A 288,358-nucleotide genomic window follows, 5' to 3' on the forward strand; every position below is an offset into this window, starting at 1 on the left:
TGCCATTTCCTTCTCTAGATAATTTTACAAATGAAGAAACTGAGGCAAACAGGTTTAAGTGACTTGCCCAGGGTCACACAGCTACTAAGTGTTTGAGGCTACATTTGAACTCAAGTGTTCTGACTTCAAGCCTAGTGATCTATCCACGGAGCCATCTCACCACCAATTCTGATTGGGGAATATGACAAATAGGAGGAGGAGAAGGCGGAGGAGGAAGAGGCAGTTAGGTAGTGTAGTAGATAGTGTTGGACTTAGGAGTCAGGACAGATCTGAGTTCAAATCTTGCCTAAGATACTTACTAGCTATGTAACCCTAGGCAGGTCCCTTAAAATCTGTCAGTCTCAGTTTTCTCATCTGTAAAATGAGGACTATAATAGTATTGTGTATTATGTGTGTGTGTGTGTGTGTGTGTGTATGTAAAACCCTGCAGGGTTATTGTGAGGATCAAATAAGATAATATATGTAAAGTGTTTTGTAAAACTTTAAATGCTGCATAAGGTTAACTGCTATCATTATTTTTATTGTATAAAGTAGTTTAAAAAAAAGATAGTTTGGAAGGAAGGGCACTAGTAAGTAGTTGAGGGGGGGGGGAATCAGGAAAGGGGGGTAAAGAGGATGGTGCCTGAGCTCCATTTTGAAAGAAGACAGAGTTGCTATGAGGCAGAGAGGTAAGGAGGGAGTGCTTTCAAGGCATCGGGAAGGTGAGGAACAAGCATTGCAAAGGAATGGAGATGAGAGGAAGAGAGGCTGAGAGACTGGGGCTGGCTATTCGCATCTGGGAGTTATTTGCATAGAGATGATACTTAAACCCATGGGAGCTAGTGCTGTTACTGAAAGAGAATATAGAGCAGCGGTTCTTAGGATTTTTGTGTCATGGCCCCTTTGGCAATCTGGTGAAGTCTATGGACCCCTTCTCTAAATAATGTTCTCTTTTGATTTTAAATTCATAATTGAAATAAATGATAAATTTCAGTTAGACATTAGTGAAAATAAAGATGTCATTTCTTTCTCATTCAAGTTTATAACCCCCTCTCCTCAAACTAGGGGTTCATGGACCCATGGTTAAGAACCTTTGCTATAGAGGGAGAAGAGAAGATCCAGGACAAAAACTTTGGGACCACATAAGCTAGGACATGTGTGATGCAACAAAGGAGACTGAGAAAAAGTAGTCAGACAGGTAAGAGGTGAACCAGGAGAGTTGCGTCTCAAAAAAAAAAACAAAAACCCAGAAAGGAAAGATTGTCCAGCAAAAGAGGATGGTCTGCAGTATCAAATGAAGCAGATAGGTTGAGAAGAATGTATACTGAGAAAAGACCATCAAATTTGCCAATTAAGGGTGTCAACCAGACCAAACTGGCCTCTAACCTGTGGATGGCTGGAGCCGAACAGAGCAGGATAGAGACAGAAGAGTCTGGAATCAAACAAAAGTTTAATATCAAAGTGAGCAAAACAGCTTTCAGGCAAAGAGACGAATTAGACACATGTTGGGCCCCTGTCCCTAGTCGGGGGACGTGAGGCAGTATGGGGAGATCTCAATACTTATACCAATGATTATGCAGTGAGCTGTAGCCATGACAATGAGGGATAGCAGCAACAATAAGACAAATTTGATTCATGGCAGGGCTTCATGACAAGAACATGGGTACTTGTCCAAGCTCAGAGAACACTTGGTGCTAGTCAGGCAATACAGTAATTATGTGATTTTTTCAGAGGATGAGAACATCCAGAGGGTGAGAGCAAAGGATTAGTGTTATGACAAGCTCAGGGCACAGCTTGCTTGCTGGGCCTTAGCTCTGGAAAACAGGATGCCTCCTAATATCTTAACATTTCCTCCTTTTGGCCAAAGGGAGGGGGTCTGAAAGAACCCCTACCCTGCTGGCCAATGAAGTAGAGGCAGGGATAAGCCAAGATGCTACAAAAGGCTAGTTGGACCAGGATGAGCATTTTTATCCCAGGAGGTCAGTTCCTTAAGGGGACCTATTGGGGAAGTGTGTCCCAGTTATCACTGCTAGTCATTATTTGCTTGCAAGCAGAAAAGGGGGGGGGGCAAGAACGTAGAGGAAGAAAATGCCAACACATGCTTAAATCACACCCTTGGTGGCTGGGCACATAACAAAAGGGAAGAGAACAGTATACTCAGCCCTTGTCCAGAATCTTGGGACATTTGTCTCATCTGGGTGTCAGCTGCTTCTGGGTCCATACTAGACAAACCTTGAGGTCCATGGAGGGTTTTGCTGTCCACTCAGAAATGGGCTTTCTTCAGATGATGCAAGAGTACATACCCACAAGTTTGACAGCTGTGGGAGCAGTCAGAAGGACCTGGTAGGGGCCCTTAGAAGACATAAGGATTGACAATTGTGAAGAAACTCCTTGGATCAATCTTTGGATCTGAGTTTCTGGTCAGCATAATATGGGTCCTTGGTTAAGGATCTCTAAACAGCACATAGAGATGGTCCAATTTCCCAGTCATGCAGGGCTAGGTTCAAACAATGCAATAAAGCTTTCTCATACTTCCCATAATTGCATAATTATATTAAGTCAGGTCACATCAATGTCACATTACAGATTAAACTATTTAAAAGGCTCACAATGGACTAGTTTTGAGAAAGATTTGAGAAGATTTACATGTCACCAAGGTAACCGAGAATACTTAAACATAAGCCATGCAAAGCAATACAATAATTATCACTAATGTTAACTAACATCAAGTCTCCTTATATCCTAGTAACCCATTCTTAATGTCTGTTTAATCAGCACATTTTGAGTCCCAGATGTCTCACGTAGTTATCTATTCCCTAGATATCTTTCTTGGACAACATACTTCTTCTCAGGACAGCTCTAAAAGGGGCTCTGCTTCTTTGGTCCAAATCTAGAGGTTCCTAGATAATTCTCCTACTAAAAAGACTTAATACAATTTAATAAATTCGGTTCTCCAATCTTAAAACTTCAGAGAATTTCAGTTTATATACCATTTGCTATTCTGTGTTTACCTAAATCTTGTACCTGATATAGGAATCTTTAAAAAATTTATGAGGGTCCAACTGCAAAATGAACTCTTCTGCCCTTTAAGATTATCAGACAGATGACTTAAAAAGGGGAAAATAATTTCACTTTCTTTACCATTATCAACACAATTTATGTGTAAAATCCTTAATCCAATTTTAAGAACTTAGTATTAAAACATATCCAAAGCTTGAATTTCCATGATAGATAAATTTGGAAACCAATCACATGTATCTGTATATAGTTCTTAGAGAAAACAGTCTAATCTTGTTGCTATCTCAAAATTTACTATCCCATTTATTTGGAAAATTTTTACATCTTTGTCTTATTTGTCTAATCATTTCCCCCTTAGGAGGATATCTCTATATTATAATTTGACCACAAATACAGGTTAAAATTATAAGATGTTCATACTTGCATCCTACTATAGTAACTCAGAGATGTTCCAATATTAATCTAATATTTAGGGGCAGCTAGGTGGCACAGTGGATAGAGCACCAGCCCTGAAGTCAGGAGGACCTGAGTTCTAATCCGGCCTTAGACCAAACATTTGACACTTACTAGCTGTGTGACCCTGGGTAAGTCACTTAACCCCAATTGCCTCATCAAAAAAAAAATCTAATATTTAATAGATTTGGTATTGTACTTACAAAACTTCTTGATTATAGACATTTCCGATAAAAGGAAAAAGGATGGATATGGTTATAACAAGTTATAACAATAACAAAACTATCATAATATGGGGAAAGACTCCCTTAGCTCTGTTTGATTCTAGGCATGAGTCATATCTGACAGACAATCATGTAGTCACCGTGTGTTAAAAGCAAGGCTCAGGATTAACCAGGTGGGGAAATTTTTTTTCAGAAAGGAAATAGCACAATGGGGGAATAGAGTCAGGAATATCCTACCTAAGCCATGCCAAGGTCATCCCCAAAACTTTTCCCAGGCACAGATATCCACCTTTAGCGTTCCCAGACTGAAGCACATACCATTTTCTACAATTGGTTTCATGACAATTCAGACAATTATCCCTTGTAAGCAAAACTCAAACAATAGTAAATTACAATCCAAAGATTTTTTTACCTTAAATAGCATAATTTCACTAACCACAATTTAAGGCTTGAATATTTTTCCTGATGTTTGCCTAACAGTTAACATTTCATTTATCCTTTACTTATAAATAAAAACTACCCATATTTTGGGGCTTCAGACATGCAGCAAATACCTGATAATTAATTCATCATTAATATGTTAAAGCTACATCCTTAAACCACCCTATACAATTTCATAATAGCCAAGAATTCCAAATGAAAATTTGCTATTATATATTATGTTTTATAATAAAATATACCTCATTAAATATTAAACAGTTTTCAAATATCTATTTTTATCACACCCTTTTAAAAACCCAATTCATGTGCAACAGCATCCAGATTAAAAAGTTGTTTTGTCCAACAGCATTTCTGTTACATTGATCTTTCAAATTTCACAATATAAGAGAATTTAGAAATACAGTAATAACACAAACATCATGTAAATAAAGCATGAAACTAAACTTCAGATGACATCAACTGCATTTCCAAATTATCACATATAAAAATCATTAATCTTATTACTTTTGGCATTTTAAAATCATATTAGAGTTATCAGGTGGGGAACAATTACATTCAATTAAAGAAATAATAATAATATAGTGCTCAGCATATATCAGTCACTGTGTTAAGCACTTTATAATCATTTTATCATTTTGATCTTCAACAACAGCCGTAGGAGGTGGGTACCGTTATTTTTGTTCTCTTTACAGAGCAGGAAACTAGAGCAAACAGAAATAAGATAATTTGCCTAAGATTACACAACAATAAATTTCTGCAACTGGAATATAATTCAAGTTTCCCTGTATTTTTCCAGCTTTTTTTTCAACACCTTTATTTGGGAACCTGATCTGAGATGATCATGGAAGGGTTAACAAGAGGTAGTTATAAGGTCCAAACCTTTTACCTATTTTTTTTTCTTTCTTCACTCTTTCCAAACTAGCTGCCTTCCTTCATTGCCCTAGAACACTGAAGCTGTCAATCTTCAAGGAAAAATGCCATCTACTTTTAACTTTTATAAAATTTAATCCTTAAAACAAATTCTACAGAGTGGTACCCCAAAACCTACTAAGATATGTCAGAAGGGAGTGAGTTCCTGGAATTACCCCAAAGTCTCAGGAGTTCTCTCCTGCAATTTGAAAATGATTAGTCTCCAAACTCCTTAATCTACCAAGTGTTTTTAGTAGTTCCATAAACTTTGATTATCTGACTTTATTTCTGTAATTCCAACATAGCCAAAACTGAAATGACAGGGAAAAAAGTGTCCTGCAAATTTTTTTTTCTTACAACCTAATCTCCCACAGAAAACTTAAAGTGGGAGTTAGTTCTGCTTACTAGCACAATTGCTTCAAGTATGAAAGTTCATTTATCTTTCCCATTTTCTAAACTCTTTGGTCACAGCCCTTAGAAGTTTTTCTGACTGGCTGCATTTTAAATCTTTCAAGCTAACAAAATCTACAAACATCACAAATATGACACAGACAGACATTTGACATTTTACAAAGACAGAAACACAGACAAGACAGATACAAACAGACACAAACAGTTTTTAACAAGGTACACAGTTACAATCCATACAGAGGCACACACAGTGAAGAGTGCAGTTTCAGAAACGACAGAGGCAAGCAGTTAAAATTTTACAGATGTATGTAGTTTAAAAACAGCAGAGGCATGCAGAGAAGCCAATTAACAGAGGTGTGCAGTTTAAGAAAGGACATCCTTATCAGAGTGATGCAAGATAACCCAGGTCACTGGAGGGGCCCTGAATATTTCCTCACAAAGAATGGTGAGCTTGAACAAAGTGGGAGCTTAGAGGATTGGAGCAGGGACAAGGGCAGAGGACTCACCAGATGAGGCAGAGTTGGACTCTGGAGAAATAAATTTCCAGTGGCGCTAGTCCATTTCCACTGGTACTAGAGAGTCTAATGGCCCTGTTTCATGTCCAATCCCACTTCTGATACCAATGTATGTCCACTGTACTGAACCAGCCTCTAACCTGTGGATGGCCAGAGCAGAACAGAGCAGGCTAGAGACAGGAGAGTCAAGAAACAAACAAAAGTTTAATTTCAGAGTGAGGGAAATGGCTTGCAAGCAAGGAGAATTAAATACATGGCAAAGCCCTGCCCCTAGTAGGGGGACCTGAGGCAGTGTGGGCAGATCTCAATACTTATACCAATGGCTGTGCAGTGAGCTGTAGCCGTGACAATGAGGGTAACAGCAACAATGAGACAAGTTTGATTCATAGCAGGGCTTCATGGTTAGAACATGGGTACTTGTCTGAGCATGTCCAGTGCTTGTCTGAGCTCAGAGAACACCTGGTACTGGTCAAAGCAATACAGTAATTATGTGATTTTGCCAGAGGGTGAGTGCAAAGGATTACTGCTATGACAAGCTGAGGGCACAGCTTGCTTGCTGGGCCTTAGCTCTGGAAAACAGGGTGTTTCCTAATGTTCTGACAAGGGATCATTGGTAACTTTAGAGAGAATAGTTTCAGTTGGGTAGTGAAGTAGAATGATAGATGGAAAAAGGTTGAAGAATAGATGAGAAGAGAGGAAATGGAGGCAGAGAATATAGACAACTTTTTAAAAGGAATTTTTCTGAGAAAGGAAGGACAGATATAGGATGATTGCTTGAGGAGGATGGTAGGGTCCAGTAAAAGTCTTTTTTTTTTCATTTATTTTTTATTCAGTCATTCATGTATTTATTTATTTATAGGGATACTTGAAGCAGTAGGAAAGAAACCAGTTGATAAAGAAAGCCTGAGGATTAGAGAGAAGAATGGGAATACTTGGGGATGCAATCTTCTAAAGAAGACAGGAGAGGATAGGATTAAACACATATGTAGAGGGGTTGGCATTGTTGAAGAGAAGAAGAGATGGGAGATCCAGAGAAAGGAAGAGACAGTGGAAGATGATGTCAGGGGTTCTGAGGTGGAGAATGAGAGAGGATGGGGCTCATGTCAAATAGTCTCAAATTTTTTCAGTAAAATAAAAAGCAAGGTTGTAGAAAGAGATTGGAGCAATCACTCCAATTCTTTCTCTGGATAAATTCAAAATGACCCCTTTTCCCCCAGGGCCAAATTTCCTAGACAAACATGATTCTTGTGCAACTACAGTTGCTAGTCTAAAGCCTATGATTGTGTACCTTATAGGTTACTTTAAGTGGGATGGTGTGAGTAAATCAATCAACCCTATCCTGACATTTATGCTAGCCAGCCTTCCTTCTCCTTAAGAATATGCCCATTGAAATGCCCAGCACCTTCTTCCTGTTTCTAGGTCGCTGTTACTGACGGAATCATAAGATTTAAAAATGAAAAGGGCCCTGGAAGTTTACAGTACAATTGCTCTCGAGCTGGGCAGGGTCTCAGAGGCCATCTAGCTGACCTTTTCATTTTATAGATGAGTAAACTGAGGCCCAAAGAGATAAAGTGATTTGCCCAAGATCACATAAATGCAAAGTAACAGAGCCAGGATTCAACCTAGGTCTTCTGACTCCGTGTTCTTAAAAAGAATTCTTTTTTTATTATGGACATGACAAACATCCACAAACATGAATGTTTTCATATGTGAAGAAGAACAGAAAAGATAATTGTTCATGAAAGTATAAATCCCTATTACATGTGATTGGTTCTTTTTAAAGTAGATATTAAATTTAACACAATAATAAAGTATATGCTTTACAAATAAAGTAAATTTCGCACAATAGCGCCAGTGCTGCCAATATTATTTCCATTTCACCATATTGATTTCTTTAGTCTGGGGCAGAGGTAAGCTAGTAACTGTTAGACACCTGACTGAAAAAAAAATGTCCACATTATACACTTTTATGTTTAATTGGCATTATTAACAATTTCTTCATCATTTTCTTAACTGCAGACAATCAACAAAACAATAAATTAAACCCTGGTTTGTAGCATTTGCCTATTTCTGAGGTATAAAAGCCCACACTGAAAATATAACAATTGGTTGAGACAACAAATCCCTGGCCCATGGGCTTTTCCTTTCAAGTAACATCACTTTCTCCAAATATTTCCCTTTCACCATCAAAACTTCCTTTGTCCAGTATCCCTGGAGAAACAAAAAATGCAGCAGATGGGCTGAGAAGAATGAGGACTGAAAAAACTATCAAATTTGCCAATGAAGAAATCGTTGGTAACTTTGGATAGAATGGTTTCAGTTGATTAATAAAGTTGAATGACAGATCCCAAAAAGATGAAATGGAGATGAGAAATGAGAGGAGAAGAAATAGAGGCAGAAAGTGTCAACAACCTTTTCAAGGAGTTTGCCTGAGAAAGGGCCTGTTATCTTCTAGGTAAGAAGAGCTGATCATATAAAGTAATGCATACTGATGGCATCCATCTGTTAGGATCGCCAGGTAAAATATTCCTATTGTAAGAGTGGCTCTTCATATATGATGCCTATTGTAGGTTCCCTGACTGTCCTTCCAGCCTTTTTCTCTCCTACCTCCAATCTGCTCTTCATAGGATCGTAGAATCCTAGCGTTAGAGCTGAAAATAAATGCTTGTTGAGTTGGAGGTGACCATAGAGGTCATCAAGATCAACCACCTCATTTTACAGTTGAGGAAACTGAGGCAAATAGAGGTTAAGTGACTTGCCCAGAGTCACAAAGCTAGTGTCTGAGGCAGGATTTGAACTTGGAGCTTTCTCAAGTCCTGCATGCTATCCACTATGCCTTGCTGCCTCTGACAGAATTATCTTTCTTATGCATAGATCTGGTCATATCACTCCATTGCTTAAAAGCCTTTGGTGGCTCCCTATTGCTTACTTACTAACACTAATGTTCAAGATCCTTGGGTTGACATTCAAGGTCCTCTACCATATAGGCCACCCTACCTTTGCAACCTTATCTCATATTCCTCTTTTCTCCTATTTTCCCCACCCCTTGGCCCCTACATACTCTATGGTCCCAGCAAATGGGACTACTCTGTTCCCCACCTGTGTGCCATGTTCTCTCACTTCTATTCCTTTGCTCAAACTGTTCCCATACAATGAATGTTGTAACTCCCACTCTTTACTTACTGAATTCCTACCCAACCTTTGAAGCTCAGTGCACCTCCTTCATAAAGTCTTTCTAATCTCCTAATCAGTAATGACTTTCCTTCTTGTCCTTTTGTTTCATAACTCCCTAATGCTTATTTTGTGCAATAGTATATGTTCCAGTTGCCTGTGTTTGTATCCTGTCCCTCCTATTATAAGTCCTAGAAGTTCCATGAAGGGCAGGGACCATGTCATCAAAACTTTACATCTCCTAGAGCTATCTCATATATATAGCAGGCACATCATGAATGTTTATTGAAAAACTGTCACAAAAAGCATGCATCTAATCTTGTGAATCTAAGGTCACCGCCTTTCAAATCAAGCTGAAACTGGGTACCCCAATGGGCACCATTACAGGGCTGGCCCTCCCCTACAGGTAAATTTAGGGGAAGATCAGGAAGTCCTGAGATGAATATGCGTTGTGGGAAGTAAATTGCTCTAGTCATGCACATACACACAACTTGCTTTTCAAGAAGGCTTTAAGCCTCAGAATAATTTATTGCCCTTTATCAATACCTTCCCCCCTTCCTTCTTTAATTAGAATAATTGTCTAGGTACTGGGAAACAAATAGCTGGTATTTTAAAAATAAAAGTTTCCAAAATCAGAGTTCATTATACCCTGAAGGGACCTTAGTGACCATCTTAACACAACATCCTCATTTAGATCCAGAGAAGGTAATAATTTACAAATTTGGAAAACTTCAGTGAGCACCTATTATGTGCATGGTAGCATGGTAGGCACTGGTAGAGATACAAATCTTAAATAAGAAAGTCCAATGGAGGTTCTGTTCTAGGAAAGGATATAAGAAACATGAATAATCTAGAACACAAAATGGCACAGAAGTTGATAAGTGAGGCGCAAACAACACATGATATAAAATCACTTGGAGGGAGAGGTCATTGTCAACTGATTGGGGGAGGGGAGAAAAGGATACATAGAAGTGGTGGGATCTGAGCTTAGCTAGTAAGATTTCATAGGTAGAAATAGATAGGGAAGTCATTCTAATTATAAGGTATAGCATGGTGGAGAATAGTATGAGTTAAGGCTAAAAAAAGTAGGGCAACTCTGATTGTAGAAGGATCTGGATATTAGGCTAAGGAGTTTAAACTTTAAGGCATCATTGAAGGCCTCTGAACAGAGGAGTGACATGATGGAATATGTGCATAAGGAAGATGACTTTATTTGGCAGTCTTCATAAGATCATAAATTGGGGTTCAAGTTCAGTTCAATTCAGTCTGGTGAATATTTGCTCAACACCAACTGTGCAAGGCACTGTCTCAATGGTTATATCAAATAGTAGGAATAAAATATCCCAACCCTCACTACACACACACAAAAAAACCAAACAAATCCCCAAACCTTTCAGGAATAAACATGGAGAAAACATTCTTCAGCAAAAAGTAGAACCAAATGAGTTAACATTTGCTTTACATGCAACTTTTTTAGAAACCTGGCAAAGCTCACCTCTACAGGCAGCCCTGCATCACTGGTGAACAGATGCCACTCGCTACTTTTCAGCTGACCTGGGAACAAGCACTCCAGACTAGAGAACCAGCAAACAAAATTTGTCTTCTTCCATAATAAAAGGCCTTTTCCAGTGACATCTTTGCAGACTGATGAAGGCTCTTAAAGTGACTTGTTTCCAGAAAAGATTGCAGAGTTGCTTCTGAGGTGCCATGCTAGAAGAAAGCCCTTCTGGCACTAGATGTGAATCACATGAGCATTCCTTCCATCCCAAGGCAAGTGTGGCCAGCCTTCCAGTGCTGCTGTATATCTTGTCATGGTGGGAGAAGCCCACCCTAATAAGCCTATCCCTGATGTCCACCCCCATCCCCTCCGAGCAAGAGAATAGATGTTCTTTCAAGACCATTTATTGGGCACTATTATTGCACCAAATTTGGTCGAAGTCAGTCAGTTACTTTGAATGACAGCCATACATAAGCCTTCTGAAATACAATGATTCTGCTGAAAGTGGCCTCATTTTGCTTGTCAGAGTTCTTATGAGTTCATTTCCACATCTAGTGAAGAAGAAAGAGAACTAGGTACCTTTGAACAAAATAGATTTGTGTTCTTGGGCAGTTGGTCTCAGGAAGGCACAAGTATTGAAATTATTATAGGAAAAAAAGTAGATGGTGAAGTGAAATCATACCTCCCCTCTTATGCTCTACAACTTTCTCCTAAATCCCTGATTCAGGAGCCCAAAGGGACAGAAAGAATACTAACATCAAAAAACTGGCTATTCTATTGTATCCATGTAACTTGAATGACGTTTAGAGATTGGATCTTGAGCATTGGCAGCCATCAATGAATAAACTTTTATTGAACCAATCAATGTATTAGTGGAGCTAGAAGATATGAATGGTGATGGGTGGGAGTGGTAAGGACTGGGTGAAGCCATTTTTTTTTCCCACCAATGCTAAGTATAACAAACACTTAACAAATTTAGATCTACAAAGAGTTCTTTGCCATTAGGTTATCTCTTCTCTCTTCCTTCTACGCTCTCTCCCTTATTCATTTCCACAACTTTAAATATTATCTCATCTCTAAGTGATTGACTTTCAAATTTCAAATTTATTTATTTATTTATTTTCTTCTAGGGGCTAGGTAATGGGGTTAAGTGACTTGCCCAAGGTCACACAGCTAGTAAGTGTTAAGTGCCTGAGGCCAGATTTGAACTCAGGTCCCCTTAATTCCAGGGCCGGTGCTCTATCCACTGTGCCACCTAGCTGACTCGACTCCCAAATTTCTATCTGTCAATTGGACATATCCAGTTGTCTTCCAAACATCTCTACCTGCCTTTCCTTTAGAGTTTTTCATTAAAAAATTAAATTTTTTTTGTCCTTTCCTTCTCATTAACACCATCATGACTTTATTGTAGGTCTGAACTGTTACAATAACCCCCAGTGGGTCTCCTTGCCTCTAGTTTTTCCTTTCTCAAAATTCAATATGCCTCAACCTAAACTTACTATCAGCCTCTTAGAATCTACTTCTTCCTCCTAACCTCCCTATTTCTATTGATGGTGACATCAACATTTTGACACCCAGGCTCAAAAACTTAAGAGTCACTCTTGACTTCTTTGTGGAGGCAGGTAGGTGGTACAATGAATAGCGCTCTGTGCCTGGAGTTAGGAAGACTTGAGTTCAAATCTTGCCCCCCAGACAAGTTACTTAACCTATGTTTGCCTCAGTTTCTTCAACTGCAAAATGGGATAACAGCACCTACCTCACAGGCTTGTTGTGAGGATCAAATAAGATAATATTTGTAAAGTGCCTTGCATATAATAGGTGCTATATAAATACTTATTCCTTTCCCCTTTATGCCCAGGGCCCAATCAGTTGTCAAATCCTGTTGAGTTTATCTTAAACATGTTATACCTTTCCCTTCCTTTCCATTCTCATCATTACTTTAGTGTGGGCCTGAACTATGACAATAACCCCCAATGGGTCTGCTTGCTTCTCTAGTTTCTCCACTCCCAATCTACCTTCCAAATTATTGAAAGATTAATCTTTCTAATCACATCTACCTATTGCTCAAAAACTATTCTGTGGCATCCTTTGCCTGTAGAATAAAGTCCTAACTCTTTTTCTGATGCTCATAGCCCTCTTCAGTAGGCTGGTATCATTCTACCTTTCCATTTCCATCACCCAATATTCCTTTTCACATCCTCTGCCCTAGAGGTCAAATTGGCTCCTCAGCATTGCTCAAACATGACTCATGCTGTCCTGCCTCTTATGCCTGGAATGACTTCTGCTCTCCACGTTGCAATCCCCCCATGCCCCCATCTCTCCTGGTTGGAATTATCTCTCCTTCTAAGTCCAGCACACATGCCACATCTACCATTTTGTTTTGGAATTTGGTTATATACATGTCTAGATTGGAAACTCGACTTGAGGGGCTAGTATTTTTTTTTGTTCCATCTATGGTTAGTGTAGTGCTTTAAACATAGCAGGCATTGAACTCTTGCTCAATTAAAGTTTCACAGAAAAAAATTGTGAGAAACAGTTAATAAGGATTCCTGCAAACCACATTGACTGCTAGATCTCTATTAACATACTTATAGCCAGACAGTAGAAAGAAAGCAATTATTCATGACTAGAATATGTAAAGACAAAAAAATTTTTTTTTACCTTGACTGCTTTTAGTCATGAGACTGTATTTCTTAAAGGGGGAATTTTTTTTACATTAGGGAATTTATAAGTCCCTTGGCCCTGAACTTTTTTTTTAAGTAAAAGATGTTATAGAAATATATTTTGCATGATTGCACATGTATAACCTATATCAAATTGCTTGCTGTCCCAGGAATGGTGGGGAGGAGAGAGGGAGAGAATTTGGGATTCAAAATTTAAAAAAAACTAATGTTAAAAATTATTTTTGCATGTAATTGGGGAAAAATATTACTCTGAAGTAAAGGGTATTGCGGTGATTGAATTCCTGGTAGGTGACACTGTTTACCCCACTATATTCAATGAAGTCGGTAGAAAGGGCATCATTTTAAAACATGAGGAAATCTTGAGAGCAGGATGGTCCTCATGACCTTAAGTATCTCTGCTATGTCTTTCTCCTTAGGGTGACTGTTTTGGGTGCTTCTTACTTGTGTCTCCTAATAGCTACAACAGACTGAAGTTGGAAGACAGCCTAAGTGCCTCAAAATGCTCTTAATTTACCCTGCCAGGCACTTAAATAATAGGTTAAAGAGCATACTTTGGTCTGAAGAGATTCTCTTTCCTTTGAAGAAATTTGACCAAAACAAACTGTTCTGCCTGAATTCACCATCAGATTTTTTTGGGGGGGGGGCAGGCGGTGAGTGACAACCAAAGATGAGGACCTTGGTCAGCAGATCTGTAAATAATCTGAAATCTACTGGAACAAGAGGACTGAAGAACATTTAAAAATTTTCCAAACATGTAAATAAACCAGCCAACCTCATGGCAAAAACTTCTGTCATGAAACCGAAAACACTTAACTCTGATACAATTTTGCCTTGTAGTTTAACCAAGTGGTTATATTTGTACTGGAATCAATACCATGAAAACCTTGATTAATCAGAGAGCCCTATTTTTGTTTCAATTTTTGTTGTTTAAAAATATATATTTCTGCAATATATTAGTCTGTTGGGGGTAAGCATGCTAACCACTACGTAATCTTCCACTGGGGATTATTCAGAAGAGATCCTAGGGCTCTGAACTTGAAGGGGTTCTTAGTGAGAATGTAGTTTATGTTTTGAAGAAGCTAAAACCAAGAGATGTGCCTGAGTTCACACAGGTGGAAAGCAACAGAGATGAGGTTTGAAGCCAGGCCCTCTGACCTCAGATCTGGGATCATGCTGTCTCCCTGTTGTTGTGCTCAGAGTTATTTTCAGAATGTTGGTAACTACATTATCCTATAATCATTGAACTAGAAGGGACCAAACCTTTCACTTTGTGAGCAGAAACTCAGACCTATAGAGGGTAAGTTTCACGGTGGATAAAGTAAATGCCCAAGGTCATAGTGAGTTAAGTATAAGAGCTGGTACCACAATCCAGATAGCTAGATGCTTGGTTCAGGACATTTTTCACTCTACACTCTGTCTCACATCCATTCTGTAGATACAGAAAATTCAGGAGATCTCACTAAATTTGTAGAGCCCAGGTACACCTGGAGCCCCGATGTCCAAATAAATTCCTATTTTCAGTTTCCTAATCATTTTTCTTTTTCTCGTGAAAGGGTGTAGTAGAAATCACAGCTATGGTGATTTCCCAATAAGAGCAGCTAGGTGGTGCAGTGGATAGAGTGCCTAAGCCTGGAGTCCAGAAGACCTGGGTTCAAATCTGGCCTCTTAGACATTTTTTAGCTGTGTGACCCTAGGCAAGTCACTCAACCCTGTTTGTCTCAGTTTCCTCAACTGTAAAATGAGCTGGAGAAGGAAATGACAAACCACTCCAGTGTCTTTGCCAAGAAAACCCCAAACGGGGTCATGAAGAGTTGGACATAACTGAACAACAATGAGGGCCCAGATGAATCAAGGTTTTACAGTATACACATTCTATGTTTCTCAGTTTTTCAGAACATCCAGACAATAATAGAACCTTCCCAAGCAAAAGCTCCCTTATATCATATCCTTTTAATCACTTGGAAATTACCTCATATAGTTAGCCAGTCCAAAAAGCAAAATACCAGTATTTTAACTGGTCTTTTTGCATGAGGCCTCTATTAAAACTTGACATGTGACAATACATCCCTTGCCAAGGGTGATGTGATGGTCTGAAATATGGCCAAAAGTCCAAAAGTGACATAGAAGGCTCCAGATGCTACCCTTTGGGCCAACCTGTGGGGCAGCTGGTGGTGCTTTTTCTTCAGCCTGGGCTTCTCTTCCTGGCCGTTCACCAGATCATCCCAACGCCATCTGGTACATGAAGTATCATAAAACCATGAGAATTCCCTCCATGATTTAAACAAATGAACAAAAATCCAAATGTAAAATGCTCTCTTTTTAATTACTAAATTAAGAAAGTTAAACAATTTAAAAATGTAAACTTGCAAAGAAATCATAACAAAAAAGTAATTAAGACTCCAAAATTTGCAACTCAGTATTAAAAACTCAATAGAAATAGGAAGTTTTTTTTTTGTCTGTTTTTGTGTTTTGTTTCTGGTTTTTTTTTTTTTTTCATTTGCTTGTTTTCATTTTTTGGTTAAACATAAGTAATTCAAGGCTGGTACAAATAGACAACGAGAGAACATAATACTTTGTTCTGTGCATCCCCATGAAACGTAAAGAAGTGCATAGTAATTCCACTGGAGAACTCTCAGACATAGAGAAAGGAATTTCATTAGCAGTACAGGACATTTAAAACATATATTTTACAATGGGAAATGGTGCACGAATCTCCCCCAGAAAATCCTATCTGCATGATAAACAGTTTAGCGGGTTGACATGACTAAAATGCTATGGGTTTTAGACCATTAAATGTGGTTACAATGTTTATTAAATTAAAAAAAGTTTTTGAATTATTTCAGTATACAGAGTTTTATACAAGGAGTACTGTAGCATCTATCTTCCAATTCGGCTGGTCATATGGTGTGTTTTCTTGCTTCAATAGGTTCACTCTTGTTTGAAGAACAAATCCTATAAAACATGGCTGTCAAACATTGGGAACATTACCATAAACCCAGCATGTGGGTCCTGAAAGGAAGAAAAGTTACAACCATCTACAGGTACAGTCAGAAACGAACAAACGAAAAAGTGCAATCCAATTAAAAAATATTCATGCTTGGCAAAAGCCAAAAATTAGACCACTGGTTTTCAGAATAACACCAGTGTTGTCTTTTTTTTTTTTTTTTCCTTTTTAAACGTTTGCAGTAAAATTACCACTCTCTGGGTACTGCAACCATGCGGCCCATTGTTTGGCAACAAGTTTTCTGCAGTAGTACCCACATACTATATGTACAGGTATGTATATATTATATATATATTTATATTTATAAAACAAAACAAAACAAAAAAACAAAAAACAAACACCTGTCCTGATTTTCTTTAGTTAAAACATGAAAAAAAAGTTTATTGTTTTAGACAAAGAGGCCACTTCTGGAAAATAATACTTTTCGTTTTTTTTGTTTTTGTTTTTTTTAGTTGAATCAGGTGAAGACAGTTAAAATCACATAAGATTTGCATTTAAAAAAGGAAAGCACTAGGGTCAGTTATTGGCACTGAGTAACTATTTACACTGAATAGAGGTTTTGCCGTTTACATAACATCGATACAATGCATTTTCAAAAGTCTTTTGAGAAGTGAACAAGTTTGTGTCTCTCATTCTTCACAGAGGACATTCAGATTTGGGGACAAGTGGTCATCGATGAGGGGTGTGGCTGTTCTTCAGACTCACATGCACTCTGGTCCTGGAAGATTCCCCACTGCTGCAAGAGCAGTGGGCTACTGGATTGGAAGCTAAGAGGGAGGGGAGTGGCCACCTGGAGGCCACTTTCTGCTGCCGGGCCATGGGACTTACAGGTTTTCACCAGGTTGGTATTGGGGTTCTGTTGCAGTAAAGTAGTCTTCCAGGAAACCCTGCAAATACTCAAATGTGGGGCGCTCCTCAGGGTCTTTTTTCCAGCAGTGAATCATAAGCTCATGCAAGGAGATGGGGCAGTCCTGAGGACACGGCATCCTGTACCCACGTTCCACCTGCTCCAAGACTTCACGGTTATTCATGCCTAAAAAAAAGAAGAGAGGTGAAGGCCCTTCTATCACAACAGCATTAAGATTAATCAACAGGGGAGGCACGCTCACTGTCATCTCATCTTTTGACTCAGAAATCATCTGCCTCTTTAATATACTTACCGTGTATTATTTTGTATTATCTATTTTGTTATTTGTGTATCTGGTAGTAATCTATGTGTCAGATAGCTCTACTAGATTATAAGCACCTTGAGGGCAGGACTATGCGTTACCTTTAAGTACATACTGTGGGCATTTAATAAGCATTTGTTGTATTGAGCTGAAAATTCATATTGTCTTGCCCTGAGCACAGAAATGGTCAAAGCGTGTTTCCTAGAACCCTAAACTCTGCCTTTAAATTCACTCATGCTGAAAACCACCCCGGTCCTTATTTATGACATCCATAAACTTCATTTATGTGCTCTGTAACAAGGCCTCCCTCATACCTGGGGCAGGTTCCTTCTGGAAGGCTGGGGAAGGTGGCTCTTAGTCGCCCCCTCCAGGCCCGCAGTCCTCTGGGGAATATCCTCAGGCAATAATTATAGTCTGGACCAGTGGAAATGAGGAAGAGAATTTCCCCTGTTGGTGCTGGTGGCTCTCAGGCCTGGCAAAAGGCTGGGCCCTAGAGACCCAGCTTTGACCTGGGGTTCAGTAACTTGGGTGGAGCAGACAGGGTGTCTCCAAGACCAGCTTTGCCTCTGTGACCTTTGCCTGGCCATCCATCATTTTGTGACCTTTGTGACCTTGGGGGTGGAGGAGGGAGGGAGGAGCTGCCTTGTTACTTAACCAACAGGTTTCTGGAGCAATTATAGTAGATGTTTTGAACTACTTTTTTCCAATCCTCTTAGGGGAAAATAAAAGAAAGAAACTTAAAAGCAAATTTGCCTTTTTAGTACAGTTTAGGAAATAACTTACTTACTGTGAGGTAGATGAACCACCCCTTCAGCTTCCACAGCCAAAGCCTCTACTATTCTCCATTTTTCTTCCCCATATCATGTTTTCTTATTTTTCTGCCAATCCGTTGTGTTTTTTGGCTACACTCTGCCCTCAGGTTTCTATTAAGAATCTAGTCCCTTTCTTGCCTGGTCCCGTTACTCTCTAGAACTAAGAAAAACTTTCATCTTAGATATGATCTTCGTTTTCTTCATCTGCCTTTCCATTTGGGGGTATAACGAGCACAGGGAAGCAACATCTGCATTTGGTTCATTTTATTTTGGAAAGATGTTGGTTACTGTCCAGTTAAGTAAGAACTTTATGGGTGGTTGATAATGAAAGTTCCATCAAGGTTATGATTGCATTCTTAAGCATCCACAAGTTTTGTTATAAGATCAAAGATCTGGAGTTACAGGAAAGCTCTGAGATCACTTAGTCTCATGCCCTAATTTTACAGATGAGGAACCTTAATTGCAGAGAGGTTATATTACTGGCTTAATGACACACAGGTCATAGGGACTCTTTCCCTGGAACTCTCTTCCCTCCTCATCTCCACTTCCTGGCTTCAAGTCTCACCTTCTACAAGAAACCTTTCCTGATTCCCATTAATACTGGTGCCTTTCCTCTTTTGATTATTGCTAATTTATCCTGTATATAGTTTGTCTGCACATTTGTTGTTTGCTTGCTGTCTCTCCCATTAGATTGTGAGCTCCTTGAGAGCAGGGGCTGTCTTTTTGCTTTTCCTTGTAGTCTCTTAGCTCTTAACACAGGTGCCTAGCATACAGTAGGCACTAAATAAATGCTTACTGACTTGACAAATAGACAATGGCAGAGCCAAGATCTGAACCCAGGTTCTCTGACTCCAGACCCAGTGCTCTTTCCATGGTACCACTGGCTGCCTCTCCTATATTTTTAGGAACATAAGAATTTTCATCCTGGGATAAACAGCCCAGTTTAGCATTCTGCTGCTAATATTGTCCACAAAAGCTGTGTTGGCAGAGGGAATAGTGATCCTGCCTGATATCAATAAAGCTTAGTTCTATTCCAGTCTCTCTTGGTAGCTGCTTATGGTTCCATCATTTGCAAATTTATCCAAACCCTTCTTGACTCCATTTAAATTTCCTGCCTGTACCACCTTCTGGGATAATGAGTTCCATAAGTTTCAAGAGCCTATGTATAAGCAGGAGTAACGTCATCCTAAACTTACTTCACTCAAGTTTCAAAGGCTGTTACCTCACCCTAGTACTTTGGGATATGGTGAACAAGTCTGTGTCCACTTTATCCATGTCATTCATGATTTTATAGATTCCTTTTTCATGTGAGGGTTAGGATTAAAAAGCATTAGTAATACAGATTATAAGACACATCTGAAGTTTGCTTCAGAGGAGGGGGCATTCTGAGGACAATAGAGGCTGGGGTCCTGGAGGAGAGTGGCTGTTTGGAGTAATGCTGATACTGCTGGACAGACTCCTCTCTCTCTCTCCTTCTCTTTCTCTCTGCCTCTCTCTCCCTCCTCTTTTTTCTTTGTGTCTCCCTCTCCATCTCTTCTTTTCTTTCCTTCTTTCTGCTTCTTTCTCTTATCTCTCTCTCTTCCCCTTTTCTGTTTCCCTCTCCCTCACTCTTTTTCTTTCTCCCTCTCTTCTTCTTCTCTTTCTTTCTTTGTGTATGTTTATCTCTCATCTCTCTGTCTTCCCTTTTTTCTGTCTTCTCCTTCTCTCTCTCTCTTTTTCTTTCTGTCTCTGTTTCTCTTTCTCGTCTTTTAAAAGGGCTAAAAAGTAAAAAAAAAAAAAAATATGATTGATGGCTGCTACCATCTTTTTCCCAGCCCAGCCTGGCCAAAGGAAATGTAATAATGATCTGTAAATGTGTATCATGATATGGCATCTCAAGGCTCCACTCTTTTCTCTATAAATAACAAATGTGGCACAAGGCAAAGTGCATACCGATTAAGATTTCCCCGACCATGCTGATAAAAGTTGGATAAACCTCATTTTGGGAGCAGGGCTATACAGAAAAAAGGGCTTTCATGAAGCCTGTATCTGAGACTATCTGGGGACCTCTCTTCAGATCAAGAGAACTTGATGTAGATTCTGTGTTTTGGCACGGAAAGTTTCCATTCCCTAATACACCACTGTGCTCAATTAATCATTTTCCTCCTGTGTCATAGAGTGGGTGTCAGTAAATGTTTCATTTCATTAAAAAAAAAATAAGCTCCTCTGATGGAGAGATTCCACATTTTCACTCTTAATCCAATCTCCTCTAAGAGAAAGTGTAATTGGTCGCTGGGGCCAAACACGATTCTCTGTTGAAGCTGCCGATGCGGCAGCTCAACCATTAAGACTGAGGTTCTCTTGAGATCTCCTACTTTGTTTAGGGGTCTCATTCGAAAGGCGGATTTGTAGTTGAGCATGCATTACAGGCAAGAAGGAAGCAAGACACTGTGAAAGGGATAGAAAGCCTACAGCCTTGGCACATAGCCCTTCCCTTGGCTGTTTGACGCTCAGGGAGTGTGCGTAACAAATTCCATACACCGGGGCCAAGTGGAAACACACTGACAGCTTCTGCCAGAAAAGCAGGATATAAAACAATGTACCTTGTTATTACTGACAATCTGAAGCTTATCTGGAATAGCTCTCCTCTCAGAGCCTACAAGTGAGAATCTACAGGCTGACCCTCAAAACCTGTTATGCTCAGCGCTTCCCACCTCTGATAATGGCAACAGAATTGATGCCCAATCGCTGAGAGATACTGGGCCTTTCAAAAAAAAAAAACCTACATGAAATAGCTGAATTAAGTAGATGCTGTCAAGATTCTTTTTTTTTTTTTGCTTTTTTTGGTGAGGCAATTGGGGTTAAGTGATTTGCCCAGGGTCATACAGCTAGTAAGTGTCAAGTGTCTGAGGGCAGATAAGATTTTTTTTTAAAGTCCTGTTTAAAAAAAAAAAAAATGGCATTCTTAGCAAGTTACCAGGCTCACAGATTTAGAGTTGGAAGGGGCTTTAGAAGTCATGGAGCCCCGCCCCCTCAGGAAACTGAGGCCTAGCATAGTTAAGTGACTTGCTCAAGGTCACATAGGCAGTAAATTGCAGGGCTGGAATTTGAACCCTGGTCTTGTGCCTCAAAGCCCTTTGTTCCTTCCCCTGTGCCACTCAAGTCAGAATTTTGGAGAATTTCGTGAAAAGATTTTTTGCAGCTTACCACTATACAACAAGAATGGATAGTTATATTTTCCCTCTTCAGATAACTCTAAATTCTTGTTTTCAAGAAAACGGCAACTTCTTTTCTCTTAGTCTCTAAGTGATACTGACACTGGGGGAAACTGGGGAGAGACCTGAGTGATGAAGGACTAGGGAAGGCGTGTGTATTTGCTTGAGACCAAGAGAAGCTAAGGAGGAAGAGGATGGGTGAAGAAAGGCAAATGGTAAAGTTTCTTCATTTTGCTCTTAAGCTGGGAAAAAAAAACTAGAAATTTGTCCCTTTTGCCTTTTAAAAAAAAATCAGAGAAAGACCAGGGGAGAAGATGGAACAAGGATGGGGTGAATTCAGAGAGCAGTCACTGAGCTTGAGAGCATTGTGACATTTTGTGGGAAGGAATCCAAATGTCTTAGGGAAGTCCTGTCATCAGCAGTTTGCAGGAACCAGGCTTGGGACTGGTAAGGATAACAGATCATTTTCTAACGTGAGGGGCAAGGCACACTAATCGATGATTACAAGATATACATTGGTGACTCTGTCCCTCGCTTCCAGGTGAGACGATCAGTCTGAGAGCTGAACACATAACTTCCCACTGAAAATGGCCCCCAACTTCATTGTATTTTCCTCTTTTCCATACACAAATCCTGACAAAATAGCAGCCTGACCCTCCTATTGTCTTTCTTCATTTAAATTAATTAAAATGGGCCTTTTTAAGAGGACTCCTTTCACAGGGTAAACCTCAGCAATACCACACTAGTATTCACATCACATATAATTGTAGGTCATACTTGGATTAGGAGTCTGGTAGGCATAGTTGGCTAGATCAAATCCTAACCTCCCTGAAGTCTTCTAATTCCTAGCATCAATTCCTAGGTTTTTAAGTTTCCCAGGTAGTCTCTTTGATCTTATTTCTCCCCTTAATTGTTGCTTACTCGTTTTCAGTCATGTCCAACTCTTCATGATTCCATTTGGGGTCTGGAGTGGTTTGCCATTTCCTTCTCCATCTCATTTTACAGATGAGGAAACTGAGGTAAACAGGTTTAAGTGACTTGCCCAGGGACACACACTAGTGAGTGTCTGAGGCAAGACATGAACTCATGATTCTAAGCCCGGTGCTCTATCTACTGCACTGCCTAGCTCCCCTAAAACCCTGTAGCTAACTAAAGCTATATTCCTATCCCGCTTACTAAAAACATGTTCAATCTACTCTAAAAGAGACTATTTCATAGGTGGAGGCTCTCTCTACACTAATGCAGATTATACCACCCAACTCCACCCCTTCATGGTGAGCTGCAAGGCAGAGCCCAATGAATTCACCACCTGATGACCAGTCAAATAATCCTTGGTGAGAAGTCCCTCCATAGATTGTAGGATCATCGACTTAGAGCTGGAAAAGTTCAACCCCTTAGTTTTACCAATGAGGAAACAAGCCCAGAGGCTCAGAAGTTCATAGATCGAAGGCTGAAAGGGGCCTGAGGGATGGGGAAACTGAGATCCACTGGGGAGGTCAAGTAACTCGCCCAAGGTCACCGAGGTAATAAACAGTAGAGCTGGGATTTGAACCATGGACTCTAGACCTAGCACTCTTTCCAGGGCACTAAGGACAAATAAGAACTACTGCTTCTCTTACTTAGCGAGGCTGGTGCTTGGATGATGGATAGATGGTCAGTTTCAAAGCCCTTAATGGAAGCCTTTCTAGCTATCCAAAGTCATTTGGAAGGATCCAAACACCTCATTTTGCAGACATAACAAACAACTAGAGTTGATTGGTGGTCCTCTGGTGTAGCCTGTGAGAACCCAGGGTCACCTTACCATCAGGATAAGGATCAGAGAACTTCAGCAGAAGAAGAGAAGGCAAATTCCTTCTAAAAAAATTAATTTTGGTTCTAGTGAACACTGGGCTAGAAGTACAAGGCAGGAGACAGTGGTTCTCTATTTATGCCTTTGTCGTTCTTTCTGGGACCTCTCTGGGAGGGGCAGTACAGCACAGGGGCTCGAGAGCCCACCTCTAAGCCAGGAAGACCTGGCTTCAAGCCACCATGGAAGCTTGACACCGTCTGGCTCTGATGACTTTGCACAGCTTTACCTCACTTCAGTTCAATTCATGTTCAAGTCAAGACATCCCCCTTCGAGATGTCTTCAGTTTTCTTTGAGAACTGTGACACTGGGCAAGTCACAACCTCTCAGTGCTATAAGCAACTCTTCAAGATTATGAAAACACACAAAACCTGCCACCCTACATTGGTACAAGCATTTTCCATACCCAGAAGCTCCCTATAACAATACTATGAAATCACAGTCCCAGTTCCTTATCTCTCAAATCCTCCTTCCTTTCTCTACCCCTCCCCCCCAGCAAAAAACCCCCAATAGTTCTTAGCCCTATATTGTGCTTTGGGCTATCTGGAGAGAATTATGTTAGAGTTGTTTTAGAAAGATGTTTTTCCTGATGTGGTCTTTCAACATGAATCTCTAAAAGATCCTATCTGAACAAGAAAAGAGGTTAACCATTACTTACTTATGGTTTACATCTGATTCTTGACTGTGTGCTCTAAGATCCCTATTATATGTGTGTGTGTGTGTGTGTGTGTGTATGTATGTATGTATATATGAAAACCCTCTGTAAATAATCAAGTCTTTAAATAACAGGAATGATGTTTTGGTTTTGAATATATTCTTGAAAAAAAATGGTTTTGGACCTTTTACAAATTGTCCCTTTTTCTGTTCCGTGTGAGTTGTACTAAGATGTATATATGACTGGAGCTCAATGAGACTCTCGGTCCCAAACCTGCCAAAAAGCTTGGTTGGGTTTGTTTCTCTACCAGGAGAAACGCAACGCAAGATAAGTGTGCGTGCTTGCTTAGCTATCCAGGGAGCCTGTGTTCTATAAGATGCACAGTCAGATTAGTGCAGCCACTAAGAGGCTTCGTGTTAGGTTTTGGTACAAGATCAAAGCAAAAATTAAGGGCAGGGAGGTTCTGAAGAGAGAGCCAAACTGGAAACAAAGAAGTGATTTGAACAAAGCATGTTAATTGCTAGCTTGGCTTCTCCTTCATTTTACCAAATACCTCAAGTGCAGCTGCTTAAAACAAAAAAACAAAAACAAAAATGCCAGACTAATAAACGCGGAAAAGACTGCCGTCAGTGCACACGTGATGGCCGTCAAATGGCAATGCTCTTAGAGAAGGCAACAGGAGTGTTGTTACAAAGAGCTCCTTCCCACCAGAGAGCATCAGAGGAAGGGCTGAGGGGTGAAGGTGATCATTATATAAATCCCTAGCAGCTCATAGTGGAGGATAAAGCAGGTAACAGAACAGCAGGGAGGGAGGAGGGGGGAGAAATGGAAGGTGGGGAACAGTGGGAGGCTCTTGGCTATTGGCTTCCCATTCACCCTCTGGCCTTCTACAAACACTCACTCCCTTCCACTCACCTGCATATCACTGCAGATGCCACTTAGTAAGGGATGTCTTATAAGAGGAGGCAAGGGGGTAGATCTTTGGGGCACTTTGGACAGGATATTATAGGACTGGGAGAGCACACAGTGTGCTGAGCTGGTTCGAGAAAGCCTCACTTGATATCTCCTCCCCAGAAGCTAACGAAGAAAATGCATTCGTGGCTTGTGAAGGATTACAGGTCATTTCCTGGCTCCTCATCTTCCTCTTGGCTAGAGATCCCTAGTCTCTTTATGCCCATAAACCAATCTGCTCCTACTGGCACAGAAATTATGAGACAAGCTGGAAGATGTGTGTCATATGTTAGGATAAAAGGACAGAGAGATGGGTGGATGCTGTGGAGAGAGGGCATCCAATTCCCTAGAGTGGGTGGTGCCATGTACAATAACAACAACTGTGCCAAATGACATGCATGTATCTACATATATGTGTGTGGGGTAGTAGCCTGAGAGCCAAGAAGACCTGGGTTCAAATCTTGCCTCTGATACATAATGGTTGGGTGACCCTGAGTAAGTCACTTAACTTTTCATGCCCTGACAACTCTCTAGTTCAGGTCTTCCTACTCTATTTTTTAAAAAATGTGTTACGAATCCTTTTGGTGGTCTGGTGAAGTGTAAAGGTTTGTTCTCAGAAAAAAAAATGTTTGATTGCCTACATTCATGCTTGAAGGAAATGGAAAATTTCAATTAGGGATTAGTGAGGGGAAAAAAAACAATTTTTTTTACTTATCCCAAGTTCATGACCCCACGATATCTAACCCAGGTTAAGAACCCTGCTCTAAGCCTATAAATTACAGAGTAGTTGCGAAGATATGCTTAAGTAGAGGCAGTTTCCTTAGTGGGACATCCCTAAACCAATGAAGTCAGAAATCCAGTACTCCTCCGCACTACCCCCCCCCCAAAAACACTATTATGTAGCATTCTATTCTTACAAAACATTTTATAGACAAGACAATCTATGGTCCTATCATCTTATCTGAATCTCACCACAACCCTGGGAGCAAATCTTCTACTTAAAAAACAAGGACTGACCTCTAGATAAAATCAGGAACATGGGAAGGCTGCCAATTTTTAGGAGACTGCAGACAGCACAGTTTTAAGCTTTAGCAGCATAAAACTGGTGGGTGAATCCATGTTTAAGCCTTAGCAGCTTAAAACTGCCCTAAGGCTTTGGAACACCCAGTAAAGGAGTGGATACATAGGCATTAAAGAAGCCAGTCCCCTTTTGCCAGATCACCCTCAACCTCACAATCCTTGATCTTAGAATCTGAGGCTAAATAATACTCACAGCTTAGCAGGGAGGGGTACTCATCAGAGTGCTTTGCCTAGGACATAGTGCTCAACTTTGCCAAAGAGATAATTTCTAATACTATAGTTTTAAGGAAATGTAAATAATATCACTGGGACTAGAAAAACAATTCTCCCCCCCCCCCCACCTCCTGTCCCCCCCCCCCCCACCCCCCCCCCAAATCTAATGCCAATAAATAACCTATCACTTCTGGGGTTAAGATAAAGATAGGATGACAGAAAAAAGCAAATTGAATTGTTTTCAAGGTTGTGGGCCTAATTTTAAAATGCCTTTCAAAAACATAACCTCCAATTCACAGATACATCTATTTACATATGTTCCTAACATATGGATGCCTCAACCCCAGACAACTTGTTTTTGTCTGTTTTCCTTACAGATGAGAATCCGCAGGAATAAAATGGTTTTTCTTTAGAATGGGGGTCAGCAAACTTCACAAGCTAAGAATGGTTTTAAATTTTTTACTTTAAATAAAAATATAAAAGCCATTTTTAGCTCTCATTGTATAAAAACAGACAGTAGGCCATATTTGGCCCCTGGGCCTCAGTTTGCTGACCCCGTTTGGGATAGAAAGGAATGGCTCTTAAACCCTAGCTTGCAGCAAGCTGAGGATATATCTATGACGAAGCGACAGCTAGGTTGCTGAAAACACACAACCTAATTGGAACTATACTTATCCAAGTGTCGCAGATCTAAGGAATAGTATTATTTTTTTAGTATTGTAACGTGACTCTTTGCCTATTACTTTCAATCTTAATTTTTAAAAGTTCTATTGATGCTTTTTAATTTTTAGACAGGAGATATTTCCAGATATCCCTTTGACCTCATAAAATCTTCCCTTTCACAAATTAAAATGGCTAAGAAAAAGAAATCATCATGGCTACTAGGTCTGCCATACAACCTTTCGCCCCAGGTGGGGCGTCTGTGATCCGCCCCTTGTAATGAGTGAAGAGAGGAATCAACAAGTTTGGGATTAGAATGGCATTCACCCAACAATCTACTTCTTTGACAGACTGGACTCCATCAGTCTGTCCTCTGTAATCCATATTGGCCACTGCCTTGAGTCTGAGTGTAGCTGCCTTTTAGTATTATTTTCATTTAGATTACTGTAGTCACTAATAAGCTAATAATAGCTAGGATTTATAGCTAGCAGATCATAGTACTTTAAAGTGTGCAAAGTGCTTTACAAATGTTATCTCATTTGATCCTCACAACCCTGGGAGGTAGACACTATTATTATTATTATTATTATTATCATTCCCATTTTACATGTGAAGAAACTGAGACACAGAGAGAACAAGTGACTTGCTCAGGGTCACAAGCTAGTAAATGTCTATGGTAGGATTTGAACTCAGGTCTTTCTCCATATTCCCATGCTCTAGCCACTGCCATCACCTAGCTGTCATTGTATGTTCTGTTCTCCTGTTTCTCTCTTCCCTTTATGTCTTTTCAAACAAGTCTTCCTGTGCCACATCAAATTTCAATGACTCATCATTAATTTCAACCCTCCCCTCTTCTAATATCTTTTTATCATGCTCTCTTTCCTCAATTTTGGCCAAACCTCACACCCAGAGCCTCTCATTCTTTCTCTGATTCCCATCCCCTTTATTTTCAAGGCTGGCCAAAACACCTGACAAATCCATGGAATATCCATTTATAAATTATCTTTTTTCTTCTTATTTAAGCCCCTTTTCAAAATTAATTCTATTCAGGATTGAAAATGAGGCCATTTCTTTCACCATAAAGCTAGACTAGATCAAAAAGCCTTGACTTCAAAAAATGTACCTTGCCTCTCTTTCTCACTTCTCTTCTTCACCTAAATTTAAGTTTCTTGGGGCCGTGAGGATCAGCAGAAATTCAAAATAATGGCATTTTTTTTTCAGATGGCACCGAGCACTTTCAATGACTTATAAGCCTGAGCATCCCATGAAGGACTTAGTTTGAAGTCCATACAATAAAAAAAGAAGGGGAGGAGGGATGACTTCCAATCCTCGTAATATAGAGAGCTGGAACCAGCATGTTTTCTTCCTGAGAAGCAATTCTAAACTTCCACACGTGTGTGTGTGTGTGTGTGTGTGTGTTGGGAGCTACAACGGCAGCAGCAGCATCAATAAAACTGACTTACATCCGGATTGCTAAAATGCCCTCTGCCAGCACTTCAGAGATGGGGAATTTGTCAGTTCTGCCTACACGGCTACTTGGCCCCCTCCCAGCAGCTGAGAAGATACACAACCTAGAGAGAAGGAGATGCTATTTATGCGTAACTCCTTCTCTGTGTCCTCTGGAAATCACCAAAAATATTCATTAAAAAAAAAAAAAGACAAAACACCCTGAACAAAGCGATTACAAATTAATCTGCCCTTGCTGGCTCCTCCGACTGCAAAGAGATTATAAAAAACCCTCAGTATTTGCAGGAGGCCTCAGTCACTCATTAATCTTAGCTATCGTTCGTATCATTGGTTTTTTGGCTCATTCCTTAGGCATGCGTGTACGCACTGAGCTTATGGGGTAGAGACTGCCTTTCTGTCTTCAATCATCAGTAACTGGAAGACATTTCCTTAACATTTCAGAAGGCAGGTCTTCACTATACCATACACAGAACAGCCACTACAGGATAATAACTACAGCAGGGAGGACAAGAGACAGCATCTAAATGAACAAATTAAAGCACCAAAAAGTCTTTAGGATGCCATTGTCTTGAAGTGTGAATATGATAATTGTGGGGAAAAAAATCCCAGGCTCTGGAGCGCTTGAAAAAATTTTTTTCCCCTATTCATTTCATCTTCCACCAGTCAATAAATACTTATGCCCAGAATATTTAGGGTATTCAATAGTAAGCAGTGAACCCTTTCTTTCACTATGCTAATGAATAGTCTTCCTACTCTTTGCTCTGGCCATCTGAAGCTATATCCTGCAGAGACGTGGTTCAGTCTGTGGGTCTGATGGGTAGAGTTTAATCATCAAGTGAATGGAATCTTTTAGCCCCTCCTTTCCAAAGACTTCTGCAAACCTGATCTGCAAAGTGGATTGCCTATGATATTTCAACTTTGGGACTTCTATCTTTACTTTCCTGCTGAAGAGAAAGGGATTTCATGAATTCTGAGTAGGGTGGGGCCTAAGTGCCCAGATCAGTTGCTAATTGTTTGAAAACTTTAAATATATTACTTTTTTTTTCTTCTGTTTTTGGTTAGGCAATCAGGGTTAAGTGACTTCCCAAGGTCACATAGCTAGTAAGTGTCAAGTGTCTGAGGCCACATTTGAACTCAGGTCCTCCTGACTCCAAGGCCAGACCTTTATCCACTGCACCACCTAGCTGCCCCCTTAAGTACACTTCAAAATGACTTCTTGTTGACATAAGAAAGAAGCTCCAGGTTCTCAATTTCTTTGACCGAAGACCCCTTCATGCCCCTCCTATTTTCCAAGAAAGCCTCAGGGTGAAGCTGCCAAGGGCCAACTGCTGTATCTCTGAAGTTTATCAGGACCCTCACCCTACTTTGTGCCTCTCTTTACCCTATTATATTTGTATTTTGTGATAATCGTGAATAAGCCTGTAATCTCCCTGATTACAGCTCCTTCTGGGTAAAGACTGTTCTGCCTTACTCACCTTTATCACTCTCATAGTGGCTAGGCATAAGAGCATCAAAGCATTTAAAAGTTAGAGCTGGAAAAGCACTTAATTAGCTACCCCATCCCCTCACAATCTTGCTACAGCAGAGCCACACTATTTGTTATTCAGTCGTATCTGACTCTTCGTGGCCCCTTTCAGAGGTTTTCTTGGCAAAAAAATACTGGAGTGATCTGCCATTTCCTTTTCCAGCTCATTTTACAGATGAGGAAATGGAGGCAAACCGGGTTAAGTGGCTTGCTTACTCAGCTAGCGAGCATCTCAGACTAGATTTGAACTCGGGTCTTTCTGACTCTAGGCCCAGCATTCTATCCACTGAGCCACTTTGCTGCCTCAGCCACCCTATACATGATATTATATAATAAGCAGGAGACTAGGATTCAAACCCAGGTCTTATGACAACGGCCAAAATACCTCTCCCAGGATCTCAGGAGTTATGTTCCCCCTGCTCACATCCCTGGTTCTCAGGACAGAGGAACCCCTACTAGCCTAATATTAAACATCACCCTTGTCTTTCTATCTGTTTCATCTTTAGTTGCTCAGGCTCCCTATGTCCACATTTCAGGTACCCCCTCTTTCTGCTTTTTGTCCTTCGATTCTTGGTCTCAAGTCCTTTTGTCCAGACTCATTCAATGCAGGGGTAAGTCCACAGTATATTGCCAAAGAACAGACTCTAAGAACTAGAATGTTGTTAGTCCACAACTCCCTTATTTTACAGATGGGGAAAATGTGGTACACAGAGAGGGAGTGACTTGCCCAAAGTCACACAGCTAGTTAGAACCCCAATACTTGCTGACTATATATAGGCCACAGGTACTTCATCTGAACATTAGCTTCAGCATCTGTAAGGTGGGAATATTATACATTAAGGCAGTCTGGAGCAGTGGTTAAAGAGCTGGCCTTGAAGCTAGAGAGACCTGGGTTGAAGTCCCACACATATTAACTGTGTGATTTCAGGCAAATCACATAACCTCTCTGTGTTTTAAGCCAGATGTGTCAAAAACTGAGTGGCTACAAATCCCACCAAACTCCAGAGTAAAGCATAAACCAGGTTAAAATGTAATTGGTAATAATAATGTTAATTTGTCATTTTCTAAGTCAATATGCTGCAGAAGGGAATCAATTTCTACTTGAGTTTGTCACCACTGCTATAGGCAAAAGCCCAGAAGTCTTAGAGATAGCGCCAAATTGCACTGATCAAGGGTTGGGGGGGAATTGCTACTTGTCTTGACTTTTGTCTTGCCATTGAACTCCGTTGACTCTGGATGGAGAATGAGGCTTATGACTTTGTGCAGCTCTGCCTCGCCCTAGTACAAGTAAAGACATCACCCTAGTGATGTCATTGGTCCTCTTTGAGAACAAAGAATCAACAACAACAACAATAATAATAATGATAGGCATTTCCTCAACCTGGAGATCTCTCTATCAATGCAACAACAGGTCCATTCTCTGTCTCTTATATTTGCACTACCTTCTCACTGGCTGTCATGTTCAGAATGCACTGAGGAAACTTGAGTTGTTTTTACAGTTTTGGTTGGAGTTTAAAAAAAATGTTTGTGGAATTCATTAAATGCAATTCAATTCTACAAATGCTTAAAAGGTACAGGCTATTTGCTAGGCTTTGCGCTGGGGAAATGAATGAATAACTCTCCAAATAGCGTGATTGGGGCATTCAAATCCCAAGCAGGCCTCCTTCCCGGACTTCTCTTCTTACCTGGATAGGGAACTCTCCCTTTGGTTACCAGCTCTGTGAGTAAGATTCCAAAGGACCATACGTCAGACTTGATAGTGAACCTTCCATATAGGGCTGCTTCTGGAGCTGTCCACTTGATAGGGAACTTTGCACCTAAAGCAAGGACATAATGGTTATTATTGATGATTGAAGCGGCACCAAGATCACACAAGAGGCACCCTTCTAAGGGGCAGAGATGGGGAAGGGGGACCGCTACCTGTCTCAGGTCAGAAGACGTCAAGTACTGTGAAAAGAAGCCTGGTGGCAGAGGGAGAACCAAGAAACATGGACCAGCTCTGCCACAAATCTCTCCTCGCTCCATTCCAGATTCTACTTGGTTGTCAAATTGATCTTCCTAATGTGCAAATCCTACCATGTCACTCCCCTCCTCAGTCACCTCCAGTGGTTCCCTATTACCTCCAGGATTGAATATAAATTCCTCTGTTTGTCTTATAAAGCCTTCCATAACCTGACCTCTTACTACCTTTCCAGTCTTGTTATGCCTTACATACTTCCTGAAGTAGTCTGTGATCCAGTGACGATGGCCTCCTCACTCTTCCTGGAACACGTCACTCTATCTTCTGACTGTACATTTTCCCTGGCTGTCCTCTATGCCCAGAACTATCTCCCTCCTCATCTCCATCTCCTGTCACTTCTCACCTAAAGTCCCACCTTAAGCCTTTCCCCAACCTCCTTAATTTACTACCCCCAACTGATTCTTTCTTCCTTTCTTCCTTCCTCTCTCATTATTTGCACAATGTCTTCCCTATTAGACTGGAAGCTCCTTGAGAGCAGGGACTGTCTTTTGGTATTTTTGCCTTTCTTGGTATCTCCATCACTTAGCACAGTGCCTCGCACATAGTAGGCAATTAGTAAATATTGGATGACTAACTGCTTTAACAGACGGTTTGTGTGGCCTCTGGCAAGCCCCGTATCCTTTTCAGACCTCATTTTTCTAATCTGTAAGAGAGGGAAAAGCTGACCTAGATCATCTCTAAGGCTCCTTTAAGCACTACAATTCTATTTTAATCAGTAGTAGATTTCTATATCATATAGTATTAAGTCATAATGCCTTACAAAATATACAGAATATCTATGAATGGCTTCTGCTGGTATGAGACAATCTGACACATGGCTGTGTCCAAACGTGTCCATATGTTGCACAGGCTTTCCCCATTAACCAGAGAAGAGCTTTCCTTTCTGTCCCTTTCTTCTGTTAGAATGTAAGTTCCTTGAGGACAGAAATTGTGGCATTTTTATTTTTGTACTCCCAGAGATTAGCACCATAACTGCTACATAGACAATGCTTTAATAAATGTTTGTCAATTGGCTCATTGATTCCCTCCCTCTACCCCAGGATCCTGAAAGGGGCGATGAGGAATCCTTCCATTTGCCTGAATTGATTTTTAATATTCTTTGATGCTGTGGTGTTCTTTCCTAATTTCTTCCTCTAGCCCCAGCCCAAATCAGTTTTCAAACCATGAGCCAGAGATAAAAAAAAAATAACCATAAAGTAGGTCATGATCTTCCTATGAAAGGAGTATAGTCCTGCCTAAATGAGTATCTTATGATTATATGATCTCTCAAAGTTCATGGAGCAAACTTCTGGCACAGTCTGATATGGAATATCATGCCCTTGACTCATCTCCCATCCCTAGTCTTAAAAAATCTTGCCTCCTCCCAAAGGGGAAGGGTGGAGGCCACACTACTTTAATTTGCCAGAAAGATTTACACAAGATTAAAATTGAGCCAACAACACGCACACTCAACCCGCCCCCCGATTCTCCCGCCTCCTTCTTCCTCTCTGTCTCAATCTCTCTTTCTCTCCTTCTCTTGACTACTCATCCCACTCTGATCATCATGGGAACTCTGACCTGCTCCATTTCTGACTTGGACCAATTAATCTCTCTTTAAGGCAACCCAATGGTCCTCTGCTCCTGGGGCCCACTATATTGGTGCTGGGCTTTGTGTGGCCCTTTTTTCTCTCTTTTCCACTCTCTGTCATTCATGTATATTAATTAGAAAAAATGGTTAGACACATTTCATTGTGCAAATGACCTACAAACCATAAGGCATATTTATTCTCAATGTTAAAATGGATATGAGTTTAAAGTCTGTTAATTCTATATAGGGCTTGTAAGAAAAGGATACAAAACCTATTAAAATAATACTGTTTCTTTGTATTTCTTACAAAGACACAACATGGAAACTATAAAATCACCAGAGTTATAGTTTCTGGAGTATAGTAATTACTAATTGGAGCTATGATGAATTACAGCAGTTCGATTTTTGTTGACAATCAGTAGCATCCTTAGCAAATCCACAATGCTCTCATCTTACAACAGTTTTCTTCAGCATCTCTAAGTGTGAAATGAAATAAAAAATAATAATCCCATTATTTCCCCATACAAAGTCTTATATTAATACACCAAAAGAAAAAAAAAAGCAGTGCTGTGGTATTTCTTCAGCTTTATATGCGGTGTTATTTTTAGTCATTTTTTCTCGGCACAATTATTCACATCTTTTTTCTTAAGAGCTGCATGGCTCCATGTAACCAGGCCTAGCCATACAATGAAAATGGCCATTTTGTTATTTCAGGATTCCTCCCTTCCAAACTTAGCTTTTCAGATATATTACATGACTTCCCTTCCTGAACTCAGTGGTACTGTCTCTTCTGACACCAAATCTAGCACTCTATCCACTGTGCCACTTAATGTATACATGCATAACAACAACAACAATTGACATCTACATTATGTGCCAGGTACTATGAGATAAGCACTTTACAATTATTGTTTGATCCTCACAACAACTCTGGGAGGGAGAGGCTATTATTATTCCCATTTTTTTTTTCTTTTTGGGAGGCAATCAGAGTTAAGTGACTTACCCACGGTCACACAGCTAAAAAGTGTCTGAGGCCGAATTTGAACTCAAGTCCTCCTGACTTCAGGGCCTGTGTTCCATCCACTATACTATCTAGCTGCCCATCATTATCCCCATTTTACAGATGGGAAAACTCAGGTGGAGGTTAAAAGACTTGCCCGGGGTCACACAGCTAGTGAAGCGTCTAAAGCTGTATTTGAACTCAGGTCTACCTGATTCCAGGTCCAGCATTCTAGCAACTGAGCCACTTAGCTGACCCTTGTGTATGTGTGTATATATATGTACATATACAAATATCTGGTTATAAGAGGTTACATATATATTATATTTTGCATATAGTTATAAATGTGTACACACATATAAATATATATATGCATGAATGTATAGATACACAATCTAGATACAAAAGGTTACATATATTACATTTTGCATGTATATAATATTTGCATATACTTATATATGTACATATCTGTAACCTTTTGTTACAAATAATATATAACCTTTTGCACCCACATATATATGTGTATACATGATTATAAAAGGTTACACATATTTTGCATGTACCTGTGTAATGTGCATATATATACATATACATACATATTTATGGTTATAAAAGGTTGTATAGAAATATTTTGCATGTACTTATATACATACATGTATGCATTGCATACATGTACACATATCTGGTTACAGAGGTTACATACCCATTATATTCACATGTACTTATATGTGTACATACATAAGTATATGCACACATATATGACCACAAATGTTACATGTTTTTATGTGAACACATATACATGTGTGCATGTAATAGTTACAAAGGCTACAAATATCGTGCATGTACTTATGTGTACATACATACATATGCATGTGCATACATACATGGTTATATACAGTATATTTTACATGTATGTATGTGAGCGCACATATACATTTATATATATGCATGCATATATACTGTATACATATATGGTTACATATACTATATTTGGATGTACTTATATGTGTACATATACACATATATTATATATATAAAGGTTATATATTTTTACATATACTTATGTGTGAATATCTATGCACCTATGTTTTTATATGTCACAAATGTTAAATTTATGTTATATCTTGCCTGTACTTATGTTTACATATATATATATAGTTATAAAGATTACATGTACATTATATTTTTCATGTACTCAAATGTGTACATGTTATCACTCTTGATAGAATGTAATTTCTGGAGGGCACTGTTTTGTTTGTAGCCCCAGCAGTTAGCATTATGCCTGCAAGGCAAATAGTAGGTGCTTAATTAATGCTTATTGATTTCTGCTGATACATGCATATGACTGGAGATCCGATGAATGTATTGGATTTTCTTCTGTATTCCCCTTTAAGTTCTCTTACTCAGTTAAAGAACCAAAAAAGGTGCATCCAAATGCTTCCTGTTTCAAAGACTGCCCGGGCTGAATGACTGGGAGGCATCGACTTCCATTTTAGAAGCAAGTGAAGCTCAGTTCTCTGCTTCTCAGACAAATCCAATTAAATAAAATGACAAATAAAAGGTTCCTTCCTTGTCTTCCTCCTGGATTTGTTTTACTGCTCTGAAAGTGTGTGTGTGTGTGTGTGTGTGTGTGTGTGTGCTCCTTAACATGTCTCTGTTTCCTCATCTGTAAAATGTGGATAATAATAGCACCTACCAGCCAGGGTTGTTGTGAGGGTCAAATGGGATATACGTAAAATTTTACAAACTGTGCAGTGCTATATAAATGCTAGCTGTTATTCCACTTATGGATGGTTCTAATTGTGTTCTCCTTGTACCAAGCCTAAGTTTGCCTCGTTGCTCTGAATTCCACTCTTGGGGAACAGAACAGGTCCTATACCTCTTCTATGTGACAGCCTTTCTTTCAAATACTTGAAGACAGCTACCTCTTCCTTCATTCTCTGCCCCAAATCTTCTCTACTCCAGGCTACATACCTCTTATGACCTTGGTTCAAATCCTGCCTCTGATACTTAGTTTTATGACCTTGGGCAAGTCATTAAACTTCCCTCAGACTTTAGGTTCCTTGCCTGTAAAACCAGAGGTGGGGAGTGTGTGTGTGTGTGTGTGTTGGGGGGTTTGAGCTAGATGGTCTCTGGATTCTCTTGCAGTATCATCTCCCAAACCCCATCATTTAATGATCCATAAGCAGGATATAAAACCTCCCAATAAAAATGCTTAGAAATATTCAAACAAGCGCTGCAGTGACAGAGGGATTTATGATAACAGCATTTTTCAAGCTGCACTTGGATTCAGTAAAAGCTCACTGGATTCAGCATGAAATAAATTTGCTTTGAATCAGTTTTCTTGCTGAAAAAAAAAAAAAGCCCAGTAATATCTTTCCCCACCATTCCCTGCTGTTGTTTGTAGAAGAAAAGGGAGTTAGTTGCATGGGGCTGCCATCCCTGCACAACTAATTACATCTTCTCCTCATCCTCCCTTGCTCTCCCTGGAGGCTCTGCTAAATGGGGGGGGGGGGTCCCTTTGTCCTCACCAAGGACCACAAAAGGTTAAATGAAAGCATCAGCAAACTACATACCATTGGCTGGGGTTTCAATTGAAGACAGCTAATCAACATTTCGCTAATGATTTAACTTCTTCCCCTCCCACTTACTCGTGTTTTACATGCCATCCAATGGCTCAGGGTGTCAGTGTTACTGACTGCTCCCCTCCATTCTCCAGGATGCTTCCAACATAGGGAGGCACTTGGTGAGTTGGGCCCATGGCTGCTACCTGCTTCTTCTTTCCCAGGAATCAAAGATTCCAAAACAAGGAATCTAAAATCCAAAATGTAAACACTGCCTTTCACATCTTATTTCTCTCCTCTCTTTTTTTAAACAAAGGAAATCAATTATGTTGAAATACAATTATCAAAATATTTTTAAAAAAAAACAGATCTATAGTCCCTATGCTTTGAACTCCTGTCCTGGAAAACTCAAGCCTCCTTGGGGTGTCTTTTAATTTTTTTAAAAAATATTTTATTTGTATCAATCAGCAAAATTCTGCCTTCTCACTCTCCCACCCCACCTTCTCTGTCTTTACCATAAATATACTCAAAATCTCACTTAAAACAATCTTCTTGTTCCAGGGGAAAAGGGATTGTCAAAGGAAGGGAGGAATATTGGAAGATTTTGTTGTTGTTGAGTTGTGTCCAACTCTTTCTGACCCCATTTGCAGCTTTCTTGACAAAGATGCTGGAGTGGTTTGCTATCTCCTTCTGTAGCTTATTTTCCAGATAAGGAAACTGAGGCAAACAGGGTTAAGTGACTTGCCCAGTGTCACACTGTTAGTAAGTGTCTGAGGCCAGATTTGTACTCAGGAAGATGAGTCTTCCTGACTACAGGTCTAGTGCTCTATCCACTGCACCACCTAGATTTCAGTTAACTTTGTCTTTGAATACCATTGCAACTCTGGTTGAAACACTTTCTTAAGAAACTAAAGATTAATGAATGTTAGTGGATACAAGATCCAGATGCAAATGCAGTTCCCTCTCCCCTCCCCCCCCCGCTTTACAATGAAAATATGAGGGGGGGGTGTGAAGGAGAAAATGGGATAAATTATACAAATAAAGATGTCATTAACAGCTGGTCACTGATCCTGATGTTTTGAAGTACTCTCTGAACACCATTAATGTTCATTGGGCTTTAGGATTCATTTGAAAAAACACCAATCACTGACTTTTCATTCATCAGTGATTTATCTCAATCACTTTGGGGGCAATTTTGAGCCAGTATGGACAAGTCATAAATAATGCAGGTTGGAAATCCTACTCTTTTCACTGAAGTGGGTAGAATGATCTCAGTAGAGCTTGCCAGATGCAGTTCCTTACAAATTTTCTCAATCTTCTTAAGCAATCTATCCCATAACTCATTGTTAGCAAATCTTTCCTCATTCCTTAGGGATTTGTTTTAATACGGTCTTTGGGTCCAATTCCACAGGATGATGTTCTAGTAAGAACTCTTGTGGTACTTTGGTATTTACTACACTCTCCTGGGTAGGATAAAGTTGTTGTTCAGTTGTTACAGTTGTGTCTGACTCTGTGACCCCATTTGGGGTTTTCTTGGCAAAGAGACTGCAGTGGTTTGCTTCTCTATTTCCTTCTCCAGCTCATTTTATAGATGAGGAAACAGAGGCAAATTAGGTTAAGTGATTTGCCCAAGGTCATACATCTAGTAAGTGTCTGAGATCAGATTTGAATTCAGGAAGATCGTTTTCCTGACTTTAGGACAAATACTCTCTCCACTGTGACACCTAGCTGCCAAAGGGTACCAACCTCCTTTGTATGAAATTCTCTATGACTTAACAGGATACCTATACTGTCTTCTAGTCCAGACCCAGTCCACTCAAACCCTTCCTGTTTGGTCAGAGATAGAAAACAGTATCACAATCTGTGTGTATCTTTTCTCCTGCCATCCTCTATTTGTTTAAATATAACATCTTTTTTTTTTTTAGGAAAACAAATTTTACTGCTATTTTTGTGTTTTATGTCACCTGCATTCCTCAATATATTCCTCTTCGTCCCCCCCTCAGAGAGCCCACCCTGATAACAGAGAATTTTTAAAAGGAAAAAAAAAACCCAGTTCAGCAAAATTAAGCAACATATTAAAAAAAAGTCTGACACAAGTTGGTGTTTTATACCCAAAGGTTCCCACTTCTGTAAAGAAGTAGGGGGAGGATACCTTTTTTATGTCTCTTCTTTAGGGTCAGGCTTGGCTGCTATAATTTTGCAGCATTCAATTTTGATTTCAACCCAACTTTTAAAGTCCTTTTCTCAGTCCTCAGTCATCTTGACCTGGCTACCATGTTTGACCATATACCTCAAAGGAGTCAAATGCAAATGAGGGCTGCATGGGGTCCGCAACACTCCTGAGTGTGGCCAAACCAAATTAAGATGAAATTGGGAAATATTTAACAAAATAAAAAACAAAACAATAAACCACAGATAGCATTATGTTTTAAAACTAAGTCAATGTGCAGGCCACAGGAATCTTTATATGTTCCTACTTGAATTTGGCATCAGGGATATAGACCCACCCCATTCCTGCTTAGATACTCCTCCTGCCTGGTTTTTCAAAGCACTACTTTCTCCTGGTTCTCTTCATATCTGACTTTTTTTTTGTGCCATTCCTTTTTCAGGCTCTTTGGCTGGATTCACCACATCCTGCTGCCCCTGTGTAAGTGGGCTCCAGGGTTCTGTCCTGGGCCTGCCTGCCACTTTCTCTCTCTCTCTCTCTCTCTCTCTTTCTCTCCATACTTTCAGTTTTCTCTTCAGCTCCCTTAGATTCAAGTGTCATATCTTCACAAGTGACTCCCACATAGCTAGTAAGTGTTTGAGGTCAGATTTGAACTCAGGTCCTCCTGACTCCAGGGCTGGTGCTCTATCCACTGTGCCACCTAGCTGCCCCCACAATAGCCTTCTAATTCGTATTCCTGTTTCCAGTCTCTTCCCTCTCTAATCCAAATTTCCCATTTTTTGTTGTTGTTAACTCATGTCCAACTCTTTGTGACCCATTTGAGGTTTTCTTGGCTTGCCCAGGGTTACACAGCTAGTAAATGTCTGAGGCTGGATTTGAACTCAGGTCCTTCTGACTCTAGGCCTGGCACTCTATCCACGGCACCATCTAGCTGCTCTATATTTCCCATAATTACCAAACAGATACAGAACAGATCCACCTGTGCTACTTGGTGGCTAAAGAAGAATCAGTGACTTCCTTTGGCCCCAGGATAAAATATAAATTCCTCTTTAAACGCAATGTATGGCATTTTCAAAATGAATTTTACCAATATTTTTGATTCTCATATTATCTACATTCCCCAATGTCTGGCACTGAAAACTGTCTCCAACCTATCTTTCCAGGCTGACTCTCTCATGGACTGTCTATTATAGTTAAATTAGCTCACTCACTGTTTCCTTTACTCAGCATTCCATTTCCTCCCTTTTTGCACAAAATGTCCCCATGCCTGGGGCATTGTTGCTCTTTTACTTCAGTGACAGCAGAATCCCTCAGTTCCTTAAAGGCTCAGCTCAAGTCTCCTCCTAGACAAAACCCCTCATGATCTCCTCATTTCATTTCTAGTGCTCTTCCCCTCAAAATTTTTGTTCAATCCTGTCTGACTCTTTATCACTGCATAGACCATAGCATGTCAATACTGGCAAAGATATTGCAGTAGTTTGCCATTTCCTTCTCAAGTGGATTAAGTCAGACGGAGGCTAAATGACTTAGCCAAGGTCACACTGCTAGATTTGAACCAGATTTGAACTCAGGTCTTCCTGACTCCAGGCCCAGTGCTCTATTCACTGAGCCACCTAGCTGCCCACCAAATTAAATTCTTTGCATTTGTTTTATATTTACTTTTCTATGTACATGTTGTATTCCTTCCCCATCCCTAGTAGAATGAACTTTTTGAGGGTAGGGACTGATTCTTTTTTTGTCTTTGTTATTTCCAGTGTCCCACACAATGTCTGGCACATAGTAGGTGCTTAACAAATGCCTGCTGAATTGAATTGAATTGAAAATCTAGCTCAAATGCCTGTGAAGCCTGTGAAGGCTTTAGTCTGTGAAGCCTTTCCTGACTCTTAAGAGTGAATAATAACATTATTCCTCCTGAACCTTTGTACAGCATTGTGTTTGCATGCAAAGGATCCCCAGATTTCCTTATCTGGTCTTGCTCTCTCTGCTGAGTCCTTGTCTTGCCTTATCAACTGCTCACTGAACATCTTACACTGGATGTCCTGTAGACGCCTCTAACTTAACAAGCTCAAAACAGAACTCATTCTCCTTCCCCCAAAATCTCTCCTCTTCCCACCTTTGTGATTAATGTCAAAGGCACCACCACCTTCCCAAGTCACCCAGGACCATGACTTTAATGCCATCCTTGACTACATCCCACATATCCAACCTGCTGTCAAATCTTTTCTCTACCTTCACAACATCGATTATATACATCTCCTTCTCTCCATGCACGGAGTCAGCACCTAGTGCAGGTTCTTAGAACGTTTCTCCTCAACTATTGCAATAGTCATAATGTTTCCCCTAGATCAATGCAGTAGCCTTCTGGTCAGTCTCCCTGCCTCAAGTCTCTCTCCACTGTAATCTGTCTTCCACTCTGATGCCAAAGTGATTTTCCTAAAGCATAGATCTGACCATATCATGCCTACCCTCCACCTACTCAATAAACTCCAAAGGTTCCCATTTACCTTCAGGATAAACTATAAAGTCCTCTGTTTGGCATTTAAAGTCCTTCACGTCTTGGCCCCTTCCTACCTTTCTAGTCTTCTTATATTTTATTTCAGTCCATGCTCTGTGATCCAATTACTCTGGCCAAATATATTTGCTGTGGGTTTTTTGCTCGTGACAGTCCATCTCCTAATTTTGTGCCCATAATGCTTTTCTTCTTTACCTCTGCCTTTTATCTTCCCTGGCTTTCTTCAAGACTTTGCTCAAACCCCACCTACTGCAAGAGGCCTTTATCATTCTCTTTTCCCACTCCACTTCACTCCCCCAGGAAACTTCTGAAACTATCTTCTATTTACTTGGTATATGTCTTCTATGTACCTAATTATTTACAAACTGTCTTCCCTATTTGAACGTAAGCTTCTTGAGGACAGAGCATTTTTTTCCCCCTTCTACTTATTCCCAGCACTTAGCACAATGCTTGTAGTAAGCACTTAATAAATGTTTGTTAACTGAATGGCGTGTCCTATAAACAATATTATGTAAATGTGTTCTTAGGGAGCTACCAGACGGAAGCCTCACTCTGATCTTTCAGTTTTATTCCTCCAACTAACTTGCAACCTGGCAAAAAACTGTCTTTTTGTCTGTCTGTCTCTCTCACGTATATTTTTTTTTGGGGGGGGGGAGAGGAGGCAATCAGGGTTAAGTGACTTGCCCAGGGTCTCACAGTTAGTAAATGTCCGAGGCTACATTTGAACTCATGTCCTCCTCACTCCAGGGCTAGTGTTCTGTCTGCTGTGCCACCCAGCTACTCCCAAATACCCCTTTAATGAAACAAAGATTACCTTCCTCTCACTGGAAATTAACAACTCCTGCCAGCTTGATCCTTAATGCTCCATAACACAGTTTCCATCTTTAACATTCTAGGAAAACTGTCTCTCTATCTTCCTCTTACAACCCCCCCCCCCAAAAAAAAGAAAAAAAAAGTCACCACCGTCCCAATAGTTACAACCTGGTCTCTTCTCATTTTTAAGTCATCAAGGAAGGCTACAAGGAGGAGGAGGTAGGAACTAAATTTCAACAGGCTAAAAGGAGAAGTACATTCCAGAGATTAGGCTGCACAAATTCAGAGAGGTCAGGAGAAGACAGAATGAGATTAGCAAAGAGTTACTATATAATAGAGTGTTGGAGGGTGGGGGGCAGGGAATGGGTACTCATCCAGCTGAAAGAGCACAAGATTTGGAGTTAGAAGACCTGGGTACACATATTCCTTTGCAGTGGCAAAGAACTGGAAGTCAAGGGGGTGCTCATCAATTGGGAAATTGCTGGACAAACTGGTATGTGAATGTAATGGAATATTATTATTCCATTAAAAAATGTTTAAATGGATGGGTTCAGAGAAACCTGGGAAGACCTGTCTGAACTGAGGCAGAGTGAAGTTTGCAGAACCAGAACAATTTACATAATGCAATAATGACACCATTAAAGGCAAACTTTGAAAGACTTAAGAACTCTGATAAATATAACGAGTAAATCATAAGTCCAGAGGACTGATGATGAATTATGTTAACCACCCTCTTTGGGACCTCAGGATTGGCACTTTTCATCAACTTCGTAGGCCTAGCAGTGTCCCGGAACAGCAGATACAGTATCAATACGGGGCACCAAGAACAGATGTGATAAGGAAATGCAGATTCAAGGCTGTGAATGGAGCCCTGAAGAAAACCCTACATCATGGCTAAAGGGAATGTTATGAATAGCCCAGGAAGGGAAGAAAAGGACTCCCACTAACTAGGAAGCTGTGAGTCACCACTCTGACACACACATGTGCTCTAAACTTGAGCTCATTTTTCCTCCAGACTATGTATGCAGGAAACTGTGTCACGAACTTTTAGAAGGATGTTTTATACCAACTATACCACCAGAGTAAATATCTATTTCTAAAAGTTAATATTTGCTATTATTAATATTTATAAAGCTATTATTATTCATAATGTGGAGAAATTCAACTAGTTCATAACTCACCTGACTTTACTATTATCTAGCCCACATTTCTCCATCTTTTCCACAAGAATAGCATGAAATATTCTATCAAATGCTAGGCTAAAATCTAGGTGAACTCCATGTCCCACATTCCCCCAATCGACAAGTCTAGTAACCCTGTCAATAAAGGAAATGAGGACAGTTTGGCATGACCTGCCTATCTTTAATAATACATTCCAGCAGTAGAAGTCAAACTCACTGGCCTACAGTCTAGAGACTCTATTCTCCTTCCCTTTTAGACAAGTGGGACAACATGGCTCTTTTCCAGTCCTGTTGGGTCTCTTCAGTTCTCCATAGTACTAAAAACATCGCTGATAGGGGCACCACCGTGACACCTGCCAACTCCTAAAGTATTGATGGGGGTACTAGTTACTTAGGCTTAGTGACTTAACACAGGCACTTTAAAAGCATACCTGTTTCTCTTTAAAAATGTTATTTTGTAATATTATTTCAGTGTCCTTGTTTAAAGCTTTTGGTACTAAAGTTTGATCTGTGCTTAATCACGTTCCAAGTAACAGTGCCTGACAAATAGTAAATGCTTAATAAATGCTTACTGTCTAACTATGGAACAGATGTCAATGTATAGAGCACTTGATCTTTTAATTAGCAAAGCCCAAACTGGTTCCTAGATTCAATCAGGTAGGAATTCTGACTTTCCAAAACAGATTAGGCTGGTAACCAAACTTGGGGCAGGAGTGTCTTTCGATTAGTCCAATTAAACACCTTCTTATTTACATTTCAGGCTGCTAGGTGATGTAGTGGATAGAACAATGGAGCTTAGAGTCAGGAAGATTCCTCTTCCCGAGTTCAAATCTGGCTTTAGACACTTACAAGCTGTGTGACTCTGGGTAAGTCACTTTATCTTACTTGCCTCAGTTTCCTCATCTGTAAAATGAGTTGGAGAAGAAATGGCAAACCACTCCAGAATCTTTGCCAAGAAAACCCAAATGGGGTCACGAAGAGTTAGACACGATTGAAACTACTCAACAACAAAATATTTACCTTTGACTCTACTGAAAGAAGAATCCTGAGAAGGGAGCGGTAAAAGAGGCACTGCTTCCTTTGTTAACCAAAGGAAATGTCACTTCTTTTTTTTTAATGGTCAGGGAGGTGAGGCTTTTTGTTTAATCAGAACCTGGCCTTAATATTCCAGGAAAACAGCTACTTCTCCAAAGGCACGACATTATTATTATTTCTATAGTTTTGTTTAAGTGTATCAAAGAAACCCTAAAATTAAACATGTATGTTTGTTTTAATCTCTTCATAGAATTTCATCTTTGTTTATGAACACTATAAAATGTTAGAAGACTTTGCCAGGGGAGAATTTCAATTAGCAGAGGAAACTGATGTTTGAATTTCTCTCTCAGCAATAATACCTGTGGTTTAGTATTATTAATAATAATGATAATAGTTAATATAATAGCTAACATTTATATAATTCTTTAAAGCATGCAAAGGTCTTATATATAAAATATAAAAATAGATAATATATATAAAATCTCATTTGATCATCACAATAACACACACCATAACATATAATTATATATATAATATCTGTATCTTATGAAAATATTTGTCCTATATATGTATGCGGGCACACACACACACACACACACATATAAAATATCTCATTTGATCATCTCAATAAACCTGTGAACTAGGAGCTATTATTATGATCCCATTTTATAGACCTGCAAATTGAGTCTTCTTAGTCTCCTCCCCAGTTTCTCCCTTCCCCTACCAAAATTTCATCCCGAGGCTCTGGCCACCACTTTAGTAAGGACCTCAGCCACATTTCACCTGTCACCTTGTTTCCCCAGCTCCCCTATATGTTATCCTCCCTCATTTGAATGCTAGCTTCTTGAGGGAAGGGACTATTCTATATGCTTGTATATAAATCATTAGCACTTGGCACAATACAATAGTAAGCTCTTAATAAATGTACTCTCTCTGTCTCTGGCTCTGCCCCTCTCCCTCCTTTCCTCCCTCTCTTTTCCCCTCTCTTCCTCCCCTTTCTTTCTTTCTCTCTTGGAGAGGTCAAAGTGACTTGCCCAAAGTCACTCTGCTATAGTCTGAGTAAGATTTGAATTTGGGTCTTTCTGACTCTAGGTTTAGCACTCTGTCCACTATGTCACTTATTATTAATAAATTGTCTCTTTTTGCCTAAAAGCAAAGATAAGAAGTTTTTCTTCTACGGACACTTATCTGTTCTGTCCTTCTATCTCTCTAATCACTCCCTACTAGTAATGTATTTTGTTCTTTCCAATTCAAAGATCATTCTTCTTGGTAGAAAAAACAGAAGCAAAGTAAGCACTGAACAGCTCTCCTCTGCAGCTGGGCATCACTATCCCAGCCAGCTCAATCAGTGATTCCATCCCTTTTTGATCTTCAAGCAAAGAAAAATCAATTTTCTTATCCTCAGCTTTCTCCCCCAGGCTCAGCTCAGTATGAGCTTAAACATTGCTAGCGCTATTCTCACTGGACCATGCCATGCTTTTGTAACCATCTGTTACCTGACTTTGCTTCCATCTTCCATATTCTCAAAACAAGACAACCCCTCCCCACCTGTGTGCATAGCCACTTTTCTCCCTCCTCGTTGGAATGGTTTTTTTGCATGTGATTTCAGAACGATCATTCTCGAAAACTTCTTATCCTTCTTGGGCCAATTTTCACTGTAGCTTTAGTCTATGGGATCTCATTTCTCTAAACCCTTTGAAATCTGCACTCCAAAATCTGGTATATGCATCAGACTATGCCAGGCTTTCCTCTCTTTTTCTTTCACAAGTTTTAAGATGGAGTCGTCTCTCACCCCTCCATGCTTCTCAGTTACTTTTCTTCCAGCAAAATTTTCTTCCAGTTTCATTGCCAGTGACAATCAGATCCAGAAGAGAATTTCTCCTTGTTGGTTCCTCCCTCTTTATATGGAACAAAAGTTCCCAGAGGAAAAAGAGGGAATAAACATTTATAGAGCACCTACTATGTGCCAGGCACTGTGCTAAACACTTTTTACAAATCTTAACTCATTTGATCTTCCCAACAACCCTGTGAGGTAGGCGCTATGATAATAATAGCTAGCATTTATATAATGCCCTGCTCTGTGTCAGGCACTTTGCTTAATTAAGCACTTTACAAATATCATCTCAACAACCTCACAACAACCCTGGCAAAGTAGATGCTGTTATTATCCCCATTTTACAGTTAAAGAAAGTGAGGCAAACAGAAGTTAAGTGACTTGCCCAAAGTCACCCAGCTAGTAAGTCTCTGACGCTGGATCTGAATTCAAGTCTTCCTGACTCCAGTGATCTATCCACTGCACCAGCAGAAGCTGCCTTTCAAAGGGCAGTTAGAATCCAGCATTTTATACTTTTCCCTCTGTTGATCAGAACAGTGAAAAAAAAAAAGAGGGGGGGCAGCTAGGTGGCGCAGTGGATAGAGCACCAGCCCTGGAGTCAGGAGGACCTGAGTTCAAATCCAGTCTCAGACACATAACACTTACTAGCTGTGTGACCTTGGGCAAGTCACTTAACCCCACTGCCTAGCAAAAAAACAAAACAAAACAAAACAAAACAGAGCTGGGCACACAACAGTATCTTGATAAACATGTTCTGATTGATGGATAGTGCCTTGCACATAAAGAAGATGCTGAATTGTTGACTGAAGTGTCAAATCACACATGTTCAAATTTCCTGATTGCTGATGGATTTTATCCTAGACACAGAACTCCAGTTTTATTAAGCACAAATGACCTGCATTTAATATTGCGCAACATAGATGACTCTGATGATGTGATTGTCTTCCTTACAAACCAAAAATGTTTTCATCTTTAGAGTCCAGAAATAAATTGCTTTTACCACAATCTAGCATAGCTTGATTGCACACACTCAGTTTTAAGTGAAAACAGGATTATAAACTAAATTTATTAGGTCAGAATGGTCTACCCTTACCCTGAGGTCACATCAGAGTTACTGGAATTCTTTCATCCCTAGTAAATAGGCAATCTGCTCTTCACTTCTACTTCAAATCCTAATAATTCTTCCTTGAATTTGTTATGCATGTACTTCATGGTATTAACAATAGCTGGTGTCATGGAGCTTCTCTGAGGACAGTTTCCAGTGTGCAAATGAAGGCTTTGTACACATTCCACCCTTACTTTCAACAAATATTCTTGCTATATGAAAATCAGAATGGAAACTAGAGAGCTGTGCCTCTGCCCTCTCAGGAGAATGCAAACTCCTTGTGGGTAGGAGTTACTTTTCATTTTTCATCTTAGTATCGGCTTTGAAGAATTGAACTTGAAGATTCCCCAAAGGGCACTGGGAAAGTATATGGGGGTGATGAGCAAGTTGCATTGTATTATGAGACACAAGGTATTACACAGAAGTGGGCAAAAGGACGCCATCAAGGAGCAAAATAAAAAATGGGATGGTACTGGTTTAAACTGGCTTAAGCTATTAAAGCTTAAAACCATACTAAGACTTTAGGGACATGCCATATGGTTTTATTGATGGGCAGCCAACATGTTCCATTTGTGTTCTTGTGATGTCAACATAATACAAGGAAGGCTCCAAGAATATTGGATGGACCCCTGGGGTCAACTTATGGGAGGCCATGGACAAAAGTTGCATGAGATGGACAGGCATGGGTAAGTTGTAGTTTGCATTGTTGGAAGGAATAAGCAGACTGATAAGATGACAGGTTCAATCAACCAACAAACATTTATTAAGCATCTGCTATATGCTGGGCACTGTACTAAGTTCTGGGGACTCAAAAAGAAGCAAAAGATGGCCCATGCCCTCATGAAGCTTACAATCTAATGGAGGAGACAACATGCAAACAAATGTACACAAAGCAAGCTATCCACAAAATCAACATGAAGTAATTAACAAAGGAAAGGCAATAGAATTATGAGGGGTTAGGGAAGGCTCCCCATAGAAGGTGGGATTTTAGTTGGGACTTAAAGGAAGCCAGAAAGGCCAGCAGTCAGAGAGGATAAGGGAGAGAATTCCAGGCAAGTAGGAACAGCCAGAGAAAATGCTCAGATCTGAAAAATTCACTGGCATACTGGAGCACTTGGCCTAGTGCTGCCATAACCACCACCACTACTACCGCCATCATCATAGCTAATATTTATATAGCACTTACTATGTACTATGTGCTTTATAATTGTTATCTCATTTGAGCCTCACAACAACCCTGGGAAGTAGGTGCTATTATTATCTCCATTTTACAGATAAGGAAACTGAGGCAAACAGATGAAGTGGCTTGCCTGCGGTAACCTAGATAGTAAATATCTGAGTCTGGATTTCATCTTGGGTCTTCCTGAATCTAGACCCAGCTTTCTATCCATTGTGCCACCTATCTGTCCATAGCAGTACTTACTGAATTGAACTGAATCAGTGACACATAAAGACAAAACAAAGTATTCAGTTTAGCTAGGCTACGGTAGGGACTACATCTGTGATTTCACTTGTAGGGAGAACTTCCAGAGGAAGAAACTCTACCAAAGTAGGCTGGCATTTTTTCTGCAACTTGTAATCTAGAAAATACTATGTTTAGAAACTTGAACGTATTATCTTTAGAGAACATAAACAATTTGAAACTTGAAACAGATGTTTTGTTACATTAGCTAACATGCTAAGTTATACTATCCAACCTCAGACAAGAATATGTGATTTTCATGACAGCAAAAACCCCATGCAGAATGAGTTTCTACACCTCTGCACCTTTTAAAACTACATAACAAACTGCTGTGGCCAAAAAACAAAAACCGAAACCAAACAAACACGTTACTGTACGGTGGCCAGGCCTCTAGTAATGAGCCTCTCCATACTTCCCTAGGCTGGTCATACATTCTGTGTCCAACCTTGTACTTGATGGATGACAGGACCTGTCAGAGACTGCGCTCCATGGCATGGCCTTCCAGAGCCTTGGGTCATGGTCAGGACACAATGAGGCATCGGATATCAGAAGAGAAAGGCATAGATACAATGCTTATCAAATCTCCAAATGACATAAAGCTAGGAAAGCTAACAAAGTGACATAAAGCTAACACAATGGGATGCCAGAATCAGGACTCAAAATGATCTTTATAGTAAAGACTTACATTTGAGTTAAAAAAAAAAAGAAAAGAACTTCTTAAGTACAAGATAGGGTTCATAAAGTCAGACAGTGGTTTGTCTGAAAAAGATCTAGGGGTTTTAGTGGATTTTGAGCCCCAGCCAAAAAAGTTAATCTGACCTTTCACGGCACTGGGAGACGTGACTTCAAGGAATAAGGAAATGACAGACCTACTGAAATCAGTCCTCACCAGATCACTTTGGAAATACTGTGATCAGGTCCAGACATAGCATTTTGAGATGAACATTGATAAGCTGGAAATACACAGAGAAAAGGGCAACCAGGGTGGTGAAGGGCTTTCAAGGTCATGTCATAAAGAGGCTCAGTTGAAGGAAATGAGCAAGGTTAATTCAGGGAAGAGAAGACTCAGGAAGAAAATGATAGCTGTGTTCAAGTATTTCAAGAGCTAACATGTGGAAGAGAAGATGTGTTTTTTTGTGGCCCTAGCAGGCAGAATTTGATGCAAAAGTTGGAAGTTTCAAAGACAGAAATATTGACTTGGTGTGAAGAAAATCTTAACAATTAGACTATTCCAAGTGGAAAAGGTTGCTTCATGAGGCAGGAGGTTCCCCTATTGTGGAAGTCTACATAAAGGCTCGATGACCACTGGTCAGGTATATATAGTGGATTATTTTGGGGAGTAAAGGTTAGAGTAAAAAGTCACTGAGGCCCTACCCTGTAAATTTATGATACTTTGGATCTGAGATTCCATGACTACTAAATACCATAGGCTTGGTAGAAGCTTTCAGTACATTAGGTTGTAAGCCCCCCATTAGATTATAAGGTTCTTGAGGGCAGGGACTATCTTTTGTCTCTTTTTGCACCTCCAGTACTTAGCACAGTGCCTAGGACATAGGAAATGCTTAATAAATGTTTACTGTCTGATTGTGATTTGCCAGTCACACAGTCACACAATGACTCAGAACCTCGGTCTGTCTGGAACATGAAGCATAACACATGAACCTAATACTCACTCTCCAGTTTTTTCTAGTTAGGGAAACAATGAACATACTTGAAGCAATTAAATGTTACATGTTAACTACTATTTATTATAAGTATAGCAGTACTTCAGGAAAAAAAAAGAGAGAGGAGAAGGGAAAAAAGGAACAGAGAGACTTCAAATGAGATAATATTTCTAAAGCATGATGCCTGGCACATAGTAGGCACTCAATAAATGTTTGTTCTCTTTCCCCTTCCCTTCGGGGAGGAAAAGACAATCCCTAAAGGGCTCATGTGGTACTGGATTTGATTCCTCCCTACTGGAGTCTTTCATCACTATGGTATACATAGAAATGTGACTGGACTATAAAGAGTTAAGAGGTAGTTCTGCAAAGTGACCAGAGTGTAGGACTTAAGAGTCAGGAAGATGTGGATTCACATTCTGCCTATGACACACTAGCTGTGTGACTCCATGGACACTTTAACTTCTCTTAGCTTTAGTTTCCTCATCTGTAAAATGAGGATAATACATGCAAGTGCCTACCTCTCAGGGTTTCTGTAAGGCTCAAATGAGGTAATGCGTATCAAGTGCTTGGCAAACTTTGAAGGGCTATATAAATGTGAGCTACTATTATATTAATAATTATATATTATTTTATATATAAATATATTATATATAATTATAATAATCATAATTATTATTTAGAACTGTGAAGAATGGTAGCAAAGCTGATTCTATAAGAGCCATTTTAGAAAATGCCCTTATCTGCTTATCATCTGACTTTCTCCTTTTGTTTTTTACCCATCCCTGCCCTCCCCACCAAAAGAAGAAAAGAAAAGCAGAGATTTCAAAACAAAATAAGCCAAAACGAAGCAGGACAGAAGAGGACAAAGAGCAGATCTGGTGGAAAGCTGTATTTTTCTTTCAGAGAACAGAAAGCCTACCTTAATAATAGCTCAATATGAGTCAACAGTAGGACATGGCAGCTCTAAAGGCTAATGCAGTCTTAGGCTGCATAAGGCGAAGAATGATGTCCAGAGGCAAGGAGGCAATCTTTTTTTGTGCTTTGCCTTGCCAAACTCTAACTTTGGATTACTCCCACCATCTGCCTCCTTTGCTTTTCTTCATGTGCTACTGACCAGAGCTGGAAACAATTATGAAGGCTTGTTGACTGCGTCCAATACAGCTTTATGTCATCCAATCTCAACTGGGCACTCACTGCAGCAAGGCAGTTCGCCTACTCTTCCCTAATTGGTACACTCTCTCATTCTCCACAGAGGTTGTTCCAAATTTTCTCCTATCTCTTCAAGCCTATCATAACACCTCCAATCCCTACAATCTCAGATGAGGACCTCACCTTATATTTAACCTACAAAAATTTAAGCCATTTACCTGAAAGCTCTTTCTTCTCCCCCTTCATCTCACATAGGTCATACATGTCCCCCCACTATTTCCTCTACCACTACTGTCTCAGATGAAGAAGTGGACCTTCTCCTTGTCAAAGCCAATCACTCTCCATGCACCTGATCCTGTCCCCTCCTGTCTTCTCCAACAGATTTCTCCCATTATCATCTCCATTCTTTCTCTCCGTATTTATTGGCTTCTTCTCTGCCTTCTATGAACGTGCCCATATGTCCTCCATTATTAACAAACTCTCATTTAATTCTATCATCCTTTCTGTTCTTGGCTAAATGCCTTGAAAAAGCCATCAACACTAAATGCTTCTAATTCCATTTCTCTCATTCTCTTCTAAAAACTCGCTGTATATGGCTTCTTCCCTCATCATTTAACTGAAACCATTCTCTCCAAAGTTACAGATGCATCTCTAACCTGATTTAGTGGCTTTTTCTCAATCCTCATCCTTCTTGATCTTTCTATTACATTTGATATTGTTGATCACCTTCTCTTACTGAAGAGTCTCTCCTCTTAAGATTTTTGTGATACTGCTTTCCCCTAAATTCTCTTTCTATGTATCTGACTGCTCCTTCTCAGTTTCCTTTGCTGGATCCCGGATCTTCATGCAGGTCATATCCACAACTCTGGATATCTCCTAAGGTTCTGTCCTGGCCCTCTTCTTTTTCCCCTACTCTATATAATCTCATCTGGTGATCCTTATATGCCCCAATGGGTTAAATTATCATCTCTATATAGATGATTCCCAAATCTATACATCTAGCCCTAGCCTCTTTCCTGGACTATAGCTCAATATCACTAACTGCTTTTTGTACATTTTGCACTGGTATATCCTATAGGCATCTCAAACTCAACTTGTTAAAAACAAAACTCATTTTCTTTTCCTCCAAACCCTCTTCTCTTCTAGACTTCCCTATTGATGTCAGTGATACCACTATCCTTCTAGAAGGCCGTTCTATCTGTATATCTGTCATGTATCTTGTAATTTACATTTTGTCTTTCCCATTAGAATGAGATCTCCTTGAGGGCAGGGACTTTTTTTCCCCTATATATCTATATCTCCAGCATTTAGCACACAGTATGCTCTCAATAAATGCTCTTTGACTAACTTAACTGTTCTGTCCTGGTTACACCTTCTCTGCATCTGGAGAACTGGTGGTAAAAAGAGTTGTATTTGGATTTAGAAGACAACTGGATTTCAATTTCACTCTGATACATACTAGCTATGATCATATTAACACAAAGCCATACCTGGACTACATCATTTTTTTTTTAAAGTGAGGTGGAAATGATGAGTAAGGGTTAATAATGTAATGTCAGGGTTCAAGTCTTGATGGGACAGGTCTGATTGGTGATGGTCAGGACTGGCAGAGACTGGTAGTCCAGGGAGAGCTGCAGAGTTATGGGAAGCCAGGCTGAACATGGAAGCAAAGCTAAAAATTCAGGCATATGGAGATGTGAGGTCAAGGCAGGTCTCAATCCACTGGGAAAAGGACAAAAGGGGATGAACACCACATAACAATGTTCCAACTAAATCCAATATATAGGGTATCTAGCTAAGCAGGGGCAAATGGACTGCAAAGGTTATGTGGAATCAAATGCCACCAATTTACTATGTGCTAGGTACCGTACTAAGTGCTGAGAATACAAAGAGAATACAAAGTGAGGGTATTTGTCCGAGACCCTGTCCAAGGGAGATTTGGACTCAGGAGTAGAAAACTGAGTGACTGATGGAGCCTGGGGTACAAAATCAAAACTCGAGGAAGAAATGGCAGGATAATTTAATATTATTATGATGGAATTATCTCTTGTGATTGCATCTACTAAGGAAACTAGTATATCTTTTTTTTTTTTTTTTTGGCTAAGCAATAGGGTTAAGTGACTTGCCCAGGGTCACATAGCTAGTAAGTTTTATGTGTCTGAGGCTGGATTTGAACTCAGGTCCTCCTGAATCTAGGGCTGGTGCTCTATACACTGTACCACCTACCTGCCCCCAAAACTAGTATATCTGAACATTTGCAAGAGACACCTTGTTATAGGAAAGCTTTTAACAGTAGCATTTTACTCTACTGAGGCATGGCCTTTTTTTCTAATCAACAAAAAATAAGCACAGTAGAATATGGTATTCTTTTTGTCTTTCAGTTAACTGTGTGACTATAAAGATGGAATTTGCTTTAGAAAATTGTTCGCAGGAACCAGTCTGCTTCAAGAATGCCTTCAATGTACATGTAGATAATTTTTAAAAAATTGATGCTTTTTGTTTTTGCATCACATTTATTTCATTGACCATTTTCATAAAGATTTTGTAGACATGAGAAAATATGCCTGTGGATACATGGTTATAGTTTTCCTGTTCAACAGCATTTTTTGTACATAATTAATCAGTGAGCATTTATTAAGAAACTATCATGTGCCGGGCATGGGGATACAAAGTGCTGGGGATACAAAGAATGGCAAAAGACAGTCCCCGCTCTCAAGGACTTACAGTCTAATAGAGGAGACAGTAACCAAACAACTATGAACAAACTATATACAGGCATATTGGAGATAATCAATAGAGGGAAGGCACTAGAATTAAGGGAAAAGCTTTTTTGTAGAATGGAGGATTTCAGCAGGAACTTGAAGGAACAGCCAGGAGGTGGAGATGAAGAGGAAAAAAACTGAAGGCACAGGGGACAGTCAGTGAAAATTCACAGAGTGAGAAGAGCAAATAAGGCAGTGTCACTGGTCTATAGAGTACCTGAGGGTGAGTAAGGTACAAGAAGAATGGAAAGCTAGGAAGGAATCAGGTTATGAAGGGCTTTGAACACCAAATAGATTTCATATTTAATTCTGGAGGTAACAGAGAATCACTGGAGTTTACTGAATGGTGGTGGTGAGGAATGATACTAAGGATTACACTAAAATGATTAGTGACTATCTTAATTGTTCAGAATCATAATGATGATGCTAACAACAACAACAACAACGACGACGACAGTCATTTACATAAGCCAGAACAAAAGAGCAAGATAATTAGTTACTGGAGACTGGGGTATGAGGCTAGAACCCAGCAAATAAGGACCTAGGGCATAAGTATGGGAATCAGCCCATGGCAGAAGGACAGTTTCAAGGGTCTAGGAACTAGTTAAGATAGAATGTGATAAGCAGTTTGACTTTATGCTGAGTTACAAGGCTACTGCCACTGGATCATCTCGTTGACTTAGAAGTGGGAGGGACGTCATGGGTCCAAACCCCTCTCCTTCCGTTTTAAAGATGAAGCAACTGAGGCCCAGTGATTTGAAGTGTTTGCTCATGGTCATGCAGGTACTAAGTGGAAAGCACAGAATTTGAACCAGCTTTTATGGCCAGGATGAGCAGCGAGCTGGCACAGTAGATACAGTGCCAGGCCTAGAGTCAGGAAGATTCATCTTCCGAGTTCAAATCCGGCCTTGGCCACTTACTAGCTGTGTGACCCTGGTTTCCTCTTCCATTGCCGACATTCCTCCACTGAAGGTCTACTCTGATCCCTCATTGTGGTGTGGCAGTGACCCTGGGTTCTCAGCAGTTGGGCCAGCAAAGCACAAGCTTTGGTAGGGTCTACAGTGTGAGGTTGGAGAGGATAGGAGTATGGAGGCCAGACAGTCAACAAACATTTATTTAGCACTGACTATGTGCTGGGCCCTGTATGCCTGTCATCAGGGGACCAGCCTAGATAAGTCTAGAAAGGTTCATCAGCAGAAAGCTGGTCACCAGATGATGTTTTGCCTTGTTTTTCAGTCATAGCAACCTCACCTCCCCCAAAGACAGCCTATTAAGGTTCTGTGTCCACAATGGTTAATTCACAGAGCTGTGACAGGGTGCTTATGAATATTAATCAACAATAATGTTAATAATAGCATATCAATATAATATTTAGCAACACAATTATATTATATTATAATCAATATTAATAATAATAATAATAGCTAACATTTATACAGTGCTTACTATGTTCCAGGCACCGTGCTAAGTACTTTATAATTCTTACCCATTTGATCCTCACAACAGTACCTAGGAGGTGGGTACTATTCTTCTTCTTCTAAGGGTGATCAAATGGGATATCCCTGATGGCCAGAGATGGTTTTTCCATGCAGACAGTTTGGCAACTGAGGACATGTGCCTTTGGTGCTCAGTTATTGATATCAGCTCACTGGCTGGTATCTAGAATGGGCTGGGGTAAATGGAATTCAGGATCCCCTAGTACAGCTCTGACAGAATCATTCCCAAGCTTGCAGGAGCCAAGAGGAAAACACTATCAGACAAAAGATAGCTTCAAGGCATTAACACAATGGATACAAATGTGAGAGGTTTCTATTTAAAACGTGATAAGGCAGCAGAGATGTGTGAGGACTCCCTACTCAGATGTATGCTGTTTCTTTCTTAGAGTAGTAGAAAGGAATTAGCTGTGGGCTGGTCTTTGGTCCGGGCCAGCAATTCCCCCAAGAAGCCAGCCATCTCTGGAAAATAATTGTTAACAGGCCTGGCTAAGGCCAAGCATCATTCCACACCACCCAGAAAGAGTAAAAAAACCAAAAAACCCCAAAACTCTTTTTTTCTGAGTTGTGAAATATTGTTGGGCAACAATATTGCCCTGGCTGAAATGTAATGGTTATCTGGTTGGCATTCAACAATTTGCTAAACATTTATTAAGCACACGCAATATGTAGAGAACTGTATTAGGTGTGGGGAGGGAGATAACATTTAAATAAGATCCTGCCCCCTGTTCTCATGGAGCTCACAATCAAATACGGGGAGTGGGGTGTGATATCTACACAAACTACCATACGATAGAAAACACAAGTACTTAAGGGAACTACAGACAAAATGCTTCCTAGATGTGGCTCAAGGAAGGAAGAATCATTTCCAGCTGGAGTAGGGGATGGGCTTAAGGCTTCAAAAAGGAGTAATCCTTTTGCTGGAACTTGAAGGATTCAAGTTCCTTGAAAGATGGAGGAGGGAGGGGAGGCACCTCAGGGGTAGGAAACAAATAGGAGCAAAAGGATGTGGGAAAACACTAGTTAGGAAGTCCAGTTTGGCAGATCAAGAGATTATGAAAATGAGAGTAGTATCAGATAAGGAGCCAGTGGAGGCAGAGGAAGAACGGCTAGAGAGACAGGGGCTGAGTCAGGAGACTGCGATATCTCCGAAGTCAAGCAAGGAAGGAAGAAATATGAAGAAAAATTGTTACATGCTACAGAATGGTCAAGAAAGGTGAAAACTGCAGGGTTTGGTAATAGTGTAATCGGTGACTTGATGGAGTAGTTTTAGTAGAATAGCGATGGTGGTGACAACCAGCTATGGACTTCTTCAAGAAGTTTTGAAGATAAAAAGGTAGAGATGAATAGAAGAAAGCCTCCCTTGTTGCTTTTTTGTTAAGGATTGGGGGCGGGGCTAGGCATGTTGGTAGGCAGATAGGAAGGAACTGGGGGAGATGAATGTGAGGATAAGTGATTAAGGGAGCAAGGTCTAGAGGAGGTGGGAAATTATGGGATCAAAGGCCCGGACTTTGGCAGGAAGTAGGAACACACTGCCCTCTGAGACAAAGGAAGGAAGGAAAGAATAAAGAATGGGTGGAAATAAAGATTCTGAAATGTGGAAGCGAGAAGAGTTGATTGAGCTTATATTGGATGGGCTGACTATCAGTGAAAGAGGGAGCAAGGTGAGTTGTTCAGAATAGGGGTGTATGGTGTGTGTGTGTGTGTGTGTGTGTGTGTGTGTGTGTGTGTGTGTGTGTGTCTGTCAGAGAGAGAGAGAGAGAGAAAAACAGAGAGACAGGCAGAGAGATAGACACACAGAGCAATAGAGAAAAAGAGTAGAGAGGACAGAGAAAAGAGAGACAGAGTGTATGACAGATTCAAAGACAGAAACGGAGAAGCTTAAAGGATTGTGGAAAGGAAAATATTTAGATCAATCGCTGTGAAGAATAAAATAGGGGTGTCAATGAGTTGTGATTTAGTGAAGGAGCTGAAAGGAGAATTTTGTGGTTATGATTTCAAAATGTATTTCCTTCCTCCTTCAATCTGGCATGATAGCAGTACCAGAACCTCTGTGGAGGAGAATGAAGTTGTCATATGCACCTTTCTCTAGCTGGAAGCAGAAAAGGCTTGATAATTTGGGGTTTCCACATATAATTTTAATTTTTTTCTCCTTGATTATGAGAAAGCAAGACTTAAATTTCTGCCAACAAAGAAAGATACGGGAAGCCAAGTGACATCCCTGTTATCTGATAGCAATGTGCAATTCCTATTTACACAATGAAATCACAGAGTGTGACCATCTGCTTCCTTCTTGAGGATTACTAAGAAACATGGGATGCACAGAACTAGTTATTTACTCTTGACCATCCATAAATAACAGAAACAAAGAGTTCTGCCCAAAACATCACAAAGAAAAGGGGGAAAAACCCCAAACCCTACAACAAACTACCCTGACTGAATAGTAAAGTTTGCTGAGCACTGAAGGTACAGAGAAACTCTCCAGCTCATGGCCAGGCTATAGTACGCCCCATCTGTTTCCTTCAGGCAGCAAGAAATCCCAAAATATGGAAATGGAAGAAATTAATCTACCTCCTTCCCCTTCAACAGTTTTAAACCTTGAAAGAGAGACCAGGAAGAGAGGATAACTTTTAACTTTAATCTTTAGTTCCCAACACATCTTTTTTGTGGGAAAACAGTTGATCTGCACAATTCGGTCAGTCTCCATTTCCCTGCCAATCTGATCTGTTACTTCTGGGTCTCGGAAGCCCTGCGGTGGTTCAACAGATCAACAGAGCTGTGGAACCTGGAAACTGTCTGGGTGGAAGTCTGTAGAGGTGAGCGGCAGGGCAGCAGTTTTTGCTCGGGGCTTTAAATCCTAACCCAGCTGTGAACAAATCCAGCTTGACCAGGCACAATCCCACTATCTGGAAATCCAAATAAAGAGGAGAGCTGTCTCAGGACTCTTCCCCTGCGGAGTAGAGAGGGTGCTGGGGAGGTCAGACCCAGGGCAGACATCCTGCTGTGTAAACTGACACCTTGGCACCCTATAGCAGCCAGCCAGTCCCAAAGCGATAAGCGCCTGGGCCAGATGGAGGGGAGGTGGAGAGGTCTTCGTGGTTAAGCCATAAAGGAGTCAGAATGCACTGAAGATCAAGATTGGGGGTGGGGGTGTGGAGGTGCAAATGCTGATAAGCAAAGTAGTTAAGAACCTAAGGTTATAATTAATTCCCCTGTGTATGAAACAATGGGTGGACTTGAGACATTTTAAGTTTTCCTCACATTGTGATTTTCCTTTCCTTTTTCCTACTAGTATATTTAGAGAAGTTAGTTTCCATTTAGGTAATTAATAAAGGATCCTTCTGTATTTGCTGCTAGCATAACAACAGGCTCTGCAGGACCAGTGAGGCTGCGAACAGGGAACAGGAAATCCTTGTGCTGATGGGGGCGAGGCAAGGTCATCCTGGCAAATCTTAGTTAAGTCTGATCTGTAGCCCAGACTGCAAAGGGCCCTCCATGAGGCTCTACTGCATAATTCTGGACGAGACAAGGGGGGAGGGAGGAGAGATAGGGAAGTGAGTGTGTTGGGGGGAGGGGGGAGTGGAACTAGCAATTCTTAAGTCTTTATAATATAAAATTAAGATTAGGGATCAAATTTACAATTCTGATTGGCCCCAGGAATCTTCTTCAATCCCGATTGTGTTTGTCAACTTCACTGCCTGCTTGTCGCTGTTAAACTGCCACTGTGCTTTCTGAATCAGAAATCTAGTTATATTTAATTAGCACAGGCATCTGGGGTTTCTGATACACAAAGAGTTATTAAAGTAACAAATCTTTCTAAAATATGCTCTCCATAAAAGAATGTGTTAATTTATGCAGCCACAAATTTTTATCATGAAATAATTAACATGAAAACTGCAACCATTATGAATTTTTTTTCTTAGTGTAATTTATACATAAATTTCCCTCCAGACAACCATTTATTCAACTTAAACTTTGGGGGGGGGGGAAGTATTGCATTTTTTTCCCCTCCCCTTCTATTTAAAGGCATGACTTAAACTCCTGCATTCATACTCAAAGTTTAAAGATTTGCCTGTTCTTACAAATTCTAAAGGCATCAAAATATAACCTAGTTAACTCCCGATTACTTAAGTTAATGGAATAAAATTAGTATAGGCAGGTCTCATATGTTGGTGAGGTTGGAGTTAAGGAAAGTCAACAAGGCTCTACCCTCCCCCCAAGACATTCTCCTTACTAGATTGGGTCACTGATATTTCAAATTCTCCTACTGAAGTTTCATTCCTTTGAATTAAGACTTTGTTCCTGGTTAAAAGGCAAATACTCATGTCTAGGGTAACAAAGTAAATCGTCATTATCAGTCATCAACATCTTAGTACAAATTAGAGGCCTTCCCTCCCTGACAATTTGGAGGCCACATTTGGATAGAAGGCAAGGTGGGAAGGTGAATCAAAGACATGGGATAGGGATACTGACAGTAAGGGATGGAGAAGTGTAATCCATTAGGCCAGCCAAGGGCACAGAAAGTGCAATGAAGACCACGTCTGTCTGCTTCACAATTTTAATGGCCTTGATCAGAAGGAATAATAAGAATAATGACAATAGTTGACATGTAGTGCTTTAAAGTTTACAAAACACACAGTCTCTCACTTCGTCCTCACAACGACCCTGTAAGGCAGGGGTCCAACGGGTATTTTCCTCATTTTAAAGAATATAAGAATAATGAATCATCCTCTTTGGGCAATTCTCACTGCCACAGGGATGCCTCATTGAGACAGGAGTCTAAGTTATATAAAGATTAAATAACTTACAAGGAAGAGTTCAGCTAGATGGTGTACTACATAGAAAGCAGGGCCTGGAAGTCCTGAGTTCAGATCTGGCCCCTGACACCTACTAGCTATGTGACCTTGGGCAAGTCACTTGACCTCTGTTTGCCTCAGTTTCCTCATCTGTAAAATGGATATGATAATAGCACCTACCTTCTAGAGTTGTTGTAAGGATCAAATGAAATAATAATTGTAAAGCACTTAAAAAAGTGCTTGGCATACAGTAAACACTATATAAATGTTAGCTATGGTGATGATGATGATGATGATGATGATGATGATGATGATGATAGAGCAACACCATGGAGAATTTTTGTTTTGTTTTTTTTTTGAGACTGGGTCTCATTATCTCACCCAGGCTAGAAGTGTGTCAGTCACCAGCCAGACCTCATTGCTGATGGGCAGGGAAGCTTTGACCTGCTCCATCTCCAACCAGGGCTGATTTGGCCCTCCTTAGGCAGGCTGGTGCTCCCCTGTACCAGGAGGCTCACCAAACCGATGCTGGAGTTAGTAAGGATACCCGACTGGCTTCTGCCCCACTGCAGCTCCCAAACTAAAGGGACCCATCAGCTTCAGCTGCCCCAGAAGCAGGGATTATAGATATGTACCCCATTTGGCTTCCAGACAGAGTTCTGAGTCCTCATATACTTTTTTTGACTACTTTTTTTTTTAATACTAGTCACTTCCCCCCAACTTTTAATCTTCTTAATTGCCTATGTGACCTCGAAGTCACTTTAATTCTCTGCCAGTTTCCCCATCTGTAAAATGAGGGATTTGGACGAGATAACCTCTGAGGTCCCTTCCAGATCTAAAACAATGATCTTAGGCTCTTTCTCACAAGTCCAGTCCAAAGTCTGGTATTAGCTTGCAACCGTGAAAGCCTGAAAGAATCTTCATTGACAAACTAAAAACCACAGAAATACCATGGCAGTAGAGAAAGAAAATATGAGACAACTGGAAAGAAAAAAAATTTGCTAGGCAGGAGCAAAATATGTGTGTTATGTGGGAGGCTGGGACTGCTTGTGTTCAGCGCCAAAACGGCCCTGGAGCACCCAAGGTCATACAACTAATAAGTACCAGAAACTGAACTTGAACCCAAATCTAGTATTCTTTCCACCATATCACACGGTTTTTAGTTTGATAAAATGGAAAATCATATCAAAACCTTGTGATCTCTCCTTTAAAACTGTTTTATAAAGCCATTCTGTATTCATTAATCATCAAGGCTAAACTAAGGAAGTGTGTAAGGATATTCAATGTCTTTTTTCTACGAGTAAAAAAGGACTTTAGATTGTAGGTTTAAAAATCAACATCAGTCAATGTGCCATTGAGTTTAATATTTACACAGAAAACCAATCATCTGATGAGAAACCTTTACTCATCTTTTCGCATCAATCTTAAAGGCTCTAATTATTAAACAGGCTACAAATGTCAGAAAAAGAGAATGGACCAACAAGTAATTATGGTAATGGTGACAATGATGATAAGATTGTGTTTCCCTATCTCACCCAGGCCCAAAAGTTCAGCGGCCACTCATGGTCTTGATCCCTCTGTTGACAGACACATAAGTTTTGACCTGATGTGGGCCAGGTTGCCCCTCCTTAGGCAGGGTGATGGCATCCTCCTTTTCCTCAACTCCTAGGGGGCTTGCCATATTGGTTCCAGACCTATTGCAGACACACGATTGGCTTAGCTCACTGCAGCTGACACCTCTGGAGCTCAGGAGATGAACCAGCTTCTGCCTCCCCCAACAGCAGCATGTGCTACCATGCCCTGCTCACAGGTACTTACAAAGCTTCTGACAGAGTCACAGCTGGAGATAGTAGGTGAGGATTAAGAGCAGAATCAGCTGGAATGGTTTCTGGAGTTGAATTATATTAGTAATTTTCCTAGAAATGACTGTGGTAACTGAGGTGAACTAAAGAAGAAGTCTGGAAATAAGTATTGCTGGGATTAGGGTATAAGTGATGGCCTTAAATCAAGGGAGACTGGATATGGGGTGGGAGGCAGCCCCTGTAAAAACAAACAAACAAAAAACCAGGAACACCTAGGGTATACTAAGGAAATGAGAGCGAGAGAGACAGAGAGAGAGAGACACAGACAGAAAAAGACAGAGAGAGAGAGCTGACCATGTAACAACAGTGCTAGCTAGGGGAGGATATGAGGTACAGATGGCCCGAACATCTCCAGCTGGTATGTCCCACTATTTCGGACACAAATATTGAAAATCAAACTCATGCCCTTTCCTCTAAAGCCAGCTTGGTTTGCATCCTTCCCTGAGGCTCAAATCCTCAGCATCCTTGACGCTTCCCTCATCTCCCATATTCATTCAATCACCAAGTGTTATCAGTTACAGGCCTTCCTTCTCTCGTTCAAATATTTGTTGAGTAGACCTGCTATGTACAAAGTACTGAACTGAGTGTTATAGGTCTCTGATGTCAATGAGATTAAAGTTGAGTAAAAGAGGTAAGGCAAGCACAGATAGCTATACAGTAACAAGGTCTTCTTATACCCCTTTGCAACACCATCATATGGGCATGAGGGCTCACACATATATAAGTACTTGGTAAATATTTGGGAGAGGGGGATGTGAATATATTGCAACATCCTATCAACCAAGAATTATTGTAGGAGAGAAGTGATATTAGGGAAGTAATCAGACAGAGATGTGACTGGAAAAAAAGAGTGCTTGTCACATGGCAAAATGCTGTTGTTGTTCAGTTGTTTCACTTGTGTCTGACTCTCTGTGAACCCATTCGGGATTTTCTTGGCAAGGATACTGGAGTGGTTTGATATGTCTTTCTCCGGCTCATTTTACAGATGAGGAAACTGAGGCAAACAGGTTATGTGACTTGCCCATGGTCATACAGCTAGTAAGTATCTGAGTAGCCAGGTAATATCAACTATAAGAAAGGTCCCAGCACATAGGCATGACCCTAGGGAGTACTGAGGGAAGGAAGAGGAAAAGATAGATGCATAAGACAAGAAGGCATGGAAAGGGTATGATTGGCATTGTTGGAGGGAGTACTACCATGAATTGAGACTCCCATTACAGTAGATCTCAGCATTAATATAGTTTACAACTAGTCATTGCTAGATTATTTATCTTTTCTAAGACTCCAGCTCCTGGTTACACATGGTTGCATAACCATGACAAAATCACTTTTTCCTGTTTGAGTCCGTCTTCTCATCTATGAAATGGAGATAACACTATGGTAGTGGAATCATTCTGAACTTTCAACTTACCCAACTCACTGTGCAGCAATGAGCTTTACCAAAGTGCTTTTTAACGTGTTATTAAATATTAGTTATATTATGATTATTATAACAGAGGGGGTTGTTGTTCAGCTGTATCCGATTCTTTGTGATCCCATTTGGGGTTTTCTTAGCAAAGATGCTGGGGGGGAGGGATTGCCATTTCCTTTTCCAGCTCATTTTACAGATAAGGAAACTGAGGCAAACAGGGTTTAAATAACTTGCCCAGGGTCACAACAGTTAGTAAGTATCTGAGGCTGTATTTGAACTCTCTATCCACCTAGCCCAATGGAGGGGGAGACATGTAAATAATCCAGAATAGTAGATAATCTAAAAATAATAGCTGACTTTAGAAGGCATTGAATTATCACTGGCTCTGGAGTCAGCAGACCTGAATTCAAATCCTACTTCTGATGCTTACTACTTGTATAATCTTGGGCATTTCAATTAATCTTCTTAGGCCTCAGTTTCCTCATGTGTAAAATGGGGCAGTTGGTCTAGATGGCTTCTTAAGCTCCTTCCAGCTCTAGATTTATGATTCTATAAGCAGATGGAGACAGATTTGCCTCTGTACCCGATCTCAGCCACCTCCCCAAGCCTCTTCTACCTTTGGCCAGAGACCCAGCTGGGCGGCAGGCTCTAGGAGGGACATCACAGCTGGGCCATTGTGCACGCTTCTTCTAAGTTAAACCCAGGAGACAAAGACAAGGTTTTATTTTACCCTTAGAAGGGAAACCCATAAAAACTGAGCTGAAAAATAGTTACCAATCCTAGTTTGAGAATATCTCCAACTGGCATGCATTGCTGTATACCACAAACAGCTTACATGATTGAAGTCACAGCGTGGATTGGAGCTGTGTGTAATATAAAACTCAACTTGCAAATATTATTAGGCATGTGGACCAGCTGTCAAGTGTAGCTGATTAATCCCTTACAGACACATAAGTATGCAGTGTGCATGCCGCCTACAGCATGCACGAGTGGAATGCACACCCAGGCACTGCTGTTTGAAAATATCAGTGCAAGACAGATCTGTGTGACAAATTTTATAAATAGCTGGTATCATCCAAGGTTGCCTGAGTCTCCTCAAAAATGAGGGTGTTTCTTCTCCAGTGATGAATATTAAAAGATGCTTCTTATAAAAATAACTATCAAATAAAGAGGTAGAAAGAACTGACTTGTGATTTGTTTTCCTTCTTTTTAAAGAAAAAAAAAAGCTCACTAACTATCTTTTCCTGAATCCTTACATTTTCTTAAACTGGTGTTCCCAACCCATTTGTTGTTTCTTTACTTGTAGGAAAGATTGGTCATTTTATAGAAGCCCATGGTGGTTAAGGAACTTGTGAAAAGTCATGCAGGTGATAAGCATCACCCAGGATTTGAACTCAGGTCTTTTCACTTCAGAGACAATGCTCTTTCCATAGTTCCAACCCCATTTCCTTTACTCTTCTCTATCCAGACCTTTTCCACCAACATAAACCACATTTTCTCCATTTTTTCCCTGTTGATTTCACATATTTCCTTTCCCATGATGTCTGAACATTATGTTTCTTCTCTTTCCAATGTTCTGGTACATTGACAGTTGTTTCTTTAATTTTCCTCAGGCTTCTATTCTTCTTTCCCTGCTCATGAAAGACCCTATGCTTCTTTTTTCAATTTCACCTTCTAATTAGTCCATTTCTTCTCATTTCCTATTGTTTGGTGACAGCTTGAAGACATTGTAAAAGGTTTAGAAGCTTCAGGCCAAGTGTTGTTTAGTGTAGAGGAAAGAGTCCCATGACCTGGGTATAAATCCTGGCTTTACCATTTTCTACCAGTGGAACTTTGCGTAAAGTCACTTTCTCTTGTGGACCTTGGTTTTTTCCACCTGCAAGATGAGGGTGTTGGAGTAGGTGACCTCTAAGTGTCCTTCATCTCTAAAATTCTGTGAGCCTGGCAAAGGAAGACTGGAAATGTCACGTAACTCCTTCAGCCTCAGTTTCCTCCTCTAGAAAATGAAGGGGGTGGATTAGATGACATCTGAGTTCTTTTCATCTTTAAATCTATGATCCCACAAGTAGATCAAGTGAAAAATCTATCTCTGCACCCAATCTTGGCCACCTCCTAGGCTTGATGCTTCTGACAGTGATGTGAGACTCAACTGATTGTGAAAGGAGAGTGTGGTAATGGATAGGCAGTGTAGGAATAATGGGGGACTGGGGGAATGAGGAGGGGGGCTGCTGAATCAATGTTGTGAATGAACTGGCAATCCTTGAATACAGATGGAATGATGTAGAATGCTTTGCATAGTGTCTGGCACATAGAAGGCATTTAACACATGTTTGCTGAATTGAATTTAATATGGCTATAGAATCAGAAGACTGGGTTTAAGTATCAACTCACTTCCTAACCACGAGACTTTGAGCAAGTGATTTTCCCTCTCTAAGCCTCCATTTCCTTATCTGTAAAATAGAGATAATAGGATTGCATTATCTAACTCCCAGGGTTATTAGTGTGTTGATCATAGGATCCTAATTTCAGAGCTGGGAAGGGATCTTTCCAACTCCCTCCTTTTACAGATGAGGGAACTGAGGCCCAGAGGAGTGAAGAGACTTGTCTTTAGATGTCGGTGGCAGACTTTGGATTTGAAGCGAGGTCCTCCAACTCCAAATCCAGTTCTCTTCCCATTGTATCCCATAGTTTTGCTTTACCACAAAAATGAGATCATGTACTCAAATGCTTTGTAATCTTTAAATATCAGCTTAATATTATTGTTAGGAGTCAATGAACAACTCTAAACAAGAACAATATTAAACACATCAACTACATATGTGGACATATCCCTGTCTTTGATGACAACTGACCCTAGAATCTACCTGTTCATGGAGGGTCCAAGAATATTTGACTACTTTTAGAATGAATCCACTTAACTGTACTGTATTAGTACAGCATGACAGGGATGAGAAGAGCAACTCCAAAAAAGGGGTAGTGGGGGGGAGGAAGGTACAGGAATACTGTCCCTCCTCTTCCTCAACACCACCCAGGAAACAAGTTTTAAGCCAGAGTGATCTCTGGCTACTCTGAGTTTTGGAGACTCAACACAAAGATAGATGGTCTCTTTCACGGGACCATGAAGACTGGCCATTTTCCATCTCTTTCACAAATCAAATATTTATGCTTAGTAAACTTTCCCTGACTTGAGGCAATCATGATTTGAAACCTTAGCCTCTGGGTAAGCTCACGAACAGTGTTCAGGTTTTAATCCTGCTGGTATTTCCTACTTGACTGCTCACTGTTGTCCTGCCGAGCTCACGCGCCTCAAGTTCACATTCCCATTTCTCCCTAGGCTGCCGACTCTAATCGAGGTTGCCTGTCTGCTATGCTTAGAGACCAAAACGCACCATCTGGCCTCAGCACTGGGCTGTGCATACTTGGCTAAAGAATGAGAGCATCCACGTGTTGGGAAAATCCAAACAGCCAACCTACGTGTATTTTAGTAGTTTTGTATCATCTGTACCGGTCAGGTTATTAGCGTGACATTTAACCTTATAGCATCAGACTGCTAAAGCCACTTCCATCCTTGTACCCATATTATGGAAAGAGGTAGGGGGTAGGGAACAAGAAATTAAATAATAATAACAACAAAAGAAAAGAATCTATATGAAATTCCATGTAGATATTTTCTTTCGGTCCACCCACTGTTCATTCTTGCCTGGAATTGGAATAGGACTTCATTTAAAAAGAAGGAAATCATCCCCTCCCCCAAAACACAAACCTTAAATTCCCTAAGAAGAGGCCATCTGTTACCCCAAACTGCATATGGTAATGAAGTTGTTTAATAGAAAATTAATTGACAAACTAGAAAAAAAAAGTGATGCTGGCACAGCCCCCAAGAGTTGTCTCTCTGGTATCTCTTTAATTAGAATACCTATTGGGTTATATGTTGGAGTCATTAAGTATTTAAGATACCAGTTTGGATCTATGTGTGCTGAAAGTTTGTTTCCATAAATTTGACTCAGGGAAGGACAGAAAAGGATGAGAGAGGGAGGCATTTCTGTGGGTCCATGATGGGAATCCACAGATCCCTTGGCCTTTTGTAATCCTTTTATTCAAAGGCCAAGGTGCTCAAAGGAAAAGCAATATGTGATTTCAAAATCAGCCCAAGGGTCAGCCAGCTGACCCCCCACCAGCAAGCAATTTCTCTTCCTTTCTAGGCTGAATATACAAAACTATATTGTATGGGGATGGGGATGGAGAGGATCAGTTCAGCAAAAGAATTCTATTTTTAAACTTTGCTAATAGTTTATTTAGGGGAGTGGGGTGGGGATAATAATAATAATTAATAACAATAAAATAGCTAACATTTATATGGCGCTTACTGTGTGCTAGGGACTGTGCTAAACACTTTACAATTATTATCTACTTTGTTCCCTACAGGAATCCTGGCAGGTAGATGTTCTTATTATCCCCATTTTACAGATGAAGAAACTGAGGTGAACAGAGGTTAAATGACTTGCCCAGGATCACACAGCATTAAGTGTCTGAGGCTGAATTTTAACTCTGATCTTCCTGACTCCAGGCTCAGGCTTCTGTCCACTGTGCTACCTAGTTGCCTATAAGGCTATAGGGACTAGATGGGAAGGAAAAGGCAAATGAAATAATGGGGAAGTTGCAATAAAGGGTCTTGATAGAGTAACTGTTTAAAAAGAAACCATAATTAGCAATCACACCAGGACTCACCTTGTCTTGCTGTGTATTCATTGTCTTCAATCAATCTGGCTAATCCAAAATCAGCAATCTTGCATATGAGCCCATTCCCTACCAGAATATTTGCAGATCGCAGATCTCTATGGATATAATTCATTCGCTCAATATAAGCCATGCCTGCAGCAACCTGTTAAGCACAACAGAGAGTGAATGGATACGCGCCCACGTGTCTCTATTATAGGTGTGTCCTACACGGGATGCCTGCTGTCAATCACACATACCTGTGCAGCCATGTCCACCAGGTTAGGCAATTTCAGAGCTCTTCCTTCTCCGTCTTTTAGGAAATCCAGCAAACTCCCTGTGAATGAAAAGTGCCATCGCATCCATTTACTATGAAAAGCAAACTGAAACAGAGCTAGAAGGGTTCTTTTCAGACGGGATATAGATACATGGAGAGAACAATGCATTCATTTCAAACAACTTAATGGTTTCCACAAGGAACAAAGGTGTCCTGAGCAAGAAAAACTTGTGAATAGTTTTATCCCTTTGGACAAAAGGATGGTGAACCCAATGGTCAAAAAGCTGTAGCTAAAACTCAACTAAAATAAGTTTATTCGCAGGGTGATTACATATTATAATCCAGCCTTGGAGGCAGGAGGCCTGGGTTTAAATCCTGGCACAGATACTAGCTTGCACATAGATTATTTGGGGGAGGATTGTTTCCCAGAAACCTCCAAGTGCCACAGGAATGTTAAGTTATTATTATTTGTATTAGATCTATGATTTCATTAGTATAGGAAACTTCTAACAATGAAGACTGGCCCCTGATCTGCAACTTATAGTCTTAGTGAGTTGCCTGGGGTACTGAGAGGTCACACAGTCTCTATGTGTCAGAAATAGAACTCAGTCCTAGGTTTTCTTGACCTGTGGTGTTGCTGTTATCATTATTAGTATTATTCATAGCAGCATGGGACAAACTTCATGACTCAGTCCGTGCCTGCTAAACACTGAGCCAAAAAGAAGAGTAATGGGGAAAATTACAGCTTAGGTTATTTACAAATTTAAGTCAAGAGAGTATTCAGATTTATATATGGTGGAGTGGGCATTCCCTCTTAATTAGATCATAATCATCTGAACCTTAAATCAGAAAGCTAAAAGCAAAATAGTCAAAGCTTCAGAAGGGTTATTATAAATGGGCCCAAATAAGGTCAGGGATAATTCCACAAATTGAAATAATCATTTGCAGAGGCCACATGCCTACAATGGTCATCTTTTATTTTTTAAACTTTAATCATGGAATACAAGTTATTTATGAAATAAACCCTGGAGACAAAGGACAGAAGATCTGCCAGGAAAAAATAAATCAAATCTTTTTTGAAAGAAAGCACTTGGGGTGGGAGGGAGAGACAGAACTACAGTGTCTTCTGATGTAGAATGTCTTTCCTTTTAAGACCTTTTGTTTCTTATTTGGTTCATTTATTTTTCCAAAACAAAGTAATCCTTGGCCTCACCCCCAGTAATACTGCTTTAATTAAGAAAAGAAAAAGAAAGAGAAATAAAGAATGCCCTTTACACTATGCCCTGTATTTATCTGTACATTTAAGAAGGTAGCAAGAAGAAATATGATGGGGAAATAGTGAAGGCTGCATCTCATTTGTCTTCTGCTGCAGTTTCTTTTTTTTTCTTAATTTATTTTATTTTTAATTTATGGAATAAAACAAGCATTTCCATAACATAATATAATAAAACAGATGACTGTATATGAAACTGCAAATCTATTATGTACAACTTGCTATTCCTTTTAAATATACAACAAAGTTATCATGTACATTTCTTTTTTTTTTTTTTTACTGCAGTTTCTAATGCAAGGTGCTTAGGACTGTAACAAAAAAAAAAAAAAAAAAAGAAAGAAAATCAAATACAAACAGCTATATCCAGATTAATCCAGCAGGCCTAGTAGTCTAAGTAATGGGGTCCTGGGAAGAACTGGAAAATTCTGAGCACCAGCACTTGTAAGCAGAATACATTAGAATGTGGAAGGACATAGGCAACTCACAGTAACAGACTGAGCTGTTTTAAAAATACTCTTCACTAATGAACACACAACTGGTGCCTCCCTGATGAGGATACTAGATTGAGGCAGAAACCAGGAGGCATGCGAGCAGACAACTCCATTTTTCTCATTGTACCAATCCCCTATCTATGTGTCCCAATGAAGAGAGAAAAGGCAGAACCGTTACTCAACCTTTATTCATGTACTCTGTGACAATGTAGATTGGCTCTTCAGACACCACGGCATAAAGCTGGACCAGTTTATCGTGTTTCAGTTTCTTCATGATCTGGGCTTCCTCAAGGAAGGATTCTGGGGACATCGTGCCAGGTTTAAGAGTCTTGATAGCCACTTTTGTATTCCCGTTCCAAGTACCTACAGATAGCCCATTAACATGAAGTCAAAATGAGAGATCTTCTGGTGGGAAAAATGATTTTTTTTAAACTAATAACTATTCGCTTACAACAATTAACAGCTTTCCCCTTCCACAGCACCCTCTTCCCCACAAACAAACTCTATAAAACTCCCGAGGAACAAAGACATTTACAAGGAATCTGTCAAATATTTTCAAGAGAAAAAAAAATCGATACTCGTTTTATTTATGGGTTATGACTAAATATGCAATTCTTTCACCACTTTCTCCATTAATTTGGTTTTGGCAGGCCCACGTGGTTAAGTGCTATTTTCCTTTTCTGTTTCATTAATGTGAAAGAGAAATCAAGCTGAAAACCTTGGCCCTTGCATACATAATGACCATCAACAATGACGGAAGTAGAGAAAGTGGGTGTCACTTAACCATCAGCTGTCCCAGTGGTCTAAAAGTATTCCTAATTCAGGCTTTGGGAGCCCCATGATTGGGTCCTTTTTGCAGTTGAATCATCTATGCAATGAAGCACTGATATAAAAAAAAAAGCAATTCAAAGCCTACTTGTACAGGAAAACAATCCTCAGATCTCATGAAAGCTCAACTACAATAAGAAAGTGAATTCTATGAATGAGACTGGAAAAATAAAAAATAAAAAAAAGCTATGAGGTAGGAACTAATATTTAAATTTGAAATAAAAATTTAGTAAATGTTCCTGATATTCAAATAAGGGCTTTTACACACAGGTTGGGCCATTGGTTTTTATCAATCTCTTCATCTATAAAATGAGAGGAGAGGGCATGGACTAGGTGATCTCAGAGGTCCTTGCTAGCTTCATGAGTCTATTCTAAGGCTTATAATTTTTAATTGCCACTATACAGAAGGGACAATTTTTTTCCCCTGGGTAATTAAACAGCTACTTATTTCTGATTAGAAAAGGAAGACTGATTTAAGTGAAATTGTAAATACTTAATTTATAATTTCGATAACACCAATTTGAGAACTTAAAAAAAAAATATATATATATATATATATATTCTATTGGGGCAGCTCTATTACCAAGGTAGAAGTCTGGTTCTTATTATTACAAAATACAAAACACTAGGTCATCAGCTGAGAAGTAGAAAGTCATTACATGGCAGAATCTGTTCTCTAAAAATAAATGGGAAATTTGAAAATTTATGCAACATTCCAGTATGTTCCAGATAATAGCCAATAATTTTCAGTAGGCTAGATTTTCCTTTTCTCTAAGACACGCCAGCAGTAACTGAGTTAATTACAGAAGCATTCTATAATGGTTCTGAAATCCCCTGAGACAAAGCTGCTCGTGGAACGGCAATGGGAAATGAACTTTTAATGGCGTGTATAGAAATTTAAAATGTACTAATTTAAAAGTTTAAAAATCCATTCTCTTATGGAGGCCTAATTCTCTTTGCATGTGTGAATGATTCTATTAAAATCTTTGGGCCCTAGGCCTCATAAATAAGATTTTTAAATACCTTATAATCAAAGTGCCAATTAGGATCTTCAGAGTAACGTGGTCTAGCCTCTGCCTCCCAACTGAACAAGACCATGCCCATACCAACGCAGGTCAATGTAGGCGTGCATGAGAGGCGGTGTGGTATTAACAGATTACCTGTTAGACTTGGAGAGGCCTGGGTTGAAATCCTGCCACTGATACTTATCAGTTTGGCGACTATGTGCAGATCAGTTAATCTCTCTGAGCTTCAGTTTCCTTATTTGTCAAATGGACATAATAATATGTATGTCACTTACCTCACAGGACTTTTGTGAGGCTTGAAGATGATAATGTATGCATAGAACGAATCAAACTTTAAAGTGCTCTATGCATGTCTAATACGAGGATGATCAATCACTCAATCAATCAATCAACATTTATTAAGTGCTTACTGTGTGTCAGGCACTATGCTAAGTGCTAGGATGATGATATCTATTCCATTTTAAAAGAGCTCTGAGAAAGAAGAATCCACTGTCAACTCAATTAAGGATGCTTTACCTTCATCTCAGATGCTTGTCTGAATGGAGTACAAACCTGCAGACAATCTGTAGGCAAAGACTCCTTGAACTGTGCCCTGTCATTAACAACTAAGTGAATGAAAGTGGAAGTCTTTTCTCTATAGCATCTTACGTTCTTATCTCTTAAGAGAAAAAGATGCTTTAATTCTATGCTGTTTTCCCGGCCAACAGTCCCTACAATGCATGGGAATCATCAAGAGAAAGATGAGCCTGGAATAATGAGATCTATGGATGTCATCTTTGGAGCATCACAACCCAGAACAGCCACACGCTGCCAACTATGCTTCGGTGGGCCCATTTACTCCAATCTTCAGGGTATCCTAGACAAGGTGGATGAATATACTGGTGTTGGTATGTTTCTGTTCAAAGTCTTTCTCCCAAGTTGCTCTTAAGGGGCATCCAAAGCAAAACACACTCTCTGCCTTACCAAACCACACTTCAGCGAAACACCCCTGACCAAGCTTCTTCTCCAGTAACAATGAATCCCGAGCAACTTCCCATGCATCTTTAGCCAATCCAACGGTTTGTGGAGTACAACTCGAGGCAACCACAGTTAAGTTAAAACACAAACCATCAGCTTTCTCTACAGGAAAGGGAATTAATAAAGAAAACAAAGTTCTTACAATCCACAATTATGCATGCAATGGAAAAGATGGAAGGTGATTCGCCCTTCGGTACATTCCTAGTCAGAAACCGAGAGCGGAGACTTTATGCCAGCTTTCAAAATTACTTTCTTCCTTGCTTTATTAATTGACCATTCACCATTACAATAAAAATTAAGCCAATTTCCCAAAGTGAAAACTCACAAAGAGTACATAAAATTTTGGATTTTCTGAAATGAAAAAAGCTCAGCGTCCAAACATCGCCTCTATCACCCAAGTATTCAGAACTTTTTTATTTTGGGCTGGTCATAAAGTGTTCTTCCTTCACCTTCCATCTCTGGTACCTTATTTCCCCAAAAGGGAAGATAATAATAATAATAATAATAAAATAACTGAGTTACAGCATACCCATCCATACTTCCCCAAACTGCCCATTTCCCAGTCTCTTGATCAACTGAAGGGATTCACGTGGAATTTCCCAGACATCTTTGGTTTTGACAGACAGATCAGTAAGCCTCGGCATTCCTTTATGACAGGGAACTACTAAGCGGCAGCAAAGGCCTGCAGCTCTCTCTGAAGGAGCAGCAACGGAGCCAACAGCCAGAGAGGAAAAAGAAAAGCGTAATACGTGAAACAAAACATTTACAACAAGTATATAAACCCAACACCAGTGAACAACAGCTACTCACAACAACTGTTACGTCAGCAGGGCACCACAAGCATCTTGGGTGGGGGGAGATTAGAAATCACACACGGAAACACATTTGTTTGAGATAGAGCAGAGAAAAATGGAAAATTTGTCATGGGTTCCCCCCCCCCCTTATTCAATCCTTAAAGGATGGTCATTTACTTTGAATCTGAGTTTCTGCTCTCTCTAGGTAAGATGGAAGGCTTCAGCTCCAGATGCTGATTAGATACTTTCTTGGAACCTTGAAAAGGCATCCTTATGTTTCAGTGGAGGCCATAAGTGGGCAGATGGCACCTTTGATTTACATGAATACATTCCTCTTTCTTTCCCTCTCCCTTCCCTCAATCATTAGGCCTCTGCTTGGAAGACTGGGGGTCCTGTGTATTCTGAATGAATATATTTATAACTACAACTCTAGTGTTAGAGCTTACAGTTTTACAGAACAGCAGATTGTTCTGAACTAATAGCATGAAAAACTGCACCTGGGGCATGGGGAAAGGAGGTCAGACTTCACTAGTCATTCTTTTGGTATTCAAACAAAACTCTACAGAATTTGAGAGTGGAGTGTATACCACTGCTGTCTGGGACACTATGGTCTGTTATTTTGCTTTGAGGTTGGATTCATATGTAAGTCAAAACAAGAAGCATCTATTAAGCGCTTACTATGAGCCAGGCTCTGTACTATACAATCACAGAGTGGCCTAGGACAGGGAAACACTAGACTGGGGAGGCATGAAAAGCCAGAGAAAGAAAAGCTCAGACAAGTTTGAGAATGTGAAAACAGAATGTGAACACAGTGAAAAAGAAAATTAAAAGCAGTGATTAGAATAGAGCTCAGCAAACTATGGCTGAGGGCCAAATCCAGCCCAATGGGCCAAGAGTAGCTTTTTACATTTTTAAACACAATAAAATTTTATTTAAACATGTAAAAAACATTCTTAGTTTCCTCCTGTACAAAAATAAGTGGAGGGTCTAGTTTGCCAACTTCTGACTTAAAAGACATTTTGAGATGTGCTTTTTTTTGGCTTTTAGGTTAAAATTGTTGTTCAGTTGTTTTCAGTCATATCTGACTCTTTGTGACCCACATTTGGGATTTCTTGGCAAAGATACCAGAGTTTCCTTTTCCAACTCATCTTACAGATGAGGAAACTGAGGCAAACAGGGTTAGGTGACTTGCCCAGGGTCACACAGCTAGGTAGTGTCTGAGGCTAGATTTGAACTTAGGAAGTTGAATCTTCCTGACTCCAAGGCCAGCATTCTATCCACTATGCCAACTGAAGTGCCACATTAAGCTATAATAGTGGTCATCAATACCAACTTGGAAGGAGGTTTATAGAGCAGAGATGTCAAACACTAGCTGGTACAGGAACCAGATTAAAGTGTAACTGGGAAATGTTTAACAAAATAAATAAAAATATAATACAACATAGATAATGTTCATTTGTGATTTTCTAAGGCAATATGTGGCTTCAGGTATCATTTCTATCTGAATTAGACATCATTGCCATAGAGAACTGTCCTAAGGATCTGTGCTTTTAGCATTTTTTTATCAATGACTTAGATTATGGCATAATTAATTGACAGGCCTCTCAAATTTACAGATGGCACAAACTATAAGAGAGATTCCATTATGTTAGACGAAAGGGTAAGGATCCACAGCAGTATCATGACAAGCTAGAACACTGAGCCCAATCTAATAAGGTTACAGGGATAAATGTAAAGATTTACATTTGGGTTCCAAGAAAAATCAGCTTCTCATGCACAATGTGGGGAGTATGGGGAGAGGTAGGCATGGCTTAATGTCAACTAGTTTGAAAAAAAAATTTTCAGTCTTTGCAGACTTCAAAATAAATGAGTCAACATTGTAGCCAAAAAAGCTAATGTGATCATAGAACATATGTTAAGACAGGTTCAGGGTCCAGAACTGAAGATATGATAATAATGAGATGGCAAATATGGAAAATGACCTTTAGTTTAGGCTTTGTAGTGAATGTCAGCAGCAAAAAGAAACCGGTAAACGGGAAAAAAAATAAAAACACATTGGACAGTCCTATCTTTTGCTAAGAATCTGGATGACAGAAACTGTAACTTATTCAAATGCAGCTAACACAAAGGGGTGGGACAGGCTGATAATAATGATATTTTAAAAGACCCAGAAAATTGAGAACAGTAGACACAGCTGTCTTTTTTCTTTCTTTTTTTAAATGGAATAAGGTCCTGTGAAGTTTGGGTAGGAATTAATTTATCTGACTATACTATAAGGTCAGGCTTATGTAAAAGAGAACAAGAGAAATGAGGGGAAAAAAGAGGCTGTGGAAAAGCAAGTCTAGCTTAAGATTTTTTTTTTATAAGATAAAAATTTTTTTCTGCTGCTTTTTATAAGACTATCTCCTTTCTCATCTTTACGATGCTGTTAAGGTGCCTTCTACAACATGTTTTCAAAGAATCAAAACACCAGAGACTCTACTATGCAGCTGATATGTGGTTATAATAAAATAGATTTAAACATTTATGAATCCACATAACATCTGGGCATTCCAAGTGTATTATTTAAACTCAGATATTCTGCTCTATTTCCTTCCTTCCTCCCAAAATTATTCTTATCAAAATTCCCCTAAAGCAAAAGTATTTTTTGGGGAGGGGGCAGAGAAAGGTGGGGAGAGCATTCAGACCTATAATTTCATTGGTAGGGGCTTCCTAGTATTGAAACCTCTTCCACTAACTGCAGATCAGCAATTCACTTGTAACTTACATATTAAGAGAGTTGCCTTGGGACGCTGAGAGTTTAAGCAACTTGTCTTTGACCATACAGCTAGCCTTCCTGACTCCAAGGTCAGCCTTGCATTTTCTATGCCTCACTGCTTCTCAAGATATGACATCTTTAATAAGATTTCTGCCATATCCAAGGGGGAGGGAATGGATCTCATCAACCAATATCACTTCAATTTTTTTTTTTACATTTATTCAGGTGCTTGTTAAAGCCTGAGACCAATAGGTACACACTTGGTGCTACTGTGTTGTGTGTTGAAGAAGTGATGAATGTGAATGGGGCAGGAACTGTAAGAGTAATGTCTTGGTGAAGAGCAGGATGACCCACCAGGCCTTAGAACGTTTCAAGCTGTATGTGTAGGTCTAAAGAAACTGCTAGCTGATTATTTTTAATTAATTATATATTACTTATTTTCAAAGAGACTTTACTTTCCAGTGTTATCTGGACAAAAATGATCAAAAATGCTGCCATGTACAAGTTACCTTCCCCACATTCAAAAGTTGCCAATTTTCAGGTACACTAAAATTAGTAGCACTACTGGAGGTTAAGATGTACAATTTTAAAAGTATCGTTTGCACCATTACAGTGAGATGACTTTAAGTTAGCTTAGAAAAGAAAGCCCTTTTGGGTACAGAACACTACTCTCAATGGGTTGGACAATTAGTCTTGTCAAGAGAACAGGATCTATGTGCACAGCGATTATGGCAGTAATGTTTTGTTTAAAGCAAGGCCTAAAATTCCATACTTGGAATCTTATTTCTGTGGTTCCTGAGTATGTTAACTGAGGTGCTTGTGGAAAGAAAAGCACTTCGGAGATTTTAGGATAAACATCTGCAAAGTATTTCCATTGTTTCCTACTCTGGGTATCCTGAAGACTTTACAACAGTATATGAACTAATATCCTAGGAAATTTCTGAAGACCCACAAGTGAGAAGAAAGCACGGCTTAGCTAAGTCAGCCACCGAAGGTCCTATCACATTGGGCTGGCAAAGAAAACATTCTCCTCCTGGTACAGTAGAAAGTGTGAAGTCACTACAGCTGGGGTAAGAAGAGCTGAGTTTGGGTTGTGCCTCAGACAATTACTAGGTATGTAACAGCAGAGCAAGTCACTTCAGAACCTCAAATTCTTCCTATGAAAAATGGGACTAATAATACATGTATTTCTACTTCCAAGGGTGGCTGTGAAGAAAATGTTTTTCAAGGCTTAAAAGCATTACATAAATATGAGGGTTTTAAAACAGTAGTAGTAGTAGCAGCAGTAGTATGTGCCATCCGTTAAAACTTTTCCCTCTCTCACCATTACTTGCGAGCTAAATAGCAGTGAAGTTACCTGAGTAATGCTGGACGAGCTGCTGAAGAGTTTCAAACTGGGCTCTTGTTGTGATATAGTAGCCACCATTGTCAAGTTTTCGGATCTTGTAATGTTTGACATGGTCTCCTTTCATATCATCCCAGTCACGGATAGAAAGTGAATAGGCACCTGTAGCATGTGCACAGAATCAGTAGCTGTTGTCATGTTGGGGATTTACTTTTTGTTTTTCTTTTTTTTTCTTTTTTTTTTAACATGAAAATTTTTTACTATGACAAAGACATCATACAATTTTTATGATCTTGGTCTTTCCTTCTTGCCTTTGTACAAGGCCAGAAGAGAAACATTTGCAACTTTTACAACCTTGAATCGGACTTCAGGAATATCACCTTTTCCTGCATGACCTTTTCGACCAAATCCAGCAACCAAAACTTCATCATTTTCCTCAATAAAGTTCAAGCAGCCATCGTTGGGAACAAAGGCAGTGATTTTTTTTGCCATTCTTAATCAGCTGGACTCTCACACACTTCCTGATGGCAGAATTGGGCTGCTTGGCTTCCACACCAACTTTTTCCAAGACAATCCCTTTTGCGTGAGATGCGCCTCCAAATGGGTAGGCCTTCAAGGCAGTGCCCAAATGAGCTTTCTTATATCGTTTGTCATGCCACTTTTGGTCTGTCCTGTGGCTTCGGAGCTTTCTAGCAGTACGAAGACCACGGCACTTACCCATGCTGCCGCCGCCCGGGGCCACAAGGAAAGAGAGCTACTTTTTGTTTTTCTTAAAGACTCATTTAACTTATTTTGATCATTCAGCAAAGAGAGACGCATATGTATATACACATACATATACTTTTTAATCTTTCTATCTCTAACACTGTCTTTCTCTTATTTTTATCTCTAACCTTTTTTCTTCTATCTTTCTATCTCTAATCCCATCTTCTATCCACTCATTCATTCATCATTACCTTAACCCTTTCCCAATGCAAAAAACCCCCACCCAATTTACATTCTAATCATTTTGTTTTATACCTCTCTAGTGTACTTATATAATATTGTCATGCACGTCTATAATGCTTGTGTTATATCTAAATATGTATTATGTATAAATATGTGTGTATACATGAATACATATGGATACCTTCTATGTGCAGAGAGAACACTGTACTAGGCTCTTAGTATAGATATGAAATATTTGCAGCCTTCCTGAAACTTAGAGGAAGGGGAATAAGACATATGCATCTATCTATTTATCTATCTGTCTCTACCTATATCTATAAAGACAGTGTGTTCACACAATACTTACATGCACGTAAACACACATGCACATATATACACACGCATGTAAATACACACATGTATGTATATACACATATGTATATATGGTATATATGTACACATATCTGTGTGTGTATGTGCATATATGCACATATATAATGAAATAAAAGGAGATAACATGTAAAGTATGTTACAAACCTTCAAGTGCTACGTAAACATTAGCTATTATAAATACACATATTTTGCAATATATATGTTATGTGTGTGTGTGTGTGTGTGTGTGTAATATGGAATAGAATAAGCATTTATTAAATGCTTACAATATGCCAGGCATTCTGCTATTTCAGGCAAGCTCCAGCCACCCTTCATTTCCTTCTCTCCTCACCACCGTTGCTAGCCACAGAGTTCATACCTTCCTCCCCACTCCAGTTCTGGAACCATGATCAAACCATCTCTTCCAATGTTGATGCAAAGATGTGCTAATTTACTCCACTATGTCCCCATTTACCATCCCTGTAACTTTTTACCAAAGTGCCCCTGTCTGGACACTACTGCCCTCTGTTGGAAAATAACATCTTTGAGAAGAGGGATTGTTTTTACTTTTGTATCCTCAACTCTTAGTACAATGCTTAATATAAGACCTTTTTATTCCTTTATTTTTTCATTCATCCACCCATTCTACCACTGCTTTTCCTTCACAAAGGTAGGAAAAAACAAAATTAGTTGAACACTGTGCAGTGCTCATTCTTCTAAAATAATCCACTCCTGATACCTTCATTTTATGGTTGAGAAAATTGAAGATTAAGAGAAGTGAAATGATTTGCCCAAGGTAATTAGTGGCAGAGCCAGAATTCAAACCCATATCCCCTGATTGTAAATCCAATATTCTTTCCAATGCACAGCACTGCCTAAAGGCTTGCCTCACTTTTCTAATTGTATTACTAAGGCTTAGTATGCTGCTGGCCCATAGCTTTACTAAACACATTCCCATTCCATTAACACAAGCTAAGAATTATCATTCGATCTGCATTCCCTTCTCTCTTGCCTAAGTATCATCCAGGACAGTCATAGTCTACCTGGTAGACGAAGACAATGCCCAAATAAACTAAAACCTCCATTTATCCAATTACAATTTCCTCCCTCATGCCAAACATTTTACAAGAGCCTATAACTAATAGCTAAATTGACTGACTAGAGAGTTAAACACTCGCCTGCCTTTCCTTGTCCACCTCTTCTTAAGGCTGCTAATGAGTTGTGAATTAACAAGGAAAAGGATGTGACAGAGGAGAAGCACATAACCAGGAGGAGGCCAAATACTACTCTCCCTCTGCCAAGAGAACTGTATGATTTTTGTCTGAAAAACCAAGAGTTTCTGAAGGGAGGTGAAACTTAACATGGCCCAGAAATTCTATGATTCTATATTCTTTGCATGGATAAAGCCACATAACAATTAATTAATAAGCACTTATTAAATACTTACTATAAGCCTGGCACTATGCAAAGAACTGAAGATAACAAAGAAAAAAATAAAAAAGAGTCCCTTTCCTCAAGGAGCCTACATTCTAATATCCCTGATCTTGGTAAGTGGTTTACTCGAAGGGTGGTAGCAGAGGGGAATGCCCTTCATTTTATACCTAGTCCCCTATCCCACTCTAATTATGGAGTCCAGAAACAAATGAAACAACAGAACTGACCTTTTGGTGATAGTATCTGCTTTTTCATTCTTATATAATAGAAAGTAAGCTTTTTTTTTTTAACCTCTTTCTGTTTTCCACATTAACTTGAAGAAACTGAATAATGACAAAGCAACTACTTCTCCTAACCGTCATACCTTTGGTGGTTTCACTCTCCCGGATAAGAAAGGTACCTCGTGGATTTCCAAAGGACAAGAGTTGTCTTTCTGCATCTTTGCGGCCAAGTTTTCCAAAATACCACCTTTAGGAAGGTAAATAGGAACAAGGAAAGAAAATATTTAATCACTCATTTACACATCCGAATCAGAGTGAACTCTCTTGACTTGAGTGAGTGGATGAAAGTTGATGAATCTCTGAATATAAATACCCTTCTGGTCGGTCTCTCCTGGTGTTTTTGGTGTCATTCGAGTCTTTGTTTATTTGGTAATCATGCCTGTTCTTTTTCAGTCCTTCCTCGTCTCTCCTCTGCCCCCTACTCAGCTTCACTGTTAGCTTTAATTTTCCACAGTGGTTTTATAGTTCTTTCCTGGGATTTTTAATCAACACAAATTGCAGAATCTATGAATTCTTCAGGAGATCTCCCAGTAGGGAGAGACCCCTGAAGTAAGTTCCATTTGTGACATCAGTAAGTCCTGCGGAGTTGCTTGAGACACACTACTCTACACGACCTCTTACATCAAGTCATTCTTTAAAAATCAGCAGATTCGAATGGTAGTATAATGTTCTTCCCCTTGAAAGATGGTAGGGAACTAATTTTTGCTAAAATTCCTATCTGCCAGGAAGATTACACTACATATCACAGCTATATTAATCAGTATTACTTTAGATTATTTAAAATAACTAGACAGTATAAGGTTGAAATATTGCTGTTATGTAGGAAATGATGAGTTGGTGGATTTAGAAAATTATGGAAAGACTTGGACTTATCAAAGAAGAGGTTATCCACTCTCAGAGAAACGGAGGACAAACAAGTATAGTACGGTCTTATATAGATCCATATGAATGTGTATGTCTATATATGAGTATGATTATAGATATCTAATTATGTGTAAGTTTATGTATGTATATATGCATGTATATATGTATTGTATATGTATGTGTGTATGCATATATGTATCTATGTGCACCTGCATGTATATATGTATATGGGTGTGTATATGTATATATACACACATATATAAATATATAAAAATATTATCTGTGCTCAATTGTAGCCTTCTGGGAGGGGAGAAGATGACGGGAAAAAAAACAAAGTAAAAAGTACACAGCAGAGAATGAAAGAAAACTTGAAAGGAAGCAAAGAAAACATGGACAGCTCTGAACACAGTGTGGAGTATTTATTATACAGGCTTCCTTGAAATGGAAATTTATTGCTGTATATTTTGAATCCTCTCTTACATTCTGCTGTGCACATGACAATGCTTTGTTTTCTTCTTATTTTGTATTTAATTAAGTTCTAATATTTAACTTTATAATGTTTTTCTTTTCTTACTGTGTATTCACATTTTAGTACTTAAGTTGAAAATAAATTAATAAAAAAAGTACAAAAAAGGGGCGGGGTAGCTAGGTGGCACAGTGGATAGAGAACCAGCCCTGGAGTCTGGAGGACTTGAGTTCCAATCCAGCTTTAGACACTTGACATTTGCTAGCTGTGTGACCTTAAACCCTAATTGCCTTGCCAAAAAAAAAAAAAAATCCTATCTGCCTACACCAAGGCAGGGATCCTACACCATGTAAAAATGAAGCTGTACTGTTTGTGGGTCTGAAGTCAAATCTTGCCTCTGACACTTACTGCCTATATGACTTCAAGGCATGGTTTCCTCATCAGTAAAATGAAGCTTTGGACTAAATGGCCTGTAGGATTCCCTCCAGCTCTAAATCTATGATTCTATGTTCCCTAGCATTTAATCTGTGAACATAATTATAATTCCATGGGGAAAACCAAACCAAACCAAATACCAAAAACCAAAAACAAAGAAAAAACAAACAAACAAACAAACAAAAACCCTAAACCTAGATAGGCCTTTGAAAATATAAAGAAAAAAAATTATTCAGGCAAAAAAAAATATAAACTCAAAGGTCAAACTAGAAATAAATTCATGATATTTTCAGTAGTCTTCTTGCCCACACACAAAAAATGTAGAAACTCTAGCTAGCTCAAGATTATTGCTTACCTTTGATGCTTGTTTTTATGGGTCCCTTCTCACCCAGTAGGTATTAAGTATTTAGTGAAACAAAGAGCATCTAGTGAACATCTGGATTTTGACTGGTCTTAGGTCCCCTCCTGGATTCAGCTATAAGAACATTCTGGGATAACTGGACCCTTTTATTTGTGTCTGCATTTTCTGCAGGCTTATTTGTATTTTAAATCAAGTAGTAAAGAAATTTTAATATCCCTTTTGAATAAAAATTCTATATATTTTAAAGGGATGTCATATCAAGTAACTCAGTGACCTCTGTTGTAAAATTTTAAATATTTTTTTTTCCTGTACTGTCAAATCTTATCACAGTTCAGTTAGTTAAAGTTTATGTAAGGAAAGAGGTATACTTTGGGGCATGAGGTACATTTATTTATTTAGTTCTGAGCACTGCACCAGGTGCTAGAAAAATGAAAGGAAGAATCTTAGAGAATTCAATAAATAGTCTACCTATAGGAGGAATTTTTAAAATATTTAAATATGATAAAGCCTGGTTTCTATATTTGATATTTTGAATTTTGGATACAGCTGATATCATCATTTCACTGATGCAAGTTCTTCCCTCCCCTAATGTAAACTAAAAGTCCTCCATACCTTTTCATCCTGTGGGATTCTTGTATATGGTTGCCCATAAATCCTCAAATGATCTAACCAACAGATTAAAGACTTTTTAATATCTCCTGAATACTAAATGTACCACTCAGGCCATGTAGCTGTTTTTCCACATGGGACTCACTTGCCTTTTCTTGTCATAATTAACCTTCATTAACATAGTTTATACCACTTCATTCTAGACACTAGCTTAACAAAGTCCAATTCATTATACCTGCATTCTGCCAATTGTCAAATTTTCCTAAGGTTGAAAACATTTTACCAAAGAGAAGAGAAAGAGAAGAGATCACTTTTTTTTATCTTAACTTTTTCAATGACTGAAATCAGTAAAGTACTGAAAGCTACATTTCTAGTTCAAAGTAATGAAAAAGGGTTTAGAAGACTGTTGGGCCAATTATCTGGGAACCATGGTTCTCTTGGTTTGCATTCATGCTGTAAGCAAGCTATAACAGAGCAGAAGGAGTGAAAGAACTCGTACAAGCTTCCTGATGCTGGACTCTAATGTTTTCTTCAACTACAGTTAATTTCATATCCCAAGTCTGCTTGCTAATACTGCTTTTATTGCCAGGTTAGCCACCCCCTCCCCTTGTAAAAGTCAAAAGTCTTGAGGAAAACCCCTTCTCAGAGCATAACCTTATTTGTAGACTGTAGCTTTGAAGTTAAAAACTGTAATATGACATTTCAGGGGCATCTTTTATCCTGTAGAATCTCAAAGTGGCTTACAAATCTGCCTGGAAACTTAAATGTAATTTTTTTCATTCACTAGGGAAATAGAGCTCAGGGTCACTGAACATTTAAAAGCAGGAAACAAAATGGATCTCCTTAGTGAAAAATATAAGGGGAATTAAAGGCAGCAGAATGACTCAATTGGGGATAGGGCCAGACCACTGAGATGAACCTTTATTCATGGTGAAGTAGAATACCAGTACTGACATCAAGTATGGAGACTGGTTTTTCATGACTTTCCTTCCACTGGGGCCAGATTACTGTTATTCTGGTTGGGTAATTACCCCCAATGTCAAGTGATAGAACCAAGTTTCCATGTTTGGTAGATTGACCGCTTTTCCTTGTCCCAGACTGGAATCAGTAAAAAGGCTATCAGATAAAAACCCTTTAAAGGAGCCTTTCCCTCTGTGACCCACTAGCTCTTACAACTAGAGATGCCCACAGAATCATTTTTACCACTCTACCACAGAGGGAGTTGCAAGAGTAGTTCATTGTTCCTGATTTTCTTGGTCCTAGGATATTAACGTACTCCCTATACTTATTGCTACTGGTAGAGTGCTGGAGCAGAGCAGCATCACTGCTGCTACTTGATGAACAGTGAAGCTAAGGCTAAGGACTAACACAAATCTCTGGTATCTACCTTAGCACTGTGTTAGTAATTCTTGGAAATTACTGATTAAAGTGAAAAAAAAACAACAACAACAAATTAAGAACAAAGACCTACTCTTCTGCCTGGATAGAATCAACTGGAGCCACATAATTGCTGGGAATGTAACCAGTCTCTCCTGTTGTCAGGGAACGGGCTTCCCACCAGTCTCCTTCACTGTAAAACAAGAAGACAGAATAAAATGTGAGGTTAATAAATAATTCTTTAATATAATTTATACTCATATATTTAAAGCTGCCAGAAGAATTAGAAAGCATTTCCTAATTATTCATTCATTCAATATACATTAAGAGTTTACTATGTGTAGTATACTTAACTTGGGGAATACAAATCAATAAACAAGCATGTATTAAGAACCTGTTAAATGCCAGGCACTTTGATAGGTGCTGGAGATTCAAAGATAATTTAGGTACCTATGCCTACCCTTAAGAAACTTATAGCTAATAGAATCTAGCATTCTAGTATTCACTTTACAACATAACTTCTCTTTACTGCTCTGGCTCAAATGGGACATTCTTAAAGTACTTAATATAGTTCCTGGCAGATAGAAGGCGCTTAATAAATGCTTCTCCCCTTTCACCTTCCCCAAATTCCAACATCTCCTGTAATGAAGGGCACAAGCTTAAGTCACGTGTTGCCCTATTTCTGTCGACACTGATGAAAGCTCTACTAATCAACAATTTACTAAGTAACAATTATGTACCCGGCGTACTGTGCTAGGCACTAGAGATACAACGACTAAAAATGAAACAATCCTTGCTCTCAAGGTGCTTACATTCTATTGGGAGAGGCATGATCCTTTGTCTATATATAAGCATATGCAAAATAAACACCAGGTAGTTAAATAGAATGAGATAATTAGGGAGGGAGGGTACTAGCAGCTCCAGCTCAATGAACTATAAACTGAATATAGATCTGTGTTCTCATATGTCAGATTTAGGTTACTGGGCCACAAAGAAGGGCTGAGGATGCTTCCATGGAAGTTACAGAACTCTGAGATTTCAGCACTTACATTGTGGGGCAGTACAGAGCAGAACAGAGACCCCAAGATGCTTCTGGGAAACATCACTACATATCTTAAAGGACTGCCTAGATCTCCACAAAAATGAACTCCTATTCTAGGTTAGGAAATGTAGGTAAATAGCTTGGGAAGGGAAAATTGAACTGAAACCTCTGTGGAGATCTCGGTTACTGTAGTTTACAGTGTTACATTGATATGCAAAGAGAATTCAAGCATGCCCATGGAAAGCAAGAGAATAAACTTCACTGCACATATGATGTACCATGAATCTAGTTAGAAGACAATCCTTATGCTCACAATATTCTGGAAAAGATGCTCTAAGTTTAAATGATACAGAATTTAGATCAGATTTTCTCAAAGAAACAATATCATAATAGTGAGACATGCTCCTGATGCCCAGCTTTATTCTAGAAATCCCTACAAATGCCATATTTAAAAACTAAAATGGTGACCCCATATTCTGTACAATGTACAACTTTCTAAGTATATTCAAATCAAGCAGAGCAATTTAATAAACAATCACATTACTCTTAATATGCTACAGTATTACTAATTACTAATATGCTACAGTATATTAATACAGTACATTTAATAGCCCACTGTATACCCTTGTTATCTTATTCTTAATTCCTGCATTGTTTTTATTGTAACACATCAGAAGATGAAGAAACATTTTTGCTGGGAGACATTTTAATGTGCATCTTTGAGAAGACTTTAAGGCCAGGGTTTTTTTTAACTTCTTTGTGTCATGGCCTTTTTTGACAGTCTGGTGAAATCTCTGGACCCCTTCTCAGAATAACGCTTCTAAATGCATGAAGTAAAATACATAGGATTACAGAGGAAAACAATTATGTTGAAATACAGCTATCGAATTTATTTTTAAAAGTTCCCAGGCCCCAGGTAAAGAAGCCTTTGCTTTAAAGAAAAAAAATTTAGGTATAATGTTTAATGTTTTTTGAGAAACCTGATTCAGGAATGTTCACTTAGCTGCCTTTTCCTTTCTTTCCACTGGAAATTCCCCATGAACAAGCACAGGCATGTAAAAAAATCTACCAGATCTTTGCTGCATCTGAGGTTGGCTAGCATCCATTTTTTCAAAATTAGTTGAGTGACAGGTACTTTAATCCATATGCTGCCTGCTTGCGTGGCTATGTGGGCAATGTGCAGTGTTAGAAGTCAAATCCCTTTAAGTCAAGGACTGCCACAAGGGGGCAGGGAAGGGGAGGAGAAGAGGGTGTTATTTAAAGGCAGAGATGCCTCTATGCCAGAGGCAGTGGGTAATCCTTCCTGATTTGAGGATGGTCTACGGCAAGCTTGCAAAACAGCTTCATTTTGTGTTTGTGTGTGTGTGTGTGTGTGTGTGTGTGTGTGTGTGCGTGTGTATGAGAGAGAGAGAGAGAGAGAGAGAGAGAGAGAGAGAGAGAGAGAGAGAGAGAGAGAGAGAGAGAATTCACCAAAGGAATCTTTTTTTCTTTAGCTACACTCATTTGTATTCACAAGTGTTCAGTGGCGCTGTTCTGTAGGCGTGTGGAGTTACTGTCTATGTGGCTTATTGAAGGATGTGATTTCAAGGCAAGACAGAAGTAAGAGTCTGAATGGCTATTGGCACGTTTCTGTCTCCCTTTCTATCCTTTCTATCATTTAATAAAATGATATCATTTAATAAAATAAAAGATTATATTTCCCTTGAATACTTCTGGTCTTATAGTTTACCAACGAACAAAATATGGGGTCAGTCAACATGCATTTATTAAGCACCTCTTGTGCACCAGGCATAATGCTAAGCACTGGAGATAGAAAGACAAAATATATTTTTTGCACTCAAGGACCTCACATTCTAAAGGGGGTAGGGGATGGGGAGACAAGATGCAAACAATTATGTATAAATAAGATGCAGACAGAATAAATTGAGGATAATCTCAGAGGGAAAGCACTAGCATTAAGGAAAATCAATTTGACAGTCGAATAGAGGACAGACTGGGCAGCTAGGTGGCACAGTGGACCTAGAGTCAGGAGGACCTGAGTTAAAAAAAAAAAAAAAAAAGGCCTCAGACACTTAGTAACTGTATGACCCTGGGCAAGCCGCTTAACCCTGTTTGCCTCAGTTTCTTCATCTGTAAAATGACCTAGAGAAGGAAATGGCAAACCACTCCAGTATTTCTCTCAAGAAAACCCCAATGGAGTCACGGCAAGTTGGCCATGACTGAAACAACACAACACTAACAATGAGGACAGATTGGAGCTGGAAGAGATTTGAGGCAGGGAGATAAAAAAGCAGGCTACAGCAATAGTCCAGAGGGACTGGTCTTCTTCCTTCTAACCCTCTCTCTTCATTTGAGGGGGTCACATGGCAAAGTGGAAAGGATAAGGAGTCAGGAGACCTGGGTTTGAATCCTGACACAAATACTTCCTAGTTGTATGTGGTCACAGGCAAGTCATTTAGCTTCTCACAATCTCACTTTTTCCATCTGTAAAATGGGGAATTTGCACTGCCAAATTTGCAAGGTTGCTGTGAAAATTGTGCTTTTTGAAACTCAAGAGTGCTCGTGTAGATGGGAGTTATTATTAACAGAGGTAGCTGAGGGTCTCCATGATAACATTTGGACAGTGTCCACTGCGGGCAAAGAACTGGGCTAGGTGGGAGTGGGAGGGATATAAAAGTGGTACCAGATGCAATCCCTAGCCCTGAAGAGTTAGCAGTTTGACCAGTGCTAAAAAGACCAATGGATCAACCAGGGACACAGGTAGGCATGCACCCTCTCTTTCTCTTTCTCTCTGTTTCTCTGTCCCTGTCTTTCTCTCTCTGTATTTCTCCTCTGTCTATCTCTGTCCCTGTTTCTTTCTATCTCTCCTCTCTGTCTCTCTGTCCTTGTTTCTCTCCGTTTGTCTCTGTGTCTGTCTCTCTTCTCTCTCTCTGTCTCTGTCTGTCTCTCTGCCTGCCTCCTTTTTTGGTCCTTGGAGGCAACAGGGAGAAATCCCAGGTCTTTTATCACTCTCTGACTAAGCTCAGTTTCAAAGCACTCAGACAGGGAAGAAAATGTGTTGGCTTTTGGCCCTGTTAAAGATTTTCCTCAGTCTGACTTAATTAGTTAGAGAAAGTCCAGCCCCCAGGATTAAAGAGAAGACTGGCTCCCACAGTACCACTCCATAGAGACCAAAGGATTAGAACAATACTCAAGGAATTCACCAAGCAACAACATCCCCAGGTAGGACTGAATCAAAAACCAGAGCAAAGTCGTTTTAGTAGAAGGCACCAAGCCAACTTATGCCACAGATGCAGCTGTGAGAAAATGCTTAATGGAGCTTTCAAATGGCAAAACAAAACAACCCACAAGAAATATGATGCTGGCAAAAGGGAGTCTATGGCTGCATGAAAACTAATTTTACATGAGTTTCTCAAGTAATTTTGAAATTGTACTAAAGGAAGCTCCTCTTTCACTGCATTAAAAATACAGAAACAGATTAATGTAATCATAATTGCTTCCACAAGGGCAATGCGCTATAGTAGACAGAAGGTGAAGCTTGTCTTAGCTGAGACCTGGGTTTAAATTCTGTTTCTAACACTTCCCCTTAGTTGTGTGACCATGGGCAAGACAGAGCACTAGGCCTGCAGTCAGGAAGATATGAGTTCAAATCTGGCTTTAGACTAGTTCTGTGATGCTGGGCAAGTCACTTAACCTCTGTCTGCCTCAGTTTCCTCGTGTATTAAATGGGGATAACAGCACCAACTTTGTGGTGTTATGAAATTGAATGAGATAATATCTATAAAGTGCTCAGCACAATGCCTGACACATACTAGGTGCTTAATACATGTATTCCCTTCTCTTTCCCCCTTAATCTAAGCCTCAGTTTCCTCACTGTCCACAATGATAAAAATACCTGGAGCACCTATTGTGCCTTCAAAGGGATAGTGTGAGTCTCAAATGAGATAATATATGCAAAGCATTTTGCAAATTTTAAAACACTATATGAATGTCTGGTTATTATTACAAGTTCAGATTTCATGAAATTAAGTCTTCCAATGGCTTAGTCAGTCTTCATTTCTTATGCCTGAAGAACTAGGACAGTGAGGAAGAATGAATATAGTTACACCAGCACACACCAAGAAAGTTCTCAGACTTCATTCTTTTTAAATACCGTACTTCATATTTTAAAATTCTCTGTGCTTAGGGAAATGACTTTCAATACAATTTGGTCCAACGATCTTCCATTAGAGACAATACTTTACTGCCCAAAAGCACCACTAGGTGGAGACATTTCATCATGAAAAATCTAAGCAGGCACACCTTGAAAATGTTCCAAAATGGTGGGGGGAAAATAAATGTTTGCAATGGGAGATTAGTTTTGAAGATAGGATCACGTTTATCATGTGAATTCTAGTTTATTTAATTTTTTAAAGCATGCATTAACTTTAGGATAGACAAGAAAGTCAACTTTTCTAGACAGTGTACAAATACTTTGCTGTACATTTGCTGATAGGGATCCAACCTAGTTTTTTCATTTAGTTGAAATGGTATGGCTAAAACAATTTCTCATTCAAATCCTATATTAAACATTTCAACAAAGCCTAAAATTTTAGTTCATGTTGATTTAGAGCAAAACTGCTAGGTTTTGACCAAAATGATCTACAATTAGTTCAGTCACACAATATGCAGAGGAGAAGGAAAGAAAACCTGGGTTCAAATCCCTTCTCAAACACTTGTTAGTTGAGTGGCCATGGTCCAGGAAATCTTTTAGCCTCTCTATGCCTTGTTTCCTCATCTGTAAAATGGGGAAAACTTCTATAGTACTTATTTCATTTGCTTGTATCAAATTCAGTGATGTATAGATTTGCTTTGCAAACCATAAAATGCTATATAAATGACAGGGGGCAATTTGGTACAGAACAAAGGGTGCTAGATTTGGATTCAAAGGTTGAAATCTGGCTCTTCTACCTGGAAGATCTTGGGTAAGTTACTTCTCTGTTCCTCATTTGTATATTGATGGGATTGGATTAGATCAGAGGTATCAAACTCAAGGCCCTCTTGCTCCTGAACCAGATTGAAGTGTAAATGGGAAATGTTTAACAAAATAAATAAAAATGCAATACGATATAATTTTAATTTTAGTTTTCTAAGTCAGTGCGCCCCTAGCAGGGACCTATTTGAGTTTGATACCTGGACTAGATCTAAGGTCTACCTTCCAACTTTAAATCTACGATCCTATAGATTTTTTTTTAAAGTACTATACATTCAATTTAAATTAATGAAAAGGCTGAATTGTAGAATATTTTACAAGAAATATATATTCCTTCCTTTAAGAATATATTTAAAAAATCCCACAAACAATTATTATCTACGATGCACAGCAACCTTTTCCCCCTTCCTGAATCCAAAGTAGCAATAGTACTTCATAATACATAGTGATTGATTAGGCCTCTAAGTAAAAAGAAATCCAAAGTAATAATAGTACTTAGTAGTACATAGTGATCAGACCTCTAAGTAAAAAGGGTTTTGTAACATGCAGGAGTTGAAGTGAAGCATATTTTTTTGATCAAAAAAGCCAGAGCAAATTAATAGTATAAACAGGATCACAAAGTAAGTATATTTATCTATTTAAGAAACACTTATTATGATAATAACAATTGATACAAATATTAAACAGTTCTTAAGTATTGAGTAAAGTAAGATCTCTATTAGAGAGGCAGACTCAGGTCTAAGTCTTGCTTCTGATACATACTGGCTGTGTGACCCTGCGCATGCCATTTGACTGCTTGGTGTTCTAAGTAACTCGCTGTGACTACAAGTTATAGAGAAAGTGCTGGCTTGTGTTGGTAGAGGGAGTTTCCTTATCCAGGGGTTCCCTACACCACTGATGTCGAACTTAAATATAAAAGGGGTCACTAAACCATACAGGATCCCTGTAGGCACAGATTGGCTTAGAAAACCATATACTGACATTATCTATGATTCATTGTATTTTTATTTATTTTGTTAAATATTCCCAATCACATTTTTTTTTTTTTTGGCGAGGCAATGGGGTTAAGTGACTTGCCAAAGGTCACACAGCTAGTAAGTGTCAAGTGTTTGAGGCCACATTCGAACTCAGCAGGGCTGGTGCTCTATCCACTGTGCCATCTAGCTGCCCCTCCCAATTACATCTTAATCTGGGTTGGGCAGCTGAAGACCAGCCAGCCACATGTTTGACACATCTGCCCTAAACTAAAGAAATCCTAGGTGTCTGTCTCCTAACCTAAGACCTCTGCTAGGCAACATTTCCTTTCTTACGTCCTCCCTTTTCTCAACGATTCCTAGAGTTCTTCCCCTGGACTTCTTTTTCCCACAATCACACCCTCCCTCATTTTATACTTCTCTGTATATATACATGATTGATATTCCTGCCTACCACCATCTCTGGGGAGAAAACAAAATTCTTAAGGGCAGGACCTGTGTCATAACTATTCCTCTAATATTCACAGGATTTAGCAAGAAGTACTTTGTACATCATAGATAATTCATAATTGTTTGTGGAATTTTCAAAATCATTCTTTGAGAAATAAAATTATATTTCTTGCAAAATATTCTACATTAATTCATTAATCCAGACTGAATGATGCATATGGTATTTGTAATTCACCACAGTCTCCTTTAAGTCTTGCCCTTCTGATGTTTTTCAGTATTACGGCCCTTTTCCCCATCCTGAATCCGAAGGACCATCAAGAACGCTTGTCCTTGCATCCTGTTTGTCTCCCAAGTTTCAGGCAAAAAGGATGTGTGATTCGAGGGATCGTGGGGCACCTGGTGATCTGATGAGCCAGGGAATGCTTGCCAACTTAAGTCATTTAGGGCTGCATTCAAGTTCATGGAATGCAGCCAAGACACATTTTTATTATAAATGTTGGAATTCAATTAAAAAACAAACAAAAAAACTCTTGGCTATTATCTATCTTACATATGGCAACTTGACTCATGTCATCCTTTGGACAAGACATCAGTACTTATTTTTACCAAATGTTCGAATGATACTTTAAATCACGATTTATTTCCACGGACTCTTCAAGTTGAAGACTAGCTTAAAATGATTTGACTTCACAAGTAGTTACCTACCATCGAAACTGTTCTCCCCAGGTAATAAAAAAAAAAAAAGAGTTGTTGGACAGATACACGATACATTATTTTTTCACAAATGGAGAAAATGATGGGGGGGGGGACCAGGATTGTTTTATAATACATAATCAACTTTAATTGAAGCCATGATACATTATTTTTTACAAATGATGAAAATGATGCAGGGCTAAAGGGGAAAGCAGGACTACTTCATAAAATGTAGTCAACTTTAATTGATGCTTATGGATCAGTTGAGAGAAATTTGTCCTGAGAGAATATCTGGTACTTAGAATCATGGATCCCAGGAATCTATAAGATACCCTGTCCCCATTTCATTTCATAAACATTTATGAAGCTCTTGTACTAGAGATAAAGAGAGAAATGGTAATCCCTAGCTTCAGGTAGGTTTACATTCTACCTCCAGTGTGGTAGTAGTGTCACACTCATTTGAGATGAGATGGAAATAGCTGGATGTGATGAAGAAATTGGAGCTGCCTCAGGAGGGAGTGGGCCCATGAACATTTATTGGGGGATGCCCAGAGGAGATTTCTGATCAAAGACCAGTTGGCCTAGACAGTCTCTGAGATTCTGGGAGGCTCAATGAATCTGATGGCACCATGGTTTGTTTTTCTAAACAGGAGGGGCCCCAGGGCCTCCAGCTCCTGCCTCTCAATCAGCCAAGGAGTGGGAGGACACACACCAGGAGGCGGCAGCTGCCCTGTGAGAACTGGATCCTTCCAGCTGACAAGAGCCAGGGGCTGGGGAAGGGGCAGGGCGGGAGTGGGTAAGGGAAGGAAACAGATGCCATCTGTTTCTCTGCTGCTTTATTGCTCCATGGTTTTACATCTTCCCTGTGCATATATTTGACTTCTGCACGGTTGTATTTGTTTGTATCTAACTTTGGAATTGGGGCATTTAAGTCACACAACAAAGAAGTACAGCTGTATAGACAGTAAAAAAAGATACACATCTGAGAAACTTTATAATACCTACTTCTTGTAGAAAAAAGATGAGCTCATACTACAATGGCCAACATGAAATTAAATGTAGACCAATTAAAAGATGTGGGTGAAGATGGATTTGATCTTCCTGGAATGCTTGTCTTTAATTTCAGTTTATGTTGTGGAAAGACAAAGTTAGAGGGACCAGATAAGCTAATGGGAGGGGGAAGAAGGGACCCATTCCTTGGAAAAGGACTGGACATTTGTTAAAAGGTTTGTGTCCAGCTATTTGGATATTTATACCCATTTGCTATCACTAATAATCTCAAGGCCACAGAGAGGTTGGTAAGATCTCCCAGGATGCCTTAGTTTTCACTTCATAAAGTTTTCTTCAATCTGTTTTAAAAGCTCTAAGCCATCTCAAAAAAATCAGGGGAGGTAGCACGGCACAGTGTTAGAAGAATTAGACAATGAATCAGAAAGCCTCTATCCTAATCTTTTCTCTGACACTAAATAGTTGTGTTTCTTGGGACAAGACATTTCCCTCACTGAACCTCAGGTTCATTATCTATAAACTGAGGGGTTGGACCAGGTCCCTTATCACTCTGATGTCCTGTGATTCTAAATAGGAGAAGTAGAAATATCAGAGGAGGGAAGGGAAGGACTGAGCCTATTTCAGAATTCAGCATCAATGGGCATTAACAGGTAACACAGGTCATTAGAGAATGGAATAGAGACTATGAGTGTGTATACACACATATGTATATATGTGTACGTATATGTATACACACATATACATATGTGTAGAGAGAAAGAGTATGTGTATGTGTATGTGTGTGTGTATGAGAGAGAGAGAGAGAGAGAGAGAGAGAGAGAGAGATGGGAAGGTGCTGGGAAGAGGGATATAATGCCACTGTTAATCTGAGTTGTTCAGAACTGAGCTAGCCATTGAGACCCCATAATCCCCGCCCCCCCCAGTTTAGGTGTGTTTGATTCCCTCCATTAATTACACTTCCCAGAGCAGTTATTCTAGACTGTCTTTTCTCTCCTCAGGTCTCCCACATAAACCCTTCCTTCGACCCTCAAAGCTTCATACTTTACTTTGAAAATTAAGGCCATTTGAAGAGAACTTCCCCTTCTCTGCATTATAAGACCCCTTTAAATCATTCACCATTCTGTTGTTGCTCCTCTCTGATGTCAAGGTAGCCCATCTCCTTACCAAGGCTATCCCCTCTACTTATACCATGATCCCAGAATCATCCCTCTTCTCTCTCTAATGTTCCATTTCTCCCTTTGTACTAGTTTCTCCTGCTGCCTACAAACACTCCTAGCTTTCCTTTATCTCTAAAAAAATAAATCAACCCTACAACTTCTCAAGTTATTCTCCTTTCTCTCTTCCTTTTCACAGCCAAACTTTACAAAAAAAAAAAAAAAGATTAACCCTCATTGTGTCTACTTCCTCTTCTCTCACTTCTCAACTCTTTGGAATATGGCTTCCTACAGTGAAATTTCTCTCTTCAAAGTTACTAATAATCTTGAACTTCCAAATGTGGTGGCCTATTGTCACCAGATTTCATCCTTCTTCCTTGAGTTCTCCACAATATTTGACATACATGGTTGACCACCTTCTCGTGGATGCTCTTTCCTCTCTGTTCTTTCTTGGTTCTCACCTCCTTCCTATCTGACCACTTCTTTTGGATCATGATCTATATTCCAGCCCTAACTGTGGGTGTATCCTGAGGCTCTGTACTAAAGCCTTCTCTCTGACATTCTTTTGTCAGCTCCCATGGGTTTAAACATCATCCTGAATTTATATATGCACCTCTAGTATATCTCTTGGGCTCCAGTCCTACATCATGAACTAGCCAGTAGACATTTTTAACTGGATGACCCATAGACGTCTCAAATTCAACATGCCTGAAACAGAACTTGTTATCTTTCTCCCAAACCTGCCACCCTTTCCAAGTTCCCTGTTACTATTGAGGTCATCACCATCCTTCTGGTTACCGGATTTGCAACTTTAGTGTAATCTTGGGTTCCTCATGCTCACTCATCTCAGATATCCAACCAGGTAACCAGTCTTACAGTCTCTAACTCCCCAGTATCTTCAGCATGTGGGTCCTTCTATGCACATGGCCAAAACCCTAGTTCAGGTACTTGTCACTTCTTATCTCTACTAGATCCTCAACTCCGTCCCTTCTCCAATCCATTCTCTACTGTCAAAAGTGGATTTCCTAAAGCACCAGGTCCAACCACAGGTCACTTATTATACTATTCAATAAACTCCAAAGGTTTTTTAATTATCTCTAGAGTCAAACTCAGACTTCTCCGTCTGGCATTTAAAGGCCCTTATGATCTACTTCCAGCTTAACCTTTTTAGCTTTCTTAGACTTTAGTTCCCTTCAGGCTCTCTACAGTCCAGCAAAACTGCCCTTCTTGTTGTTCCTCAGATATAACATCTTTTTTGACTCTGTACAGGCTTTCTCCCATACCTAGAACACACTCCTTCCTCACTGTTTCTTCTTAGAATCCCTGGCTTACTTCAAATCTCATGTCAAATATCATCTTGTACTTGTCTTTCTTCATCTCCCCTAAGCTTCTAGTGTCTTCTTCTCACCATCATTTTCTTATATTTATATGTTTATTTTGTATGTATTTTGAAATAGTTGTGTATGTATATATACACGCACACAAATACTACATAAATGTGTGTGTGTGTGTATATATATATATATATACACATACACACGCACAAATATTACTTGTACTTGATACACACACAAGTAGGATGTATACTCAACATATACTGTATATGCTTACATAATTATATATATATATACAAGTATAATTATATATGTACATGTAGATAAGTATGTATATTCACACATATACACACGCAAAGACAAAAAAAGAAGCATACAGAAGGAAAGAACATGTGTATGGATGTGTGTGTGCGTGTGTGTGTGTGCGTGCACACGAACATATACAGGGAAGTAGGTGGCATAGTGGATAGAGTGCCAGCCCTGGAGTCAGGAAGACTCATCTGAAAATAAAAACTGAAAAGGTAAATTGGAACCAGACCGTGGAAGTCCATGGATAACACAATAAAGGGTTTTTTACTGCCTCTAGAGGGTGATAGGTTCATTCTTCCCTTCACTGGAAAAGGTCTTTAAGTGGAAGCTAATAAGTTGCGCACACGCACACACACACACACACACACACACACACACACACAATGTGGTGCAGTGGATAGAGTGCCAGGCCTAGAGTCAGGAAGACTATCTACCTGAGTTCAAATCTGAGGCTGTTCACTGTCAATAACTTTTCTCATTTTTTCCCTCCAGAGACAAGGGATATAAATAGTGCAACCTCTACAGCTGGATGGCGCAGGGGATAGAGTGCTGGGCCTGGAGTCAGGAAGATCTGAGTTCAACTCCAATCTCAGACACTTACCAGCTGTGTGATCCTGGGCAAGTCACTTGGCCTCTGTTTGTCTCAGTTTCCTCAACTATTAGAGAGAATAACAGTACCTACCTCCTAGGTTGTTGTGTGTATCAAACGAGATAACATTTGGATAAAATGCTTCTCCTCTCCAGTCCATCCTTTCTATTTCTAGCCCCATGATCTCACACCCTAAGGGGTCGCTAAGAGTACCATTTTAGGCAGAACCCAGTTTTCTCACTGCATGAAGTTTGGGAATATACAAAGGGAGCTAGGTCTTTGCTGGAATGAAGAAAGCAAGACTGCTAACCAGAGCTGGAATGACAGCAAGTCAGAACTGGGCATCTATGAAACAACCTCCTACTCAGGTTCTCTTCCACTTACTAGTGATAGCACTGGTAAAGAAAAACCATTGAAACTTTGGGAAAAGGCTTTCCTCACCATACTATTTTCTAGGGAGCTTGGATTTCGGAGAGGGCTCTTATCTACATACTAATTCAGTCAGATTCATCTACTCTAGATGATATTTGGAACCTGAGGTGGGGATGTGATCATTATTTCCTTTATCCTTTAAAAGAAGACATTTCATTGTAAGAGCATGTTAACCAATACCAGTTATACTAAGCCTGGCATAAAATGCAGCATTTATAAAATGCAAATGTGGCATCAGGTTTGTACCATTTGTTCTGCTTTGCTCCTGATGACCACATTTAAAATGCATACATCGCAATCACACACTTGGGTGGGTGAAATCTCTTCTCTTTCCATCTCACAAAGGTTTCAGTCACAAAATCACATTATTTGGAAACGCCCCTGCAAATCTCACTGACTGGAATGTTTAGGAGTTTTGAAAACAGAAGGAATTTGTTGCATGCTCTGAGTGAGGGCATAGAGAGTAGAATGTCTGAAACGTGGGGGGTGGGGATTCTCTAAGCAGTGCCTAACGTAGGCAGCCAAGTCATGTGCCAGGCTTTTGAAATCATGGATGGATGGGGGAGGATGCTCAACTATTGTGGTGTATTTCAAAAACTCTCTGGAGGTGTAGTTTCATGGGACATTGCATGGGGTCACCAACTGTGTTTGTTTTCCCAAATTTATATTGCTCTGGTTTGCCTAATTGGCTGAGTGCTTCCACTGCCTTCCTCACATCTGGAAAAGCTAAGAATTGATAGCGCAAAAATCTCCTCCCCAAAGTCAAAAGCACTAGTAATCCTCAAGGGCGCTTCCCAAACTTACGAGCTGTTAAGTATTTGAAATTTTTCTCCTTTATGAAAACTCAGGTCATCTTCTGTTCGTGCTTCATAGTCATAAAGGGCCACAAAAAGGGTTACACCTGGGGAAAGAAAACAAACCAAAAGCAGAGATTACAGAAGAAGATACTGATTCACAGAAATTAATCTCATTTCCTCTTTCCCGCCACCAAAAAAAAAATTAAGAAATAAAAAAGCTCACTTCTCCCTGATGCTGTTGGCACTGGTGATATGGTTAAATATTGCTTCATCAGGTCACAAGGCCGTAACAAGATATAATATCACAATTAATACGTGGGAAAAATGATTTACTGGGTCAATAAGCATTTATTAAATGCCTACTATATACTATGTTCCATACTAAGTGCTGGGGATGCAAAGAAAGACAAAAGACAGTCCATGCCCTTGAGTTGCTCATAGTCTAAAAAGGGCAACAGCATGAAAACAAACATATGCTAACATTTGTATATATTTATTTGCTTGTTGTCTCTGTTAGGGTTAATTTAGGTTGCAAGCTTTGTCCAAGGAAACACAAATTTGATCTGCATACATCATCTCTGAATGAATACATGAGATGACTTTTTTTTTTTTTTTTTTTTGTATGAGCCTTATTACTTTACTGGTAAGGAACTCCCTTTACCAAAGCAAACTTATTGTCTTAGAGAGTTGCCTGGGGAGGTGAGGAGGAGAGACTAAAATATTAAGTGACTTGCCCAGGCTATACAACTAGCATACATCTGAGACAAGACTTGAAGGCAGCTACATGGTTTATTCTTTGTGTTTCTATCCCCAGTGCTTTGCATATGGAAATGAGCACTTAATAAGTACTCACTGATTTAATGAATTGATTACAACAATAACTTGTTTTGTTGAAGGGCTAGGTAAAATTGGCCTTCATACCCTTGGTTAAAGCAATATTTACTCTGATACTAAATCTTATTAGGGTACATTTTAATTGAATGTAAGCTCCTTGAAGGCAGCCACTATTTCATTTTTGTCTTTGTATCTCTATCACTATCTCTATCACCTAGGACAGTGCCTAGCATATAGGCACTAAATAAATACTTGACTGATTGACTGTCTGATATAATCTAGAGTTACTCAGATAACCCATTTCAGGATGGGTGCTTAATGCTCCCTCCATTGAAAGTAGGTGTTTCTGTTGTTGGTGGAAGGGTCGATTGCATTTAAAGAGGCTACATGGTACATTTCATGGAAAAAGACTTTGCCTTTACTCACTCACTTGTCCATAACGAGTGTACTCTGGCCAAAAGAGAGGTCTTTTTGCTTCAGAATACATACTTTGTGGGGGCAGTTAGGTGGCACAGTGGATAGAGTACAGGTCCTGGAGTCAGAAGAACCTGAGTTCAAATATGGCCTCAGACACCTACCAGGTGCATGACACTGGGCAAGTCACTTACCCCCGATTGCCTCCAAATATATGTATATGCTCCAAATATGTGTACACATACACACACACTACACACACTTTGCTTTGAACATAAAAGAGTGTCGACTCTTTCTTTCCTGTTGGGTTAATTTTCTAATTCTCTTTGCTCTGGCTTCTCAATTAAATTTCCCCACACTTCAAAGTACCTTCGATGGCAAGAAGAACTCAGTCCTTCTCAATTATTCATTAAGAGACTCTGCAACTGAAGTAGTTTCAAGACAACAGATGTGCAAATGAGACCATTCAAAATGTTAGAAGAGCACGTGGTACTGAATCTTTCAATCCTGCTCAAAGAGGGACTTCCTGCTGGAAAATTGGTATTCATCAGGTATGCAGTCTGACCATACAAAAGGAGACTCATTTGGCAATCATGTTCTTTTCTTTAGGCTTCTTTGAATGGTTAGAAAAGAGGCTATTTGGTATGTTGCTGAAAAATGGGTCTCCTGGGTGCCTGGAAGGTCATTCACTCTGATCATCTCAAGGGACATACAAATAGGTCTGGAACCAATTGAATAGTTAAGTCAGTAAGCATTTTTTTAGTGCCTGCTCCTAGAAAACTTCCTTTAATTATCTTTAAAGGTCATCAAATTTATATTAAGAAAGTCTTATTTTGTGTCATGGATGGCATTTTAGGGTCCATGATTAAATTTCTCTTTCCCTCTTCTGTAAAATCAATCAATTAATATGTATTTATGGAATACTATATACAAAGTAATATGCTATAGGAGTATAACTCTATCTTTGCCTTTTTAAATCTTCATTGTCCTTGGGGAGGTAGGGTATATATGTATACACACAGACATGTACATATGTATATGTAAACATACACACATGCACACAATCTACATATATGTATATGTGTGTGTATACATGCACACACACAGCATTTGGACTAGACCTGAAATTTCATTAAAACAGAGAATTCCTGGTGAAGAAATACCCTCTACCAATGCTGCTTTACAAGTCTCCTGTAATCACTAGATCTGGAGGGTTGCCTGGGACACTGAGCAAGTGACTTACCCAGGGGCAGATAGTTAGCATATATCAGAGGTAAGAATTGGACCCAGGTATTCATGAATCTGGGGTTGGCTTTTAATTCTATCCACTATACAACACTGCCTCTTATCCATAATATCCAGATATAAAACAAAAGATCATTAATAGTGCAAGGCAGCAAAATTCATCCATGCTACTTATCAATTTATTTTTGGATTTCATGTTTGGATTTCATGTTGTGATGGGAGTAAGACAGTATCTTATTCTTAGATTATGGCTGGTGACAACAGATTCTTTTGCATTCAAGAAAAACATATAAACATGATTTCAATGACTTGTATATCCAATTACAAGAATTCATACTCTGTGTGGATGAGTTATCTGGGAGTGTGTCTACACAAACAGGGTATGAATTGAGTGTCACAAAATAAGTAAGTGTCACAAACTGCTGGAGAACATGGTGCCTCTTGAAACAGGTATAGGAGATTATTCTGCCTTTTTTTTTTGCCAGGCACTATTTTGGCCTTTTCCCCTGTCTTGGTGCTGTATAAAAGCACCTTAAATCAATGATTCTCAACCTTTTTGTGTGTTATGGACCTCTATGGAAGTCTGCTGAAATGTACAGACTCTTCAGGATAATGTTTTTAAATGCATGTAATGCACAGAATTGCAAAGGAAACAAATTCCACTAAAATATAATTATCAAAACGTTAAAAAAAAACCTAAGTTCATGGGCCCTAGGTTGAGAACCCCTGTCTTAAATATCTGTAAACCAATTGATTGATTTATTCATTCCTGAACACAGTGGGAGATGGGCTGTTCCTACGGAGCCTGCCCTTTTTTCTTTCCTCTCCCAAGCCAATCGTCTCTCTTCTCCATTCATGCTTGATCAAGGATGCTGGGATGAATAGCCTGGGAACCTGTCTCTAGAATTCATCTTTTTAAGGAAAAGCTACATTTATCATGAAGCCAAATTATCATTGTGAGGTAAGTATTGCTTTCCCCTCCCTGCACAACAAGGTGGTCAGAGAGTTGGTTGATTATAGGCAGTTCAGGAAGTGAGCTAGGTGTCTCCAATTTTACTTTTCAAGATACACTGCCTTTGCAAAATGCATTAATTAAGTATGGCACATACACAGGATGAGAAGGGACAAAAATTCTCACTGACCCTAAGGAATCTCCTATTTCTCAGATAAGGAAAGAAGACATCCCTATTTCAATGTCAGCTGGATGAAGAGAGTGAGGGTTGAGGGGCTGAAATCAGACTTATTTGTACCTAGTACAATGTTTGTTGGGCAAACAATAGGTACTTAATAAACACTTGATTAATGGATGGATAGAGAAGATTCCATATTCTTCAAAGTTTTTCTAATAAACAGCAGGACAGGACAAATAAAACATCAATCAGTAGAAAAACTTTAGAAAACAAAAGTTTATAAAAACAAATGAAAAAATATTCTGGCATCTTGGCAAAGAAATATCCAACACTGGACAAAGCATTAGTTAAGTCAATAAGCAAATATGACAGTGAAATGTGAATGTAAGGCAGGAAAATGAAGATCTGAGAACATGATAATTGACTTAGGATGTGCAAAGCTATTTTTAAATGCATATAATATACAAGGTTGCAAAAGATTAAACACATATGATACATAGGATTGCAAAGGAAAGCAATTCTATCGAAATGTAATTATTGAAACAAACAACAACAACAACAGCAAAAACCTAAGTTCATGGACTCTAGGTTGAGAATCCCTGACTTAAATATACACATGTATGTCAAGAATTGTAGATGGGTAACATGGAATAGTCAACAGGAATGAATGGGAAAGTCATAGGGAAAGACTGGGGGGTGGGGTGAGGGGAAGGGCAAAGACTGAGTCAGCCTCTAACCTCATAGAGTGAGGATTGTGGAAGAAATAAAAGAGAAGATCAAGTGAAAACTCTAAAGCTGGCATTGGCAAAGTAGTGAACAGTCCACACAGGCAAGTGGACCATATTTAATGAGATCCACATAGTCTCCCAGAAAGAATTTTTGAGATAATGCTTATTTTGGGGTTGAGGATCAGAGGGTTTTTTTTTTCCTTTCTCATCTCTTCGATATTTTGACTTGCACTTCAGATGAAACATTGAGCCCCATTTCCTCTTACAGTCCCCAAATCTTAAAAGTGAAAGAATGAATTTCCTCCAGTGTTTTCAGCTCTGGGGTGGAGTGACTTTCAGTGAAGAGGTCTTTGGGGCTCAGGTATTAAACTGCACAACACTCAAAAGCAAACACCCAACGCTGGGGCCTACCTGTTCCTCCTCTTGAACGCAAGGTCCCGGTGTGAGAAGAAGAATTGACGCCACCAAAGACGGTGAGCCCTTGGCCACCAGCCGCATGGAAGTTGTTGTAGTTGGGGATGGATGTCACGCCAAAACTAGGGTAATGCTGGGGAGTGGGGTCTGTCCCATAGCGATAGCCAGAGCTCTGGTTTAAGCTGCCATCTCTCTCCTCTGTCAGTTTTGCTGCTTCTTTATCCTTACATTGGACACAGCCCATTCTCTAAACTCCTACAAAGACAAAGAAGGCAGAGCAGGGGGCGTATTAACACCAGCGGTCACCATACTTGTATGAACTCACTTAGTTCATGACTCAACAGATGGGTGGCATTCACAAGGTTGCTGCAAGCATTCACTTGGACAATTTTAGTCTAGTGAGGGACGTGAGCAAAAATTCTCCTCCCCCATTGCAAATAGCTCTGGCTCAGACCTCATCTCTTCTTACCTAGCCTATTAATAACAAGTCTCCTAACTGGTCTTCCTGCCATCAGTTTACCCTTCTTCAATTGCTTTTTCAAATGGCCACCTATGAACATTCTCTGATCACATTACTCTTCTATAACAACACCCTGATGATACCTCATTGCCCTCTGAATGAAGTGGCAGTACTGAAGAAGTAGTGTGGTATGTTGACAGGTTTTCTGAACTTTGAGTCAAGCAGACCTGGTTTTAAATCCTATTTCTGATACTAGCTGTGTGATGACGGAAAAGTCACTCAAACTTTCTGAGCCTCGGTTTCCTCATCCATGAAATACGGATACTAATACCTATAGCATTTGCCTCAGGGTTGTTCTGAGGCTCTATTGAGGGGATGGACATAACATGTTTTATAAACTTGAGACTGCTATATAAAAATTATCATCATTATAAAATCTCAGAGCTGGAAGGAACGTAACAGGTCATCTAGTCCAAACTGTATCAGAACAGGAAACTCCTTTTACAAGATCTTTGATGATTATCCATTTATCTATGTGTGTGTGTGTGTGTGTGTGTGTGTGTGTGCACGTGGTATATTTATATATACACATATATACACACATGTGTATATATGTCACCATTTATTTTATATATGCATATTTTATATATAGATCTATATATACATATAGATGTATCTATCTATACAGTTGTTGTTCAGTCATTTTTCAGTTGTGTCTGCCTCTTTGTGACCCCATTTGGGGTTTTCTTAAGAGGCAAACATAATGGTTGCCATTTCCTTCTCTAGTTCATTTTACAGATGAAGAAACTGAGTCAAACAGGATTAAGCAACTTGGCCAGGGTCATACAGCTAGCAAGTGTCTAAGGCCAGATCGGAATTCAGGAAGATGTCTTTCTGACTCTAGCACTCTATCCACTACATAATAGCGTGTGTGTATATGTGTGTATGTGTGTGTGCACGTGCGCGCGTCTATCTCAACAAGTTATTAGGGAGGAATGGACTTACTACTCTCCAGAGGCAGTAAAAACCCTTTACTGTGTTGTGTTATCCATGGATTTCCACAGTCCGGTTCCAATTTGCCTTTTCAGCTTTTTTTTCATATCACTTCCCTCTATGAAGTCTATACACCTAAACTGAGCTACTTTTACTTGCCCTTTTCCCTTCTCATTCTGCTTTCCCCCATGTTCACAATATTTCTCACACTGTCCCCTCATGCAGAGAATGCAACACATATTTCCCTCTAAGACATCCCAGCTCATCTCTACCTGCTGAACTTCTTCCTTTCAATCAAGGTCCACCTCAGCAGTCTCCTCCATTAAGACTCCACCCTCACTTCCACCTGCTGGATACGCTTTCTCCTTTTTCAAATTTATCATAGCACTTTGCCTGGACCTCTCCTTTGCACTTATGATATTTTCTCTAATATCATAATTATTTGAGTATATGTCTTATTCCCCTATTAAAGAGTGAGCTTCTTGGAAGAAGGTTCAATTTCCTATCTATCTTTGTGTCCCCAAGACCTAGGACAGTGTCTTGAACACAACAGGCATCAGATGAATGTCTGACGAATAAAAATACTGTCACTGATTGGCAATAACTGCCCATATATTGGTTTGATATGCACTCAGGAGGCAATAGTACTGTCATGTATTGTAATTTTCACTAGGCAACAGCTTTCTTTCCAAATTGCTCCAAGTATTTTATAACCTAGCAATACAACACTTCTCTGAGAGAGACGGGCTAGAGTCAGGCTAAAACAAGCCAAGGACAATCCACAGGTTGAACTGCCCTCCTTTAATTATCCACAAACTAGTATTAAGCCCATTCAATAAATCAAAAATATAAATCAACTTGTTCCACATCTCCCATCAACAGTCTATAAAACCTAAGATTTCTGGGTGGCATGACTAACTTCAGTCAGTTATCGAACTAAACAAGATGATGATAAATATCAAAGTTAAGAAATAGTTTCTAGATGGAAAACAAAAAAGCAAAAAAAAAAAAACCAAATGGCACAAACTAGAAGGTCCTATTATCATAAAATGTTTGCAGAATGTCATGACAGCTGACAGCAACAAAGTTATCACTTAAAAACCCAATTACATTTTCAAATCTCCATTAACCTTTATCTTTCCTGCCTCCAACACTTTCTATCCTAACCACACATTGGAATTAATTGGAATTAGTTCTTTACTAGACTTTGGTGTATTTTCTCCCCACAAACAAAACTTGCTTTTCACTGTTTTGTTGTAAAGGCTAGAAATGAAGATAGTTCCATTTAAAAAATTGTCCTTTTGCAGATAGTATGACTGGGCCAGTGACTCAACTTTTTTGGACTAGTGATACCGAATACTGTTTCACTGTCTTCCTTGCCTGGAATTCACTCTTTCCTCACCTGTCTTGAGAATCCTAAGCTTCCTTCAAGGCTTAGCTCAAGAGCCAGTTATCAATGAGAAGTTAAATAATTTATTCATGATCACATAGTTAAGTGTCAAAGCAAGAATTTGAACCCATGTGTTTTTCACACATGCATAGAACTCTCTAAGATTCTGAAGTTACAGACAAATTGCTGTGGAGGAAATTTCCTCACTGAGAATGTTTTACACCAATTAAATCACAAGTTCAGACCTAACAAATATGTTTTATATTTTTTCCTATTATTCAAACTCAAATAATTATATATAATTTATATAAGTATTCACACACATTTGTGTATATAAATTAGAATTAATTTTTGTTGGGGGAATATTATGGTATTTTTTAAACTAACAGTTAACTATCCATTATTAACTAGTATTGCTATTGTAGAACCAGTTCTGGGAATTCCTGATGTAAATGAGGATTTTTCAGTTACTGTGTTTTGCCTCAGAACAAGACATAGACTTTATTGATTTAGTAAAAGTCTTTTGGAAGGTAGGGTAGTGGTGTTCCTCTTGACTCTGGCTCTCAATAAGTATGAAGCTCCAAAACCATTACGTCCCTAGTTTTTGTCAGTGGTAGAATGGTCACCATCTGTGTATGCCCTGACATATTTATAAAAGTGAAGTATGGCTGGCAAAGCCAGTTCCAACCTTGGCACTTCTTAGATGCAATACGATGGAAATTATAATAGTTGGCACAACTTGCTAAATAGGCAAAAAATGACATCATGCAGAATTGCATGAACTCACTGGAAAGTGAAACAACTGGAAGGGTGCTGGTGCTGGAAGTGAATCAAGGCAAGGAAGAATGAGAACTAAGAAGTCTGCTTCTCTAGAACGTCTTGCAAGTCAATGTGAGTAAGACTCAGGAGGAAATGCTGTAAATATGGTGACTTTCAGTAGCCCTGTTTTTAAGTACAACCTCTCTACAAGGGCAGGTTTAGGAAGCAAAACAGGAGTGTCCTAGAAGTTTCCCATGATATGTGTCTCAATAAATACATATGGAATTGAATGTCAGCTCTGGATACTGGGAATGTTTGGAAAAGAGCCACCTAAAGCTCAGGCTGAGATCACCAAAGCTGGAACAAATTTACATGCAAATCACTTGAGATTAACATACAGCACTCTGTGTCCAATATGCTTTCTAACTTAATGGTAAAAGAATTTAATGAGTTTCCATTAGGAAATATAAAATTTCTCCCAGGCATGACCTACTGTACCTAATGTTGCCTCAAAAATTGATAACCATTTTGCTCATTCTTTAATTTCTTTATGGCAGAAGTTACTTTTAAAAAATAAATAACAGGATAATCCTTTTTATAAAGGGATCCACTTGAAAGTGTTCCTTGATCCAGGTAGCTTTTTATATGGCTCATCTCACTTAGAGAATACCAGGAGTGAATTATCATGGTATAGTGGAAAGAGCACTGGTTTTGGAGTCAAAGGATCTAAATTTGAATCCCAGTTCTGATATTTATACCCATGTGGCAGGGACTCTCTTTGGACCTCAGCCTCTATCACCTGTAAAAATGAGAGTTTCTATGGCTCTTCTAGCTCTAAATCCTATGATTTCTTAAAATAAATCTTTCAGTGGATTTTTTATCTCATAGATGTGAGAATTGATTATGACCTATCCATGCCTTCTTCTATATGGCTCTTGCCCTTATTCTTCCACAGATACTTCAAAGAGGCTCTATTTTTTTTCGATAATTATTTTTTTATTAATTTATTTTGATTTATCAACAATCACTTCCATAAGCTTTTGAGTTTTAAATTTTTCTCCCCCTCCCGCCCCAAGGCGGCACACAATCTGACATAGGCTATACATATACATTCCTATTAAACATATTTTCACGTTAATCATGTTGTAAGGAAGAATTAGAACCAATAGAAGGAACCACCAGAAAGGAAACAAAACAGAAGAAAAAAATAGCAAATACTATGTTTCAATCTGCATTCAAACTCTATAGTTCTTTCTTTGGCTGTGGATAGCATGTTCCATCACGAGACCTTTGGAGATGTCTTAGATGAGACTCTATCTAACATTCAAGTTACGAAATTAATTATTCCATCTCCACTGGGCAAAATAAATTTTAAAACTCCCAGATGTATAGCCAGCTTCCTTACACACATGCAATTATCACGCCACTAAAAATGTTTCCCTCTTTGGCATGAAGTCACCAAGACTTCTGATGAGAGGAATGGGTAAGCAAGTTAGAGGGGATTTTTATTCTTGTTTTTGCATGTTTAAATCGAACTGTAAGGACTAATAACAGCACTGTAGCTTTCTTCTGAAAGCCTGGTGATTCTGATAAATAAAAGAAAAAAGAGAACTGTCCTTAATCTCTGCCCTCTACAAGAAAAAAAAAAAACCCCAAACAAAAAAAAAAAAAAAAGAAAAACTTTCTTTAACCTAACCCCCACCCCTACCAAAACCCTCTTCATTATTTATAATACTCTGGTGGATACAAGATCTACCCAATGTGAGTAGTGCCTCCAATGAGGCAGAGCTTGACCATCCATACCTGTCCATCTTGGTGACTTACACTGCTGGCCCTCTTACAGTTCACTTGATAACTGCATGGATCACAGGTGGGTTATCCATCCATTTTGCCTCTCTCTTGCTATGCAACTGCCCCATAGTTTTTATCAAGTCACATGTTACTGGTATGAAAAAAAAATTGGGCCTTAGTTTCAAGAATTTTGGCATTATTGAAGGGACTATGCAATTTCCCAAAGGCAATACAGCCTACTCTCTTCCTCCTGTTCAGTTCTAGGCCCAATTCATTGTCCACTTAAGAGTATTTGTTCCACAAAGGTGGAACTGATGGTACTGACAGATGAGATCTATAGTTTGTCTATCCAACCGCTTATAGTAGTTTGGACAATAGTCATTTTCTATCTGCTTGTTTCTTCTTGTATGAAGTTAGGTGAAATCTTTTGAATGATTGTTGCTGTTCAGTTGTTTCCCTTGTGTCTGACTCTTTGTAACCCCATTTGGGGATTTCTCAGCAAAGACACTGGAATGGTTTGCTATTTTCTTCTCCAGCTTCATGAGGAAAGTGAGGTAAACAGGGTTAAATGACTCGCCCAAGGTCACATAGCTAGTAAGTGTCTGAGGCTAGATTTGAACTCACAAAGATGAGTCTTCTTGACTCCACACCTGGCACTCTATTCTCTGTGTCATCTAGCTGACCCCATTTGAATGATTACAGGTCCCCAATTAGGAGGTTCTCTAATATTTCTGGGCTTGAGGCAATCATCACAATGTCATCTGCAAATAGAAGCATTTGGAAGACCTCACCAGTTAAGTCCCTTTGCAACTTAGACTCTATGCTAGGCTTCCTATGTGGAAGTGGCAAACACACATTTCCCTGTTCAATGCTTCACTTGATATTAATAATCAGAGGATCATAAAAGAGATTCCTTCTCTTGTGTCTCCTTTCCTCCTTCCCTCTTTTACTCATTTCTTTCTTTCTCTCTCTCTCCCCCTCTCTTTCTTTCTTTCTTCCTTCCCTTCCTCACAGATTTGTTCTTCCTATCTCACAAATGGGAAGTGTAGCAGCCACTCATGGGCCCAATCCCTTCACTGCTTGGCACAGAAGTTTTAACCTGCCTCTTTTTTTTCCCTTTAGGCAGTTGGGGTTAAGTGACTTGCCCAGGGTCACATAGCTAGTAAGTGTCAAGTGTTTGGTCTGAGGCCGCATTTGAACTCAGGCCCTCCTGACTTTCGGGCTGGTGCTCTATCCACTGCGCCACCTAGCTGCTCCAAACCTGCCTTATTTTCAACTTGGGCAGGTTCACCCATCTTTAGGCAGCCTCATACCCCCCTCTCCCAACTCCTTTGTAATTATCATATTGATGCCAGACCTTGTGTGAACATGAGATCTGCTTAGCCCACTACAGCTCAGAACTCCCAAGCTTAAGCAAACCAACAGCCTCTGTCTCCCTGGTAGTGGAGATTAAAAGTTATGTACCACCATACCTGACATCTTTTGAGGAATCTTCACAGGATAACAGAATCCCAGATTTAGGACTAGAAGGAACCTTAGAGGTTATCAATTCAAATCCTTCACTTTACAGAAAAGGACTAACTGATGCTCTGAGAGGTTGTGACAAAGACACATAGGTAGTGATGAGTGGGATTTGAACTCACATCTTCTGATTCCAATTCTAGCACTCCTTCCACTATAATACATTGTTTCTCTTGTATTATTGGGACAAAAACACAGGCGACACCCTGTTGTAACACAATTGTGTTCTGGCACTGCTGATCACCTTTTTTTCTAAGATAGTCCCTCCTTGATGGTTTTATTTCATGACACTGCTTGGTTCTTCTCTTACCCTTCTGAATATTTCTTCTCAGTCTCCTTTTCTGGATCATCATCTCTATCTTACCTCCTACCAGGCTTTATTCTAGGTTCTCTTCTCTTTTTTCTCTGTGCTCCCTTTTTGTGACCTCCTCAGCTTCTATGGGTTAAATTATAACTCTATACAGACTTCCAGATTTATATATCCAGTTCTATTATGTTTTCTGAGCACTAGTCTCATATTACCATCTGTTTATTGGACACTTCCAACTGGCTGTCCCATACATATCTCAAGCTCAACATGCCTAAAACAGGACTCATTCTCTTTTCCTCCAGATCACCTTCTATATTGCTGCTGAGGGCACCACCATCTTTCCAGGCATCCAGGTTCATACCCTTGGGTTCATCCTTGACTCCTTACTCTTCTTCTTCCCACAGGGCCAATTTTGCCTCCACAACATTTCTCATATCCATTCCCTTCTCTCCATTCACTCAGGTACCACCCCTAGTCAGCTTCTCACCCCCTAATTAGTCTTCTTGCCTGAAGTCTCTCTCCTCCACCATCCGTTTTTCCACACAGGTGCCCTAAAAGCACAGCTTTGACCATATCATTCACCTAGTTCAATAAACTTCATTGGCTTGCTGTTTTTTTTGTGGAGGAAATCTGGACGGCCTGAAAATTCCTGATTTACTCTGCCATCTTCCCAGAACGTAATTTGTCTCCTCTAATATCAAACAAAAATTCCTCTCTGGGGAATTTAAAGGCCTTCACAATCTAGCTCCAACTTTCTTTTCTACCTCTGTTATACATTTCTCCTCTTCATGTTCTAGGTGATGGAGCCAAACTGGGAGCCTTGTTGTTTACTCCTTACACACAATAATCCATCACCCATTTCTCTGTGCCATTGCACAGACTATTCCTATGCCTGGAATGCCCTCTTCCTCACCACTGCTTCTCAGAATCCTTCAAAGCTCAGTTCCAATACCACCTCCTACATGAGTTACCTCCTGATCTCTACTGCCCCCCCCACCTTCCCACTACCAGTATCTTTCTGCCTTGCCCCCACAAATTGCCTTGCCTGTATGTTATATTATTTTGTACATATTTTAAAGTGCACATGTAGTCATCCCCCCCAATAGAATGTAAACTCCTGGAAGGCAGGGAACGCTTTTATTTTTGTCTTTGTTTCTCAGTTTCTAGCATCTGTTTACCACACAGCAGACATTTAATAAATGTTTACTGATTGACTAATTTCTCTATCAAACCAAATGCTTCTTTACAGTCAATAAACAATGAGCACATTAGGAGTCTGCATTCTTCATACTTTTCAACTGTGTGAGTGTAAAGATGTGGTTTCCTTTAAAATATTGCTTGTGAAGTCTTACTTTTCTCTTTCAGCATTTTCATCAAGGATACCTTCATTGAATGCGTAGATTATTGCCACAAAAATTTTCTATGGGAATGCAACAATAGGCATATGGGTTTGTAGTTACTGATGTTGTTTTGGTTGCCTTTTTTGTGTTAATAAGATCCAAGATTTTTTTCTATGCCTTTGATAATGTCCTCTTTTCAGATACCTTGAAAATCAGTCTTGATAATAATTTAATAAAGAAGCTTAGCAATTGGCATAATGAGAACAAAAAGTCCATAATCAGTCTAAGCCAGTAGATACTCGACTTCCTTGCCAAGAGGAGAGATACAGACAGCTTCCAAGGGCAACAGTTTAGAATATGAACTCCTTTGTAAAACTTACTGAGTAAAATAGTGAACAATTATGCTTAGTATTACCTGATAGGGCAGGAAGAAGTGTTGCAAGGAATTTTTTTTTTTAATTTGGTGAAAGAACTACTTAAGCAAAGTTATCCAAAATGTATTTATGGAAAAAAAACCAGAATGAGAACAGGCATAAAGTAGAAATCATTTTAAAGATATTTATTTTAAAAAAAAAAAACCTCTTTTTACCATCAAAGACAGCAGAATCACCACATTTGGACTCAGATGTCAAGGTACTACCAGAGGAAGCAGAAAGAATAAGGAAGAAAACAAAGAAAATGGCTGGATTTTACCAAGGTAACTCAGAGGGGGTCTGTGCTGGAAGCCACACAATTCTGAAGGCTCCAAAGAAATAATTCTTAAAGCACATGAAAGAGGGGGATACTGAGGTGTGGAAAAATCTTAGCCAAAAATCTCCTCTGCCATAATATTCAATAAATACCTACTGAGACTATACTATATGCAATATATTATTCTAAATTCTATGGAGATGCAAGAAATAATCCCTTCCCTCAGGGTTGTACATAATCATTCAGTAGATGTGGGTGAGGGTGGAAGACAGAGAAGACAAGCTTGGAAATAACTATGAACCAAGGCGCAATAGATTAAGTGCCGTAGGAAAGCTGCAATCAAAGTGTTGTTACAGGGGATGAGAGGAAGAGAAGAGCAATTAAAAAATTTTTTCTCAATTGCTTGTAAAAACAATTTTTAACATTTAAAAATAATTTGAATCCTAAATTCTCTCCTTCCCTCCCTGAGACAATAAGCAATTTGATATAGGTTGTACCTGTGCAATCATGCAAAACATATTTCCATATTAGTCATGTTGTGAAAGAATATACAGATCAAGAAAACCTCACAATGAAATAAAGAAAGTTAAAAATAGCACGCTTTGATCTGCATTCTGACTCCATCAGTTCTTTCTCTGGAGATGGATAGCATTTCTCATCATGAGTCCTTTGGAATGGTCTTAGATCATTGTATTGATTAGAATAGCTAAGTCATTCACAGTTGATCATCGTACAATATTGATGTTACTGCACACAACATTCTCCTGATTCTGCTCACCTGACCTTGCATCAGTTCATATAAGTCTTTCTAGGTTTTTCCAGACAGAGCAATCTGATTTGGGAAGAGAGGATTCTTGAGAGGGAAGTGGAATTGTAGTGCCAATAGAATTTTAGCAGGCAAGAAATTTGAGACAAGGGCATTCCAGGTAGAAGTAGAATCACAAGTAGAGGTGTGGGAGCAATATAAATGCAGGCATGTTTGGGTAACAGGAAGTAGTCTCTTTGGTCTGGAACACAAAGTACTTATAGGAAAGGAGTGGGATAGAAAGTTGGAAAAGTGGGTTGGGATGGCAGCAGGTAGACAGAGCTTTGTACGTTAAGCTAAGGAATCTGGAGTTGCTACTGTAGGACACAGGTTTGATGTAGGTGTGAAGTGATCAGACCTGCGCCTTAGGAAAATTACTTTGGCTACTTTTGAGAAGACAGATTGGAACAGAGTAAGATCCTGGAGGCAGGGAGGTTAGTTAGTCCACGTGACACCCAATAAGGGTCTAGGCCGGGACAGCTAGGTGGTACAGTGGATGGACCATTAGGCCTGAGCTCAAATCTAGCCACAGACATTTACTACCTGTGGGATGCTGAGCAAGTCACTTAATCTTTGTTTGTCTCAGTTTCCTCATCTGTAAAATGGGAATTACAATAGCACCTACCTCCCAAGGTTGTTATAAGGACCAAATAAGATAATAATTATAAAGCACTTAGCATAGTGCCTGGAACATAGTCGGTACTATATAAATATTAGCTATCATCATTATTATTAAAGTGGTATCAACTGGGATTGAGAAAAGAGATCATAGGATCATAAATCTAGGATTGGAGGGGACTCCAACTCCCTCATTTTTAAAGGTGAAGAAACAGAGGTCTAGGGGAAGTTAAGTGACAAGCTCAAGATAAATAGGATGGTGGGATTTGAACTCAGGTCCTCTAATGTTAGCTATAGCCAGTGATCTTTCTACTGTGCCATAAAGATGAGAAAAACCTCAAAGACAGAATTTTCAGACCTTGGGGACTTGGATAGAGGGAGGTATAAGGAAAAAGCCACAGATGACTCTGGAATTTTGAGCCAGAATGGATGAGAGAATGGTAGTACCTTTAACAGAAATAGAGATATAGGAGGAGTTGGGGGCGGAAGGGAGAGGATATAAAGTTTAGTTTTAGATTTGTTTAATTTGAAATGCAGGAGATGCATCCAAGTGCAGATTCCAGCAGGCAGCTGGAAATGTGGGACCGGAGATAAAGATTTAGAATTTATTTGTATAGAGGTCATAGCTGAGGCTCTGGGACTGGGTCTGATTGCCAAGGAAGAAAGTATAAACAGAAAAGAGAAGAGGAAAAAGGACAGAACTTTGGGGGATGCTCACACTTAGAATGTGGGAGGAAGATTCACAGCCAGTGAAAGAATCAGAAAAGTGATCAGACAGGTAGGAAGAAAACTAGGATGGTATCACACACAGTCAGAAAGAATTTCAAGGAGGGAACAGTGGAAGGGGTCAAAAGCAGCCAGGGAAGTCAGGAAGGATGACTGAGGCAAGACCATTGGATCTGGCCTTGAGGAGATCACTGAGGACCTGTGAGAAAGCAGTTTCAGTATAATGTTAGGCAGCTAGATGGCTGAGAGTGGATACAGCGATGGGCCTGAAGTCAGGAAGATCTGAGTTCAAATGTGACTTTGGACACTTACTTGCTGTGTGACCTTGGGCAAGTCACTTAACCCTGCTTGCCTCAGTTTTCTTATCTATAAAAGGAGCTGGAGAAGGAAATGGCAAACCACTCCAGTATCTTTGTGAGTCAAACTCGACTGAACAATAAGAACTTTCTGTATAATGGTGGTTAGCTAAGTTACAATCTTTATAGATATATCCCAATATACCAATTCAATTCCTAAGGCCTTTATTAACCATCTGGATGTGCTATGCTGCTAGGTACTGAGTTTTGGGTTTTTTTTGGGTGATGGGAATGGCAGCCCTTATCCTCTAGAAGTTTATAACCTGAGGAGTTTGCAGCCTGATTTTATGCAATAGTTAAAAAGGGTCTGGATTTATATAAATGAAGGGAAAACAGATTTTTCTTTCAAATCAAGACTAGCATCCTTGCATTATGAATTTTAAATTGGGGAGCAAATGTTTCTCTATAGACTTTTCTTATCCCTTCCACACCACTGAAAAAGGATTCTAAAATGAAAAGAAACTGAAATAAATCCACAAGCACATCCACAAGCCATCGAAAAGTTAATTACAGTGAAAATATTTGTGTAAAGCCTTGTGCTTGGGGCAGCAAGGCTAATCAGTTCCTGACATAAAAGCCAGAAGAAGCCAAATGAGCTGAGCCTGACTTGATCCGGCTCCTTGCCACACTGCAAATTTCTGAGCAGATGAATCAAGAGGAAAATGCCTGCAAAGCATTCAGCTATATGGCTCAGCCTATGCCTGCATTGCGGTGGGCCCTTGTTTATACATACCACTGTGCTGCTTTAGGAGAGGGACTCATCGATGTCTAGCAGAGTTCTTGATGTATGTCAATCTTGAGCCATCAGTTAGTCAATCAATAAAAACTTATTAAGTGCTTACCATGAGCCAGACACTGTGGGCTAAACACTAGGGACTGAAAGAAAGGTAAAACACAATTCAAGAAGCTCAGTCTATTTGGGAAAACAATATGCAAACCAGCTTTATAAGAATATGTACAGGATAAACTTGAAATAACCAATAGAGAGAATCTTGTAAGGCATTAGCATGAAGGGAGATCAGGAAAGCCTTCCTGGAGAAGATGGGGTATTAACTGGGCCTTGAAGGAAGGAAGCGAAGGAAGCCAAGAGGCAGAGATGAGGAAGGGTGGATGTGTTTAACTCCGTGACTACCTGCCTATGAATGCTGTTACACCATTTTTAGAAAAATGGGCTCAGAAGTAGCTCAGCCAGGTAGATAGCATGTATGTACTCATGAATTCAGGGCAGCTAGGTGGTGCCAGGCCTGGAGTCAGGAAGACTCATCTTCCTGAGTTCAAATCTAGCCTCAGATACTTACTAACTGCATGACCTTGGGCAAGTCACTTCACCCTGTTTGCCTCAGTTTCCTCATTTGTAGAAGGAGCTGGAGCTGGAAATGGCAAACCACTTCAGTATCTTTGCCAAGAAAACCCCAAATGGAGTCATAAAGAGTTGGACATGACTGAAGAAACATACATACACACTCATGAATTCAGTCAGACAACTCTCTCTCTTCTTCTTCATTTGATCCCTTCCCACTTCCAGCATTGGCCCTCTGGGGAGTGTGGCCTAGTTGAATCCTGAAGGCTGGGATTTGTCCCTAACTTCTTGCCCGAAGCAGGTCTGGATATCCCCTTCTCTGTCTAAAAAACAAGGCAGTGTCTGAAAGGACCCTGTGGGAGGGGAGTAGAGATTTTGTTTTTGTTCTTGTTACTACGTGCTACCAGGAGATTAGGGAGGGAGGCAAGAGAGACATTGTAGACGAAAATCAGACTAACTCTAGGGGAAGCTTTTCCCTTGATGCTGTGAGCCCCCCAAGGCGGCTTTGTTTATCCCCACTTCCTCCAACTTTCCTTCAGGCTTTAAGCCCTGTTTCCACCACCCTTCATTGAACAAGTCCAAAATGATGTGTTCTAAGTCTCTTTTACTTCTGTGGGATCTCCTGACATCTATACTGTAGCCCAGGGGGCATCTTTCTCAAGTGAGTTATGGAGCATGAGATGAAGAGTGCAGCTTTAATCCAAATTAAATATGCTTCAAAATTTCTAGTCCTTTTCCCGTTACCCCTGAAAGCATGTAGTAGAATCCTCCTCTGCCAGCTGGGCATCTCTGATTAAGCACACACATACCCACACTCATTCCACATATATCAGTCACTTCAGAGAAAGGGGAAAAAAAGCAACAGCTCTCTGAGATTTGTGACATCACAGGCACCTCTGGAAATGCTTTAATCCTGTGGGACCAGGGAGCAGAAGGCTGGTGTTGGTATAGTGTTTGGGGCCAGAAGGTGACTTGGAAATCATTTACTCTAATCTGCTCATTTTACAGATGGAAGTTTTCCAAGAAAGAATGACAAATTCCCTTAGAAAACAAGAGCAGAAGGGGAAAAGGGAGGAAGAAGAGTAGGACGAAGGCCCAGACTGACAGCTTTCTTTTCAGCTGTGTTAGCTGAGTGGCTCTATTACCAAAGTCCACAGAGAAAATATTTGTTCCTAACCCAGGGCCCCAGTGAACGAGGTGTGGAGAGATAGAACCAGAGAGGGTAGGTATGAAAGAATCAGAGCTTGGAGCACCGTAAGACACATGGTGGTATGCACTCCATCGATGGCATCTTTCCCAGTACTATCATTTCCTTTTTATCTGGTCTCTACTTATCAAAACGAGTGTAGCAATTAAAATCAAGCTATAGAAGTGATGAGGAAGATAACTAAAAGATGCCCAAATGATACTTTTAAGTATAGTGGGAGAAATAGAAGGCTGAATTAGAAATTTTCTAGGCTGTTTTTTCAAATGTATCTTTTTGTATTAATAGGCATTACTGACTGAACAATAAAACATTAGAATTTACTTGGCTACTTACTGGGTAAGAGAGTAATAATAATAATTAATAATAAGCATTTCTATAGTGCTTTAAAGATGTACAAAGTGCTTTATGAGTTATCTCATTTGATCCTCACAATAATCCTCAGTTAGATGTTGTTATTATTCCCATTTTATGGATGAGGAAAGGAGGCACAAAGGTTAAGTGACTTGCCCGGGGTCATGAAGCTAGAAAGTGCCTCAGGCTGGATTTGAACTCAGGTCATACTGACTGTAGGTCTAATATTCTATCCACTGTGCCATTTAGTTGCCTCATAGGATCATAGATTTAGAACTGAAAGGTATCTTGGAAGCCACAGATAAAGTCAAACCACCTCAGTTTTCCAGGTAAGGAGGTTATATAGCAAAGACAGGTTAGGTGACTCACCCAAGATTACTGGGTCTTTAGCAGAGCAGGAATTCAACCTCCTATCCTCTGGCTCCAAGTCCAAAACACTTTCCACTGATACCTGAGGCCTCCTAAACCAAGTAAATCTTGAAATAACCACAAGAATTATGTCGAGGTTTGGAGGAATCATTCTCTATGTTGAGAAAAAAAATACCTTTAAAGGGCAGTTCAATCTTCTGACAGTCTAAAGAGAATTTTTAGCTTGCATTTATTTGGGGGAAAAAGATGTCACCCTCATGTCTAGGGTAAGAACGAAGAAAGGGAAGAGAAGAACAACACAATATTTAAGTTCCTTATTTTTCCAGAATCCCTAAATCCCCATGTCTGCGGGATTTCCTTCCTACTTGTCACTGTGTGGGTAAGAGCAGAAAGTCTACGAGGGTCACCGTCCCAGGCCCTTTAGCAGAGTGATGCTTCAGGATGTGAAGCCACATCCGGGAGATTCCTTGCTGAGGTCCCAGAAGCTGCTTGGTTCCCGGCTGGAAGGGCTCACATCTGTACTTTAACACAGTGTTCCACAAAGCCGCCTTGGGGGGGCTCACAGCATCAAGGGAAAAGCTTCCCCTAGAGTTAGTCTGATTTTCGTCTACAATGTCTCTCTTGCCTCCCTCCCTAATCTCCTGGTAGCACGTAGTAACAAGAACAAAAACAAAATCTCTACTCCCCTCCCACAGGGTCCTTTCAGACACTGCCTTGTTTTTTAGACAGAGAAGGGGATATCCAGACCTGCTTCGGGCAAGAAGTTAGGGACAAATCCCAGCCTTCAGGATTCAACTAGGCCACACTCCCCAGAGGGCCAATGCTGAAGAAATGGAAGCAAGTCTGGTGGGAAAGACCACTTGTTCAGTCTAACGCAAATTGGATTGGTGGAGAAAGGGCCAACCTAGGGGATCAGAAAGGTCCAGGTTCAAGTCCTGCTTTTCACACATAGAGCTGCCTGACTATCGGCAAATCACTTAATCTCTTATTGTACTTGCAGACAATCAGCCCACTTGGCTGACTACATACTAGGCTACTGTATGCTATGGCTACATATAACAAGGCTATTTTACACGCTCTGGCGGGGGGTAGAAACAACTTGGACACATCTGTAGTTGTTGTTCAGTTGTTTCAGTCTTGTCCAACTCTTCATGACCCCATCTGGGGTTTTCTTGGCAAAGACACTGGAGTGGTTTGCCATTTCCTTTTCCAGTTTATAGATGAGGAAACTGAGGCAAACAGAGTTAAGCGATTTGGACAGGTTCACACAGCTAGTAAATATTTGAGCCTGGATTTGAACTCTGGAAGATGAGTCTTCTTGACTCCAGACCCAGTGTTCTATCCACTGAGCCATGAAACTGACCATGGACACATGTAAGTAGAACAAATCAGAGGGATAGGGACTGGATCTAGAATTTTACTGATAAACAAAAAGAAATTTCTTAGTGAGGACACTCTTGACTAGCGCAGACTGGCATCTTATTCTGCAATTTTAATGAATAATGTTGCCTATTAGGGTACTGAGAAGCTGACTAAGGACCATACAACCAGTATGTGTCAGAGGCAGGATCTGAACACAGGCCTCCCAGGTCAGTACTCTTATCCACTATCCACTAATGTCTCTCAACGGATACAAAATATATAGAAGTAAAAACCAGGGGGAGGCATGAGCAGCTGGTGGGGGTGGAAGTGGGAGGAATGCACAGAAAATGGATCAGGAAAGACCCCACTTAGGAGATGGCATCTGAACTGAGCTCTGAAGGAAGCGTAGGGATTCTCAGGGAGTACATTTCAGGAATGGAGGGCTGTCTGTGTAAAGGCACATAGAAAAGAGACAGAATGTCACATGAAGGACAGCAAATAGACCAATCTGGCTGTTAGATTTCGTTATCTCTAAGATTGCAAGTGACAGTTGAGTTGCTATCTGCAGGGGTAGAGGAAGACTCCACACCAAGAATTCCCTGTACTTGATTCTATTACAGGACCTGCCTCCTATCTTCCCCATGTCCTGCAAACCTCCAACACATACTCACCCACACCCACCCACACACACACACACACACACACACACAATATATTCACCAGCATCTATCCTTTCAAACTCTGCTTGAAATCGACAGGTCTCTCCATATTGCTAAAGAGGTAGGGATGGCAAGGTTTATAGGTTGATGCATTTAAGATGCAAATATTTTTGGTTTCATTTCTTCAAAATATGGAATATCTCACAGGTGATTTAATTGGTACTATGGCTAAGTAATCTCAAATCGGTTGTACAACAAAGGGAGGGGAATTCATGTTGCTCAGGGGGAGGGCAGGGAGGAAGAGAGGGTCAGAATTTAGAACTCAAAACTTAAATGTTTAAAAATTGTTATAACACGTAATTGGGGAAAAATGGAAAATATTATATATTGGAAAAAAAAAAAGGGATCCGCTATGGACATCTCTGTCCTCCCACAGGGACTCTCCTTTGTTACCCACCCTGAAGTGACTAGGCTTTGAACCTTGTATTCTAGAATCCTGCCAGTACCACATAAGTATGAAGTGCAGAACTTCATAGACCATTGGGTTTGACTCCTTCATCTCTGCAGATGGGGAAACTGAGGCCCACAAAGATTGGGTGGGTGCCTTGCCCAAGGTCACACAGGTAGTAAACACTGGAGGCAGAGTTTGAATTCTGGGCTGCCCATTCCAGACTCACTACAGCAACCAAATTTCATATCACATGCGAATCAGCTGAAGGAACTCAGGACCTTTAGTTTGGAGATGAGAAGACTCAGGAGTGACTTCAAATATGTGAAAGATTGTCATAATGGCTGTAAAAGGGAGAATTTAGGCTTTATGCTGGGAAATGCTTCCCAGTGGTTGGAGCTGTCCAAAAGTGGATTTGGTGGGTTGCTTCTCACCACAGGTCTAACTCAAAGGCTGGATGACCACTGTTGGTGTGTGGTACCAGACTCTTTTTCAAGCATTAGTTGGGAGCTGGATGGCCACTGGAGTTGGTGCCAACCCTAAAAGTCTATTATCCTGTGACTTTTAATCACTGGATATGTGTGTGTGGATAGATAACTAGGTGGGTGGGGCTGAGAAGTGGCAAGGGAGGGGGTTGGGGGTAGAAGCTTGTGTAGGAGGACCCCTGTGACTGTGGGAACAGCTTCAGAAGCGTGACTGAATGAGGCCACGGCCCCATGGCTAAACCACATCACTGACACCCCACAGTCAGTGACAGTTCACTCTGTCTAGGTGTCAGGACCTTACCACGTGGGGTGAGTCATCCTCTCCCTTGTTTTGGCCTGACATTCTGAATGAACGGTTTGGCAACACTAACAGTCATACTGGCCTTTCTGACCTGCCTTTCAGAAAGGGTGACCCAGAGCTCTGTTGGTGGGCCCTGCCTTAAGAAAAGGAAATTCTGTATTCAACCTTATGAACTTAGCAAAGCAAGAGCCCTTTTTCTGATCCACGATTACAAAATGATTTCCCAAGGAATTCTCTTAAAGAGGGAGTTCTCCTAGTGCATAAAAAAAAAAGATTCCTAAATGACTTTTTAGGAACGCATGTCCTTCATAAATTGGGTATACTGGTGATTGTTGATTTGTTGTTCAGTCATTTCAATTGTCTCTGACTCTTCATGCCCTATTTGGGGTTTTCTTGGCAAAGATACAGGAGTGGTTTGCCATTTCCTTCTATAGCTCATTTTTCAGATGAGGAAACTGAGGCAAACCGGGTGAAGTGACTTGCCCAGGGTCACACAGCTATTACGTGTCTGAGACAATATATTCTTCCTTGGAACAGTCACATGCCTTAGGAAATTAGAGTAGGAGCTAACAGCCCTGGGTCCACTAAGGAGCCTCGCCACCACCATGGCCTTGGAGGTGAGAGGTCCCTTGCTTTAGGCTGTCATAGACTTATATACCAGTAAAGAATACTTTTGGCACTCATAAGGATTGCAGAATTGAGCCTATTTAAAAGCAATGAAAAACTATACAAAGCACAAGAAAAGCAGAAATAAACTCATTTGACCACCTATGTATGTATCTGCCAGCACCCTCTTGAAAGTGAAGAGAATAGGTCTTGGTCCATAATAGACAGCAAAGGAAGAGAATGATTCTAAGTTACTCTTTTTTTTTTTTTTTAACTTTTAGGCAATTGGGGTTAAGTGACTTGCCCAGGGTCACACAGCTAGGAAGTGTCAAGTGTTTGGCTTGTATCTACTGTGTCACTTAGCTGCCCCCCTTCTAAGTTACTCTTAAAGGTTGCTTAAGAGATTTCTGTTTGGTTCCCCATTTCCCTTCTGGAATAACAGTTCCTATCTTGCCCAAATAACCCCAGTACTGGCAAGCTCAACCCTCTACCTCTGCCTCTCCTTTTCCTTCTATTTATTTTTCCATTTGTTGACACTCAGTCATTCAAAGTACTTAATAAAACAATGTAAGTAAATGATGATTACAGATGGTTGAATGTTAAAAGTACAGGTGTGACCATGCCACTCATTTGCTATAGAGGCTTTAGTAGGGGAGGTTAAAGAATAGCATTTATATAGCATCTACTACGTGCCAGGTACTGTGCTAAGAACTTTTTACAAATATTATCTCATTTGATCTTCACAATATGCCTGTGAGGTAAGTGCTATTATTATTCCCATTTTACCACTGAGGAAACTGAGGCAAACAGAGGTATTAAGTGATGTGCCCAGGGTCACATCGCTAGTAATTATCTGAGACTTCATTTGAACTCAGAGCATCCTGATTCCAGGCCCAGTATTCTATCTACTGCACTACTAGCTGCCTTAGCTTACTATTGACTCTAGGATGGATGCAGCTAGATGGCTCAGTGGATAGAGCACTGGGCCTAGAGTCAGGATAGACCTCAGACATTTACTAGCTCTGTTACCCTGAGCAGGTCACTTAACCTCTTTTGCCTTTATCAACTGGAGAAGGGCATGGCAAACCACTCCAGTATCTTTAGTATCTTTGTCAAGTAAACCCCATAGACAGTAAGGTCCATGGGGTTGTGAAGAGTTGGACACAACCGAACAACAACAATCTCTCCGATAAAATGCAAACTCTTTTGTTTAATACTAAAAGCTCTCTACAAACTGGCTTCAACCTATCTTTTTAGACAGTCTATCAATGACTCCTCATATACCCCACAATTGAGCAGAACTATCCTATTTGCATTTTCCTCTCTCCCACCTCCATACTTTTGCACAGGCTGTCCCTTGTGCCTGGAAAACTCTCCCACCTTATCTCCACCCCTTAAAATTTTCAGCTACCTTCAAATCACAGTTCAAGAGTCAGCTTTTCAAAGCGTCCTTTCTTGACTCACCCAGTCCTTCTTACCTCCCACCCAAACTAAAAATCTTTGCATTAATTTTGCATTTCCTTATCTGTGTAGGTTGGGTTCAGGGTTTGAATGTAGTATCTAAACGAAGACGAAAATAAGGACAGTTATGTTCTAACCTGGACTTGACCTGATCTGTACTAACATGCTCTATGGCATTCCAAAGGCTTTGTCAGAGTCCAGATACCAAATCCTCTCCTCTCTTCTCCCCTCTCCAGCACAGACAGGTTCCCTGTGTGTTAGGTTACAGCTTTTAGAATATATATGAGGTGATACCTTCATATATGAGGTGAGATACCAATTTATAAATGGAGTGGTTTGCAGATCAGGAAAATTAGGGGCCCTTCTTATTGGCAGCCTTTCTGCAAGGTGAGGATCAGGGGAGAAAGGGTGTTAAGGGGGCCATGTGACTCGTTATGACTCAGTTTTCACCACATCTGGGAGCAGACCTTTCAGAGCTTGCAGAAGAGGGTGGGGAAGAGGTGGGCTGCATGAGAATCAATCAGGAAGTGGGTGGTGAATGCACATTAGATGAATAGTTGTAGAAAATTTAACTGAAAGCCCAGGAAGGTCAAAACAAAGCACAATCAATGAGGGGCACTGTGAGGGAGGTGGTGAAGTCCAGATATAGTAGGGAGAACAAAGCAGATAGTTTTAGCAGGTTCTTAAGAGTCTGATGGCCCTGAGCACTAGATATCCAGAGAGAGTACCCTGGCGCCTCACTAACAATGCTGAGGAATTTAGTAGAAGGAAGATGTGTTTTAGATCTTATCCAAGAAGATCTAGTTACTGAAACATCCAAGAAACAGCATCACCATAAAGTAGTTCCTCCTACCTGCCCGGCAGTCCCACAGATAGGCATTGGAGGCATTTTGGGAACGGATGCTCTGGTGTTTAACAGTCAGGAGAGGTAGGAAAAGAGGGTCAGGAGCATATATTTATTCTTACGTTGGTGCTTCCTGGGGGCTGGGTCAAAGCCACCTTATCCTGGCACAGGGGAAAAGGCAAGGGAGAGTTTGTCCTCACTTCGCTGGTTCTTCTCTTTTCCCACCCCTCATCCATTTCTGCTGTCCAGGAATTCTTAAGCCTGCTGGTGGAAATTCAGCTTAATGCCACAACTATTTACCTTTTCGGCCACATTTCAAATGTGCTGAGGGTAGAAACCTTAGCCTGTGTGACCTAAAAGTTTGGTTCCCCTCACCCCCACAATCCCAACACTGACAGTTCTGCAAAAATATGCCTCTTCCTAATGTCCATGGTCATCAGAGCATCTTTCCACTCTCTTTGTCATCATACTGTAGAAAACAATGTTAAAAAAATGACAAAAACCCAAAAATGTGGACTCTGGTTACTGCCCGAAAACAGAAAACAGGAAAGTCAGTGTCCTCTCTGGGCAACAGTAGCAGAGACTGACTTCACTGGCCTGGCTTGTTTAAGGAGCAGTTGTTGTCGGGGGAACTGGCCTGTTGCAGGAGTGGGGGTGGGGTGGGGTCAGAGGTCACCTGGCAAAGCCACAAGGAAATGCATTCTCACAAAGCAACTCTTACAGCAGGCGTAATCAACACCCCCCCCCACACACACAATGTAGCAAATGAAAGCTGAGGAGCCTCTGTCCACCGAGTCAAACAAAGGCGACTCTCCCAAGCTTCTATTGAATTTCCTTGCCAGATGATTCTGTAAATGTTGTGGCCTCATCCTTTCACAGACAGTGAATTCTTCTGGGCTCTCCTCCTTGTGCCAGTTCCAGTCAAAAAGGCTGACATTTTTTTAAAGAAATAGAGTGGAATTTGAGGGAGGGGGAGAAAAAGGGAAGGGCTTATTTTTCTCTCTTTTCATGATTCACCCTCCTTGCGCTGAGTCTAGAGAATTATTTTTATGGGCCCGTTTCTTTGTTTTCTCTGTTTATTTACTGGTTTCTGAAGTCAAAGGCTATCACAATCCACTGCTCTGAAAATTTAGATGTGAAGCCATTTGCATTGTGTTTTCCGAATATATAAGCTTATTATATTTGGGGGGTGGAGAAGGCTTGCTGTTGAGCGTTGTACCCAAGTCACAAAAGGAACATTACCACCAGAGGTGACAACTTTTTCATCCCTTGTAAGGCATTAGGATTTCAAAGCTGCCCTGAAGCTCTTTTGGGGAGATACAAATAAATAAGCAATCAGTGGATAACCTCTACTCATTGCCGTAACAAGAAGGCAAGAATCTAACAAGAAGGCAAGAATCCTAAAATAAGGCTCGTGGAACAACCAACATGACCAGAGGGGAAGTGGCAATTATCTCTGGGCCCCTGACCATTAGGCTGACATGCTGCCTTAAAAATCTTTCATTTTCCCCTCTTAGGCTTGTTCTGTTTGGCTTCAGAAGCCAATGGGTGAAAGCAGAAGAGACCTAGGTTTAGATGTGACTATTAAAACATTTAAAGAAAAAAGACGTTAGCCAAAAGTGGAATGGAAGGCCTCAGGAATTAATGGTTATCCCCTCACTTCAAAGTTAGGTGGGGCAATGGCTAGAGCACCAGGCCTAGAGTCAGGAAGACCCCAGTCCAAATCTGACCCCAGACATTTGCTAGCAATGTGATCTTGGGCAAGTCACTTATCTCTGTTTGCCTCAATTGCCTCATTCATAAAATGAGGTCTGTAAGCCAGGAGGTACAGTGGAGTAGGAAATGGTAAAACCACTCCAAGAAAACCCTAAATGGGGTCACAAAGAGTCAGACATGACTGAAACAACTCAACAAACAGCAGCCACCACTTCACTTCAAGCAAAGGTTGAATGACCACTTGGGAGATATGTTGTAAGGGAGGAATCTGACTCTGGTATGTATTAGATTAGTCATTTTCATCTTCAGGACTCCATAAAATTCATGCTTACATGCAATTAACACCCCTCCTCCCTATCACCACCATGGCAAATCTAGGTCAAAGAAAGCCTACTTTTACTACTATACCTGCCAATGATCTCCATTCAGCCATGTAGAGAAAGGGCCCAGGATTTGAAGTAGGCCAGAAGACTAGGGAGAGAATTTCAAATCTGCTACTTACAGCCTCTGTGGCATTGGATATGTCACTTTATAACTCTGAGCCTCAGTTTCCTGCTCTGTAAAATGAGAGGATTGGATCCTCTAAGATCTCTTCTAGCTCTAAATCTTAAAATGAAAACTTCAGATCAATAATATTTTAAACAACCGCCATTCAAAACGCCTGCTATTTGCCAGACACTCCACCAAAGGCTTCCAAAACAAAAATGAAACAGTCTCTGCCCTCAAGGAGCTTGTAATCTATGCAGGAGACAGCATGTACATAAATACATAAAATACATACAAAAGTAATTGGTGTGTGAGTTGGTAGGGAGTGTTAACAGCTGGTAGAATCAAGAAAGGACTGTGTAGAAGGTAGTGCTTTAGTTGAGTTTTGGAGGACGTTAGGGCTTGTTATAAAAAGCAGAGGTAAGGTTGGAGTGCATGTATGGAGAACAACATAAATACCCACACTTACTAAAACAGGAATTCTTAAACTTTTTTGTGTCCGGGACCCTGCTAGAAGCCTGGTGATTCCTATAGATCCCATTTCAGAATAATGTTTTTAAATGCATAAAAAATTACATAGGATTACAAAGGACACCAATTACACTGAGATAGTTATAAAACATTTTTTTTCTCCAAAGGTTCAAAGTCCAGGTTAAGAACCCCTGATCTAGAGTCACTGGAATTATATCAGAAACATATTAGCCACACTAATCTTCTCTCTCCCCAATTTTTTTTAAGTTTGCATGTTATATTAATATTTGGTGGTCCAGAGAAAGAGCTGATAAACAGAAATATATATAGAATGATTTTCCATACATATACATATTTGTGTCTAATGGTAGCCATCTCTAGTGCAGGAGTGAGGGGAGAGAGGGAAGAAAAAAGAAAAGAAAAGCAAGTTACACAATAACTTTATTTAAAAGGAATAGCAAATTGTACGTAATAGATTTGCAACTTCATGTGCAATCATCTTTTTTTAATTCTATTATATTACAGAAATGCTTGTTTTATTTCTTAAGTTCAGAATAAAATAAATAAAATTTCAAAAAATAAAGATAAGGACAAATGTAAGTCAAAAGCGGGTTTATCAGCGAGTAAACTCAGCTGTTTCCAACATGGGAAATACCAGCAATAGAGAGCTGTCTACAACCAGAGCTCATGATGAATATCAAGAGAGGGTTAACCTCAAATGCTAAGGCAAAAAATATGTGAGGAGTGGCCTTTGTGTTTAAGCAAGTGCAAAGGAGAAGTATGTCATTTGCATTCACTCCGCTTACTGGTATGTCTACTTCCTGGAACTTTGACTATGGATCAAAGTTTGCCTGTTTTGTCCTTTGGCTACTGATATTCTGGTACTTCTGCCCTGTATTTCTCTGGACATGCCTCTTGCTTGTTGCATGATCATAAATGACTCCTGGTCTCATATAACTCTCATCTGGCTTCTGGGCTCTCACCACCAGAACCCTTATCAATATAGATGGTTGCATCCAGATCAGACCATCCTACCTGCATAGCAGTCTGCTCCATGGATGCCTTGTACCCCCGCCTCTAGCTATTTTTCCCCTGACCCCACCCAGAAAAGTACTAACATTAAATAATTACTCCTTTTAAGGTAGAAAACAATTTAATTTACCAAGTTGGTCAGGAAAGATACAGTCAAGGATGGGAAGCATGTTTACCTTTAGATGGATGTTTACACTTGCATTAAACTCTGAACATTGGCTAACTCCTCAGACTAATGATCTACTGTGGCCCTAGAACTTCCTTGGACTACTGCATAAAAAGTTTGCTGTTTTGGGTGCTTCTGTAGCCTAATGCCATGTGGCAAAAGGAGTTAAAACAAAGTTGACGAGGTCAAGACCACAGAGAAGTGAAAGACTTGGGCTTGTTTTGGAAAAAGGGATGAGAAAAAACACTTCTTTCCCTTCTTTGCATAGGTGGAGGAGTATAGATGTAGAACTGTGACTCAGTTTATCTACTGGCTAGTTTTGCTAGACTGCTTTTTTCCCTCTTTATTTTTTATTTATTTGTTACAAGACATGTCTTTATTTTTTATTTATTTATTATGAGAGATGGCTCATTGGAGTTAGGAGAGGGAAAGGGAAATGCTAAAAAAGGAATGTGATGTAAAAACAAAAGATAGCAGTAAAATATATATATTTAAAAATTCTAAACAAAAAGTCCTACTATGAGACAATAACTTTAACATGTACATGATTATCATGGAGCAATAATTAAGACTCTTAAAATAATAGACTGTTAGCATTAAAAGAGACTTTAGAGATTATTCAATAGAATATAAGCTCTTTGAGGGCAGGGTCTAATTTCATTTTTGTCTTTGCATTCCCAGTAACTAGCTCAGTTGGCAGGCTATCAATACATTTTTGATGACTAAGTTGAATTTTAGTACAATATTGCAGGATCATAGATCCAGAGGTGAAAGGAGCTTAGAGATCATCTAGTGACCAGGAGTTCTTTAACTTTTTGTTATATAATGACCCCTTTCAGCAATCTCTAGTACAGGTTGGGGAATCTGTTGCCTCAAGGCCACAATGGTCCTCTAGGTCCTCAAATGGATTCCTCCAACTGGATTCAGTCAAAGGGCCATGCTTGAGGACCTAGAGGGTCATATGTGGGTGTTGAGGCTGCAGGTTCCCCACCTCTGCTCTAGTACTTAGCACAGTGCCTAGTACACAGTAGGTGCTTAATACATGTTTACTGATTGATTGGTGAAACCTATGGATCTATTCTGGGCAGCTAGGACAGCATGCTGGGTCTGGAGTCAGAAAGACCTGAGTTCAAATATGGCCTCAGACACCAGCTGTGTAACCCTGGGCAAGTCACTTAACCCTGTTTGCCTCAATTCTTCATCTGTAAAATGAGCTGGGGAAGGAAATGGCAAATCACTCCAGTGTCTTTGCCAGGAAAACCCCCAAAAGGGGTCATGAAGAGTTGGACACAACTGAAAACAAATGAACCTGTTCTTAGAATTATATTTTTAAATAACTGAAAAGAAATGCTAAATTCCAGTCACAGGTTGGTGAAAATAAAGAAATGCTAAATTCCAGTCACAGGTTGGTGAAAATAAAGATGTAACTTTTTCACCATATTGGTTCACAGGGAAATGATCTAGGGACTCTGCAGGAGTCCCCCTGAAATTGCTCTATTGACTTTTCAGGAATCTGGTGAACCCAGATTAAGAACTCCTAAATCTGGCCTCAGACACTTACTAGCTGTGTGACCCTGGGTAAGTCACTTACTCCTTTTTGCCTCAGTTTCCTCATCTGTAAAATGAACTGGAGATGAAGGAAATGGCAAACCACTACAGTACCTTTGCCAAGAAAACCCCAAATGGGGTCACGAAGAGTCAGACACGACTGAAAACGACTAAACAACGACCGAGTCCAACCTTCCATTGTATAGATGAGAAAATTGATCTCCAGAGAGTTTAAGAGACTTGCTCAATACCATCGTCGGTCTTAAGCGCCTACTCTGTGCCAGGCACTCCGTTAAGTGCTGAGGATAACAAGAAAGGTAAACAGTCCTTGCTTTCAATGAGTGCACAGTCTAATAGGGGAAAGGACATACAAACAGCTACCGTTGTCCCTTCCACATCACAACTTTCCCCATCTTGGGTCATAAGTAATTAAATAGGAATTTTGGGGGATTTTTGTGGAAGTTGCAGATAACATATGAAGGCTAACAGATGATAGAAAAAGTTTAGAAACTCAAATGCACAAAATATGTGTCTAGTATCATATAATTTCAACATATTTTATCTTTTAATACCATAATAATTAAGACTTCTTCTCTGGTATGAAAGAGGGTGCCAAAAATACTTTGGGTAGATTTTCCAGATCACTGGGGGCACAGTGCCCCTGACCTTCACAATGTGAAAGGGATAACTGTATGTACAAACAAGCTATCGGCAGAATATACTGGAGATAATCTGAGGAAAGGCCATAGAATTCACCAGAATTCAAACTCAGGTTTTTGTTTTTGACAACTTGTGGTCTTCTCTTTGTACCACCCACAAACCTCTAGTTCTAAAGGTGAAGAAACTAAGGCTCAGAGAAACTAGCAGGCTTGTCCAACATCACAGCAGAGCAGTGGTGGAGTAAAGCCAGAATCCTGTGAGTTTAAGGTAAATACCCCACTGCTTACATGTAATTCCCCAACAAATATTAAGTCCTGGATACAAGCTGCAGCTTTGTTAAAGAACTAAACAAGATGCAGCATTACCCTGAGAGCTCATATAATCAACTTGCTAATTGCCTGCCTTACAAACTTCCAAACGACAGAGACCTGGGCCTGGCTTGCCCTGTGTCCCAGTTCGGGTTCAAAGCAATCCAAATGGATTTCACAAGTGACAAAGCCCCTAATAATACACACTCCGAAATGAGCTAAAACACCTGCTCTGTCATAACTTGTTTCGACAAAGGCTGATTCAACATGCTTATCATCAGTGTGGTGGGAAAAAATGGCCCTGTGTGTGCGTCACACACTCTCTTTCCATCTTCATTATTTCAAGGCTTTCATCCTTCACTTAGATACCGTTCTCTTCCCTTTCCCCTCTACCAGTACCTAGGGTATCTTGCTTCTCCTTCAAGATGTGTATTTTCTGAATACTGTTCACAACTAAAATAATATGGTATAATGGAAAGAGTGATGAATTGTAATGAAAGGACCTGAGTTCAAATCATGGCTGCTAGTGTCCTCCTTTCTGAGTTTACCTTCCCTCTGTTCTGTATACAGTGTCTCATGTATGTGCTTAGTTATTTTCATGTTATCTCCCCGTTAGAATATGAGCTCCATGAGAGAATGGACTGTTGTTTTTGCCTTTCTCCTTCCAAAGTTGCACTTTGCCTGGCAGATAATAAGAGCTTAATAATCGCTCATCAACTGACTGATTTTCTCTTACCCTAACCATGCCTTCTCTACCACCATCTGGGTTAAAATGTTTCTCCTCTCCACCTTCGGTTTGGTTTACTTAATTATAAAAAAAAGACTGAATATTAACATATGATTAACATATCATCTGTCTAAACTAGGTGATAAAATTTGCAATCACCAAGGCTGGCTCTAGCCATGCTTCACTTTACTCCCTGGTTCTCTTTTCACCACTTGAATAGCCACTCGAGTGGACCAGAGCCTATATCTAACCCTTTCAGCTCCAGAACTCCCAACCCTCCCCTGCCATCTCCCTGCCCCACCCACCCCTCCTGCTTTTCAGTCCTGGGCCCATAATCGACTCAGTACTGACACTACTGTCAGAAAGGTTGTGTCAATCTACTTTTGGGGACTCCACTTTCCAAACCAAAATATCCCTCTTGGCCACCCTATATGTGTCAAGGTCTCCTATTAGAATATCAGGACCTTGAAGGTAGGGACTATATCTGCTTTTGAATTTGTCTATCAAGTGCCTAGCACAGTGTTTGGCAAACAGAAAGTATGCTTAATAATTTTTTTATTCATTAATTCCAGTTAAAAAAATAACCCTCCCAAAAGTTTCTGCCATTATATAACTCAGATTTGAAGAAATCATAGCAAACCAGAGCAAAGTGAGATAGATTCAAATTGATTTATCTTCTTTTCCTCTTTTTAAGAGTGGTTTATTCCAGAACTTCCCTTTCTAGGTGGACTGACAGTTTTCACTTTCTTGACTAGGGAAGGTTTATGCTCAACCTCCTAACTTATAACGCAAATCTATCCTGGGTACTGGGTATAACCAGTATTGTCGCTCCAAAGCTTCTATAACCTTTTCCTTCTTTGTTTCAGCATTCCCAGAGGATGAATTAGGGAGATGAGCAAACAAAATCTGACAGCCATCAGGGTGACCTTGGAGATTCGTTGTTTGAGGACACAAAAAATTCAGATCAAAGTTGCTGATGTTTCCATGATGATCTTTTTTTTTGCATTCTCTCCTCTTCATCCTGCTACTTATTGTCCAGACTAGGCCAGGCCAGGTTTTATATTAGTTTTATGAGGAAGCTTTTCAGTTCTATCTACTGGCTTATTTCTGTCTACCTCTAATGTTTGAGAGTTTCTACCCACTGTCTATTTTCCAACATTAGCTTTGGGAAGTGAGGTTAACCAATATTTACTGTTTTGTGTAAACCAATAAACCTATCTGAGATGTAAATATACCTTTTGGATACCTCTTGACTCTTTTGATACATTCTTTTTTTAAAATAATACTTTATTTTTCCCCAGATACATGCAAAATCTTTTGACAAATTCAATTCATGAAGGATTAGGGATCATCTTTATACAAAACATTCAAAGTGACTTGCACTATGGTGTTTTGGAATTTACTCTAAGCAAGATAAGAGGCCCAGATGTATTTATAATCTGGGAAGAGTTTATGGTAAATCCTGAGATATTGCCAAAGGGTGCTAAGTAACCTGTGGATACAACAGTTTTTAGATCACTTACATTTCCCAATGCACCTCTCACCCCTGTTCCTCCCAGAGAGCAATCCTTTATAACAAATTATTAAAAAGAGGGAAAAAATGTTCTTTAAATCAACATATGAGAGGGGCAGTGTTGTCTAATGGTTAGAGACTGCAGCCTAGGGGACAGAAAGATCTTTGTTAAAGTCCTGCCTCTGACATACAGATGGCCTGTGATCCTGAGAGAGTTAAACTGTCAGTGCTCGACGAAGCTCTCTGAGACCATAAACTGCAGAACAGTCACTTAACTGCATCAGTACAGGGAAATAAAAAATTCACTATACCAATGAAATCACAGATGGGGGGGAGAGAGAGAGATTGATTTTGTTGTTCAGTCATTTCAGTTGTGTCCAATTCTTCATGACCCCATTTGGAGTTTTCTTGGCAAAGATACTGGAGTGATTTGCCATTTCCTTCTCCAGATCATTTTGCAGACGAGGCACTGAGACAATCAGGGTTAAGTGACTTGCCCAGGGTCACAGAGTAGATAGATAGTGATGTTTTCTTTCTGCCCATGTCAGTGTCACATGTATTAGACTGTAAGCTTCTAGTAAGGTAGGACTGTTTCTCATCATCATCATCACCATAACTAGTTTATACAGCAGTTCAGGTTTGCTTTATATCTATTATCTCATTGGAGAAATTGGTTTTACAATCCAGTTTCAGCACATTCAAATAGTCTTTTGTTCATCAAAAATAATTTCTTACTGGCAAATATTTTGGAAACATATCTCAGAGTACTTTAGAATCCTTTATCAATGTAAAAAGAATGACAAAATGTGATGCTAAGTGCAATTTAAAAAATTCTGATTACAGAATATCAATCATTCAATCACAAAGCATTTCTTAAGTGCTTAATATGTGCTTAGCCCTGAACACAACACTGGGGATAAAAAGAAAAAATAAAAATGATCTCTGTCCTCAAGGGACTTACATTCTAATGGGGGAGATCACACAGACCTAAATTGGCAGAAAGATAAGAAACACTTCTAAAAGAAGTAAAATGAAATTCTTGCTCTTCTCTGATGTGTGAAACTGCCCCCACCTGTTTCTGTCCAGCTCTCCTGTTCAGAGTCCCTTTATTCACGTAATAGCTCTCTCCTTTGTCTCTTTTGCTCAGTCTACTTTTCTCCTGCTGACCTCAGCCAACATCAATCATGAGGCTTGCTTTGTATCTTCCCACACCTTCCCATCAAGAGCAAACAAATGGAACACACGTAGTATGGGGATGAATGCCGGCTTTATACATTTCTATACATGCTTCTATTTTCCAACTAAAACACACAGAGTTCAAAAAACCTATTATTGTTGGGCTACTGTTTGTATGTGTTTTTAAACATCCATCATGTACCAAAAGTTCTGGCTCATCTCCTTCTCCACCATAGATGTGTATTGCTATTCTGTACCAACAATGTACCCATAGCTGAGGATGGATGACAAATGGCTTAGTACAGTTTCATCTTAGGAGGGGGTGGGGATGGACATATCTGTTTTACGGGCAAACAAAATGTGTACAGGGTCAGATGATGGGGAGGAAGAAGTCACACTTGGGGGAAAGGTAATATTATGTAAGTGAGTTTGAAATAAGCCACACTGCTCATCTAATACAGTTATGGTATTGCTACTCACTTAAGGGTTTCTTTCCCACTGCCTGCTAAGCCAGAGCTCAATGCCTCACTGACCTCAGCAAAAGCAAACAAGCTCAGTTTGAGAAAGATCACAACTGGAGGTGGGAAGAGAGTGTTGGGGAGGGAGAAATGACACTCTGATACTTCTGTTAATTATCATTACCTATATCCCTACCCCCTCACCCAAACCAACCCAGTTCTGAGAAATGTAAACAACAGTATAAATGGAGAAGTTCCTGTCATCACCTTTTCCTTCCCAGTTCTCTACTCTTTATACTACTATGACACCTCTAACCCCATCAGTGACACTTGATATCTATGTTACTTTGGGCAAACCATTTAATCTCCCTGGATCCTCATTTCCTCATTTGTAAAATGAGGGGGCTGGATTAGATTCGAGGTCCTTTCTAGGTCTGAACCTATGATCCTGTAACAACCTGCTCTATGTAGGATATAAAGTAAATCCACATAAATATCACAAACAAAACCCTGCAAGAAGAGGTAGTAAGAGATTCCCCATTTAAAATAACTCTAGACAGTATAAAATATCTGGGGGTAAACCAAACTCAGGAACTATATAAACAAAATTATAAAAAAAACCCTTTTTATACAAATAAAATCAGATTTAAATAATTGGAGGAATATTAATTGTTCATAGGTAGAAAGGCCAATATAATAAAAATGACAGTTTTACCTAAACTAATTAATGTATTCAATGCCATCCCAATTAAATTGCCAAAAATTATTTTACTGAATTAGAAAAAATAATAACAAAATTCATTTGGAAGAACAAAAATCAAGTATATCAAAGGAAATAATGAAAAAAATGTAAAGGAAGGAGGTTCAGCAGTTCCAGATTTTAAACTATATATAAGGCAATAATTATCAAAACTAGCTGGTATCTGTGGGGGGGGTGGTAGAGAGAATTATACACAGAACATACATTTAAGTTTAATCTGCATCATTAACATTTTCTTCATCCCTTTATTAGGTCTAGACAATCAACAAAACAAAAAAATTAAGCTCTGATTTTTCTTCACAACTGGCTATGAGCCAGCTCCAACACATCACTGGTAAAGCTCCTATGGCAGACTTGTCAGGGGACATGGGCACAGAATGAGAAGGCATCGGTGTATTGCAATGTGTATCACTGGAGCAAATATCATATGAATGAGGTCAGAGATCCATCTGACTAATTTCGGTAGCAATTAAGTTTAAAGTTTGAGAAGTAAGATGAATAAAGTATGGAGAGTATGGTTATGGTTGATTCACAGAGGAGCAATTCTGACTCTTTTTCTAAGAGTAATGCTAAGTCCTTGGTGGAATAGATACCTCCTCAAAATGGTCATTATGAAGATGGCCATTTTACAGTAAGAACCTATAGAAGCAACATCAGTGAGTGGAAAAGACATTATAATTGAGGGATTCTCTCAGATACATTATCGCCCTTTCAATCCCTGGAGCAGACCTGCCTGGTAAGGTCACCCTATTTGAGCCTGAGCTCAAATAGGACATGCAGAGGGCTTTCAAAAGGATAATGAATAAAAGCAGGATATGGATTGTGGAAAATTTTAAACTAATGAAGAAACATTGGAGGAGGAGAGAGCTATTTCTATGGATGGCTTTATATAATTTTAATGTGAAGAACATTTTCATTGTCTGGGCTTCTGGGCTCAATTATAAATGAAAATGAACAAGTAGATATGTTTTGTTCTAAAGCATCTCTCTGTACCCTTTTATCCTTTCTTCCCCATTTTTATGATTCAGGCTTTAAAAAAAATTAATCATTTAGCTGTGACTGTAAGCATGTAGAATTTCCGACATAGCCCCAAATCACTTGCAGAATCAGACAAACAGCAGGCACCTAACTGGTCTCTTTTCCTTCTGTTCCAATTCATCTGCTACTCACCCGTCAAAATGATCTTCCTAAAAAGGTGTAGATCTGGCCATATAACCCTCCTACTCAAAAAACTCTGTATTACTTCCAGGATACAACATAACATCCTCTGTTTGGCATTTAAGCTCTTTACAACCTAGCCCCATTCTGCCTTTTTGGTCTTCTTTTACTGGATCCCCTCAATGCACTCTATGATACTGCCATACTAGTCCACTTTCAGTTCCCCACACACAGTTCTCCATCTCTATGTTCTTACATTGGCGGTTACCCGTATGCCCAAAATTCTCACCCTCTTCACCTCTATCTCGTAGGTTCCTGGCTTCTCTCAGGAGTTAGCTCAAACCCCATCTTCTCAATGAGGCCTTTCTCAATCACCCCCTTAACTGCTAGTGCCTTTCCCTCTGATATTGCTCTTTATTCAGTTGTTTTTAAATCATGTCCAACTCTCTGTGTCCCCACTTGGGATTTTCTGGGCAGAGATCCTGGAGTGGTTTGCCATTTCCTTCTCCAGCTCATTTTTCACATGAGGAAACTGAGGCAAACAGGGTGAAGTGACTTGCCCAGGGTCACACAGCTAGTGTCTGAGGCCAGGTTTCAGCTCAGGAAGATGAGCTTTCTGATTCTAGGCCCAGCATTCTATCCACTGTGCCACCTAGCTGTAGCCCCCCCCCCCCCATTATCTTCCATCTACCTGGTAAGTGCTAAGTTATTTACATGTTGCTGCTTCATTAGAATGTGAGCCCCTTGAGAGTAGGGCCTGTTTTTACCTTTGCATCCTCAGAGTTCAGTGCAGTGCCTGGCACATAATAAGAGCTTAATAAATGCTTACTGACTGTCTGATATCTCCTAAACTAGAGATACTTTCAGTCTGAAAAAGCATTACTTCCTATAATCAACTAGGACATTTCAAGCTCTAAATTATGTTTTAAAAAAATAAAATAAAAAGAATCCTATAAAATAGTTTATAATATAATAAGTTTTGTGACAATTGAGAAGAGTTTTGGAATAAAGTTATTACTGAATTACTACTTCTCCTTTCAGAAGCTTGCCATTACTGCGAAGGGCTATGAGCAGATTAGATATTACTATCCTGATGGTGCATGGGAATAGGCAGGCTCACAGGAAACACTGCTTCAGGCAGAATGCTGGAAGTACTTGTACTATTTGCTATAGTGAATTATCTGCTAATATTTTACTTCTTTCTTAGAACATCCCAATAAGTCCACCTCCCTAATGGCTGCTGAACCTCAGTGATTCCACTTCATATATCTTCATTGTGTTTATTTTGTATTCCTCCATCCATCTTCCAACTCTGTATACCTCCATTAATCTTGTCTAAACACCCTGGTTTGATTTTTCCTTCCTTTGAAGCACGTAAAAATGTTTAGCTTTGCACAGTGGGATGAGAAGTATCAACTCAGCACTTCCTCTCTGTTGAACATTTTCTCTCTTCTGGCTACAAGTAATAAACGTTGGCTGAGAAGGCTGACTGAGGAGAGCCATGGCTCCGCTTTGAAGGAAAAGGCTTACTAATCACATTATCTCCATCAAGTGCAGGACAGAATAGCGGGTAGCCCGAAAGATAGCATTGCTGTTGTCGACTGTAGCTGAGGCCCATCAGGGGCCTGACATTAACAGAAAACAGCAGCAGTATTCAACATCAGGAGAATGAGTTTTTCCTCTATATATGCATCCTGGTCACACGTCTCCTCTGCTGGGATACCTTTCATTCAGATGCCTGGACCACAATGCTCTCTATAAATGTCTGCCCATGCTTACACATGCAGGTTCTACACAGGGCCACTTTTCCTACAGACTGAATATTTGTGGGAGAGTGAGCTAAATGTTATAGTGAAAATGTTCTGTTATAAGTTCATTATATTTGTTGTTGTTCAGTCGTTTTCAGTTGTGTCTGACTGTGTAATCCCACACAGGGTTTTCTTGGCAGAGATACTGAAATGGTTTGCCACTTCCTTCTCTAGCTCATTTTATAGATGACGAAACTGAGGCAAACAGGTTAAGTGTCTTTCCCAGGGTCACACAGCTAGTGAGTGCCTGAGGCAGGATTTGAACTCAGAAAGATGAATCTTCCTGACTCTAGGCCCAGCCAGGTGCCATACATTGCTGTGTTATAAAATGCTTTTGTTGCTAAATAAATGTTTCTGGCTAGTAACAACAAATACCTGGAGGAGTAGGGCAAAGCCCATGAGCTATGGTTTGGAGAGCAGATTCTGACCAATATTTAAAGTATTTAAAACCAGGGGTAGTTGACTGGGGCTCCATGAGGGAACAGGGTGCCAACCACTACAGGAACAATCCAAAAGATCATGCATTAGAAACAAACTATTGTTATTAGACAGGTCTGGGGACAGTCACAAGTATTACATTTTTGACAACATGCATCCCTCCTGTGGCTCCACGAAATGTAATCAGTCACTCAATTTATGCTTTTCCCCACAGGACAACAGATAGTTCACCATAATAGTGCTGCCATAAACACTGGTTTGGCTATGCTAGCAGACTTTTGTAGAGTAATAGAGCTTTGGAATCTTGTTTACTATTGGGGATGGCGGATAACCATGTCAGGTTCATCAGATGGGAAGGCCAGAATATCCTTATGTGTCCTTTGCCTAGCTTAAATCTGAGCCAGGAGAGAATCAGACTAGATGCTGGAATTTTCCTTAGACATAAAAGAACATAAACAATTACAATTCATAAGTTCAGAACCAAGAGAAAACTGTACACAGTAACAACATTATTGTTTGAAGAATAACTGTGAACAACTAAGTTATTCTGAGTATTATAAATACTCAAATTACCTACATAGGACCTATGAAGGAAGATGCTATCTACCTCCAGAGAAAGAACTAATAAATAGAAGCATACATAGTATGGTTTTACATATATATATATATGTATGTATATATATATACCTATACAGAGAGTTTACACATATAGTGTGTGTCGGTGTGTGTGTAGGTGTGTGTGTGTGTGTGTGTAATGACAGTCTTCTCTAGCACAGGGTGAGGAGGGATGGAGGGAGATGGTTTGGAACTTAAAACTTAACAAGAAAATTTAAATTTAACTAAAAAAAAAACAATTGATAAGCTAATGTTTTTCTTATACTTTTTAGACTTGAGGCTTGACTTGGGTGGTCAGCCCTGAAGATGTTCATAGGACATTTCTCATGTCTGGGCTTTGTTTCCAAAGTCCTCAAAGTTCCCAGTGTCCTCTCTGATATCATGGTCAGACATGAGACAGTGGCTGAGTTTAGATCAATCCAATGAAGATAAGTCAACATTACATAGGTCAACTGTGTTGAAAGTATGGCTGGTTTTAGTCAAAAGAAGAGGAGTTTTAAAGGGCACAATAAGGATGTCTCTTTGAAAGTCCTCAATTACTTTACTGAAAGAAGTCTAAAATGTTCCAAAACTCTGGGGATGAAGTTAAGGATAAAGAACAAAGTGAAGGGGATGGTGGTAGAGGATTCTTATTTAAACTGCTCTCTGGAATTTTATTTAAACTGCTTGCTTTCAGTGGCAAAAAATGACATATCATTTTCTGGGGGTAATACAGCTGTTCTCTGAAAATATCCTTAAGGATGGATTTGGAAAACCTCTTCAGCCACCTGACACGAGTTCTCTCTTCTAGAGTTTCTCATATTCTCTCGCTTCATTTTAATAAAATTGAATCCACCAGTTCACCAACTTCAATCTCTGTGCCTATCAGGTTTCCCAGCATAGTGAAAAAGAGAATACGGCAGTTCTGAGCAGCATGGTCACGGCCCCGAAGTAACTGCCCATTTTGGGCAGGCAAGGGTATAAAGATATCACAAAGTGAAACTTTGCTTAAACTCATCATGGGGAGGGTGCGGTTCACAGCAACTCATGGCAAGAAATCACTACTGTCCTGTGAGACTGTTATTTAGACTATATATGAACAGGGAAATTAAGCATTGATTTGAAAACAAGGAATAATAAGGGATGTAAGATCATATAGACTTAAGATGGTCAAGACAAATTTCTACCAAGAAATCTTCAGGTGAAAAGTATGAATTTAAAGTCCTACTGTGGGTCATGATTTGTCTCTATAATTATATGGCTCTGTATTTTGAGTAGCTTAGAAGAGAAGATGGAAATTGGATATGAAATGTTACTATATAGCTAAGTTAATAGGAAATAGCCATGATTCCAGAAAAGAAATAAGCCAAGGGAGACACAAACCCAGAGGCAGGCTATTATTTTTGATATCTATGAAGTGTAAATGTTTGTTGATTATAGAAGCATTAAAACTGGTGTGTGGGTGTGTGTGTGTGTGTGTGTGTGTGTGTGTGTGTGAGGGTGAGAGAGAGAGAGAGAGAGAGAGAGAGAGAGAGAGAGAGACAGAATGGAAAAGAAAAGAACACTGGATTAGAAGTCAGTATGAAGTGAGTTTGAATCCTGTTTCTAATCCTGTCTTAGTTTCCTCATTTGTCAAATAGAGAGAAAAATGGCTGTAGTACCTACCCAAAAGAGGGTATTGTGAAGATCAAATGACATACTGTAAGTAAAATGCTTTGTAAAGCCTATAGCACCATAAACAGTATCCCAAAAGTCTTAGTACAGTTTTGAGCTATTAAACTTTTATTAACTTTAAAATTTTTTTCAAACTTTTATTAAAGTTTTAAACTTAAAATTTCACTAAGACTTTTGGAACACCGTATAAAAATCAATGATGCTCTAGATCAGGAGTTCTTAATCTTTTTTTTGAGTCCTGCACCCCTTTGGCAATCTGGTAAAGCCTATGGGCCTCTTTTCAGAATAATGTTTTTTAAATGCATAAAATAAAATACATATAAATTTAAATAAGGAAATCAATATATGGAAACAAAGGTGTTATTCCTTCCCAAGTTCATGTATTCCCTGAAATCTTTCTGTGGACCCCAAGATAAAACCCCCTGGTCTATGTAAACAGCTGTATACTTAATCCAGCTCTAAAAATTTCAAGAGCACAGTAAAAAAATCCAGACCAAGCTAGAACAAGCTAAAGTTAAAGGGACCACACAAGTCACCTAACTCAACTGGCTCATTTTATAGGTCATCTGAGCCCCAAGGATGTTAGATGACTTATCCAAGTTCACACAGCTAATTGGTGGTTGAGCTCGCACCAGAACCCAGGTGTGAGGGTGGGGAGCAAGGAATAAGCATTTATATACCTCCTACTATGTGCCAGGCACTTTACAAATATCTCATTTGAGACTCACAATAAGCCTGCAAGGTAGGTTCTGTTATTATACTCATTTTTACAGTTCAAGAAACTGAAGCAAAGAAAGGTTAAGTGACTTGCCCAAGGGTCACACAGCTAGTAGAGGCTGGATCTGAACTCGGATCTTCCTGATTCCAAGCCCAGCACTCTATCCACTGTGCCACCAGCTGCCTCTCTTACTCCTCAGTCCAGGGTCTTTTCATTGTACCATGCTGTCTCTCACAGTTATTCTTTTAAAAGTAAGAGTGATTAAAAAACCTTTAAAGAACTAAACACATATCCCCAGATTTGAATTTTCTGGAAATTAAAAAGAAAATTCATTAACAGAACAGAAAATTCATTATCAACTGCATTTATTGTAGAAATGAAACGTCACTTAACATTCAATAGACCAAGAAATGCCAATAGGATGGTAAGCTTCAAGCCAAGCTAAAGTGTGCTGACCAATGTTACTACCTGGGCATGAAACCAGGACTTATTATTGAAATCAGTTCAATAGCTTGTGATACTGATATCACGGGGAGCAGATAATTCCTAGGCATCCATGTAAGATAGCTACAATGACTTAGCATCATGTTATCTGCGAGAGAAGTACAGGAAACGACTGCAAACCACATAAAGTAGAGACCAGAGTTTTTAACTAAAAGACAGTTGATTCCTAAGTATCCTATGAATATGGTGAACATATTTCTCAAGTTTTCATGGATAGTTCTGACTTCAAGAAAAGAATTTTATTGTTGTTGAATCATTTTCAGCCATGTCTGATTCTTTGTGACCCCATTTAGGGTTTTCTTGACAGAGATAACTGGAGTGGTTTGCCATTTCCTTCTCCAGCTCATTTTATAGATGAGGAAACTGAGGCAAATAGGGTGAAGTGACATGCTCAGGCTCACACAGCTAGTAAGTGTCCGAGGCCAGACTTGAACTCAAAAAGATAAGTCCTCCTGACTCTAAGCGCAGCACTCTTATCTACTACACTACCTACCTTCCCTCTATGTTCTTAATTTGAAAAAAGGAACATTGTGTCAATCCACATGTCCTGATTTTTGTTTTTGGAAAAGATGGCCACTGTATCTATAAGAAAGTAGTCTCATGATATTTTAAACTGAACTGGAAGCCATTTTATTTATAATTTAGAACACAAAGGAAGGGAACAAATGGAATAAACATGTTGGCATATTATCTGTCACAAACAGGTAAATTTTATCCTCAAAATCAATCTCTGACAACGTATATTAAGAAGACACTGTCACCTGAAAGGGCATCTATTTCCCTCTACATCATGAGAGAGCATCAGGAAGCCATGGGTTCAAATTCTGCCTCCAACATTTACTTTGTGACCATGGGCAAACCACTTAATATTTCTGGGCTTCACTTTCCTTCTTTGTAAAATAGTATAATAATACCTGCAATGTCTACCTCACAAAGCTCATGTAAGCTTCAAATCCATGAAGTGCTTTGCAAACTTTAAAGTGTTATATAAAATGTCAGTTGTTATGCTTACTATCATCCACCATCCCTGCTTTGGTCTAATTGTCCAAATCAAAGATGGGGGTTAAATTTGATCAGGTAAATTCCAGATTCTGGTAACAAAAAAAAACAAGTAATTTACCTTCTATATCTGTCTCCTTTCCTCCCACTTCACTCTATAATTCTGCTATTATGTGTCAAGCCTGATTCTTGTAGCAGCTGCATAAATATGAAATCAATGGATTAATCAATAAACAAATAAATAAACAAAGGCAGTTCCCCCTTCTGTGATGCTTGCTGGCTGCAGTCTGAAAGGAAAGGCTTCACTATGACCATTTATGTGGACTGGCCCCTCATCACTCCTCTCTGTCAAGGGCAGTTGGCCCCTCCTCTTCTAGAAGCTCATTTCCTGATCACTACCAGTACACAGTAGAACATATGTGTGTGTGTGTGTGTGTGTGTGTGTGTGTGTGTGTGTGTGTTTCTCTTTAAAGGGAAGGCGGGGCAATATATATATATATATATGTATATGTATATGTATATGTATATGTATATATTTTCCCCCCTTTAATCAGAAACCAAGCATTATATTTCCAGGAACCTACCCTCAGGCAGTAGAAGTGGCAATTTTATAATGTAATTTCAGTTATAGGTGTTTATTTTTTTCCCTAGTAAATAATTGAAAATGGAATGGCTTCCCCTCACCCCAGCTATTGTTGGTTTCTCGAAACTGGTATTTTCCTCTCTTATTTATAGCAAATTGTATAGATGGCACTATAACCATTAAAACATTTTCTATTTCTACAGATTTCATGTTCTGCATGTGCTGCAGGTCAGATCTCATTCCGTAGGATCCCAAGAGACCGCGGAAATTCCTTTGTCCTTATTGTTGAGGAAGTGGGCCAAACAGGAGAAAAAAAAAAGAGAGAGAGAAAGGTCGAAGCATACCATGCAGTTGTCTTATGATTAGGCTAGGGAAAGTAGTCGAGGGAAGGTCTGAAAGAACAAGAGGCAAAAAGAGGAGACAAAGGGGACAGGGAATGAAAAGGGACAAGAGAATCCTATTGAGACTGGCATCTGATGTCTATTAAAATGTAATTCTAATGGCAGCTCTGCTTTAAGAATAATAGTAGTACCTTTAGAGTTTAGAATGACTAATGTCTCTTTTGTCGAGGGAACCAGTAGGACCCCGAGAACAGACAGGACTTTAATTGCTGATGGGTTTAAAAAGACCATTTTTCTCTCCTTCTCCCCAAACACATATGATCCTGCTCATCAAAGAAATGAGGTAGCCAGAATGACCCTCATGGAGAAATCAACCTAGATTTTGAAGGCAGAAAAATCCCTTTGTAGCTTAACTTCTGAGCAAGAGAGGGCGGTGAGAGAAACAAGATTTTATTGTGCACTATTATACTGGAGTAAGTTCTCTGCCCCCTCCACGCTCACCCTTTATGAATAGTTGGAAAATCTCCATCTTTGCTTCCCCAGAGGATGGAGCAGCTGCAGCTGCAAATACAGGTTCAGCAGCCGTTATCCTCCCGTTAAATGTTTGCTTTTAAATATTACACTGGCATAACAAAAATAGCTGCCACATTTGTGTGCAGAGAGCTCCCATTTGCATAATGCCCACACCTGTGGGTTGGCAAGGATTTAAGGGAAAAGAGGCTCTAATTCCCATCTTATCATATTCAGTGGACCACTGCTTATTCCAAAAGATCCCAATAGATGGATGCAGTTCTACAGGTTTTTCCATAATACAAGTCACATCCTTGATTTTTGCTGCCCACGAGACTGAGGCAGGTAGAGAGATTTCAGGTTTTGGTGAAATAGAACTCAGTACTTAAGAGTAGTCAACTTCTTTACAGACATCAAAATTGTCCTGGTCTTTGTGGGGAACATTTTCAAAGACAGATTTTGTTTTTTATAAGGGAGAAAGAATGATTTTCTAACAACTATTTGCTCTTTCAGAGGCAGTGTGCTCTAGGGGATAGGGGGCCAACCTAGGGTGAGGAAGACCTTGATTCAACCTCTGTCTCTCGCTTTCTTTCTCTCTGTCTCTCTCTCTCTCTCTGTCTGTCTCTGTCTGTCTGTCTGTCTCTCTCTCTCTCATACACACACACACACACACACCTTATGACACTGAGCAAGATATTTAAGACAACTCAAAAGATCCTATGTTACAAATTGCTAATATTGATCAACAGAGGCAGTTTCCACACTGGAAGTCCTCCCACACTAATAAAATCACAGAATCAGATGATAACACAAAGTCTGATCTCCATAAACAATCTTTTGGTCTAGAAAGTAAAATACTGAACCGTGGAGCTAATTTTGTGACTTTTTTTGTCTCTTGATTTCTTCATCTGTCAAACAGAGATAAAAATATCTGCCTTGCTTAATTCATGAAGCAACTGTGAGGGTAAAATGGGGATAATGTATGTGAAAACATTTTTTAAAAGGGGGAGGATATTTTAAAACTCTGCCCATGTGTTGTGGTAGCCCCCAAATTCATCATCTTAGCGGTCAACCAGTTAATGAGCCAAGGTGGTATCATCATGTTCAACTTGCAGCTTTTTTCTGTACCCTATGCAATACACTAGTAGAAAATGCACTGGATTGGGAGTCAGAGACCTGGTGTAACAGGCAGTGAGATGAGAGTACTGGGTTTGAAATCAGGCAGACTGGGGTTCAAATTCTGCTTCCAAGATTTACTGACTTCTCTCAATATCAGTTTCCTTATTTGGAAAATGGGGATAATGATGTCAGGGCTGTTGAGAGGTCCAAACAGGTTAATGGACATAAAATGTTTTGCCCACCTTAGAACACTATACAAATGTCAGTATTACTTACTAATCAGATGACTTTGGGCATTTGACCTCTCGGTTCCAAACTCTTCATTTGTAAAATTAGGGGGCTAAACTAGGTCTCTAAAGTCTCCTTTAGATTGAAAAGTAATACTATTTGCAATCAAAAACAAAACAAAACAACTTCAGAACACAGATTCATAACGCAAAGTGTTTTTATAATTAGAGATTCTCCAAAATGGACTGGATAGGAGATAGGGGCCCAACCTAGGAGTTTCCCATTTCCAAGCAGAAGTAACCATATGAGATGATGGAGAGCAGATCTTTGTTCAAGCACAGGTTAGACTCAACTTAACTCAGGCATTTTATGATTCTGAGACAATATAGCCTGGCTACCCTTCAGATCTATGTTGAATCATCACTATGTTTTAATTTCCTCTAAAGACTTCATAGAGAGATGGTGAAATAGGCCAGTGTTAAACAAATAGTACCTGACTACATGAAGAAGCTGTGAGCTCATCATTGTGGGAAGCTCCCAGTGTGGGAAATCCCTCCAGCAACAAAGATCATTAAACCCCTCTGACTTCCCAGTTGAGTCTTAGGGAGCTTCTTAAGGCATAGAAAAATGGTGACTAGCCCATAGGGACATAAGTAGTAAGAGTCAGGGGTGAGATTTGACACTTGAGACTTCCTGGTTCGAAGCCTAGCATTCTACTATGCCCCACTGCCTCTTGATCACATAGCAGGTATTCAATAAAGAACAATTAAATCAGACAATTGAAATGGTGGGCAAATCTGGGAAAGCTTTACAGGTTTGCTTTGCTGTCAGAAAATATTCTGTACAAAAATCTGAACTTAGGAAATATACATTGACTTACTAAAGGATACACCCCAGAACATGATTAAATAGAAGCCTTCCCTTCTTTTGTGTTTAGAATAAGTATCCAAATTACAAAAATTTGCTTTATCCAGAACTTTCTAGGATCTTATCTATTGTTAAAAGCAGGCACTCCAGGAGGTAAGGGAAACAGCTTGTAAAATTTTAAAACACTATAGAAATGTAAGTTCTTATTATTAAACCAGCTTAATTCATTCCATAAGGAGGGATCCAAGAATAGGCTTGGCTAAATTCACTTACATTAGTAGGGTCTGTCTTTATACAATAGTAGGAGATGAACACAATAAAATGCCAAGAATATACAATATTCCTCTACAAAGACTTCATAGAGAGATGGTGAAATAGGCTAGTGCTAAACAAATAGTACAACATGCAATATACAAAATGAAGAGGTGAATGTGTCTATAAAAACACTGAGCTCTGAGGCTGTATCCTAAGTGCATCCTTCTCCAGCACCAGATGGATGCGTCCTCCACAGGTTCAGTTATCGTAAGGAAGAATCCCCTCATTAACAAGTCTCTTTTTGAAGCGTGTATTGAGAAGCAGAATAGAAAGAAGACAGCTCCTAAGAGGGAATCATAGGTTCACAGATTTAGAGTTAGAAGGGAGCTTACAGACTGTTCAATCCAATCTCCTCATTTTTGCAGATGAGGAAATTAAGGCATAGAGAAATTAAGTGCCTTGTCTAATTAGTCTGAAGCTGGATGTGAACATGGGTATTCCTAATGGATTTTGGTCTTATAGCCCCAGCACCTGACACATTGCCTGCTCACATGATATGCACTTAATTAAGTTTGCTGGTTTATTTACTAAAAGGAAATATCAGGAAATACTGCAAATGCTACAAAATCTAAAGGGGGTAGGGCAGACTCCCAAGAAAATCAGAATAAGTTCACAGAGATCTTAAAGGGGCCTATAAGGAGTACATCTAACTGCTTTTCCTCTAAATAGCAAGTTTTTCAATCCACAAGAGACATGCTACTGAGTGAACAGACAAGAGAAGGTAATGATTCAAAGGCCAGTTGAATTCAGATCATTTCACCAGTTACACAGCCTGAGAAACACACCAGGAGGTCAAGGTTCACAGAACTGCCACTTGTACTATTGTAATTTGGTCCAAATCAGGGAGAGGCAGTTTTGTTTAGTTACATGGAAAGTGGAGACATAAGTCTCAAACTGAATTAGATTTGTACACAGAATAAGGGGTTCTTATCCTCGTTTATGTCATGGATCCCTCTGGAAGTCTGTTGGTACCTATGGACTCCTCAGATGTTTTTAAATGTATAAAATAAAATTTATAGCCTTACAAAGGAAACCAATCATATTAAAATGCAGTCATCAGAATTTTAAAAAAGTTCAGAGCAATAATAATAACTAACATTTATAAAGCACCTACTACGTGCCAGGCACTATGGAAAGCACTTTACAGATAACATCTCATTCGATTCTCACAACAATACTAACCCCCAACATAGGGAAGATCCATATGAACTGTGGTGTAGAGTGAAGTGAGCAGAACTAGAACGATCTTTTCAATAATAACATTATAGAGAAAAGCAATTTCAAAATGCTTTAGGATTCTGATCAATAAATGCTATGATAAACCGTGAGTCCAAAAGGATGAAGATGAAACAGGCTAAGGATGTGATGAAATTAAAACACAAAGAGTATACATTTTTAGATATGGTCAATGTTGAAATTTGTTTTGCCAGACTTACGTATGTCTTTATTTTTAAATTTGTTCAATGGGGGAAAAGGAGTTGGTAGAACATTATAAAAGAACATTACATAAGGACATTGTAAAAGAAAACACCATGTTTTGAAAACTTTGTATAAAAGCCCATCCAACATATTAATGTTATGAATATGGCTACTTTTGTTATAAATTCATATTATATTGAATTGTGTATCATATCATATCATATATTATATTGAGGCAGCTAGGTAATGCATTGGAGAGAGAGCCAGGCCTGAAGTTAGGAAGACCTGAGTTTAATTACAGCCTCAGACACTTAGCTGTGTGACCCTGGGTAAGTCACTTAACCCTTGTTTGTCTCAGTTTTCTCATCTGCAAAATGGGGATAATAATAGTATCTACAAGGGTTGCTGTGAGGATCAAATGAGATAATTATTGGAATGTATTTAGCATAGTACCTGGAACATAATAAGCACTATATACATGTTTTATATATATATCATTATATTGTATTATATCATATCATGTAATATATAATATCATACCATATAATATTCCATTATGTTACATTATATCATATTATAATATTGCAAGGCAGGTAGGTGGTATAGTGGATAAAGAATGGTACCAGGAGTCAGAAAGACCAGAATTGGAGTCTTGACTCAGTCACACAACCTTTCTATGCCTCACTTTCTTCATTGTAAACAGGGATAATCAATAGCACCTACTTCACAGCACAGTTGTGAGGATCAAATGAGTTAACATATGTAAACTACTTTGCAAACCTTAAAGTTATCTATAAATGCTATTATTATTGTTATTTAAAGATTAAAGGTAGGTTTGTATGTTAATAAAAACATTGTTTCCCATTAAAAATAAACTCACTCACTCTATGCTCCAGCCTGGACTTCACTGTCTTACATCTAGCTGATCCCCCAGCTCCCCTCAAGTCTAGCCACTTTCTTCAAGAGGCCTCTCATGATCCTGTGTTAGTTGGCAGTACCCTCCTCCATGCCACAGTGTACTTATTTTGAAAATTATCTGTGATAATTCTGTATTTCCCTAGTAGAGTGTAAGCTTCTTGAGGACAGGAACTGTCCTGTTTTTGTATTTGTATCCCCAGTGTCTAACAGAATGCCTAGCACAAAGAAGATGCTGAAAAATAGTTGTTGATGGATTCACATTGACCAATCATTTGACTTTCCAACAATACTACTGGGGGCTTGGCTGGTGCCCAAGGCCCACATCAGCACTCCACTTTAACAATAATTTGCCTTAAGCAGCTCAAAAACTATTTTCTTTCACAAACATTTGTTTCTAACTTTACAAAAGCGATTTTTGGTAGCAAACCTGGCAGGGTATGACACAGATTGCCAATGAGTTTACTGGGACAACAAAGAAGAGAGACAGGCAAAAGTTTGGAACATCACAAAATTATCTCTAGCTCCTAGATATTGTTTGGTCATTTCAGTCATGTCCGCCTCTTCATGACCCCATTTAGAGTTTTCTTGGCAAAGAAACTGGAGTGCTTTGCCATTTCCATTTCCTCCTCCAGTTCACTTTACGGGTGAGGAAACTGAGGCAAACAGGGTTAAGTGACTTGCCTAGGGTCATACAGCTAATACGTGTCCGAGGCCAGATTTGAACTCATGAAGATGAGTCTTCCTGACTCAAGGCCTGGTGCTCTATCCATTGTACCACCTAGCTCCTAAATAGCTTGAACAATCTAGAGTTGGAAGAACCCAGAGAGGTCAGCTAGTCCAAATCTTTCATTTTACAGAGGATGAAATTGAGACTCAGAAAAATTAAGTCATTTGCCCAGGATCACATATGGAGTAAGTGGGAGAGCCAGGATTCCAACCCATGTCCTCTGAATCCAAATCCAACAGTCAATATAGGTGATTATGAAAAAATATCTGAAGCCAAAACATATTGGTCTCACTGTCTTCTGTTCAGTCCCCTGTATTTTTAAGTGAAACATTTACGAATTCTATGGCCATACTCTGTGGGCATGTTTGAAGAAATAGAAAGTGTCTCAAATAAAACAGCTGCTATGTCCAACCATTGGGGAATGACTAAATAAACCATCTTCCATGTAAAGTCTTTCCAGACACCCCTCAACTGCTAGTATCTTCTTTCCCTCCCAAATTACTTTGCATTCATCTACCTTGTGTTTATTCTTTTTTAAAAATATATATTTACTTATGTCTTTTGCCTCTTTTTGTACCCCCAGCACTTAGTAGTCTTTAATAAATGTTTATTGATGGACTGATTGATTGAATGTTCTTCGTGTCTTCCTATTATAACTGTAAGCTTCTTGAAAATAAGGACTGTTTAATTTGTATTCGTAGTGTCTTGCAACTAAGTTGGTGCTATGGACCCAGAGTCAGTCAAGAATAGCAAAGATCAAATCCTGCGTTAGACACTATAAGCTGGGGGCCTATGGGCAAATCATTTGACCCCTCTAAGCCTTAGTTTCCTCATCTGTAAAATGAAGGTAATAACAGTATCGACTTCACAGGTCTGTTGTAAGGCATGAAATATATTTCACAAATAATATATGTAAGGTGCTTTGCAAATCTCAAAACACTCGAAAAATGCTAACTACTATTATGATTGTTATCATCACATTTTTGGTATGTACCAGGTGCTTAATAAAGGTTTGTTGATTGATATCTATGTAACAGAGTATTATTGTGTCATAAAAATGATAAATATGAATGCAAAGTGATAAGCAAAGAAATTTACACAAAGTAATGACAGAGGCCCCGAATCAGGACCTACACAGACTGACTAAAAATGATAGCAACAAAATTTTTCCAGTACATAGATGGGAAAGACATTATTAGAAGGAGTCACAGGAAATATGGAATGATTGTTATTACTTTTAGAAGTGTACACAGAAATCCCTTTATAGCAAACTCTAAATAGTTTAAACGAAGCCATCATTTTAGATTTTATTTTATTCCTTATTTTTCTCATTTGATTATTTTTGAGAGATGCTATTTGATTTGTAGTAAAAAAAAAATTTATAAAGAAGAAAAGAGCAGGGGCCTTCAAAAAACCAGATTCGTCCTTCTTTTGCGTAGTTTCTGTTTATCCTGGAAATGAGGGGCATCTAGATTTTCATGACCATACCAGCATATCTGAATCAACAATTCTCTTCATCATTGCCGACTGCCTACCCTTTTTGTTGGGCTACTCATTCTGGTTCAAATAGTTCCATTGTTATATCATTTGAAGACACACACTGAAAAATAAAGCTCCCTGCTCTGTGAAAGGCCTGATTCGATTCCAAGCCTGTTGGATAATGTGCTTTAAAAAATCTGGCAGGCTTCTTGCTTTCCTTGGGGATTTTGAGTTTTTCAGAAACAACGCACCCAGGGTGCTCTTTGGCTGCCCCATTTTTCTGGAGCAGCTTCTTAGTAAATGACATCTTAACTTTCACATCACTTCATTGCTATTCCTTGGGCTACCATTGCCCAAAAGGACCTGGGGGAACACAGGGCTCATAAACAAACAGAAAACAAAATGACTTTCTTTGATTTCCCTATTTACATATTTAAAAGTTATACATTTCAATCAGGTCAAAACAGGAGATGCTGCTGTTGAGTACTGTATTTAAAGTGAAATGTAATTATTTCTTGGAAGGCAGCTAATTAGATGAACTTGGGCTATAGACGGTGGAACCCATACTAATTTGGATAGCACTTACAGTATAAGACATTTCACAAATAAGAACCATTTAGAACACTATCCACAGGAAACAGCTGCAGCTGGCAAGTGAACTTTTGACATCCAGGAAGTGTAGAATTCTATGGAATGAGAGGAAGGTAAGAAACCTAAGGGATCACACACTGCAGCTCTATCTGAGCCAGGGCTTGGACTCTCTGTCCAAGAGTGTAATTTTGCAAAAGATTTATGTTTATTAATAAGTACTGCTGATGTCAGGTGAGCTTGCTAGGAAAAGCAGCCATAGTGTAGACCACAGGAAGTCAAATGGCCTGGGTTCAAATCTGCTACCTAATATTGTTGTCCAGTCATTCAGTTGTGTTTGACTCTTTGTGACTCAGTATGGCAAAGATACTGGAGTGGTTTGCCATTTCCTTCTCTAATAGATTAAGGCAAACAGAGGTCAAGTGACTTAGCCAAGATCACACTGTTAGTGAGTGTCTGAGGCCATATTTGAATTCAGGGCTTCCTAACCCCAGGCCCAACTCTCTATCCATTGTGCCACCAAGCTGCAAGCACCCAATTATTTGACTTTGGACAAATCACTTCAACTCTCTGGGACTCAGTTTCCTTATTTGCAAATAAGGGAGTTGGATCTGATGGGTTTCTTAACATGGGGGCTATGAACATTTTTTTCTAACTGTATTTCAATACTGTCGGTTCCCTTTATAATTTTATGCATTTAAAAACATTATTCTGAGAAGGGGCCCATAGGCTTCACCAGACTGTCAAAGGGGGTCCATGACACAAAAGAATTTAAGAACCCCTAGACTAGACGACTTCTAAGGTTGTGCCGAAGATCAGAAGATTGTGTGTGTCTGTGTGTGTGTGTGCATGTAGGTTATGTCTAAGAAAGGTCTGTGCTGGCATGCTCAAAAAGTTATGGAGATTTTATCTTGAGGTTTTATGCTTTAGAGTATATAGTCAGAGCTATTCAACCAAAGAGAACGAAATCTTAGCACAGATTAAATTCATAAGGTGATATATGTGTACCAAGTAAGGGAATGAAAGGGGCTACTAATAAAATACGGTCAGTAAGATGTGAAGAAGATTATATAACAGAATAAAGTAGTAATGCACAGTGGAAAGAGCACTCACTGGCTTTGGAATTAGAGGATCTGGAATCAAATCCTACCTCTGACAGGAATTATCTGTGTCCCTGGCCACGTCACTTAACCTGTTTGCCTCAGTTTCCTCATCTGTAAAATAGGGATAATAATAGCATCTTCTCCCCCCACCCCAGGGTTACTGTGAGGATCAAAGGAGATAACAACTGTAAAGCACTTAGCACAGTGCCTGGCAAGCACTATACAAATGTTAGCTATTATTCTTTTTTTTTTTTATCATTATTCTCATCATCATTATTATTCTGAGGCCTGAGTTTTGTCATCTCTAAAATAACAGGCCTGACTCACTTGACCTCTAAGGATTCTTCAAACTCTAGATCTAGGCTTCTGAGTAGAGTAACAATAATAACAATTCTGACGCCTCATGATGGTGCACAGTGTGGAGGTGACTGGGTTCTTGAAGGCTAGAACAGAAGGGCACAGGACTCTCGCACGTACTACCAAATTCCCAACACATCTCTAGCCCAGTGACAGTTTCTCTTTCTCTTTTCTGAGAGCAGGCCAGCTGAATTCTGAAAGACTCATTCCCCAGACTTCATCACATTTTAACTCTAGCTATTCTCCAAGACTGTATACTACTGCACTGTGGGAGGGAGTCCCCCTACCAAAGAAATCACAGCTCTTTCAAGTACTGAATCGATAATAACAGCTGGCATTTCTATCCTGCTTTGTGGTTTTACATTCATCATTTCCTTTGGTCCTCATAACCCTGTAAGGCAGGTGGCATAGGGATTATTATGGCCATTTTACAGACAGAGAAATAGACTCCGAGGGATTAAATGACTTGTCCAAAGTCACACAGCTGGTAAGTGCAAAAAAAGAACTCTACTTCAGGGCTTCTGACTCTAGGTCCAGTGCTTTCTGTTAGACCACAGTTTTATGCAGGCTATATTATAATGATTAATAATAAATAACGATAATAACAAATGAAATTTACATAGAATTTTAAAGTTTGTTATCTCACAATAATAATAACTAGCATTTAGATAGCATTTTAGGGTTTACAAAGCGCTGGACATATGTTATCTCATTGGAACTTCACAACAACCCTAGGAGGTAAATGCAATTATTACCCCCATTTTACAGATGAGGAAACTGAGAAAAACAGGGGTTAAGTGCCTTGCCCAAGGTCACACAGCTTAACTAAGTGTCTGAAGAGGGATCTGAACTGAAAGGTTTCCTGATTCCAAGTCTAGTGCTCTTATCCACTGTGCCATCTAAGCTATTACTGCCTAAGCTACCTTGCATTACCCTTTGAGGGAAGAGGTACATGTATATTTCACAAATGAAGAAACTGAGATTGAGAGAAATAAAGTAATTTTACATTGGTCACAGAGGGAGGAATTAAAACAAGGTCTTCCTACCCTTTAGCCCAACACTCTGTCCACCACGTCATATAGCCTTCTAAGTAACCGATGCTTTAAAAAAATGTAAGATTATTGCTTTTAATACCTACAGTTCTGAATGTAGGGTGAAGTACTGTGTCTTTTACTCCATGTATATTGTTATGTTTAAGTCTCTCTGAAGTAAGGAAAAGAAAACTGGTGAAATACCCAAACATTGTAATTTAAATCTTTCTGAACCAAAAGGAATTAGATAGAAAAGGTATTAATTCAGTTTTAAGGCATTACCATGGATAAAAACAATAATAATAGCTAACATTGACATAGGGCTTGGCAAAATGCTTTACACACATGGTCACATTTGATCTTCACTACCACCCAGTTAGGTAAAAACTGCACACACCACTGACTCTTTTTACAGATGAGGAAACTGAGACTCAAGAGAGTAAGCGTCTTACCCATCAGAGGAAGGATTTGAATGCAGTTCTTACAAACTCAAAATTCACCATCATACCATGCTACACTGCCTTCTAAAGTAACTAATGGGGGATGGAAAAAATACATAGTAGGTATAAGCTCTCACAGATTGAGAGCTGGAACTTTGGTGGCCATCTAGTCCAACTTCAGGAAACTGAGTCTCAGAGCAGTGAAGTGACCAATGTCACACAAATATAACACAATTATAAGAGGTGGAATTTGAGCACAGGTCCTCTGACTCTATATCTAGTGTATATGTATCTGTGTGTGTTCACTTGTGTCTGACTCTGTGACCCCATTTGAGGTTTTCTTGGCAAAGAGATTGAAATGGTTTGCAATTTCCTTCTCCAACTCATTTTACAGTTGAGGAAACTGAGGCAAACAGGATTAAGTGACTTGCCCAGGGTGACAGAGTTGGTAAGTGTCTGAGGCCAGATTTGAACTCAGGAAGATGAGCCTTCTTGATTCCAAGCCTGGTGCTCTATCCACTGTGCCACCTAGCTCCCCCTCTTTCCACTGTACCATGCTGTTTTTACACTGTAGCAGTTTAGCCACAATAAAAAGAATAGCTATTTGTACAACACATTAAGTTATGGAAGGTGCTTTACATAAATGATCCCATTTGATTTTCAAAGCAACCCTGTGAATGAAGCATTACAGAGATCATTATCACCATTTTACAGATGATGAAACTGAGGCACAGAGAGGTTAAGAAATTTGTGGTCACACTGCTTCATCTGAGGTGGGATTTAAGTACAGGCCTGATCAGGCGAAAATTTTAGTGCTCTTCCTATTGTATTTCATTGCGTCTCTGGTGACTTACATATAAGAAATGGGAGAAAAGTGTCAAGAAGATAGATGTATGACTGACTGGAAAAGGAAGTGGGAGAGTTAGACTGTGAGAGTGAGAGATAAAAAATGGATAACCCAAGGGCTGCACTGATGTGCACAAACCCTTCAAAGAACCAGAGGAAGGGCCATCACCATTTATTAGTGCAGACTTTGTGTCAGGCACTTTGTGCTAGGCACCAGGAATATACAGAGACAAAAATGAAACTGCCTCTGTCCTCTAGGAGTTTACATTCCATTGGAGAGTGGAGAGAACATGTATATAACAACAGTAACAACTAGCATTTACATAGCACTTTAAGGTTTGCAAAGTGCTGTACAAATAGTATCATATTTGATCCTCACAACAACCCTGGGAAAGTAGGTACTATTATTATCCCCATTTTACAGATGATGGAACTGAGGTAGACAGAGGTTAAATGACTTGCTCAGGGTCACACAGCTAGTAGGTATCTGCAGCTGGATTTGAACTTAAGTCTTCCTGATTATAGATCTAGTGTTCAATCTACTGTGATACATAGCTGCCTCTTTCTATAAGTATATAGTATTATATATTTTATAAATTTGTCATATAAATTATATCATTATAAATCATGATATTATAGAAATATTGATTATAAATTATCACATTAACTATTATACAAATATAAACTGTTGCATTATTACATAACTAGTATATTTTATATTATATGGATTATTCTTTATTATATATAATAATATATTATATACAAATATAAGTATATACAAATTAATACAAAGTAGTTTGGGGGGCACATCAGTTTGGGGGATCGGGTGGGAGGGATCAGGAAAGATGTCATGTAGAAGGTGATTTATTTTTTTTTTCTTTTGGAGGCAATCAGGGTTAAGTGACTTGTCCTGGGTCATACAACTAGTAAGTATCTGAGGCTGGATTTGAACTCAGGTCTAGCTGCCTTACTAAAAAAATGAGGGATTCTAAGAGGCAGAGGTGAGGAGGAAGTATATTCCACACAAGATGTCAAATAGCTGAAATGGAAAATGGACTGTTGTGTGTGAGGCATGGAGCAAAGGAGAGGAATCCGGCTAGACCTCAGAGGATGTGAAGGGGAGTAATGTATAACATGGTTTGAAAGGTAGGTTGGGGCCAGATTGTGAACAGCTTTAAAGGTAAACAGAAGAGCTTCTATTTGACCCTCAAGGCAACAGTAAGCTATTGAAGTTTATTGATTAGGAGAGCGTCATGGCAAGCTCTGAGCTTTAGGAAAATCACTTCAGCAGCCGTGTACAGGATAATTTGGAATGGAGTGAAACTTAAGGCAGGGAGATCAATGGGCATGGATGAATTGCAATCTTCCCTGATGGAAGGAGTATTACACCAACGAGATCAGACCTATTGAATTACTGAAGTATCCTCAACATTACAAAGATATATGTATTTATTTAAAATGGACAAATCTAAGTTCCCTAATAGAAACGGTGAGACCATTACCATTCTGTAGCAAAATATGTGGATTTTGTATGGCAGCATCATAATTCACAGGGAAAAATGAATATCCCTTAATAAACACATCAGGAATTTAATAAATGACAAAACAAAAAGATTCTAAAATACCCTAAAAATTATGGAGCAGTTTTTTTTGTTCCAGTCTTTTTTTTTTTCCCCTTCTACTTTATATGGATAATTATTTATTGAAGTATTCTGGTCTGCCAGGCAAATTACATAAAGCTTAGAGCATTTGGAAAGTTCAACTTTGTTTTTAAAGGGTGAATAAACACAGGTAACAAAGGAAATGGGTGACAGGCTAACATTTCAGCATGGGATGCTCTCTAATTTGGTATTTGTTTTTGCACCTAGAGTTCACTAACATTTCTTAAACAACAATGCCATAAAGTGTGATCAAAGATCAAATCAGAGTCCAAGGATGAAGAATGACCTTGGCAGGTCATTTGTGGAAGATGAGACTCAATACTGATTTCTTAAGATGCAAATCTAGCCTTCATCTGAAGACCTTCAGCAAACCTTATAAAAACCTGAGAAACTCAGAAATTCCTCTCTCTGCAGTCCTCACATCACAGATATTTTTTCTCTTATATTTAGAATACTTCAAGTTATCAAGCTTCAGCCTGATCTCCTGTCTGGTGACTGGTGGCCATATTTTGCACACCAACCTTCTTTTGCTAAGCCTGAACCCATTTACCTTGTGGATTTCAACAGGGGCAATCAACTCAACTTATGCCCCAAATATTAAAAGAACCAGACCAAGGCCTCTAGTGCAGGGCCTTGAGTAGACTCAAGTCTTGACCTATGCATTGTTACTAGACAACAACAACAAAAAGTATTGGTGAGGGAAATGAATCTTTGCTTGGAGATCCCCCAAATACGGTTGGGGGTGGGGAGGAACTACAGAAGGGAAGGGAAAAGGCTCTCATATCTTGGCAATGGAATTCTCACCATCTCATTACTATACAAGGCCAATTGGAAATCTTGTTCAAATCACTGAAGGAAATGGTTGTAGATCTCAGCTGTTCCACAGATTCAGAAGTCTAATTGTGAAGAAAAAGAGAAGGAGACCTTCAAAAGCACTGAGTCACCAAAGGTGAGAAGGCTTCATTCTGGAGTTTAGGGCGGGAGGAGCAGAGGGGCTGGCTGTTACATAAGCAAGTCTCAGAATCAGTCTGTTGTTCAAGATAAGTTTTAGTGGAGAATGGAAAAAATGAACTTGTACTTCCCACCTCACCCCCCACTTACACCCCCCTGCCGCTATCTGCAGAACCACATTTGACCAAAAGAGAAAAAAAAAAAGATGAAAAAGAAGAAATCCACTGTGAGAAGCAAGTTCACAATAATAACCTCAGACCCTCTTTCCTTAGCATTTTGTACTTTGGGTCTTTTGTCTTTCTCCACTTCAGCTGTGTGTGGGGGGGCGGGGAAGGACAGCCATGGTGGGGTAAAGGAGTCTGGGGAGCATAATACATATTAATACATCTGTTTTCTCCTTTTCAGATTCTTTATGGGACAACAGGAAGGATGTGGGCTCTCTTTCAGATTCAAATGAGGCAAATTAGCCTTAGCTTAGGTCTTAACAATGTAACTCTTATTTTGCATTGTAGCTAGAGAAAGCCAGAGTAACTTTCTCTGAAGTAGCCTAACCCTTTCATCTTAAGGAGTTGAATTTGTGTTTTTGAAAGAAATTGCATTTTTCCAGCACCTAACCCTCCACCCCCCATTGCCTGACAGCTTTGGTGCAGAGCAAAAACAAGGCTTCTGTGACAGATTTCAGAAAGATAGGCACTACTGGTGTATCAGATGCTATAATTTCCAGGCAGGCTTCTTCTTCTTCATCTTTCAAATTACTTAAGTTGGGTGGTGTTGGAGACTAAAAAACTGTCTCCAAACTGTCTTCCTTCTCTAAGGAAGCTCATATTCTGAAAACCAAGGAATTACTCATGCAGCTCTTAAGTCTAGGGATTTTTGTTCCATCTATTGAGATGGATAATTTATTACTGCTACTTTTATGAAACACATAAAACACACTACAGCAAGAAATGTAGTCACAGATCTAGGCCTGTAACGGACTTTGGAGGTCCCTGCAACCAACCTCCATCATTTTACAACTGAAGTCACAGAAAATCAGAGAAATAAAGTGATGTCCCCAACATCACACAAGTACTAAAGGGAGAAGGGGCACAGGATTCGAATAGAAGTCTTCTGACAACGAGATAAATCCGGGGCTCTTTTCCACTGCATCATGTTCTCAATTGGGGAGTTAGGATTCCTGTATTCTCTCCACTATCTTGATGATAGAGCATTAGGTTTTATTGGAGTGAGGAAGACCTGAGTTCAAACCCTGCCTTACACATTAAGTAACTTTGGCCAAGTCTTAACCTTTCCCAGACTCATTTTCCTCATCTGTAAAATGAAGGGCAGCTAGGTGGTACAGTGGATAGAATGCTGGTTCTAGAGTCAGGAAGACCTGAATTCATATATGACCATAGCCATTTACTAGCTGTGTGACCCTGGGTAAGTCACTTAACCCTGTTTACCTCAGTTTTCTCATCTGTTAAATGAGCTGAAGAAGGAAATGGCAAACTATTTTAGTATCTTAAGACTCCAAACGGAGTCACAGAGAGTCAGACACAACTAAAATGACTAAACAACAACAAAAAATGAGGAGATGGTTCTTGCAGCTCAAAATCCATGGTCCTGTAACCTTAGGTAGGTAAATAACTTTTTCTGGGCCTCAATTTCCTTATTCATTCAACCATTCAACGTATATTTATTGAGCTTCTACTATGGGCAAAGAACTGGCCAGGCACTATGGAAGATTTTAAAAAGATAAAAAACAGTCCTTGGCCTCATGAAACTTAAGCTTATACGTTTCAGGAAGATAAAATACATACAAATAATTGTGATATGACACAGAATTATTAGATGCCACTGGGGGTAGGGATAGGGACTAGACATGTGATTTCACTGGTATAGGGAAGGTATAGGGAACTCCCAGGTGAGGAAACTCCCTTTACCAGTGAGATTACCTTCTCTGCAGCTTACATATAGTCTTACAGTCAGTTACCCAGAACATTGAAATGTTGAATTATTTGTCCAGAATCACATGGCAATCTATGTCCAAGGTAACTGGTTCTCACTCTGCTAGATCCCACTGCTTCTGAGAGAGACAAAATAAACTCATTTGGAGTTTTAAGATACTAGAGTGTTGTTTACCATTTTCTTCTCCAGCTCCTTCTACAGATGACAAAACTGAAGCAAACAGGGTAAAGTGACTTGCCCAGGGTTGCACAGCTAGTAAGTGTCTTGGTTGACTCTAGGCCCAACACTCTATCTACCACGCCAACTAGCTGCCATCCATAGAAAGGGTGGCATTTCACTGGTCCCTGAAGAACGAACAAAAGGTATCAAGAAGAGGAGGCAGGATTTGAACCTAAGTCATTCCAAACCTAGTACTCTTTCAACTGTAGCTCTATCTTAACCAGGACTTTGACCCTATTTTCAAGGGTGATCTTGGGAAAATTATCTAGAAATACTTATATGTTACATATATATGAATATAGATATATGTATATATCTGTGAATATAGGTATATGAATATAGATAGATACGGTTCCTCTATAAATCTATAAATGAGGGTGTTGAACTAGGTAATTTCAAGTTGCCTTTCCAACACTACATCTACAATCTCAGGATAATCCTAGATATGAGATAATTTGGAAGTATAATTCACAGGAATTTATGACTGACTGACTGACCAGAGGGAATAAATGAAGAGGTTAAGTCTAGGTTAGCCCAGGTGATGTCTATGGTTCCTTCCAGCTCTGAAATCTCATTTTTTCTCAAGAGCAAAGAGGAGATTGTCAAATTGAAGTTCCATAAGTAAATGGACTTCAAGAGAGACTCAGTTATATTTCCTGATATGGAGTCTTACTTTCAAGTTTCTTGGTCCCAGACAGAAGGTTGGGGAGGAAAGTACTCTGCTCTGTTGAATACAGAAGACAACTTAAAAAGCAATCATTAATAAAAAAAAAAGCTATTAAAAATAACAGTAGCATAATAATCTAACCCTTGGATATTCCAAGCACTTCTACAAACTTTATCTCAAGCTACCTTATCAGAGATTGTTAAGTATTATTATCCTCATATGACAAAAGAGGAAATCAAGGCAAAAAAGAAGTTAAGTGTCTTGGCTCAAGATCATACAAGTAAACAAATGGGGAAAACTGGGACTCAAATGTGGGCCTTCTGATTCAGTCTGAGCCTTCCTCTTGGAAGAGGTTATTGAGTTTCCTGGTCTAGCCCATAGCTGATGGAGCCGATGCAAAAATCTGAAGATGTATGTTTTGAATCCAGCACAACTGAAAAATTAAGAGACAAAGTTACATTAAGAGCTAAGGGAAAGTAACCTAAATTCCAAGAGCAGCAGAACCATGTCAATTATAGGCTGATCACAGGGAGAAGAGGAGGGGAACAAAAGAAGATGCCTCCAAAGAACCCAAAGTTCATTTTTGTTGCATTTCACATCTCCCTCTGGTCATATCTACACCCATAAAGAAATATAATCCTTACAACATGAAGGGGTAAATCAAGCTATATGATATCAAGATTTGAGAGGGTGTATACATGTGTATGTTGTGCACACGTGATTTGTAAGCTCTGGTACAAGTGAGCGAACTCTCCTACATACATTACTTGCAAAATATTCAAGTTTTACTGAATGAGAAGTTTATGCTGCATGGTACATGGGTTTACCTTTAACTTGTAATGACTCAGATCTAACCAGGAAGACAGAAGAAATCATGAAGCTCTGGACCTCTGTAAAGCTAAATATATCACAAAGGAAAAATAAAATTGACCCTTGTTGTCTCCCACACTGCTAGTTTTAAATTTAGCATGTATTGGCCAAGGAAAAAAAAACCCAACAAATGTAGTATTCACAGGCAGGAAGAAAGGAGGTTTCATGAGAAAAAAAAATCATCAGGTACAGAGCTAGTAATAAAAGAAAAGGGCACAGAAGCTTCTAGGCTAAAAGCTGGAACCTCAGAGGTTATCAAATCCAACTTGAACATATTCCAGATGAGGAAACTGAGGCCCTGGGAGGTAAACTGACTTGTCCAAGGTCACAAAGGTAATAGAAGTGGCAGAACTGAACCTTAAATCAAGGTTCAAATTTGGATTTGACTCCAAAATTCAGAGATCTTTCCACTATACCATGTTGCCTCCTCTAAAGAAATCAAACTGAATCAAACTGTATTTGGATGCTCATCTAAGGTCAGGGGTTCTTAATTTTTGTGTGTGTTCTGGACCCATTTGGCTGTCTGGCAAACCTTATGAACCTCTTCTCAGAATAATGTTTTAAAATGTATAAAATAAAATATATAGGACTATAAAGGAATTATATTAATATTTAACATAATTTTATTTCAATAAAACAATTATATTGAAATATAAAACACATAAAATTGGTATAATATATAAATACATTTATTATATAACACAATTATATTAATAACATATAATACTGTATATTTGCTATATATTTATATATTATAATATATTTCAGTATATTTGTATTTTAATATAATTTAACTAATTATAATAATATAATTTTAATATAACTGTTTAATTGAAATTCAATTTCAATATACTTGTTTTCCTTTGTAGTAATACATTTGTATATATACTGTATACATGTGCATACATGTATATATGTGCATGTATATATGTGTATATATGCTACATATTTACAGCTATAGCTATCTGCCTATCTATCTATAACAAGTTCATGGATCCTAGGTTAAGAATCTTGTCTAAAGAAACAAAAGCTAATCTGTTTCTTCTTTCACAACATGACTAATGTGGAAATGTTTAATATAATTGTACATGCATAATCTGTATCAGATCACTTGCCATCTTGGGGAGGGGAGAGGGAGGAAGAAAAAAGTTTGGAACTCAAAATCTTATAAAAGTGAATGTTGAAAACTTTCTTTACATGTAATTGGAAAAAAATCAAATACTATTTAAAAAGAAACAAAAGTTTATTTTTTCCTTTCCCCCACCCTGCAACCTGAGCTAGTTCTTATTATAAATAAGTATGAGTTAATAGTTAACTTTTGAAGAATGCAAGAAAGTTGACTGACAATTTCTATTTGCCTTGCATCTCTACTACTCCCTTAAAACTCACTCCCTTTTTTACCTCCATCAGTGTGTCCCAAATCGTTAGGTACTACCCTCATTCTTTGCTCATACTTTAAACATTTTTAATAGGGATTAGCATGCTAAGCACATTTTTTCATCCTGTAGGTGATTAATGTTTCTGATGATGATGGCAATAAAGAAGATAAGAATTCTCATTTACTTTAGTCTAATTAGACAAGGTTATATCCTTGTGAATTTTCAATTCAGGGCTCATGTTTTTAAAATCTTAGAAACTTAATTAGTGATAATAAATATGCTTTGGGTTTACACAGTGCTTTTTAAAAGAGGGGCTTACTTCTCCCATTCCAATAACAAAGGTGAAGAATGCCAGGAAAATATGTGATGGCTTACATTCCAGTTCAGTTGCTCTGTAGCTGAGAGTTTGAAAGGAATCTGTTCTGTCACCAACAAAATAAGGGGAGTAGGTCCATCTGAATCTTTAGTGTGATTGGAAGGAAAGAAGGAAAAAAGGAAAGAAGGAAGGAGGGGGGGGAGGAGGGAAGGAGGGAAGAAAGGAAGGAGGGAAAGAGGGAAATATGGATTTATAAAGTGCCTACCACGTGCCAGGCTGTGCTAAATGCTTTACAAATACTACCTCACTGGATCCTCCAACAGCACTGGGAGGTAGGTACTATTATTATTCTCATTTTATAGTTGAGGAAAGCGAGGCAGACAGAGATTCAGTTGACTTGCCCAGTGGTCACACCGCTAGTGAGTGTCTGAGGCTGAATTTGAAGTCAGGTGTTCCTGACTCCAGCCCCAGGGCTCTAAACACTGCACCACCTGCCTGTAGGCATCCAAGAAAGCTGAAGTCATCTAAAGCTACATACATTAAGACAGGCACAAATTTCAGGAATAAGGGAGCAATAGACACACTGGACTCTGTGTTCTGGTCTGCCTTTATCCAGAACATTACGTTCTGTCCCGAGCATCACATTTTAGGAAGGATATTGATAATTAAGAGAGCATTTAGAAGAAGGCAACTAGAGGGGTGAAAGTGAAAGGCTCCAAGCTGATGCCATCTGACAACCTGGGAATGCTGAGCTTAGGGAAAAGAAGATTTAGAGGATGGGGCTATGGGGAATATGAGCTTCGAATTTTGGAAGGGCTGTTGTGAAGTGGTTAAACTGATCTGTCCCTTCTCTGAAGCGGAGTAACCTGCTGCGGGTACTGCTATCATTCCAGTCACCCAGGTCTGCAACCTTTGCTGTCATCCTTGTCTCTTCGTCCCCGTCCTTTCTGTCTCTAATCAGTACCCAAGTCTTGTTAATTCTATACCTATACATCTCTTATACCAATCTCCTCTCTATCTGTATGGCCGCCCCAGTTCATATCTCATCATAGTTTTCTTGAACTGTTGCAATGGGTTCCTTATTGTTTCCCTTGCTTCCAATCTCTCATTTCACCAATATATCTTCCACAAAGCTGCCAAAACAATTTTTTTCTTCTCAGGAATGAATGAATCTTCATTGCTTCTTTGGGTTTGGTATTTAGAGTCCTTCACAATCCTCCTCCAGCCTCTTTCCAGACTTCTTTTCACATCATTCCCCTTCATGCACTAAATGTTCTAGCCAAAATGCCCTAATTATCATTCCTAAAATTCAGAATGCTATTTCCTACCTCCATACCTTTGCACAGGCTGTGGTGTTCTCCACACCCTCAAGCTTCTTCAAGTTTGAAACATACACCCTCCTCAACTCTGCCTCTTAGAATGTTTAGTTTCCTTCAGGGCTCAGCCATGCTCCTACTTCTACCAGAAAATCTTTCTTGGAAGTCCACTCTACCCCACCCCACCCCCCCAACCCCCATTAGTGGTTTTTTTTTCTCTACTTAAATTACTTGCATTTACTTTTCTACATGCATGTTATAGCCCTCAGTTAGTAGAATATAATCTCGTTGAAAGCAGGTACTATTTGTAGTTTTTGCCTTTGTAACCTTAGGGCCTTGCCCATTGTAGGCCCTAAATAAGTATTTATTGATTTGAATTGAATTGTACTAGTTTGTTGCTCTGGGCTCCAGAGTTCAGAATTAGGAACAATGAACAGAATTTCAAGGGAGCAAGTTTAGATTAGACATAAGGGAAAACTTCCTGATAATTCAAATTATTCAAAAATGGAATGGATAGCCTCAGAAGACAGAGGTTTCTGTTTCTGCTGAGGTCTTTAAGCCAAGGCTGAATGACTATTTTATCAGATGTGTTAGAGAGGGGATGCCTTTTCAGATATAGGTTAAATTAGAGGACCTCCTGCCAACTCAGACACTCAATGACTAGATTTTTTTTTTTTTGCCAGATCTATCTTTTCTGCAAAAAGGAAGAGCTATAGTTGGTGGTAGGTAGGCAGTCTGCAGCCTGCTGAGCTGGGAAGGGATACCTCTGGTTCAGGGAGAACTGATCTCAAATCCTCAAGGAAAGTGTCTGCTAAGGTATATGGGCAATAGGACTATGAGTGATGGAAGGGGACCCACACTGGCCTTGGGGAGAGGAGTGAGCTCCAGCCTATGTAAATAATCTACAAAGTGGAAAGCCAAGAGCTGACAAGTATACAATTACCAGATTAATCTAACTAAAACCAAATTCTTTCTGTAACTCCTCTGACCAAAACCTTTCAGTGGCTTCTCACTGATTGTCACTTTCCCCCTACCCTCTCCTCCCTTCCCCAAACTTTTCAGTTTTTGTCAAAGGCACCACCACCATCCCAGGCTAGCAAGCTAGGTAATCATCCTTGACTCCTCAATCTTTCTCACTGCCCCCACCCTCATATCCAATCTACTGTCAAGGCCTATAGACTTCTCCTTTGCAACGTCTCTCAGAATATGCCCCCTTCTCTCCTCTGACTCTGGCAACACCCTGGTGCAGGCCCTCATTACCCCAAGCCTGGATTATTGTATTAGCCTGCTAGTGGGTCTTCCTGACTCAAAATCTCTCCCTACCCCATTTTGCTATGTGCCGGAACTGAGGGCAAAATACAGCCTGGAAAAAAAATTAAGCTGATAGACTGAAGTCTGACAAAACCTCAAGTGGAAAATGGAAAGAGAACAAGAAAAACCACACATTGAAAGAGAAAGAAAACTAACACTGCCTGTAAGAAGAACTCCTTACAAAACTCTTCTTACAGGCCCATACCCCCATCTGCTTATAGTTAAGAAGGCAACTACCGGTCTTTTGTTCACTGTGAAAAAGAAATCATATAATGTCATGTAAATGTCTTGACATCTACAAGAGTCAAATAATGATGAAGATAATAATAACAAAAATCACGGGATGCAATCTGCAACAAAAACTAAACCGTGAATCCAACAAAAGATTAGATTCTAGTTATGCACAGTGAGCTAATAATAAACAGCTCTGGCTGAGGAATCCTATAAAGATATAACTGATCACACACTGAATGAAGGCAGCAGCAATGTGTCCCCATAAACAACTCAGCCCATTTGAAGAGGAGCCGTAACAATCATGGGCAACCTGAGTACCTGGCTTCATGATTCTCTCTCCTTTTTCACCTCACCAGGGGAAGGAAAAGTTCCAGGTACCTCTTAGGAATGGCCTGAAACATTAACTGTGCTACAACATACCACTCAATCAACAAACATTTATTAAACAGTTACTCTGGCACTATGCCTAAGCATATAAAGAAAAAGGAAAAACAGCCCCTGACCTCAAGGAGCTTATGTTCTAATTAGAGAGACCACACACAAATAAGTGGGTACACACAAGTACAGAGTGGAAAGGTAGTTAACAAATGGTCATCCAGAATCTGCCTGCAGGCCTCCAAGGAGGTGGAAATCATTATCTTCCAAGGCAGCTCACTTCACATATATATGTAGTTCTAAATTTTAGGAAGATTTCCCTGGTATCACTTTGCCTAAATTTGCTTCTTTGCAATTTCTGACAATGTTGGTTCTATGCACTGACAGCAATCAGAACATGTTCAATCTCTTGTCCAAATACTAGCCTTTCAAATACTTATACAAAACAAGTCCCCCTGGGCCTGGATTCACAGCTTTTCGCTAAGCTGGTTGTCCTTCTCTAAGCACTCTCCACTCTTTTCAATGTCTTAAACTGTGGCATACTGTTGACTCATATTTAAGGCGACTACGTGGCTCAGTGGATAGAGTGCTGGGCCTGGAGTCCGGATGACCAGAGTTCAAATCCAATCTCAAATGCTTATTAGCTGTGTGACCCCTGGGCAAGTCATTTAACCGCTGTTCAGTTTCCTCAAATGTAAAATTATGATAATAATAGCCCTCATCTTGCAGGGTTGAGGATCAAATGAAATCATATTGTGAATAATGCCTAGCACATAGTAGGCGCTATATAAATGCTTATTCCCTTCCCTCATATTGAGATTGCAACCTGCATTTTTTTTCAGACAAACTAGTCTCTAATCTTGCCTCCCCAATCTTGTGCTTGTGAAGTCCATTTCTTGAACCTGACTTTGACGTTATATTTATATCTATTAGATTTCATCTTATTAGATTCAGCCCGATGGTCTATCGAATCAAGATATTTTTGGATCCCAATTTTGTCATTTAGTTGTTTGGCTATCTCTCTCAGCTTTGTATCAACTGCAAATTTGATAAGCAGGCCATCTATGCTTTTACACGAGTCAATTATATATGCATACGTTAAACAAGTCAAATAAATCTCTGGGTAACTCTACTGTACTCCTCTTGCCAAGATGGCATTGAACCATGAATGTCTAGTCTTTGGGTCTGACTATTCAACCAATTCCACAATGGTCTACCATCTAACACAAATCTTGCCATCTTTTCTATAAGAAGAATATGACAGACCTTATCAATGACTTGGCTAAAATTTGGGTAAATCATATCTTCAACATTCCCCTAATCTGCCAGCCTAGTCAAAAAAGAAAATAAGCAGAGCCTGGCATGGTTTGTTTTGGATGAACCTTTACTGGCTCTGTGTGGTCATCTCTTTTCTAGACGATCATTAACCATCTATTTAACAAATCATTCAAAGTCAAGTGCATCGGCTTTTTTTCAAGTGAATGTTGTATACAGTAAAAACAATATTGTTTTAAGAACAACTTTGAGTGACTAAGTCATTTTGACTACTATAAATACCCAAATTAACTACAAAGGACATATGAAGGAAGGTACTATTTGCTTCCAGAGAAAGAACTGATAAACAGAAGTATGTACAGAAAGGTTTTACATATATATATTATACACATATGTATGTATATATATTATATACACACACACACACATTTGTGTCTAATGGTAGCCATCTCTAGGGCTGGGAGGGGTGAGGAAGGGAAGAAAAACAGTTACATGAAAACTTTATTACATATTTAAAAGGAATAGCAAGTTGTACATAATAGATTTGCAGTTTCATGTACAATTACCTTTTTTTTCTATTCCAGTATGTTATGGAAATACTTGTTTTATTTCTTAAGTTTAGAATAAATTTTTTTTTTTCAAAAAAGTCAAGCTTATTGGTGTGTAGTTTATAGATTCCATTGTCTTTTCTTTTTTGAAGATCAGGACAACATTTGCTGTTCCCTAAGCCCGTGGTGCCTCTTCCCCTTTCCCTCCCCCGCCCCCCACTCCCACCTCCTCTCTCAATCATCTTTCAGATATTCTTGACAGGGGCTCAGCAGTCACATCCGACAATTCTTTCAGTATCAGAGGATGTCATTCATCTTGTGGTAGTCAGTTTCCCAGGGTCACAACTGGTTAAAGCTTGAATTCTGAAGGAGACTTGTTTTGGGCAACTCCCTCACCCCCCTTCCCAGCCCCTTCAGCCCCCTGTTAGGAGGTATTTTATGTCCTCTGGCTTCCCTAGGGCCCTATGTTGTACCATCTCATGCTCATGATCTTTTAATTCCACTTCTTTCGCTTGCTTATCCCCATGTCTAATTCCCTTAGGATCTTCCTCATCTTTTTCACAATCATATAAAATTTGAAATCACCAAATACAACTCATTTTATGGAAGAAGCATAAAGGCGAGGGCCTTTCCCAAGGTCACACCTATAGCCAGGGGAAGAGTCAGAGCCAGAACTCAGGCGAGGATATGTTGGAGCCAGCTCTGAAAGCCAAGGTTCAATGTTCAGAGTGAGCATTTTGACATGTTAGATATCCAAAAACGTGCTTTATTAATTGTTTTGCTGACTGTCTAGATTTAAGAAAGTGATGGAAAAATGTTAATAATGCAGACTGAACTTAAAAATCTGTACTGGTTATTCCTTTTTTTGTTTGGGGCAGGGGGAAGCTGGTTGTTAAATGTTTACCAGTGTACTGCTGAACTCAGGTCTCCTAACTCTCAGTCCAATATTTTTTTCTACCAGTCCAGGCTATTAGCTACTTTTTAAAAAAAATTAAATTCTTACTCAATGAGCTAAATGGTCCTCATTTATTAATGCTATGATGACTTTTAGCTGTTACTTCCATATTTTAATGGGCTCTTTCTGGAATCAGTGTTAAGAACTTTGGACACTGTGACAGGATAGTAGGAGACAGATTTCTGGGAAAGGAAGATATTTAGTAGTGCCCATGTTAATATCTATCTATCTATGTGTGTATATGCATATATATGGTGTATGTATGTATGTACATATGTACACACACACATATACTCACACACACACACACACACACACACACACACACACACACACACACACCCAGGGTTACACAGCTACTAAGTGTCTGAGGTTAGATTTGAACTCAGGAAAATGAGTCTTTCTGACTCCAGGCCTGACATTCTATCCACTGCTCCACCGAGATGCCTCAGACACCATATAAATGTTAGCTATTATTATTATTCAATTTCAGAACAGTTCATACACAAAAAGTATTATTATGTGTTTCCCCTCACTGTTACCTCTCAGTGTCTGGCCCTGTGCTAGGCACTTAGTAGATACACAATAAATACTTGGTTATTTATTTGTATTGATCCTGCATCACAATCAACTACATTGAAAGAGGAAAAACTTGTTGAATCACACAACAATTGGCATTTATATTAAGTATCTTTAGAATTGGGGAGGGGGGGGGAAGAAATGGACCATATTCTGTCCCTTAATTGTTGTGGGTTACCTTGGGTAAGTCACTTAACTCTTCAAGTCTCAGCTTCTTCCTCTGCAAAAGGAGGGGGTTGAACCAAATGGCTCTAAGGTCCCTTTCAGCTCTAAATCTATGATTCCATGATCTGAAGTGTTACGTTTAAGAGTTTATGCTAAAATTAAAAGAGTAAAAAAAATCTGAGAAAGCAACTTGAGATCAATACTTCAAGTACTGACTGAAGAGATGGACAGTACTTCAAGTACTGAAGATACACCATATAATTCAGTCACCAAAAGAGGAATAGTAACAGATAAGTTGGCAATAGAGGGATCTAGAGACATTTCTTTAAAAAAAAATAACTCCTCGGTAGAAAGTGAGAAACCACAATATTTCTAGATTGTTAACTATAAGGACAAACTTAAGCTCTTGTAAGGCCTGGGCCTCTTGCTGCTAACAACAGGCCTTACCACCAGATGAAGATGTGATGGCAGAATAACAAAATGAGTGACTCACCAAGAGAGTCTATAAATTAGAGACGTTCCCAGAAGAACATAATTACTCTAGTTTCCCATATCATCTACTAATTATTTAAACTTTTGCCTGGGTGGAGGGTCCCTTTACATTCTACATTGCATCCTTTCAAGGATGACCATGGAAAAGCTGGAGAAAAGTCATTCTTCCAGTTTGGGAATTAAAAGGTAATTGTAAGTAAAAAAGAAAAAAATTAATTTTGAATTTTAAAAGGAAAGGAAACTATTACTACAAAATTTCAAATAAACCCAAAAGGAAAAAAAAATGGGAAACCTTCCTTCTCTTTACATATCTCTGATCTCATTCCACTCATTTCTTTTCTCATGTGTGTGTAATGCTCCTGAGCTCCTGCTGGTGCTCTCCACAGCAGGGGTGGGGGTGGTCTTGTAGTGGGGGCAGGGTCTATCTCAGAACCTTTTCTCAGTGGTTTTCAATGTGGCAGCCTTACGGGCCTATACTCACATGGTAAAACATGCTGTTCTCTAAATGTCATCTCTGAGGCATGGTTAGTGTGTTAGAGAAAAGCCTTCTATGCTCATGATAGAAGATGGAAAGGCATAGGAGGCATTTTCACATCTATGGAAAATTTCTTTATATTGACAAGGCAACCTATCTTGAAAATAAATCTTCACCAAGCTCTGCTACTCATTTGCTTAAACAGTCCTAAGAAAGAAAACAAAAACAAAAACAATGTACTATAAAAATAAAACCCAACGTACATTTTCTTTTTTGTTTCTCCAGATGACTCTGTAAGATAATTACAAGTAGTATAACCTCATTTTATAGAAGAGGTATCTCTCGACTCTAAATCTAGGAGTGCCGCCTTTTGGATAGTTAGATCTGTTTTTAAGGTTAGAAGATGAGAAGTAGAACTATAACCAAGATGGAGGCAACTGGAGTTTGGCTCCAGTATGTGGAAATGGAAGCAAGCATATTTCTTCCTCTTTTCAGTGGTCCTTGCATGCTATGTCCCTGCTCCCTTTATGTATCCTGGACCACTACCCTTGGGATCCCACTGCTATGGTGCTCAATCTCCTAGGCCATGACTTCTCCCACTACGCTGACAAACACATCTCCTACTAGGGGATTAGGAGATCTGGGACCATTAGCCTTGCCATATGGGCACAGGCCAGACTTTTTGAGGAGCAGACCATTCCCTGCATCTGACTGAGGCAAACTATCCTTTGTGCCAACTCCTCTCCACAAGAAATGACACCCTGGGTGCAACAGTTCTTACGCAGAATTCTGGTAGAAAGACAAACACCCAAAACAATACAGACTTTAATTTGGGCCAATTCAATTCAAATCAATTCTTCCTTTCACAAACACTTAAGTGTCTCTTGAGTACAGAGTCCTGTGCTAGGTACTTGAGGGGGAAACAAAGTTGGATTATAGTGCTGGATTTAGGAGTCAAGACAGACCTGGAATTGAATCTGACACCTGACTTGTTATAGGGAATAAGGTATAAGAAGACTAGAAAGGCAGAAGGCGGCTAAATTATGAAGGGCTTTGAATACCAGAGGATTTTGTATTTGATTCTGGAGGCAATAGGAAGCCACTGGAGTTTTACTGGGGGAGGAGGGATGGGGGAGAGGTGACATGATCAGACCTGTACTTTAAGAAAATCACTTTGGGGGCTGAATGGAACATGGATTAGATGGGCAAGGCCTTGAAGCAGTCTGAACTCAGTTAATTTAATTGATTTATTAAAAATAATAGCTAAGTTGATTTAAAATAAATTATTTAAAAATTTCAAAAGTCTTCCAATATTGACTCCTCTCCCTCAACACATACCTCAAGTTTTTCAAGTATAGTAAGAATAAACAATGTCAGCTATGTGGCTCAGTGGATAGACTGCCAAGCCTGGAGTCAGGAAGACTCATCTTCCTGAGTTCAAATCTGGCCTCAGACACACTTAGCTGTGTGACCCTGGGCAAGTCACTTAACTCTGTTTGCCTCAGCTCCTCATCAAAATAGGAACTGGAGAAAGAAATATGAGGAATCAACTTTAGTTGAGAAACATTGAGTTCCTGCCACTATAAGTAATTGAATAATTCAGTTCTTATTATGGATTGATCATAGGCTTAGGAGTCAGCATTTCTACCTATGTATTCCATTTTAGAATGGAATATATACATTATTCTGTCATATTCTGCACTTCATTCCCCATCTCCTCCATTTCCTTCCTCTGACCTCCTGCTGCCCCTCCACATACACTTTAGTGACTAGAGAGGAAAACAAAATATTTCTATTCAACACCATACTTGGAAGCAAAACCCAGGTAACTCAGCCAGTTGGCCTTGGCAGGCTATAATGTCTGATTACTTAGCAGAAATACTGGGGAAGCAGGCGATACAGCAGAAAATACATTAGATTAGGAGTCAGGAGATCTGGGTTCTACTTTCAGGTTTACAAAGGCATGCCAAATTCTCCCCTTGTTCTGCAATAATGTAGGCCGTTGGTTAAGAATTTTTGTTACACCAAAATTTTGGTGGTAAAGGCAATTTGTTGTAAAGGGAGGTAGCCTATATTTAAATAGTTAAAAGGTTTGCTTCTCACTCTCGATAATGCTCCAAAGAGGGGCAAATTGATTAAGAGGGAATGCTAGTGAGAGAGGAACCCAAGCATTATTATTTTAAACACAAGAGAATAAAAAATAAGAATATAAAAATTTACAATGTTTAAATTATTGTACTAAGGTCTTGAATTATTGTAACTAGAATAGCAGGTGACAGAGAGAGGCTACAATAAATAGGAGGGCTTTGAAGAAGGATTTAACAACAACAAAAAACCTTGTACTTGAAGACTTTCACAACAATTACAAAAAAAAATTGAAAATGAATATTGAAAAATTAGGAAGAACAAGCTTGGCCCCGAAGAAGAGAAATTAGAAGAACCCTTCCCCCACTCCCATTCCATTTTAAGGGAAATGGACAGGCCTGCTATGCAGAGTACTGAATATATAAGAATTTTTTGATGTATTGATTGGTTTGCTGAATTTTTTTCCCTTCTTTATCTTTCTTTTTAAAAACATTCTTGGATATAAGAGATGACACTCTGGGAGGGGGAAGAGATACAAGGAGAATTTCAGTGATGTTAAAAGACAAAACATGTCAATAAAATGTATTTAAAGTAAAAAAAAGGGAGAGGGAAAGAAATGGCCTTTTAGTTATTCTCAAGGGAAAGTGAAGTCACTGAAAGCTGATGTGGAGAAAACTGGAGGCGTCCAATGAGCTATCATTTACATGCCCTGTGTTTTGGCCTCACCAGCCACCAGGACAGTAGGAAAAACTGCTGAGCTAGTGGTTATATCCAAACCAAACCTCTCCCTATAATTACAGCTAACTGGGGGAAAAAACGGCACAATCAGGATAGAAATGTATCGTGGGTGGGTGGGGGAAGGGGGAAGGAAGCAAAGAATGCTGACTTGATATTTTTTTCTAAAGAGATATAAAGGCTGGATCAGCCATGCAGCAAGATGCAGGTAAGACCAGAGGCGCATGCTTAAAAGGTGGCACTAACTCACTGTGACATCTTCTATATGTCACTAAACTTTCCTGAGCTTATTTCTTCATCTGTAAAATGAAGAGGGTTAGACCAGGTGATCTCTGAGTCAGTCAGTAAACATTTATTAAGCACCTACTATGTGCCAGACACTGTACTAAGAGTTGGTCCCTTCTAGTTCTAATGTTCTGTGAGTATATGATTAGTTTTTAGTTATATCTTATAACAGAGTGGCTGTGAGGATGAAATGAGGTAATATATGTAAAGCACTTTTTGCAAACAAATTACTATATAAATGCTAGCTATTATAATAGCACCTACCTCTCAGGGTTGTTGTTAGAATCAAATGAGGTCATCATAGTAAAGTGCCTGGCACACAGTAGGTGCTATGTAAATGTTAGTTGTTATTATTATTATTATTATTAATCTTCCTCACCCCTGAACTTGAATCAAAAGAACAACCTGGCTAAAAAGTTAATAAATCAGCACTGTTCTTTCTTCTTGGCTAACAGTCCTAACAACTGACGACTGGAAACTTTCTGAAGAGCTAAAAAGGCATTGCTTCCTAAAGGATAACTTTGTTGTTCAATCATTTTTTAGTTGTTAACTCTTTGTGACCCCATTTGGGGTTTTCTTGGCAAAGATACGGGAGTGTTTTGCCATTTCCTTCTCCAGTTCATTTAACAGTTGAGGAAACTGAGGCAAACAGGGTTAAGTGACTTGTCGAGGGTCACACAGTTAGTGTCTGAGGCAAGATTTGAACTCATGAAGATGAGTCTTCCTGACTCCAGGCCCTGAACTCTATCCACTATACCACCTAGCTGCCCTCTATTCTACTTCTCATTAAATATATCCTGAGGGGGCAGCTAGGTGGTACAGTGGATACAGCACCGGCCCTGAAGTCAGGAGGACCTGAGTTCAAATCCAGCCTTAGACCAAACACTTGACACTTACTAGCTGTGTGACCCTGGGCAAGTCACTTAACCTCAACTGCCTTAAAAAAATATATATATATCCTGAGAAACAATTCAATATGCCAGCTACAAAGAACTGTTTTTCCTGAACTGGAGGATAACTATTTATTACTTATCTTTTCCCATATTTCTCAAGGGAATGAGATTTTATATGAACAGATTACAAAGGCTACAAATAGCTAACACAGTTAAAACACACACAAAAGAATATTCATTACAATATGGGTAAAACTACTAGACCGTAGTCATTCTTAAAGGATTCATGGAAAAATTAAAAAAAAAATCTAACATTTGAATAAGCCAAGGAAAATACGTGTGCTTCATTTCAGATCTGCAAATCAAATGTAAACAGTTGTCTTTGAGCCTATCAGATAGTTAAAGAAACTCTAGATTTTTAAAAAATACATCAGTGAATAGCACAGAAATGAATAATATCTTCTTTTCCTCTCTCCTATAAACACTGAGCCAAATACCAAACCAAAACAGCACTTGAATCCAGAAAATGAATAGCTTTTCTTGTAACAGGATCTTTCAAAATCTAATGATATTGGCTTAATAAAAACCAGTAGGTAACTAAATGATTTGCACTAGTCTTTCAGGTAAAAGCAGCTTACTCAGTACCACTATGGTTTCTGGTGCTAAAAACACAGGGTCTGCCTCTCCACATAAGGTGGGCGGGTGGGTTGGTGGGTGTGGATGGTGTCAATTGGGTGGGAGCCAGAGTCTGTGAGGTGATGCACAGGGAAGTAGGTGCTAAGTAAGGTTAAAGACAATAAATAGAAAATTTGGCTTAAGTCAGTTACCATATCATCTCTCAAAAGGAACAGCCACCATGTTTGTTCAGGAAAGTGAACTGGACTATCTGAGGAAGGCCCTAAAGAGCTATCCTTTTAAATATCTGAGGCAACAAATGATATAAGACTGTAATGCAAGAAGGAAATGTAAAGTACTTGTGGAAAAATTCATTAAGCAGTGTGGCTGCCATTCATTTGACTTGTTATCTCCAGGCCTGAGCGAGACCCAGCTCTTATAGGCCCTGTGCTAACTGTTAAAATTTTGGGGTGAGCATTTACACCTCAGAAGTCAGAAAATGCTATAAATCAGGGCTTGATTTATTGTTTTGTTGATTCTCTAGACTTAAGAAATAGATGAAGAAAATGTTAACGATGCAGGTTAAACTAAAAAGTATGTCCGGCATAATCCCACCCCCCAAGAATCAGTTTGTTAAACATTTGCTAGGAAGGCCCTGGATGTCTCTTAGCACTTATAATGTTTTTATATAGCCTCTACATAAGTTTTAAGTCTGCAAAGCACTTTAGAGACATCTCATTTGAGTCTTACGATAAACCTGTGAGGTAAGATCTCACAGATGAAGAAATTCAGGCTCATGAGCAATGGATATGGAATCCAATTCTTCCTTTAAATTCCAGCTTCAAAATTTATCCCCTGTGCGATGTTGGGCAAGTTACTGAAGGTTTCTGGGCTTCAGTTTCTGTCCCTGTAAAATGAGGGAGCACCATAGTGTAGTAAAAACAGCCCTGATTCTGGAGTCACTCAACTTGAATTCTAATTCTGGTTCCCAAGCAACCATGGATATCTTAAGTTGACCTGGATGGGCCTTGGTTACCATTTCTGTAAAATAAGAGGACCTGATTAGAATGTCTCTAAGATCCTTTTCAGTTCTAAATTATAATGGCAAGACTTCCTCATGATTATACATCTGATAAAAGTCCTTTTGTTGTTGTTGCCGTTCAGTCATTTCAGTCGTGCCCGACTTTGTGATGCCATTTGGGATTTTCTTGGCAAAGATACTGGAGTGGTTTGCCACTTCCTTCTCCAGTTCATTTTACAGATGAGGAAACTGAGGCAAATGAAGTTAAGTGACTTGCCCAGGATGACACAGCTAGTGTCTGAGGCCGGATTTGAACTCATAAAGATGAGTCTTCCTGACTCCAGGCCTGGCACTCTACCCACTGTGCCACCTAGCATGATTCAAACCCAGGTGTCTCCTGGATCCTTTCTAGGTACCATGTTGTATTTAGGTTCAGGGTCACTTCAGTCTGTGCACAATACAGTTATCCCTTCCACATTGTGACTTTCCCCATTGCAGTTTCAATATATTGCAGGTCAGCATAAGAAATTAAATGGGCATTTTTGGGGAGTTTTGCAGATGCTGCTGTCAACATGAAAAGACCAGCAGATGACACAGAAAAAGTTTAGAAACTCAGGAATGCATAAAATATATGAACAGTATTGCATGATATCAACCCAAATTTTACAATAAAGTATCTGTAAATACCCCATAAAAGAAAAAGAAAAAATTCAGACTTCTCTGGTATGAGGGGAGGGCCAAAATATTTTGCACAGCCATGCCCTCAACCCCTGTGACATAGAAGGGATAACTGTAATTTAATATAATTTTAATTTTGCACATTTTGTTGCTATAAAAACTATGTTTCCGGTTGGTACACACAGCCATTGTTGTCCTGGTTTCTCTGTTGACTGATACCAGAACAAAACTTCATACAAAACCAAGCAACAATTGTATATACTTCAGCCTGATGAGCTGTGAGTCAAGAAAACCTTCAAAGTCTTTTGAAATTAGCACCTAAAGGACACTCACTTACCTGACTGGTCCTTAAACTGATGGTGTTGATCAGAGTCATCCAGGGATACAGGAAGCCTCTGTCCAGACAATACTGCTAGTCTCTAAGGGGACAGCAGTACTGTGCCACTTTGCTTGCTGTGTATGCCATAATTAAGAGTACCTGTGAAATGAAACAGCCTGCGTTTTTACAGAACTACAGTCTTGGAGCTGGAAGGGACCGTGGGTCCAGGCTGTAGCTGAACAAGAATCCCCATCACCCCAAACCTGACAAGTGGCCATCCTAGCCTATGCTGGAAGATCTCCAAGGAAAAGGGATATAGTTCATTCTACTTTTGGGTAGCTCTCATTTTGGGGGAAGTGTTTTTTAGATTAAGACTAAACCTGCCTCTTTTCCACTTCTATCTACTTTTGTTGGTCCTCTCCAGTCTCTTTCACAGAGTCAATCCCACGGAGTCTTTTTTTTCTTCTGCAGACTAATCACCCCCAGTTTCTTCAATAGATCCCCATAAACCATGAACTCAATGCCCTTTGATGGGCATTCTCTATCTTATCAATGTCCTCCTTGAGGGCAGGGCCTGTCTTTTGCCTTTCTTTGTATCTCCAGTGCTTAACACCTGTGACTAGCACAGAGTAGGCACCAAATAAATGCTTATTAACTGACTAGAATTGAATATAATATTCCAGATATGGTCTGTCTAGTGCAGAGTACAGCAGAACTATGACCCACTGATTTCTGAAAGCTATACCTCTCTCAATGGGCAGGTAGGTTGCATAGTGGATAGAACATTGGCCTTCCAATCAGGAAAACTCATCTTCACGAGTTCAAATCCAGTCTCAGATACTTACTAGCTGTGTGACCCTGGGCAAGTCACTTAACTTTGTTTGCCCCAGTTTCCTCAACTGTAAAATGAGCCAGAGAAGGAAATGGCAAACTACTCCAGTATCTTTGCCAAGAAAACTCAAAAATGGAGTAATGAAGAGTCAGACACGACCAAAATGATTGAACAACAACATACCTCTCAATGCAGTCCAAGATCATGCTAGCATTAGTTGTGGCACAGACAATATTATAACAAGGGCAGAGCTTAGAACATACAGCAAGAATGTGAGAGCTCAAAGGACCCTTAGAACATGGAATATTATGGCATGAAGAGAACTCTATTATCCAATGCAAACTGCACCCTCCCCCGTTTAATTTTTTAAAAGTACAAATCTTTTTTTTTTTTTAGATTATATATCTTCTTACTATTTCCGGTCTCTCTTAAAAAACATCTCTATTGTTTTTATAGCACCTTCACTTCTTTTTTATTAATTTATTTTGATTTATCAATAATCACTTCCATATGCTTTTGAGTTTAAAATTTTTCTCCCCCTTCCTCCCCACCCCCCCAAGATGGTGCATAATCTGATATAGGCTATACATTTACATTCATATTAAACATATTTTCACATTAGTGATGTTGTAAGTAGAAATTAAAACCAATAGGAGGAACCATCAGAAAAAGGAAACAAAACTCAACAGAAGAGAAAAAAAAAGCAATTCAGCTTCCATAGTTCTTTCTTTGAGTGTAGATAGCATTTTCCATCACAAGGCCTCTGGAGATGTCTTAGATCCTTGTATTGCCAGGAAGGGTTAAGTTTATCAATATTAGTCATCATGCAACGTAGCACCTTCACTTCTGAACATATCTTTCCCCCTATGCAGTGAACCTTTTTTTGTAACTACTTAAAAAACAACTCAGCATCTTTGGCCCATTCTTGCAGTCTTTTTTTGTTTTGTTTGTTTGTTTGTGTTGGTGACCACCTGATACAATAGTATAGCCACTGTGACTGCTTTAATAATTCCCATGGAATGAGAAGGCACAAGGAAACAGAAATTAAATCAGGACGTATTTTGAAATGTGTGTTCTCTTAAAGGAGGCTACATGCATAAGTGGGCTGACCACACAGTTATCTAAAATGTTGGTAGGAGATAAATTAAATGCCCATGAACCCTGACAAAGGCAGAATGTGTCTTAACATTGATGCTGATTTTTAAATATTATGTTCTCTGCCATTGGGCAATGCTGTGGAAACATGGTAAAGAGAGCATTAGTGGGTCAAGTCCTGGGAGAGGATGCCACTAGTTCTAAAAAGTTGGTAAAACCAATTCAATTGGATGCCATTTAAATGAGATAACCTTACTAATATAGAGTGAAAACACTGGGATATATGAACATATATTAGGTTAGGGCAAAGATGTGAAGGGGGATGATCACCTTTACATAGGTTAAAAACATAAGCAGAAAATGGAAGATATGTTAGAGATGAGACTAGCTCTGAAGTTTTGATCATTTTTAAACTGAAGATTAGACAAAACTAGTTACATTGGATAACTAATTACATCAGGGTCTAGATAAGAGATTTTCATGTTAACCAGACAACAACCGACTCAATAATAACAGGTACATGTTCTATAAGTAGCTAAAGGATGTAATTCATCTGAGCCAGGTGACTTAAATTTTTCAAGGGTTAAAAAGTGCTCACTTATTATTTCCTTACTTATTTTAGAGGCCAACTCCCTAGCAGCCATCTTTGTTCTGTCCTTTTCCAAAGGTCATTCTCTTTTGTAGAGGAAACAGAGCAAACTAGGAAATTAAATAGCTTTCCCTTCCCTCTGTTAGTGTCCACAAGGAGCAACGATCCTCTCCCTAATTTGCTCTTCCTCTTTCTTTCACCATAGTTAATAAAACCATTCCTGTCCTCGCTAGCTTCAATGCACTCTGAACTTTAGCCCTCTACTACTATTCTTAACAAGACTATACCACACTTTTACATCCATCATTTTTCCCTGTCACCTTCTGAACATAGCCCCCCCCCCCCCCCTTAGCTTACTTTCCCTGTGGAATTTCTTTCCTAAGGATCTGGCTCAGCCTTTGTCTGAATCTCACGATATCAGCTCTTTAAAATTCAAGAGTGCATGTCTGCATATGCCCAGTTTTCCTTTCCTTTAGCATAAACTCCAGGAGGGAGTAACTATTTCCTGGAAAAGTTCCCATCATTTCTACCCTAACATACAATGACTCCCTATTGGTGACAATCTGGAGGGGCTTTAGAGATCAGACGTTTTAAAAATACATTCGCAAGTATAAATTCATTTGCTATAGGCACTACCACTGAAAGGGATGAGTTAAGTATGAGAAGCATTATAGGACTTAACATGTCCACTAACATTGGTTTTATAATTTCAGAAGTAAATAGGCAGCTAGGTGAGTCAGTGGATAGAACAGGCGTGGGGAATCTGTGGCCTTAAGGTGACATGTGGCCTTCGAGGTCCTTAAGTGCAGCCTTTTAAGTGAATACAAAATATAAAAAGGATTTGTTCTCTAAAATTTGGATTCAGTCAAAAGGACACACTTAGGGACCTAGAAGGCCACATGTAGCCTTAAGGCTGCAGGTTCCTTACTCCTGGAATAGAGCTTTGGACTCAGAGTCAGGAAAATCTCAGTTCAAATACAGTCACAAACACTTACCTCTGTTTGCCTCAATTTCCCTATCTGTAAATGGGGATAATGATAGTACCTACTCCCCAGAGCCATTGTGAGATTTAAATGCCATGTTTGTAAAGAGCTTTGCAAACATTAAAGTGCTATATAAATGTTAGCTATTATTATTGTTGTTTAAAGGGATTCAAAGTTTTTTTTAATATAGAAAAGCATACAATTCTCAAATGTATGAAAATTACAATCTACCTGAAAATACTTCACTCATTTTAATTTTTAGTTTATGAAAACAAAATTTTCTGTAGTACCTCTGAGTCAAACTTTGAAAATGTAGGATTGTCTTTTTTTTTAACAGCTTATTAATACAGTATTTATTTGTCTTCCCTCTGTCAAATCCTGACCCATGGCTTTCACCAGGGCTGCCTGGTAAGATGGAGGGGAAGGTATTCACAGGCTGGAAGAGACATGGAAGGACCAGGATGACAAGGAGGAGGAACGTTCAGAAACATTGGGAGATAGAAATGGCTCCATCACTTGGCGAAGAGGATGAGGAAGGCCACCATCAGGCAAAAGAGGCTCAGACAGGGCAAAGCCCAGGATGGGAAAAGAGCTGCTGCTTTAGGGAGAGGTTCCTGGCAAAACCAATGATGAGACTTCCAAACACAGTCCCAATCCCAGATCCGGAGCCGGCCACCCCCACAATGGCAGCGCCAGCCCCCCAAAATTTGGCTGTTGTGTCAATGTCCCTTGAGATGGCGCTAGTTTGGAATCCACATCTGAGGACAAGTGAGGTCAAGGGACCCGATGCTGCCAAAATGCTGAGGTTCTCATCTGTTCGAACCTCTGGCCGTTTTAGCATCACTGTAGATAACGGTCCACTCAGCACCTGAGAGCTGCTCCTCACAAGGGCAGGGGTAGAGATAATCTTGATGCAGGAGTACATTCTCAGGGGGTGAGGGGCAAAGCTGAAGAGGTGCCAGCAGAGCAGAAGAGACAGAGAGGGAGAGGGGCAGGGTTGTCTTTTAAAAGGAAATCTATCTTCCATGATAAAGATAAAACAAAACGTTCCTGGTCAAGACTTTACAAAAACATCCTGGTTGCTTTTATTGCCTGCATAAATAGAGGGGTACCATACTTTGTAAGTAGATTTGTTTTTAAAGCTTACATACAATTTTATCAAACCTTGTTCAAAATTTACTGTACTAGGGCACCTTACAATTATAAAATTTTTATTATTTTAGGGGTAGAAGCAGCCTTTAAGGTAATCCATTACAACCCATTTCTACAACATCCCAGGCAAGTGGTCATTCAGTCTTTGCTTCTCCAATGAACTCAACTCTCACTGGCAAGCTAATTCCATTTTCAAAAAGAAAGTTCTTCTTTCTATTGGTCCAAAATGTACCTGGAAAGCTGTGTGGATGGTGGACTGGAGAGGGGGAGAGACATTAGGCAGGGAGACCAAGTAGAAAGCCATTAGCAACAATACAAGTAAGATGTGATGAGGATTTCAATCAGGCTGGTTATGGTGTGAATGGAAAGAAAGAAGGGGAAGGATGCCAGAGATATGGAGGCAGAGAGGTTGCGATTTGGTGACTGACTGGATGTGTGGAGTGAGTGAAAGTAAAGAGTCAAGGATGACTCCAAGGTTGTGCCTGGAAGGATGGTGTTGCCTTTGACAGAAATGGGGAAGTATGGAAAAGGGGGGAAAGAAAATGAGTTTCTATTCCAGACATGATGAGTTTGAAATGCCTACGGGAGGGGCAGCTAGGTGGCGCAATGAATAGAGCACCAGCCCTGGAGTCAGGAGTACCTGAGTTCAAATCTAGCCTCAGACACTTAACAGTTACTAGCTGTGTGACCCTGGGCAAGTCACTTAACCCCAATTGCTTCATCTAAATAAATAAATAAAAAAACAAACAAATAAATAAATAAATGCTGGTTTAAAAAAAATGCCTATGGGAAATCTAATTGGAAAGGTGAAATAGGCAGTAGATGATAAGGGACTGGCACTGAGGACAGAGGCAAGGATTGGGTGGATGGATAGAGAGATATGGGAGCCATCAACAGTAAGCTTACTAGGGTCATTTCTAGAATTCACCTTTTTCCCCTTTCTAAAAATTGGACCAACCAGTTTGGAAGTTTGAGTGTCTTTGTTTTGCTTCCATCCCCAAAATGGATAAAGTGACAGAAAGGAACTGGGGTTGAATATCTCATAAGACATGACAGCCAAGCCAGTTTTAGGCTAGATGTTAATGCTAGAATTTAAAATTAAAATAATTTAAAAAACTGCATTCTATAAAGTTTTACTAAGTGCTTAATAAATGTTTGTTGACTTATTTTTTAAAAAAAGAAAATCAGGATAACATTTGCCCATTTCTAGCCTTCATGTATCTAATTTTCCCCACAATTCCTCAAAAACTACTTAGAGTAAATAATTCAGCAAAGATATTTGAAAGGTTGGGAGTGGTAGGTTTTTTCTTTTCTTTTTTTTTTTTAAAAGCAGCTAAATGCTCTCTCAACTAACTTCACTAATTTGGGGTTTCAATTTTTGCTTTACTTTTTCCAGTCAGATCATTTTCCATTTACAGAGAAAACAGAAAGAAAATAGGAATTGAATAATTTGGTGCTCTCTCTTTCATATGTTAACACCCATCCTTTCTAGTCCACAGACTTATTCCTTCCTTGTTCTTATCTGAAAGAAACCTTGTAGTGAATGTTTTTGTAAAATGAGAAATCTTTGGTAATGCAAATAATCTCCTGCTCTGGCCAAATTTATCTATTTTGTACATTTGGATTAATGGATCAGGTCTCCTTAAAATGGGATACATTCATAGTGAAGACACAGCCTCCTATTCAGTACAGATTTGCTGAATGAATGAATGGATTCTCAGAAATGTATATAAACCTGAATGAACTGGTAGAACATGGACATATGGCTAACTTGTTAAGGCGATATCACTAACATTTCAAAACTGGAAGACTGGGAAGAAAATTTAAAACCATTTTAAAATGAGAAATTTATGTAACTATTTAAAATTATTAAACACAGGCTCAAGTATCAAGGGGCAAATGAGGCAATGGCAAATTTATGCAACCGAGCTGTGTTGAATTGGCAAATTTCTGTCATTCAATGGGAATAAAAGCCTGCAAATTTCTCAGTAGTCTAAACTATAGGCTTTAATAAATCTTGGGCCATGCTGGCCACTTTTTGTCCATTCTCTAATCTACTGCCCAAATTTAGAATAGTCACTTTCTTTATGTTTCTTATTTTGTTCATCATGTGATCTTTATGAAGAGTGACAAGTTAAAATAATGGAAAATTATATGTTAGAACTTAAATTTTATCTCTACTCCTTATCTTAAGCTATTAAAACATGTATGCAAAGTTATTGATCATAATTCTGTATTATAATTTAATTTAAATTTGTCCAAGTTGGGCATTATCACCATTTACTGAACATTCAACAATGTGTTTAGCATGGTAAGATTCATTCAGTAGCTAGGCATAGTCATGCTTGCCCAGCTATTGGAATGGCTGAGGCTGGCAAATCTCTTGAGTTAAGGAGTTCTGAGCTACAGTAGGCTAAGCCCATCTGGTGTCCGAACCTACTGAACTAAATTTGGCATTAATGTGGTGAGCCCCTGGGACTGGAGGAGACACTAAGAAGCCTAAGGAAGGGTGAACTCGCCTAAGGTCAGAAAAGGCACAAGTCAAAATTCTCATAGTGATTAGAGCAGGTCTTGGCCTATGAGTAAGCGCCTGTACCCTAGCCTGGACGACATAGGGAAACTCAATCTTTAAACCTCCTTTTCTCCCCTCCCCCCACTAAAAAAGATTTACTCAGAAAAGTGAGTTGATTTCTATTTCACTGAAAATGTGGAAATGCAATCCAAAAACCTTTGGTTTTTTACATATATTTAATTTAGTTTTAATTTAATGAAGACAGCCTTGTACAGTGGGTAGATTGCTGGACTTAAGAATCAAGAAGACCAGAGTTCAAATCCTACCAAATATAATTATTAGCTATGTGATCGTGCACTACTTAGGTCCTAGTTTCTATTTCCATAAAATTGGCCCCTTTAGGGCATACCTCATAGGGTTGTTGTGAAGCTCAAATGAAATAATGCACACAAACTATTTTATAAATGTTAAAGTGCTATATAAAATCAGTCATTACTATGTATTTAATTATATATATTCTCAGAAGAAAAAAAAGCACAGTGGCTCTCCCAGAAAATTTAGCTCACCCACATGGCAACAAATGTATTGGGCCCCATTCCAAAAGGTTACTCTCCCTTAATATGTATATAATTTGTGCCCATGAAAGTTGTTACAGATGAAAATTATGCCACAGGCAAGAATAGGCAATTGCTTAGTTTTAGACTGTTCGTGCAGGTGGCCAATGCACAGATTTTTGTCTGCAGCAAAAGAAGATGCCCTTAGTGCAGCATCAAAAAGTCTGGGTTAGGATCCAGACAAATCAATCTGATAATGAAAAATATACCTTATCTCCATGTGGGATTGATTAAAAAGTGACTGAAAGGGATCAGATGCCTTCAGGGAGCAAAATTCACAATCCAGAAGAAACAGTGAGTGAAGCGTGCACTTGAACCCTCCCCACCTTCCTCTGGGCAAAACACATTCTTGTTTTAAAAAGGCAGTTAAGATCTAGTAGAAATAGCTGAGAAGGGAACTGAATTAGGAGAGGAATTCTAGTAGTGGTTATGCTTAACCTTCTCAAGCTTCAGTGTTTCTTCTCCACATAAGCTAATTCATTAAGACCTGTGATTTTATTTTATGCTTTTTTTTTTTGATGAGGCAATCAGGGTTAAGTGATTTGCCCAGGGTCACACAGCTAGAGTGTTATATGGCTGAGGCCACATTTGAACTCAGATCCTCCTGATTCCAAGGCTGGAGCTCTATCCACTGCGCCATCTAGCTGCCCCAAGACCTGTGATTTTAACAGTGTGGGTGGCCCCGATGTGGCACCTTCCTCCACCAATGCAGATTGAACTCGTTCTATAATTTCACATAGAGTTCAGCTAAGTGGCACCGTGGATAAAGCACCAGCCATGGAGTCAGGATGACCTGAGTTCAAATGCAACCTCAGATACTTACTAGCTGTGTGACTCTGGGCAAGTCACTTAACCCCGATTGCCTCCAAAAACACAAACAACTTTACATAGGTATCATAGATTTCATGTTGGAAGAGATGTTGGAGAACTGTCAGACTCTGCAAAATCAAATGACTTGCCTATGGTTACATAGCTAGTGTCAGAGTGCACTAGAGACAATCAACTGATAAACATTTATTAAACACCTAGTGTGTGTCATGCATTGTGCTAAGCAAGCACTGGAGAAAGCTAAAAGGATTGTTAAATTTTGAATATGGGCCTTTACACCTTGGAAATGGACAAAGGCTACAAACTAGGGCTTGATTTATTGTATTGTTGATTGCTTAGACTACAGAAAGTGATGGAGAAAATGTCAGTACTGCAGATAAGCTTAAATGTGTACCATGAATGCTTTTTTCCCAACTTGGAAAGCTAATTGTTAAACAAACCTAGACATTCCTGACTCCAGGCTCTGTATTCTATCCACACCTCTCCTCCTCATAAAATGCATTCAGTAATATCAGTCCTGCCTACCTCCCAGGGCTGTTGTGTTGAAAGGACTTGGAAGACCTGCAGACAGGCCTTCATTTTCCACAAGTTATTTTCTTAGGAACTTACTTATCAGTGTTTTTTCACTGGTGCTTGAACTAGACCCTGTCTAAGCCTAGGGTCATAAATTTAGGGCTGGAAGGGCCCTCAGAGGGCTATTGAGTCCAACCTCCTCATTTTACAGATGAAGAAACTGAGGCTGAGAGTGACTTACACGACTTACCTATCACCACAGTTTTTAAGGGCCTGAATCAGAATTTGAACTCAGGTTTTCCTGACTGTAAGCTCAGTACTCTAACCACTGGGCTACCCAGAAGTCTCTTTTGGGCTGCCTTTTCCTGGAGCTTAGAAAACAGAGCCTATTACTTGATGCCTATCTTTCTACAAACATAGCATACTAAAAATGTTTGCCAGAAGACCTGATCTTATTCATTCTGGATACCTTCTTGGGTATTCATTTTCCTTAAGATGAGCAGATCGATTTAATCTAGGGTCTAAATATCTCCTGCCTTGGTCATCTGAAATGAAATCTTTCCCCTTACTCTTTTCTCTCCTCCTGATTTTCTTAATGCATTTCCGTAACATTCGTGCCAGAGGAAAGAGAGAGATTATCAGAAAAAGAAAAATGAAGGGGAGATGAGTTGAAGTAATATCATAGCAGAGTATTTGGTAAAGGATATTTATGTCCACAGATATATACACCACATCCTTTACTAGGGAGATAATACTGGCCTAGATGCTGGGTTTGTAAATCCCAAAATATCCTTCACAAAAGGAATAGTTACCTTCCCAAAATAAAGCCCATAATTAAGTAAATTGTTCTTGGTGGTGGATTGCCCTATATCACAACCTAACATGTGCTGTCTTCAAAGGTTCGGCTTCAGCAAACACAGCCACGTTAGACTACAAAGGCCTGACTGCTGTCTCTCTGTAAGTCAGATTGCAATATCCCTCACAAACTGATAAAAACAAACATCGCCAAGTACCAAAACACCTAGCCCATACTTCATCTGTAATGAGATCTCCCTCTTCCCGATGCACATATTCATAACACCAGAAACACCGTGTTTGATTCATGTAAGGGCTAGCCCTAACTGAAATACCATTTAGTTTAGGGAGTCAGCTAATGACAAACATATTTAAAGAAGTCAGCAGTTGAATTTTTAAAATGTGAGTCTAACACTTGGGTTAATAATGGGAACATGTGGGCTCTATGAGTCATCACTTTTCAATCTCAGTTGACAGCTATGTATTTAGTCGCCCCATAGGACTTAGTTGGTTTAGGTCTGGATTTGGAGTCTCACTGTGTTCAAATCCTGCCACTGACAGTTACTAGGTATGTGAGCCTGAGCAAGTCACTTTACCTCTATGGGCCTCAGTATACTATTCATGCCCCATATTTATTTAGCTATCCTCCAATAGGTGGTCACCTACTTTGTTTCCACAAAAAGTGCTGCTGTAACCTTATCTATAAAAACGAAGGGGTCAAATTAGATAATCACTAAGTTGCCCTTTCATGTCAGGTTAGGAGGTAAGGGGATGGATTGAACAATCTCTTTCATTCACAGGGGTCTCCAAAGAACAAACTATTTTCTAATTATATATTAACATAGATTAATCTAATTATATATGTATTTTCTAATTGCAATTAACATAATTATACATTAACATATGTAATGTATATCTTTAAAATGACCGTTTTTTTGAACTCCCAAAATATATTACAACTACTTTAATTATGCAACCCCTAAATATACCTACACTTCATCAAAACCAGATAAAAAACTCTAGGATTTTCTATGAAATCACAAGGCTTAAGAGCTGCAAACTTCCTATGACTCAATAAATTATGTGACTTTGAATATGAATCTTAGAAGATTTGTGGTGATGATTCAGAAAGGATAAGCTAAAGAGTGGTATAAAAATACTGATGGCTCTGTGAATGCTGATTATCTCCACAGCTTTAACGGAGCTGTTCTTAACAAATCCTTCCTAATCCAATTAGAGAAGAAGAACAAGGAGAAGGAGGAGGATGAGGAGGAAGAAAAAAAAGAAAAGAAAGACAAGGAGAATAGGGGGAAAGAGAAGAGAAGAAAGGAAGAGAAAAGAGGAGAAAGCAGTAGAAAGAAGGAAGAAGAGAAAGAGAAGGAAAAGGAGGAGAGGAAGAAAGGGAGAAAGAGAAAAAGGAGAAAGAGAAAGAGAAAAGAGGAGAAAGAGGAGAAAGAGGAGAAAGGAGAAAGAGCAGTAGAAAGGAGGAGAAAGAAGAGAAAGAGAAAGAGGACAAGAAAAAGGAGGAGGAAGGGGAGGAGGAAGAGGAAGAGAAAAGGAGAAAGAGAAGAAAGAGGAGAAAGAGTAGAAAACAGAAAGAGCAATAGAAAAGAGGAGAAAGAAAAGGAGAAAGAGGACAAGAAAGAGGAGGAAGAAGAGAAGAAAAACAAAAGTAGTATGCATAGTTATTAAAACCACTGACTAATATAGTAGGCAGAACATAGAATGTAATTTTTGTGTGGTCAGGCCACGATTTCATTATAGTAGGCAACTCCTAGTTTCCTAGTGAGGAAAACTACCTCTAGCAATGCAGATCAAAATCGCCTGGGACAATGAGAAGTTCTGTGGCTTGCCTACAGCTCATACAGTATGCTTGAACCTTAGTCTTCCTGACTCTGAGGCCAACTCTCCACTCACTATGCCAGCCTGCCTCTCACAGAAAGCAAGAGTCTCATAGCATTCTGCACTGCTCAGGCCATCTCTGAATTTCAGAGCTGATTTAAGGGCACTGCATTTTAGGAGAATACTAACATAACTAATTTCCAAGAAAAGAGAGACCAGGGTAGTTCAGGGGCTGGAAACAATGGCATATGAGGAACAGATGAAAGGGCTGGGAGTGTTTAACCCAGAGAAGAGAAGTCTGGAAGTAAATGACAGCTCTTAAATATCTGAAGAAAACTTCTACAGACTGAGTGTTTAGATATCTGGATTCTATTCTAGATTCTATTACTAACTATATAACCCTAGACAAATGATTTAATTTCTCTTGATTTTGATTTCCTCATTTATAAACTGAAAATGTTGAACCAGATGATCTTTAATGTCCCTTCCAGATCTAAAAAACTGTATGATATTACGTGGAAAAATTATGTTGATGTTGCCAGATTAAAGACCTCTACAGGGAAGTAGACTTTGGCTTAATATAAGGAAGAACGGATGTACCATAGTCATCTTAAACTTAACATGTCTAAAACTGAACTAATTTCTGATTCTGCATTGAATCTGTTGTGATAGTTGTGTTGCTTGAAATATATTAAGAAAATCCAGCACCATAAAGAAATATAATTGGACAAAAGAAAAGACTATTTTCATAGACTTTTCAGATAATTGTGGATATTCTTCTTTGATACTATACCAAAATTCAACTGGTTTCTTAAAGGTCAGTTGCAATGTGGAATCTGAAACCATATCAATGAACTTTTGTACTCTGTTATGTTAAAATCCATTGGCTGGATCATTTGCTGACGCATGATTTTATAAAATAATGCATTGGTCATCTAGAAAACATTGGTTCACTGACTTATGCAGATCTTCCAAATGTCATAAAAAAATCACATACATTAATATCACCACTGATTTCATCATAAAAGTCTTTAAGTCATGGGAAGTAGTCAAGCTTACAGTGGTGGATATAAGCTTTCCAAAATTCTAATTTTTGCAAGAAATGTCAAAAGTTTTTCATTGGCAACAAATGTCAGTTCTTTACCATGAAGTTATAGGCTCACTGTTCATTTTAGAAAGAATGGCTGCCAAATACTCAAGTCTGAATAATCATAGTTTATATGTTGTTTCTTCAAGTAAAAATGGTGTTTCATGGGGAAAAAATGGTTAGTTCAGGTTATAACTCAATTGTGTAAGTGGTTTTCCTTGAGATAACCATGGCACTTAAGTAAGCAGAAGTGTTTAATGTATACTTCTCATCTTATCACATAGAATATTAAAAAGAAGTATACTCAAGAGTTGAGATTTAATAAATTAATTTTTATTGCTTTATCAAGGACATTACTGATATCCTTGGATCAAGGAAACTGGCTTTTTCTTTTCTTTTCTTTTTACTGCAAGTTTGTGTTTGTGACAGTGGAGAATATGATAGCATACAGTATGGTTTGATGCCACCACCCTGATTCCTACTAAGGTGCCAGCAGTTTTCTCCACTATTGCTTTTTCACCAACAGCGAAAATGCCAACATCGTTGTTTCAGCTGAACTATGAAATTCAAAAAGTTATTCAACACTTTTGAACATTTCAGCATCACTCAGGTTTGCTGCCAAGCAGAGGCAGAAAAGAAGGTCTTTGATGATTAGTTGGTACTGATAACAGATGAATACAACACAATGAAAATATCAGTCTAGGCATTTCTGTAGACTTATCCATTTGTTATGCAAAAGTTCAATTCTTCATATGATATACTAACTCAGTCTTCATGTTTACAGATAAATCTTTAATTCACAGGTCATATAGCCTTTGAGAAACTCCACTGTATACGCATGAAAGAATGAGAATAAAAAGGGGAAGTAATATCTTAGTACTATTATGGAAATAGTTTTGTAGGATTCTCTTCCTGAAAGAATCTTGGGGACGCCTGGGGTCCACAGACCACACTTTGAGAAGCACTGCTCTACACCAGTGCTTCTTAAACTTCGGGTCATGAAAAATTTGGCAGCAGAAAAAGGTTTCTGAATGTGCAACAACCAAAAATTAATTAAAAATCAAACGCATGATGAATTCGGGGTGTTTCTGTCAGCATTTGCCCGTGTTGTAGCACATAAGTTCACTGCAACCTTGGTTCTGAACACACAGTATGCACACTTTGCACTGCATATGCCGTCACAGCACATAACGCCAACGAATGCTGCTGAAACGCAAAAAGGGGTTGCAAGTAGAAAGAGTTCAAGAAGCCCTGCTCTAGACAAGTTCATACAAGTCTTCAGAGTTATAGAGCTTTCTAAATAGAACTGTCCAATAATGGAATAGGGTTACCTTATAGAGTAGGGTGCTCCCTGTAACTAGAAGTATTCAACCAGATGGAGAATAACCATCTCTCGGGGTGATATGGAAGGAATTTCTATACTGTGTGGAGGTTGAAATCAATGATTTCTAAGGTCTCTTCCTTTTTTAAGATTCTATGAAATGACAATCGAAACTGAATGCATAGACGCTCCATGAAAGGCTCCCACAGAAGACATCTCAGAAGGTACCTCCCCCTGCTTCTTTGCTGAGGTGGGGGACTATGGATATGGAACACTGAATTATTATGTAATACTTTTTTGATATGTTGGTTAGTTTTGCCAACTTATTTTTTTCTTCTTTTAAAAAATTCTTTATTACAAGGCATGGCTCTGAGAGGGAGAAAGGAGGGATGTATTGGAAAATGTTGGTTATATAAAAACAAAAGCTATCAATAAAAAGTTTAACAAAATTCAATGAAATAAGAGTAACAGGCTTTGGAATAAAGCTATTAACTCCAAGCACATAGTTTGAACCACTAACACATCTCTCCTTCAATTCCCTACACACATATCAAAGTTCTGGTACTAAGTGGTTTTCAAACTCCCCTGTAGTGCATGCCTAAGAAATTTCAGCAAATTATCTAGCTTTCAGAGAAGGTACCACATATGTGAAAAAGGCTGGAAATGAAAGTATCACCTCCAAGAAAATAATGCCTTGGTCATGTAAATCTATCCTACTCATTTCCTGTACTTCTCTCTCTTTCTTTGGTTTCTACATTTTTCCCCACACAGGAAGTCTCTGTAAGGTAGTATGAAGCTGAGAATTCAACCTACTTCCTCCCTTCCTCCCTTTAAAACACACTTATCTTATTTGTTTTGAAATGAAATTCTATTAATTTCTAAATTTAAACAAAACTCAAACCAAGGTGATTTCACTCAGTGGCAGTGTAAATGGAAGGAAGAAGCAGTGAGTTATATATACTTACTCTGAGATACCAACCACAAGAACTAGATCAATTCCTTGGCAAATAAGATTAGCAATGTAAGACCCGCTGGTTAGTTGGAGAGTATAGCAAGGAATAAATGTTATTATCATCTTTGGATGAAGCAGTATGGACTAATGGACAAAGTGCTGGTCTTGGGGATCAGGAAGACCAAGGTTTAAAACTCACCTCAGACATTTACAAGCTAGGTGTTTTTTGTACCTCAGTTTCCTGACATGTAAAATGGGGGGGGTGAATTCAATGGCTTAAAAAGTCTCTTCTAGCTTTAAATCTATGATTCCATGATCTTAATTGCACTGGGGACCTACTGATACATCACCCTGGATAGAATCAATCCTTTTTTGACTATCTCTATCCTCCCACAAAGCTCATGCTCCTATGGGGGCTTAGCTTCTATAATCTGTCCAACCTGTTGGATGGAGCTTCCTGTTAGCACTGTCTTCTATAATGTCATACACAGGTCATTGGACCATAAATTTAGAGCCAGAAGGGACCTCCCTCCAAAGGCCATCTTGTCTACCCCCTCATTTTACAGATGAGAAAACATCAATTTTTTCCCTTGTTTTTTGAGGTAGGCCTTGCCTAGTTTTAGGATCATAAATTTAGAGCTAGAAGGGACCTCTCAGAGGGCCACTGGGTACAACCTCCTCATTTTACAGATTAAGAAACTGAGGCTGAAAGTGTCCAGGGAGGATAAGGGAATAAGCATGAGAGTAAGGATTTAAACCCAGGTCTCCAGACTTTAGAACCAGAGCTCTTTCTACCAATATGTCATGCTGTAAGCTCTTTGGGGGCAGGGATTGTCTCACTTTTGTTTTTGTGTTCCCTGCCTGTCACAGAGTAGGCCCTCAATAAATGTCTGTTCACTGATTCAAAAGGAAGGCACTTTGTCCCAGTGGTCTTTTAATACTGGTCTTTTAAATGGCTACCAACCATTCAGGTTCCCTCTAATTCTCCATGCACCAAATTCAATTAGCCTTCTTCCTCTGCCTAAGCAGATGAATTTGAAATAATATTTAGACACACTGAATCTCAAGATTTCTCTGCTCTGTATTCTACCCCTTTCTCTCTCTCTGTCTCTGTCGCTCTCATTCTTATTCTCTCAGCAAAGAGGCTCATTACCTTGATCATACAGTAATAGCAGAGAAAACACAAGAAACTAAGTAAATTAATCTGTCAACAATATTCTTTGCTTTTGACCCAGAAGGCTATCCTCATTATACCTAGGAAACAACATATTCCTTAGAAACAGCAATGGCAACAAAAACTGCAGTCACTAACAGGAAACACAGAAGCAGAGCTACATTTCATCATCATAAAATTTTGCCTTCTCTCAGCTTAACACAGATTTTAAAGCGGCAAAGAACAAGGAAGCAACCATCTTTTATGGGCCCCCATCATCTAACAAAAGTTATTAGGAATAAATGCAGCAACACTTACCAGAATTTCTCCCAGCTATCACAAATTTTATATACACCACATTTCTTCTACCACAGCTGTAGGACTGGTCCTGAAAAACAATATCACATAGAGAGTGAGAAAAGCATCATTAAGCTGCAATAATCTGACTCATATTGCTTTACCCGAAGAACCTATAACAATCTCCTTCCCCAGAAACCTTATCAAACCTATACAATTTCTATTAAGAATGCCTTTCACTGATATTTTAGACCCATATGCTAACTGATTAATGATCATTAGGCAGTAGTCATGGTGGAGGAGGAAATGAAAATTTATGGACCTGAGAAATTTGTATAATAAAGCTGGAAATTGAGTTGACAACAGTTTAACTGCATTTTTTGCATGGCTCTAGTAGTTGACCTATATAGTAAAAACAAAAAACAAAACACAAAAACACAAGATAAACACCAGGAATAATAAGTCTTTCTCCAAGATCTTGGCTCATTCATTGCCTTATTAATCTTAGGTATGTTTGTGTTGTCTGCAGAATACAAAGAGATAATCTCAACACCTATTCAGAATATGTTACTTAAAGGTTGGGACCATGTTTTCTATTTCTATCATATTTCTCACAATGTCATCTATAGAAAATGGGCATGTGATAAACCTTTGATTCAATTCTATATGCATTTGGTAAATGCCTACTACGTGCATGGTGCTGGAGATGTAAGGAGACAAATAAAATAATCTCTGCCCTCAGTGAGCGTACGTTCTCCTGTACTAGATACATATAAGCAGATAGATAAAAACAAAACATATTTAAATAAATACAAACTATTTCAGGGGGGAGGAAAAGAACTAACAACTGGGACATTAGGAAAGGTGTCCTATAAAAGGAGGAGACTGAACTAAGCCTGGCAGGGAGGCAGAAGTTCTGAGAGTTGGAGGTTCGAGAAGGGACCCAGGAATCACAGAATTTCCAAGCTGGAAGATACCTCAGTAGCTACCTAGGAGTACCCAAAAGTATGTCCACTATAACACCTTTAACAAAGCATTACTGGCTTGTCTGACTTTTTTTTTGAAAGCTGCCACAAAACTGTAAATCATGAGCAGGGGCATGGGCTAGGATAATCTCTAATCTCAGCTTGCTACATGTCACAATTTGTATTCTTGGTCACAAAGGAAGCCAAGAGGGAAAATGGATGGATCAGTGAGAAAACCATCACCACTACTGGAGAAACAACTCAATGTGACCAAACTTTCCACTTATTGCTACTGTGGGAAACTGACTACATGGGAAAATAAAGCAAGTTTCCACTGCATAAAGCTCTTCTGATGTCACCATAGATTCAATCCAATTAATAAAATTTTACTGAGCACCTATTATGTGTAAAGTATACTGTGGGATGCTAGGAAAGTCATTTAAGACTCTTTCGAGCTTTGGTTTCCTTATCTACAAAACAGTGATAATGAGAGTAGCCCCAAACTCCCAGGGGTGTTGTGACAATCACATGAGAGGTGCATGTAAAGTACTCTGTGAACATTAAAGGACTACATAAGTGCAAGCAATCGACATCACCTAAACTTTCCATCTCCTCTAATCAATCAATAAGCATTTATTAAATGCCTACTATGTGCCAGACACTGCATTGGGTGCTGGAGATGCCAATGTAATCAATGAACCAATCCCTACCCTCAATGAGCTTACATTTGATAGCATGTACATACAGAAACATATATGGAATAAATGCCTAATAAAATGGTGGGTGAACACAAGGTAGTTTGGGAGGGAAAACATTACCCATGGACTAGAACTAGAGAAGTTTCATGGAAGAATCATTGCTTAAAGTCCAGGCCTCAGGTGGTCCTCTAGGTCCTCAAGTGCCACCCTTTGTCTGAATCCAAGCTTCACAGAACAAATCCCCTTAATAAAAGGATGAAGCCTTAAACCATGTCTTGAAGGAAGAGAGGGATTCTTTTAGGAAGAGTTAAGGAGGGCATACATTCCAGGCAGGTGGAATGATCCACAGAAAGGCACAGAGATGAGAGAAGATATAACTTGTGTGAGAAACAGAGACAAGACCCCCAACCTTGGACCTCATATAAAATTTCAAACCTTGTCCAAGGTCGGGAAGGGGATAGGGGAAGTCTTCACAGAGGTCCACTACATTTGAATCTAGATTATTTTTCTATTATACCATTAAAGAAACAGATCCCTATGAATACCACAAATTAACATTATCTATGTTATATTGTATTTTATTTATTTTATTAAATATTTCCCAATTATATTTTGATCTAGTTCAGATCTCACTTGGGAGTTTTGCAGGCAGAGAATTTGATGCTTCTACATTATATCATGTGGCCTTCTTGAAGATTATAGTCTAATAGAGAAATCAGCTATGTGGCACAAATAGCTATAGTATAAAATAATAAAGGATAAAGACTGCCAAAAGGTCCCAAAATTTTACACGCAGTCCAAAGTGGGGGAGGGGGGTCATAACTGTAAGGGGATGGGGAAAATCTTCATAGACTCTGACCAATGAGTAGGTTAAGAGGCAAAGAGATGAAAGAGAACATTTCAGCATAGAAAACAGCCTGGGCAAAAGTACTGGGCCAAGAGAGCACAGGGCATGTTTTCTGGACAGACAGCAATCTAGTTTTGCTAGAAAATAAGAGCTATCTCAGGATTTTTATTCCTTGGCACTGGCACATTAAAAAAATAGAAAAATGGACATTATTTACTGGATCCAAAAGGCTTAGAATGAGGGCTCCTCTGAATCTTTGGCCAGAATGAACCAACAGAATGATCCCCTTCCCAAGTGGAGAGACACACTGATAATTTCTGTGTGCACAGGAAGTCTCGACATGAAAACATAACTTGAAAGGGATCTGTGTCCATCTGCATCAGTAGAAATTCATCCTTGGCAGCCTACTAGGTTTGACATCATGTCAAGTGATACTCAGTATAAACAGGGAAATGACCCTGCCCACATCCAGTAGCTTTATTAAGACTACGGACATAGCAATATGGTCCTAAAGACTGGTCCTAAAACACTCTGTTTAAGATTGAGGAAATTTTATATCCATTTCACAATTTAAATTTAATTATTTTCAATTCCACACACATTTACTAAGTACCTACTGAAAACTTATTATTTGGGGGCTGTGATTTTTTTTTTTTGGATGCAGCTAGGTGGCTCAGTGAATAGAGCAAGAGATCTAGAGTCAAGACGTGAGCTCAAATTTGACCTCAGACACTTACTAGCTGTATGACCCTGGGCGAGTCACTTAACTGTTTGCCTCAATTTCTTCATCTGTAAAATGAGCTGGAGAAGGAAATGGCAAACCACTCCAGTATCTTTGCCACCAAAACCTCAAACAGGATTATGAAGGGTCAAACACGACTGAAATGACTGGTTTTAGTGTATAGAGCACTGGCCCTGGAGTCAGGAAGACCCGAGTTCAGATTTGACCCTGGATTCTTACTAGCTGTGTTACTCTGAGCAAGTTGCTTAACCCTGTTTACCTCAGTTTCCTCATCTGTAAAATTAGCTGGAGAAGGAAATGAGAAACCACCTCAGTATCATTACCAAGAAAACCCAATGGACAATGTGGTTCATGAAGAGTCATGGAGATCATGAAGAGTCAGATATGACTGAACAACAACCTGTGAATTTACTTATGTGGGGTATTTTCTCTTGTAATGCCAATCAGTAACTGTTCTATAATTTATGTTCTAGATTGTTGCATGGGGTATGGGCATTGGGCAGTTAAACAATTTGCCCAAGGTTATACTGACAATATGTGTCAGAGGCCAGACTTGAACCCAAGTCTTCCTAATTCCAAGGCTAGCTCTCTATTCATGATGCCAAGCTTCACTACTAGAATGTCCTACAGAAAGATTTTTTTCCTTTTCTTTTCTGATTCAATGGATTCTGATGCAGGGATCACCAGAAGTCAATATTTATTGTATACATGATGTACATGTATCACATGTATTCACAAAACCAGACACAGCTCATGGCCTTTTTGGTTTCCCAGTACATTGCCACAGCTTTTGTTGTTTCTCTTGATTTAATGGCAATACCCACCTCTTTGGCAAATGATCAACATTTATGTGAATTGGAATCACTTGGATCAAACATTTCTAGTCCAAGATAGAGAGACAGCCTGGCATAAACAATAGATGTTCTCATTTATATGAATTGGAATTACTTGGATTAAGCATCTCTAGAGTAAGGTAGACAGACAGCCTGTCCTAATCAAAAGAGAGCTGGTCTTGGAGCCAGAACAACAGTAATAACAACCATAACGACAACAACAACTACAATAATGATAGCATTTATATAGTGATTTAAAGTTTGCAAAACACTGCAAATATCTCACTTGATCCTCAACAACTCTGGGGGGTGGGTGCTAATATTAACCTCCTTTCACAGATGAATAAACAGAGGCTGACAGCAGTTAATTGACTTGTCCAGGGTCACAGAGCTAGTGTCTAAGCCAGAAAGACCTGTGTGTGCGTATTTTTTAATTTAATATTTTATTTTTTCTCCAATTACATGTAAAAATAATTTTTAGCATTTGTTTGCAAAACATTTTCAAGTGGATTACTCCTTTTATTTAAATGTTTAAGAAATATCCAGAATAAAACTCAAAATCTTATGGAAGTGAATGTTAAAAACTAAAAATAAATTAGTTAATTATCCAAAAAAAGGAATATTCAGAATAGAAATGGGTAACTGAGGCACAGGGGTTCCACAAAATGCTCCAGGTGACAAAGAACTAAACAGAAGAGTTTAGCTTAATCTTGATGCAGAAGCATTCATCTCATCCATTGTGCTCATCTGTGTTCTCTCTCTTAGTGACCTAGGACACTGATAATGTTCGCTCACTTTTTTACATTCCAGAAAACTTTCAAAGTCATCCAGCCTACATGACCAACCCGGAGGAAGTGCTAAAAAAGCATTCCAAGTTATTTTAACCATAGAGGTCACCAGTTGCCTACACCAGAAGTCACACAGATGTCATTTCCTGAAAAGACAATGGGAGGCTGATTGCTAAAATCCAGAATCCAATAGGGAAGGCAACCTGTGACATGCAAATAAGGAGATTAAGGGGCTCACTCTCTCTCTAGATTAGCTCCAGTTATTTAAAGGCAAAGAAACAAAATAAGTCACCATGTCCATAACCAAATGTTAAGAGTTTCTAAAGCTATGAGTCTAACCAAATCTTCTAATAGTTTTGCAAGCTGAAGGTCTGACTAGAACAAATCTGCAGGGGTCACCGAGGTCACTCAAGTGGGATAGTAGGGTATTGAGAAAAAACTAAAAACAATAGACCTACAATTAGAAGACATGATTTGGAATCTAATTCAGCTACTGTGTGACCTTGAGCAAGTTACATAACCTTTATGTTATGTTCTCCCTATCTATAAAATGGTGGGTGGGGATGATCTCTGAGGATTACGTGATGTCTGAGGTCACTTTCATGTCTACATCCTGTGACGCTCTGCTGGATTTGGTTATAAGTAAAGATTAGGTAGGAGGGCAGGGGAAGGATTTTCTTTCCTTTTGGAGTATATTGCTGCTGTAATTTATGCAGCCAGAAGGGAAGGGCAGGATAAGCCATTTCATTTGAAAAAGAAAAATTCTGTTAAACTACACCCCTGCATCTTTCCACTCTTAGTAAATTTTCTCCAAGTCTAAAGCCAACCGTTTGAAAAATGAAGTTGCATCTGGTAAGAGGCTAATACACTAAATAAATAAGGCCTAGTCACCGTTGGGAAGGATGAAGACCCTGAAAATTCAGGATTCCCAAGGACAGCAGTCTCTTCCTCTCATCAGAACTTCATGGAGGCCCTGCTAAAACCAACTACTTCATCCTTTTGTGAAACTCACTACCGACTGTTGCCCCTGAGGGTGTTCTAATCCCTTAATCTCCTCTTCCAAAGGGTTTGGCAGACTCAAAATAAGGTTGTTGTTTTTCTTTTGTGGAGGGAAGGTGGAAAAGAAGGGAGAAGTGAGGTGATGGGAAAGGAGGCATAAGGAGAGGGGAATGGACAGAAAACAAATAAGCAAAGGACTAATAATGTCAAGGAAGAAACCAGTCCAAGAAAAAGAAATTACTGATCACAGGAGAGAAGACAGGGAGAGCAGACGGCAAAAAAAGACAAGCTAATTTTTCCCCCTTGAGCCTGTTATTGGCAAAACTGGAAGAGTTGGGGGCAGGAAACTCACTGTGGACCAGGAAGCAGTGACCCCAGCAAATCAAGAGAAAACATTTGAAGGGTACAGAGGAGAAATAATGATTTTATCCTCAGCTACTAACACTGGCAGCCACTGTAGCCAAGAGTCATGTTTCCTATGTGCAATTAGCTCCGGTTGGGAGAGAATACACAGAATAATGGCAGCTGACTACAGCTCTCTGTAAGGAGACCCTTTGTAACTTGCATGACTACCTCTAACAAAGCTCACAGTCCATATGTATATGGGATTACCTTTCATACACAAAGCTGCACATACAAGAAATAGGTATAACATATATATAAACAGATATAATATCTAATAAAAATAGATATAATATATAATAACAAAGAATTTACAAAGGAGATAAATTAGGGGGCTGGTTATTCTTTTCACAAAGGGATTTCCTAATGGTCTAAAAACCTCCTCCTCTAATGTGTTCAGAATAACTCTGTTTATAAAAGTTCTACTTTCACATAATCGATAAGAATTTGCTTAGTTTTTATTAGGTTTTCAGCACTGGGCTATGTGCAATGAAAAACAGATTAGAAATAAAAGATAATATGATTTTAGAACTTTAAGGGAGCTTGGAGAACAGTAGCCCTCTCATTTTACAGGAGGAAAATAAGACAGATGAAGACTTGCCCAAGGTCAGACTGCTAAAAAGTAGCAGAGTGGAATTTGAACCCAGGTCCTTGGACCAAAGCTCCAGCAATCTTTCCATTTTATTTTATTGTTTCTCCAATGAAGTTCCAGTCCTTGAGCTTACCATCTAAGGGTACATGGGTACCCTAAGTGGGTAAATGATGCTAAAACATATGAAACAAGAGTGAACAAAATAAGACAACACATAATTAAATGCTAAATTACATGGTACAGACTAGTAGTGCTAGAGAATTTCAGAAGAGGGAGATAAGTGAGGACAGGGGAATCAGGATATGGGTAGGTCTAAGGAGAGAGAATTCCAGGCAAAGGGAATGAGTGAAGGAAGAGGTAGCAATCAGCACTATGTGTTTGTCAAACAGTGTAGCAACTAGTATAACAAAAACCTGAGGGTATGAGTTAGGGTGAGAGGGTGTCTTGGGAAATAGTATCTAAGTATTATGTCTCCAATTTATTCCTCCCTGGACTGAAATGCAGGCAGAGGCATTCAGGCTTGAAGCATTAGAAAACTGGGGGGGAGAGGAGGGTCCGATGACAGCAGCATTCTTAAAGGAAGATACATCTGGTGGTAATGGGCAGAAGAGATTTGTGAAAAGAGACAAATCCCTGACAGCAGTTAGGAATCTGTCCTAGTCTTTTAGGCTGAAGTGAGTGGGGTCTGGCCTGGGGTGACAGAAGAATAAGGGACATCTTTTTTTTTTAATTTTAACATTCATTTTTTAAAATTTTGAGTTCCAAATTCTCTCCCTCCCCCCAACTCCTCCCCCACCCATTGCAAAGGCAAGCAATATGATATCCATTATACTTGTGAAGTCATGCAAAACATATTTCTATATTAGCCATGTTTCAAAAAAAAAGCAAGAAAAATGAAGAAAGCGAAAAAACAATATGCTTCAATTGGCACTCATAGTTCATCAATTCTCTCTCTAGAGGTGGAGAACATTTTTCATCATGACTCCTTTGGAACTGTCTTGGAAATACTGAATGGAGTAGTTAAGTAAGTCTTTTGCACTTAATTATTGTACTATATTGCTGTTACTATATACAATGTTTATCTGGTTCTGCTGACTTCACTTTGCATCACTTCACATATATCTTCTTAGGTTTTTCTGAAACCATTCTGTTAGTCATTTCTTAGAGTTCAATAGTATTCTATCACAATCATATATCACAAGTTGTTTAGCCATTCCCCAATTGATGGATATCCTCTCAATTCTCAACTCTTTGCTACCACTAAAAAGAGCTACTATAAATATTTTTGTACATGTACGTTCTTTCCCTTTTCCTCTGATCTTTTTGGGATACAGACCTAGCAGTGGTATTGCTGGGTCAAAGGGTACACAGTTTTATATCCCTTTGGACATAGTTCCAAATTGTTCTCCCAAATGGTTGGATCAAGTCACAACTCCAACAACAGTGAGGGCTTTGGTGTCTCTATTCTTCCACAACCCCTCCAGGATTTGTCATTTTCTTTTTCTATAATGTTAACAAATCTGATAGGGGTGAGGTGTACTTCACAGTTGTTTTAATTTGTATTTCAATGAGAGACATTTTGAGGGAAAAAATATAAATGGGACTTAGTGACTGATAGGATATAAGGAAACTGAAAAAGAGGAAAGAACCAAAAGAGGATTCTGAACTTTTTAAGCATAAATGACTAGGAGAATATTGGTGTCATTGTCAGAGAGAAGTCAGTTAGATGAGGAAACTGTCTTTGGAAGGAAAGAGGGGAAAGAGAAAGAGAGAGAGAGAGACAGAGATGGAGACAGAGAGATTGACTGATTTTGGTATCAATGGCATAGAGTTACATCTCATGTGTCAAATCAAGGTACATTTAACACAGGAATATTTAAACTGGGCATCTGTGAACTCATTTAAAAATATCTTGATAACTATATTTCAATATAACTTATTTCCTTCCTCCTATGTACTTTATTTTATGTATTTAAAAACATCATTCTGAGAAAGAGTCCATAGGTTTCACTAGACTGCCAGAGGGATCTATGACACACAAAAAGTTAAGAACTCCTGGTCTAACATGAAATGCATATGGTACCTCAGAAGAGTTAGGCAGCAAGTCTGATGCTCATAGAGAAAATCCTTAATTTCATATTTGTTCCATTGTTTCAGTTGTATCTGACTCTTTGTGACCCCATTTGGGGTTTTCTTGGCAAAGATACTACAATAGTTTGTCGTTTCCTTCTCCAGCTCATTTGACAGATGAAGAAACTGAGGCAAACAGGGTTAAATGACTTGCCCAGTATCACACAACTACTAAGTGTCTGAGGCCAAATTTGAACTCAAGATGATGAGTCTTTCTGACTCCAGGCCTAGTACTCTATCTATTGTGCCACCTAACTGCCCTAATTTCACATAAAGGAAAGAAAAGCCCAATTCTCCAAGGACAACCATAGGCTAACTCTTAACTAGATCCAGCTATCTAACAAATAAACTGTAATTACTATAAACAACCTATATGAAAAATAGGATGTTAATAGATAGGTGCTCAATACCAACTTCATTTTTGTATTATTAAAAAACTACATAAATAATATATAATATTATAGAAATTATCAAGTTTACAAAATGCTTTTCAAATATTAACTCATTTGAGACCAACAATCCTGTTATGTAAGAACTACGGTTACTACTATGCTTATATGACTGAAGAGGAAACAGAGGCTCAGCAAGGTTGAGTGATTGGCCCATGGTCACCCAACTCATATCAGATAGGATTTGAACAAAGATCTTCATGACCCAAGTGTAGCCCACTTTTCAACTCCCCACTATGTCCCCACCCCAGAAATAAATACCTTGAATTTCACAAACCACATTGCTGGATTTTGGAATTCTCAGTATATTTTATACTATCAGGTCCTTCAATGGCTCAGTGGAGAGAAGATCAGTTTTGAATTCAGGAAAATTGGGTTTCAACTCCTGTCTCTGATGCATACTAGGTGGTCACTTAACTGCTCAGTGCCTTTGATTACTCTCCAAGACCATAGATTACGGATGAGTTGCTGTACTATCTAAACTGAAAGAGCTTCCATACAAGAAATTCCCCATACTGATACAATCATAAGCTCATTAAAAAAAAATGGCCACACCAATTCGGGAAAAATATTTCAGGCTAACCAACACAGTGACCACATCTAAGAGTATATGCAACAATCTGCAGTCATGTATCCCCACCTCTCTAACGAAAGGATGGAGAAGCATTTCCTGATCTCTTCTCCAAGACCAAGACTGGTCATAATTACACAGTGTCCAGCTTCATATGTTCTTTTCATTTATATTACATATATATTCAATGTGCATATTGCTTTCCAGGTTCTGCTTTCTAGTCTTCCTATATTTCTCTGAATTCCTCATATCTATCTATTATGAAACAATCAATTCATATACATTATATTCATATCACAATTTGTTCAAACAAGTCAGTCCCTGCCCTCAAGGAGCTTGCATTCTAATTTTTGTTGTTTAGTTGCTTCAGTCCCTCTGATTCTTTGAGACACCAGTTGGGGTTTCCATGGCAAAGACACTGGAGTGGTTTGCCATTTCCTTCTCCAGCTCATTTTACAGATGAGGAAACTGAGGCAAACAGGGTTAAGTGACTTGCTCAAGGTCACACAGCTAGTATGTGTCTGAGGTAGGATTTCAACTCAGGTCTTCCTGACTCTAGCTTGGCCTATTGTTCTCTCTATTGTGCCACCTAGCTGCCCTTACATTCTAACGGGGGAAGATAATATAAAGAGGAGCTGGAAAGCAGGAAGGGTTTGGTGTGAAGATGGGTGGGAAATAGAATGGGGGAGGGGGGACAGAAGCACAGTACAAGGTTGTGTGGGGGGAGGTGGAGATAAGGATCACATCTGGAGCGTAGGCAGTATGGTGAGATGACTAGGAATATACATTCCTCTGTTTTTGTTTTTATTGATTTGCCTGATCTTTCCATCTTTCCATATCTGTCATTTTAAATAATGTAATCATTACTTAGACATTCTACAATTTGCCAAGTTCACTCATTTTCAAAAAACCAACAATGACTAGTTTCATAGATACAGCTCTTTTGTCTTTTAAGTTACATTCTTTGGATATATATCTAATAATAAAAGGATCTCTGGTTCAAAAGTCATGATCAGTTTCATGACTCCTTTTGTGCACTGCCTGATTGTTCTCCAAAAACAATGGCCCAATTTGCCATCTGCCAGAAGTGTTATAGTGTTTATTTCCTATAGCATCACAAATACAATTTTGCCACTTTTTTGCGCAAACTTAATAGGTGTGAGTTGCTATCTCAAAGGCCATTTTAATGGTTGCTTTAATTTGAATTCTGTTTATCATAGCAGCTGAATAATTTTTATAATTTTTGCTTCTTTCTTAAATTGTTCAAATCCACGGGCCCATTAAATTCATTGGTGATTAAATATTGCTCTTATCAACTGCTATCAGAATATTTACCATATTTTTCTCTCAGTTGCTATTTTTATTTTCATTTTGGTTATGCTATTTTTTGCTGTACAGCTTTAAACATTTTATAAAACCTAATCCTTTTCCTTTGTCCTCAATAATCACCTCCCTTTCTTCAATAGATAAAACTGTATCTACCTTCCATAACTGAGAAAAATATACTATTTTTTTCTTTCTTTTGGGGGGAGTGGGGCTCTTCTCATTTTCATTTTATCCACTGGAGTATCTGGTGAGTTCTACACTTTCAAAGGTGGTCTCTGCTTCCACAAGAACTCTTTTACCCAGGGCTTTTGTCTTTAATCCCAGCCACACCCTTTGGCCTAAAACATACAGGTATATTCACAAGTGGTATAGTCAGAACACACCTTCAGCCAAGCTTTTATTACCTAGGTGTGTATGTCTCCCTCTAGTGGAGATGCAGAGAGGACTGGTTAGACCTGTGTCAAGTACTTTAATACTGATTAGAAGCAGTCTTTGATTCAAAAAGCCCCCCTTGAGTATGTAGAGAACCACACGTGGCCACAAGGCTGCAGGTTCTCCGCACCTAGTTAGAGCTTGAAAAAACCTTAGAGATCACTGAGCACAATTTCCTCATTATATAGGCGAGGAAACTGAAGCCCTGAGATGTGCAGGGACCTGCCAATAGTTACATAGTTAGGAAATGACAGAGAAAGGAATCCTCACATTCCCAGTTCAGTGTCTCCCATTTCTACCATTCTCCTCAATATGAGGAAGAACTTGCTAACAATTAGAACTGTCCAAAAATAAAATGGTCAGCTTACTAAGATACTGAGTTCCCTATCACTAAAAGTGTTCAAGCAAAGGCATGCAACATAATGCATGCAAATAGAAAGGAATTGTGTGGGTTGGACAAGATTGCCTCTGAGTTGGCTTCAAACTGGTATGGAAAATTATGGTACTTGTGCTCAACTCTCCTACGGCTATGCAGCACAGAGGACAGTGTGCAAAGCTCAGAGTTAGGAAGACCCAAGTTTGAATCCTGACTCTGGCACTTACAACCCTGTGACCGTGAGCAAGTCATTTAATGTCTCTTTTTCTGCTTCCTGGTCTGCAAAATGGGGATGATTAGCCTCTACCTCAGAGAGTTGTTGTAAGGATTAAAAGAAATCATACCTGTAAAGCAGTTTGTAAACCTTAAAGCACTGTGTGAATACTAGCTATTTATTGTTATTGTTATTATTATAGCCTCAGTAAGTATGGAGATCTTTCTCATAAAAAAAATTTAAAGCATAGAGAAAATAGGGATATTTGGAGAATAGGGGTTGATAACCTATCAATTACTTTGTGGGGCAGGAGGAAGAGGATAAAAGTACCATTCGTGAACTAGTCCTTTCCTTTGGAAATTTCTCTGTTTTGAGACAGCTTGAAAAAGCAATCCCTGAGTGTTTAATTTTAAAGTTTACAGTTACCCTAGGAATAGATTTTTCCTATGTATTTGGAGCTGTTCTTCAGATTTGATCTTAAATACCCAAAGTACTTTCTCATAAAGCACATTAGGTGGTAGGGTTGTGGTGTTTTTCCTACTGTTTCCAATTAGAATACAGTAATATAGAAATAGAGGCAGCATGAAGAAGACTAGATAGAAGTCTCGCTGGCTATGGAGTCAGGAGTATCTGGGTTTAAGTCCTATGTCTGACACATCGCCTGTGTGATTCTGGACAATTCACTAAACCTCTCAGGGTCCCAGGCAACTCTCCTTTAAGGTACAGAGAAGGTGTTGATCTGTCATGGTGGGGGAAGTTCCTCACTGGGAATGGGGGGGAATGGTAGTAGAGCTGATCCATTTATTTGTTGTCTTCTGGTTTAAACTATGAATGTGCTTGGGATAATCTGGTTTAGCTGCGTCTCATTAAGGTTGTTTTCCCAATTACTCTTTGCTGTTTTGTGAGTAGATATGGCTCATCTTCTACTGTCACCCCACTCCATAAAAATCTCCCAAATGAGCTTGTACTCTAAGCAGGTGCTATACTTTATGTCTTTCCCCTTGGCAAGGAGATCAAATGTTTTGGTGGCTAAGGTGGTTTCTGGGCTCTCTGTTGTGGCTAGTGTCTTGTCACTGGTCAAACTTCTATTAAAAATGGTGGTCATCTGAGTGAATGTTCTTAACTTTTGTCCCATTCCTCCTTTTCCAGAGTTGACACTTGGCCTAGATAGACCAGTTTATAGCTTCTACAATGGCCCTCAAACTGAATAATAGAGTTTTAATTTTGTCTTCTAAGTTGATATTGGGTTTTTTTTGTTTGTTTTTTTACCTCTCTTGTATCCAGTCAATGAGTTTTCTGTAAACAGACTTTACCAACATTCTGGTGAGTGATTCTCTGTATTCTCTATAAATACTCTATAAATACTTTCTCTGTATTTCAAGAAATTGGTTCCTGGATAGCACATCAAGTCTGTCACCCAGACTGTACCTGAGCCTTTCCAGCCTGGTAGAATCCATCTTCAAGAATCCAGAATTACCTCTATGCCAAAACAAGGTATCACAATAGTATCTTTATAGAAAATCAACTATGAAGAAGCCTATATTATTATGCAGCTTCTAGCTAGAAAGTTCATAAACTCATAGGATTCTAAGCCAGAAATTATGTCTCTTGAAATATAACTATATACGGTAAAAAATTTGATAGAAAATAAGTCTATAAGATGGGTATTCTGCCAACACTAGCAATTTAAATTGTCTTTTGGATAGTGAATTTTGGTATGTTCAGGATTACATGAGAAAGGAGGTTTCATTATGCAATCTAGAATCCTTGATCTGTGTGTGACCCTATAGATAAGTCTCAATTCACCCCTGCATGCTTCCTTTACCTTATTTGTAAAAAAAATCCCAATCTACTTCAGCAGAGCTGTAGTGAAGAATAAATGAAAATCATTTTGCTTTTTGTATCTGTTTCTCTACAATGCCAGATGGATGCTACATATTAATAATAGCCAGGATTTGCCTCCTTCCCTTGGGAACTATGTGCTTATTCCGAAAGAACAGCTGAAAAGGCGGTTCAGTCACGAAGGGGAATATTCTATATTCTGCCCACTCAGAATATCTAGGCTAACACAGAAATGGATGCCAGCTCATTTTTACAAATGGAACCTACAGTTCTCAGAAGAAATCACTGAAAGAGTCAGTCATTTTCCAAGGACAAAACTAGATGGGGTCTCTCAGACTGTCACCATGGGAAAAGCATTCTCTCTGTGATCAGTGAATAAATAGAACATTATTGAAATCTAGAGAAATCCATTTAGGTTTTCCCTCCCTGTGAGAAAGGCAATTAAAAATGTTCTGTCCAGAATTAAACAAGAAGCAAAAATTCCTATGTTTTATGCATTTTAAATGTTCCAAAAATTGACCAAAAGGCAATAAAATGATACTGATTACTTTAAATATAGCAGCCTGGCCCCTTCCAACTTACAAATAAATGTGAAAATTCTCCCTATTCCTCTCCCAAGTTGAATTCATTTTCCAAACATCCAAACCCTCATAAAGATTAATGTACTCTTTAAGATAAAAGAAAAGTGAAAGATAGTAAGGCTGGGAAAGGGGGGAAAAATTAAATACTCAGTTCTAAAAACAGAGAATTTTTAGCAGAGATACATCCTGTTAGCTATTTGAGGCACATGGTCTAGTGATAGAATAAATATTTACTGCAGAAAAATGATCTAAAATATTTTAATAGTCACCAACAGATACAAAGTTCAGTTGTAACTAACAATGTATGTTTAAGTGAAGGGGTAGGATGCATTCCAGTTACCAGAAACTTACTCCAGCATTTTCAGAAAGATTGGAGGCTCTTTCACCATTCTGAGGGTAGCATTCAAATGAACACACAGTTTTGCAAGTAAGCCCACAAGCCTCTCAACACAGTAGCAATTGATTGTGCAGCCACACCAAGCCAACACCAAAATATTTTGGACAGAAATACAGGGAGATAAGAGGAAGCCCCTTTGCTACATGCAGTGCACCTCTCTTATTCTCCCCTCCCAGCTCTAAGCTCTCAGTCCTTCACTATCTAGTCTCCAATAGACTCACATTTATACAGGAGAGCATACGAGGTATATAAAGCACTTTAGTATAAGAGTTATTATTTCTACTTCACAGATGGAAAAACTGAGAGGTCATGAGACCTACCCAGGAGGAATCACACAATTTGTAAATATAAGAACCTGGCTTTGAACCCAGTTCTTTCCAGACTCCAGGTTCAGGGTATTCTTTCCAGTAACTGCTGTCACTGTTATCATCATGAGCTAGGAGGGGAAAAAAAGCAGAAACAACAATCATATAGTAGGAAAATCAACAAGAATAGTAGTCCCAGATGAAGTCTCTGACCTTAAAATTTGTCTCAGTGATGATTACAGCCTATAATTTCCAACCTGTTTGGGTTAACCCTGGCCAGGTGGCAACCTTTAAGAGTAACTAGGCGGGTTGTAATATGAGTGTGCTATGAAATGCTGAGTAATTTTCCAATTTTTTAAAACAGTCATAAAAAAATTGTACGTAAAGTGCTTGCTGATGCTCCATAGGCATGAGTCATTCTTTGTGAAGTGGGAGGTTCTCAGATCAAATGCATTCTGTATTATGGGTTTCACATGTCCTTTGATTTTAACACCTCAATTAGTGTTAATAGGAGTTACCCGCACACCAATGGAAAGATAAATCCCCTTTACTTAGTGGAGCTCCAATAAATGATTTGTAATAAGCAATGTAAAATGCTTTCCAATTTTCTTTCAAGTAATGAAACACTTCCCCAGGATAGCCACAAATTAAACATCAGATTTCATGGGATGGATGGGAGGCAGTGGACGGTGAAATAAGGATGGGCTGGGGGGGGGGCAGAGACAGACACAGAAAGACACAGACAGACAAAGACAGAGACAGAGAGACAGATGGAAAGACAGAGACAGACAAAGAGATAGAGAGAGGGAGGCGGAGAGAGAACAGGGGGAGGGGGGAAATAAATGTAAACAAATCAGATGATATAGTCCCTTATGGCCTATTTCAGAGTTTGACAAATTTGCTCTGGATGTATAAACCAGTCCTCCAATTTAGAAGTCAAATGAATATTTTTAGTTTTCAAGGTAAGATGAGTGAAAGGGAGAGACAAAGGCAGACTATGAAAGCTTCTGGTAGCCATCAGCCTCTCACACATTTACCTTCCTCTCCTGGAGTGGGGACAAGAAGTGAAATTGGAGAAGGAGCAGATATAGGTGTTGGTATAGGTGTGGTGACAGAAGAAAGCCTGAAGTCCAACTAGGCAAATCTCCAGTATCTCTCAGACTAAGTGATGCTGTCCAGTGTACGAGGTGGAAGGTGTGGAAAGAACTAAGAGCTCAACCACAGTTTTAAGAGGGAGCCCAAAATACTAAGGGGCACAAGGAACTTGTTAGATGCCATGGAGCCTGGGGTTTGTTGAGCTGTGATCTACACTGTAGCTCAAGTGTGAAGAAGAATGAATGTATACAGTGATGAGAAAAATGGAACTTGTCAAGATAAGAATGAATATGATGAAAGAAAAATTTTTTAACAAAATGATTAGGTTTACTATACTATAAAACTGGAATCATTATTACAGTGCCACTATCTGTCATATTATTTTTTGTATTTTTTCCAGGGGATTTTAATACCATTCAGTGGCTTCCAAAAATATATACTAAACTGAAATAGGAAATTAAGTTCTGAGGATGATGCAGCAGAATAACCACTGAATGGATTATTTTGCAGTGATACAAAGTGCTGTTGCAGATTTTTTAATTAAGGCTAAAAATATATTTTCTGACCTTTCACCTTATCATTCTTAAGTACTGCATTTCTCTCCTGAATATTTCTCTTCAGGACACAAATAGAGGATTATTGTCATCCATTAGAAGTGCAGAGGTGGAGATAAAATCTGAATGTATTATGTGCATTTATCTTTTCTGAAAAACATTCAGCTGACTGGCAGTGAACATTCTAAAACTTCGAAGACCTGAAACCTCACATAACCAAATACGAAAAATATTTACTAAAAATTCAACACATCTCCAAAGGATTTAATTTACTGGTTTCAAAATTTACAAGTCATACTCCATAATGCGGTTTTTCTAAAAAATAAAACTCAAGGAGATTAAGCTTTTGAAGCTTAAAATTTCACTAGGACTTTGGGGCCACCCTGTAGAAAAGGAGCAACAAGGTCAAGAAACTTCTGTAATAGAGAATCTGAGACAAAATGAAAACTGTTTTTCTTACTTTCTCACACCACAGTAGTCATGTGCAGGATACAGGACTGTGTTTTAAATTGCTTTTAAAATTGGGAGCAATGACTCTACATATCATCTCCTAGTGACATTAGAGAAAACAATATGGAGGCAATGTAATTCTGTGAAAATAGCAGTGACTTTGTAGTCATAAGACCTGAGTTCAAATCCCAGCTTTAACTCTTACTACTTGTTTTGTTACCTTGGAAAAATCATTTCACTTTACTTACTGGAACTCAGTTTCTTCATCTATCAAATGGGAGGAAACTTCTAGCTCCAGATTTATGATCCCATGATTTTATGAATCAGTCTCTTACATGTTTACCCTCCTTTCCTGTAGTAGGGACAAGAAGTGAAATTGGAGATGGAAAAGGTACAGGCTTTGGTATAAACGCAGGCCCCAGTCAGGGGGCACAGAAAGAACTGAACACCAGTCCATTTCTAGAATTTGCTGCTTTCGCAACATTACATAAATTTTAAAACATAGTGGGGTGCTCTAGGCCAGTGATCTCCAAAGTGGAGGCATTGGCGTGCCCACAAGGGGTATATGTGTAATGAATCAGATGTTGAGAGGTTGGGTGGAATCCCACCCTCCCTGCAATAGTTAATCATGGGGCTTGTCTTCAACACAGCTCCCAAGTCCTCACCTTTTGAGCCATGCACTGGCCCTTTAGGCAAACTCTTTTCCAATTTCTACTAGGGCACTCAGAGCAAAAGTTGCACAAGTTCTATGGGAAAATCTTTCACTTCCTGCCCCACCATACCTCTTCATAGCTGTAGCAACCCTTTAGAGTATGGTTGGGGTTCCAGGGAAAATTACCAGGAAGATCTCGACTTGGCCCCTTTTTTCATTTTTCATGTGACAGTGAGTCTCACAGAATGAGCTAGTATGGTGATAGGTTTCAATCTGCATCACAGAGCTCAGTATACTCTCTTTCCCCTAGAATCTACTCTTCTGCTGGGCCATCTCCAATTGTCCTGATCAATATCTGGCCACTGATGGCTCTAGAAAGTGAGGCTGGTGACTTTGAATAGCCCTTCCTCATTTAAATCCAATTCACTTGCAGGTCATGGCATCATCTTCCTGATGTCATGGTCCTCTTTGAGAATGAAGGACAAACCACAATGCCTCTTCTATAGTTCCTTATTTCTACTGGGCATATCACATCCTCCCAATCTCCCAGCTAAAGAATCACCTAGAATTTCTCACTCTTCCTCATTTCCCATATCCATTAAGGTGCCAAATCTTGTTATTTCTACCTTCTCAACATCATTTGCATCTGACTCCTTTCCTCCGGTCACACAGTCACTGCCATAGCATGGGCTCTCATCACCCTCATTTCTTATCGGACCCACTATTATAATGTTTCCCTAATCAGTTTCCCTGACTCAAGTCTCTCCCTTCTCCAATTCATTCTTCACAAGGCTGCCAAAGTGCTTTTCTTAAAGTGCAGGTCTGATCATGTTCCCCACCCCCCTTCTCAATAAACCACAATGGCTCCTTTTGGCTTTAGGATCAAATATTATTTTAAATGTATCTCATCCTCCTAAAACTGCTATTTTTGCTTCAGTTTTATAATGCACATAATTATTAGTATAATAGGAATGTATACAATTTAAATAGCAGTAAATATACACATATTGGGGGAGCTATGCTGAAAATTTTTTTTACTGATAGTGGTATACAATCAAAGAACTTTGGAGACAACTTCTCTAGGTATTTCAATAGTAACTGCTCTGTAAGTGATGCTGTATGGTTACTGAGAACAAAGTAGGTTGTTAAAAGGCTTTGACTCTCATCTGCAGACATCTTCTATACTTTTGTTGGAGACTGCAGTAAAGTAAGGATGAATGAAGATCCTATGAAGCAGACCCTACAGAGGGTCTCTAAAGATACTCCAAGGGCAGAGGTGAAAAACTGCTTAATTTGGGGGGAATCTGGAGTTGGGAAAACACTGGAATATTAAGATTGACCCACATTTCTCAACCTCACCAATTTTCAATTTTCCATGAGTGCATCCCCTCAACATCACTCAGCCACCAGGGTCTTTGACTATCTACGGTAAGGCTGGACTGAGAAAGCACAGAGCCAGGTTTATAAGAAATAGGAATGGATGAAAGACTGATGATAATCCAAAACCAAATAGAAAGCTATTTGGATTAGCCATTGCTTTTTTTTTTTTAAATAACCCACCTGTATCCTCTCCTCACTAATTTCTTAACCAATATTTCAAGGATCTGTAATTTCATTCAGATAGTCTTCCCTACAAACTGTAGTTTATCTATTAATCAAAAAAGCCTTTACTATTGATTATGTACCGAGTATTAGGGATACAACTACAAAAGTGTGACAGTCCTTGCTCTCTGAGTGCTTATATTTCACAAGGGAGACAATAACATAAGTAGTTACAGGATAAATAAATACAGGATATATACATGTAATCTTTACATAGTCATGAAGAGGTAGCATTAACAACTGGGGGAATCAAGAGATATAGAGACCATATGCTAAGGTATAGAGGCCTTAGTGGATGGTCTCCATGACTTACTGAAGCTAAAGAAATTCACTCCACTGTGGCCAAACTAGTCACGAGCTTCTCAATGTATAGTTAAGCTGGTCCTCTTATGACAGACATAACAAAGAGTTTGTTTATGCAAAGATTTCCCCACCTGCCACTGCTGGCTAAAAGCTTGAGAACCCAGTTACCTCCATGGCATCATGAAGATCCAGTGGAGGACTTTAGCAAAGGCCTCCCATTAACAAATACCTAAAATGTGTCCTAAGTCCTACTGTATGGATCTCAGAGATGCCAGTTTTGACGCTCTACTTTATGCTTCTCCCACAATAATTTGGCATAGATGCCATTCAATGCCAGTGGAACAACAATCTATCAACCAATACATTTTTTAAAACATTAAAGTGCTTACAATATGTAAGAAACTATGTTAGTTGCTATTGGAGGATGAAAGTTCTATAAAGTCTCTGACTGCCAAGAGCCTACAAGTCACTTGCTAGTGCCTCCTTTTGTGGTTATATCCAATTTATCCTGTACATATTTTGTTTGTACATTTATATTTCAATGTTGTTTTCTCTATTAGACCAAGAGCTCCTTGGGGATTGAGACTATTTTTGCCTTCGTATACCCCCAGTATTTAACAAAGTACCTGACATTTTGGTGTTGTCGTTCAGTTGTTTTTCAGTCACGTCCAACTTTTCATGACCCCATTTAGGGTTTCCTTGGCAAGGATACTGGAATGGTTTGCTATTTCCTTCTCCAGCTCATTTTACAGATGAGGAACTGAGGTAAACAGGGTTTAGCTACTTGCCCAGGGTCACAAAGCTAGAAAATGTCTGAGGTCATATTTGAACTATAGGCCCCGGCACTCTAGTCACTATGCCACTTAGCTGCCCTTACCTTACACATAGTAGGTGCTTAATAAATGCTTGTTGACTTGATTTGAAGAGACAGAGGCAAGTAGTGTTAGCTAATAATATGAACATAGCACATCTGATGAATGTTTAACCCGGATAAAACGCTAACTACTTAAGGAACTATAGCTTCAGCCAGTAAGTGAGTGGGTAAAAGAACAAATGAAGACTAGAATCCCACATCAGTTCCTCCTGATACTACAAGAGTGAGAAGAAAAAAACTGAGCAGGCAACTTTTATTTTGTTTTTGCTTTCCTGACGTGCATGGGTTCTATCAATTTCCAACACTATTCAAAACTCCTCAAGCAACCTGGACATAACAAAATATCCCTCTCCCCTCCATCAGCACGATCAACACAGTGACGTCTTTGATTCCCTCCTTACTTAACTCAGAATGCTGCTTTTACGCAGGTTTTTGGTGGATTTTCAGTTCTTTCCAAATCAAATACCCTTTCAGATGGTATCATTTATTTGGTTTCTCAAAAAGAATCATATCAGTCAACAAATTAAGAAAAGTAGAACTAAGGTTTTTTGTTTTGTTTTTAATTTTTAAGTGTTTTGCCTAAAGTCTGAGAATGAGGTTTCCAATAATTTTTAAAGACATTTAATGGTAGTATGAGTAAATCTCTAAGAGGGTTTATTATTCTGAAGGTATACTGCTTTAGAACAATAGTTTAAACAATTTGTCAAATACATTCGTGTATTTTGTGCTTTAGGGAACATTTTCAGTTGACAGAAAAGAATCAGAAGATTTTAGACAAAGGACCTTGGAGATCACCTTATTCAACCCACTTAGAAGAAGGAACTGGAGGCCAGAGGTTAAGCATTTTGCCTATAAGTCCTCATGTGGCTAGCAAGTGGCAAAGCCAAGAATAAAGACCAAGCCAGGGGCTCACAGATTTAGAACAGAAGAAACTATAAAAGTCCATTTGGTTGAACCTGCCCATTTTACAGATAAGGAAACTGAGGGCCACAGGTTAAGTGACTTGCCCAAGGTCACATGGTTAGTGAGTGGAAGAGCTGGGTCTAAAATCCAAGTTTTCTGATCCCAAACCCAACACTCTTTTCCCTACATTACCTCTCCAATCTATCATCAATGAAAGTCAGCAACAAAATCATTCTACAATATCCATTCATTCAACAAAGAATTGAGTATCTAATCAATAGGCACTACATAGACAACTGAACATCACACAAACCATCATGACTAGTAACAGTTCTGTGTCCAACACTGTGCTAGGCACGTGGTAAAGGGAAGAAATAACAAATTCTAGAACGCCAATGGTCCCAACTAAGGTGGGGAAGGTACAGAGAATAGCACAGAAAATTTGAACGGGGGATACTACCTATAATTTTGCCGGGTGTTATGTTTGAGGAAAGAAAAAAAAAAGAAAAAGAAAGACTTGCCAAGTGTAATTTAATCCTCGTTGCAAAGAACACAGATATAGAAATCTGGAGACAATCTGAGAAGCCTCTTAACTGGTCATGCGGCTTCTAGTCTCTAATCCATCCTCCACACAGATGCCAAAATAATATTTTCTAAAGCACAGGTCTAACTATGTCAACTCCTCTACTCTAAAATCTTTAATAACTCCCTACTGTCATTAGAATAAAATAAAAAAAAATCCTTACCCTGGCATTAAAGTCCTGCACAGTCTGCCTACAGCCCATATTCCTAAACTTACTTCACTTTACTCACCTTTCATGCACTTTACGTTCCAGCTTACCTGACTGACTTGATACTCTTCAATCTCTGCATTTCATCTCTCAAAAGCACTTCAGTGCTTTTGCCCAAACTGTCTCCCCATACCTAGAATGTGCTTCTTCCTCACATCCACCTTTAAGATGCCTTAAGTTTCCCATCGAGGCTCAACCCAGATCCTAACTCTCACGAGAAAGCTTACCCAATACTCCTACTTCTTAGAGCTGTCTCCCTCCTTAGATTATCTTATGTCTACTTAACTGGTGTACATGCTGTGTCATCCCAATACATACATACAGCCTTTAAATAATGATCATTTTAAGGTATGCTCCTTGAGGGCAGGGTCTGTTTCTTTTTGGGTGTGTCTACCCAGAACCAGCACAGTGTGTTGTCCACAGCAGGCATATTATGAATTTTGAATTAAGCTGAACCTTAGGATGCCTATTTCTCGCAGAAAGGACGTCATTTTACTACAATGTTTAAAAATATGGAGTTCTCCATTAAACACTACAAAATATCTATCATGCTGTGAATGGAACAGACCACATGAAAAGCAAGCAAGAAAAATGTTCTCTTTCTGATAAATGACCCTTTCCCCTCCAACATAGTTTCCCACACACTCAGATTGTTGTAAGGGATGTTGACGGCTGCAGTCCGTATTCAACCAGGGATAACTCTCAAGCAGTGATGTCTCCTTCTCAGATCTACGGCTTAGGAAACAAGCTCCGAATAAAAGTGCCATGAACCTGAAAAGGAAATTTCGTCCTTGTACATTTCAAAAACAAGAGATATCTCAGGACATATCTGGAAATGCCAAAAAGGGTTTTGTGGACAGATACTGGAGAAACAGGGAAAAATCAACCATTTGTTCTTTAATACCACTCCTCTAAGGCTGATTAATTTCTCAGGGGAGCTAGGCAAATACAGAGCTACAAAAAATGCAAACCTGATACTATCTGATACTACTCCTGTCATCAAGAGCCATTCTTTGTCTCCACGTTGGACACTGTAGAGACCACTCATTGGCTGGCCATACTATTTGGTAAGGGAGGTATACAAAATCCCTTTCCCATTGCTTTTTAGCTCTGCTTTTGTCCTAAATCAAAGAGTGCCAAATTTCTCTACTATGGTGCAGATGACATAAAGAACCAGCAGCAGTTCTTGGGCCACACTTCCAAGAGCTCCTTTTCATACTATCCAGCTGCAAGATTTTAGAAAACATCTGGTTCACCCAAGATGCTGCCCCCTTCATGGCAAAAGGATAGCTTAAATTTTTTAATCCCCAAACAAAATCTTGGAATTAGAGTCCCTGTGTCTGATGGAACATAAATGACATTCAACACCTTACTAATGTTGCGGATACATAGGTAGTATTTATAATAATAGAGAAAATGAGGCTCTCACTTGTTCTAGTTTTAACTACATTTTCATCAACGGTTACTAACCTCTTTGGATATGAGAAAGGACCACTCAGCAAGCTGACTGCCAGATCTTTAGTGAAGTGGGCTTCTCCTTCTCATTTAGATTTGAATCCTGGTTCTCCTACTTCCTATCTGTGAGAGCTTGGGAAATCATTTAAACCTCTCTGGTCCATCGAATTCTAATATGAAAAATGAGGGGGTTGGAATGAATGACCTCCAAGGTACCTTTCTTTTGTCTTTTCTAACATTCTGTAAAATCCACTGTTGAATTAACAGTGTTAGCTAGATTAATTAATTAAAAAATAACTACAGCCTGAGTCCTAGTTCTAGACTTTTAGAGATACCTTCAGTCTCTGAGACTCCTGGTTTTCGGGGGCTGTTTAGGTGTTAGCTAAATCTATGCTCCAGTGCCCTTCCTAAGGGTCATATGATTATTTAAATTATTTAAATATACTCTATAGATTTTAAAACTCATGCTGGTGCCCAGGATCACACAAAGTATGATCTGGTATCATACACAGGATTTTTTGGTACCAGTTGTCAAATTTTACATTGGGAAGAATCAAAAAATTCAATTTAAGCTTATTGCAGCACTTTCTACCTTCCTCACTTCTTGACCTTCTCCAGTTCACAAGAAGAAACAGCACTGCACCAACTTGAGTTTCTGGCTACTGAATGTGGGTCAACAATGACTCCAGGGGCCATTAAGCAGGTCATTCTGATTTCAAGTGCTACATCTAGATGGAGTTGAAAGCTTTGCCCCTGGGGGGAAGAGGGTAAATGGAGGGGAGGGTGAAGGCTGAGACTTGTTTCAGTTGGCATTAAACAAACACTACTGTTAGGGAGATATCTATTTCTCCTTACTCCCAGGTCTTAGAAAGATCTGGGACCTAGAAAGATCTGTGGACCCTGAATCCTGCCTGTGTCCAGGGGAAAGAGAATGACTGATGTGATGGTATTCTATGTAAGATCATCCTTTATTGGAATATCCAGCACAAAATGACTGAAAGGAACACAAAGAACAATAAAAAGTAAAGTGTTTGTGATGAAGACACATATCACTGCAAAACACATGATGAAACTGTCTGTGAAAGCAAAGCACTCAGGCCCTATCCTATTACTGGTTGGATTTTATGAAACAGATGTACTAATATCACCTGAATTAAAGTGAATGAAAAGAAGTTTGGTTGAAGAATTTTTCTAGAATCCACTGAAATATATGGAGAAATCCTGAGATGCCCCCAAATGAGAACTAGGCATCATTGTCCTAGAAGGCTGTCATATGGTACTCATCCATCATACATCTCACTAAGTCTGTTCCTAAGGGAAGGGTAAATACTTAGCTGGAGTAAAGACTGCACTCTAGACATGATGAAACTTACTCAAATAATTTATTAATTTCATTCAGGACACTGTTTTCCAACTTTACGTTCCTCTTCAGATGGGAGAACACTGATGGTTTATCAGGCACGTGCCAGGATAGTCTAAGTATTTTCACAGGCATAACACAAAACTCCATTTGTAGGTTCTCCTTCATGAGAGAATTTACATTAACAGAGAGTTTATTTATAGAGTTTTTTCCCCAGAGAAAGATCATCAAATTTTAGATAATTACATTCCACACCTTGAGGAATGTGCAGAGTGGACTTGAGGTAATGGTATCTAGTGGACAGAGTATTGGGTTAGAGTCAGGAAGATTAGGTTCAAGTTCTACTAAGATACTAGCTATGTGACTCTAGGTAAGTCATTTAATCTCTATGGGCCTCATTTTCCTCAGCTGTAAAATGAAAGGGTTGAATGTGATGAACTTGAAGGTTCCTTCTACCTCTAAATCTATGAAACAGAGAATGCTCTGGATATGGATCTATGTTTTAGTAATCCAAAAGAATTTTTCCTTAACCAGATTGGGGTTAAAGACTTTTGATGACAAGTGTGTGACACTGATATCGCCCCCCCCAAAAAAAACCAAAAATGCTTCACACGACCAACCATTTCATTCTAGCTCATTATGCACTAGGGCTGATCAACAATGCCAACTCATCACTCCATCTGGAGACAGTTAATGATGATGTGGTAAGCAAAGAAATCAAATTCCTTTCAGAGTGTTAATTTTTACTAAGATACTGTGTTTTGGGGACAGAGATTCTTTAATTTTTTGGCTTAGCACAGAGGCTGGCAAGTAGTGGCCATTTAATACAAGGATTCTTAATTTTGGATCTGTGAGAGTTTTGTTTTTTTAAGTACTTTGACAACTGTATTTCAACATAATTAGCTTCCTTTGTAAAATTACATACTTTATTTTATGCTTTTAAAAAGATTATTCTGAGTAGGGGTCCACAGGCTTCACCAGACTGGTCAAGGGGTCCATGATACACAAAAAGGTTAAAAACTCCTGCGTTAATGTTTGTTGAAGTCTTCCACTAGAGCCCTCCTCTAATGCCTCCTTGTGGCAGGGAGGTTTCTTTTGCCAGGTCCTAAATGCTGTGCAGCAGAGACTAGACTCTAGTAGGTTCAATAAAACTAGAAAGGTACCAAGGATGGACACTAATATAGACTCTATGTCTGTTGCCTGAGGTCTACTTTAGCAAATTTCAGAGTCTTATCACCAGAAAGCTGCACTCTGGGTAATCAACTGTGAAGATGCCAAACAAGTCAAACCATGTACTGGATTCCTCCAATAAGGCTCACATCAAATCCAAGCTTCAGTATGAGGCCTTTGTTGATTCCTCCAAGTCCTCAGTCAGTGCCTTCCTCCACTAAGGCTATCTTACACTAATTTAGTAGATACCTACATATTTGCATGTTTTTTCTCTCATTAGAATACAAGTTCTTTGAGGGCAGGGATTAATTTGACTGTCTTTGTATCCACAGGACCTAGCCCAGTGCCTGGCATACAGTAGGTGTTTAATAAATGCATGTGACTTATCAATCTGCTAAGAGTTAAAAGGGTATTATGTGGATTGGTGGAAACATGACCCATGGCGATGAAACTATGGATTCTTGAAGTATCAATGATGTACAAATTATTTGCTATTTGAGGCTTCATTTTAATCCTCTTGGATAGTTTTCTTGAGGGTGAAATCTAAAAGAGGCAAAGCTATAGAATCTAGGCCTCTTTCACCAGATAACCATTGGGAGACATCTCAGGTTCAGCCCAACTCAGGGGTGGGGAACCTTGTAGCCTTGAGGCCACATGTGGCTCTCTAGGTCCTCAAGCGTGGCCTTTGACTGAATCCAAATTTCATACATGTGGCCCTCTAGGTCCTTAAGTGCAGCCCTTTGACTGAATCCAAACTTCACTTGAGGATCTAGAGGACCACATGTGGCCTCGAGGCCACAGGTTCCCCATCCCTGGCCTAACTGAAAGCCAGCCCATTCTCATGTCTGGTGTATTATGAAGTTATTCACCATCAGGGTTCTCCTTCTTACTACTAAGTTATCTACTTATTTCCTGTGGTAAAACATGTGACCCTAATCAGAGTTTCAGTTCCAATGATATATTTGAACACAAATGGAAAAAGAGTAAATATTAAAGAATGTTTATAAGTGACTATTTGACTTTGGTGCTGTTCACATAGTAAGAAAAAAAGGATGCAATGGCCTTGGAGTCAGAAATACCCTTGGTTCAAGTCTTATCTCTGACACGTATTAGCTGTGTGACCCTGAGCAGGTCTCTCTGGCATCTCTCTGTGCCCCAGGTGAGGCTCTAAGACTATAAATGACAATCTGCACAGGTGGAGGGAGTGAACATACTCCCTCTATATGTTCCTGTCCCCTTCTCTCCTCTTACCTCATCCCCATCTGCCTGGACTACTGCAATAGTTATGTGGTTGGTCTCCCTGTCTCACGTCTCTACTTACTCTTAATCCATCCTCCACTCAGCTGTCAAATTAATCTTCCTAAAGAACAGGTCTGATCAAGTCATCCCAACCCCACCCCATTAAATAAACCCCAAAGGCTCCCTATCAACTCCACTTGAGACTATAGAGCCCTACACTAGTAAAATTTCAAGGATAGAAATAACAAAACAAATGAAGAATTGGTAGTTCTTTTCAATGTTTAACCAAACTGACCTTTTTTTAAAGCTTCCTAGTTTATGTTTTTTTTCCCTAATCCCTACACTAAAGTTCTACTTCAATGCTTCATTGTGGCATACTTCAGAGGTAGGTGATCCTGGATTCTCAAATTCTCAATAGAGAACAAATTCTGATAGGTCTTATCAAGGAACAAGTCAGCAAATATTTATTAAATGCTTACTATGTGGCAGGCACTGGAATAAGTTCTGGGATACAAAGAAAGGCACAGATTCCTTGTTCTCAAGCAGTTCATATTCTAGTGAGGAAGATAACACATAAATAACTATGTACATGAGAACAGAGAGACAGAGACAGAGAGAAACAGAGAGGAAACAGAGGGACAGAAAGAAACAGAGACAGAGACAGAGAAAGGCAGAGAGGAAACAAGAGACAGGGAGAGAAAGAGAGATAAGAGACAGAGAAAGGTATAGAGAGGGGCATAGACAGAGAGAGGGAGGTAGAGAGAGACAGACAAAAAATGCTTGCTAATTGATTTCACTGACTACAAGTAGGCTTCCCTTTTAACAATGATGATGATGATGGTTAGCACTTACATAGTGCTTAAAGGTTTGCAAAGCACTTATTATTATATCATTTTGTCTTCACCACAACCCTAGGAGATACAATTATCCTCATTTTACAGATGAGGAAACTGAGGCAAGGAGACATTAAATGACTTGCTGTGGGTCATATAGATAGCATCCGACACCATGTTTGAACTCATGACTTTCTGACTCTTATGACTTCCTGACTTCAGCCAGTGCGGCTGGGTAAACTCTAGGAAGATTCTTAACCTGTATCTTAAGGGTACCTTACTTAGGGAAAGTGGCATTAAACATGACGTTTGATGTCATCCTACTGGTGTAATGGATAGAGTGCGGACTTGGATTCAGGAAGACCCAAGCACCAATCTTACCTCAGATGCTTGCTAGATGTGTGGCCAAATTACTTAAACATCTCTGGACCTCAGTTTACTCATCTATAAAACAGAGCTGATAAGGTCTCTTCCAGCTCTAAAGCTATAATTTCATATCTATTCGTTAATTTTCTTCACGTTACACACATTTATTGAGAAACCTTTCCCCTGAGGTCCTGATCTGCTAGGTGGCACCATAATGCACAGAGTGCTGGGCCAAGAATGAGGAAGACCTTAGTTCAAATCTAGCCTCAGACACCCACTAGCTATGTGACCCTTGGCAAGTCGCCTAATCTCTGTTTGCTTAAGTTTCCTCATCTGTAAAATGGGGTATAATAACAGCATTTAACTCACAAAACCAAATGAGATCATATTTGCAAAAAGCATTTAGCACAATGCCTGGCACATAGAAGGCACTTACAAAATGCTTGTTCCCTTCCCCTCCCTAGGACAGCCACTTCAAAAAGGATCTTAGTCATGCATGACCTCACTCAGGCCTGTATTCAACCTCTGGATACCTCTTCCTTGTCTTATGCTTTGCTTGGGCATTGGTTCACTCTTCTCCTACTTCGAGCTCCTGTACACATGCTATCTCTCCCTAACTAGAATGTAAGCTCCATGTAGGTACGGACTATCTTGTTTGTATTAGTATTCCTAACACTTCAGATAAAGCAAATGATTCTATCTATTTATCTATCTATTTCTATCACCTATCCTGTCTATCCACCCATCTAGCCTAACATATTAGTAAACACTAATAAATGATTCTATCTATCTATCTATCTGTCTATCCATCTATCCACCCATCTATTTATCCCTGCCTGCTTTATCCCTGTGGATAAAACAGCCCTTTGAGTGGTTCAAATAGTCTAGCACATTTGGGAGTTGGATGTCTTCATGCTAATCCTAGCAATCCCATTAAATAAATGGCAACAACTGATTTTATTTCACTGCAAATAAATTACTACAATACCAATCTCCCATGGATAATTGTGGCTACACACAAAAAAGTTAACTCCAAAAGAGTAACAAAAATAAGGTAAAATAGCTTCTTTAATCAAAATCTTACCTGGCTTCCACAACACAAAATGGAGACCTTCCGAGATAAATAAACACTCTGATTTGAAGATTTACATTCAGAGTAAAAGGGAAGGATAATGAACAACAGCAAAGCTAATCAACCAAATGCTACTCTCTTCTGTCACAATAGGTCCAAAAAGGGATCTTTGCTATCATTGTGAAATCTGGAATGCTTCTCTGATTCCTAGAAGACCTTTACTGTTAGTATTCAGGGGTCACGCAGACTAAATTAAATTATGATGGCAATTTGTCATGGGATATGAATGCCTGTTGTTGTCAATCTTGTGAAAAACTACGTATTTCATGGTAATGGTCAGGGAAAACATTCTTAAGTTATCTTCTACATGAACAGTAAATCTCTCCGATAATCCAATTCAATCTCAAAGCCTTTCAAGTCACCCCAGTGTTCCTCTCAAGTTTGGAGCTCAAAAAATAGGCCACAAATTTAAAAAAAATATATATATGTATATATATACCTCCTTTCTAATTTGTCAGTCATAGAAAACAACTGCTGTCAGACTTACTACCAGGTAGTTTATATCTAAATAAAAAGTTTCATTCACTTCAGATCAGTCATGTGCTGTGCGCCATATTTGAAATGCAGATTTCAGCAAAAGCCCAACTCTGGTCAGATAGCCCCCCTGCTAACCACAATCAGTTGCTGACTTGTTTTAAAATATTTCCACAATGTATTAGTTGTTCTCCTTCTGCTATATAATTGTGTGGGACATCAGCAAGTGATGGCTCCTCAATGAATAAAAGTTTGTTTATCAAAGAATAATTGGAGTTGCTTGGCACTGGGAACAGATTCAGATTAGCACCAGCTGATGGATCTTGCAAACAGCACTGCCCTCAGTCTTCTGCAACTAACCAATCAATCAATCAGCAAGTATTTTTGTATTTGCTGCATGAAAAAGTTATCATTAATTTTTAATACTCAGGACTCAACTTCAGCAACATGGCCTACATTAATGCTATGAGATGTGGTTTGAAAGGAGGATGGGAACAATCATTTAAAAAGTACCTACTATGTGCCAGGTGCTATGCTAACTGCCTTACAACTATTATTTCATTTGATTTTGTTTGAGATTCTTCGTTGGCCTCTGACTTACCTAGAAGACAAAATTCGAGAATAGAAGCAGAAAGACTTTAATTTTAACTAAATTCATAGCACTTAGATGTAAAAGTGAAGGGCTTTTAGATGTATCATGATATAGAGTAATTAATAGAAATATTTCCTTGCTGTGTACACACCATGGTATTCCAGATTCTTGACTGAAAGTATTTAATAATGTATTATACACAAATACTATGTTATATAGATTGAGAAATATTTGGTCCTTTTTGGGGGAATTATCCAATCTTAACTTACTATATGTCTAGACTGTGCTAGGTGGCATGGGAAATATAAAAATGTAAAAGGCAGCATTGGATTTGGAGTCAGGGCCTGGGTTCAAATGCAGTTCTGCTTATGGCTACTACTAGTTGACAATTACATAGTGCTTTCATACATAAAAATCACTTTGCATACATTATTACAACTGACTTTTCCATCAATCCTTTGCGGTAACTATAGGTAGTATCATCTCTATTTTTACATAGGAAGAAATTGAGGCACTGAGATATATGACTAGAGTACGGTTATTCAGCTAAAAAATGCTGGAAGAAGAATTCAAACACAGGATCCTCCTGATTCCAAGTCTAATGCCTCTTCCCCTATCTGTATGACCCTGAGCAAGAGGGGGTTGAACTAGGTTCCTTTCAGCTCTAAATCCTGTGATCTTTGGAGGGGAATACTAGATAGTTTAAGCCCTCAAGGAGCTTACAATCTAGTGTATTTATGTGAGTATGCATATTGATGGAGAAATGAGCAAGGGAGGGAAAAATTATACACAAAGCTAGAATACAAGGCACAAAATAAAAACGCCATCAGAGCGCTCTCAAGTGTTGTGGGAATTAAACAAGAGGGAAAGGCCATTTTTTAGAAAGAAGCTTAAGGAGATGGGAGAGAAAAGAAAATTTCTCTTACATTTTTTCTCAATCCAAGGTCTGTGTCCTGTTGGCGATCTGCAGGCTTATCTCTTATAGCATCAACTAACGGTTACTATGAAATATACCTCTACAGATATGTCAGTGATCTATTTATGATATTCAATAAAAACAAGTACCTCCTTATTGGTTTTTTTTGTTTTTTATTTTTTAGGTAATTGGGGTTAAGTGACTTGCCCAGGGTCACACAGCTAGTAAGTGTCAAGTGTTTGGTCTGAGGCCAGATTTGAACTCAGGTCCTCCTGACTTCAGGGCTGGTGCTCTATCCACTGCGCCACCTAGCTGCTCCCCTTATTGGTTTTTAGATGGCAAAATCAAGGTTCAAAAATATATTGATGTGAATCTGGTACTGGTTGAGAAATACAGTGGTGGATCAGTAGAACAGATTAGGTACACAATACACAATAGTAAATTAGCAAAGTTATCTAGTGTTTGATAAACCCAAAGACTCCAGGTTTTGGGATAAGAACTCACAATCTGACAAAAAGCTACTGGGAAAACTGAAAAACTGGAAAGCAATTTGGCAGTAACTAGGCATAGACTAACATCTCACATCATATATCAAGATAAGGTCAAAATGGGTACATGATTTAGACATAAAGCCTGATACCATAAGCAAATTAGGACAGCATGGAATAGTTTCCCTGTCAGATCTATGAATAAGGGAAGAATTTGTGACCAAACAAGAGAGCGAACATTATGAGATGTAAAATAGATAATTTTGAGTATATTAATTTTTTTAAATTGCAAAAACAAAACCAATGCAGCTAAGATAGAAGGAAGGCAGAAAGCTGAGGAATTGTTTTTTTTTTTTTAGCAAATGTCTCTGATAAAGGCTTCATTTCTCAAATATATAAAGAAAAGTCAAATTTATAAGAATACAGTCATTCCCCAATTGATAAATGGTCAGAGGATATGAACAGGCAGTTTTCAAACGAAAAAACAAAACTTATCTATAATCATATGAAAAAATACTCTAAATCACTATTGATTAGAGAAATGCAAATTAAAACAACTCTGAGATACCACCTCATACCTGGCTAATATAACAGAAAAGGAAAATGATAAATGTTGGAGGGGATGTGGGAAAATTGGGACACTAATACATTGCTCCTGGAATTGTGAACTGATCCTACCATTTTGGAGAGCAATTTGAAACTATACCTAAAGGGCTATATATATATATGTATGTATGTATATGCAGTCCTTTTGACCCAGAGATGCCACTACTAGGTCTGTATCACAAAGAGATTTTTTTAAAAAAAGGAACTATTTGTACAAAAAATATTTATAGCAGCTCTTTTTGTGGGGGAAAAGAATTTAAAACTGAGAGAATGCCCATCAATTGGGGGAATGGCTGAACAAGTCATGGTATATGATTGTGATGGAATACTATTGAGCTATAAGAAACGACGAGCAGGATGCTTTCAGAAAAAGACTTACGTAAACTGGTGCAGACTGAAGTGAGCAGAACATTGTACACAGCACCAGCAATACTGTACAATGAACAACTGCGAACGACAGTTATTTTCAGCAATACAATGATTCAAGACAATTCCAAAGGATGCATGATGAAAAATACTATCCACCCCCAGAGAAAGAACTGATGGAGTCTGAATGTAGATTGAAGCATACTATTTTTGCATGGTTTGTTTTGTCTATGTTTTCTCTCACAACATGACTAATATGGAAATATGTTTTACATGATTGCACATATATAACCTATATCAAATTGCTTGCTGTCTCAAGGAAGGGAAAAGGGAGTCAGGTAGGGAGAGAATTTGGAACTCAAAATTTAAAAAAATGAATATTAAAAATTATTTTTACATGTAATTGGAAAAAATAAATATTATTTAAAATAAAAAGAAAATAATGATGTAGGGCTATCTACCTCCTGACAGAGAGGTAATGGACTTGGGTTGCAGATTAAGACATATATTTTTTGGATATGACCAATGTGGTAATTTTTTTCTTGCTTGATTATGAATATTTGTTACAAGGGTTTTGTTTTTGTATCTTTTGTAATGGAATGTAGTGAACATAAGTTTTTTTTAGTTTGTTAAGCAAAATAAATTTAAAAACAAACACCAAGCAAAAAAGATTGTAATATACACAGGCACAAACATATATGTATCTATGTATATATACACATATATATATACAGGGTGTCCCAAAAGTCTTAGTGTAGTCTTATGCTTTAATAGCAATACGTGCTTTTTTTTTTTAAACTAGGAAGATGATCCCAAACCATCAGATGAGAGTTAACAGGCATAAATATAAAGTCCTGCCTATAGGTTTGCTTTTTGTTTTTTTTAATCAGCTATATAAGTACAGGACCTGGGAATTGACTGAAAGCTCCATAGGGTCAACAGTGTGATGAGACTGCCAAAAAAAGCCATCACAATCTTAGACTGCATTAAGAGTCACAGTGAATTCTGTATAAGTTCCAGGGTTGGGGAACCTGTAGCCTCGAGGTGGCAGGCTCCCCACCCCTGATTATTCTTAGACTGTAACTGAAGAACTATTTTCAATGCTGACATCCTCTATTAAGAGAAGTAGTGATCAACTATAAAGCAGAATAACTGAGTTGAAAGAGACCAAAAAGGACATCAGATCCAACCTGTCCTGGTACAGTAGTCTTCCCTACATTCCCAACAAGTGATCATGCAACACCTCATGTAAAGACCTTTGATGAAGGAGTGAGAAACTCCCTAGATCTCCAGACAGCCCTCCTCACTTCGGGAAATGTGTGTTTCTCCTTACATTGAACCAAAAATCTTCCTTTCTTGAAATTTTTATTCCTCGTTCCTAGTTTTGCACTCTGTAGGACAAGGAAAACAAGTTTAATCCATCTTCCTCAGGAAAGTCCTTCAGCTATTTGAAGATAGTGGTCAGGTTCTCCATTCCCATTTCACATCTAGGCTAAACAACCCCGGTTCCTATGACTAATCCCAGTATGATAGAGTTTCCAGTCCTCTCACTCCCCACCTGCTGACCTCCTTCCTTTGGATGCTCTGGCTTATCAATATCCTTTCTAAAACAAGGCACCCATAACTGAATAGAGTACTCTGGAGGTGGTCTGACCAGGATAGACCATAGCAGAGCCATGACCTCCCTAGTCCTGAACAATATGCCTCTCAAAGCATCTGCAAAAAGAAAAAAAGGCCAAGAGTCTCAGAAAACATTGCATGAGAGTGGTTAAAAGAACTTAGGTTCATGGTTAGCCTGGAAAGAACATTTGGGAAAGGAAAAGAAGGAGGAAGATAATAAGAACTTATATAGCACCTACTATGCATATGATACTGTGCTAAGCACTTTTTACAAATATTATCTCATTTGAATGGATGTTACACATCTTCAAATAGCTAAAGGGCTGTCAAAGATGTACTGGGTAGAAGAACTAATGGAAGTCAATTTAAGGAAGAACTTTCTAGCAAACAGAATTATCTGAAAATGGAACTGGCAGCTATGTGAAGTGGTGAGCTGCCTGTCACTGACAGTGTTCAAGCACAGGATAGAAACCCACTTTAAGGGATGTCACAAGTGGAAAATTGGACTATGCAATTTCTATACTCCTGGCTAGTCCTCATTATGATTCTTGGATGTCTCATAAATATGGTACCAGGCAAACTGTTGATTTGTTTTGCAATGGCAAAGAGTAGGCAGAGGTGGTCTATAGAGGCAAAAGGTTTCAGAACTATGTCTCCGTCAGTATTTTTGGTACCTGTGTAAACGGTAGGTTTGGAAGACACATATCAAGGAGAGGTAAAGAAGTACATCTATTGCAGAGGCATAGTCTGAGCCTTGAAGTATATTTACCATGAAGAGTTCTTGTCACAAAGAGCCTGCTTGGCCCTTCCAAACAGTTCAACATCAGAAACTGCTATGATTTATCAGTGGAAATTAAATTAAAGAAGAGGCATTCATCCTAAATACTTTCCATCTGACTTGAAGCAGAAACCTCCCATGTGTCATCTTTCCCTTTAGAACACGGGCTCCTTGAGAGCATAGACTATATTTTCTATTTGTACCCCTTGTGCCTGGGCACCTAGGTGGCACTATGGATAGAGCACCAGGGCTGGAGTCAGGAAGACTCATCTTCCCAAGTTCAAATCTAGCCTCAGACACTTACTAGATGTGTGACCCTGGGCAAGTCATTTAACCCCATTCCTTATCTGTAAAATGAACTGGAGGAGGAAATGGCAAACCACTCTCGAATCTCTGCCACGAGAACCCCAAATGAGGTCACAAAGAATCAGACATGACTGAAACAACTGAACGACAACAAATCCCCAGTCTTTAGCCAGTTTTTTGCACATAGTAAGCACTCACTAACTGTTTCACTCATTCATTCATTCAAGACATTTTCACTGAACTAGACTGCGTAAGTTGTCCTTTCTTTATGCAGGGAAAGCCCTTTTCAGCTCTTTTCAACGAGTTGATTTAAATCAATTAGTTGCTTAGAACTTGGGAAGGACTATCAGAGAAGTCTGTCCACTGGGATCTAAAGGAATTCCTTTCTTTGTATGTACCTTGATTGTGGTGTTAGCGACAGAGAATCTTGCCTGATGGATGCTGTCTGTCCAGGTATTATATGTTAGAGGAAAGCAAAGGATTAAAACCACTTAACAACCTTCAGTTTGAGAGGAGCCTTTTCAAGCTGGACACTCCTTCCAGAAGTGGTCAGCTAGAAGCTCTGGATTATTTCTAGAATGACAAAGTCGCTAAACCCTCTGTTGACTTCGGTTTCCTCATCTGTAAAATGAAGGGGTTGGAGCAGATGATTTATAAAGTTCCTCCCAGTTCTAATAATCTGTGATTTGTGGTTTTTGTCAGGCAGGCATGGAGGCAAACTTATTTGGAAAAAAAATTGCTCAAAGACTTAGTTGCCAACTAACTAATGCTAGGTGTGTTGACCTTGGAGTTGGGAAAACTTTATTTTAAATCCTGTCTAGAAGCTGACTAGCTGTGTGAGTCTGGGCACTAGTCTCTTCACTTCTCACAGCCTCAGTTTTCCCATCTGCAAAATGGGGATAGTAAAAGCACCTATCTCACAGGTTTGTTGTGAAGACCAAATGAGATAGCATATGTTAAACACTTCTCAAACCATAAAGTGCTATATAAATGCTAGCTGTTATTGCTATTATGACCGAAGGGAACTGTGTTGGATAGAGTGCTGGTGCCTCCAGGAAAATGCTGTCTATGATTAAAAGGGGCAGGTGGTAGGGATCCCAGGGCTGGTGAGCTGTGGAATGTAACAGGCAGGCAGCAGCAGATGGCAAGGAAATAGGAGCATGGCGTGTAGAAAGCAAAACCTGAAGATGCAGTCATTGGATGAGATGTGCTGAGGCCCCGGTGGCAGAGAAAGAGGAGCATCTGGCAAACCTGGATCTGTCTCCTGTGCAATCTATAGACAAACCATTCATTCGCTTGGTCTGTGGGGTGTTGAGGGAAGAGAGGTTGTTCTAAATGGCTGCAAACATAATTCAAGTATTTAGGATTAGGATAAGGACTGGATCTGTCCTTTCATTGGTATAGCAAACTCCCAGGTTAGGAAGTTTCCTCCACCAATGCAGTCAAAACAGTCAATGAATATTAAGCACCTACTATATATGCAAGGTACAATGGATCAACACATTCTCTACAACGTCTCGTATTAGAGCATTCACTAGAGAAATAAATGGTTAAATGACTCCTTGTCCCAGGGTCACAAGTCACTATGCATCAGAGATAGAACTCGAACCCAGATCTTCCTGGTTTTGAGATCTCTATCCACAATGCCTCACTGCCACTGGCTTATTTAGACATACTGATGAGAATGTCTATCATGCAGTACACCACAGACTTTAAAAGACCATCCAAAATCTGTCTAGAAATGAATGTGTTTCCTATTCTGCTGAGTTGGAACATCAGACATTTTTTGGTGGCTATGTGACTTCGTAAGTCATAAAAGCATACCATCACTCAAAAAGGAAGCTGGAAAACAGGTCCCCTCCTACCAGCATTAACTTGGAGTAAGTCACTTAGCCATTCACAGTCTTAAATTCCTCGTCTATAAAATGGGGCTAATATCTCTTGCCGATCTCAGAGCAGTCTTTGGAGAATTAACTAGGGCCTAAAACACTTCAAGATTGTTGGATGAAAGACAATATGATCCTATAAAATAGTTTTATTTGAGGCAGACAGACCTGCTCATAAAGTACTTGAGTATACATGAGTACATTATGATTGCTCACATTTATAGGTTAGTACTGCTCACCACTCTCCACAAAATTCTATTCCGATGCCTCATCATGGCATAGAGGTGATGCTAGGTTCCATCCATTTCCCATCTCTGTGCCTTTGAAATGGCTATTCCCCATGGCTTCTGATACTTATTATCATCTATGTAACCTTGGGCAAGTCACTTAACCTTGAAAAAAGGAGGATAGTAATAGCACCTACCTCCCAGGGTTGTTGTAAGGACAAAATGAGAATATTTGCAAAGCACTTTGCATATGTTAAAGTGCTATATAAATGCTAGTGATGATGATGAATAATTTAATCAGCAAAGGAGCTGGAAGCCACTGAACATGGTGAGCAGTGAATAACATCACAAAAAAATGAAACTAACTCTATCTTAAGAGACAAAATGACTGGTTACTGAAATGGGGAGTCACTGAATTCTGCTGTCTGTATGCAATCAAGCCTTTGACTAGTTAAAGTTCAAAATCAACAGCAAATTAAAACAGAGGATAAAGATAAGAATAAGATTATAAGGTACAATTAAAAGAGCTCCAATCTGAATTACTTAAATGTACATCATCAATAGGAGAATGCAGGTTGCCATAGTACAAGAAATATTATATTTGTATTATATTATATATAAGCAAATTATAAACATTATTAAATTATATTTAAATAAAATACTATATTTATAGTATTAGAAATATTGAACTACACTCAAGAAATGGCATAAGGGATATTGCTGAGAAAATGAACAAGCCAAAAAGAAGCAAGCACATGGGATAAGAGAGGGACAGCCTGTGAGCTCCATTTTTGACCCCGGAAATGTAAATAGACCTAGAGAAATTCCTCAAGCACACTAGACAGATCTTCTGTGGAGGATCTATGGGCGAGCATTGTAAGAATCCCAGAGGATGAGAAAGCATGGGTGAGTTGCAATCTGTATCCACAGAGGAGGGTGTGCTCACATCAATGGGATAACAGAATCACTGAAGTCAGGAAGTTCTGACTTGGAAAAAAAAAGGCATGGATTAAAAAAAAAAAGATATCAACATAGACTGGCATCATTTCCTATGGAAGTTTAACTGAAATATAAAGTAATGTCTACAAAGAGGTATAGAAGAGAACCTCAAACTATCTCAGCTGGCAAAAATTGGATTTCCTTGCCAAGCAGAAACATAACAGGTAAAAGAAATACCAGTTTATGACAGAAACTCATTTTCAAAACCTTCTGGGAAGACTTCAGGACATAATTAGGGGAAAGACTTCCTATTCAGTAAGAATAACTAGGCAAATTGAAAAGCAGTTTGAGAGAAATTAGATGTAGACCAGCATCTCATACCGTGTACCACAATAAGCTCAAAATGGATATGCAAAATAAATGTAAAAGATCACATAAAAAAAGGTCAGAAGGTGGTACTTTTTACAACAATATTTAGAGGATAATTCATAACCAAAGCTAGGAGAGAGATTGTAAAAGGCAAATAGGTAATTTTAATTACATAAAATTTATAAACTTTTACATAAAGAAAAAAAATAAGAAGAGCTTTCAAGTAGGGGAAAAATCTTTGCATCAAATATCTTTAACAAAAGTCTGATCACTGATACAAATACACAAGAATAGGAGCCATTCTCCAAGAGATAGCAAAGGATGTGAATAGCTTTCAAAAGAAGAAATACAAACTATCAATAACAATATGAAAAAAATTTCTAAGTCATTAGTAATAAGATAAATGCAAATTAAAACAACTTTGGGGTTTTACCTCACACCAAACACTTTGGCAAAGATGATAAAAGATAGAAATAGTCAATGTTGAAAGGACTTGGGGGAGATAGGTACTGTTGGTGGAGCTATGAACTGGTCCAGCCAGTCAGGGAAAAAATTAAAGTTATATGAAAAAAGATACTAAACCCTCTGACCTAGTAATCCCACTAATAAGCATGTCTATACCCCAAGGAGGTAAACTATAGAAAGAAAAGTCCCCAATACTCGTGGCAACACATTTTTATAGGAGAAAAAATTGGGAAAAAAACAGTTGGTAAATATTAATTGGGGTAAATGTTGACTGGGAAGTGCTTCAACAAATTATGGTATATGAATATGAGAGAATGCTTGTATAAACTTACCTAGTTAAAATTATCAAAGCTAGGAGAATAACACATGATGAGAGTAGTGAATAGGGCACTGGCCTTCAAGTCTGGAAAACATGGGTTCATTTATGTCTCAGGCACTTACTAGCTATATGAAAACAAGCTGGATAAGTCACCTAATTTCCATATGCCTCAATTTCCCCATCTGTAAATGAGGGGGTTGAACTTGATGGTACCTGAAGTTCTATCTAGTCTAGATCTATAATCTTACAATTCTATAGAACCACAATAATATAAATGAAAACAAACCTAAAAGATAAACTGAACTCATTATCTTTTCCCCTAAATCCTCATGAAATCCTTTGTTTGGGAACCAGAGTCTTTCATAACATTTCTTCACTGCCTAAGCCATTACCAGCACCCCCCCTCAGCCACCCATCACCTTTGTACTCTTCTTACACTCCTCCCCTCCTCTTTGATCCAATGACACTGACCGCCTTGTTGTCTGCCTTCTCTGGCTTCCTTCAAATACCAAATAAAATCCCACCTTCTACAGGAAGATTTTCCCAATCCCTTTCAATTCCAGTGACTCCCCTTAATTATTTTTACTTATTCTGAATATAGTTTGTCTGCACATATTTGTTTAATTGTTGTTTCTCCAGTAGATTGTGAGCTCCTTGAGGGCAGGTCTGTCTTTTGCCTTTATTTGTGTTCTCAGTGCTTAGCATAGTGCCTGACACATTAAGTAGGTACTTAATAAATGCTTATTGACTGACTGAATATCAGATTAATTTCAATGACCAATTTTGGTTCCAGATGATTGTTGATAAACCTAAGTCCCTTCTCTAGTTAGAGAGGTTGTGGACTATGGATATAAAATATTGTATACACTTTCCACACACAGACACCTCATTTTTCTGAACTATCTTTCCTTGTTTTAAGAGGGAGGCATACTATGGGGGAGGGTTATTAGGAACTCACTATGATATAAAAGCAAAAATCTTCAGTAAATTAAAAAATATATAGGTGAGGATGATGGAATATTCTGAGTTGCATCAGATGACAAAATAGGGAGAAGCAGTAGAGAGAAGAGCAAATTTTCAGAAATCTTGGCACGAGACATAATTAAGTCAGATGCTATCAAGAGCATTTAAAGATTAAATTGGAAGAATGACAACAAACGGCTGAAAAATTGAAGAAAGTCTCTCAACGAATCTACAACAAATCATTTTCTTCATCAATTGTAGTAGAGCCTCCAAATTTGGAATCGAGCATCACAGTGCTCAATGTACTGCATAAAGAAGCAGAAATAGAAGGAAACAAAACAAGATAAGAGCAGCGAAATCAGACTAAGTATGCATGGAGGACGTTTATGCTGAAAGTAACACAATTTTGAGAGTACTGAGCGACTGATTATCAAGATTTCTGAAAGGCACCAAAGGCGTGGGGAAAATCATAGGTGTATTTCTAACCCTCCTCCCCTAAAGGTTGAATGAATGTCAACAAAAGTTGATCCATATGACTACTTCTTCTCCTCAACAAAAGTTTATAAAAATAATCTCTACACCTGTCAGTCAATGGCATACTTTGGTCTAACTGTGCATTTGACAACCCAGTCATGCCTTCTCTTGTCCATAGCCTTCTTCATCTAGGGCTCTTGACATTGTATAAATAATAATGGAACATATCAGGTCAACATTGGTCTTACCCTTGCTTTCACTGTCTGACTCCTTTTCTGGTTAAATCTCTCTCTGATGATATCCTCTGCAAGGCTTTCTCTACAGAATTCTTTATTGGTAATATTTTGTGGCATATTCATGCCCACTATGTGCCTTGTTATTGCCCTCTGGGTCATCCAAAACTTTATGTCTATAAAGATGATAGCATTTTGCAACTCAGACAAATAAAGCATCACTGGTGGAATACTGATGAAGCACTGTAAAATGTCTAAAAGTCAATTCAGCCCTTATTCCTCCTTCTGCTCAATTTTTTAGTTCAGCTCATTCTCTACCCACTAATTTAAATACACATACATACACATGTATGTGAGTATGCATAGATAGATGTAACTATAGATAGCTCCTTGTGCCTAAGTTTTCTCATAGGTAAAATGAAGGAGTTGGGCAGCTAGATGAAACAGTGGATAGAGCACTGGGCCTGAAGTCAGGAAGACCTGAGTTCAAAGCCAGCCTCAGACACTTACTAGCTGTGTAACCCTAGGTAAGTTACTTAGCCCTGTTTGACTCAGTTTTCTCATCTGCAAAATGAAGTAGGGAAGGAAATGGCAAACCACTCCAGTATCTTTGCCAAGAAAATCCCAAATGGGGTCACAAAGAGTTGTACATGACTGAAATAACTGAACAACAATAACAACAAAATAATGAAGGGGTTGGACAATGGCCTCTGAGACCCCTTCTGTCTCTAAAGCTTAACTACAATAATATAAATGAAAAAGCAGCCAGGAGGTGCAGTGGATAGAGTCCAGGCCTGGGGTCTGGAAGACTCATTTTTATGAGTTCCAGTCCTGCCTCAGACACTTATGAGCTGTGTGGCCTTGGGCAAGTCACTTAACCCTGTTTGCCTCAGTTTCCTCATCTGTATAATGAGTTGGAGAAGAAAATGGCAAACTACTCCAGTATATTTGCAAAGAAAACTCTAAATGGAGTCACAGAGTCAGACATGTCTGAAGTGACTAAACACCAACAAAAATGTAAATGAAAATAACACCAAAAGGCATCAACATTCAGATGAACTACAATGATCTTTAGGTCTATACGACTGTTGATAAAACATACTTACTCTTCCTCTAGTTAGAGAAGTTATAGACTATCGATGTGTACACATATACATAAATATATATGTATGTAAACATTCAAATGTATATACCTATACATATATGTAACGACATGCATATGTGTATATGTGGCTACAACACATGTGTGCACACATAAATATATATGTGCATTTGTATATACATATAGACACACATATACACATATATAGAGAGTGGCCCAAAAGTCTTAATCGAGTAGGCTTTTAGGATACCACTATGTATGTACATATGTATGTGTACAATATACATATATATGTATGCATACATTAATCGACCAGCTTTAAAGATTGTCCTTCTAACTATATATCCCAATCTAAACAATAAGGATTCTTTATTCATTTGATTTTTCCTGGTATCCACATGTTAACTAGTTTAGAAAAAAAATCTCAGAACATTGGGAGGAAGTACTTAGAGTGATAAGCTCAGAGATCCATTGACATACGGAATTACTGCTTCACCACAATTTTTTTTCCCTATTTCCTCAGAACCACGTGAATAATTTAAATCTGAAGTAATACACCTACGTGGCATGTCACATTAGCATGTTCTACAGTTATTTCAAACCATCATCTCAATGCTCTTAGTTGTTTCCAAGCCACAAAGTTGGCTCTGTACTTTTCAAATCTGAACAGTTTGCATTTTCCTCAACTTGTAGGTTGGCAATCATCAGAACACTTCTAATTTTCTGCTGGCCTAAGTTCAAAATGCCTGCTACCAAACGCCCAATGAACTACATATTTTCTCATTCAGTTGCCTTTTGCAAAGGCCTACCATAGCAACAACATATGGCAGATATTTGACACACTATAGGAAAAAACAACAAATGAGAAAAAAGGGTATACAAAGCAACAGCCAGGGGAAATGACCCTGATTCATAAAATGCCCATTGTCCAGAACACTCATATCGCATTAACCTCATTTAGGAATCAGGCCTCGTCTTGACAGAAAGCCGAGACACAATCTAGGTCAAATCCTGTTAAAAATGAACACCAGAGGTTTACTCAAATGATGTGTTAAGACTTCAGTTCTACCAAAGTTTGCTTGAAAAAAAGATAAGTTTAGAAATCTTTTCATTATATTAAAATTTTCCATGTGAGGAGGGTATGACTTACTGGACAGAAGATAGTACAATCTGAGTTCAAGTCCTGTCTCTGACACATACTGGCTGAGGGGACCTTGAGTAAAACCTTAAACCTCTCAAGAAATTCTCTAAAAACACAAAGTATAACAGTTGTTGTTCTGTACTCGTTAAAGAGAGTTTCTTCCTTGGAGGTCTCTAGACCCAAGAAATCACAGGTCTAGAGAAAAAAAAAAAAGAAATTAGCATCACCATGCCACACTTTTCATTAGCTAGGCAAGAATCATCAGCAGTTCTTGTCCGTGAGATTTTTAAAGAGTTCAAGAAAATCCCAAACTGCTCAATGATGTTCTTATTGCAAGTTACCAAGACAAGAAAATGGATGTGGAGATAGATGCCAATCAGGTGAACTTTCAGAAGGGGATCTAGCTTTATAAACCATTTTTTAAAGTTTTGAGGACAAGGGGAAGGAGGGAGAGAAATAAATCAAGTGATAATCTATTGATGAGACTTCAAGTTCACTCCAAAAATGAAATGAAGAACCAAAACATGACGACAGAAAAGTAAACATTTCTCAGCTGGGAATAGGAGATGAGCTTTCAGAAGCTCCTGTAGAAAGGTGAAGAAAAAGCTAAAATCATGAGTCAGTGCAGGTCACTTTTGACCTCCTCTTTGAATGGAACGATAAGAGGCAAGAGAGAACAAAGCATCAGAACTGGGAAAAAGATTTGTACAACCTGAATCACAGAAATTACGCATATACAGTATTCAATTAAGAAAATACAAATGACTTACAGATAGACCTTTTAACAGAAGACGACCTTCAGAGGCCTGTGACTCATAAAGGAAGTCAACAAACATTTATTATGAAATGACCTCATATGATGCACTATGCTAGGTAATGGAAATATAAAGGCTGTTGAATCTAATAGAAGAGATAAGGCATGGACAGGAATAATTATAATACAGAGACAGAATATGACAAACAGAGAGGTACAAACAGAGTGGCACAAGATGCTGGAAGTAGGAGCCAGGGATCACTTCTGACTGCACAGATAAAGGGCTTCCTGGACATACCTGAGGGGGCCTTCAAACACAAAAAGGATTTCAAGGGGCAAGGATATGAGGAAGGGGTCAAGGATAAAGGGTACAGCTTACACAAAGGCACAGGGCATAGGGGAAGGCAGGGTGAGACTAATGAATGAGTTATTTGCTAGGATTTAGAATATGCAAAGGGAAATGGTGTAAAATAAGGCTGGAAAGGTAGGTCAAAGCCAGCTTATGAATGGCCTAAAATGCTAAGCTAAAGAATTTGTATTTTATTCCATAGACAATGACAGAAGTCACTGAAAGATTTTAAATAGGGATGTTGGAAGTTATGTCATGAGATCTGTGTATTAAAAGGTTGGGGTTGTCATAAAGATCAAATGGGATCATACACGTGTGCTCTGTAAAAACAATAACATCTAGTATTTTTTGGGGGGCGAGACAATTAGGGTTAAGTGACTTGCCTAGGGTCACACAGCTAGTAAGTGTCAAGTGTCTGAAGCCGGATTTGAACTCAGGTCCTCCTGACTCCAGGGCTGGTACTCTATCCACTATGCCACCTAGCTGCCTCCATAGTATTTGTATAGCACTTCAAGGTTTGCAAAGTGCTTTGTAAATATTATCGCATTTGATCCTCACAAACAACCTTGGAAGGCAGGTGCTATTATTATTCCCAATACACAGATGAGGAAATTGAAGCAAACAGATGTTAAATTTGCCCAGATAGACACAGCAAGGTAAGTGCCTGAGGGCAGGCCTGAACTTAGAGCACAGGACTATTCCACCTGGCTGCCTAAACTTGTTCTAGAATCTTTGTTCTATCACTCAAGGCAAAGAGTATTAAAAAGAATACTACTTCAACTAACATGGTCTCAAAACATTCAAGTCCAGAACTCTAGGGTATTAGAACTCTAGGGAATTCCAGAATCCAGCTCAGATCAATTGTGGGTGTGCGCACATAGGTACAGGTGTGCCTATTTTTAGAAAGTATAAATGGAAAGCTGAAATTACAAAACAGATAAATCAAGGTGTGATGATTCACTTTATAAAAGAGTCTTCGGGGCAGCTAGGTGGCCCAGGGCATAAAGCACCGGCCCTGAAGTCAGGAGGACCTGAGTTCAAATCTGGCCTCAGACCAAACACTTGACACTTACTAGCTGTGTGACCCTGGGCAAGTCACTTAACCCCAATTGCCTAAAAAATAAATAAATAAATAAAAGAGTCCTCTGCTTTAGAAAAAGGTTCACAAGAGGGTTTCTTTAAAATTTGAGCTTCCCTGGTGTACATAACCGACAAAATCATTCAATTTATGAAAGTTTGAGGTTTTTTCCAGGAACATAGCTGTTGCATAAAATGAAGCCCAGGCATATAGGATCACAAAATGGCCTCAAGATTCAAACTCAAAATCTTCTGTTGCCCCAAAGAGACTCGTTCACAGCAAGAGAGCTAATCCTTTTCTCATCTCTCAAGTAGGTTGGTTCATTTCTCCTTCTTTCTAGGTTTAGCTATTTAGCTTCTCCTGAGTGAGACAGCGTAGGTCAATGGATAGAGAGCCAGTCTCCAAGCGAGGAAGACCTAGGTTCAAGCCCCACATCTCAGATGCAATTCTGTGTGACCCTAAGCAAATTATGTAACCTCCTAAGGTCCCATGTAACTCTCTTAAGACACTAAGTGGTAGAATAGTTACTAATCTGCATTGGCAAAGGAAATTCGCTCACCAGGAGTTCCTTAAATCAGTGAAATCATAGATCCAACACCCCCCCCCCCATTCCCTCTCCTCTCCTCCCCTCCCCATGGTCATAAGGAGCTCAGTGAATATGAGAGAGTCCGTTTCAGAATCTGGTACCTATATACCTAGTAGATTTTAAGCTCCTTGAAGGCAGGGACTATCTTTTGCCTCTTTTTATCCCTAGAACTTTGCACAGTGCCTGGAACATAGTAGGCACTTAATAAACGTTTCTGATTAACTGATATACTATCATGTTGAAGGATCACAATTCTGAACTGAAGAAAATGTAGGCATATATATATATATATATATATACACACACACACACACACACATATATATATACACACACATATATATGTGTGTGTGTGTATATACATATATATATATATTTATTTTTTAGTGCATTTAGGCAACACACCATAATCTTAATTCTAAGACTTTGAAAATACCATATTCTAAAAGTGGCAATTTGTTGGCTATTTAAATATCTCCCCAACTATGAATGAAATTTGTCATTATAACATCTGAATAGATAACACGCAACAGATTTACTGAGTTAGGAACAACAGAAGTGTTTATGGTGTTAATTGTTTGAAATTACTTTCAAATTACACCAATCTTCATTCTTATAAAGAAATGATTATACAGAAATGAATGTCAACAAAAATAAATATAAAACATCCCTAGTAAATGAGTTATGTAAAATAAATCTGGGTAAATCTTTTAAAAAATTATCTCCATTCATATATAATTAAACAAATATCTTTTGATGAAATTAGGAAGCTCATAAAGCTAAATGACACTATAGAATGCAAAATTTTAAGGGAAGGTAATATGGTCTCAGTCATGGACTTTGGAGATCATTATTATCCCCCATAAGCGATTCTAACACTTTCTATATTTATTCAAAGAATAACATTTAATTATTAAGTAAAGTAAAACTAGTGTCTTCAAGTCCTATACATCAGACCAAGGGGAATATTGCTGGATTAATTTCCTTTTTTCTGGATTTATTTCATTTCTTTGAATCATAAATAATATTTATATAACATATTTTCTAAGAAGATCTGATGACCTTTACAGAATAATTTATTATCATCATGATTGAGGTGGTAAATTAAAAAATTCTCCCTCATTTTAAATTGGGAAGGGGGGAACTGTAGGATTCATGATAATGGTAGGTAATGCTGCATACTGAATCACTGTTCTAATGTTGCTTAGTAGTAGTAGTATTTTGCAGAGCCCTGACAGTTAGGATGAGAACTTAATAAATTCTCACCTAAGATGTCGTAATATTCATGATTTCTATTTTGATACAATTTCTCATCCTATGATTTCTCACTTTTTGTGCCAGCACTTCCCTAAACTGAGACATATCAGTCAATAAATATTTATTAAGTGCCTATTACATGCCAGGTATTATGGTAAGCACTGGATCCCAAATGCGCTATGTAGCTTGCCTATCAGCTTCAGCCATTACAATGATTAGTTTGGTGAGAGCTACCTACATTCTAGGATTGTGAGAATCTGCATATACTAATGCTTCATCTTATCTTGTATTTTTCCTTATACCCCTAACTGGCATAATAATTCTCTGCTGGGCTTGAGTCTTACTTAATACAAGTGCCCTAAGGATCAGAGACCTCCATCTGTCAGCTTAACCCACAAAGACTTACCAGTTACTCAGTGAAGAAATATGGGTCTTATTCTTTATATAGTCTCCTGTAAGGCTTGATTGAGTCTGAAAATGAGCAATTTGTATTAAAAACCAATCGTTTCAATGATGCTTTTTGTTTCTAATCTGACATAAACAAAACCTCCATGTGTGTCTTTGGGTTCCAACAAGGGCAGCGTGAAATTCATCACCAATAGTGCACTGTCTGGCCAAAACAATGTCAGCCTATAATTCTCAGCAACCTTTGGACAACAAGGAGCATGGCCAACAAGTGCTGCATCAGAGTGTGTGAGCCTTGAAGAATCAGCAACAGACTGTAAGGTCTGTTAATAAAGAACACAGATGAACTGTTTACTGACAAGCATTCTCTTCTGGGTGCTGAATTACATAAATTTGTTGAAGCATGAGTCATATTTGCATAAATTTTATTTTGAGGCCATCTCAATATATGGATTAGCCAAGTCAAGCAAGGATCATATACTCGGGTTATCTGATGTTTTTCATTGAGTTTTACAAACAAGTCAGGAAAAAAAAAAACTAGGAAAAATGTATGTGGTACAGTCTCTCCAAATGGCCCTAGGGATTTCAATGTTAATTTGGCATAAAGTAAAGAACTAACAGTATCAGAGACATCCAATCCAATGTACAAAAGCAGTCTGAATGTTCAGAATTAAAAACTGCATGTCAGCAGATACAGGTGGCTGACTGGATCTGACCATCCCCACAGTGAGTCTCATTAGGAGTATAATATTACACCTGTGGTTTTTTTTTAAATATGCACAGGACTAGCCCTACTGACCCAGCATCACTAAGGCCTTCAGCAAGTGGTGTTAGGTTTGAAAAGCTAGAGAGTGGTCAGCCTGGAGAAGCGGTGAATGGGGAAGGGAGAGAGGGGCAGGAGGGATTTATCACCCATTTTCTACATCCCTGCTGGAATGCTACCCTTTCATCTTTGCCTCTTGATACCCCAGCTCCCTTTAAAGGTCAGTTCCTGTTCCACGTGCTAAAGGAGGCCTTTCCTGATCCTAAAAGGGGTGACTTCCTCACCCTCTCTCCTCAAATAACTTGATATTGATCTTGCACATACTCTGTTTACATGCTGCAATCTCCTTCCATGAAAAGTAGCCATGGGGTGGCTAGCTTCAGAACTTGGAAGACCTGGTTTCAAGGCCTACCTCTGACATGGTGTGCGACCTTGGACAAATCATGTTAAGTAACTTTGTAAGTTACAGAGAAAGTATCAACCTGTATTGGTAGAGAATTTCTTTACGTGGGAGTTCTTCATCCCATTGAAATTACAGATCCAATTCCTACCCTTATTTTCAGAGTAGAATGTAAGCTCCTTGTGGGTAAGGATCTTTTTGTGCTCAGTAACTTGAACAAAGTTGTTGTTGTTTAGTCATTTTTCAGTTGCGTCTGACTTTGTGAACCTATTTGGGGTTTTCTTGGCAAAAATACTGGAGTTGTTGCCATTTCCTTCACCAGATCATTTTACAGATGAGGAAACCAAGGCCAAGAGGGTTAAATGACTTGCCCAGGGTCATGCAACTAAGGCTCGACACCCTATCCACTAACTGCCACCCTGAACACAGCAAATACTTAATAAGTGCTTGTTGAATTGAATTCAATTGCCATGCCAAGACGAGCTGTCTTCTTGAACTTGAAAGGCTGTCAAGTGGAAGAGGGGTTAGATCTATTCTTCTTGGCAGAACTAGAAGTAATGGGCAGAAGAAGCATGGAGGCAAAGAGACCCTTCATGTAAGGTCTTCAAGGGGAGGCTCTACAAGTGTATTTGTCAGGTACATTGCAATGGTGAGGTTCATTCATTCATTCATTCATTCATTCATTCATTCATTCATGCATTCATTTAATGGTTTTTAAAAATTTATTTATTTTATTTTATTCTGAACTTAAAAAATAAAACAAGCATTCCATAACATAGAATAGAAAAAAAGATGATTGTAACATGAAACAGCAAGTCTATCATGTGCAACTTGCTATTCCTTTTAAATATATAATAAAGTTATAAGGTTTTGACAAGAAACCACTGTAGTCCCTTTCAAACTAAAGTTCTACGATTGTGTGAGTTCTCTTATGTGAAACCAAAGAAACCTACAAGATGGCTGCGCAAAGAATGAGGGGGAACGGTATTCATGTAAATGACTGGACTGGACCCCAAAAGGATGAGACTTGTGACCTTGATCCTGACTCAATTCACTTTAATGCAAACTAAAATCATCTCTCTTCTCTGTTGCTCCTTAGATGCTGCTGACTAGCCAACTCTCAATTGCCACGGTCATACGTCCTATCTACCCAGAGCTGTCTGCATCTCAGCCACAACTATTTCCTGAGGGATAGAAAAAAATCAACACAACTTCAAACAAACAATAAAAAACACAAACCATGATCTCATGTTGTCATGCAGTTTCTCCTCTAAATTCTGGCATGCCCAGGGTGTGTGGATTCAAAAGCAGAATTTGATCCTTTGTTTCCCTCAGCTATTCCCCATTTCTCCTCTTCTTTCCATGGCTATACTAGGTACTTCATTTTTTTCACTAATTTCTCGCTTGCCTTTTTAAAATCTAACTTCCTCGCTTACTATTCTATAGAAACTGCTCTTCCTAGGGGCATCAGTGACCTCCCATTGACTAATCTAGTGGCTTCTTTTCTATTTTTCAGCCTTCCAGACATCTTTTCCACTATCTCTAATACTTTAATTATCATCCCCTCCAAGTTTTCCCCTTTTCTGGATAAATATCCCTGCCACTCCCTTAACATTGTTCTTAATCGTCATATTTCTATTATTCTCAGTTTCTGTGGCTAATTCCTCCAACTCAACATGGATAATACTGAATTCTCTATCATCTTCCCTCTGCTCCCACATCTCTTGATTCTTACTCCCCCATATCTATCAACGTTACAACCAGTTTCTTAGTCTTCCAAGTACAAAAACTTGAAACGAATTATTTCTACTTCCTTCCTCTCCTTCTTCTGCTATATTTAGTCAGTAAACTCCTATTAAAATGTCTCAGCCTTCATCATATTATTTTCCTACTTAAAAGATATAAATTGGTTCCCTTTAAGAACAAATCCAAGTTCCACATCTTAGCATTCAAGGCTTTCCATAAACTGGTCTCTTCTCCTACTTAATCAGACCTTATCTTTTGCTATCCCCCAATTCTAGTCAGGCAGCTTCCTTTTCTATCCCTTTTCCATCATCCAGCTATCCTCTTACATACAAGGTCTTATGCTAAACGCAGGATGCAAAAAAAAAATAACACTTTCCACGTGACTATGCTGTAGACAGGAAGATTTATAGGAATGATGAAAGCATATTTTAGAAGGATAAATTATATAGGCCTCTCACAGGATGGATGGGAGGTATGAGAAATTAGCAGTAAAGAAACCTGTTAGAAGGTTACAGTTACAGTTCGCACAGTGGAGAGAGTGCCAGGACTGAAGGCAGGAAGACTCATCTTCCTGAGTTCAAATCTGGCCTCAGATACTAGCTGTGTGATCTTGGACAAGTCACTTAACCCAGCTTACCTCAGTTTCTTTATCTAAAAATAAGCTGGAGAAAGAAATACCAAGAAAACTTCAAATAGGATCATGAAGAGTCAGACACTACTCAAACAACTCAATAACAATACAATTACAGCAGTCTAGGGCATGATATAATAAGGGCCTGACTGAAGATGGTGGCAATGAAAAGGAAGGTGTATATGCCAGAGACATATTGTCAGACAAATTGGCAGTAATTTGGTGACTGATTAACTACAGGGTTGAGCAGTTGCAAACAGTCAAAGATTAATCCAAGGTTTCAAGTTTGAATGAATGGTAGAAAAATGGCCCCATTAAAAGATAATATGGGGACAGCTAAGTGGCGCAGTGGATAGAGCACTGACCCTGAAGTCAGGAGGACCTGAGTTCAAATCCAGCCTCAGACCAAACACTTGACACGTACTAGCTGTGTGACCTTGGGTAAGTCACTTAACCCTGATTGCCTCACTTAAAAAAAAAAAAGATAACAGGGTAACAGATTTTAATGTGGAAAGAACCTTAGAGTTCATCTAGTTTTCTTATATATAGTCTGCCTAGTTGTTGCACCATACCATAGGAAAAAATGTTGGTTTGGGGTAGAAAATGCAAGAGTAAAGTTTTAGAAATTTTAATTTTGAATTGATAGCAGATAACAAATTGGAAATGTCCAAGTTGACAGTTGGTAATGTAACACTGAAGCTTGGGAAAGAGATGAGAATTGGAGTTACCCAAATAGAGAGACTAGGGAGTTCACAAAAACTCCAAGAGTCAGGATATCTGTAAAGTATGTGGAATACCAAGGACAAAAATCTCAGGAACATGCATAGTGAAGGGGTGGGAAAAGAAAGAAGAATCTATGAAAGGGAAAGAAGACTGGTCAATGAGGTAAGAAAAAAACCAGGACAACTGAGGATAAAAGAAATCAAAGGAGCAGAGGATTATAAGGATGAAGGAGGTGATCAAGGAATGTACTGGTGTCCAATGTTGCGGGGAACTTTCTGGCACTTCCTGTCCATTACTCTTGCCATGTTTCTCTTCACAGTTTCTTTATTGCATCTTAACTCCCCCCCCCCGCCCACCTACACACAGTCAAAACCATTCCACATCCTCTTATACTTACAAGCGTTTCTACATCAACCTCTTTGTGACTTTCAGCTTCTTGACTTCTTCTTTGCAATCGATTTTATGCATGCGTCATTTTGATCATATTGCCTGCCATCTTAGGAATGGCTTCCTAATTGTCTCTTAAAATAAACTAAAATGTTTCTCAAGACCCCATGTCACTCAGCCTCTCTCCTTTCCCTTCCTGTTTGAATCTCCTGTTATATTACAGATTTCTGCTTTTGGCTCCTTTCAAGCAATTCTCCTTTTTGACCTCTCCCTGTTTACCCAAGAGTATTTCTGCATCTAGGATCATACCATTCTCTTTAAATGGGAGGATGCCTTTCCATCAACATTCCCTTGGGCTACGTATCCTACCTAGAAAACATTTTCAAGAATCATCTTTAATCTTTAAGTGTCTTTATGCCAGGCTCTATATTTCCCTGATTCCCCCATAAAGCCATTATAGATTGATACTGCATGGTTTTAGTCACTCCAATCACTACTATAATAATAATAATGATGAGAGCTGACATTTACCTAGCAATTTTGGCTTTCAAATGCATTTTCATAATACCTCTTTGAAGGTAAAGTGTGTAAGTTTCATTATCCCCGCTTTCTTAATGAGGTTTGAGAGGTTAAATGATTTTGTCCCAATTTCCACAATAAAAAAGTATAAATGTCAGAGCCTGGATATGAACTCATATCGTTCCTGTAGTACAATCAGCACCTCTGTACTGCTATCATTAATTACCATATTGGTATAAATATAGCCTATTGGCTAGGCTCTCCCTCTACTCCAACAACAACAACAACAACAACAAAACTGGCTGGAATTAAAACCTGATTGTATGAACTTTGCATTCTTTATAACAAAATAACAATTAGAACAATAAAAAAGATGAAAAAAAATTTAAGCCTGTATATTAATTGAAAATACCATCGAGCTATTAAAAGTACCAAATAAATGAAAGCCTTACAAAATCATAAGCAGAGAACCCAAAGCTCTCAAATTCACAGTTTCCTTCACTGCATTTTAACTTGAAATCCAAAGTCCTGGGTTCAAAGCCTGGCTTTCCCACTGTTCTCACAGGGTTGTTGTGGAGACCAAATAAAATAACACACATAAAGGCAGAGCTGCACAACTTGGCGGTAGGTAGGGGCCAAAATTAAAATAGGCTAAACTTCTTCGGGCAGCAGACAGGTTAGACTAGAGACAGATTGCCATGGTTGGTTGCCGAGGATCACATGACAAACAGGAGAGTGCGCAATGATAACCTAACATTTTTCGCCAGCTGCCAGAAGGGGCCTGCGGGCTATATGCTGTGCAGGTCTGCATAAAGGGCTTTGCAAATCTTAAAGCACTCTATAAATGCTAACTATTTATCATCATTATCATCATCATCATTATCATCAACCTTTGGATAAGTCACTTTAACTTCTCTGGGCCTCAGTTTCATCATTTGAAAAAAAAAATAAGAAATTGAACAAAATGACCTCTAAGGTCCCTTCCATCTCTAAATCTAAAAATCTATGACCATCCACCTCTGAGCATAACAGTTTAAGAATATATTCTAAAGGCTAGTCGCTTCATCCTTACAAAATATTATGTAGCCATGACACAAATTTGGAGAGCAGCCCATACTGATCAGATGATAGATATTTTCACTGGTTCCTCTGTGAATCAGGGCTATTAACAGCTGAACGTCCATGCTAAATAGGAGCTATCAGTAATGTGGCACAAATTTTATCTGCCAAGCTTCACTTTTATAAACCTCGGCTATCTGCCTACTGAAGAGATACTGTATTATGGCACTGTTTACACAACCATTATGCATTTATGCTCCCTTTCAAAGATAAATGATACATTTAGAGAATGAATTGCATACAAAAACTATCTGGATTGGGAGGATGCCAAAACAAACGGCTGGTTTAACCACAAGAACCCCGGGCTGCTAGTGATCTTCCCACCAAAACAAAGAGGCTTATAGACCCTTCCTTTGTATATCTGTCAATCTGAACATAAAAAAAAGGCAAACAAAAAGTGAATAATGACTGCCCTTAGAAAGAGTTCTTAGTAATCAATTAAATGTTCCTTATATTATATGTGCATATGTATATGTATACATGCTCGAGCATACACACACACACACACACACACACACACATTTTGTGTGTGTGTGTGTGTGTATGCTTCAAAGATCCACGGTATAGGTATTTCTTCTATTAACAATTCAGATGTCATAGTTAGTGGTCTTTCCCCCCCATTTAAACATTTTTATATATTAACAAGCATTTCTTTTCTTTTCCTCCCATTTAAAAGAAAAACAAAACCCTAGAAACAAATATGTATAGTCAAGCAAAACAAATTCCCACACAGGTCACAGTCTAAAAATGTATGTTCCATTCTGCATCCTGAACCCACCATATTCCTAGGAGATAGGAAGCATAGTTCATTATCAGTAGTCTGAAATTATGATTGGTCATTGCATTGATCAGAATTCTTGAGTCTTTCAAAGTTGTTTGTTCTTATAATCTTGTAGCTACGGTAGAATAAATCAAAAGCTATTCTTGTGTACTGCAAGAGTTCAAAAGAGCTATAATGTTGCATACTGTAATAGCTCAAAAGAAACATGAGAAAAGTAAATTTGGAGACATCTTCATTCCAAATGTTCATATGGACTATTTGTGTCTGACCTGTAATAGAGTCCTTCATATTGGTCTGATCATCTAAGAATTGGACACACTGTACCTTGACCCCAACATAGTGATGTCATTTTGGTCCTCTCTGAGCACAAAGGGCAACAACCAACCGGTCAACTATGGTAGAAATTGTTCTCCTGGTTTGCTCACTTTATTCTGCATCAGTTCATACAAACCTCTCTAGGTTTCTCTGAAACTATCCTTTTTCATTGTTTCTTACAGCACAATAATATTCCATTATCTTTTTATACTATTCACCAATCAATGGGCATTTACCAATCTCCCTTTATTTCCAGTTCTTTGTCATCACGAAAAGAGCTGCTCTAAATAGTTTTGTATATACAGATCTTTTCCCTCAGTAAGTGGTCTTCATAAATTGCCAGGGCCAAAAATAAATCCATTATCTTGTGGCCAACCCTTCTGGTGATAAGCCTCTTAACACTTCCTTAACTAGGATGGTTCTTAGATGACCAATGCACAGTTTTCCTCTGGGTCTCTGATCAAAGCCCTTTCAGATCCTGCTTCACTCAATTAGCCTTCAAGAACCCAAGGTCATACCCGGGTGGGTCAATGGAGATCTTAGAGTAGGACTTAAGTAGACAATTAAGAATTTAAATATGGGCACTGAGTAAAAAGATTAGAATGCTTAGAACTGAATTCAAGTGATAAAATTTGTCACTGAGTTCACAGAAGTCCCAAAACTAAGGAAAATATTAAAAGTAAATGAGGAAGTTCTCCCTTCCCTCTATTTTTAGACAGCTAAAAATATTTGAAATAGAAAATAACTTTGCTTCCCCTTGATGTCCTATACACATACTCTGTTAGCAAACATTTAATCTGAATTTTTAATGTCATGTTAATATAACAGACCTCAGCTAACTGTTACAAGTGTCAAAATATGTGTTTGGGTAGGAGGCACAAATTAACTAAGACATTTTAAAAGGAAAGCATGCTAAAGGACAACAGAATTCTCAATGAAAATATAAATACACCAAAGCCAATTTTCAGTTTATCAAAACTTCCACAGCAAAAAGCTCTCGTTCATTTGCAGTAGAACTACACTCTAAAACAAAACAAAATGGAAAACCCAACACTCAAAAATGTCACCAGAATTCTATTTTTAATCATCTGGTCATAGCACATGCAGGCACAAGGATAGCCTATGTATTAACTCTTGATAGCCAACAGTACTAACTCAAGTGAAAATTTTTTAATCAACCCCAGACCCCTTGAGATAATATACCAAGAACAAAGCAACAAACAGACATAAGACAGCAAAGATGTTATTATTTCTCTTCACCCTTTCACCACTCAAGAAAAACAGGTCTTATACTTCATCTCTCACCTCCATCCATGCGTTTTTGCTGGTGGCTTCTCAAATCTGGAATGTACAACCCCTTAGAATCCTTAGCTTCCTGTAAAGCACAGCTAAGAGATCACCTCCTATACACAAGGCCTTTTCTAATTCATATTCCCTCCTCAATACTCCCCATTGTTAGTGTCTTTACCTTCTGAAATTACTTTATATATGCTTCATATATCCAAAGACATATTGTGCCATTCCAATAGAATGTAATTTCCTTGAGGACAGGAATGGTTTTGTTTTTGTCTTCGTGACACCAGTGTCTAACATATTGTCTTGAATGTAGTAAGCACTTAAACACTTCCCGAATTGAGTTAAATATTATTATTACTTCCCCAAATGGGGAGAAAACATTATTGCTGCAAGCTTTCTTTTGAAGCTTAATATTTCAATCTGTTTCAAGATGAAAAGTATCTACTTTTAGAATGACTCATAAGAATGTTCCATGGTGGGCCATTACTACAGAACCCATCGTAGGCTCATTTCACATTCCTCTTCTCTTCTTCATTTGGAAAGAGGCACTCTGGGTGACAATGAGTGTTCACTCTTCTACTTTCACATCCTGATTTCTCCCTTACAATCTCAGCCGGCCAGTGAGGTAAGAATGCATTTGTGAGAGACATCTGTATACTTTTAATTAACCTACTACAATTCACACTGTTAAGAAATGAGAAATGGGAATAGGTATGGCTTTTCATTATGAGGTGTTTCTTGTATAACCTTTTTTCACTTACATCTACTTCTCCTTTTCTATCTATAGAATATCTTCTCTTTTTCATTCTTGACTTCCTAATTCTTGGCTTTTGCTAACCCTCCCCACTTTGCTTCCTTCTGCCTTGTCCCTGCTCCTCTCTGTCACTCACTTTTGCTCAGGGTTCCCAAATCCTATCTAGGGTGGTCTGAGGTGGAGACGAGAAGAGGAAAGCAACATGGCTGCTCACTCTACTTAGATAATCTCAGAATCACCAACTCCAATAGACTTCTAGTGAGATGTGAGGACCATCAAGTCTTAACTATATACCCTGCCACTGTATCTTAAGGTACTTTGGGCTTTATCCTCTGCTCCAAAGCCATGCCCTTCAGATCCCTGGGAATAGCCATTTCACTTTTTTCTATACTCGAGACCCCTGGGCCTTACCAGCCACCCTATTACTTGGCTTTTAGGACTTCCAGGCAGACCTTTTCATCCGCCCTACAGATGAATTGTATCTGTGCTCTCTCTCCCAATTAGAATATGAGCACCTTGGGAGTAGGGGCTGTCTTGCTTTTTCTATTTGTATCTCCAATGTTTAGCAAAGTGTAAGTACTTAAAAATGATTTTTTTTTCATTAATTCATTCCTTCATTTTTTTCCTTAAGCTGTAATAAATTTACAACTGAATTTCATCCTTCTTTTCTCTTCTCTTTCATCACACTTAGCCTGACTCAAATATGAATATTTGTTGTTGGCAAGTATGTTCTCAGCACTAAGACCGAATCATAAATTCACAGAATATTATAGTCAGAAGCAACCTTAGAGACTATCTAGTTAAACCTCTTCAGTTTATAGATGAAGAAACTGAGGCTTAAAGAGAGGAAATGGCATCCTCTGCCACTCCAAATGAGAGAAGTGAGATTTGAACCCAGATATTTAGACCTCAAATCTGGTGCTCTTCCCACTGCACTCATAGCTACCAATTGCATCATGAAATTCATGTTTTCCCCAGTCATGAAATTGCTCTCAAGTTTTTCTGATTCCAAATCCAGCACTTAATCCACTGCACCAAAGTGTCATTTGGAGTGGAACTGGAAACCCTGTAATACTCAAGCACATCTGAAAGTATATCTTGGGCTTCCATTTATATGAATTTCAAATGTAAAGATATACCTATTAGCACTGCAAACCACACTAAAAAATGACCACAGACTATCTTCTCTGATGTTTCGTTATCATGCTCATCGAGAGGTCTCTTTAGGGCTTCAAGGGGAATGTTTAATGGGATATAATGTTCAGGTGTGCCCATCAGTGGCGAATCCACCTCTTAGCTTCTAAATAAAAGGAAGGTTCTGTTCCATAAGCACAGGGATCAGAAGACCATTTTCCATTTACCCATTTTTCCATCTATGTTTGTGTACAGATCCCTTCTGAAAGAGATTTAACTACCTCTGGAATCAATATCAGGAATTATGCTCCATCATTTAACAACTCTGGATTTTCTGTATCAGCATGGGATCTTACAGTTCAGAGATGACATGAGAAAAGAAGAGGAAATAAAAAAAGAGTAAAGACTGTCTCACTGTGAAGATCATCTGGGGCTTTATTTGGCGAAGGTGGGTGTCTTTAGGAAATTATCTCTACTACTATGTTGATTCACCAATATGTGACTTTGTCAAATTATTTAATGTCTCCGTGTTTCAGTTTCTCCAGCAGGAAAAAAAAGAGTGGGGGAGATAATACTGTAAATCACAGCACACCAATATCACATAACTCTTCCAGTATTATTTGTCACTCTAAATAAAATAAACTCTTCTTTATGTCTTAGTCATATCCCACCTACTAGCTGTTAAACCCATTTTCTTCTGTCCTGCCCTTAGAAGTAAATTATGAAGCATTTCACCAGGATTTCTGTGGAAAATATGGTAGCTTCATTGAATGATGGCCAGCCAATGAGAGAGACCAAATCTCAGCACATTTTATAAAGCCCTGGCAGTCAGAGGGAATGAGTTAGCACACTTACCCCTGAACAGGGAAGCCTCTCCTATTAATCAAAGGGTGTGCATCTGTGGTGCCTCTCATCTAAGGATCTCAGAGAGCACATGAAACTCTCTTAGCACAATAGGAGGTATCATTATCTCTGTTTTGCAGCCACGGAAGTTAAGAGGCATTTAGATAGTTTCAAAGTATGTTTAGACCTCAGCTTTTCACCAGACTCTCCCCACCCATATCAGTAAGAGGATGGCAGTACCCAGCCAAGGTCTTAAGAAACAGAGTCTGATTGATGCTTACAAATACAGATTCTTCTTTGTGCTACTTATTTTCTTAAGGGCTTATCCTAATTCCTTTCAGACCCACAAGCATTTACAAGCATGACACCAATCAAGAAAGCATTTGTTATGGACCTACTATGTGGCAGGCACTATGCTAGCTGTTGGTGTTACAAAGACAAAAGTGAAACAGTACCTGCCCATAAGGAGCTTATTTTCTACCAACAGAGACAACATATACACAAATAAGTATACTGGATATAGAATATATACAAAATGAATACAAGGTAGTGTGGCAAGGAAGGGCACAAGTAGCCAAGGAGATTAAGAAATGCTTCATGTGGAAGGTGGCATTTGATCTCTATGCTGGGTTGAGCAGCAAGTCATTCTCACTACTGAATTAAGACTATTTGGGATGTCCAAACTATTGCCCATTTCACCAGGTCATTGGTTTCTCCTATAACTTCGGCTACCAGGATCATCAAAGTGAGTTTTAGAGAAGGAATGGGGATGAAAGATACTCTCTACCAAATTAACCCTTAGAGGTAACTCCTCTAAAAGAGAACTTAATTCAGTTCAAATTCTTAACTAGTGAAAGCATGTAAAATTATCCTCCAAATATCAAAGAACTATACTGGAGACTATAGAATCATAGGCTTATCAATTCAGACCTGGAAAGGTCTTCAGAGGCCATCTAGTCCAGCTCCCCCATTTTACAGATAAAGAAATTAAGACTCAAGGTGGTTAAGTGACTTTCTCAAAGTTAAACAGGTGATAAGTAGCAGAGGCAGTTTGCAAACCCAGTTCCACAGACTCCAGAATAAGTGCTCTCTCCACTGCATTACACTGCCTGCTTCAATTAGATAAATTGACACAAGTATGGAGGAGGAGCAGATTTATATTCTTTATTAGGGTAGAGTCTCTCCTTTTCCAGGAACCAGAAAACACAAGATCTTAAAATCCAATGAGACTCCTCTACTCTAATATTTTATCCAATTTCCTTTTCTTAGGCCAGGTTTCCTTTTCTTTTTCTATATCTTAAATGAAGAGGACAATCTGAATCAGTCCAGAACTTTTCATCAGTGGAACTGCTGCTCCTTCACTCCATGACAAAATTATGGCAAACAGCTTTGAGCTTTAAAATTCCTTCAGCAGGTTTCCCTGTACACTCTATGACTGGGGTACTCCCTTTTCCTAACTTCCTTTCTCTGAATAACTAACCCCACCCTCTTAGTGGAAGCCTTATGAAGGAACAACATAAGACCAACATCCTGGAAATATTTGTTTGTTGGTTACTTAGAACAGAAGGAAATCCGGCAGTCATTTCTTCCTATCTCTCCAACCCCTGCTGCCATGCCCCTTAGACTTTGATACTGATTCAGTCACAAATCCTTCATAGAAAAGACTTTCTCTGATCATGGAAGCTCAAGAAAAGCAGGATTTACCAGAGAACTAAGTGAAATAACAGAAGTAACTCCAAATTTAAAAAATACATATATTTTCTAGGAATAGCTCTCACCAAGGGTTCTGTATATAGAAGCAGTATACTATATCCCACAGGATAAAAATCTCAAGATTATATATTCTTACCAAACACACACACACATACACACACAAACACACTCATCAGACCAGAGATGAAAATCTTCTAGTCTTTTTTTTTTTTTTTTTAAAACCAATTTTAGGCCCCTGCTATGCAATTTAATCTTCTGGCTTCCCAATTCCCTTCCCCCATCCAAACAACTTGGCCCACTGATAAAAAATACTGGGGAAAAAAGCCTCTGAGAAAAGTCTGAACTGACAGAGAATGAAGTTAGCAGAACCAGGAAAAAAAATATACATGAAGACAACAACGAAAATGGTAACAACAACAAAAAGAATCTGAGGAAGTAAAGATGCAACTCCCAGTTTTTGTAGAGAGCAGAGAAAGCTATGGGTAAAGAATAGTTCACATTGTCAGATTTAGTTGAAGTGTTGGCTAGTTTTGTTGAACAATCAATGTTAGCTTTCGTTTATTGAGTATAAGGGATGCTTTACTAGATTAATAAAAGGAAAAGGAGACACTTGGAAATGAAGGCAACACCAAATGTAAAGCTATGGAAGAGAATGAAAAGCTTATTCTTTTAATTTCATAGAAATAAAAACAAGAATCTTAGAGCTTGAAATCTGATTTCCAAATTAGCTCAAGCTTAATATTATTACCTAAAACCAGGACAAGTGAGGTTTTAGTTCCAATTTTGCCTCTAAGGAGCTAAAGACTTTCGGTAAGCCCTTTTAACCTCTCTGGGCCTCAGTTTCCTCATTGGTCCTATAAATATATTAAACTCAACATCTCCAAAACTAAACCCTTTATCATTCCCTCAAACCCTCCCCGATTCCTAACTTCTCCATTACTACAGTAACCAACACCACACACTTAGTGACCCAGACTGACAACCTATGTGTCATCCCTGATTCCTCTCTTTTTCACCCCCCTCCCCATTTCCAGTGAATGGGTAAATCCTATCATTTCCACTTTTCATAATATCACCCGTCTACTTTTCTCTCCTCTGACACTGCCACTACCCTGGTGTAGGTGTCATTCCCTCATGCATGCACTGCTGCAACAGCCAACTGGCCTCCCTTCCACAACTCTCTCCTCACTCTGATCTATCCTTCACTCGGCTGTCCAACTGATCTTCCTAAAATGCAGATCTGATCATATCACCTCTCTAATTAAATTAAAGTGGCTCTCTATTACCTCCAGGATCAAATATGCTATTTTGTGTTTGGATTTTAGCACTCTGAAAATAATCAGGCCCCCCCTACCTTTCTAGTCTTCTTACACATTATTTACCCCATACATACTCCGCAATCCAGTGACACTAGCTTCCTTGCTATCCTTCACACTCAACACTCCCTCTTTCAACAGAGAATTTTCACTGTCCCACCCTCCCTCCTCCTGCAACGCTCTCCCTCCTCCTCCCCACCTCCTAGCTTCTCTGGCTTCCTGCAACTCTCAGAATAAGCCCCACATCTTGCAAGAAGTCTTTTCTAGTCTTCTTTAATGTTAGTGCCTTCCTTCTGAGACTCCCTGTAATTTATCCTGAATATATCTTGTGTGTACACAGTTGTTTGCATGTTGTCTGCCATTAGACTATGAGATCCCTGAGAATAGGAACTATTTGTTTTGTGCCTTTCTTTGTATCCTCAGCACTTAGCACAGTGCTTGGCACATAGTAGGCTCTTAATAAAGCCTAGCTGAAAAACTGATTATAAAATGAGGAGGTGGGAGTAGGTGACCCTTCCAGTTCTAGAACTATGATTCTTCTTTCTTTTGTTTCTAATAACCTCAAAAAGACAGACACTTCACCTTGTTTCTTTTATATTATTATTCTCTTCCTTTTAATTCTACCCCCCTTCCCTTCACAACCCCAAATTAAAATCTCAACTAATAGTCCACCTATAGGAGAAGCCCAATAAATGTGTGCTGGTCTACTGACTGAAGCAGCTGCCTAAGGCTTTAAGGAACAGGTGGAATTTCAGGAATGTTTGAGGGATGGATAGTTAAAAGCAGGCATCAAAACAAAAGCTGGGTGACACACCAAAGCAAGCAATAAATAGGGATTTTGAACTTATTCTATAGTGTCAATCTATCTATTGAGACCCTTGTGGTACGTAATATTGGGGAGAAAGAGAGGAAAACCATTATGGGAGAAAGAGACAGAAGGCAGTGTACAAAGAAGACAATTTAACAGGTGCTCTGAGGACTAGCTAAAGAGTGGTATGGTAGAAATAAATAGTTCACTAAAAAGATTTCAGCAGTCCTGATAGAGATAACCAAGACTGTGGGAGCAAAGATGGAGCAGATGGAGAGATTAGAAAGCGATGTGTAACAGGTTTTGGCAATAGATTAGAGATGTGGTTTATGTCTTGTTTTGCTCAGCCCTCAAAGAGGAAGTAAACTGTGAAGGAGTTAGATTTAGGTGTGATGTAAGGGAAAACTTTCTAACACTTAGAGCTATCTCAAAATGGAATGGGCTACCCATCACTAGGAGTCTCCAAGCAAAAGATGCATGAGTACTTATCAGGTACGTAAAGGAGAGGTTTGTCTGGATGTCAGTTGGACTAAATGGCCTCTGGAGTCTCTTCCAACTCTGAAACTCTATGACTCTGTTCATCAAGTTTTTTCCAACTCCATAAGCTCCATATTTCTCCTACCCCAGGATTCAGCTTAATGGCTTCCCCACCTGATGTAGCTGACTCTACCACCACTCCCTTTAGGACTTAAATTCTTTGCCTCATTGCTTTGCCTATGGGAGGGACTTTGGTTTTTCTTTATTTCCTCTGCTATGTTCCCTGAAACAAAAATTAAAGATGTATTTTTTAAACTACTAGTTATTACAGGTTTTAAGATAATATGCAAAAGAAGAGAATTACAAAGTTATAGAACTTTGATGTGCGTATCTTAGTCTGCCTTAGTCAGGGTAGGAATTACTAGGATGCCCTTCTCAGGATAAGCTGATGACCAAAAATATCATTATCACGCTGTTTAATTCATCTTTGGATACTCAACACCTTCCTAACTCCCTAGGCCTCCTCTCCCATCTGATTAGAGGGCTGCAGGGTGGAACACTAAATGCCTCCTTTATAAGAGGGCTGGGCTCTCTAGTTAACTCTTTACTTAGCATTTGTAGCTCTGCTTGGTTTGAACTCTAAGGAATATGATATCCCCGTACTGGGTTACTCCTGGTGTCCCTCTTTCTCCAACTTTCTTTTATGTGTTGTCTTTCCCTATTAGAGTGTAAGTTCCTTGAAGGTAGGGATTTTTTTTTTCCTATTTGTATCTCCAGTGTTTAGCACAGTACCTGGCACATAGTAGCACTTAATAAATGTTTACTGAATTGAATTTTTCTTGTTTTTCCCCCATCTCCTGATTAACAACTTCTATATCAGAGGTTCTTGGGTTCCCTAGATAGATTTCAGGGAGTCCATGAACTTAAATGGGAAAAAAAACCTAATCTTTACTAATCTCTAATTGAAACTTAGGATTTCCTTAAATTTAAAAACATTATTCTGAGAAGGGATCCATAGGCTTCACTGGACTGCCCAAGGGGTCTGTACACTCATACACAAAAAAGTTAAGAAAACTTGTTTTAGAACCTAGATTCCATCCCTGAAGCCAGCTAAGAAGATTCAGTTTGGCAAGACCAACCTGCCTCCAAATATTTTTTTGTTTTGTTTCGTTTTTTGCTAGGCAATGGGGTTAAGTGATTTGCCCAAGGTCCCACAGCTAAGTAAGTGTCAAATGTCTGAAGTCAAATTTGAACTCAGGTCTCCTGACTACAGGGCCAGTGCTCTATCCACTGAGCCACCAAAAGGCTCCCGAACATTTTTTTCACAAGCCCTAAGTTCACTACAGGAACTTCCATTTCCTCACTCTCACATCTATTCCCCGCCCCCTCACCCTACCTTTTTTAAAAAAAGAAAAGGTCCTCTGCAGGGCTTCAAGTCTGACCTGTACTTGAAACCCTAACCTTACTGGTTTCCTGTGCAAGAAGTATTATTCTCTATTGAGTCTCCAAAGGGTCTACCTCCTACACTTTCTTGCATTGAACCTTTTCAATCCTTTTGGTACGCAAGTATCTGCTTGATGGAACAGCTGTACTTGGTCAGCTGGTCAAATCAGGTAGCCCGAAAGTCCATTAAAAGTAAAAAAGCTTTATTAAAGCCATAAATAAACTGTTGATAGATGAATCCCGAAAAAGGGTTGCTCCCCAATTATCTTGTCAAACTGGCACGATAAAAGTACTCCAAAGATTAACAATTTTGGCGAGCTCATTCGTCTTAAACCTTTTAAATTTAAGAACCTCAAAATCATATTTATAAACCTTCCACGTGCAATTCTAAAAGCCTTTAATATGAAAGGTCCTTCTTCAGTGCAAAGGAGCCCAGGTCTGTTCAGAGTCATGGTTAAAATTTTAAAGGCCTGTCAAAAAGAATTATAAGAGCTACTTTTAACTATCCACAATCCTTTTATTGAAGAAATGATGTTATCAAGTCAAACTGCTCAGTAACAATCTAAATTCATAGTCTTTACATAGTATTTATATAGCATTTATAGTGTTACTATAAATACACACTGTACACATTCTAAACATTTAATTATTCTTTATCTAAAGCAATACCTCTAAGGGGCTATTGGCTGAATCCAGAAAATGATAGAGGATAGGGAGAATCCTTCTATTTAAAGAAAATATATAAATGTTTTATTGATGCTCTTTAAAAAAACTGATATCACTTCCCAATTTATCTCCTCACTCTCACCCAACAATAGAACCCTTCATTGTGTGGTCCCTTATTGGCAAAGGGGATAATGGGAAGTGTACTTTTTCTCATGTGTAAGGTGGGTTGAAAGACCATGGCAGGGTAGAGGGACGGGCCAAAGGTAAAAAGAATGGAAGTCTGGAAACATCCCTGAGAGGAGGGGATGAAAAGGTGTGAAGGTGAGGATGAGAGGTACAGATACACATCAGCACCATCAGCTAGTCAGTTGAAGGGAAGGGCACTGCTACTCTGAACTGAATATAAGCATGAGAAGTTGGAGCTTTGTTTGGCTCACTGGTCCACTTAAGCAGTAGACAGAATTTGTTACCCCAATGGCACTAGATGGTATCCTCTTCTCCACTGCCAGGTAAACTGGTATCTTTAAATTTTATTTATTTGCTGTCTCTCTCTCTCTCTCTCTCTCTCTCTCTCTCTCTCTCTCTCTCTATATATATATATATATATATATTTTTTTTTCCCCTAGGCAATGGGTCTAAGTGACTTGTGGAGGGTCACATAGCTATTAAGTGTGTCTGAGTCCGCAGGTCCTCCTGAGTCCAGGGCTGGTGCTCTATCCACTGCGCCACCTAGCTGCCCCTGCTTTCTATAGTTTTAAAATGGGTTTTTATATCCATTAAAGATAAGCTAATTTTTAACGTTTTGAATGAATGTTTGCTATAAATGAGTGGACCACACTAGGAGAAAGGACAAAGGGGAACCTCTGGACCAATTGTTGCTGTTGTTTATCCTTCCTTTTCAAAGAGGACCAATGACATCACAAGGTGATGTCTTGACTTGTGAGTGAACAGAATTTAAGGGAGGCAGAACTGCACAGTCATCAGCCTCACTCTGTCTTCCAGAATCGTTGAACTCCAGCCCAAGACTGAACTACAGGTCTACACTGAAGTGGGCTCTCTCTCTCAATCTCTCTCTCAACACAAAGCAAGGCTTCACTTGTAACAAAGAAAAAAATCAATTTTTAAGCAAAAAAAAATCAATACCTTGGCATGTCTATCTAACTTCACACCTATACTCCACCACCTCTTTGCCAAGAGGCAGAAGGTATGCCTGTCAGTCCTTTACAGACTCAGTTGGTCACTGGATTGATCAGAGTTCCAATACCTTTTAATGTTGTCTTCCTTTACGTTATTATTATTGGATCCACTCTGCAAATTATTCTCCTAGGAACCCTTCTACATTTTAATGTCAACTTCATATTTCTTTTTCTTTTTTGTCAATTAGTATTGCTACGGTCATATATTATGATGCTCTTGAAAAGAAAGACATTAAAATGGCTTGAGTATGTCAAAATCAATTACACGGATTCTGAGGATTTCTGAAGGGCTAAATACTTCATTGAACCCTGGAGAAAAGTAGAAGAGGAAATGGGGGTGGGAGGGGTAGAGGGATCACAACCTTCCAGGATAGATTTGCCATAGCCAACATTATTAATCCAGCCCTCCATGTCATCCCACACCTCCTGAGTGTTGATGCTAGGAAGACACAGGCACAGCTTGGTAAATTATGAAATTATGAAACGGCTCTGAGAATGTTGCTGACTTGTTGAATGTGAATTAACAACATAATTCATGTCACTGATGATGAAGAACAGTTTCACTGGCTGAAAGAACTTTTTTCCACGGAAATCAGACGTGGCAGACAAAGCACTAAATTAATTCCCTAGGAGAAATTCTGAGAGTGGGGGGTAGGGAGGAGTTGCTTTGCTAGCCAGCAATTATTATAAAAGTTTCAAGGGCTCCCTGCCTTATTCCCCCTCCCCTCCCCTTTCACCATACAAGAATTTTCCTTTTTCAAAAGGCCTACAGCCTTTATAGGCCTTAAACAGCTTCTTGTCCAGATAAGAAGATCCTGTGGAAGTAAGTGTAGATGTACCTTTTTTTTTTTTTAAAGGAATCACAGAAAGTCTGGTGATTGCATAATGTGGCTTTCACATAAAATTTCTAAACCTTTCTAAATCCATGGGAATTTGTGACTAGTTTCTGAGTTTGATTATTTGCATCTCTAAAGCTGCTACTCCCTTAAACAAAGCCTTAAGGGGAATCATAGGATTGTAGAACTTTCAGAACTGGGAAGAGCCTTAAAATTCTTTTAGTTTAACCCCAACATGTTACAGATGAGGAAACTGAGGCTCAGGGAAGTCAAATCAATTGTTGAAGGCTGCAATTATAGTTAGTAGCAGAGCTAGGTCTCAAACACTCCCTGAGGAATCAGGGCCATTAAAGCTCATTTAGTTCAACCCTTATCCAGGGCATGAATCCCTTTGAAAGTATCCACAGCATGGATTATCATGTCCTGGCTTGAATACTTTCAGTAATGTGGAATTCACTAGGTTATGAAACAATCCATTTGAGACAAAGTAGCCCATTCCAATTTCAGACAGCTATAATTACTAGGAAATTCTTCCTTGGGTTCAAGGAATACTCACTAAGTATTTATTAAACACCTATTATGTGCCAGGTACCATACTCAGTGCTGGGGATTCAAAGACAGAAATGAATCCGTCTAGAAACTTACATTCTAATTGGGGAGGCACTGTGTGTGTGTGTATACATACATGTGTGTATGAATATTATATATTTATAATAGTATAAATATTATATACTTATATTATAAATACAAGGTAGTTTTGAGATCAAGGGCAAAACAACGAAGAAGAAACCTGGAGTTATAATGAACTAAATATTGTCTCTTACAAATTCTAACCAGAGGTCTTAGCTCTACCAAGTTCTATTAAGTTCTATTCCTCTAGAATAATTCAGAAGTCTAATGCCTCTTTCACATAAGAGTCCTTCAAATAACTTGTCTTCTTGTTTATATAAATTTTAATTTTTAACTTCCATTGACAAATACAGGTATGCAAATGCAGAAATAAGAACACAAGAAAAGAAAAGAAGAAAAACACACAAAATGAAACTCCAAAACATAATCAATGAGTGTACATGTCTATAAATTTCCGTTAGTTACTGTCAGGAAGACCTGAGTTCAAATCTATCCACAGATATTTACAAGCCCACTAGTGGGCAATTCACGAAATCTGTTTGCCTCAGTTTCCTCATCTGTAAAATAGGTTGTTGTTAGGATCAAATAATAAAATAACTGTAAAGCACTTAGCACAGTGCCTGGCGCATAGTAAGTGCTATATAAATGTTTGCCATCATAATTATTATTATTATTGTGATTGTGATTATTCTGCTTCTTAAAAGCCCCAAACTAAAAGATGTACGTATTGACTTTAACACAATCACACACACACACACACACACACACACACACACACACACACACACGACTTTTGTTTCTGTGATTTTAAAAAAACCCAAAAAACCCTTTCCTTCATACAGAACATATTTTGTTTTTGGTGGGGGTGGGAGTTGGGGATGGGGTTTTGCTGCTAATGTTATTTTTAACTCCATAGTTATAGTCATTGGATTCTTTAGGTTCCACTTTCTTCATTTTGTATCATTTCACATCAATCTCATTTTAATTTTTTATATCCGTCATTTCTTATGTCACAGTATTGAACATCTACCATAATGTATACAGCCATTCCCCAATCACTGCAATCATAACTTGTTTTTTGTTAATACAAAGAGTGCTGCCAGGAATGTTTTTGAATAGACAGACTTAATACTGCCCAAAAAAAAATAAATCCTGGGTGTATCGTCCCAAGAGCATGACATGATCACTTGGTCAAAAGGGCTTGTATATTCTTGTAACTCTCAATGTTTTCCAAAAAAGTTGAGCCAATTCACAACTCCCTAAGCAGGATAACAGGGTATCTCTTTTATTACAAGCACACCAACAATAAATTGTGTCATCCTTCATTATCTTTGCCAATTTGCTAAGAGTCTGGTAGAATTACCTAAGAGTTCTTTTAATGTGCATTTCTCAGATTATCAGGTACTTTGAACATTTTTCATGTAGTGTTGATAACTTCTACTTCTTCTTTTGAGAAGTGCTTGTTTGTTCACATTCTCTGAACACTTATCTACTAGAGATCGGTTCTTAATTTTTGAGATTTGTCAGTTCCTATTTGGAGCAATGGGGCAGCTAGGTGGCATGGTAGATAGAGTGCTGTGCTAGGAATCAGGAAGACTTAACCTCCTGAGTTCAAATCTGGCCTCAGACACTTACCAGCTGTGTGACCCTGGGCAAATCATTTAACCCTATCTGCCTCAGTTTCCCCATCTGTAAAATCCACTCCAGTATTTTTGACAAGAAAACCCCAAACGGGGTTCACAAAGTGTCAGACGTGACAGAAACGACTCAACAACAACAACAAGAAATTTGGAACAATCAGTCCATCAATCAACAACTACTCAAAAATCACCTACTATATGCTAAGCATTGGGGATATAAATATAAAAAATGAAGCACACAATGAACTTACATTCTAATGGGAAAGATAAGTACATATACAAATAATACAACATAAATATAAAGCGAACAAATACAAATAGACACAAAGTAGTTAACTATAAAGTAGTTTAGAAGGGAGAACATGACCAGTGAGATTCCCACCTCCCCTTTTATGATAGACGCATTTATTTTTGTTGTGTAAAAGCTATTTACGTTTATATAATCAAATTAATTTCTTTTCAGCTCTGGTGTGTAAATATTTAAAGACAACTATCATGTTCACACAGCCCTCTCCTTCCACCTACCTAAGTTTTCTCTTTGAAGGAATTCCTTCAATACCTCTTCCTGTGACGTGGTTTCAGGTTACCTCATCATCCTAATCACTCTCTTCTGAAGGAGATCCAGTTTCTAAATAGAGTAGAGTAGAGAGAGCTCCAGCCTGGGAAGTGGAAGACCTGGGTTTGAGTTAAGCTCTACCCCTTAGCTGTGGAATCTTGGAGAAGTAACACAACAAGTCTGAGGCTTGGCTTCCTCCTTTGTAAAATGGGTAATACTTGGGTTATCTACCTGATCTCAAGTACCTAAAATATTTGTGCTATCTACCTGATCAGATTGTTGGAAGGAAAGTGGCTCTGTAAATTTTTTTTTAAAAAAGCACTATATAAGTCAATTATTATTATTACTAATTGATGCCCCTCTTAAAATGTGGTGCCCTGAATTATCATTTCTCTTATTCTGGATGCTATACTTTCATGATGGCAGCCTAAGTCAACACAGGCCATTCTGGAACCCACTTTCCATTATTGACTCATAATAAGTTTACATCTTACTAACACATCCAAGTCTTTTTTAAATGAACCACTGTCCAGGCTTCCCTGATTCTCTGAGCCAGAAGTAATCTCTCTGTGTGCATACCACAGCATTTTTATACCTTGTGTCACACTTCCATATTTACTATGGTTATTTGTGTGTGCCTACTTTCCACTACTGGCCAATCAGCTTCATAAATATAGGAACAGTATTGTTGTTCAGTCATTTCAATCATGTATAACTCTTCATGATCCCATTTGGGGTTCTTTGGGCAAGGATACCAAATTGGTTTGTCATTTCCTTCTCTAGCTCATTTTACAGATAATGCAACTGGGGTAAACAGGGTTAAGTGACTTGCCCAAATGTCTGAGACCAGATTTGAAATCAGGAAGGAAGATGAATTAGTTACCCTTACTACATAGTAAGCACCCAATTTGTTGAATGAATTTAAGAAGTCTATGTGAATCATCAGCCTACTGAGGAAAGGTTACCACATCTCTCCACCTGGGGCATCATTCCCTTACATGTGAGTGCTGTGTCTAAAGGCATATATTTTGTAAGATATCTTGAGGTTGGGAAGCTAGATTTTTTTTATTTCTTCTTTAATTTTTTTTCAAAACCTGGTACAAACAGTTTTTCATTTATGATTTCTTGAAATATAGCTCTGAAAAAACAGGCTTTAAACAAGTCTACTGTGATTCAAATGGAGTTACTTGACTATGCCTTTAAATCCAAATTACTCTGGCTTTCATTGAATAACCAATACTAGGCTCCTGCCCAAGCTCTTGTTGCTCATTGTTTGGGTTCTGATGGCTGAGTGAATGCAAATAGTAATTGTTTTCTGTTCTGGCTAGAAACCCTAAGGGTCTTCCCCTTCTTTTTTGACATTTTTGTGATGGTATACTAGGATATTTTTTGTCTCAATTCTTACCTAGCCCTCAGTCACTGAATTGGCATTGCTTCAGACAAACTGAGACCCAGTAAAGAGCTTAATTTAGAAAGGCCAAGGTTATGCACTGCATCCCAGGCTATTCCCAGTTTTCTTGACTTCTGTCTTACCACTGGACTCAGATGACGATGGAGGAGAAAGTGAGTCTGATAACTATGAGCAGCTCTGCCTCACTCAAATCCAATTCAAGCAGAAGTCAAGACATCACCCCCATGATGTCACTGGTCCTCTTCAAGAACGGAGGATAAATAACAACAACAATCTGTTGCTGCCCCAAATGAAGTTCTGAAATGTAAGTATAATTCTTCCATTCAGATATATGAATATATGGAGCTGAAATTTAAAAACTTAGGAAGTTCAGGTCTTCATTTTTTTCCTTGTTTTACTGCTCTAAAATAACCATCATTCTTCATGCAACAAACTGCTAGTCATTCAGAGAGGAAACAAATATAGCCCATGATCCCATCTCGGGCACAACTAGATAAAACAGAAACTAGATGGATCCTATCCTCATAGTTGCAGGTATGCTTACAGTGTGTTTGGCCAAGTTCTGACATCACCAGGTTCAGATTAGTGCCCTTCACTGCCAGAAGGTTCTAATTAATCCTATCAGTCAACTCATGACACTGTAATAAAAATAACTTTTTTTTTTAAAGCAACAACAGCCAGTGGGCACCAATCAACTTTTCTGGAATAGGATGAACTTGGAATAGGATGAACCTAGTAGAGACTACTAATGAATGCTAACCCAAAATAACAGGTTAAAAAAAGCTATACTTCTGAGAAGCCAAAGGATATATACTTTTTAATGATTTATCAATGCTTCAATTTCAGTTTCTTAGGAATCTCATCAAAAGAAATCCTCTCCCCAAAACATAGGCTTCTTCATCTGTAAAATGAAGGGTTTGAACAAGATGGGCTCTAAGGCCTTTTGGGAAATTGTTGGCATATGCTAAAAGGAAATAATTCTCATAATCTCTATTGTAGAAAGGTGGTCAGAATTTTTAAAATCTCAAAATGCCTATAAAAATGCTGACCTATTTTATTTTCTACACATGAGTAACTATTTAAAAAATACAAGTTCTCATTAAATAAGGCAGTGGAGTGAAACACACACACCCTCCAGTGATGTATGACCCTTAGAGGCTTACCAAGGAGGAGCTTTGTCTTTTAGGGGAAAAAAGAAATTCTTCTCCAAAATGTTCATGTCCCTCTTTGAAGGAACTAGTTCAAAGACTTTATGAAATCCATAACACTATCAGAACTAACACGGGATCAGCATTCTTTTAAAATGTCAGGCTGCTTGGTAGCACCTGTTTCCAAGACACAGTTCTGCTGATTTACTGTTTAGCGGAGAAAATAAGTGAAGTAGAGAAAACTCACAATTAGACTGAATCTCAAAAAACACACAGACACATACACAGACACACACACACACACCCCCCCCCCCCCAGTTCTGGAAGCATGATAAAAAAAAGTCAGGAATCATGACCATCAAATCAGTTCTGTCATTGTTCCTGAATTAGATGTATCAATCTCTCCTCCTTTGGCCCCACTCACCATCCCTGTAACTTTCAGGTCAAAAGGGCTCCTCTCTGGCCAACACTCCTTATGTGTGTTGTTTTTCCTCTTCCCATTAGAATGTAAGTTCCTTGAAGGCAGAAACTGTCTTTGCTTTTATAATTGGAATTCTCAGTGCTTGGTATGTAGCAAGTGCTTAATAAATGCTTTTTTACTCATCTATTCATTCAAGATGACAGTTTAATAACAATGGGAGAAGACCAAGGAAGTTGGTTAATCCAAAGGACTACCTAAACCTGGTCCTGAGGCCCTCCATGATGGTACTCCAACCTACCTACAGTGATAGGCCCCCACAGTGATAGATAGAGCACTGGACTGACCAGAGTACAAATCTAGTCTCAGACATTTATTAGCTACGTGACCCTAGGCAAGTCACTTACCCTCTGTTTACCTCAGTTTCCTCAACTGTAAAATGTGGGTTGTTGTGAGGATCAAATGAGATAATATCTGTACTTAGCACAGTCCTTGGCATATAAATAGGTACTTAATAAACCCGTTTCCTTCTTATCTTTCCCGACATTTTATATTACTCTCATCCCCATTAGAATGCAAACTTTTTGAAGATGAGGATTGTTTCATTTTTGTCTTTGTACTGCCAATGCCTAGTACAGTACCTTATATACTGTAGATACTTAATAAAAGTTGAATTCAAGAAAAGATGAGAATTAATGAGGCAACATCATAATAGACTTCTACTTATTAGTGAGCTCAGCCTGGTGGGTAGAATGTAGAAGTGGACTCAAACAGGAGACAGGTTCAAATCCTATTTTAGACACTTACTAACTATAAGGCAAGTGACAACTTCTCTGAGTCTCAATTTCCCCATCTATAAAACTGAGACAATACCTTTAGTGCATACCTCACAGTGTTGTTATGAGGCTTACTTAAAATAATTCATATAAGATGCTTCACAAACTTTAAAGTGCTTTGTTGATTATTAATATTATTGTCTAAAATGACAATTAAAACATAAATAATTCACGTGCAAATTGGTCATACATAATGATTTGTTATACTCTACTATATTCAGTCCTGTCTGACTTTTCTATGACCCTATTTGAGGTTTCTTGGCAAAGATACTGAAGTGATTTGCCATTTCTTTCTCCAGTTCATTTTACAGATGAGGAAACTGAGACAAACAAGGCTAAGTGAGTTACTCAGGGTCACATAGCTAGAAAGTATCTGAAGGCAGATTTGAACTCAGGAAGATGAGTCTTTCTGACTTCAGGGCTGACACTCTATCCACTGTACCACCTAGCTTCCCTCTATTCTACCTCTCATTAAATATAACCTGAGAAACAACTCAATATTCTAGCTACAAGAACTGTTCTTCCTGAACTGGTAAACTTGGCAAGACTACTATATCCAAAGCCTTCCTTCTCTCCCTAACTCATAACTCCTTCCTATCCAAATTAATTTCTTTTTAAAACTCTCCATTTAAAAACATAAAAATCTAATTAGATTTTCATCTAGGTTCACAGAAGTGGTCCAATGACATGCTACTCTTTTAGCAGCTAATATTTTATGTATGCCACAAATTAGAAAGTATGGCAAATGCCATCCATGGGTGTTTGTTGGAGCTTTGGCCTTGCTGGATTTAATTGGTTCAACCAGCTCATGGAACATAGTCAAGAAAAAGAACCTGGTCTTTTAAAAACCAATAAATCTTTTAATAACATTCCTGACATCCCACCCTGCCTCTCACACTCTACTAAGAATTACATTTGTGCCTTGATCAGCCTCCTAAGACTCTGTAAGAACCATAGGTCTAAAGTTGGAAGGGATATTGGAAGCCATTTAATCATTTTATTGATGATGAAACAGAGGCCCAAGGAAGCTCAACTATGTTGCTCCACGTCATGTGAGTGGGCATTAGAGGCAAGATTTGAATCCAGTCCTCTTCTCTCCCTCCATACCTAGTGCTCTGGTCCAGTGGATAGAACACTAGGCCTGGTCTCAGGAAAATCCAAGTTCAAATCTTGCTTCAAATTGGTGTTCAGTCATGTCTGACTCTTCATGTCCCTGTGGATCACAGCACCCCAATACCGGCCATGGGGTTTTCTTGACAAAGATACTGTAGAGGCATGCCATTTCCTTCCCAAGTGGATTAAGGTAAAGAGATGTTGAGTGACTTGCCCAGCTAGTAAGTGTCTGAGGCCACATTTAAACTCAGGTCTTCCTGAGTCCAGGCCCAGCACTCTATCCACTGAGCCAAGGAGCTGTTTTACATTACAGCAATGTAATAACACAAGAGAGTTCAAATCTTGCTTCAGATACTTACTAGCTATGTAACCCTGGGAAAGTCAATTTGTCTGCCTCAGTTCCCTTAGATGTAAAATTGGGAATAATAATAGCACTTATTTTATAAGGTTGTTGTTAGGAGAAAACGAGGCAATATTTATAGAGCTTTACAAACCATGAAACACTATGTAAGCGCTAGTTATTATTACTGCTTTAATATTTGTATTTCTAGTATGCCACACTGCCTCTTCAAGACTGGTTAAAAAATTGCTTCATTTTCTGTGGCTATGTGACATTGAAAATTCTTTACATAACTCAGTTTTACTCCATTAGAATTAACATCTTTCAGCTCATTTCAGGAATCTCATCAAAAAGACAACATTTGGTTAAGTGATTATTTGTAATTTGGTATCCGAGTACCAAATGTGGCAAAATGTCATTTGCTCTGATAATTCCTTCTCAAGATCTAGGAGCAGTAATTCTTGGAATTACAAATAGTCACTTAACCAAATGTCTTTTTGCTGGGATATCGGTAAGCAGATATGCCGGATTCTTTCGATCACTCCTGCAAGGCAGAACTTTTGTTCATGGGTTGATTCTCTATCTTGCCCTCCCGGACGGCTGTTCTAAACCTTCTCTCTTCAGGCCCTTCATGTCTCATCTACAACTTCCCATGCCTACCCCCCCAAAAACAGATGTCTTTGCCTCTTATTTTACAAAGAAAACAGACACCATCTGCCATGGTCAGGCTCACTTTTCTCCCCTACTCTGTATCTTAAAAGCCCCTCTACATTTTCACCCATCTGCTTTACTTTTGTTTTTATTTCTGAGGCATAGTAAGTCCATCTCCTTGCTTAAGGACAGGCAACCTATTTTACTTATATAATCCATCCCTCACTTACCTTCAATCTGTCTATTGACTCTTTGCCCTGATGCCTTCAAACTATTGTCCTATATCACTATCTCCTTTCAATGCCAAACTCCTTGAAAAAAGGGTCTACACTTGCTACCCCCCACTTCCTTATTACCCAGTCACCATTCAGAGATCTGGCTTCCAGTCCTATCACTCAACTAAAACCCCTCTCTCCAAGGTAATCTCACCTTTTTTTTTCCAGTCTTCCTCCACTTTGATATCTCTGCAGCTTTTTCCCTCCCTCAGCTTTCATGACACTACTCTTTTTCTGGTTCTTCTCTCCTCTGACCACTCCTTTGCTGGACCTTCATTCCTCTCCTGTCCCTTTAGCACAAGTGCTCTCTAGGGCTTTCTTGTGGGCTCTCATGTTCTCTCTTTCTCCAAACCCTGTAAAAAACCTCATCAGCTCCCATATGTTCAAGTATCATCATCAATGACTCTCAATCTATATATCCAGCCATAATCTCCCTTCTGAACTCTAGCCACATGTTATCAGCTGCCTGCTGGATATGTCTTGGATGTTCCCTCTGGATACTACTATAAAGCACTTTACAAATTTAAATAATTGAGTATCATTGTTATTCACTTTAAGATAGAAGTTATAGTGTTGAAGATATTATACTCTGTGTAACCAGCTTATAGGAATTTTCCCTGACCTGGAAAAGGGAGAGTTTGTCTAAAATACAGTTAAAACAAAGAAAAGATTATGAATTTCCACAGATAAATAAAGTATCATAACTCCTGACAAATCATCTACTGGCTAGTTGATAGATGTATTGTATTCAACAAATGGAAAATTTGTCTACAAACATAAATGAAAATGATCACCCTTTCTATTGGCAATCCAAACAGAGAAGAGAAACAAATCACCTCTCTTTCTAATCTCATTTCCCTTTTTAAAAAAATGCTTACCAGGCTGGTAAATCAGGGAAATACCACAAACATGCGTATATGTATTTTAGCCAGGTGTTTGGCAGTCATTCGTGACATCTTAATAGACAAGATTAAGAGAAGTGGGCTAGATGATAAATTCATAGCTCTTGAAGAATTGGACCTCAAAAAGTGCTGATTTAATGAACGGAGGTCAACCTAGGGAAAGGTTTCCGGGTGATAGGCCACAGAGCTCTGTGCTTAGCTTTGTGTGGTCAACATTTTTTTATTAATAACAAATGAAGATATAGAGAAATGTTTATCAAATTTGCATAAGACAAAAATCTGGGAGAGATAGTTAATTCACTAGATGGCAGAAATGGAATTCAAATATTGATGGGGCTGGAACTAGCAAAATGAAAAGATAAATGAATATAAAATCCTTCACACTTCTAAAAAGTCAAATTGCAAGAGTACAGAGTAGGCAATACAAAGTTCATAGGCTCATAAATTAAAAGCTATAAGAGATCTTAGAAACCTACCAGGTTTCTAAGGTCTAGTCCCCTTATTTACAGATGACAAAACTGAGGCACAGTTTCAAGTTACAACTTAAGTAATTTTTTCAAAGTTATATAGCTAATAAATGTCTGAGGCAGGGATTAACCTAGATCTTTCCAATTTCAGGGCCAATGCTCCATCTACTCCGCCATCTACAATGTAGATGTGTAAACAGCAGTTAATTTAAGAAAGACTTGGGGGGAGATGCAAGGGGTAAGGAAAAGGAGGATTCAATATAAAACACTGGTACGGTGGGGCTATTAAAATAACTACTGCAAATTCAGTCTGCAGTAATAGAATAATGTGTAAGAGGTACATGTCCAGATCATCTGCTGTAGTCTATGCTGATCAAACCACCTCTACAGTACTATGTTACATTCTTAAAAGGAACATTGAAAACCTATAAGTAGCTCCAGAGGACAGTATTGAGGATGTTGAGGATTGAGAAACTGTCACATAAGGATAGGTAAAGGGCGGGCGGATATTTTGTCTATAATAAAGATGGCTAGAAGGGAAAACATAAGAACCATCCTTAACACAACAGAGTTCTAGAGGACAGTAGCTGTAGGGGAGGAGGAAGAAACAAGCATTTATTAAACCCCTGCTATGTGCTAGGCATTGCACTAAGCACTTTACAGCAATTAGCTCCTAGGACCAATGAATGGTAGTTACAGAGTCAGACTTTCAGTTCAATAAGAGGAAGATTTTTCTAACAATTAGAGCTATCAGACTGCCTTGAAAAGTAGTGAGCATGTTCTTGTGACTAGATACATTTAAGCAGAAACCGTATGCCCACCTGTCAGGGACATTACAGAGGGAACTCCTTCATACATCCAGAAGCTGGATGACCTGATTTTGGGGACTGCCTTCCAACTTCCAGAAGCCTCTAATTTAATGATTTCATCATCTGTTCCAGCAACCCTTTTATCCCAAAGGATAAAAGGTAAGAGTGAATTCACATACTCTCCCTCCCGCTCTGAGGACTTAACAGTACCCCAACATGGCACCTTTCACAAATACAAAAGTGAACTGAAGTCACAGATGACAAAGGTTATGGCTCCACCAAGGAAAAAGAGAAAGTCTGTCTCCCATACAAGATTTTCTTCCTGAATTCACTGGGTTTTTTTGCATTTATTTATTTTATTTTTAATTTATGGAATAAACAAGCATTTCCATAACATCATACAATAAAAAAGATGATTGCATATAAAACTGCAACTCTATTATGTACAACTTGCTATTCTTTTTAAATATATTGTAAAGTTATCATGTAAATTTCTTTTTTTTCTTCCCCCCCACCCCGCCATAGAGAGGACAACCATTAGACACAAATAGGCATACATATGTAAAATTATTCTATACATACTTCTATTTATCAGTTTTGTTAAGGACCAAGGGTGGATAGGGGAAAAGGTCCCAAAAGAAAGAGCATGGAAATACTCTCTGGGCAATTCTGCATTAGCTTTAATGCAAATCTTGTTTGTCTCTGCTCTTAAGGGCATTTTTCAGGGATGATGACACAAGCAAATTTTGAGCCATCCTCCATATACATATTTTATTAAATAATCTCTCCTTCACATGCTGTTTCAGCCAACAATAAGTCTGTCCAAGGTGGACAACAGAAAGGATTACCACATCCACACAGCAGGCATTGTTGCAATGAAGTCAATTATATAATTGCTTCCTGCTACAGCAGAAAACCCTCGTGTAAAAATAAATGTTACCCTATTGCCCCAGAGCTAAAAAATAAAAAAAGGTGGAAGCTGTTCCTCATTCCCTACTGTCCTGCGGGCAGTGTTTCTCACCACCCACAGAAGAAGGTTCGTGGTAACAAACAACTTCCATCCTGTCGAGATGACAAATACTACTGTTAGGTAAAATTCAATAAAACAATTCCCAAGACTGGGAATGAGCAATGGAATGGGCCTGAGCATTAGAGTGCTCTTGCTCCCTCACCCCTTAGAACGCCACTAAGGGAAATCAATCACACCGGTCAGGGAGGAGGGGATCCTGCCAAGCAGAAAGAGAGTAAAAGTTTTAGAAGCTATTCCTTTAAAACCAAAAGGAAAAAAAAATCCTCCCACTAAGAACCATGTTACTGTTTTGACTTGTTTCCTAAGTTGTGGTGAAGAACCTGCCAAACACAGAGAAAAGAAAATCTAAAATACGTAGAGATTATCGACTAACTGTGCATGAGGCTGATGTATGTAAATTTGCAGTTAGTTCAGTCGTTTGTCTTCCGCTTTGTATTTTTCAGTACATGAACCTGCTGTCATGAAACTCTCTTTGGCCAAGTTCAACTACCCTGGGACTAGAGAGGTGCCACAGAGTCTGGGCCACAACTTGGGAGAGCATTCTCATTGGCTCTTATGCATAGTCAATAGGCCAGGTGTTCAGATACACCCTGACTGGCCTTTGTGTACAGAGCATGGGCAGGTTGTGTCTGTCTGCACATTCTCTACATCCACTGATGCTTGAGACTGAAAAAAGTATTGAAAGAGTTTCATCAAAGATTGTTCCTCTGCCTAGAATAGTAGAAAGAAGATGGGGTCTAGAAATACAAGCTCAAACCCTAGCTCTACCATTATATGTGATGAGGAGAAGCACCCTGAGAGTACTGAGGAATAAGCTGAAGCAACATCTATGATGATGAGATTTCTGGTGATGATTTGCTCCCAGAAGGGCAGATATTCAGCAGGAGAAACCAAGAAGAATAGCTGGGGATTGACATGTGACCTTGATTATACACTCACTAAAATAGAATATAAGCTTCTTGAGGCAGGAACTATTTTTATTTTTGTATTTTATCTCCATCATATAACACAGTGCCTGGCCCATAGTAGGCATACCATCATCATCATCATCATCACCACAACATTTATATGTGTATTTATACAGTGTTTTAAAATATACAAATAGTCTTATGAATATTATTTCATTTGATCCTCACAACAACCTTGCAATCTAATTAATAATAATAATAGCTAGCATTTATATAGCATCTTACAATTATTATCTTATTTAACCCTCAGAATAACTCTGGGAGGTAGGTGCTATTATTATCCCCATTTTATAGATGATTGAACTGAGGCAGACAGAGGTTAAGTGACTTGCCCAAGGTTGAGGTTGGATTTGAACTCAGGTCTTCCTGACTCCAGGGCCAGCACTCTTTCCCCTGAGCCACCTAGCTGCTTCTTAATACATGCTTATTGACTGATGGTTTAGTAGGAAAATGAGGTGGACTTAGAATTCAAAAGACATGGGTTTAAATCCCTGTTGGCCTTGGATAAATCACCTTCCTTCTCTTGACTTGGAAAAGTCTTTTCAGTCTTCATTTCTCCCCAGCTGCTCTGGCTGGTTTCTACTCCTGAATATCATACTTTTTTGGGGGGATAAACTAATTACCAGAAATCCCATCATCGTGGAGGTTGCTTCAGTTTATACCTCAGTATTCTCAGATGCTTCTCCTCTCTGATGGAGGGATGAAGCAAAAGATACTTCCCTTTCTAGAGGGCTCAGGATTTCCAGCCAACTCCTCATTTCTAGTTCATTGCTCATTACCAGTTACTCTGTTTGATTTTAACTCACCAACATCGTGCCCCCGCCAGGTATAGTAGCAGAACTTCTCACTGTTTTTCAGGTTCCTTTTGTACATTGTTTTCCCCTATTGAATTGTAAACTCCTTGTAAAAAAGAGACTGTTTTGCTTTTTCTCATTTGTATCTTTTAAAGCTAAGCATAGTATCTGCCTCATAGTAAATGCTTATTGAATTTTGTTTTTTTTTGGAGAGGCTAGGTTACGTCATCTCAAAAATGAAGCCTTGTAACGAAAGAATGTAACTGGACTTGAAGTGAGAGGATCTGGATTCAGACTCCAGCTTTACTACCAACCATCTCTGCGCTCTTGGTTAAATCTCTGAACTTTTCTGGAACTCAGTTTCCTTCTTCCAATGAGATATAATTTCACTGACACAGATTATAACTCTTCGATGCTTTAGCTGAAAGGTTTTGAGCATTTCTATAATCAAAAAATTTGTCATAGGTTCAGAATTGAAGTCTGTCTAGCTTGGTAGGCTTTCCCAGAGCTTACACTCTACTGGCAAAGCTTTTGGGAACTCAAGGTCACCTTGATGCCCCAATAAGTTGAAAGAGTGGGAGCGTAGTTGGGGCTCAGTGCCTTGGGCTTCAGTAAAATGAAGGGGATGCACCAAGTGCTTTCTAACCTAAACTTCAAACTGTCTACTCCCAACCCTCTCTTCTGAGGCAGTTGGTCTTTGCAGTTCAAGGGGTTCAGGACCAGGAGTAAAAGCTTGTGAATTACTAAAAAACTGCCCAAATTGGTAAGGTCATTGGGGAAGCAACAATCTAGCTGATCCCAAAGGTCCCCTTCCTGCTCCAACACTTCATAAAGACCCAAAATGCAACATAAATGTTGCCCATCTGCAGCTCTTCAAAATGTCACCCAACAGTGCACAAAGTCCAGAAAGGGTTAGCTTTTATTAACTTGGTAATTCTAATTAGCAAAGGTCACCTTTTCCTTCTTAGACAGCAGAGGAGGGCGTTCAAACAAAGACCTAGCCTCATGATCCAGGGTTGTATATAGAACAGAAGTGAAGTTAACAAGCTACCAGCGGTGATGAGTAATAATTATTTCCAGTCAAAGGTTTAAAAAAAAAAGTTTGCCCTTCAGCTGCAAACATTAAGCCTCTCCCTCCCCTTAACACAAACGAAGCCCCAATACAAAGCTATTTCCTCCTACCTAGCCTCAGTAGCTAGGAGAGGGGCCTGCTTTCTGCCTCCTACAACCTGTCATCTCCACTGTCCTCCTGCTTTTGTCAATGCATGGTGAGCCCCCCTACTTTATCCTTGTCCCAAGTCCCAGAAAATTACAGGCTGGCCTGGCTCCCCATCCTTTAGCAAAATTTACAAACAATTCTAGCAACATTCTTTAGAAGCAGCTACTTCCTTTGCAAGTTGGAATGGATGAGTTGTAAGATAAACAATGGAAAATGAGTATGAACTTGGGCCTGGAATCCTTCACTCAATAACAGTAGTTGGACTGTCTACCCAGGATCAAGATCACCAAGGGACCAAGTCAATTCATCAGGATGAAAATGCCTGGTACCCAACAGGCCAAGGGGAACACAACTCCAGGTAAATCTGTCAAAGAAAGTGCACTCGCTGATATCCTGTGGCACCTGGACTGGTTGCCAAGTCCAGTTTTCCCTTGTCTTCTCAACCAGGGGTAGGAGTTGATGAATTCTTCCGTCTTCTTATTCCAGACCACTGGTGTCAAAATCAAAGAGAAATGGGGGCCGCTATTCCATACATAAGGATCTTTGCAGGCCTCATACTGACTTACTTTCAAAATGTAATATTATCTAAGTTTTATTGTATTTTTATTTATTTTGTTAAATGTTTCCAATTACATTTTAATCTGGTTCAGGCCACACTCAGGAACGTTGTGGGCCAGCAGCAGCTTCGCCAGGTGGTGGGGAATGATGCTAACATAAATACTTCCCATTCCAACTGCAGCACCAGCCCTCCAACAAACCAACATGCTTAGCACTCAGTACTCCCATGCTCAACACACCACTTTTCCTTGTTCCTCCCCTTTCCGGTCTATCCCCATCCCCACAAAAGGCTGACTGTCCCTTTTTCATCCAGATGTCTTACAGGCAGAAAAGACCACTAGATTTAGAGTCAAAGAACCAGGATTCAAATCACAGTATTTCAGAGCTAGAAGGGTTCCCATCAACCATCTAGTTAATCCATCACAAAAGGAATCTCCACTATAACATACCCAGCAAGTGGTCATCCAGCCTTTGCTGAAAGACCTCCACGGAGAAGGGTAACTCACCACCTCTCAAAGTAGCCCATTCTGCTTCTGAATAATTCTAATCATAGGAATTTTTCCTTAAATTTGCCACTTTATTTACATCACTACCTTTGAACTTAGAGAAGGAGTAAAGAGAGCCAGCCTTGGAGTCAGGAAGACCTGGGTTCAAGTTCTGCCTCTGTACATAATGGCTGTGTGACCCAGGTCACATCATGTAACTTCTCGGTGTCTTGGGCAACTTTCTAAGGCTACAAGTTGCAGAACTGGGATGCATTAATGGATGAAATTTCCTCAACTGAAATAACCCCTGACCAATAAAACCACAAGTCCAGACAAAAAAGCCTTTGACCTTGGTCAACTCATTTCTGTTCTCGAGGCCTCAGTTGCTTCATGTGTAAAATGAAGAGGTTGGCCTATATAGTATTTAAAGTTCTTTTCGGCTGTAAGACTTATGATCTTAGGTTCCTATAGGCAGGAACAGCCTTAATGGTTCTTCCATATGGAGCCTATGTATTTTGAGACCTCATTTGTTCAGGAACATAAAATGCTTTTCACAATCCTTTATTAACCCCACAGTAAGAACCATGGATATTTTTATCTTTTCCCTGGAGACTCTTTAGAGCAACAGACATCGAAGAATGTAACAGTTTCTGTGAACATCCTACATTTTTACAAGCCAACTAAATCTTGGAAATATATACTTCCCTTACTCTATCAAACATGAAGATAATGTGATGCAAGGATTTTTTTTTAATCTCTTAAGTTTCTCTAATTTTTTTTAAATGATAGTTTTGTTGATTGGGAGGCTTCTGGGACAATGAAAACATACAATGAAAAATCTGAGCAGCATGGATAAAACTGGTTTTTGAGGCCTGAATCTAGCTTCTTATTCTATTAGGAATCAATCAAGAGTCATTAAGTGTTTACTACGTATCAAGCACTGTGCTAAGAGCAGAAGATACAAGTAGAAAAGAGGGGAAAAGACCCTGCCCTCAAGGAGCTTACTTTCTAATGAGGAAGATAGGATGTCTATACAAAGGCATATATAACAAGATATATAGAGAGTGGATGGAAGGGGAAAGCAGAGAGAGAGAGAGAGAGAGAGAGAGAGAGAGAGAGAGAGAGAGAGAATGAGAGAATTCTAGGCATGAGGAACAGCCAGGGCAAAAACAAAGAGTTGGAAGAAGAGTCAGCGGGAATGGCAACTCAGCTGCCATTATGTATAGTCCTGGAAATACCTTTCATTTATCACTAAAATAGAGGATCCAAAATACTAACAAGGCTTTCAGGGCTAGACTCTTGAGTTGCTCTGTACTGTTTACACGATTGCTTGGATAGTTACAAGTTCCTTCTTTACTTCAGGGTTCAGGTCAAATATAAAGGGTTCATTAACTGGTTCCTCTTGAGTAGTTATAGTCAAAGCAGACATTTAAATCCCATCAATTTAAAACATGATTTAAATAAATCAAGATGACTGCTTTTGATCGATCAACTTTTCATACTACAAAAGCATACCGTCAAGAAACACTTATGAGGCACCCATTTTTTTGCAAGACACTGTGCTAAGTGATGAAGATACACAGTAAAGCCAAAAAATAATTCCTGCCCCTAGGAAGCTCACATTCTAATTGAGCTAGAACTTTTATATCTTCTCCCCAACTGTGAGGAGGTTAGGTTTCATTTGCAGAATGCACCCATTATACCATTTTAAAGCAATGAGTTACAAAAGCTACGCACCCCTCCCTCAAGACTTCTGGAATATTTTCTTTCATTTCTACTACCTCCCTTTATACTTTCCTTCCTTTTTATTTATCTGTTTTGACTCCTTGCCCAACAAACCTCTCTATTTGTTCTTGACAACCTGCCCTCGTAGACAGAAACCAGACTACTGATTAAGTCTGTTGTCTCTCATTTCTCTCCATATGCTGCTGTTAACAAGCACATTATTGCCGAGACTGAAAATCCAGTTTGGGAATTCATTTCCATTCAACAAGTATCTAAGTGCCTACTATGTGTAAGGCACTACTGGAGGAGCTGGGAATTCAAAGACAGAAAGCACTTCAAAAAGGTTACATTACGGGATTTGGGAGTGGGTAGAGGTCAGAATACAACATATATATAGACATAAGGAAAACCTAGGCGAGGAAGAACACACATAATTGTAAAGATCAGGGAAGGTTTCACAGAAGAGATGGTCCCTCATTTGAGTCCTGAAAGAAGAGGATTCTGGGCTGTGGAGATAAGGATTTTGAAAGTGCATTCTAGACACAGGGAATGGCTTATGCAAATACATGGAGACAGGAGATAGAATGTTGAGTTTAAGGAAGAATTAGTCCAATTCAGTTAGAACACAGAGTTTACAAAGGTGAGTAATATGAGAATCACAATTAAGAACTGTTTGATGCTAGATGGTCTGAGCTCTGACTTCTACTGGCTGCAGTAGCTTTCTTTAATGTTTAAAAAAACTCCAGATTTTTCTTTTCAGAACCCTCAATGATTGGTGCCTTAATACAGTTTATGCTCTGTGTGGCTAAACAAAAATAGCTTCTCTAGATGTACTGTCTCACGTGGTCATCCATATTCCCTGGCCTGAAATTGAAAGCTTTGTATGATACGGATCTAATCGAGCTTTCTGACTGTACCTCATACTACTCTGAAGCTGGTGGCATAGTGCATAAAGTGCTGGGCCTAGAGTCAGGAAGTCTTGAATTCAAATCTGGCCTCACATACTTGCTAGCTCTGTGACTTTGGGCCTGTCACTTAACTTCTCCTTGCCTCAGTTACCTCAACTGTAACATGCGGATAATCATATTACCTACCTCTGAGGGTTATTGTGAGGACTGAATGGCTTAATATTTGTAAAGCACTCAGCACAGTGCTTGGCACATAGTAGGCCCTTAATAAAATGTTTCTTGCCTTCCTTCTCTCTTCTCCCTACACTGTATCCTGCACCCAAAATGCCATTCTACCATTTTTTTAATCAATTGGGGTTAAATGACTTGCTCAACATCACACAGATTCTACCATCTTTCAAAGTCCAACTGAACCACCTTTTTCTCCATGACGACTTCCTTGATCCCCTTAGCTGAATATTTCTCTACAAGCTTATTTCATAGCTCTTACTCCACTTATGTACTTCTATTCTAATTATCATTTCTGTGTATGCATCTTCTCATCACTACTGTTTTGAAAGCTACTGCTACCATTAAGCTCGACCACCTGCAAGAACTAGCCCAACAGCCTTCTGACTTGTATTCCCCATCCCAGTCTCCTACCTCCAATTTATCCTCCATCATATCATTGCCAGATTAATCTTCCTTATGATCTGATCATATAATTAATTTCTTCAAAATACTATAGTGACTATTTGCTGCTGTGGAGTCATTTCAGTCATATTCGACTCCCTCTGACCTCATTTGGAGTTAGTTTTCTTGGCAAAGGTATTGGAGTGGTTTGCCATTTCCTTCTCCAGCTCATTTTACAGGTCTGACGCAAACAGGGTTAAGTGACTTGCCCAGGGTCACACAGCTAATAAGAGTAAGAGGCCAGATTTGAACTCAGGTCATCCTGACTCCAGGGATGGTTCTATATCTACTGTGCCACCTAGATGCCCCAACTCACTATTACTGACCGAATAAAGCCCATATTTCTTAGTCTCTGGTGCCTCTCCTTGCTTTTCCAGTCTTCTCACATAACTGCCTTCCAAGTATACCATATTCTAACTAAACTGGACTATTTCCTGTATCTCATACATGCCATACACACGGTGTCTTTATTCAGACTCTTTCCTAAAGCAGGAACACTAACCATGTGTTGAACTCTTTCTGCCCTTGAAGGTCCAGCTAAAATGCCACTTCTTCCAGGAAGTTTTCTCAATTTCCCTAGTCAGAAATTATCTTGGCCATTCTGTTGCACATGATACATCTCATATTCCAAATGATTACTGAACAGTAAGGGAAACAACTGGATCTGTGATTTCATGGGCATCAGAAACTCTCAGATGAGTAAATTCCCTCTACAAATGCAGCTCAGTGCCTTCTCTTCAATGTATATTGTTATAGAGGGTTGCCTCGGGTTCCAAGAATTTAAGTGAGTTTCCCAGAGTCACAAAGCCAGTATATATTAGTGGTCAGGCTTGAACCCAAGTTTCCTTGGCTCTGAGGCCAGCTGTCTACCCACTATGCCATGCTACTTCTTACTGAATAGTTATTGTATATTTATGTATGTGTCACAATCTCCTTACTAGCCTATGAGCTTTATGAAATCAGGGACTACATCTTCATTATTTCTATATCGACCACAATTCTTTAAAGGCACAGAAAGGGAGCTCAATAATTAGCTGCTGAATGATTCCACATCTACAGCCATATCCACACCACACTGCAATAACTAATAACCACAATGAAGATCTTAAGTCAACAAGAGAAGTTTTATGTTCATTGTACTCTGAATAAGAAGGCAGGGAAGTACATAGCACACAAAGACTTCCAATAAAAAAATAAAAACTTTAAAGAAAATAGAGATGTTTCGCCTAGAGAGATAGAAAGTGAGGGAATCCTTGAGGGAAAGCTCTATTTTTCCTTTTGTCTTCGTATCCCAAGTGCCTTGCACAAAGTAGGCTACTTAACACATGCTTTGTTGAACTGAATTGAGATGTTGTTTACTTCAAACATCTGAAAAGTTGTCATGTGAAAAATGAATTAGATTTATTTTGCTTGATAGAAAGAAGAAGTAGGATTAGTGGGTGGAAATCATATGGAGACAAATTTCATCTCTGTGTAGGATGAACTCCCTAACAGTCATCCAAAAAAGGCAATGGACTACTTCGGGAGAAAGCAACTTCTCCTTTGGTGTAAGTCTCCAAAAGGAAGATGACTAACCAGTAGGACACATGATAGATGGGATTCATACTTAAAATGAAGATGGTTGGACAAAATGATTTCTGATACGCATTCTAAAACAGTATTCTGTAGAGCATGAGAATATTCTGGCATTTAAATAGCCAACCATCAGCTATCAGGAAAATTTGGCTAAGAGGACTCATTCCCTTGATAGAAGGAAGGATGCAAGGGCTGTATCTGAAATACCCAGTTTTGCTAAAGACTGTAAGCATCTTGTGGACAGTCCTTCCCTACCTTTGCTTTCCCCACAGCTTTTAGTACAGTATCATTAATATGTCATTCATATAACAGGGATTTAACATGTGCTTGCTGAGATGGGATAAGTAACTTCCAATGAAAGATTAATAACAAATAAAGATCAAACTTCTCTCAAATTACACTGTGTCAATGCAAAAATTTGGGTTACACACAATTTAGTGGTTAGATATTATCTAAAGCAAGTTTATTCCTATTAAAATTACTGAAGTATATTACCAATTTATTTTTCTTCATTACTTAACATGTGATGAAAGCAATTGAATTTAATAAAATGGTCTTGCCTCAAAAATGAATGCAGAAATAAATATTTGGTATTTCAAGGTTCCTCCACAATCACTCTTAGGGGATTTGAGATATAACTGAAAACAAAGCACAGGGTCTTTCTACTTCATTTTGGAAGAGGTCAGAAATCAACTTCAAAGAATCAAAAATTAGTATCTTGGGATCTGAAATAAAGGGACCTAGGAATTACAGTTCTTTGTGTGGGACAGAAAGGAAGTGAAAAACAAAGACTGCTGATGCAAAGAAAGTAGGCTCAAAATTCTCAATTTTGAAAGTAGGCTTTCAGTTACCTACTATCTTTTTTAGCAACAAAGTCTGAAGTCACCTCACTGGGACGATAGAAATCCACTAGCTAGTACTCGGGAAGACTATTTACTTTTTAAATGGCTCAGTTTCTTCCCTAGAACGTTGTCTACGAATCATTTGAAGTCAGAGGACCCAGGGTCAAATCTTGGCTCTGCCACTTAGTCCCTGGTTGGCCTTGAGAAAGTAGCTAAGCCCCTCTGGGTCTCAGTTTCCTCATTTGTAAGATGAATGGGTTGGACTAGATAGAATCTTAGGTCCTTTTGTATTTTAATATCTGTGATCTGTGAGCTTTGAGATCCAGAGGTGAAAGGTGTCATGAATTTTAATGAAATTTTGTTCTGTTAAGACTAAAAGCACCTGTCATTGCCACCTTCCAGTAGAGGACTTATTTCTTTTCATCTCTACACAACAGCTCATTTTATTAATGGTAAGCATACAGTGGAGTTATGAGGTATGACCGTGTTGGAATACTGCTTACTGCTTCTCTAGTTATCAGGACACCCAGTCCTTATATAAACTGACTATTAAATTATACCCGAAACTGGTTATTTCTTATGTAAAGGGGGGGCAGGAAAAAGGGGAGAGGTAACATGGGTATTGAATAACTATCTAGTCTCAACATCAGGAACACCTAGGTTCAAGTCCTGACTCTGGCTACATGAGCCTGGGCATGTCACTTAACTTTCCCAGTGCCCCAGACAACTCTCTATGACAGGGGTTCTTAACCTGACATCTCCCAAGGGGTACATGGGTAGATTTCAGGGAGTCTGTGAACTTGAGCAGGAAAAAAAATCACCATCTGTGTTTCAATATAAGAAGTTTCCTCTGTAATCCAATGTAATTTTATTTTGTTCATTTAAAAAGATTATTCTGATAAGGACTGCACCAGAATACCAAAAGAGTCTACGATACAAAAAAAAAGTTAAGACGCCCTGCTCTAAACCTCTAAGTTGAGGAACTATTTCATCTCTCATCAAAAATTCCCTGAAAAATAGAGTAAGGACCAGGACTCTATCCACCTTTATAACTCTTAATACCTTGTGCTATCTTTGGGATTAAAAAGAATTAAAACAGAAAAAAAAATTAGTAAAAATGGAATTCACTTTAAAAATCAGAAAGGTCCATAGGAACTTATCTAAAATCTTACTTAAATCACTCCATCCACAGACTGGGAAGAAAAAAAAAATGGTTTTCTTCTTTGGTCACAGTAGGAAATCC

General features: G+C 39.0%; 1 protein-coding gene and 2 pseudogenes across 3 annotated transcripts; all 3 read right to left on the bottom strand.

The window, feature by feature from the left end:
• Positions 1 to 15,782: 15,782 nt before the first annotated feature.
• FYN (FYN proto-oncogene, Src family tyrosine kinase) lies at positions 15,783 to 196,407 on the bottom strand. 3 transcript variants are annotated; one of them, XM_027848687.1, is made up of 13 exons: positions 196,338 to 196,407; positions 179,770 to 179,910; positions 104,443 to 104,700; positions 99,688 to 99,784; positions 86,021 to 86,119; positions 81,898 to 82,001; positions 78,813 to 78,962; positions 74,433 to 74,597; positions 71,217 to 71,396; positions 69,253 to 69,329; positions 69,005 to 69,158; positions 31,565 to 31,696; positions 15,783 to 17,340 (listed from the first exon to the last, which is right to left on the bottom strand). In XM_027848687.1, exons 3-13 carry the CDS (start codon positions 104,687 to 104,689, stop codon positions 17,132 to 17,134), a joined length of 1,614 nt encoding a protein of 537 aa, XP_027704488.1. In that variant the 5' UTR covers positions 104,690 to 104,700; positions 179,770 to 179,910; positions 196,338 to 196,407; the 3' UTR covers positions 15,783 to 17,131. The 3 variants fall into 3 exon arrangements, with proteins under 3 accessions (XP_027704488.1, XP_027704489.1, XP_027704487.1); XM_027848688.1 differs by lacking the exons at positions 74,433 to 74,597; positions 179,770 to 179,910 and adding an exon at positions 73,850 to 74,005; XM_027848686.1 differs by lacking the exon at positions 179,770 to 179,910.
• LOC114033227 lies at positions 79,044 to 79,529 on the bottom strand (annotated as a pseudogene).
• On the bottom strand, positions 183,810 to 184,175 carry LOC114033228 (annotated as a pseudogene).
• Positions 196,408 to 288,358: the final 91,951 nt, after the last annotated feature.

This window comes from Vombatus ursinus, unplaced genomic scaffold (assembly GCF_900497805.2).
Source record: "Vombatus ursinus unplaced genomic scaffold, bare-nosed wombat genome assembly UNPS02006779.1, whole genome shotgun sequence".
Lineage (NCBI taxonomy): Eukaryota > Metazoa > Chordata > Mammalia > Diprotodontia > Vombatidae > Vombatus > Vombatus ursinus.

What these genes read in the sequence shown, in the direction of transcription:
- FYN (XM_027848686.1), bottom strand. Translation starts at nt 104,689, where the DNA reads ATGGGCTGTGTCCAATGTAAGGATAAAGAAGCAGCAAAACTGACAGAG. An exon ending in GTTTGGGGAAGTATGGATGG is followed by an intron (nt 71,397 to 74,432) that starts GTATGCTGTAAC and finishes GGCTATCTGTAG; the next exon opens with GTACTTGGAACGGGAATACA. An exon ending in AGGGAGAGTTCCCTATCCAG is followed by an intron (nt 17,341 to 31,564) that starts GTAAGAAGAGAA and finishes TCTTTTTTTTAG; the next exon opens with GCATGAATAACCGTGAAGTC.